The 275,725-nt window shown below is 45.3% G+C and overlaps 1 protein-coding gene, 2 long non-coding RNA genes and 1 pseudogene across 26 annotated transcripts; 1 reads left to right on the top strand and 3 right to left on the bottom strand.

Moving 5' to 3' along the window:
• Positions 1-24,730: 24,730 nt before the first annotated feature.
• Positions 24,731-30,999, top strand: LOC149124449 (uncharacterized). The gene is made up of 3 exons (XR_016215061.1): positions 24,731-25,068; positions 29,732-30,738; positions 30,870-30,999. It is a non-coding gene; the product is annotated as an uncharacterized LOC149124449 (long non-coding RNA).
• A 1,111-nt stretch (positions 31,000-32,110) lies between these two features.
• Positions 32,111-33,300, bottom strand: LOC149124448 (uncharacterized). The gene is made up of 3 exons (XR_016215060.1): positions 32,872-33,300; positions 32,427-32,572; positions 32,111-32,233 (listed from the first exon to the last, which is right to left on the bottom strand). It is a non-coding gene; the product is annotated as an uncharacterized LOC149124448 (long non-coding RNA).
• Positions 33,301-38,069: 4,769 nt separating this feature from the next.
• Positions 38,070-261,390, bottom strand: TMCC1 (transmembrane and coiled-coil domain family 1). Of its 23 annotated transcripts, XM_070051063.2 has the most exons (9): positions 261,143-261,239; positions 257,378-257,461; positions 242,870-243,120; positions 230,250-230,396; positions 192,488-192,545; positions 185,411-185,673; positions 57,506-58,437; positions 41,702-41,837; positions 38,070-39,307 (listed from the first exon to the last, which is right to left on the bottom strand). In XM_070051063.2, exons 6-9 carry the CDS (start codon positions 185,630-185,632, stop codon positions 38,993-38,995), a joined length of 1,605 nt encoding a protein of 534 aa, XP_069907164.1. In that variant the 5' UTR covers positions 185,633-185,673; positions 192,488-192,545; positions 230,250-230,396; positions 242,870-243,120; positions 257,378-257,461; positions 261,143-261,239; the 3' UTR covers positions 38,070-38,992. The 23 variants fall into 23 exon arrangements, with proteins under 23 accessions (XP_069907164.1, XP_069907168.1, XP_051707715.1 ...); XM_070051067.2 differs by lacking the exons at positions 230,250-230,396; positions 257,378-257,461 and adding an exon at positions 242,386-242,626 and having other exon boundaries at positions 261,143-261,295; XM_051851755.3 differs by lacking the exon at positions 257,378-257,461 and having other exon boundaries at positions 261,143-261,295.
• Positions 89,425-185,543, bottom strand: LOC149124447 (U6 snRNA-associated Sm-like protein LSm3 pseudogene; annotated as a pseudogene). Its single transcript, XR_016215059.1, has 3 exons — positions 185,411-185,543; positions 100,804-122,151; positions 89,425-93,055 (listed from the first exon to the last, which is right to left on the bottom strand). The product of XR_016215059.1 is annotated as a U6 snRNA-associated Sm-like protein LSm3 pseudogene (transcript).
• Positions 261,391-275,725: the final 14,335 nt, after the last annotated feature.

Genomic DNA, 275,725 nt, shown 5'->3' with positions numbered 1-275,725 from the left:
CCTCTGCCAAGCAGGGGACCTCAAGAGCGGGCCTGAGGGGCCAACCGTGCCCCACCCCCTCCCCATTACTGGGCAGAGGGTGCACTCAGAGCAGGTGAAAGAATGAATGAGAGAGAAGATGAATGACGCTCACCCATCAGCTCCCCGCCTGAGCCCACTCCCACACACACACACGCCCAGGGCAGGCTCTACTTGCTCCCAGCATGCCCCCAGCTGCTGCTTGTCCTCTCTCCTGGGAAGCCGCCACCCTCCAGCTGGCCTGGGGAGAGGCAGGTTCCCAGTGAGGGCGTGGCTTGGCCGGGGTGAAATAGACCTGCGGATCCCGCCAGCCTCCCCTCCGTTCCCCCAGCTCAGCTTGAAAGCTCTTGGGGATCCCGATCCCCTGGGCTCATCCACAGCCCCCATGCAGCTGGCTCCACCCCTCTACTGTGACACCTGCGATCCTGCCGTCGCCTGCTGCCACCTGTCTTCCCCTCTGCGCATCCCCTCCCCCCCCCCCCCCAAGCCCAGCACCGGGCTCTTCAGGTTGCCGGTTTGCAAAGTGCTTGTCTGGTTTTCTGCAGACGGCAGAAGCCAGGACGCTCCCCGCCCTGTCCACCAATGAGCCCCGGGATCAGACCCTGCAGGGAGAGCTCCTGAGGCTGGTGTTTGTTAAATAAATTTCTTAACTGCTCACGTGTTTGAGAGGCACAGAGAGAACGACACAGCACCCACCAGCTGGTTCACTCTGCAAGGGCTCAGAATGGCTAAGGCTTAACCCCCGAGCCGAGTGCCTGTTGGGACTGGGACTGGGAGCATCACATGGGGCTGGGGTCTGTGCCCGTGCAGCCGTCCTGGGGCAGCTATTTCCAGCTCCGGGAAACAGGACATGAGTCAGGGCCGGAGCAGGACACTCGCGCCCGAGGTGCGATAGATGTGAGCCCGGACGGAAGGGCCAGGCTGCCACCAGGGAAGCAGGAAGGAGGCTGAGGAAGAGGCTAGGAGGGGAAACCCCCTCCCCGGCAGCCCCCGGGCCCCCTGCGGAAGCCAGTGAGGTCAGCACAGATGCCCAGCACAGCCTATTGTGTGGCCCCGGTCGGGCGGGGCCAGTCCCGGGGACCAGGAGCATTGGGAGCCCGAGCCCCCGACCCAGCTGACACCCAGCTGACGCCCCTCCTGGGCCCCTCCCGGGCGGGCCTTTAGGGATCTCATCCAGCCCCCTGCTGAGAGCGGGCCTCACGGGCTCACTCCCCAGAGGCCAGGGCTTGTCACGCGGTCACTTTATCAGAGGGACTTGGGGTTTGCACCCAGCTCAGCACAACTTCGAGATCTTTCTGGGCTCCAAGCCTCGGCGGGTGCTGAAACCTTGGGGGACAATGAGGAGGGCTGGGGCTGAGGGCCCGGACAGAGCCGACTCTGGGGAGCGGGCATGGCCTGCTGGGCCAGGGCTCTGGTCCCGGCTCAGCCCCCGCCTGGCAACAGTGAAGTCCCCCACCATCCTGGGGCACCCCGGTTCCTGGCCTGACCCAGGCTCTAGCCAGGGCCCTGCAGCTGGGAACCCCCTCCTAGCTGGGGCCCCCAGGGACCCCTTTTGTCTGTTCATCACAGCCCAGGGCTCTGGGGACCCCTAAAAAGGTAGTGGTAGCGGTTGGTGCCACCATAGGGACAGACAGACAGACAGCGCTGGCTGCTGTGGGCAGCCCAGGCAGGGGCGGGAGGGCATGGGGCCACTTTCACTTCCTCAGCTGGACTCAGTCCTCCCCACCCTGCCCCTCCCTGTTCTTACTTCCCCCTCGTGCCACAGGAGGAGGCGCAGGCCCCTGCCGCGGGGCCTCACGGCTACAGAGCTGGCCCCTGGGGTAGGGAGGCCAGGCGGGCGGGAGCCCTGCGTGGGGAGCTTTTCTCTCTTGCTATCTGAATTTTCGCTCACAGAATATTTTATTGTTTGTGTTAAAAATAAACATCGAGGATGCCGTGGGGTGGGGGGGTGGGCTGTGGCTTTTCCAGGGGTCAGGGGTCAGAGGGCGGATCCAGGGGTTGGGGGGATTGGGTGGGGCGCTCTGATGACCACAGCCTCAGCAGGGGGGCTTCGCAAGCCCAGGTCCTGCGTGACTCTGCGCTGGCGTGAATGGGGAGGGCCGAGGGGTTAAGTAAGGAGTTGGGGAAAGGCTGTGAGAGCTTTGGGATTCCCAGCCGGCTTGTGTTCCCTCTGCCCTTGAGCCACTTGTGTCTGGGTGACCCTGGCACCCGGGGGTGGAGCCGGGGGCGGCGGCAGGCAGTGCTTACGCTGGGGTCAGCAGCAGCCAAGTGGAGGCTGAGGACCCTCTCCGCCAAGAGACCACCACTTGGGCACCAACCTGGCTTCTGCCCCTTGCAGGCTGGGGTGCCCCCTCGGCCTTGTGCTGGGAAAGCCACCTTAGTTCTGCCAGCTGCGATTCCATTTTACAGATTAGGAAACTGAGGCTCAGAGAGGTGAACTCACCGGAGGGTCCCACGGCCAGAATTGCCCAAGGGCAGCCCTGGGCACACTGTCTTGCCCACGCTCCCCTGGGGCCTGTACCCTACCCTGACCCTCACCCCAGATGCAGACCCCTGAGCAGACAGGGAGGACCACGGGGCAGGGCTCAGCTGGGGTCCACTGCAGTCCATCTTTTGGCCCAGGGCTGGGGACAGCCTCTTGCCCAGTCCACAGGGACTTTAGGAATGCAGGAAGTTGCTGACACCAAAGGACACCAAAGGCAATCAGAGAGGGTTTCCTGGAAGAGGTGATGCCCACAGGGGTGGGGGTCCAGGTTGGGTGGGGGTCGGGGAGAAGCGGTTCTAGAAAGACCCCACTTGTCTTTCCCCACCGCCCTGCCCAGATGGCCCCTTCCTCCCCCGGCCGCCCCCGCCCACACCCATCCTCTCCAGCAGCTCCTCCTGGGGCAGGCGGACCGGAAGGAAGCTGAGGTGGGAATTCAGCCCCACTGCACTCAGATGAGGAGAAACTGCTTGGGAGGAAAAAAAAATAACATTAATTCCATTGTCTCCGCTCCCAGATCCTGCCTGAAAAACAAACACAAACGCCAACTCAGCTGCACAAGTTCCATCCGGCGGGGGGGGTGGGGTGGGGTGGTGGTGGCAGAGCTGGCCGGACCCCCGCTGGAGGTGGAGAAAGGAGCCGGCCCCCTGCGGAGGGCCAGGCCCCGAGCCCCCAGCGCCCTGTGGCAGGGGCTGCTGGTGGGGCCGCTCTGCCTTGATGGCTTCCCCCAGCCCCTGCAGCTCTCACGGAGCTGGGATTTGAACCCAGGGATTCCTGTCCCCAGGCACTACTGTCCCTTGGACTTGGACATGGCCAGAGTCCCTCCCAGCCTGGGGCAGTGTCACCCCCGGTGCCAGGCCCAGCAGAGGCTTTTCGTCCCCAGGGTCAGGGTCGTGTGGGCAGCCCAGGGCCCCATGCTGCTGCGCCCTGGAGCCGGGCACCTCCATCTTCCCTCTTCTCTGCCGGTCCTGACCTCCACGGCCCCCGGCTGGGCTTTTCCCAGAGCCAAGGCCGGAAGCGCAGGTCCTGAGTGTTTGTTCAGGCCGGGCTGGGGCTCCGGGCAGGCGAGGCGGAAATAGCCACAAGATGTTTGTCCAAGTGGGGGTCAGGCTCTGCCGCCCGCCCGGAGGAGTGGGGGGGGAGATCAAGTCAGTGTGCACCCAGCCTCACCCTCCACACCCTCGCAGCCAGGACTCCCCGCAGTAGGTGCTGTGTCGGGGGCGGGAGGACGTGGGCAGGAGAGGCCCACACCTCCTTGTCCAGGGTCTCGGGCCCCAGCCCTGGCCCCCCAGGGCTCCTCTTCCTTCTCTGGGGCCTGCTCGCCCCAGGGCACCTGCTGGCGCCGCCTCTCAGGCTGAGCAGAAGTTCCCCAGCTCCCCCAGCAGGGGCCCACACGGTGTGGGGGGCTCTCCCCACTGAGAACCCTGCCCCACACTGCACACACCTCCCTGGGGGCTGAGCCATGGCCCTGAGCACCGGCCCTCCCACCGTGCCTGAACCTGCAGCTGGGGCCCTTAGGGAGGCAGGTGTCCGACCCCCATGATAGCTGCAGCCTGGGCTCGCCGGGCGCTCCCCTTGGCTCTGCCCCAGGGACACTGGCCGCGCTCGGAGCAGGGCCTATGCCCCCGGCGCCTCCTCCCCAGGCCTCCCCAGCGCCACCAGCCTCTTACTGCTCAGGTCTCTGCTCAGACTGCCCTCCCGGAACACAGTGCCCCGTGCTGTCATGCGTCTCTCGGCCTGGACAGTGACCTTCACCAGGGCGGCGGCGGCGTCCCTGTGCCACAACGGGACCTGCCAGAGGCTGGTGTTGTGGCACAGCGGGTTAAGCAGACACTTGCAACACCAGTACCACATATTGGAGCACTGGTTCGAGTCCCGGCTGCTCCACTTCTGATCCAGCTCCCTCCAGCGTGCCAGGGAAGGCAGCAGATGATGGCCTAGGGGCGTGGCCCCTGCCTCCCGTCTGCTGGCCCAGAACTGGCTGTCAGGGCATTTGGGGAGTGAATCAGCAGATGGATGATTTCCCCCCCGCCTGTCAAATAAATAAATAAATAGAACAAATCTGTAAAATTTAGGGGTGGGATCAGCACTGTGGCACAGTGGGTTAAAGCCCCAGCCTGCAGTGCCGGCATCCCATGTGGGCACCGGTTTGAGTCCCGGCTGCTCCAGTTCCGATCGAGCTCTCTGCTGTGGCCTGGAAAGCAGTGGAAGATGGCCCAAGTCCTTGGGCCCCTGCACCGGCGTGGGAGACCCGGAGGAAGCTCCTGGCTTCAATCGGCTCAGCTCTGGCTGATTATGGTCATTTGCGGAGTGAACCAGCCGATGGAAGACTTCTCTCTCTCTCTAGCTCTACCTCACTCTGTAACTCTTTCAAATAAATAAAAAATCTTAAAAATCTCAGGGCACAGGGAGCTCAGAGGCCGAGCAGGCCACAGGTGCCTTGCGGATTTAGGGGTCTGGGCGTGAGGCACATCTGCCTGCCAGGTGCGCAGCTGCAGCCGCTCACACCCTCTGCTCGCAAACACAGCCCCTGGGCTCACTCCCGCCTTCCGTATCTGGGCGTCTGGGGCTCTGTGTCTGGGAGGAAGGCTGGGAGGTTCAGTGGTTAGGTCCTGGGTTGCTATAGTGCTGACTGTAGTTTGGGTACCCCCCCCCAAAGGCCCGGGGGTCAAAGGCACGTCTCCGCAGCCCAGGGTTAATGGGTAACGGAGACTTGATTATGTATTTAGGAGGTGGGCCCAGGCCGAGGCCCTTGGGCCGCTGGGACGTGCCTGGAAAGGTGGGGCTTGCCAACGAGTAGCTTATAAAAGCCGAGTTGGGACCACCTGTGCCTCCAGTGACCCTTCCTCGGCCTGCGTTTGCCCCGCCGGGCCCACCTGACGTCCCACCGTGAACCTCCCAAACCGTGAGCTGAGTTACACCCTCGCTCGTCCCGCAGAGCTTGTTGCGTGTTCAGCCTTGTCAGGAAGCCACTCGGGAGGCGGGCGCGGAGGAGCGGGCCAGCGCTGTTAACCGCGGCTGGGCTGGCGGGGCTGGGGGCGGGCTGGGGGAACCCCAAGCGGAGCAGGCAGCCGCGGGACGCGGGTGGGAGTGCGGCTGCAGGTCCCCGCCGGGGTCTCAGGTGGAAATGAGGGTTGTGTTGGGAGTTGGATCAGAGGTGGCCTTGCGCGTGGTGGCCGAGGGCCCGACCGCCCGCCGTGCGCCTGCCCAGCGACGGCGGGCGGCGGGGCTCGAAGACGGTGCACCTGCTGCTTCGGCGGAGGTGACCCGCAGGCGGCGAGGCCGGCGGCCGCATCAGGGGTGTTCCCCGCTGCTGTTCCTAGGCTTTCCGGGGAGCGGGGAGATCTCACTCACAGCCCAGCTGGGGAAGCTAAACAGAAAGCGGTTTGGCGGGGGCACGCGGGAGGAGCACGTGCTCTCCACTGGACCTTGGGAGACGCCGGAGGGGGGCGCCTGGGAGGCCTGGTGTTCCGGGAAGCCAGGGCCCCCAGCACCGCCGCCCTGTGGCCGGCTCTCAGAGCACTCGGGCTGCAGCGTGGTTCAAGGGGCTCCAGGTGTGGCTGCTGCTGGCTTTTGCCAGAGCTAAAGGGTCAGAGTGGCTTCCACCAAGTTTCCAAGGAGAGGCTGGGCGACCAGGCAGAGCCGTGCTGTCAGCTGAGGCCGGCGGAGACCCCCGAGATTGTCTGCTGGCAAGGTTTGCGTGGCTGGGGTGCGCCCCTGGCTGCATCCAGTAAGGAAGCAGGATGCAAAAGTCGGGACACCCCTGGGCTCCCTGCTGTGTGTGTGGTGGGGGCGGGGTTCCCCTACCCCCTCAAGACAGCCAGGTGCCACAGGTGGAGGTGGGAGGGGCCGTGGAGCAGCAGGAACTCTGGAGCCCACTGCTGGGTGCCGGGGAGCTGTGGCTCTGGGTCCACGCCACGTTCCAGGCCAGTGTTCGGTCATTTCTTTATTTCAAATACATTAAAAAAAAATTTTTTTTGAGTCACAGGCACGGATCTTCCATCTGCTGGTTCTCTACCCAAATGGTTGCAACCCCTGAGCTGGGCCAGGCTGAAGCCAGGAGCTGCAGACTCCATCCGGGTCTCTCACGCAGGCAGCAGGGAGCATCTTCCGCTGTTGCCCAGGAGCCCAGCAGGGAGCTGGATCGGCGCTCCTGTGGAATGCCGGCATCCCAGGTGGGGCTTAACCCACTGTGCCGTGACCTTGCCCCGTCATGTCTTAAAAAAGTCAAATATAGAAATCAGCAACTAAGCAACCCATTGCCCGCAAGCCGAGAGGAGTAAGAGCATGGGTCAGCGCCTGCCCGTGTGGGGACGGAGGTCAGTGCCCCGTGCACAGTGGCCCCTGTCCTGCAGCAAGGCCTGGTCCCTGGGCTGGGATGGAACGCGGGAGGGGCAGCACAGAACCGGCACCCTCCTGGGCCAGGGCTGGGTGGGGGGCAAGGCAGGCGCTGGGCCTGGGCCAGCCTTGCGGGGTGGGGGGGTCACACAGGACTACAACGGACTTCACGCCTGACAGCCCGGCCTTCCCCTCCGAGGGGGTCACACCTCCGTGAAAACCACGGATCAAGGCCCCAAGCCGGCGCCCCCCCCCCCGGAAAGTGGGGCTCAGAGCCTGGGGTCCCCGCGTGGTTCCTGGCGGCCTGGATGGGGGCGGCGGGAATCCCTTGGGGTCCAGAGCGCTTCACTCAGCCGGGAGCCAAGCTGGAGACTAAGGGGCCCGGCGCAAAGTCTGCTTCCCTCGCGTAGCACCTGCTGCGGCAGCACAGGGGGCGCCGGGAGACCAGATGGCCGGGGCGTCTGCAGCGGGGCGGGCGTGGATCTGCGAGGATGACTTGGCGCCCACCTGCGCGGGAGGAGAGGCCGCGTCCGAGGGGCAGCGAGGGGCTGTCCGGCTGTTTGCCGAGGGAAGGCCGGGAAGGCTTTGGTCAAGGCCCTATGGCAACCTCGGTTTCCCGCTGGAGAAAGCATGGGGCTTGGATCTTCGTCGGCTCCCGTCAAACCGAGAGCGATGAGAGTTCTCCTCGGTTCCGCGAGAGACGGGCCTGCGGCGGCTCAGGGCTGCAAACCGATCTTGCGTGCAGGGAAATGGAAGTGGCTGGGACCGGGACGCCCTGGGCTGGACGGAGCCCTCCGCAGCCCCCATCCCTTCGTCGCCGGATCTCGGACACAAGGGTGCGTTCCCTACCAGGGGCCACCAGAGGGCGACAGAGACCAGCGCCTGAACATTCATTTCGGAGAAGTAGAGAAACCTGGAACTTCGTAACGCTAGCGTCCCACTCCCTGCTCCCCGCAGTTGGGGCGTGGCTTGCAGAGACGATGCTTACGATGCCCTTCCATGTGTGTTTCCCAAGAACCAGGTGTTTTGTGGCACACAGCAGGGCTATGAGCCCCAGGTGATTGAATAGTGACCGGATTCCATGGATCGAGCCACAGGATTTTTTTTTTTACAGGCAGCATTAGATAGAAGCCAGGAGCTTCTCCTGGTCTTCCATGCGGGTGCAGGGCCCAAACACTTGGGCCATCCTCCACTGCCTACCCGGGCCACAGCAGAGAGCTGGCCTGGAAGAGGGGCAGCTGGGACAGAATCCGGTGCCCCAACTGGGACTAGAACCTGGGGTGCCGGCGCTGCAGGCGGAGGATTAGTCTAGTGAGCCGCGGCACTGGCCTGAGCCACAGGATCTTAATTTGTAAGGTTTTAAAAATGTATTTGAAAGGCAGAGTGGCACACAGAGGTGGTTCATCTGGTTCACTCTCCATATGGCTACAGCAGCTCAGGCTGGGCCAGGCCAAAGCCAGGAGTCTGGAGCTGTGTCTGTGTTCCCACGGGTGCAGGGGCCCAAGCACTTGGGCTGTCCTCTGCTGCTTTCCCTGACGCATGAGCAGGGGCCGGCTGGGAAGCAGAGCAGCCGCAGTGGATTAACCTGGTGCTCCGTAACACCAGCCCCTTTGTGCGTGGAGACCAAGACAGATCGTCCATGCACTGCAACTGTGGGACTGGGCCAGGCCAAAGCTGGGAGCTCAGAACTCAGTCCAGATGTCTCACATGGGGGCAGGACCCAAACTACCCAAGACACCCTCTGCTGCCTCCCAGGGTGCACAGGCTTGCCTCGGCGCTGGGATTGAACCCAGGCGCTCTGATGAGGGATACGGGTGCCCCAGGCAGCAGCTCAGCACTGTGCTGAGTCACAGCCCCCGCCAGCCCACGGCCCACTCTAGGCTGTGACTGAGGCTTCGCCTGGCCTTCCCACCCACCTGACCTGGGGCAGTGCCAGGAGGCAGGCTGGAGGGGACAGGGATGCCCTTGCGTTGGGAGGCGGGGCCCTTCCTCGCCCTTTCTGGTCCAGCCCACTCCCCAGCCCTTGGCTAAGGGCTCCACTGGGGCCCCTCTTGCCAGTCTTCCATCGGGGCACCAGAGACTCCCCACAGGGCACCGACTGCTTGAGAAGAGGCTTTGGGAACACAAAGCAAACAGGAGCGCGTCCCGAGGCAGAAATGGCCCCTGCAGGAGGGCTCCAAGGGCTCCAAGACTGGGCAATGAATCCTCGGAGGGCCAGGGGGTGTCTGTGGCCTGCTGGTGGGGGGTTAGAAAGGGCCCACTTTATTTATTTATTTATTTGAAAGCGTTACACAGAGAGGAGAGGCAGAGAGAGAGAGAGAGGGAGAGAGGTCTTCTATCTGTTGGTTCACTCCCTAATTGGCTGCAGTGGCCAGAGCTGTGCCAATCTGAAGCCAGAAGCCAGGAGCTTCTTCTGGGTCTCCCATGCCACGGGTGCAGGGGCCCAAGCACTTGGGCCATCATCTGCTATCCCAGGCCATAGCAAAGAGCTGGATCGGAAGTGGAGCAGCTGGGACTTGAACCGGCGCCCATATGGGATGCTGGCGCTTCAGGCCAGGGTGTTAACCCGCTGTGCTACAGTGCTGGCCTCGATAGGGGCCCAGTTGACTTTGCAACTAGGAAAGAGCAGGTGGGATCTGCACAGCGGCTGAGATGCTGCTCGGGTGCCTACACCCTGCTTCGGATGCCTGAGTTCGAGTCCTGGCTCGGTTTTCCATGCCAGCTTCCTGCTACTGTGCACCCTGGGAGGCAGCAGGGACACCTGAAGTGCTTGGGTCGCTGCCGCCCACGTGGGAGACTCCAGTGGGGTTGACAGTGCCTGGCTGCAGCTCGGCCCACCCAGGCTGTTGCGGGCATTTGGGGAGTGAACCGGTAGATGGAAGATTCTCTCTCTCTCTCTCTCTCTCTCTCTCTCTGCGGGGCAAACTCTTTATAGAAAGGGGGGCTTCACCCTCCAGTACACAGGGTGAGAAGCGTGGTGTTAATCAACCTTCACTTGGTTTAGTCCGCTTTCTTCAGCAGGTGTAATTTTATTGCTTCGATGCGTTGTACACTAACGCTTTTTGTAATAACTTCAGAAAACTCAAGTGTTTTCATTGACTTTCCTGAGAGGCAGGGACATAGAGCCGTCATCTGGTTTACCCCTCGTATGTTCACACGGGTCCAGGCTGGGTCAGGCTGAAGCCAGGAGCCAGGAACACAGTCCAGGTCTCCCACATGGGTGGCAGGGACTCCGTTACTTGAGTCCATCTAGGGCAGGGGACAGACGCACGTTGTCACTGCTTTGCCGAGGCCCGGATCAGCCCCGGTGGCTGCAGCCGCTGTGTGCCAAGGGCTGGGCGTGTGCGGAGGTGGGCCGGGCAACCTGCACTGATGACAGAGCTCCCTTGTACACACGGGAGCGGAGGGTGAACGGCTTCCAAGGCTCTGTTAATTGCGCACTTGCTGCGTGCCCGGTGCTGCTCCGTGGCCTCAGTCCACGTCCCCACGGCGGCCACTGTCCGACCCCCACGGCCCACCAGGGTGGGGTGGCAGCAGGAGATGAAGCAGGTTAGCAGAGAGGTTAGAGGGCCCTGGCTCCGTCCCCTGGGGGCGTGCTGTGCATACCCACTGCCCTGCGGCCCTGTCGCCTTCTCACCCCGTCACCAGGGCTGTGCGGGCCACACTGGACCCCGGGGTGCTCGGCTGCCAGTCTGTGGGGCTGTAGCTCCAGCTGTGCTCTGAGCAGGGCCACGTGGGCAGTGCCCAGGCCCTGTACTCCAGGCTTCCTCCTGCCCCTCCCTGCTCCGCCCCTGTTCCGTCTAGAGACCGAGGACTCGCCTTCCCCACCGCTCAAACCCCTATTTTTTAAAATTAATTTATTTTCATTTGGCTTGAAAGGCAGAGCGCCAAAAGGAGCTGCCATCTGCTGGTTCGCTTCCCCAAAGCCCACAACAACTGGAGCTCAATGCAGGTGTCCCACACGGTGGCAGGGGACCGAATGCTGGAGCTATCTTCTGCCGCCTCCCGGGACTGCGGTGGCCGGAAGCCGGAACCCAGGTGCTCTGCTAAAGGATGTGGCTGCCCCTCGTGGCAACCTAACCGCTCTCCCAAAAGCCCAGCTCTCAAACCACTGCTCACCTTTGACCCCTTTTCGGTGCCTGTCTGGTTTCATCGGCAGGAAGTTGCTGCTTCGGGCCTCACCAAACTGCTGGGGTTGCTGATGGACGAGCTGTGAACCCTGGGCAGTCCCCCAGCTCACCCCCGCGGGCTCTCGCAGCGGTGTGGGGCGGGTTAGCACACGCCACGTCCTGGCTCGCCGTGGAGAAGACACGTCCCAGAGCTCAAAAAATGTGTGCTATGGAGAAACTGCGTGGATTTCAGAGTTTTTTTTTTTTTTTTTTTTAAGATTTATTTATTTGAAAGAATTAGAGAGGTAGACATGGAAAGAGGTCTTGAATCCACTGGTTCACTCCTCAAACGGCTGTGATGGCCAGAGCTGAGATGATTTGAAGCCAGGAGCCTGGAGCTTCTTCCGGGTCTCCCATGTAGGTGCAGGGTCCCAAGCACTTGGGCCATCCTCCACTGCTTTCTCAGGCATTTTAGCAGGGAGCTGGCTAAGAAGTGGAGCAGCTGGGACTCGAACAGGCACCCATATGATGCTGCCACCGCAAACCAGGACTTTAACCTGGTGCACCACAGTGCTGGTCCCTCAGAGGTTTTGTTCCCCCCCACCCCCATCAAAATATATTTTCCTTGGGGCTGGGCTTGAGCCAGCATCCCATGTGGGCACTGGTTTGAGTCCTGGCTGCTCCACTTCCAGTCCAGCTCCCTGCTAATGCGCCCGGGAAAGCAGTGGAGGATGGCTCAAGTGCTCGGGCCTCTGCACGCCCATGGGAGACCAGAGGAAGCTGCTGGCTCCTGGCTTCAGCCTGGCCCAGCCCCAGTCACTGCAGCCATTTGGGGACTGAACCAGCAAATGGAAGATGTCTGTCTCTGTAACTCTGCCTTTCAAATACATCTTAGTTTTAAATGTTGCTTCTAATTGGGTTTTCTGCAAGGATTTGGAGACCCTCGCCGACTTGTGGCCCGGCGCTGACAGAGCTGGGTAGTGGTGGGGAGCAGAGGTTTGTTGCGGGGAGCCATGAGCTGAGGCCGCCGTGGTGGATGGTGGTCGCGGAGGAGTGAGACGGCTGCGCCAGGCAGCAGGGCTGAGCCATGGCAGCGCGCAGTGGCACGGAGGCGCGGATCTGAAGCGGGTTGTCGCTGGCCGGCGGTTTTTCCATCGCCAGCGACTTCCTTAGCGCTGCTGAGTTGCTCCAGGAGCAGGTGTCTGGCGCGTCCTCCCCTGAGACACCGACGATGGCCCCGGGGCGGGGGGGAAGGTCTCAACGGAAGCCGAGTTCTCCCCAGGGGTCGAGAACCAGGCCTGGGGCCTCCCCTTGGCCTCGTCCCACACCGCCTCAGCCTGCACCGGCCGGCGAGGACGTTCCCCAGTCCCTCGTTTCTCCTCCTGTCTTTGCGTTCCAGGGCCAAGGACGGTCGGAACACTCACGTCCCTGCCTTTCCTTACCCCACCTTCTCCTTCCGGAACCTTCTTCCCCGAGACTCCCTTCTTGAGCTCCTAGCTTCCTTTGTTTTTCTCTCCTGTCTACTGGTTCCTTTAATTTTTTAAAGATTTGTTTAGTTCTTTATTTGAAATGCGAGTTACAGAGAGCCAGAGGCAGAGAGGGAGACAAAGGCTTTCATGTGCTGGTTCTCTCCCCAGATGGCTGCAACGGCCGGCGCTGGGCTGATCCAAAGTCAGAAGCGTCTTCCGGGTCTCCCATGCAGGTGCAGGGGCCCAAGCACTTGGGCCATCTTCCACTGCTTTCCCAGGCCATAGCAGAGAGCTGGATCGGAAGTGGAGCAGCCGGGCCTTGAACTGGCGCCCATGTGGGATGCCAGCAATGCAGGTGGTGGCTTTACCTGCTACGCCACAGCGCCGACCCCTGGTTTTTTTAATTCTAAGTCATCTTTGCACCTCTCGAAGAGAATAACTTTTCAGTAAGGGGACACAGAGAACAGCCACTACTTTAGCTCTATCAGCGTTATTGGTCTTCCTGGCCCAGGCGCAGGTGGATGCTAACAATTCTGAAAATTTCTGCACCCTTTTTCTAGGAAGAAAGACCTAAAGCAGCTGTCTTAAAGTCATGTGACACCAGGCATTTTGGGTAGCAGAACTCCTGAGCCGTTGTTCTAGGTGTGGTGTATTTGCTCTGTGTTGAGTCACTTTGGGGTCACAGCACGGATGGAGCTTACCAGAGACCCACTCAGTGGCCGCTCCTGATTCAGTCTCGTGGTGTCCTGAGGCCAAGCAGCGTGAAGGTCAAGGCCGGCCCTTGGTTGGGCTACTGCTGGCTGGGCTTCCATCTGTGTGGGGTGTACGTGCAGGTGGTCGCTGCTCCTGCCCTGGCCTGGCATTCCCCTGAAGGGCGACCCTGTGAGCGAGGTAACCATCGGGGTTACGCATTGGAGACAGCAGATGGCTGGTGGGACTGCCCCCCAACCCCGGACGGAGCGAAAGGCCCGGCACCAGCGCTGAGCCCAGGCTGGCGTCTTCATCTTCTTTCCGGGTTCTCGTCCCCACACAGTAAGGATTTGAAGCGGAGGCTTCATCCAGTGCACGCTTGAGAGCTGGAGTCTTTTAAAGATTTGTTTACTTATTTGAAAGGCAGAGCTACAGAGAGGAAGAGGCAGAGAGAGAGGTCTTGCATCCACTGGTTCACTCCCCAGATGGCCCCAATGGCCAGGGCTGGGCATATCCGAAGCCAGGAGCCAGGAGCTCTTCCGGGTCTCCCATGTGGGTGCAGGGGCCCAAGCACTTGGGCCATCTTCTGCTTCTCTCCCAGGCCATAGCAGAGAGCTGGATCGGAAGAGGAGCAGCCGGGACTTGAACTGGTACCCATATGGAATGCCGGCACTGCAGGCAGAGGATTAGCCCACTGCGCCACAGTGCCAGCCCAGGATTACACTTCTTTACAGCTGAATAGTATTTCATTGTACATACACTCTGCATTTTCTTTATCCATTCCTCTGGTGATGGACACCACGGTTGCTCCCACACTTGGCTACTGTGAACAGTGCTGCTATAAACATGGTGGAACAAATCTGTCCGTTTTTTTAAAGATGGATTTGAGAGGCTGAATTAAAGAGGGGGAGAGAGATGTTCCATCTGCTGATTTCCCCCAAATGACTCTGATGGCTGCGTCAAAACTAGGAGCCTGGAACTCCATCCAGGTCTCCTGCGTGGGTGGCAGGGCCCAAGCACTTGCCCAACTTTTGCTGCTTTCCCAGGTGCATTAGCAGGGACCTGGATTGGAAGTGGAGCAGCTGGGACTTGAACCAGTGCTCATATGGGCTGCCAGTGTCCCAGGCAGTAGCTTAACCCACTGTGCGTTTTTTTTTTTTTTTTGGTTTTTGTTTTGTTTTGACAGGCAGAGTGGACAGTGAGAGAGACAGAGAGAGAAAGGTCTTCCTTTGCCGTTGGTTCACCCTCCAATGGCCGCCGTGGCCGGCGTGCTACGGCTGGCGTACTGCGCTGATCCGAAGGCAGGAGCCAGGTGCTTCTCCTGGTCTCCCATGGGGTGCAGGGCCCAAGCACTTGGGCCATCCTCCACTGCACTCCCTGGCCACAGCAGAGAGCTGTCCTGGAAGAGGGGCAACCGGGACAGAATCCGGCGCCCTGACCGGGACTAGAACCCGGTGTGCCGGTGCCGCAAGGCGGAGGATTAGCCTAGTGAGCTGCGGTGCCAGCCTGTAGTATGCTTTGAAATCGGGTATTGTGATGCCTCCAGCTTGATTTTTTTTTTTTTTTTTTTTTTGGCTCGGGATCCCTTTGGCTATTTCTTGGTCTTAGTGATTTCGATCTCAATTTTAGGATTGCTTGCTCTAATTGTGCAAAGAATGTCACTGGTGTTTTTAAGAAAGACTGACTTATTTTTGGGCCGGCGCCGTGGCTCACTAGGGTAATCCTCCTCCTTGTGGCGCCGGCACACCGGGTTCTAGTCCCAGTCGGGGCGCCGGATTCTGTCCCGGTTGCCCCTCTTCCAGGACAGCTCTCTGCTGTGGCCAGGGAGTGCAGTGGAGGATGGCCCGAGTACTTGGGCCCTGCACCCCATGGGAGACCAGGATAAGTACCTGGCTCCTGCCATGGGATCAACGTGGTGCGCCGGCTGCAGTGCGCTGGCCGCGGCGGCCATTGGAGGGTGAACCAATGGCAAAGGAAGACCTTTCTCTCTGTCTCTCACTGTCCACTCTGCCTGTCAAAAAAAAAAAAAAAAGAAAGAAAGAAAGACTGACTTATTTTCAAAGAGAGAGAGGTCTTCCATCTGCTGGTTCACTCCCCTAGATGGCTGCAATAGCCAGCACAGGTCAGGTTGAATCCAGGAGCTAGGAGTTTGATTGGGTCTCCGATGTGGGTAGCAAGGGCCCAAACATTTGGGCCATCTGCTGTGGCTTTCCCCAGCCCATTAGCAAGGAGCTGGATTGGACGTGGAGTAGTCAGGACACAAACCAGTGCCTGTGTGGGATGCCAGTGTTACAGGCAGCTACGTAACCCACTATGGCACAATGCTGGTGCTATCACTGTTATTTTTTTTTTTTTTAAGATTTATGTGTTTATTTACTTGAGAAGCAGAGTCACGGAGAGGGAGAGAGAGGGAGAGAGAGGGAGAGAGAGGGAGAGAGAGGGAGAGAGAGGGAGAGAGGGAGAGGGGGAGAGGCCGAGATCTTGATCTGCTGGTTCACTCCTCAAATGGCTGCAATGGCTGGGGCTGGGCCAGCTGAAGTCAGGAGCCTGGAACTCTATCTGGGTCTCCCACATGTGTACAGGGACCCAAGCCCTCAGGCCATATTCATCTGGTTTCACAGGCTCATTAGCAGGGAGCTGGATTGGAAGTGGAGCAGCTGGAACTTGATTAACCTACTGCATCACATTGGTATTTGAATAGGGATTGTATTGAATCCATAGATCACTTTAGGTAGTATAGACAGTTCAATGATATTAATTATTTCAATCCATGAGCAAGGAATACCCATTTCCTGTGTCCTGGAATTCTCATTGTAGGGATCTTTGATCTTTTTGGTTCAGTCTTTTCCTAAATATTTGGGGTGTGGGTGTGAGTGGTATTAGTGTGTATGGGATTTCTTTCTTGATTTTTCTTGTAGCAAGTTCCTTATTGGCGTGTTAAAAAGCTGCTGGTGGTTTATGTTGTTTTTGTAGCCTGCAGCTTTGCTGCACTGGTTTATCAGTTGAAACAGCGTTTGGGTGGGTGTTCAGGTTTTCCAACGTACAACACCGTGTCATCCACAAGCACGGATATTGTAAGTTCCTGCTTTCCAGCTCTCGTGCCCTGTAATTCTTTCCCCTCCCTAATTAATCTTACTAAAACTTGCAGTACTGAATTGAACAGGAGTAGCGGAAGTGGACATCCTTGTCTGTCCAGATCTGAGGGGAAATGCTTCCAGTTTGCCACAGTCAGTCCGATACTGGCTGCTGGGTTGTCATACGTAGCCTTGATAATTGTCGGCTATGTCCCTGCTGTACTGAATTAGTGGATGGTTTTTCATGAAGGAATGTTAGATGACAGCGAACACTTTGTCCAGGAGCAGCACTGTGGTGTAGTGGGTTAAGCTGCCGCCTACAGCACCGGCGTCCCACGGGGGCGTGGGTTTGAGTCCCGGCTGCTCCACTTTCGTTCCAGCTCCCTGCTAATGCGCCTGGGAAATCTGTAGAGCGTGACTCAAGTGTTTGGGCTCCTGCACCCACATGGGAGACCAGAGAGGTTCCTGGCTTCAGCCTGGTCCAGCCCTGGCTGTTAGTCATTTGGGGAGTGAATCAGCAGATGAAAGATTCTCTGTGTGTGTATGCGTGTGTGTGCACACACGTGTGTAAAACTAACTTCTCAAATGTGTAAAATAAACCCTGGAGAAAAACACTTTTTCTACATCCACTGAGACGAGCCTGTGGTTTTTGTTCTTCATTCCCTTGATGTGACTTAGAATGTTTATTGATTGTGAGTGTTGAACCATCCTCGCACCTCTGGGAAAATCCCACTTGATCGTGATGTATGATCGTTTTGATACAGTGTTGGCTTTGGTTTGCCAGTATTTAGTTGAATTTCGGGCTCTGTGGTCACCACAGGATGTCAGTCTGCGGTTCTCTCTCTGTGTTCTGTCTGTGTTTGGTTTTGGTGTCAGAGTGAGTTCCACCCTGTTAGATGTTTTGGAATAGTTTGACAGGTATTGGAGTTAGTTCCTCTTCACTGCTGAATTCTACAAAACCTTTAAAGCCGTCAGGTCCCGGGACTTTGCCTTGCTGGAGTACTTGGAATTACTCCTTCAGCCTTGGGGTTTGTTATGGTGCTGTTTAGATGCCTGTATCTTCTGGATTTAATCTTGGTTATATGTATCAAGAAAGCTTTCCATTTCTTCTAAGTTTTCCGATTTGTTAGAATAGAGTTGTTCATAGTAGTTTCTTGGTACTTCAGTGGTATTATTGTAGCAGCTCCTTCTGTATCTCAATTTCATTTGAGCTTTCTCTTTTTTTTCTTGGTTAGTTTGGCAAAAGGTTTGTCAGTGTGGTTTATCCTCTGAAAAAAGGTTTTTATTTTTTTAGTTTTCATTTATTTCTCCTCTGATCATGACTATTTCTTGCCTCCTGCAAATTTTGTGTTGGGCATGTTCTTGTTTTTCTAGTTTGTTGAACTGTATCATTGGATCATTTATCTTAGATCTTCCTTTTTTTAAAGAAAAATTTATTTATTTGAAAAGCAGAGTTACAGAGAGGCAGAGAGAAAGAGAGAGAGGTATCTTTTATCCACTGGTTCAATCCTCAGATGGCCGCAATGGCTGGAGCTGAGCCAATCCGAAGCCAGCAGCTTCTTCCAGGTTCCCACATGGGTGCAGGTGCCCAAGGACTTGGGCCATCTTCTACTGCTTTTCCAGGCCATAGCAGAGAACTGGAATGGAAGTGGGGCAGCTGGGACTCGAACCAGTGCCTATGTGGGATGCCGGCACTGCAGGTGGTGGCTTTAGCTGCTAGGCACAGAGCTGGCCCGTGCCATAAACTTCTCACTTAATACCTTTGTTGTATCCCTTAGATTTTGGTTTGCTGTATTTTCATTTTCATTTGTTTCGTAAAAGTTTGTGATTGATTTGCTGACCCACTGGTAATTGGGTGGCATGTTTAATTTCTGTGTGTTTGTAAATATTGTGTAGTACTTGCTATTTTCTAGTTTTATTCCTCTGTGGCCAGAGAGGATACAGGGTATGATTTCAATCTTTAAATTTACTGAGGCTTGGTGTGTGACCTAATAAATGATCTCTCCTAGACATCGTTCCAGGTCCTGAAGGGAAGAACGTGTGCACGGCAGCTGCCGGGTGACACGCTGTGGTTCTGTAAATACCTTCTAGGTCTGTTAGCCCCAGTGTGGGTTCACGCTGATGTCTGGGTGATCCGTCCACTGACGACAGTGGCTGCTGCAGGCCCCAGTGCTGTTAGATTGACGTCTGTCTCTCCCTTTAGGTCTGACATATTTGCTGTGTTCTCTGGATGGTCTTGTGATGGGTGCATATGTATTTGATATCATCTACTGAACCAATCGCTTTATCAATATATTATGTCGTTCTATGTCTCCTTTTACAGTTTTTTGATTTGACGTCTGTTTGATAGAACAGCATAGCATAGCTGCTCCTGCTCATTTCTGGTTTTCATTCGCCTGATCCGTCTTTCTCCAGCCCTCAACTCTCAGTCTAGGTGCATCTTGACTTGTGAACTGAGTTTTGTAGGCAGCAGAGCGAAGGCTCTCGTGCGTGCATGTTCTCTCTCTGCCTCTCTCTCTGCCTCTCTCTCTGTCTCTCTGCCTCTCTCTGTCTCTCTCTTTCTCTGCCCCTCTCTCTGCCTCTCTCTCTGTCTCTCTCTGTCTCTCTGGCGCACCGCGCTGATCCGATGGCAGGAGCCAGGTGCTTCTCCTGGTCTCCCATGGGGTGCAGGGCCCAAGCACCTGGGCCATCCTCCACTGCACTCCCTGGCCACAGCAGAGAGCTGGCCTGGAAGAGGGGCAACCGGGACAGAATCTGGCGCCCCGACCGGGACTAGAACCCAGTGTGCTGGCGCCGAAAGGTGGAGGATTAGCCTAGTGAGCCACGGCGCTGGCCTCTCTCTCTGTTTCTCTCTGTCTCTCTCTGCCTCGCTCTCTCACTCTCTCTCTTTCTCTTTCTGTCTCTCTGTCTCTCTCTGTTTCTCTCTGCCCCTCTCTCTGTCTCTCTCTCTCTGTCTCTCTCTCTCTGCCTCTCTCTGTCTCTCTCTGACTCTCTCTCTGCCCCTCTCTTTGTCTCTCTCTCTCTGCCCATCTCTCTGTCTCTCTCTGCCTCTCTCTCTCTGTCTCTCTGCCCCTCTCTCTCTGTCTCTCTCTGCCCCTCTCTCTGTCTCTGTCTCTGTCTCTGTTTCTCTGTCTCTCTCTCTGTCTCTCTCTGCCCCTCTCTCTCTCTCTCCTTTCCCGTTCAGCCAACCTGTATCTTTTGATGGGGGGGGGGATTCAATCCATTTACATTCAAGGTTAGTATTGATAATGACAGCTGTCATTCTGTTGATCGTTATTGATCATATTGCACTGTTGGTGAATCTGACGGTGTCACGTGTCTTCATGATGGCTCCTTCTGATGTAGGACTCCCCGCAGAAGTTCTTGTAAGTCTCACCTGGTGGTGATGAGTTGTCCGTTTTTGCTTGGCTGGGAGATGTATTATTTCTCCTTGACCTTTTTTTTTTTTTTTTTTTTTGACAGGCAGAGTTAGAGAGAAAGATCTTTCTGTTGGTTCACCCCTCAAATGGCCGCTATGGTTGGCGCGCTGCACCGATGTGAAGCCAGGTACTTCCTCCTGGTCTCCCATGGGGTGCAGGGCCCAAGCACTCGGGCCATCCTCCACTGCCCTCCTGGGCCACAGCAGAGAGCTGGATTGGAAGAGGAGCAACCGGGGCTAGAACTGGCGCCCATATGGGATGCCGGTGCCGCAGGCAGAGGATTAACTTATGGTGCCATAGTGCCGGCCCCTCTCCTTCACTTCTAACAGGTATTTTTGCTGGATATCATGTATTTTTTAAAGGTTTATTTGTTTATTTTCCGAGGTAAAGTTAGAGAGGGAGAGACGGGGAAAAAGGTTTTCGATCCGCTAGTTCGCTCCACAAATGGCCACAGTGGCCTGAGCTGGGTGGATCCAAAGCCAGGAGCCTCTTCTGGGTCTCCCACACGGGTGCAGGGGCCCGAGGACTTGGGCCATCTTCTGCTGCTTTCCCAGGGCATAGCAGAGAGCTGGATCAGAAGTGGAGCAGCCGGGACTTACACCGGCGCCCGTATGGGATGCCGGCACTGCCGGTGGTGGCGCTACCTGCTACGCCACAGCGCCGCCGGCCCCTAGCATGTTCTTTGAGAGGCATTATGCCTCCTTGCTTCTTCACGTGTCCCTGTGTCGGCGCCTGCACATCTGGGGTAATAGTCCCTTCCTTATGGAGTAGGCTGTGTCAGGAAAGAGGTGTTTTGCTTAGATGGGATGCAGGGTAGCGCTCGGCTTGTAGCTTTGGCTTTGATTCTACGCGAGTCCAGAACCGTAACTCTGGAGTGATTTATTTTGCTTTAATCAGCGTTAGCATCTGCGACACCGTGGTCTGCAGCAGTGTGTGCAGGTGGAAAGACGACTTCAAAGGGGATGTGGGCTTCTTAGTGTTGATCTTCAGTCCCCAGAGCCGGTTGCCTGTCACGCTAGGATTTGTGACAGCTGGGGTCTTAGTGCTGATGAACGTGGAGGGGACTGTCCCCTGGTCCCGCTGGGCGAGCCTGAGGGCTGCTGGCACCTGTGGCAGCGATAGCTGTGGCTCTGGGCTGTGTGAGGTGTATGGGCCTTGCCCAGCTCCTGCTCTGAGAGTGTGACTGGTGTGGGGGCTGACAGCACCAAAGCCCTAGTCCCAGAGCTGGCGAGTGTGAAAGGGACCCTGGTCCATTTCTACAGTGTGAGTGTGATACGCTGGAGATTTTACACTGGTGGGGATGTGTCCAGACAGGTGACATGCAGGCGGGGCCGCCCGAGTCTTGCTGCGTAGACACCAGTGTTTCCGAGGCAACAAGGGCTAATTCTCAGTCCCGATGCCACAGGGTGCGGTAGGGTCTTCCCGGGGAGAGGCGGCTGGGCTGTGAATCGTGGGAGTTACCTGCCGGAGGAGAACTGTGCACACGGAGCTCTCCAGATGCCACGAGTGCTGGTTACTACAGAGCCAGCAACGCCAGCAGCAGCAGTCCCAGCTCTGCTCCCAGTTCGCACGTGGTGTGCAAGGGGGTGGGTGCTGGGGCTTGGGCCCTGGGCCCCCAGCACTGTGACCTAGCGGGTGGAGAGAGAACTTCCTTGGGTCTGATCCTCTACGGTTGCCATGGGCTGCCTCTGGTGCTGGTTCCCGGGTGGTGGTGGGGAGCCCCGCTGGATCAGCCAGATGAGGGAGTGGGGGCTCCGGGGCTCATCCCCAGCGACTCCCGGAGTTGCAGGGCACAGGGGTTTGCTCCCCAGCGTGGAAAGCGCCCCATCCCTGGCGGCTTCGGGTAGCAGCGGGAATACCTGCTGTTCCTTAAGTCAGAGCGGTCTTCGGCGGCGGCTCTACAACAGCAAATTGAGTGTGGCACTTAGGCACGGAGGGAGGCCACGTGACATCGCTCTATAGGGCGAGATAGTTGCTCAGGGCCCAGTGCGCTGCCTCAGCTGCACTCGAGTCAGTGCTGGGGACTTGGCAGCTGCCCTGAAGCCAGGGCCGTCAGCTGCGGGAGCCGCGTCACCCTCTCTGGCCTTTTCCTGCCAGATGGCGATCCCAGGCCGGAGGCGGTGGAGCAGGTGCTGTGGTGCTGTGGCGACTGTGGCGGCCGGCGGCGGCTGTGAGCCGGTCCCCTCTCTGCACTGCCTCGGGGAGTCTGTGCCAGTCGGTTACTTCCTCACTGGGAATTCTCTCGGGCGGTTCCCTAGGAAATGACCCTTCCTCTGTGTTCCTGGTATTTCTCTGGGGCTCAGGTGAGCACAGCCATCCTGGGTTTTCCCGAGATCTTTGAGCGCACAGCTGATCTGTCACCCTGAAGCCACGTTTTGCGTGGCCCTCGTGCGCCGTGCCAGCGCCAGCAGGTGTGGTCCCCTGCAGTCTGCAGTTAGGCTGAGCTTGGCCTGTTCCACAGGCAGGAGGCACCATCACGCCAGCATTCTCGTGCTGAAGGCCGCCTGGCCACGTCAGCTCGGGGGTAAAAAGCCAGAGATGGATGCTGGTGAGCTGCAGTGCTGCTCCGACGATGGTCCCGGGCCTGCTAAGAAGTGGCAGCTTCCTGTGCTCCCTGCGAGGCGGGCAAGGCTCGGTGCCAGGCAGTCGGCGCACGATCTCAGCTGTGCCAGTGTTGCCGGCTCTGCCCTGGCGCGAGAACAGAATCTGCGGAACGCGAGCACGTAGTCACGTGTCCATGAGAAAACAAAACGCCTTGCGAAAGCTCTTGACTTCTAGAGGAATGCAGTGCGGTAAACACTTCTCCTCTTCACCCAGCACTGAACAACAGACGTCCTGGGGAGACATTTTCCCGAGCCTAGCGATGGAACATGGAAATGCAGAACCAAAAACATTGTAAATGAGACGCAAAAATACACACGTTATACCAATTCATTGATTCGCAAGTAATTTTATCTTGTTTGACATTAGTTGTTCATAGATTTTCTGTTTTCTTCTCACAGAAAGTCTTGTCCATTTTTTAAATTTAGATTTACTTATTTATTTGAAAGGCAGAGTTGCAGAGAGAAGGAGAGACAGAGACCTTCCACCTGCTGCTACACTCGCCAAGTGGCTGCAATGATCGGGCTGGGCCAGGCTGAAGCCAGGAGCTTCCTCCGGGTCTCCCATGCGGGTGCAGCGGCCCAAGCACTTGAGCCATCCTCCTCTGCTGTCCCAGGCCATAGCAGAGAGCTGGATCAGAAGTGGAGCAGCTGGGACTTCAACTGGCACCCATATCGTTTGCTGGCACTGCAGGCAGTGGCTTTAACTTGCTGTGCTGGCCCCTGTTTGTTTGTTTGTTTTAAGTATTTATGTGCACCCATGTGGGAGACCCACAAGAAGCTCCTGGCTTTGGACCAGCCCAGCAAATGACAGATAAATAGATCCATTTGCTCAATAGTCTGTTTCAGCTCTGATGTCCTCCCTGGTTTTATGTCTAGATGATCTGTCCATTGATGACAGTGGGATGTTGGAGTCACCCACTAGAGTTGCCTTGGAGTCTGTCGCCCCCTTTTGGTCTAACAGTATTGGCCGTATATATTTGGTCTTGTGTTGGGTGTGCTTGTCTGATGCGTCTTCTTGCTGACTTGAACCTGTTATTAAAATACTATGTCCTTTATCTTACTGTACAGTTTGGGAATTAAGCTCTGTTTTGTCTGGCACCAGGAGAGCTACACCTGCTCACTTTTGATTTCATTTGCCTGTTACATCTTTAGCCCTTCACTTTGAGTCTGTGTGTATCTCGCTTTCTCTCTCGCTTTTTTTTTTTTTTTTTAAGATTTACTCATTTAATTGAAAGGCAGAGTTAAAGAGAGGTACAGGCAGACAGAGAGAGGTCTTCCATCCACTGTTTGACTCCCCAGATGAGCACAATGACTGGAGCTGCATTGATCCATAGCCAGGAGCCTGGAGCGTCCGCTGGGTCTCCCACACAGGTGCAGGGGCCAAAGGACCTGGGCCATCTTCTATTGTTTCTCAGGCCATAGCAGAGAGCTGGATCAGAAGTGGAGTAGGCAGGAGGGACTTGAACCAGTGCCCTATGTAGTGCCGGCCCCCCTGTGTGTATGTATACCTTTGGAAAGTGAGTTTCTTATAGGCAGCGTACAGTGGGGTCACGATTTTTTTTTTTTAAATTTATTTGACAGGTAGAGTTATAGACAGGGAGACAGAGAGGAAGGTCTTCTTTCCGTTGGTTCACTCCCCAGATGGCCGCTATGGCCAGCGCTGCACCAATCTGAAGCCAGGAGCCAGGTGCTGCCTCCTGGTCTCCCATGCGGGTACAGGGCCCAAGCACTTGGGCCATCCTCCACTGCCTTCCCGGGCCACAGCAGAGAGCTGGACTGGAAGAGGAGCAACCGGGACTAGAACCCAGTGGCCATATGGGATGCTGGCACTGCAGGCGGAGGATTAACCAAGTGAGCCACGGCGCCGGCCCCCTCATGATTTTTTTATCCATTCAACCAACCTCAGTGTTTGGGCTGGAGACAAACCCATTTACATTCAAGGTGAGAATCGATAAGAGCAAAGACCCTCCCTTTTGTTGGGTGATGATCCCACCTGCTGGGTTCATGCATTCGGTGGTGCCGTGTGTTTTCATGATAATCACTTCTAATGTAGGCCATGTGTCAAAATTTCTCGGGAGGCTGGTCTGCTGGTGGGGCATTCTCTGTTTTTGGAGATCTGGAAAATTTCTTCTTCATATTCAAAGGACAGAGTCGCTGGATAGAGCTCTGATGCTAAGCAGTTTTTCTTCAAAGACCTTGACTATCTTCTCTCACAGTCTCACGGCCTGCAGGGCTTCCAGTGAGAAGTCTGAAGTTAACCTAACTGGTTTCCTTTGTCTGTGACTTGGTGCCTTTCTCTCTCCGTCTTTAGGATTCTCTCTGTCTTTAACGTTTGCAAGCTGACTACAAGATTTCTTGGAGAAGATCTTTTCGGGTTGTCTGCTTTGGGTTCTTTGAGCTTCTTGTATCTGGATGTCCCTGTCTGTTTCAAGACCTGGGAAAGTTCCAGCCGTTATTTCACATTATTCCATTGAGCAGGTTTGATCTCTCTCTCTCTCTCTCTCTTTTTTTTTTTTTTACAGGCAGAGTTAGAGAGAAAGGTCTTCCTTTTGCCATTGGTTCACCCCCTATATGGCCGCTGTGGCTGGCACACTGCGCTGATCCGAAGCCAGGAGCCAGGTGCTTCTCCTGGTCTCCCATGGGGTGCAGGACCCAAGGACTTGGGCCATCCTCCACTGCCTTCCTGGGCCACAGCAGAGAGCTGGATTGGAAGAGGAGCAACTGGGACAGAATCCGGCGCCCGACCGGGACTAGAACCCAGAGTGCCAGCGCCACAGGCGGAGGATTAGCCTAGTGAGCCGCGGCGCCGGCCAAGAGCAGGCTCTCAACACCTTTTCCATCTCTTCTCCTTCAGGAATGCCGTAACGTGAGTATTTGATGGCTTAATGGTGTCCCGTATTCCACGTAGACTGCCTTCGTTGTTTTACTTCTGTGGTTTATTCCAAAAAGTCTTGTCGAGGTGAGGGATTCCTGACTCCTCTCGGTCAGACTCTGAATCGTGGTTTTTATTTCACTGATTAAAGGTCTCCTCTCAGACTGGTTTCTCTCAGTGACTTCTGTCCCCCACTAGTGCTCTCACTCATGGCGCATGCATGGGCTCGTTTCTGTGACCCGTGTCCTCTCGCGTCTCGTTGCGTCTCTCAGTGCAGTTGCTGGAGCCCAGTCACTTCGCAGAGGCTGCGGCTCGCCAGCTGACCCGGGCAGCACTGTGTTCCTGCAGAGCTCCGCGCCGCCTCGCTTCTTCGTGTCTCCTGCGCCGCTGTGTTGACGTCTGCACGTGTGGGGCAGTCATCCCCTCTTGATAAAGGAGGTTTCGTTGGCAGAGTTGGATTTGGCTGGAACGCAGGCTGTCACCAGGCCTGGTGCTTTGGTGAGCGCAGGAGAGCAGCCGCTGAGGGACTGCTTGGTCTGAGGCAGCGTCCGTCCCGTCTGTAAGCAACGCAGTGGTCGCGTGTGCTGCGGTTCTGTGGACAGAAGTGTGGCTTTGCGGCGAACGCGGGTTTCCCAGAGTGTGTGTTCACAGAGTCACCCTCGTGTTTGCGATAGCCTTGTTCTCGGTGCTCAGGGAGGCCAAGGTAGCCGTCCCCCGTCCTGCTGGCCAGCCTGAGTGATGCCAGGGTTGGTGGCACCGACTGCCGTGGCTCTAGGACTGTGAGGCACGTGGACCCTTCTGCAGGTCCTGCTGGGAGAGGCCTGGATGGGGCTCCAGGCTCCTGGCTTTGGCTGGGCCCAGCTGCAGCTCCTGCAGCCATTTGGGGAGTGAACCAGTGGATAGAAGACCTCTCCCTCTCCCTCTCCCTCTCCCTCTCTCCCTCTCCCTCCCTCCCTCCCTCTCCCTCCCTCTCCCTCCCTCTCTCTCCCTCTCCCTCTCTCTCCCTCCCTCTCCGTCTCTCTCCCTCTCTCTCCCTCTCTATCCCTCTCCCTCTCTCTCTCTCTCTCCCTCTCCCTCTCCCTCTCCCCTCCCCCCCGTAACTGTGTCTTTCAAATAAATAAATATTAAAAGAAGTTTGTGGAAAATGTGTTATATGAAACAGCCATGCGTGGATTTCAGATATTTTTACCAACATGAAGCTTCTTCCCGTGTTTCCAGGAACTTGCACTTGACCACATGTTGGTAACTGTTGGCCCGGGTTCATTTTTCTGCCATTCTCTTGCTGCGGATGTTTGCAAATTTCCATAACAGTTAAATGAATGAGCAGAGGTCAGGTTCAAGAAATCATTGTGAGGGCTGGCGCCGTGGCTCACTAGGCTAATCCTCCGCCTGTAGCGCCGGCACCCCGGGGTTCTAGTCCCGGTCGGGGCGCCAGATTCTGTCCCGGTTGCTCCTCTTCCAGTCAAGCTCTCTGCTGTGGCCTGAGAGTGCAGTGGAGGATGGCCCAAGTGCTTGGGCCCTGCACCCCATGGGAGACCAGGAGAAGCTCCTGGCTTCTGGCTTTGGATCAGCGTGATGCGCCGGCCACAGCGGCCATTAGGGAGTGAACCAACGGAAAAGAAGACCTTTCTGTCTGTTTTTCTCTCTCACTGTCCACTCTGCCTGTCAAAAAAAAAGGTCATTGCGGGGGCCAGCGCCGTGGCGCAGTAGGTTAATCCTCTGCCTGCGGCACCGGCATCACATATGGGTGCCGGTTCTAGTCCCAGCTGCTCCTCTTCCAATCCAGCTCTCTGCTATGGCCTGGGAAAGCATTGAGGATGGCCCAAGTCCTTGGGCCCCTGCACCCATGGGAGACTGGGAAGAAGCTCCTGGCTCCTGGCTTTGGATCAGCACAGCTCCAGCTGTTGCGGCCATCTGGGGAGTGAACCAGTGGATGGAAGACCTCTCTCTCTCTCTCTCTCTCTCTCTCTCTCTCACTGTCTGTAACTCTGCCTGTAAAATAAATAAATAAATGAAATCTTAAAAAAAAAAAGTCATTGTCAAAACCCATGTCAGAGAGCTGCGCCCTTTGCTTTATTCTAGGAGTTTGATGGTTTGGGGGTTTAAGTCTTTTTCTTTTTTAAACAAATATTTATTTATTTATTAGAAAGGCAGTTACATAGACGCAGAGGCAGAGAGAGAGGTCTTCCATCCGCTGGTTCACTCCCCAATTGGCTGCAACAGCCAGAGCTGCGCTGATCCAAAGCCAGGAGCCAGGAGTTTCTTCTGGGTCTCCCACGTGGATGCAGGGGCCCAAGGACTTGGGCCATCTTCTACTGCTTTCCCAGGGCATAGCAGAGAGCTGGATCAGAAGTGGAGCAGCCGGGACTCTAACCAGCACCCGTATGGGTGCAGACAGTGACTTCACTGCTACGCCCCAGCGCAGGCCCCTTTAACGTATTTTGGGTTAATATTTGTGTGTGGTGTGAGGTAAGGGTCTAGATTGTTCTGCACGTGGATGTGCAGTTTTCACAGCGCCGTGTGCTGAAGAGACTTCTGTCCCCGTTGTGTGTTCCAGGCTCGTGTCAGAGGTGAGTGAAGCAGACGTGCGCGGGTTTATCAGTGGACGCTCAGTTCTGCTCGGTCTCTTTGCACGCCGGTAGCACACTGTTGTGATTACTACAGCCTTGTGATAACATCTGCATCGGGAAGTGTGGTGCCTCCAGCTTGGCTGCTCTGTCCACACAGACCTCAGGATCGTCTCCTGTTTCTGTGAACAGCGCTCCCTGAATTTCGATGGAGATGGTGTGGAATTCGTAGGCCACACTTTGGGTAGTAAGGACATTTTGACAACATGGATTCTTTAGATCTCAACACAGGGCTTCCTTGGATTTGTTTCTGTCCTCTTCAGTTTCTTGGCTCAGTTTTCTGTGTGGGTTTTTCACTTTCTTGGTTAAAAATACTCCGCAGTGTGTTACTCTTTTTGATGCTGTGGTCAACGGGACAGTGGACTTAATTTTGCTGTTTCTGTTGGTGGGTGGAAAGGCCGCCTACCTGGGATGCTGCTGTCCTGAATTTGTTTCCATTTTCTGGTGGCCCCGTTAGAATTTTCTAGGTAAGATCGCATCAGGAAACAGCAAATTTAACTTCTTGTCTCTGATTTGGATGCTTTTCATTTCTCTTCTTGCTCAAGGGGTGCAGCTGGGACTCGGGAGGAAGCGCGCGAGTGGGCATGGTCGTCTGGTTCCTGCTCTGGGAGCCGCAGGACGCTCCCCGTGGAGCAGTGGGACCGGCCGTGGGCTCGCAGTCCCTCCACAGCCTCACGATGTGCAGGTGCCGTCCCGCCATGGCCGCTGTGTTGAGTCAGCACAGAGGGATGTGGAGCTGTGGCAGGTGCGCTCGTCCGTCTGCTGTGAGGTCACTCAGTGATCATTGTTCTCATGCGGTTAGGAGCTGCACCTGCTGAACCATCCTTGCCTGCCGGTGGTAGATCCCGCTGGTTCTCGGTGCAGGAACCTGTGAGCACGCTGCCGAGTCGGCTTTCTAGTATTGCATTGGAGACGTTTGCACCTGTGTGCACCGGGGCTGTGACAGTGTGGTTGTCTTGTGGCATCCAGATACCCGGCCCCCGTTCCAGGATAACTCGGGCCTCATCCAGTGGGTCAGGAAGTGTTCTCTGCTCTCCACATCCCTGGAAGGGTCATGAACGACTGGCGTGATTCACCCACAAAGCCATCAGGTCCTGTGCTTGTCTGTTGGGCAGGCTGCCCAGGAGATTGTAGGCCACACCGCGCTGGCCCAGAGAAGGTTCTTGTTCCCAGTTAGCTGTGTGCATGTCACTGTGACACCGTGATGAAGTTGAAAAGTCTTGGTATTCCATCTGGGTCTCCCATTAGGGTGCGGGGGGCCCAAGCGCTCAGGCCATCACCTGCTTTCCGATGCACACTCACAGGGAGCCGGGTGGGAATGGAGGAGCTGGGACTCGAACCGGCGATCACAGGGGATGCCGATGTCGCAGGCGGCAGCTTTACCCTCTGCGGCACAACACAGGCCTCCGTGTGGAAAAATCTCGAGTTGAATCATCAAGCCAGCCGGCTGCTGACGCACACGGTGCGTGGTTCTCGGCGGGAGCAGGGACGGCGAGCCTTTCGAGCACAGGGCCCGGCACTGGGCTGCTTCTGTGCAAAGTGTTCGGAGCAGGCAGCGCTCGAGAGACAGGACGTCCGGGGATGCGGGAGCGGGAGGGGGAAACTGGGGGGCAGAGAGAATGTTCTGGAATCCGAGCCTGGTGGTGGATGCACAGCTCTGTGAATCGTGTGGGTGAATTGTATGGTATGCAGTGCCTCCCAGAATTGATATGGGCAGGGAGCAGGCACTGACGCCCGGGCTCTCTGACTGGGGGGCAGGTGTCCCCGGAGGGCTGCCTGTGGGAGGAGACAGAGGTGTGCTCAGTGAGGGTGCCCCGGTGCTGGCCGGGCCGGTGCTGATTCAGTGGACTCAGTAGGAGGGTGCCGCGTGTTCTGGAAGAGGGGGTCCCAGGGCTCAGAGCAGCCGGCTTGAGGGTCTCTGAGAGGATGGCTGCCCGGAACCTGCTGGCCGTCCGCGGTCCTGACGTGGGTGAAATTAAGGTTTGTTTGCTATGGAGTTTTTTTTTTTTTTTTTTGCATATTTATTTCAGAAGCAGAGAGCGAGATGAAGAGAGCCCCCATTCACCAGTTGGCTGTCCAAAAGCCCACAGTGCCGAAGCCAGGAGCCGGGAACCCGGTCTGGGTCCCCCGTGTGGGCGGCAGGAACGCATCTGCTTGCGCGTCCCCGCGGCCTCCCAGGGCCTGCGTTACAGGAAGCTGGAGTCGGGCTGGGGCTGGCGGCACAGCCACGTTCACCCTCCCTCGAAGTCCAGCTTGCACTGTGGCAAAGGGCATTATCGAAGAAAAAGGTCATTAATAAATTAGAAGTTTATGCATCAATATTTTGAGAATCCTATAAAGGGACTGTTAAATGAGGAAAATTAAAACCCATGTGATAGGTCATTTAAAATAGGCAAAAACTTTGTGGCTTGTGTTGGAGGTGGTTCCCTTGTGCTTGCAAACTCGGCCGCTGAAGGCAGCCCTTGGTTTTGTTTATGGAAGTTATAGACAGACAGACAGGAGGTTGGGGGGCTTCTGCTTTGGGACAATCAGTGCAGGTTAGAGCCTTTGTCATTAGAGTTAACAAAAGACCCAGTGGGGTAGAACTGATACTGTTTTTCAAATAAAAAAAAAAAAAAGGCAGTATTCTAGAGAGAGCAGAGATAGACCGAGAGAGATTGGTTGTATCTCCTGGGTCAGTCCCCAGTGGCGGCAGCAGCTGGAGTTAGCCAGGAGGCGGGAACTCCATCCAGGTCTTCCAGGTGGGTGCAGGGGCCCGAGTGCTTGGGTCCTCTGCTGCTGCTCTCACAGGCCCGTTAGCAGGGAGCTGGATCAGAAGCAGAGCAGCGGGACTTGAACCAGCACTCCCCTGGGATGTTGGTACGGCAGGCAGTGGCTGAACTCGCTGTGCCACAGCGCCGCCCCGTGTCGTCGTTTTAAACATTGCTTCTGGAAGTGCCAGGGACACGGTGATGCACCCTGAGCAGGAGAGTGCAGCTCCCAGATCTCACAGTGAACACTGAGCACTTCCAAAGGCTCGGGAGGAAGAGAATGAAAGGTAAGTGTATTTTGTTGCAAACAATTTTTTAAAATCGATGCATGTTTTTTTCATATTATAAATTTTTCATGAACTGAAAACTGTCCAATTCCCATCAGTCTGTGTCTGGTTTTTGTGCTTGCTGTTTTAAGATCATCGATTTGGCAGTTGTAGCTGGCCTCGTTCGCGGCGTTCTTGGGTTGCGTTCTAGCGAACACGGTTGCTGTGATGAAGTTTCTGCCGGCGCCGGTGTCCTGGAACCACACTCGCACTGACTTCCTGCCTCACTGCCGTGGCACTGGGCCGTGACAACAGGAAGCTGGCGTTGCAGGTGGCGCCGGGGCCGTGGGCTCAGGTGGCCTCTCACTGCACCTGCCGCTCTCTGCCCCACCACCGCACTGCTGTCTGCAGTGACGCTCGCTGGTCCCGACTCCCCACGCGTGGCGGTGGCAGCAGCACTCAGCTTGTTCCATGCTGGATTTATTTCCCTCAACGACCTCCAGCCGCACCGGGTCAATGGAAACATCGGAGCAGCACCGCAGCGTGTGGCTGGGAGGGGTCCCTGGGTGTCCCTGAGCCGTGCTGTCTCCATCCTGTCACCGCTGGCGGGCAGGTAGCTGTGTGCAGGACAGCATGGCTGCTGCATTCCCTCTGCAGAGCGCGGGGCGGCGGCACCGCCGGTCCTGGGGCGTCCTGAGCAGCCCCACGAGGCCCGCCCCCCAGCAGCCCCACTCCTCTCCCGGCGTCCTCCCTTGTGAGAATGCCGAGCCCTGGGGCTGTCACTCGCATCCCCTGATGATCAGTGAGGTTCAGCATCTGGTTCCCACGTTGTGGGCCGTCTCCTCTGGGCGGAGGAGATCCCGTGTGTCCGCCCTTGCTTTTCAATGCGTTTTGAGTCGATCTGGCACGGGACACATCCTCTGCACGTGCCAGTCCAGTCCGAGGGGCAGCCGGGGTGGGGGTGGGGGAGGTTCCTTGTTGAGAAAAGACCAGGAAGGCTTTAGTCGGAGTCAGGCTGGGCCACCCCCGTCTCCAGACCTCGGTTTCCCAGCTGGAGAAAGCATCAGGCTTGGAGCTGGAGCTCTGGCTCCTGTCAAACCCAAGACGAGGAAACCTCTCCCCGGTTATGGGGGCGGTGGGCCTGCAGCGGCTCACAAGGGGCCGACGGGAGACGGAAAGCGCGTTCCCCGCAGCAGCCACGAGGGGGCGACAGAGACCAGGGTTGCTTTTTCTTGACAGGCTGTACAGTAATCTTTTTAAAAAATTTTTTCCCCAGAAACCTTTTATTTAAGGTATACAAACTTAATAAATTTCTTCTTTAAATTTTTAAAGATTTATTTATTTGAAAGACAGCTACAGAGAGAGGTAGAGACAGAGAAAGAGGTCTTCCATCCGCTAATTTACTCCCCAAATGGCTAAGCCAGGAGCCAGGAGCTTCTTCCGGGTCTCCAACGTGGGTGCAGGGTCCCAAGCACTTAGGCCATCTTCCATTGCTTTCCCAGGCCGTAGCAGAGAGCTGGATAAGAAGAGGAACAGCTGGGACTTGAACTGGTGCGCATATGAGAATGGAACTTAAGGTTTCCCACTCTTAGTTCCCAGCTATCAAAAGAGGCTGGACGCTCCCCCCGCCCCCGCCCCCGCCCCCGCCCCAGCAGGATCCATAGGCGCAAGGCCAAGATTGATTGATCGGTTGGGTTGCCTCTCTCTACCTGTGGGCGGTGGTTCTGGCACTCTGCGAGCGCCAAGCTCTGGGGCTGCTCACGTCCCTTATGGAAGATGGAACGTTTGGTACTGAATCCTCTTGAGGACTTACTCCATCTCAGATGGTGCAAACGCGGTGTGGAAGGCTGTCGCTCTGTTCAGGGAACAGTGACAAACAGGAAAGTGTTGGGCATAGACGGAGTTCTGTGCTGGGTGGGACGTGTGCCTACGCCATTGCCACTGGGCCTGAGGAGTCCTTCTCATGCCCTGAGGTTGTGAGCCCTGGAGAACAGGTTCCTGCTCCCTAACAAAAGGGCGGTGGTCACCTTGCATCACCTGCGGGCTCACTCCCCACCCCTGCACCTCTGAAGGTCCCCTTGTGGTCCCGGCTGAGCTTTTAGCTGGCGTCCCTCGCAGCTTGGTGCCTGTGCGTGGCTCGTGAGCGACTCAGACCTTTGTCCAGGCGCACTGCTTTCCTCGTGGCTCCCGGCCATTGCCTGGGCCCGCTTCCCTCCTGGGGCTGGGCCTTGCTGCGCGCCCAGCTCCTCCGGCCCAGGTGCGGCTCTCTCCCATCTGCCCTGCCACACCTGCTTTCTCCTCTTCACCCCCACGTGGCTCCGGCCTCAACTGCAACCCAGGTTTCATTCTCCCAAGTTCCTTCTTGCCTGGCTTGGTGAACCCACGCAGCCCTGTATCAGCCACAGCGTAGCTGCCCGCCCCAGAGGGATGGAGGGCTGGGCCACGAAGCCCTGTGCGTCTCTGCCTCCTCGTGGTCAGCTGTTTGAGCACCATGCATGGCAGTGCAGGGCTGGAGGAGACCCCACGGCGTGGCAAGGCCAGACCCAGGCCCCTTCTCTGATGATCCTGGGGTACAAGAGGGCCCCACAGAACCCCGCAGTAGGAACCCTATCACCTCTTACCTTTGTGCAGTAGACCTATTTTCATATATATATATATATATATATATATATATATATATTTAGTTGAGAGGCAGAGAGATGGAGCGACTCCCATGTGCCAATAGATTCCCCCGATGCCCGCAGTGGCGGGGGCCAGGCAGGGCCTCGCCCATGCCTGACAGGAATCCAGTTAAGCTGGAGTGACCATTGCTGCACCCCAGGGCTGCTGGGGCAGGAAGTTGCCGTTAGGAGCTGCAGCCGGGAGTGGACCCAGGCACTGGGACGTCGGATGCGGTCTTAGCTGCCAGGCTAAATGCCTCTTCTCCGTGATATATTGAATTTTGAAGATTTAAACAATTTTTAGTTTGATACATTTAATTACGCGAATGCCTTCTCTCGGGAGACACCTGGAGTTTAGGGAGTCAAGCATAGCTGTGCTTGGCCACTGCTCCTCCTCCTCCTCCCTTTTCCAGATGGCGGCCCCTTTAAAGCGACGTTTGTCTACATCTGCAGCAGGCGTGCACACGTTGGCATTGTAAATGGGGGGCGTGTACTCCCCCCCCCCCCCCCCCCCCGTTCATGCGGGTTGTGCAGAAGGCCTGGTGTTGTTCTGTGAAGTGTTCATAACCCGTCTTTCTGCTGAGGGGACTGCTAATGACTTGTACGCTCACGTGCACGTACCGTGGACACGCAGTGTCTCTGGTTATGCGTGTCGCACAGGCCTGTTTCCCAGGTTGAGCCCAAGCTAGGTAACGGGTGAGGGCTCGAGGTGCGGCTGTCTGGGGGAATTAGCCGGTTGATTGCATGGATCTGGTACTCAGTAAACCGTGCTCTGCGCTCTGCAGGCTGGAGGCTGATTCTGTGGGCTCTCAGTGGGCTCTGTAGCTTCAAGGCACACACTGGCACCCTTCCAGGGAGGGAGGCCCTTGGGGTCGGCCGCTCCCTCCCTCCGTTGCCTCCTCAGCCTGTTATCTACTCTGGATCTTCTCACGCTATGTGACGGGCCTGTTTTTGAGGTTGTTGTTTTAAGTTTGTTTATTTGAAACGCAGAGAAAGGGGGAGACAGATGCAAATTCCATCCACTGGTTCACTCACAGCTAGGCCAGGAGCCGGGACACCATCCATGTCTTGCACATGGATGGCAGGGAGCGAAGGGCCTTGAGCAGGACGCTGGATGGGAGGTGGGGGCGGGGCTTGATCCTGGGCACTTGTGCATGGGATGCGGGTGTGCCACCATGCCTACCCCAATAGACAAAAATAAAACAGCCCTTGAAATTAGACGTTGCCCAGAGGCCCGTGTTAAGGCACGGTGGTTAAAGTTGCTGCCTGTGATGCCAGCATCCCGTATGGGAGCCAGTTCTAGTCCTGGTAGCTTCCGGCTTATGTGCCTGGGAAAGCATGAGAGGATGGCGCCAATGCTGGGGCCCAGTTGCAGTTCCAGGCTCCTGGCTTTGGCTTGCTCCAGCCCCGGCTGCGGCCACTTGGGGAGTGAGCCAGCGGATGGAAGACGTTTCTGTGTAGCTCTGATTTTCAAGTACATGCACACATATACAAATGTATCTTCAGAAACAGAAACGATACCCTGCCTCTTATCAGAACTGCTCCGGGCACTCGGGATGCCACACAGAACCCACTCCCAGGGCAGCCTACTGAGGGAGCCCCTGGAGGTAGCAGGGTGCAGCCTGGCCTGCATGCACATCGAGAAACTTAAGGGCTCTCTTGCAGTGACCTCTAAAGCTTCCTCAGGTGTCCCTTGCTCTCAAAACACAAACTGGCAGGATCAAGGCGGGTGGAGCAAGACTGCTATTTGCACAGATGGGTAAGTGGCACAGAGCTAGGAAGGCAGAGGGGGCCTGTTCGTTGGCGCCCTGGCTGGCATCCCCTCAAAGGCAAGGTCAGAGCTTCCTGCAAGAAACCATGCCTTCCTTAACAGGAGCACAGATGGGATTGTGCTGGGAACCACCGTGGCCGTCACGTGGGACTGGAAGTGTTCGGTGCTTTACGGAATGTTGATATTCATTTCGTTTAGTAGCCAAGCCCTGCGAGGCTGGGCAGGGATGATCAGGCCTGAATCAGTCAGGCTGGGTTGGGGAGTTGGGCCCTGCACATTTCCCAGAAAACTGGAAGGCGGCGTGGCAGTGTCTGGGATGACTGAGATGATGTGGGGAAAACGCAGGGAGTGGCTGGGAAAGCTACTCAGCTGTCAGTTAGTGGTGCATGATACCAAATCTGTCTTTCACACACACAATTTCTAACTCATAAACAGGTAGGAAGTCTTCAGATTCACACACTTGGTCACTGGAAACCGAATAGGCAAAAACCAAGAGCAAAACCAAGCCGAGCCGACCACCGGGTTAAGAGCTGAGGTCTTTATTTCAGTTCATATGTACAGTAAAAGCGCTGAGAACCAGCGGCGACCACACAGACATGAGTTTAATTCTCTCTCAACAATTAGCAGCTTAAGATCTATCAACTACAGTGCTAACGTCCACACGTTCACAAGTGTCATTTCTTTACTTTGCAATTCGTGCAAGTGAGTTTTTATTCTTACACACTTTGATAAAACACACAGTCTAGAAGTCAGTCCTACTCAGGGTTACCACCTAGCATACACAACACACAGACGGAAATGTTAACTCTTAGAGCCGTGTTCGGAATCCCAGGTTCCATCTGGGGGCGGAGGTGCAGGGACTCTAACAGTGCCTGATCGGTTTGCCGACGGGAACGCTAGGTTTGGGTTTGGATGTGCATTTTCCAAAGCCGAAAGGCCTCTGCTCATTGGAACTCACTCGGGATTCTGTGTTTTATCCCAACTGTACCTCATGGAACATGAAATGAGAAACAAAACCAAGTGAAAACCTGCTCCGTATGACACAGCTATCAAGGAAGGCTTGAGCTCAATGTTTGTCTTGGCGTTCAGGTTTGTGCCCTGGTTGGAATGGGGAGAGAGAAGGGCCCAACCAGGGAGGGATACAATTAAACTTCACTTTGCCACTTGTGCCGTAGAAAGCCTTCCTGGCTAGGATGTGCTGGGCAGACGGAAGGGCCCTGAGATGACAGTGCAAAGGGACGGTCACTCTCTCACCTGCAGTCACCTGCAGGCCCCAGCACAGACAAGGGACCCAGGAGTGCTTCCTTGCAAAGGGAGCTCACGTGACTGCTTTCTGAAGTTTGCACCCAGAATGGTTGTTACACTGCTAGAGAGAGGAGGTGGGAGAGCGTGGAACAGACAAGAGACCAAGAACAGCTGCAAGGCAAAGAAACTCCAAGGCCACAGGGCAGCAGGATGGATGGGAAGGCTGGAAACAAGTGTGCAGTTGTGAAGGGTGCTAAATGCAGACAACTGTGGTGCCTGGGGCCCCACAGAGCGGGTGAGACAGCAAGAAAGCCGCCGCTGGGCCTGGCGTGGCCTGGCCTGGCCCAAGAGTCCTTCCTGGGGCAGGGTGACAAAGGAAGACGGCAGTCACCAGGGGCCTGGCCTGCTGGCTGCAGCTCGGGGAGGGGGGGCTCAGCAGAGGTGGCAACCTGCTTTGATAGGAAGCGTCCCACGGCAGATGGGAGTGAGGTCAACCCCTGTACCGTGGCGACTTCCTGTGCCCACTGAACTGCAGCTCTGCCCTTTAAAGGTTCCCCTGGGGCTGCAGCTACAGCCTGTGAGCAACAGCTCCACGGGCACTCTCCTCTGCTCTAAAATACGGAGCTCTTACACAAAGAAGTTAGGGCAAACTGCGCTAGCTGGACAAGGTCATAGTGCCCCCTGGTACTCCTGCCTAAGGTCAGTGCAACACTTTTAGGGAAAGTTAACATTCTGAGTTTACAGAAGTTTGGGAGCAATTTGTTTTTGGCATGAATGTGAACTCGTTTATTTTTACAAATGGAAGTATTTTCAGGTGACTGGTCACGGATGGGTAGGGTGACGCTGGGCTACCTGAGCGGGTATGGCAACACTGTGCCAACTCTGAGAATGCCAGCTTGCCAAACGAAAGGGAGGCTGGAGCTGTAGGAGAAACCATTCTTTCCGACAGAGCAATGCTAACTGGTTCCGGAATTGGATACCACTGGGGGGAGGGGATGGGCAGAGCCTGCTCTGCCTCCCTCCTCAGGCGAGTGACCGGCGGGCAGCCTGCTCATCACTTGGGTGCACGGAATGGTGAATCAAGCGCTCTGGACAGGCGCCACCAGGAGGATGGAACAGGATGAAGGGTGTGGAAGAAGGCTCCGTCTGTGTGTCTAAACCATCTGTAGAAGTCCACTGAGCACAGCTAGTTGAATACGTCAGTCTAGATGAGTAGGAGGCTGGCAACGCTCTACACCCAAACCGTGGGTCCTTTCTAACCTGACGCGCTCTCCGCTCTACCGGGGAATCGGTGCCCTGTGATCCTCTGAGGCAGACAGATCTAAAGACTCCACGTCACTTTGGTTTCAGTTCATCAGGGAGTGTTAAGAAATAAATTAAGGAAACATAAGGAATATTTAGGACTCTGATAATACAGTCTCCATAAATACAAACCCAGCCCAAAGTCACGGGGTCGACATTTTCTTGGGACCAAAAAAAATAAATTCCTGCCCTAGCGCACTGGCTTGTGGGCACGGCCTCACTGCCGCTGCACTCCCACGCCTGTGAGGAGGCCCTGGAGGCGGCGGAGGGAGGCTGCGTGTGTCTGGAGAGGAGGGAGGGCAGGGTCACAGCGAGTCTTCCTTACTCAGACTGTCTCAAGACAAGAGGGAGCAGCACACTTAAATATCCACACATTTCTTCATTTAAAAACATCACTTCTTTATTTCAAAGGAAAAATAAAACACCCTCCCAACCCTTTCCAAAAAAACCCAATAATAATAACAATAATAAAAAATCCTATTAGAAACCATAAGGAAGCACTGAGAGTTTGAGTATTACATTCTTCAAGTATGCTGTTCGGATTTTTTATTTTTAAGGTGGTAACTATACACATATAAAAAAACTTAAAAGTGCGGCCAAGGGATTTTGCTTAAAATCAGGGATTCAGAGGGCTACTTCAAAGGACTCCAGTGGGCCTGCGCAGTGATCCTGGGGGCGCGTGCTCTCAGTTTCGTATCCTAGCAAAGGTTAAGGGGACAGGTTCAAAAGGGATCATACTTCCAGGATGAACGTGAGTCAGCTTGGGTGAGAAGCCAGGGAGATCCATGTGTTCTTCCACGGACAAGGAACATCCACCCTGAATCCAGACATTCAGCCACGGAATGTGGTAGGATTTCACAGTACAGTTAGTGTGGGAGGGGAGGAGGCGGTGAGCCCAGGGAAGGGGGTGTTACGGTGAACTGCTTTGCCCTAGTCAGGTTCTCACATCTTGGTAGTGGGTTTTAGTGCAGTCCTTCAAGCCACAATTGAGAATGCCCTTCAGTGTGCTCCCGACTGTGGGTTCATGTGAAAGGACTGTTGAAGATTTGCATCCCAAGGAAAATCATGCTACATAAAAATGATCCAAGATTTTTGCCCAAAAAACTTCTTGGATAAAATCTAAAAAATACTATTGCAATTGCGTCTCTTGAAGAAAAAAAAACATTATTCTAAATGTAAACAGATTCACTCAACTCTTGTTGTAGAAAACTTCCGAGTAGGTACGCTGCTGTGTGACTCCACTGCATGCACTCGCCGGGGGAGGGAGAATGGCCTTGTGTGCCAGCGCGCGCCAGTGTCATCTGGGGGACGAGAAGAAGCGCTCCACGTAGCTCGAGAGGGCGTCCCAGTGCTTCCAGAGAAAGGCCATGAACACCACCAGGAGTAAAGTGCTGAACGTCCTGTTGCGAGTCTTCATGAGCGGGACCACGCAGTTGGCCACGGTGGACACGAAGACCAGCAGGACAGCCATGACGGCCAGCAGGATGTTGATGAGCTTGCCCAGCAGGTTCCGGGCAGTGGCGTTCTCCAGCCCTTCCAGCTGCACCACCTGCTGCTGCTGCTGCTGCAGCTCCATCTTGGAGATGCGGGTCTGGCACGCCTCCAGGGCCTCCTGTGGGCCGGCAGAGAGAGCAGTTAGGCGTTCTGCACACAAGGCCTGTGAGTGCTGGAGCACCGGCAAAGCGAACAGAACTGAACAACGCAAATGGTTTTAAACATTTTAGTGACTGTCATTCCCTTAGGTTTTTTTTTTTTTTTTTTTTTTTTGACAGGTGGAGTGGACAGTGAGAGAGACAGAAAGGTATTGGTTCACCCCCCAGTGGCCGTTGTGGCCGGCACACTGCGCTGATCCGAAGCCAGGAGCCAGGTGCTTCTCCTGGTCTCCCATGGGGTGCAGGGCCCAAGCACTTGGGCATCCTCCACTGCACTCCCTGGCCACAGCAGAGAGCTGGCCTGGAAGAGGAGCCACCGGGACAGAATCTGGCGCCCCAAACAGAACTAGAAGCCGGGGTGCTGGCGGCGCTGCAGGCGGAGGATTAGCCTAGTGAGCTGTGGTACCGGCCGCATTCCCTTAGTTGTATTGCTGTTGCAGGGCTCACAAGCTGTGGTGGTCACATTTAAATGTATCTTATTCAGAACATTTTTAATGGTAAAACCTCAAATACATCTTTTTATCACTTTTTTTATTTGAAAAAGTTATACAGAGAGAGAGATCTTCCATCCACTGTTTCACTCCCCAGTTGGCCGCAATGGCCGGAGCTGTGCTGATCAGGAACCAGGAGCTTCTTCTGGGTCTCCCACACTGATGCAAAGGCCCAAGGACTTGGGCCATCTTCCACTGCTTTCCCAGGCCATAGCAGAGAGCTGGATCGGAAGTGGAGCAGCCAGGACTTGAACCGGCGCCCATATGAGAAGCTGGCACTGCAGGCAGCATCTTTACCTGCTATGCCACAGTGCTGGCCCCCTTTTTACCATGTAAAACATTCTTAACGCAGGGTCGGATCTGTGGCATAAGGGATTAAGCTGCCACCTGCAATGCAGCATCCTATATGGCAGTGGCTCACGTCCCAGCTGCTCCATGTCCAATCCAGCTGCCTGCTAATGTGCCCAGGGAGAGCCGCAGAGGATCAGGTGCTTGGGCCCCGCACATAGGCGGGAGACCCAGAAGCTCTTGGCTTCAGACTGGCCCAGCTCTGGCCATTGCAGGCATGTGGAGAGTGAACCAGTGGATGGAAGACCCCTCTCTCTGTATGTCTGTCTCTAACTCTGCCTTTCAAATAAATAAAATAAATCTTTGAAAAACATTCTTAATCTAAGTCACACGGGACACGCTTGTTGAGTGAGTGTAAAAAATGTCTGAGGACACAGAACCTGCCCCTTACGTGACACTGTCAGTGTCGGGAGTGTTCAGCCTTTTCCAGCTGCATTCTGGTACACAGGCTGATGTGCCTAGGGAAACCGATGCAGTCAGTACTTGGACTAATATGAAGTGTCGGATCACAGAAACTGATCAACGAGCTGTTCTGTTCAACCAGCAGTGGGGCTGGTGATTTGGTAGTATGGGTGTGTCCCCGCTGAATGAATGCCCTTATGGGGATTTATAGCTGGAAATAGCACAGGCTTCCTGCACACACCCCCTGCTGTTTGAGCCCACTCTTATTTGGAAGGAGACCAATCATTAAAAGTGATCTCCCTTCAAGGCCATGACTTTGACCACTGAGATTATATGGTAATTTCACCATGACCTTCAGGGGTCAGAATTTATCTTCCGAAGTTCAGCAGTGGCCTGAGCCCTGGGTTTCTCTGGTCTTGGTATCCTGGGACCTGACGAAGTTTAGGCAACTCAAGACTGAAGCCAGCCATAGAACAGACAGATAATGGATACTGCACCGTTCAGAACACTCCTGGGGAGAAAGTAAACATGATAAGACTTCCAGGGCCTGGAGAAGGTGGCAGCCAGGCCAATGACCGAGACGTTCCCTGGGCCCTGGGGGCTGCAGGGACACCAGCTTCCCAGACATTTTCCTTCTCTGTATCAGCTGCTTTCAAGCGCTCTGACAGGCAACCACAGGAACGGTTCCCTTAGAAATACCTCCCCAAAGAACACACTATCTTCCCACAGAATGAAACAGATGGGCTGCTAGCCTCAAACATGCCTGCCTCGTGGATTATTCTCCCAAACTGCCTAGCAACACACCTCCCCGCTTCCTTTTCATCTTTCAAACTCTGCAGTATTGTCTTTTTATTATCATCATTTTTAATTTGAAAGGCAGAGTGACATAGACAGATCTTTTCTGTGCTAGTACACCAGCCAAGGCTGGGCCAGGCTGAAGGAGTCAGAAACCCCATCTGGGTCTCCTACGTGGGTGGCAGGAACCCAAGTACTTGAGCTATCACCCGCTGTACTGGAATCTGGGAAGTGGGTGTCACAAGCAAAGGTTAACCTGCCGTATGTCTAAACCCACCCCAATAGTATCTTGCTTGTCAACTTCTCCTTCATGCTAACCTGAATGTCCCGGGCCCGTTCATAGGACTGATATGCGATTTTCTCTTCCATGCTGGCCAATTCTTGTTTCAGGTTCAAAATTTCGTTCTGGTGGAGCTCCGTTAGGTCATTTAATTGTTCTTCTAATCGTTCACATCTAAGAAGGGGAGAAAGCAGAATTTCATGCATTCAGTAAGCATTTTTGCTGGTATTACTTACACCCCATCTTATTCTGCAAAGGAAGAAAATGAGAGCACAGAGAAACTGAGCAGCCAAGGGTACAGCTCTTTCTGGAAAGAACAGCTTGTCAGGAGGCCACGGCACACAGCAACATGACTTTGAGAACCACAGTCTGCAGCAGTGCCAGCAGCTGCAGTGGGCTCTGAGCACACACATAATACCGAGGCAGTTCTTACTCTGCTCTGAGGCAGAAGTCAGAGTTCGGCTAAATGGCCCTCATCAGAAAGCAAACCCCGCACAGACAGAAACTGACCTTCCAGTGGTCACCAGCAGCTTACTCTGATACTGGATGGCTCCCTCACCTGGGTTCTCAGGTTTGCCAGAGCCCGAGGGGCCCATCATCCCCAAGCCAAGTGCATTGTTCCGGAATATTTCAGCCAACACAACTGCCCGCTGGGTGCCAGGTGTGTTCAAAGTGCTGGGTTTATACACTTCAGGTGTTTGAAAAATAAAGGAGAAGCAAGCAAAAGCACCAAGACCATTTCAGGTATGAGTAAGTACAACGGGAGATGCGTGGCGGGAGACGGTATAGGGTAGAGTGCCTGGCGGCAGGGGACGCTGGAATCGGCAGCCAAACGCTCTCAGCAATGAGGGCTGAACCTGGTGGAATGGAGTCTCCTGCAGCTGTGAGAAAGAGTCTTCAGCATGACACTCCAAGTCTGAAATCCTCAAGACGGGAACAGCCTCAGCCCGCCTGAGGGATGGAAGAGGGGAGGGGAGGGACCGGGGCAGAGTAGAAAACGGAGCAAGGAAGGAGGCGAGGCTCCTTGAGCACGGACCATTTCACTCGTCTCCTATCTGTGGTTCACTCGTCTCCTATCTGTGGTACTTAGAACGGCACTAGGGAAGGTGTACTAAAGGTGGAACCCGGGCAGCACAGCTGAGGACTGGCGGGATTGAGACAGGTTTACAGAATGAGATCAGAGATTCCAGGTGGAGAAAGAACATGGGAAATGGCTAGAGGCAGAAATGTACAGAATAAGAAGAGTGGGTCTGCTGGGGAGAAGAGAAGAAATTTGGCCTTAAAAGGCAGGCAGAGGAGTGGAGTTCTGGAATAGACAGAAAATGGCCTAGAGCACACCAGTGTCAGTGGACTCGAAGGAAAACTAGTTATCCGGTGTAAGGAGGAGGGCAGGCGAGGTGTGGGGACCTACAAATCAAACAGTTAGGTAAAAGAAAGGCTGAAAGCTGCACAGTAAAAACCAACAGGAAAAGGAAAAAAAGCTACACGTCTATAGCTTCTGGTGACCAGGAGTGGAGGCCTCTCTGTCACACTGGGGGTGACCACTCGGGCAGCACAAACACGCCAGTGAGCACAAGAACCCCAGAGGCTTCATCCTAAAATATAAAAGGTCCAGAATAACAAGGAGCTCCAGGGGCCGGTGCTGTGGTGCAGCAGGTTAGCTCCTGCTTGCAATGCCAGCATCCTGTAGCGGAGCGCCAGTTCCAGTGCCAACCGCGCTGTTTCTGTGCCTGGGAAAGCAGTGGACAATGGCCTACACACTGGGGCCCTGCCATCATGTGCAGACCTGGACAGAGTTCCTGGCTCAGACCTGGCTGTTGTAGATATCTGGGGATTGCACTAGTAGGTAGAAGCTCTCTTTCTGTTACTCTGCCTTTCAAACAAATGTCATTAAAAAAAAAAAAAAAAAAGACTCCAAAGGTACATGCGTGGTAAACAGGAGAACAATGATTTGAATCCAGAGTTGAGTTTAAAACCTAGTCAGTGGCCGGTGCCGCGGCTCACTAGGCTAATCCTCCGCCTTGTGGCGCCGGCACACCGGCTTCTAGTCCCAGTCGGGGCGCCGGATTCTGTCCCGGTTGCCCCTCTTCCAGGCCAGCTCTCTGCTGTGGCCAGGGAGTGCAGTGGAGGATGGCCCAGGTCCTTGGGCCCTGCACCCCATGGGAGACCAGGAGAAGCACCTGGCTCCTGCCATTGGATCAGCGCAGTGCACTGGCTGCAGCGCGCCAGCCATTGTAGGGTGAACCAACGGCAAAGGAAGACCTTTCTCTCTCTGTCTCTCTCTCTCACTGTCCACTCTGCCTGTCAAAAAAAAAAAAAAAAAAGCTAGTCAGTGTAAACAACTGTACAGTGTGATGTCACACGGAAACAATTACTTCCCTGTATAAGAAAATCCAAGTCAGCCTCGATATGATCACTACACACTGTATCACACATGCATGGAACTGCCATGCTTCCCATAAAGTATGTCCAATGAGCACGTGCCAACTATAAATAAATCTGAGTCAAACCCATAGTGACCCAAATCACACAGCCAGGACGGGGGCTGGACAGTCCTAAACCGACAGGATGATGTAGGCCTTGATGTCAAGGTGGAGCCGATGGGAGCAGAACAAAGATGATGAACCATTTAGCAAAAAGATAATGAGCGTTGGTGAGGATGTGGGGAAATCTGGACACGCAACATACTGTTGGTGGGAATGTAAAATGGTGCCACTGCTTTGGAAATCAATCGGGTTCTTTCTCAATAGGCTACAAGACCCAGTGATTCCAGTCTAGGGACTCAAGAGAAACGAGAACTATGCACACAGCAATCAGCAGCACTTGAACAGCCGAGAAGTGGACACGACCCAAGGGTTAGGTGTGCTCACTGTCTAAGCACCTTGGCCGTTCCAAGAGAAATACATGTATTTTGTGCTCTACTCACCTTATCACTACGCCTTCACGAGTTTCTGTTCTTTATTTTTCCCCTTTGATTGATGAACGCTTGGTCACAGAAATATTATGATATAAAACAATGTAAATGCCAGTTCTAGTTTGCTTTTCCAACTTGATCTATTACTCCTAAGCCTTTGGCAAAACTGCCAACCAGGATGACTTACACCTTCCTTCCTACTGCAGAGCTGGTCTCCCAGAGCCAGGACAGCTCCCAGGATCCTCAGTGCTACCCTCGCGAGGACAGTTTGAGGATTGAGGCCTGGATTATTCTCCAACAGCGGCCTGCAAGCTCTGACTTGGCTTTGCTGTCACCTGCCTTGCCTGTGTGTCTATATCCAAGAACACTTACTTTCCCCAATAGCTTGAGGTGTAAGAGCTGAAACCATGGTCAACAGGCCAAGTTAAAAAAAAAAAAAACCACAACACGAATGCAGTTGAGACTTCGACCAGGGATCATTTCCACAGAAAGCGGTAGAGAGCTACTTCCGGCCGGTGCCTCGGCTCACTAGGCTGATCCTCTGCCTGCGGTGCTGGCACCCCGGGTTCTAGTCCCGGTCGGGGCACCAGATTCTGTCCCGGTTGCTCCTTTTCCAGTCCAGCTCTCTGCTGTGGCCCAAGTGCTTGGTCTCTCATGCGGGTGCAGGGCCCAGGACAAGAACCTGGCTCCTGGCTTCGGATCAGCATGGTGTGCAGGCCGCAGCGGCCATTGAGGGGTGAACCAATGGAAAAAAGGAAGACCTTTCTCTCTGTCTCTCTCACTGTCCACTCTGCCTGTCCAAAAACAACAACACGAGAGCGCTACTTACTACTGCTGAGTTCAGGATTCACAGCTCACACGCAGAGGCAGGAGGAGCTCATTCTTTGTGGCTCCTGATGCAGCATGGACCAAAGGCCTTAGATCCATGTTGAGCCCTCACCTACGTACCAGCCAGCAGGCCCCCATTTCTCTGGACTGCTGGACATACCCCTACCTGCAGAGTCCCGCCATCCACCTGGGCTTGCCCCATCCCTCCCAAGCTCTCTTGCCCCCGCTCAACAGCTCAGCTCCTGGGTCCAGCCTCAGCCTTGGCCCGAACCTCTCCCGGCTCACACTGTGATTTCACAGGACCTTGAGCATAAGCCCAAGCTCGCTCTCTCGGCAGCCCAGCTTTAGCTAGACCCCCAAGCCCCTCCCCGCCACTCTGTACTAGATGAGCCGCTGGTCTGTAAGGGCAGTGTGCCCTGGCAACTGCATGCATTCACTTGGGCTGAGTCCCTCCCAGGCTTCCTTCTTCTGAAGAAACCTGGTCTGGCTGTGGCTTCATACTCTGTCTCTTCTTTCCTGACAGCTTCTAGAACTAAGGAGTCAGAGTTAAAAATAGCGAGGTTTCAGTTCTCCTTTAAAAAGGGTGCTCTGGGGCTGGCACTGGGGCACAGCAGACAAAGCCACCACCTGCAACACTGGCATCCCATATGGGCTCCACTTCCAATCCTGGTCCCTTTGAATGTCCTGGGAGAACAGCGGAAGATGGCGCAGATGAAGCGCCTAGTTCCTGGCTTAGGCCTGGCCCAGTTGTGGCCACTGCAGCCATTCCACAGACCAAAGATCTCTGTCTCTCCCTCCCTCTCTCTGTATAATGCTTTCAAATAAATCTAAAACAAAAAACCCTCACTAACAGCGAGAAAACTAACTTGTCAGGGATGGTGAAGAAATAATTCTTCTACTGGAAGATTTAATTAGACCTCCAAGGTTTTGTCTACTAGAATTTGAGATTATCTAGTCACAGAATCCAGTGTCTGTGGTATTTTTTTTTTTTTTTAATTTTTTGACAGGCAGAGTGGACAGTGAGAGAGAGAGACAGAGAAAGGTCTTCCTTTGCCGGTGGTTCACCCTCCAATGGCCGCCGTGGCCAGCGCACTGCGGCCGGCGCACCGCGCTGATCCGATGGCAGGAGCTAGGTGCTTATCCTGGTCTCCCGTGGGGTGCAGGGCCCAAGCACTTGGGCCATCCTCCACTGCACTCCCTGGCCACAGCAGAGAGCTGGCCTGGAAGAGGGGCAACCGGGACAGAATCCGGTGCCCCAACTGGAACTAGAACCTGGTGTGCCGGTGCCTCAAGGCGGAGGATTAGCCTAGTGAGCCACGGCGCCGGCCGGTATATTTCTTATCACAACATACCTATTTAACAACCCCAGAAGGAGCAGGGAGGTACATGAGAGAGTGGTAATGTGAAGTATGTAAGATAGACTGTGAAATACTGGCATTTACTTAGTCACTTACACAATGGAGTAGCTGGTGAAGGATAAAGGTGAACTGGGAGTACTTGCAGAAGTTCTCAGCACTTGTTCCCAACACTCTTGACCCTTGCCACGAGCCAGTGGTTATAAAATAAAGGTCTCTCGCAAGTGACTGGAAGTCATTTTCAAACCGGAATTGGCTGAGCCACTGTATTCCTTCCACCTACTCGGCATTTAGAGATGCAGTGTGTGTAGTCGGTAAGGCTGCTCAGGACAGGTTCCAGATTCAAATCTCCAGTCTCCAACTCACTAGCAGGGGTAATCCTGTTCTTTGGGAAGAGGAGACTGCCTCCTCTCGGGGGCAACTCCAGAGGTGAACCGAGGAGGAAAGTGTCAAGTGCCTGGCAAAGGGGCTCAGTGAGAGGGCGCACCGCAAGTACACATTCGGGTGCGTTTTCCTCTTCTGTCATCTTCCTAGTTCTCCCTCAAACCCCCTAGTGCGGCCGTTCAGAGATCTGCTTGTGGGCTCCCCTCTCCACTTTTTACTTAGGCCTCTCTTTCAGATTTATTTATCTGAAAGGCAAAGCCACAGAAAGAGAGGGAGAGACAGATTTCCCAGGTGGCCCCAACGGCCAGGACTGGGCCGAGCTGGAGCCAGGAGCTTCCTCCAGGGCTCGCAGGTGACTCTCGGCTCATTGCCTGGATCATCAGCAGCCGTAAGGGATGCCAGCATTGCACGCGGCATCTTTACACGCTACAGCACAATGCCAGCCCAAGGCCTTCTTTGCTTGATCTATCCCCCCATTCTCAATTTTTACGTATTTTGGAACTTTCACTGTTTCCAGGATTAAGGGTGTTTTTCTTACTGATGTAGGCAGGGGGGAGCTGGGGTCATCAGCACCTCACTGCATCCCGTCTCCACCACCCAAACCCTGCCTTATTGCACTGTTTTGCTGCTCAGAACTGACACTGGCTAAAAATAACCAATGTGGTTGCTGGCTGTGTCTCACGATGACCTTTTGCTAATTACAATATCATTATAAAATTACCATGGCTGACACACTAACTCCCATCATGTACCTGATACGATAGCACTTCCAAGATTTCCTAAAAAAGGCAAGGAAATGGGCAGTACTTGACCCATTAAGTTCACGTTTTCTCCGTATTATTTCTGTAGGTGTCCTATATATAGAACAGCAGGACACGATGGGTCAAGTCTTGCCCCGATACCACCCTCTATGCCCCCAGTTCATATAAAGGTGCGGGCAGCCTTCTCTGGAGCAGTTCCGTGTCCCTTCCTCAGTGTACACTTCTCCTGACAAACCTTGGTTTTCTGTTGGATTTCACCTACCTCTAGGCCTTGAATTCCCTTTTGTGTCACAAACGAGAGCCTGGACTGAGGCACCTCACAACACTATGATACCACACAAATGGGTTTTCTGGGCACACACAACCCCAGGCCGGCCCAAGGACACAGGCAGCTTCCTGGCACATCCCTGCTCCAGCTTGTCAGGTTATTCACCAGCTTCCTGTTGATGAAAAGTGTCCTACCTACCATCCTTTCATGGCCTGTTCTGTATGCATGTGTCCAAGCCCACTGTATCTGATCTTTTAAACGTTCCAGAAACTGCCAGTCCTCACAAAGACTCCTCTAGAAAATAAAGTTCTTTGGAGAATACTTAGTTACATGGGAAATTAACAGCACCATCTCCTCAAGCCTAGTCTTTCCCAATGTTCTGACAGATAGTACTTTATTAGCAAGTACTATAGCAACTTAAATTGCGAAACAGCCTTTGGTGAGAATGAGCCCTGTTTCCCCACAGATGAAACAAACAGGTTAAGAGACTAATCAAGGTGAATACAAAGCTGCAGAACTCAAGGGTGAAGCAAGACCCAAGAAGGATCCAGCTCAAACAGCCCCACTAACTCATCAGCTAGTAGCTCTCAGCATTTGTCTTCCTTTTTGAGTGCTAAGAATTACCTGGAGAATGTTGATTTTCTGAAAGAACAGAAAAGTTGCAGCTATTATTGCGTAGCTGAAATCCTATTCCACTTACACAAACAGTTGGCTTTAGGTTACCATAGTGAGCACCTCCAATCTGCAGGAAACACCAGGGAGGAAACTGAGAACGCCATAAGCCTTGACGCTCTGCAGAGTCTGATGAACGGAGGCTGGCAAGATGCCCTGGCCATCTTGGAATGCAGGTCTTCTGGGCTTGCCCTCAGTACCTTGACGAAACGTCACTGGCCTGTCATTACTGAAATGTTTCCCCCTCATTTATTCTCCCAAGCCCTGTGAGTTTGCTTCTCAGCTCTTTTTATAACCTCACAACCTTTAATTTGAAAACACAAACCTGGTCATACTTGGCACTAAAGTGTTTTTTAGTGCCACTGTCCCAGCGTGGCTTATGTAGCCCCTACATGGGATAGTCTGGTCTGAAAACATACTAACAGATTCCAGTAAAAGTGATGTGTTTTTTGGGTGGAGGATGGCATGTGGGGAGGAATTCAGGGTTCACCCCAATCTACTTAATCATCCTAAGGATCAAAACACTAGCCCTGACAATGACAGTGACGATGGTAACTGCCTTTCTCCCACACCTTTTTATGTGTATCGTCTGCCTCCAAGGAACTTGATTTATGAGGCCGTTTCTCTGTTAATCCTCATCTCCTTCCTCCCTGGGAGGTGTGAGTGCTACAATCTTTAGCTTACTTTATTGGCCTGTATTTACTTCCTGTCTAAATTCTAAAATGGACAGACCAAGTACCCTAGGGAATTCATAGAAAGAATACCCACTCTTCTCATTACATACTGATACCAAGTAGGGGGGAAAACGAAAGGTAAACTGTGCACAGCCTTTCACATGTGATTTTTAAAATGAAGACTTCCCCACAAAGGGATTTTTAAGTCCTTCACAGGATGAAAGGGCGAGCCTGGTTCCGGATCCTACAACTGGAATACAAAGTGGCATGAGGTCAGTCACTCATTTGGAGGATTTTTACTCAAAGGTCCGTCTCAAAGAGCTTCCAGGCATCTATCTATGGCTTCAGCTTAACTGTGAACAAAGAAAAAGCCTGAAAGTTGTAGAACCTTTTTTAAAAAAAAAAAAAAACAAAAAACATTTCAGCAAGTGAAATTCACTCTCTATGGAGGCAAAACACAATCTATGAAGTATTAAACAAATTCAGACTTTGTTGTAAGCGAACAATTCGCTATACTGATCTCAGGAAAGTGTCTCAGTCACTGGACTGGTCAACACAGTGCCATCTCCCTAGATCAAAGATAAGCCAGGGCCCCTTTTGGGTCAAATTCCTGATGGATGAGAAACTGGGTGAGTAAAGAATTACTTTTTGGGTGTGTCTCAACGTGTGAAGCCATCTCTGAGAGCCACTGCTGCTCCCCTGGCTGGGCAACAGGTCACTGGGGCAGAGGGCTGAGGAAACTTGTAGAGCAGGTATTCAGCGAAACGGGAAGAACTAGGTCCCAGGGTGGACACACACAGTCTGTATGGGAGCAGATTACTGCACTGTTTCCCAGATGCATACCAGAGACCTGAGGTGGCTCCTGCCAGCGTCGGACCAGAGCCAAGACACAGCTGAAGGAAGGAATATGGCACACAGTGGGGCCTGGACTAGATGCCTGGATGAGCTCAGGAAAGGGGATTTTTTTTTTCCCTCTTTTCCTTTTGTTTCCTCATTTGTGTTGCAGTCTGAAAAGTGACCAGGAAACACTGAACCAGGCTTCAGTTGAAGAGAAAAAGCACAACATCAGTGTCCCAGAACTGCAGGGACGCAGGAAATTAAGAGAAGCTAGAAGGAGTTTCTGGGCAGGTCAGGGACCTGGTACCGTCAGCTTTCCAACATCCTGGCACACCCTACAGAGGTTCAGGAGGGGCCTTTACAGAACCCATTCTCTAAAGCAAGCACCATATTAGCTGCTTCCACACACATTTCTCATTTAATAACCTCCAGAACCCTGATCTATAAATACCATTACCTGGTTTCTACAGAGGGAGAAACAGGCTCAGATGAGTTAAGTGATTCACTCAAGGCCACATAGCTTCAGCAGTATCACAAGGACAAGCCTAATGAATTACTGTGGACTAGGGAATTAATCTCTTTCCCCTCACCGCCTCCCTCCTGTAACACCTTCAGTGGCTCACCTGGGAAGAGCTCACCTACAAATCTCTAATTTTACAGAAGGTCTTATCCTTCATCAGAACATCTCCTAACCAGAACTTGTTTCTCCTTAAAACATGAAGGACTAGGGGCAGGTGTTGTGGCACAGCAGGTTAAGCGTCTGCTTGGGTTGCCTGCAGCTCATATTGGAGTGCCAGTTCCAGTCCTGGCTCCTCCGCTTCCGATCTAGCATCCTAATGCATACTGGGAGTCAGCAGGAGATGGCTCAAGTGCTTGGACCTCCACCTATGTGAGAGACTAAGTTCTGGGCTCCTAGTTTTGGGTTGGCTCAGCCCTAGCTCTATCGGGCATTTTGGGAATGAACCAGTGGATAGAGGGTCTCTTTTTCTCTAATGTGCTCTATTGTCTGCCATTCAAGTAGATAAAAAGAAACATTTTTTTAAAAGTTCATGGAGACAATGTCTTAAAAAAAACTAGACTGATTCAACTTTATCTGCTTCTGTTTCAAACTTACTGTACAAACCTAAGCCTACATGCTCTCTGGAGAGTCTTAGCTCAATTTTCATTTGAAAAATCTAACACCCAGGAAAAAGGTGCTAAAACAGCTATGTCTGAGCATCTACCTTACATCTGGTGATATTAAAAGTCATATTTAAACACTCATTTGCCTGAATTCCAACAGCATGTGCCTAATGAAGCCAGCTTGCTTGCTAACTGTCCTACAGCTCACGGTGATGCCCTGGTTCTGTATTTCTGCTCTTATGACTCAATCATGGATATTTAAAATATCCATGGGCCCCTTAGAAACATTCTCAGCAACTGATTCCAAAGAGCAGTAATCCCCCTAAAATAGATTTCAAAGTGGCACTGATGCTCACCAACAGTGGGGGATGTCTGCTAGTCCTCCGTGATGCTGCTCTATACAGGCAGTAACCGGAGGTCCTCAAAACGCTTGCCTAGCTCTCACATTTTCAACACATCTTGCACAGCACAACTTTTTCCTTTCATAACCTGAGCCATTAATACATCACAGCCAGTACTGGACCAGGGATGGCCCTTAGTTCAGTTCTGTTTTGTTGAGATTTAGTTTTATTTGAAAGGCAGAGTCAGATATTTCCCATCTGCTTGGTCAACCCTCAGTGCCCCCAAATGGCTGCAATGGCTGGAGCTGGGCCAGGCCACAGCCAGGGGCCTGGAATTCCACTTGGGTCTCCCCTGTAGGGTGGCAGGGATCCAAGCACTTGGACCATCTTCTGCTTCCTCAGGTGCATTAGCGGGGAGCTCGATGGGAAGCACTCAAACCAGTGCTCCTGTGGGATGCAGTGCCGCAGGCAGCCTGCCCAGCCTGTTGCACCGTGATGCCAACTCCTAGTCCTTAGTTTTCAGCAGCAAATTAAATATAGGTGAAATTATTTTACTGTGTGACCTGGCAAAAGTCAGTTCATCTTTCTGGCCTTCCACAGGTGCATCTGTGAGTGAGATTAAGTTAGATGTTTTATCTACCAAGGAAGTACTACCGACCCTCCTGCCACTAACAGAACTGCAGTCACACTTACACGGGATGAAGAGACTCAGTGGACAAGAAGAATGTGAAGATGGTGAAGATCCCATCATGAACCTTCACTCCAAACCTTATCTCCCACCTCCCCTGAATATGGGACCTCACTGACATCTGTGAGTCCAAAGCAGGGCTCAGAGATGAACCAGTTCCTAGCCCAGAGATGAGGTGCAGTTCAGACCCATGCTTTGTTGCAGGGGGTTCCTGGGCTGGACATACATGGTGCTGATTCCACACTGTTAGTTTGGGCACAATTCTGTAAGTGAAGAGAGACTGTACTCCACGGGCTCCGGAATGCTTCTGCTTATTCCAGAATTCAGCAAATGGTCTTGGGCAATTGTGTTTCCTGGCTCTACTCACTAGGGTCGAGAGCGATGGAAGCACTTCCAGCGAGTGACATTATTGAGAGGGGACTCTTCGAGGGGGGAATAATGACTGGGCATGGGTTCCTGACATAGGTCCCATCTATTACACTATTATACTAGCTTGGGAATTCAAGTATAAAATAGATAAATTTACAGTATTTTATAAAGTATGAAAAAAAAAAAAAAAACCCAACTTCAACTTTTAGTGAAGACCAACTCTGACTTGGACAAGGCTCAGCACCCACTGCCTGCCACTGCAGCTCTTAGAGCTGGACCAGACTCTCAATCATATAGATTTCAGGATTCAGCTGGAAAAAACCTGTCCTGGTATTAAGATGGAGTTTGAACCCTCATTGAACCACTTAGTGAGTGACCGTTGGCAAACTTTTAAAACCCCAGTGTGCCTCAATTTCCTTATGTGTAAAGCCAGGATAATATAGTTGCAGGGCTATTGCGAGGTTAGCAAATCCATGTGAAGTATAAAGAGTTACAGAATGCTGTCAGAGACAGTGTCCTTCACATGATCAAATAACAAGCAGTAATAGCGTCCCTCTCGCATCGCAGATACTAATAAAAGAAGGGCCAGTTTTGTGCTGCAGTGTGGGCATCCCATACTGGAGTACCGGTTCCAGCTGACTCTGCTTCCCATCTAGCTTCTCGCTAATGCACCTGGCAAAGAAGCAGAAGATGGCCCAAGTACTTGGGTCCTGGCCATCCAGGTGGGAGACCCAAATGGAGAGTTTCAGGCTCCTGGGTTCAGCTTGGCCCAAACCTGGCTGTGACTGCCATTTGAGGAGTAAATCAGCAGATGGAAAAATCTCTGCCTTCCTCCCTCCCTGTTGCTCTGCCTTTCAAATAAATAAAACTCCTTTTTAAAAATAAGTTAAAAAAAAGGCATTAGCTATAAAACATAGAAAAAATAAAGAAAAAAAATGTTTCTAGGGCAGCCATGTATGCATTAATTGGGTCACCAAAGAATCCTGCAAATTTATCCTTAGCCTACTCCCCCAGAGTAGAAGCAGAATTAGTAAAGAGGCTGCTGCAGGCAGCTCACTAACAGCGTAGAGGGGACATGAAGAGGTGAAAAGAAATTATAAAACAAACAAACAAACAAAAAAAAAACAAAACAAACAAACAAAAAAAACAAAAACAAAAAACAAGCCTAGGGCCTTCTAGCCTCATAAATCTGCTTATTGCCCTAGGCTAGAATACTACCATTCTAAACTATTTCCAATCAGTGAGGTTCATTGTGTTTTGTTAAAAGAAGGCTAGAAAAATTCTCCAGAAGTGCTTAAAATCGCCCTCAGTTTGTGGAAAAAAATTTCCTTTCCGTGAAGCTATTCAATGACCAAAGCCAGATAAACATATGCATCTGCAATAAATACATGTACCATACAAAACACATGAACGCAGGGGAATCTCTAAATGTTCTTTATAGATAATTTTCAGTGCAACAAAAGGGTTGCAAAGGGTAAAATGTCTTTCTTTGTTCAAGCTTGTGGTTTAAGGAAACACCAAAGCTGAAGTGGGATGACAAAACAAGTCGCCCCCACAACCAAGGCTTTAACTTCTTGTGCAAATTAACTCATGTTCTTTCTTTGGTCCAGAAAACTAGACATTTAACCAACTACAGAAAACTCAAAGTGCAATGGAAGATCATTACCTCCTAAAGTGGCTTGGACTTCATTCTTTTAATGAGGTGATGATGAAGAGCTAAAACTCTGTCTTGTCTCTAACTTACACAAAGGCAGGGCTTGTGAGACCTGTTTTTCCTCTCTGATTTTCTCACACTGACCTACATCTGACTTGAAGACATAACAAGCTCTGGAGGAATTTAAAAACTGGGATGTGGGGCCGGCGCTGTGGTGTAGCAGGTAAAGCCACTGCCTGCAGTTCTGGCATCCCATATGGGAGCCAGTTCGAATCCCAGCTGCTCCACTTCCCATCCAGCTCTCTGCTGTGGCCTGGAAAAGCAGCAGCAGATGGCCCAAGTCCATGGGCCCCTGCACCTGTGTGGGAGACATGGAAGAAGCTCCTGCATCCTGGCTTCAGATTGGTGCAGTTCCGGCCGGTGCAGCCAACCGGGGAGTGAACCAACGGATGGAAGACCTTGCTCTCTTTCTGCCTCTCCTTCTCTCTGTGTGTAATTCTGACTTTCAAATAAATAAATAAATAATTAAAAAAAAACTGGAATATTGAGCTCTCCATTCAAAATAAAGACGTCAAAACAGCTAGTTTTCTGCATTTCCTTTTGCTTTTTTAATGACTGACTGTGGAATACCTAGGTCCCTACATTCACACAACACTGTGTGTGTGTGTGTGTGTGTGTGTGTTGGAGGCAGAGACACTGATGGAACGGGTTAACAGCAGCTGTGGCCAGGCACTGAGCTATTTGCTTTACACAAATTCTTTCATTTAAATGTCAAAATCTTGTGAAGCAAAGACTACCATTCTTTTTTTCAGAGATGAGGCAATATCGACTTAGAGAAGTTAAGAAATGCCTGAATGCCTGGTTTTCAAAGTTTCTAAGTAGTACACTTGGAACCTGAACTTGAGACTTAGTTGTAAAATGATACAAAGAACTCGGTGTTTTATTTTTAGAATCCATTTGAACATTTAGATCACTTATTGCATTCCGGACAGCATCTTCTCAGTATTAAAGAATATATAATACAGAGAAATAAAAACAGTACTGGGGACACACATTTGGCCTAATGGTTAAGATGCCTCTTGGGATGCTCACATCCCATACTGGAGTGCCTGAGTCCTGGCTCTGCTCCTGTTTGGCATTCCTGCTAATAAACACTCTAGGAGAGGCAGGTGCTGTGGCGCAGTGGGTTAACGCCCTGGCCTGAAGCGCTAGCATCCCATATAGGTGCCAGTTCTAGTCCTGGCTGCTCCTCTTCCGATCCAGCTCCCTGCTATGGCCTGGGAAAGCCGTAGAAGATGGCCCAAGTCCTTGGGTCACTGCACCCACGTGGGAGACCTGGAAGAAGCTCCTGGCTCCTGGCTTTGGATTGGTGCAGCTCCAGCTGTTGCAGCCAGCTGGAGAGTGAACCACTGGATGGAAGACCTCTCTCTCTCTCTTGCCTTTCCTCTCTCTATGTGTAACTCAGACTTTCAAATAAATAAATAAATATTTAAAAAAACAAACACTCAAGGAAGCAACACACAATGGCTCAGGTAGTTGTGTGCTTGCCATCCATCTGGGAGACCTGGATTGTGTTCCCGGCACCTGGCTTTTGCCTGGCTCATCCCTGCCTATTGTGGACATTTGGGGAGTGAACCAGAAGACAGATCTCAGTCTGTCCTTCTCTCCCTGCCTTTCAGTAAATAAAAAAAACACAAATGAAAAAAAGTAAAGTATCTGCTTTTGGGCTTCTTTCTTTTCCCTTCAAGTCTTAAGTTAGAATTGAAAAAAGAGGGGCTGGCACTGCGGTATAGCAGGTAAAGCCGCCATCTGCAGTGCCAGCATCCTACGTGGACGCTGGTTCAAGTCCCGGCTGCTCCACTTCCGATCCAGCTCTCTGCTGTGGCCTGGGAAAGCAGTGGAGGAAGGCCCAAGTCCTTGGACCCCTGCACCCGCGTGGGAAACCTGGAGGAAGCTCCTTGCTCCTGGCTGAGGATCAGCGTAGCTCTGGCCATTGCGGCCATCTGCGGAGTGAACCAGCGGATAGAAGACCTCTCTCTCTGTCTCTACCTCTCTAACTCTGTCTTTCAAATAAATAAAATACATTTAAAAAAAAAACAAAACAAAAAACACATTTTCATTTTTAAGAGGAGCAATGGCCCTTAACAGAGTTCAACCGCTGATGTTACACAGTCCTGGGGAGCCCCTCTATGTAGTCATGGGACAGGGCCTCAATCTGTCTCATGAGGTGGCCTCTGTCCGACAAAGCTTGGATGTGAACTGAGTACCCCACTGGGGATATTATTTTTCTCTGTATGTAAAGGAAACGAGGGGAAAGGACACACTTGGAGAAAGCGAAGAGTGTCCTCCTGTTGCGTCAGTGTAACATGAAACACAGAAGAGACCAGATGTGGCCTTTCACACAGATCATGACTCAAAGCATTTAGCCCTTGGAAAATTTTCTGACCACCAGAGCACCATTTCATAGTCCCCATTCAAACACGTGCCAATTCATTATAAAGGTAACACACATACTTCTCTGGATTGGATTTGTTTCCAATCTAATCTTTCTGTACCATTTGCCCAGATAAGCATGTTTAAGGACAGATATCTACAAGGTTCATTGAATTTTAGCTGGGCTGTATCTCTGATTTCTACAGAATTCCAGGAATTATAAATCTTCTGAATGGGCTGCAATGACTGTGTGGTCCTGTGATTATCAACGCCTAAAGCCTGGGCTTTACTTTAAACGCCTGGATCAGAATGAACACGGGAGAGTATGCTCCACCCCCTGACTAACGGGCTTCCTCAGAGTGGGATGCATTTAACCGCTATGCCTCTGCTCTGTTGTCAAACAGGAACGTACATGGATGTCATAGGACATATCTAACGTGCTCTGGACACTCTAGAGAAAGATAAAGACGTAAAGTCACTTCACTGCATCCAAGCAGAAGGAATCCCAAACAATAACAGGATTTTAAATCCATACAACTTACCTATATCGCTCCTCCTGCAAGGTCTGCATTATTAAGGAATAGTCCCTCTGATAATGTTCTTTGAGGGTCTCAAAGGATTCCTCTAGTCTGGCCTGGGTCTCCCGGATCTCCTGGATCTCATGTAGCAGCGCATCAAATCCTGAGCTCTGCATGTCCAGGGTGTTAGTTTTGGAGCTTGATGCTCCTACGCCGATGCCCCCAGTGGTGCTGTTGGCTCCCACTGAGCCCGAAGTGGCACTAGAACAATCTTCTTCACTACCATATTTTGGGCTCGACTGAAAGTTTGAAATCACCCCCAAAGCCTTTCCATCATCCACTTGCCCTTCCTCCAAAGAGTCCTTCAGGTTAGGAATATTGTCTGCACTGCCAAATTTGTTCCGAATCAGCGAGGCAATCTCTCTGGGCTTTGAGACCACAGCCCCTGCTGCTGAATGGGTGGCCTGGGAGAAGCTGGAAAAGCCGCCTTTGACACTGTCTACCACACCTTCACTGAAGCCAGTCACCTTGGCTCCCACATCCTTTAGGCCCTGGTGCATGTCCCTGAAGACATCCTTTGGCTGCCGGGGGATCCCATTCTGCTCTACCTCTCGGAGCTTCCTGTGATAGTGCTCAAGCTTCTTCTGCAGCTGCAGGATGGTTTGGGCAGATTTCTGGTTCTTCTTCTCAAAGACCTGCTTGATGCGGGCAGCCTGCTGCTTGTCTGCACTGTTGGCAAGCTTCAGGTACTCGGCGACGTTGTCGTCTCGGGCCGTCTGGGCAATCTTGATCTGTTCCGTGAGCTTCAGGATCTTCTGCTGCAGGTGAGCAATGGCAGCCTTTGTGCGCTGAGGGTCTGGGATTCCATCCACAGAGTCTGTATGGATGCTGCCATCGGTGCTGGAGGCTACCGCACTGGAAGTCTGGGCAAGGCTGCTTACTTCCAACCGCTCAATCTAGCATAAAAAAAGAGGCAGACGTTAGAAGGACCCCAAGATTCACTGGAATCAGTAGGCCAAAATGTACGGAAAAGTTATTCCCAAATCTCAGCACAGGTCATGACCTAGAATTCCTCCTGTCCCTGTTTCCCTCTTGAATACTATTGTCACACCAGTCTACTGTGCTCCAAGTAAAACAGATATAGTATATGAAAAAATATTTCCATCAGATATGAGGGTATTCTTTTGCTAGAGGATTTATTACAGTGTTTCTTTGAATAACAGTGTCCCCTTAGTGGATTTAAAAATGAATTAGTTCATATCCTTTAGCATTATTTGGCTGACAACTATATCTATGTAGAACAAGGTTATCTGCATTTCAAGTTAAGCATGTAAGAACATTTTGGTATTCAAACATCACTGTGATTCTGTTCTAGGCTTACAGACTATGGTCATATGAAAATGCTGGCAAGATGACGTATGTCAATGGCTAGATAGAAAAACCAAATTTTTATCATGGTTATCTTTTTAATCCAATCATGCCAAAGGTAATGGATCATTCTATTCTAGTAAGGACACTTAACTGGTAGTAGCTGGAGACGAGAAGAGGTAAGAATGGGAAGATATTGCTGAAAGAGGCAAAGGTGAATGTTGTTATACCACAAGGAACGGCGGTAAACCTGGGCGAGCTAACTCAGATAGGGACAGGAAGAGGTAAGTAATTAAACAAGCCAAGGTTCAATTCGGGTCTTTAACTGGATAAAACTCACAAAATGTAGTCTCCAAAAGGTTTTGTTAATCAAGGGACTGACTAGCCTTTCATATGGGTTAGAACCATTCAAAGGCAGTGCAGAAAAAGAAAAGCTGCTCAGATTTAAATGTTTAAACCTTCACACTTCAAAGCAGAGCTGGGAGAGGTCATGTTTCCCAAACTCAGGAGGGGAAAAAAAAAGGGTGCTGTTGGGTGTGGCTTGTGCTCCTGAAGCAGAGTAGGGCTCACAGAAAGACTTCAGACACTGCTCCCAGCTGAGCAGTAACAGAAACCATAATAAAACAACTTAGAGCACTATAAATTCCCAGTTCAAGTGTTAGATGACAAGTTTACCATCTTAAAACATCGTATTCCCTTTCTGTGTATAAGTAGTCTACAAAAACCTATCTAGAGGTTACCCCCTCCCCTACCCCATATTTCATAATACACCAAGTCTGAAACGTGCATCGGTTGCAGTAACTTTCTTTTTCCGTGAGGATATATTGCCTCGTGGCCATCTGATCAGGAATTATGCTGACCTCTGAGCTTTAAACACATTTAGTTCCTTACTGAATTCAGTATACTACTACTGATGTGAATAAAAACAGTATTTTCTCTCTAGATGAACAAGTTAGCAATATAAAGTCAAAAGATAATTTAAGACTGAAATTCATGACAAAATGACATCATGCTCGACTACTTAATAAAAAACAGAGTATCTGGAATAAAGACTGTTTGCTGTCACTTCCTCCTTCCGCCTGATGCTCCTGGGGGCAAGTGACAGAGCCAGAGGCAGGGAGGAGAAGCCAGAGTTCCAGACAGTCCAGTTACCAAGACTTGCAACAACAGCTCTTCAAAATCCATTTTCTAGCCGGCGCCGCGGCTCACTAGGCTAATCCTCCACCTTGCGGCGCCGGCACACCGGGTTCTAGTCCCGGTCGGGGCGCCGGATTCTGTCCCGGTTGCCCCTCTTCCAGGCCAGCTCTCTGCTGTGGCCAGGGAGTGCAGTGGAGGATGGCCCAAGTACTTGGGCCCTGCACCCCATGGGAGACCAGGAGAAGCACCTGGTTCCTGCCATCGGATCAGCGCGGTGCGCCGGCCGTGGCAGCCATTGGAGGGTGAACCAACGGCAAAGGAAGACCTTTCTCTCTGTCTCTCTCTCTGTCCACTCTGCCTGTCCAAAAAAAAAAAAAAAAAAAATCCATTTTCTTCAGTGCTCGAAGTTTTCTAGACTGTAGAAAATTCTCATTGTTCCATTTCTTTTTTTTTTTTTTTTTTTTAATTTTTGATAGGCAGAGTGGACAGTGAGAGAGAGAGACAGAGAGAGAAAGGTCTTCCTTTTGCCGTTGGTTCACCCTCCAATGGCCGCCGCTGCAGCCGGCGCACCGCGCTGATCCGATGGCAGGAGCCAGGATCCAGGTGCTTTTCCTGGTCTCCCATGGGGTGCAGGGCCCAAGCACCTGGGCCATCCTCCACTGCACTCCCTGGCCATAGCAGAGAGCTGGCCTGGAAGAGGGGCAACCGGGACAGAATCCGGTGCCCCGACCGGGACTAGAACCCAGTGTGCCGGCGCCGCAAGGTGGAGGATTAGCCTATTGAGCCACGGCGCCGGCTCATTGTTCCATTTCTTTCGGAATGCAATTTCAGATCCCAGAACTGCAGTATACAATAGGACCCTAATGGAGTCCTTAGTTTTAAAATCAGCTCAAAGAGCACCATGATACAAAGAACAACAAACCTAATGAACACTATCTAATACTGCTCCAAGCTTATGCATGCTCGGCTTTCTTTGTTAGGTTCTGATATTTACATAGCATTAGTTTACATGCACTCTGTAGACTTTCTTTAGATCAAGTTTAACTTAATCTGGAGGATCAACATTGATCACAGTGTTTAGGGACTTGTATCAAGGTTTGATTACGTCTCTAAAATTGAAAAAACACCACACTATATTTTCAGTACAGTTAATTATTTACAAAGAATTGCATTTTAGATGTGATTTTGTTTCCCTCCATAGTAACTGAAGAAATAAAACAACTGTCTTTCGCCTGATTTCTGTTCTACCTAGGCATGCAGAGCCGCAGTATACAGTCCCACAAACGACTCCTACTCAGAACTATCTACAGGCCTGTGAGAGGACAGCTGACAGACGCAAGGTCTTCAGCCTCCAAAGAAAAATACATCCACGCAGTTTCGGAAGGAACTAGGAATCACTGCATGACTTGGGAACGTCTCCCAATTCCCCCACGCAGTATTCTTAAAAAGGTGGGAGATGCTGAGATACAATGGAGAGAATGAAGAAAAAGGGAGAGTGGATGGCAGACGAGGAAGGGGAAAGGTGTACCAAGCCACACAGTCACAGAACAAGAGAGCAGAATACCTCTTCTTGAGCTGTGAACAAAGTGGATGTCTACGCTTCATGCAGGAATACTCGGCACTGAAAAGGATGACTTAGCTGTGAATTGTGAATGCACCAATTGAAAAGTTCTTCACTTTTTCAATAACTCTCATTAGCAATTAGGTTGTTCTATGTAACAGCAACGTCAGATTGCAGGGGCGGGTGACTGGTATAGCTGTTAAAATGCTCGTGTCCCAGGTACAAGTTTCTGGGTTCAACACTGGATAATCAGTTCCGACTCCCAATTCCAGTTTCCTCCCAATGCAGACCCTGGGAGGCAGCGGTGATGGCCTGGGTGGCTGGGTCCCTATCACGCATGTGGAAGACATGGCTCGGGTTCTGGGCTCCTGGACTCAAGCTGACCCTACTAATTGGGGGAATTAGAGGAGTGAACCAACAATGGGAGCTCACTTTCTCTCTGCCTCTTGAATAAATAAATTAAAAATAAAATTAGATTCCTAATTCATTCTACACAACTAAATTCCAGATGTAACAAGCAAAATTTGAAAATCTTTCAAGGGCAGTATCAGAAAATAGGAAAGAATTTACACAATACACAGAAGGCACAAAACAACATTATTGAAATCTGGCTCCCCTTAGTGCGGCACCAAAGCATACGATCTGATGTAAACTGTTTGGCTTCAAATACGACTTTGTTTCTCACCACGTGATCCCTGGTACTCCACCTCTGTTTCCACTTTGTCCAAAGTAAAGTGGGTATAACATTAATGCTCACTTTAGATGACTTGTGAGGGTGCAATCAGTCAGAAAGTGTAACAGTGCTTAGAACAGCCAGCACCTGGGGGCACACGGCAAGCTGTTAGCATTGGCTAACATTCCTGTACCATGAGTGATTTTTTTTTTTTGACAAGCAGAGTGGACAGTGAGAGAGAGAGACAGAGAGAAAGGTCTTCCTTTGCCGTTGGTTCATCCTCCAATGGCCGCCGCGGCCAGCGCACCGTGCTGATCCGAAGGCAGGAGCCAGGTACTTATGTGTCTCCCATGGGATACAGGGCCCAAGTACTTGGGCCATCCTCCACTGCACTCCCTGGCCACAGTAGAGAGCTGGCCTGAAAGAGGGGCAACCGGGACAGAATCTGGCGCCCCAACCGGGACTAGAACCTGGTGTGCCGGTGCCACAAGGTGGAGGATTAGCCTAGTGAGCTGCGGCACCGGCCAGTGAGTGACTCTTAAAAATTTAAGAATTAAAAGATTTCAGAATATACTCTAAAATCTTTCACATTTTAGGCATAAACAAGGGGCATGCAGTCTGAAGTAAAGGCATAAAGTAACTCAACAATAAGCCTATTAAAAAGATAGTATTATCCCTAATTTAAAATAAACGGACTGCAAAATGCTTCCTGGTTATCACAAGGCAGGATGAAGACAACAGCAGCACTCAATAGGGTGTCTTTTCTGTCCATATCCTGAAGAGCATCCATTTCTGAACACACCCTCCTGGGAAATGGCTACACCCGGGAGCAAGGCCTGCCCCGTCACAGCTGTGGTTAGCATACATTCTGATTACTCACTGTAAGCATGGCAGTGTGCTAAAAAGCCAGGTGACTGTCAGAAGCCATGATTCTGATCTAACTGTGGCAGTAGCAAGCTTATTATAATGCTTCGTCTGCACTCTGACCTTTATTATCTGCCAGACTTAAGTGATCTATTAACAGATATGGATTAACTGATTAGAAAACAACCCAAGAGAAAATTTAAACAGTGACACCTTTAAAACACTGATTCATCCACGAGTCATTCAGGGAAGAATATTCGGATAGTAGGGTTAGAGGAAAAGGGGTACAGAGTAGGAAAATTTTTGCAATTTATTGAAAACAAATAGATATTGAATATTTTGGCTTTTCCCCCCTCCTAAAAGTGGTTTTCTCCATAGTGAATTTTTAAAAAAGATTTATTTACTTGAAAGGCAGAGAGAGAGAGAGAGAGAGAAACAATCTTGTACCCGCTGGTTCACTTCCCCAAATGGCCCCAACAGCTAGGATGGCTGGGCTGGTCTGAAGCCAGGAGCCAAGAGCTTCTTCTGGGTCTCCCATATGGGTGCAGGGGCCCAAGGACTTGGGCCATCCTGCACTGCTTTCCCAGTCACATTAACCAGGGAGCTGGTTCAGAAGTGGAGCAGCCAGGACTCAAACTGGCACCCATATGGGATATCAGGACAGTAGGCAGCTGCTTTACCAGCTTTACCAGCTATGCCAGTCACCATAGTGAATTTTTTAAAAAAACTTAGAGAATTTATCTCCCACTTAATGGGGCCACTCTCCAAATGCCTGCAACACCTGGGGCTGAGCCAGGCTGATGTTAATGGAAGTCAATCTGGGTCTCCTATATGGGTGGTAGAGATCCAAGTATTGAGGCAAGCACCTGCTGCCTTGGTAACTCCAGGTATGGGATGTGGGCATTCCAAGTGGCCTCTTAACTGCTGCACCAAACGTTTACTCCAGATTATGTAGAGGCAGGAACAGATCCTGCCTTTGGAGTCAGCTCTGATTTGAACTTTGCGCCATCATCTCTTTGAGGCTTGTCTTGCCAACAACTCCCCCATATCTCATCTGGATTGTGAATATTTTTCATCCAGCTCCATTGTTGTGCTACAGAGATGCCACACCTGTGCCTAACCACCTTAAGTACATTGCAGCAATCACATTTTCTCATCTTTACACAGAACTTGGATTACATGTAACAGTCTTAGTTGCACGGAGAGGTGTCTGACTTACCACAGAGGGTTCTTCAAATCCTGCTCGCCTCTGTATATTTCCTTAATTTTATAAAGTTTGAAAAAGCACTGATACATGTTTTGCTTAAGACAATAATCATGGTCATTTCTGAAGTTAACATTGTATCTCAAAATTCCTTTTTGTATTGAGTTACTTAAGGCTCCATTCTCTTTCCTACCACTAGCCCTTTTCAGGTCCCTGTTTCACAAAGAATGACGTTTAACATCATTTCATGGGTGATAATACTTATGTAATAGAGAGCAAAGGACATGCTCCTTAAGATATGAATTCCGGTTGAATTTGCCCACCAGCTCTGTAGTTAAAAGATCCCACTATGTGCCTTGGCAAAATGACTAAACAACTATATCATGGATCACTTGGGAATATTGGGAACCTCAGATTTAAAGTCCATACATGCTAAGGACACGGCATGCTGTTCACACACTTCCTGGCCCCTTCTGGCTGCTCCGAGTATGCTCTGAAGACTCAGTTCAGGTGTAACCTCTACCAGGACATCTTCTGCGACAACCTACCTCTCCCAGCCGATTCAACGGCCCTTCCTTTATATTCCCAAATATCTTGGAATGTATTTCCATCATTGTTCTTAGCACACTACCCTGAAATGATTGACTGATTTGTCTCTAAATTGACTCAAGCTCCTGAGGACAGGGATCATGTTACATTTATCTTTTGTACCCCAAGAAGCTACCACGATCCTGGTACAAAGAAGACAGCAGTGAATATCTGTTACAAATGCTCAGCACAATCTCTGTAGCATGATACTTGCACATCTCACAGGTCATGCAATGCTTGAACCTCTGTAACTACAAATGGAACAAACTCCAGGGCTTGTATAGAAAAAGAGCTCCCAACAGATGATACTCTTCCCTCCCAAGGCCAGTGGGGAAAAATCACTGATTAGGCTGAATATCAATTTAGATGATTAACTTCTTATCTGGCCCACATGCTCCAACTCAACTGCAAAATATCCATTGTAAGATCTAGGGCCGATGCTCTGAAATGGCTTTGTCATGGAAGGACCAATTTCTTGGCTTATGAGGGACAGACACTGCTGAGAGTCAGCACTGCCAGGCGTACTTCAGGGCCTGATGTTTGGACTTAACGGATCCATAGAAGTCTACTCAGGTGACTTATGCGCTTTTCAACAAAGCTTGACAAGAATGCGCCCTGTGTACAGGGCCGGTGCTAAGCACTGGAGATGCAGGAAAGAGTTTAGCTCCTAAGGGGCCTGCAATCCTAGCCGTGATAAGTGAACAACATCCTGCTCTGTTATGAGCAGACTGAGTGAGAAAGGAACCTAGGAGCTCACCCGGTTAAGAAATTTTATTGAGTAGCAGATTTTAAGAGAAAGATCTTTCCCTGAGACTTAAAAACAATAAATAAGTGAGATACTACAGCCAAAGAGGAATGTACTGTTAACTTCACCACAGTTATAAATATCAGTTCACATGAACCATGGGAACTATCCATGCGGAGACATCATGCCAGAGATGTCAGGAATGCCAGAGGAGGCAGTGGACGTAGTGGCACAGAAGGTGAAGCCACTGCTTGGGATGCTGTACCCCACTGTCCCTTAGAGTCAAGGCTACTCTTGAGCTTTCAATCTAACTTCCTTATAAGGTGTCTGGGAGGCAGAGTATGATAGTCCAGCTACTTAGCTTCTTGCCACCCATGTGGCAGACCCAGGAATTCGTGGCTGAGCCTTGGCTGTTGTGGGCATTTTGGGAGTAAACCAGCAGATGAAAGATCTCTCTTTCTCTGTCACTCTGCCTTTCAAACACACAAACAAAAATAGAATGCCAGACAAGGACATACTGATGAACAACTAGAACAGATGATTCAAGTTTCCTTCTAATTCCCAGATCACAACTATTGTTAAAAAAGAACAGTGCCTCGGGGCCGGTGCTGTGGCGCACTAGGTTAATCCTCCACCTGTGGCACCGGCATCCCATATGGGCACTGGGTTCTAGTCCCAGTTGCTCCTCTTCCAGTCCAGCCCTCTGCTGTGGCCTGGGAAAGCAGAGAAGATGGCCCAAGTGCTTGGGCCCTGGCACCCGCGTGAGAGACCAGGAAGAAGCACCTGGCTTTGGATTGGCATAGCTCTGACCGTTGCGGCCATTTGTGGAGTGAACCAATGGAAGGACAATCTTTCTCTCTGTCTTCTCTCACTGTCTGTAATTCTACCTGTCAAATAAATAAATAAATAAATAAAAATCTTAAAAAAAAATAGAATAGTGGCTCAGGCTATGATATTAACAAGTCATTCTCTCAAGATTTACAATAAAGCATTTGACTAGTCTGAAACATACAAATCTGTTAACATGAGGTAATGTTAAAACACTCTTTTCGGGGCTGTTACTGTGGCATAGCTGGTAAAGCCACCGCCTGCAGTGCTGACATCCCATATGGGCACTGGTTCGAGGCCCGGCTGCTCCACTTCTGATCCAGCTCTTATGCTATGGCCTGGGAAAGCAGTGGAGGATGGCCCAAGTCCTTGGGGCCCTGTACCCACGTGGGAGACCCAGAAGCTGCTCCTGGCCCCTGGCTTCAGATTGGCACAGTTCCGGCCATTGCAGCCATCTAGGGAGTGAAGTAGCAGATGGAAGACCTCTCTTTCTCTCTGCCTCTCTGTAATTCTGTCTTAAAAAACACTCTTCTGCCTAGGGAGATTACTGACACCATAAATAAGAGTGTCAAATTGTTAAGTCAACAACAGGAGTCACTGTGCACTTATTCCTCATGTAGGATCTCTGTCCTTAATGTGTTGTTCAATGTGAATTAACGGTATAACTAGTACTCAAACAGTACTTTACATTTTGCGTGTCTGTGTGGGTGCAAACTGATGAAATCTTACTTAATATAAACTAAATTGATGTTCTGTATATAAAGAGAATTGAAAATGAATCTTGATGTGAATGGAATGGGAGAGGGAGCGGGAGATGGGAGGGTTGCGAGCAGGAAGGAAGTTATGTGGGGAAAAAGCCATTGTAATCCATAAACTGTACTTTGGAAATTTATATTTACTAAATAAAAGTTTAAAAACCTACTCTTCTATTCGCTGATCACGTGCTAGCCAGGAAGAGGAAAGAGTGACTGAGAACCATGCATTCACTGCTGAGATTTTAAATGTGTATAAAATGCATGGGCAGGTAAGTTAGTCTGACTATAGAACTCCACCAGTGAGCTCCCCTTCACAATTCCTGCTACAAATATGGTACATTTATGACATAAGCTTCACTAAAACAAAAGATTTTATTTTTAGCAATTTTGATAAGCAAAATTCTAAAGTAATGAAAAAACTCCACAAAGCTCATTGGGGTCTGTGATAGTCTGGCTCTCCCTGAGCTGGTTATGATTTGTTAGGTAGCTTGTGAAGATCAAAGGCTCCAAGGATGGGCTGTACAAACTGTAACTCCAACCCCATTAAGGGCCTAATTACTCCTCTTGCTCTTAGTAATAATTTATTTGCTGATGACTACTAAACATGCAGCTCCATCCCACACAACCCTTAATTCTAGACTCACAAAACAACTACCTACCGTATCATTTCAAATTTATTATGTTCCCAATATCCTCCAAACCTGTTCCTTTTAGTTGCTCTCATCTCAGCTAATGGCTACTACATTGTCCCACTTGCTGTGATCCAAACCCCTAGAGTCACTTTGGTCCCTTTTTCTTTCACTCTATCAGTTAACATTAATAATCACAGTTGCTAATACAGACAGTACTTACTGTGTGCTAAGTACTACTCTGAATCCTTTTATGTTTACCAACTGGTTTAATTCTTACAACAACATTACAAATGCTATTTATCCTCCTCCTATTTATTCATTTGAAAGGCAGAGTAACAGAGAGAAAAATAGAGAGCTCTTCCATCTGCTGCTTAACTCCCCAAATGGCTGCAATGTCCGGGGCTGGTCTGGGCACAAGCCCGGACCTCCATCCTGGTCTTTCTCATGGGTGGCAGAGACTCAAGCACTTGAGGCATCATCTGTTGCTTTCCCAGGTTTATTAGCAGGAAGCTAACCAGCATTCTGATGTGGGATGCCAGCATTGCTGGTGGTAGCTTAACCCACTTTGCCACAATGCTAGTCCTTTTATCCTCTTTTTACAGCTAGGAAAATCAAAGCATAGGGGCTGGTGCTGTGGCGCAGTGGGTTAAAGCCCTGGTCTGCAGTGCCGGCATTTCCAGTTCAAGTCCCGGCTGCTCCACTTCCGATCCAGCTCTCTGCTATGGCCTGGGAAGATGGCCCAAGTCCTTAGGCCCCTACACCCACGTAGGAGACCTGGAGGAATCTCCTGGCTTCGGATTGGTGCAGCTTCCACTTTTGCAGCCATCTGACCTTTCTTTCTCTCTTTGCCTCTCTGTAACTGTGCCTTTCAAATAAACAAAAGAAGAAAAGAGGGGAGGGGAGGGGAGGGGAGAGAGGAGAAAAGACCCCAGGAGCAAAGGCAGTCAAAGCCAAAATTAACAATTGGGATTGCATCAAACTGAGAAGTTTCTGTACGGCAAAAGAAACAGTCAGGAAAGTGAAGAAGCAACCAACAGAATAGGAAAAAACATTTGCAAACTATGCAACAGATAAAGGATTAATAACCAGAATCTACAAAGAGATCAAGAAACTCAACAACAAAACAAGTAACCCACTTAAGAGATGGGTCAAGGACCTCAATAGACATTTTTCAAAAGAGGAAATCCAAATGGCCAACAGACACATGGAAAAATGTTCAGGATCACTAGCAATCAGAGAAAGGCAAATCAAAACCACAATGAGGTTTCACCTCACCTCGGTTAAAATGGCTCACATTCAGAAATCTACCAACAACAGATACTGGCGAGGATGTGGGGAAAAAGGGACACTAACCCACTGTTGGTAATGCAAACTGGTTAAGCCACTATGGAAGTCAGTCTAGAGATCCCTCAGAAATCTGAATATAACCCTACCATACAATCCAGCCATCCCACTCCTTGGAATTTACACAAAGGAAATTAAATTGGCAAACAAAAAAGCTGTCTGCACCTTAATGTTTATTGCAGCTCAATTCACAATAGCTAAGACCTGGAATCAACCCAAATGCCCATCAACAGTAGACTGGATAAAGAAATTATGGGACATGTACTCTACAGAATACTATATAGCAGTAAAAAACAATGAAATCTGTTAATTTACAACAAAATGAAGGAATCTGGAACACATCATGCTGAGTGAAATAAGCCAGTCCCAAAGGGACAAATATCATATGTCTTCCCTGATCGGTAACAACTAACAGACACCAAAAAGGAAACCTGTTGAAGTGAAATGGACACTATGAGAAACAGTGACTTGATCAGCCGTTGTCCTGGCTGTTGATGAACAACTTAATATTTTATCCCTTTTAGTATTTTTTTTGTCCTACTTAATACTATTGGTTGAACTCTGTAATTAACACACAATTATTCTTAGGTGTTGAAATTTAACTGAAAAGTGATCTCTGTTAAATTTAAGAGTGGGAATTTGAGAGGGAGGAGATGTACAATTTGGGACATGCTCAAGCTGACTTGCCCCAAATGGTAGAGTTAGAAACATGCCAGGGGATTCCAATTCAATCCCATCAAGGTGGCATGTACCAATGCCATCTCACTAGTCCAAGCGATCAATTTCAGTTCACAATTGATCATAATGATAGGTCTAAGAGTCAAAGGGATCACATAAACAAGACTAGTGTCTGCTAATACTAACTGACAGAATCAAGAAGGAGAGAACGATCCAACATGGGAAGCAGTTCACACAGCAGACTCATAGAATGACAAATGCCCTAAACAGCACTCTGGCCTCAGAATTAGCCCTTAAGGCATTCGGATATGGCTGAAGAGCCCATGAGAGTATTTCAGGCATGGAAAGCCAAGACACTCTGGCAAACAAAACAAAACAAAACAAAAAACCACCTAAATGAAAGATCTCTGTGAGTGAGATCCCAGTGGAAAGAATGGGCCATCAGAGAAGGAGGTACCTTTCTCTGAAGGGAGAAGAGAACTTCCACTTTGACTATGACCTTGTCTAAATAAGATTGGAGTTGACAAACTCAAAATGCTTACATAGCCTTGGCAACTCATGACAAGAGCCTAGGGTGATTACTTACACCATAAACAAGAGTGTCAATTTGCTAAGTCAACAACAGGAGTCACTGTGCACTTACTCCTCATGTAGGATCTCTGTCCTTAATGTGTTGTACAATGTGAAGTAATGCTGTAACTAGTACTCAAACAGTATTTTACACTTTGTGTTTTGGTGTGGGTGCAAACTGATGAAATCTTTACTTAATATACACTAAACTGATCTTCTGTATATAAAGAGAATTGAAAATGAATCTTGATGTGAATGGAATGGGAGAGGGAGTGGGAGATGGGAGGGTTGCGAGTGGGAGGGAAGTTATGGGGGGGGAAGCCATTGTAATCCATAAACTGTACTTCGGAAATTTATATTTATTAAATAAAAGTTATAAAAAAGAAAAAAAAAGTACAGAGAATTTAAGTTGTCCAAGATCATAAAGTTAAAGAGATCCTTGGCAGAGGCTGGCGCTGTGGTGCAGCACATTAAGACTCCGCCTATGACACTGGCATCCCATGTGGGTGCCGGTTCAAGATCCTGCTATTCCATTCCCATCCAGTTCTCTGCTAACGTGCCTGGGAAAGCAACAGAAGATGTTCTAAGTGCTTGGGCCCCTGCCCCATCCCTGGCTGTTGCAGTCATTTGGGGATTGAACTAGCAGATGGAAACTCTGTCTCACTCTGTCCTCTCTCTGTAACTCTGGATTCCAAATAAAAAAGAACCAAAACCAAAACAAATACCAAAACAAAAACAGGAAGTACTTGGCAGAGCCAGTGTCTGACAGTGGCAGACAAGTCTGGCTGCAGAGTCTACGTTGCTACCTGCTGTGGACACTGCATTGCCTCAACAAATGTCTGGGGATCTACTTGATAAAGAGATGCAGAATCCGACCACTTCTCACTGAAGCTCCACTGCTGCAGAGAGCTGGATCAGAAGTGGAGCAGCTGGGTCTCAAACCAGCGCCCATAAAGGGTGCTGGCACCACTGGTGGCGGCTTTACCTGCTATGCCATAGCGCTGGCTCCAACAATATCTTTCTGATCAATTCATGGCACACGGGCAGACTGGCACTTTTAAAACAAATCAGACTGCAACACTTCTATACCTAAAATTTTCCAATGGGTTTCTATCTCAGGCAGAGTTAAAAATCATAGCTTTTTATTTTTATTTTTATTTTTATTTTTTGACAGGCAGAGTGGACAGTGAGAGAGAGAGACAGAGAGAAAGGTCTTCCTTTGCCGTTGCTTCACCCTCCAATGGCCACCGCGGCCGGCGCGCTGCGGCCGGCGCACCACGCTGATCCAGTGGCAGGAGCCAGGAGCCAGGTGCTTTTCCTGGTCTCCCATGGGGTGCAGGGCCCAAGCACTTGGGCCATCCTCCACTGCACTCCCTGGCCACAGCAGAGAGCTGGCCTGGAAGAGGGGCAACCGGGACAGAATCCAGCGCCCCAACCGGGACTAGAACTCGGTGTGCCGGCGCCGCTAGGCGGAGGATTAGCCTAGTGAGCCGCGGCGCCGGTAAAAAATCATAGCTCTTAACAATGGCCTAAAATGACCAACAAGCCCTTCATACATGACGACAGCTGCACCACAGCGTTCCCATCCTGATTTACCTCACCCCTTACGCTGCTCCTGCTGCACCGGTACAGTGTGGACTCAGGTGCATTTCAGCATTCCTCTGCCTGAACGCGCTTCCCTCAGGCACCACGCACGACTCGCTTCATCAACTCCTTCCAGTCTTTGCTTCAAAGTCACCTTATAATAAGGGCTTCTCTGACTGCCTATTTAAAACCACAACCTATACTGTCACTATGAATATCTTCTTCCTTTCTAGAAAGAACTGTTGACTTTCTGATATATGGCATTTATTTATCATCAACTAGAATGTAAGGTCCATGCAGGGAGAAATTTCTATGTTTTGTAACAACTGAAGCAGTACACAGCACTTAGTAGCTGCTCAGATATTTGTCGAATGAATGAAAATATTTCCTGTTTATTCAGAACACGTTTGGGTGTGCCTATTTCCCATTCTTTCATTATAATCTGAAATATTTCTGTTTATTATCTTACCAAGATTACTTGTAACTTCCTTCATCTGTGTTACGGCAGGATCTTACTCAAACACTGACTTCTTGAAGCTTCCTGAAGTAACTTATTGTAATACCTCAGAATTATTTGCTGGAGTGGGTATTTGGTGGTTGAGACATGCTCAGGATGCCTGTATTTCATACAGAGTGCCTGCTTAGAATCCTGGTTCCTCTGCTTCTATCCAGCTTCCTGCTAATGCACACTCTGCGAGGCAGCAGGTAATGGTTCAAGTATTTGGGTCCCTGCCACCCACTTAGGAGCCCTGGATTGAATTCTGGGCTTCTGGCCTCAGAATGGTCCTGCCCCAGCTATTGCAGGAATCTGAAGGAATGAAGGAGTAGGTGGAAGATCTCTCTGCAGCTCTGCTGCTAACCCAATTCCAACTTTTGGCTAATGCTAACCCTGAGAGGCAGCAGGCAGATGGCTCTAGTAGTTGGGTACCTGCCATCCAAGTTGGAGATCTGGACTGAGTTCTAAGCTCCTGGCCTCGGTCTATCCCGGCTGTGGCTGGTGTGGACATCTGGTGAGTAAATCAGTGGATAGAAGATCTGTTTCTCGGGGCTGGTGAGTGGCATAGTGGGTTAAGCTGCCACTTGCAATACTGGCATCCCACAGAGTGCTGGTTCAAGTCCTGACTGTTCCACTTCTAACGCAGCTTCTTGCTAATGTGCCTGGGAAAGCAGCAGAGAATAGCCCAAGAATTTCAGTCCCTGCACCCATGTGGGAGAACTGAAAGAAGCTCCTGGCTCCGGTCTGACCCGGTTCCAGCTGTTGTGGCCATCTGGAGTGAATCAGTGGATGGAAGAGCTCTCTCTCTCTCTAACTCTGCCTTTCAAATGAAAACATAAACCTTAAAAAAAAAAAAAACAAAACAAAACTGTGTTTCTCTTTCTAAAAATAAAATATTTTTAAAAAAGCATTCACCGGGGCCGGCGTGGTGGTGCAGACGGTTAAGCTGTTATCTATGATGCCAGCATCCCTCATCGGAGCACTGGTTCAAGTCCTGGCTCTGCTGCTGATCCAGCTCACTGATAAAGTGCCTAGGAAAGCAGCAGAAAATGACCAAAGTACTTGTGTCCCTACCACCCACATGGGAGATCAGAATGGAATTCCAGGCCCTTGGCTTCAACCTGGTCCAGCCCTGGCTGTCGCAGTCATCTGAGGAGCAAACCAGAGAATGGAAGACCTTGATATCTCTGTGTGTGTCTCTGTGTGTCCCTCTCTCTCCCTCCTGCCCGCCCTTCTTCCCTCCCTCCCTCCCTCTGTTACTGTGCCTTTTTTTTTTTTAAGAGATTTTATTTATTTGAAGATAGAGTTACAGAGAGAGGTTAGACAGAGAGAGGTCTTGCATCCGCAGGTTCACTACCCAGATGGCCACAACGGCCAGAGCTGGGCCGATCCGAAGCCAGGAGCCAGGAGCTACCTCCGGGTATCCCACGTGGGTGCAGGCACCCAGGACTTGGGCCATCTTCTACTGCTCTCCCAGACCACAGCAGAGAGCTGGATCGAAAGAGGAGCAGTTGGGACTATAACTGGTGCCCATATGGGATGCCGGCGCTTCAGGCCAGAGCTTTAACCTGCTGCACCACAGTGCCAACCCCATTCTGCCTTTCAAATAAAAAAAAATAAATATTTAAAGAATAAAAAAGATTTTGCCTCAAGGCAGGCATTTGGCACAACAATTAAAATGAGATGCCTGTATCTCATCCCATACCTGAGTGCCTGGGCTAAGTCCCAGCTCCCCTCTCCATTCCAGCTTCCTGCTAATGTACACACTGTGAAGTAGCAAGTAATGGATCAAGTACTTGCGTCGCTGTCATCGATGTAGGAAGCTCGAAATGATTTCCAGGCTCTTGGCTTTGGCTGGCTCCAGCCCTGGCTGTTTCAGGAATCCAAGGAGTAAACCAGCAGATGGTATACCTGTCTGACTTTCAAAAAAAAAAAAAATGTATTTGCCTGAAAAATCAGGTATTTCAGGTTGCCACAACAATTTAAGCTGCAGCTTGCAATGCTGGCATCTCGTATCAGAGTGCCGGTTTGAATCCAAACTGCTCTGCTTCCAATCCAGCTCTCTGCTAACATGCCTGGGAAGGCAGCTGACAACAGCCCAAGTATTTGGGCCCTTGCCACCCACATGGGAGACCCAGTTGGAGTTCATGGCTCCTAGCTTTTGGCCTGGTCTAGCTCTAGCTATTGTGGCCATTTGGGGAATGAAACAGTGGATAGATCAATCTCTCTCTGAGCCTTTTATTTTTTATTTTTTTGACAGGCAGAGTGGACAGTGAGAGAGAGAGACAGAGAGAAAGGTCTTCCTTTGCCGTTGGTTCACCCTCCAATGGCCGCAGCGGCCGGCGCACTGCGGCTGGCGCACTGCGCTGATCCGATGGCAGGAGCCAGGTACTTATCCTGGTCTCCCATGGGGTGCAGGGCCCAAGCACTTGGGCCATCCTCCACTGCATTCCCGGGCCACAGCAGAGAGCTGGCCTGGAAGAGGGGCAACCGGGACAGAATCCGGCGCCCCGACCAGGACTAGAACCCGGTGTGCCGGCGCCGCAAGGCGGAGGATTAGCCTAGTGAGCCACGGCGCCGGCTCTCTGAGCCTTTCAAACAAAGAAATATTTAAAAATATGATTAAAAAAATCAAGTATTCCATAATTTTAAAAAAAAGCTTATAGTCAGTTCATACTTTTGCATGAATTACACTCATATATATTAGTATCCCACTCCTTTTTTAAATCTTCATTTATTCATTTTAAAAAATATTTATTTATTTTGAAAAGCAGCGTTACAGAGGAGAGGAAGAGGGAGAGAGAGAGACATAGAGAGGTATCTTCTGTCCACTGGTTCACTCCCCAAATGGCCACAATGGCCAGTACTCAGCCAGACCTAAGCCAGGAGCTTCATCTGAGTTGCCCAGGTGGGTGCAGGGGCCCAAGCACTTGGGCTATCTTCTGCTGCTTTCCCAAGTGCATTAGCAGGGAGCTGGATGGGAAGTGGAGCAGCTGAGACTCGAACTGGTACCCATATGGGATGCTGGTGTTACAGGCAGTGGCTTTACCCACTATGCCACAGCACCGGTCCCCCTTTACTCATCTGATTCACACCCCAAATGCCCACAACAGCTCAAGTTGGACTAGGCTGAAGCCAGGAGTCAGGAAATCCATTCAGGTCTCCCAAATATGTGGCAGGAACTCAAGTACTTGAGCCATCATTTGGTGCCTACCAGACAGAAAGATGAATGGGAAGCAGATTCCACCCCAGGCACTCCAATATGGGATGAGGCTATCCCAGGTGGGTTGTATCACAACACTCGCCGCAGTACCCAACTCTTAGATTTAGAACATGACTTAAATGCCCAACACTGGGGTGGGTCACTGGTGCAGCAGTGTACATGCTGCTAGCACACTAACGGCCCACAGTGGAGAATCTGGGTTGGAATCCCAGGTCCATTCCCAACCCCAGCTTCCTGGTAACGCAGACCTCGGGAGGCAGCAGGTGATGATGCTAGCCGTTGGGTCCTTACCATCTGCATGGGAGACTCATGGTGAGTTCTGAGCTCTGGGATCCAGCACTGGCTGTTGCAGACAGCTGGGGAGTGAGCCCCTGGAAGGGAGATCTCTGTCTCTGTGTCTGTCTCCACCTTTCAAACAAACTAATAATGCTCAGTGTTATTCTCTTTCCACATGAACTCTATGAACATTTCAAGGATCGTCTCACCAGGTTTATTCCTTAGTAGATGTCTTAGAAGGCTATGAAGCCTAGGCTGGCGCCGTGCCTCAATAGGCTAATCCTCCGCCTAGTGGCGCCAGCACACTGGGTTCTAGTCCCGGTTGGGGCGCCGGATTCTGTCCCGGTTGCCCCTCTTCCAGGCCAGCTCTCTGCTGTGGCCAGGGAGTGCAGTGGAGGATGGCCCAAGTGCTTGGGCCCTGCACCCCATGGGAGACCAGGATAAGTACCTGGCTCCTGCCATTGGATCAGCGTGGTGCGCCAGCCGCAGCATGCCGGCCGCTGTGGCCATTGGAGGGTGAACCAACGGCAAAGGAAGACCTTTCTCTCTGTCTCTCTCTCTCACTGTCCACTCTGCCTGTCAAAAAAAAAAAAAAAAAAAAAAAAAAAAAAAAAAGGCTATGAAGACTCAACATTCAAACTGGCTTAGATGTAAATATGATGATAATGTTTCAAAATTAGTAGTAACTGTTTACTGTATTATCTGGTACACTTCTAAATGCTTTGCTTATATCAACTTAATTATTCCTCAAAAACCCCAGGAAATACACACTATTGTAATCCTCATTTTATAGCTGAGGAAACAGAATCAAAAGTTACATGACGTGCCCAGGGCCACTCAGCCAGGAGGAAACAGAGTCAGATCTGAACACAGAGCTGAGCTTCAGAGTCCTTGCTCTTCATGACAATGCTTCCTCTAGCAGACACGACCCTCAACACTTGGAGCAACAGAAATAGGAGGCACTTACAATTTCCTCAAAGTCAGACTCTGGATGAGAATTCTATTCATGTTCTTCCTGAAATTTATTAACTATATACATGCAAAGTATGAAGCAAGACACTACAGGGAGTGCGGCAGTGGTAGAGAGATGTCACTACCCAAAGGTACTTTACATAATGGGAAGTGGAAAGGGAAGGTCAAAGGATTTCTTTCAGTATATAAAGAACGAATATCAAATACCTGCAGTAGTGATTTCTGCAGGACAGCTGGACAGCAGAAGGGAAAGAATGTGGTGTCAGCTGGAATGTGAATCTTGGTTGAAAACTTACCTGGGCTATTTGAGTCCACTTTCTCATTTTTAAAAAGAAAAGATAACAGCATCTCTCTTACAGGATTAAAAAATCAAATGTACATATATTTTTTTAATATAGGCTTGAAATCTAAAAGGTCCCAAAAGTAGCTAACACTAAATTAAAGCCCTGTATTTAGGTTTTTCTATAAATATTTCTTGCAAGAACTCTATTTTGTATTATGCCAAGGTTTATAGAGATAAGGCTGAAACAGAGTTGCTTTGAATACTCTGAAACCTATTCTGAAACTTAGCTGAGATAAATAAAATGAAACCTACAAACATATGAGAGGTTTCTATGTACCAGAAAAATAACTAATGACTAGAACACTGTAACTAGCAACTCCAATATAGGAAAATGATATTTTCACCATAAAAATGCTTGTTATTTGTTGATGAAACAAGCACACATTAATTTTTATTATTATTATTTTTTTATTTTTTGACAGGCAGAGTGGACAGTGAGAGAGAGAGACAGAGAGAAAGGTCTTTCTTTGCCGTTGGTTCACCCTCCAATGGCCGCAGGGGCCGGTGCGCTGCGGCCGGCGCACCGCGCTGATCCGATGGCAGGAGCCAGGAGCCAGGTGCTTTTCCTGGTCTCCCATGGGGTGCAGGGCCCAAGCACCTGGGCCATCCTCCACTGCACTCCCTGGCCACAGCAGAGAGCTGGCCTGGAAGAGGGGCAACCGGGACAGAATCCGGCGCCCCGACCAGGACTAGAACCCGGTGTGCCGGCGCCGCAAGGTGGAGGATTAGCCTAGTGAGCCAAGGCGCCGGCCTAATTTAAAAAAAAAAAAAAAAAAAAAAGCATAGCCACCTTTCAAATCTATTAGGTCAAATTTACAAAAATTCAGTAACTTGGCTGAATTTAAGATTTTTCGAAACAGTTAACATGTCCTTTTTGGAAAACAAAATAAACATATTAGACTGTTATTTAAACGATCTGATCCATTTGAGAATCACTGAGAATAAATGTGGTAACCTTATTAGAATTGCTCTTTTTCAATAAGAACAGAAGCAAAAACAAAAACCCGAAACCCAACACCCTATGACACTTTGCCTCCTAACCTTGCAAAAAAGGATTTGTTATTCTTCCTCTCAGTATAAGCCACATTATTCATGTGTTCCTTAAACTAGAATGTATGCTGTACCTATCCTTTCTTCCTCCTTGAGAAATCAGTTGTTTGCTCTACCTGAGAATGCCAACCTGAGCAGTGGCCCCATGATCTGTGAGTTACCATGGCAGAAGAGGGAGGAGATAAACTATCAAGCACAGTGCATTTGCTACCACATGTCTGCAACCTAACTATATTATCTCAGTATCCCAGCGAGGCAGGTACTGCCGTCCTCATTTTCCACGTGAAAGATGCGGCATAGCAGATCTTGAGCTGTCTGCTCTTTAACACACACATGACTACTCTTATTTAAGAGACTGTAGTTGCAGCATTAGGTATCTACAACTAAACGAAAACATTTTAAACACAGAGGGGCATAGCATTCTTAATATTCTTGAAAAAATTTCTCAATAGATCATGTTTCTGTCCATCAAAAAATACAAAATTTGGCACAGAAAACCCCAGGCTATTATCTTTCATAGGACCTGTACTTAATTTTGAGATATATTAAATACAAAAAATTACAGGTGGCTTTGGACTAAGCCACTACACAGAGCAGGCTAAGTAAAAACTGTACCACTCATGCTAAAGTTTCACTCCTCTAAGCTGAAACTAAGCTATTTATCTGACCTTCCCAGAAATAAGGATTAGAGAGATAACAGCCAAATTTCCCAAATAGACTAGTTTCAACTGGCATGATAATGAGGCTCTTATGCTTCAATCTTTATAGAAGAAAGATTATCAAGTGAAGTTAGTCCATCAGTTATTTTGCTATTATTCTGTCTCCCTCTCCTGTCCCTGCATCAACAACAAGGGCTGGGCCAGCCTGAAGCCAGGGGCCTGGAACTCCATCCGGGTCTCCTACATGGGTAGCGAGGGCCCAGGAACTCAGGTCATCTTCCAGTGCTTTCCCAGGAGCATGCACATGGAAGCAGAGCAGCCAGGACTTGAACCGGCAATCCAATATGGGAGACACTGGCATTGCAAGAGGCAGTTTAATTCACTTGGTGGCTAATTCCTTCACATGAGATAAGCAATGGTAAGATATCAAATTTTCTGATGAACTACAAATAAACTAAAAGAAGCAAAGTCTATTAGGAAAGGACAAAATCGAGGATTTTGCATATGAAATGAAAAACATTTTTCTAATATATATGGAGCTATCTGCAGGGTAAAAATTGTAGGATAGCCTACAGAAAACTGGGAACAGACAGATGATGGAGGCAATGGTGCTATAGTATTACACATGCCGACTGTAAAAAGGACTGAGGCTTCTACTATCTAGTTTATTTTGCAATTTATCCATTGCTTTTGCTATGCAAAGCACTGAATAAAGGTAAAGGTAAAGTTCCCATATTAAGCATGGTCTTTTTTTTTTTTTTAAGGTTTTATTATTTATTTGAAAGAGTTTCAGAGAGGTAGAGACAGAGAGAGAGGTCTTCCATCCATTGATTTACTCCCCAGATGGCCGCAATGGCTGCAGCTGTGCCGATCCGAAGCCAGGAGCCTCCTCTGGGTCTCCCACATGGGTGCAGGGGCCCAAGGACTTGGGCCATCTTCTACTGCTTTCCCAGGCCACAGCAGAGAGCTGGATTGGAAAAGGAGCAGCCAGGACTAGAACTGGTGCCCAAATGGGATGCCAGAGCTTCAGGCCAGGGCTTTAATCTGCTGCGCTACAGCACTAGCCCCTAAGCATGGTCTTAACCAGCATGATCTAGTTGGTGAAACATGGAAATATTCAACTGAAGCAGACGTTCAATTAAATAAATGACAATGGATCAGAGACAAAAGATTCCTTGAAAACGGGATAGAGCAATGGATTCAAAAACAAAGGGAAGGGGCCAGCACTGTGGTGCAGCAGGTTAAAGTAACAGCTTGAAGTGCCGGCATCCCATATGGGTGCTGGTTCTAGTCCTGGCTGCTCCTCTTCTGAACCAGCTCTCTGCTATAGCCTGGGAAAGCAGCGGAAGATGGCCCAAGTCCTTGGGCCCCTGCAACCCACATGGGAGAAGCTCCTGGCTCCTGACTTCGGATCAGCTCAGTTCCGGCTCTTGTGGCCATTTGGGGAGTAAGCATGGGCATAGAAGACTTCTCTCGCTAACTCTGTATTCAAATAAATAAAAATAAATTAAGAAGTGTTTTATATAGGTGGGGCAAGGAAAGGCATTTCAGGTTGACAGCCTAGGATGATCAGCGGTCCGAAAGAAGGAAATGTAATAGAACCTTCAAGAGATCTGGATGGATCATGAGGCTCTAAAACCACGGCACAGGAAGGGGTTACAGTGGGAGACTATCATTGTGGACTTCATTCCAAGGATATCACTGAAGGTTTCCCAATAATACTATAATCTTGGTAAGAATCTAGACTTACACATCTGGGAGGCTACTTGGTTTTATCAAAATCTGGATGTCCAAAACCAATCACCACAATCTGCCTCAAAACTTGGTCTTCTTACACTGTTCTGTATCTCAAAAAAGCACTGCTAACCATCAAATTACACAAGCAAAAAGCAAACCAAAACAAAGCCCGGAAGCCATTCTTGATGTCTTCTGCCTGGTATCTGTATCTAATCCAACACTAAATTTTATTAATTTTACTTTCCAAATTTCCGTCCTAATACATAATAGTCTCCATCTATTTCCACCACTTTAGGACAAACTCTGATCATTTCTCTCTTGGACCACTTGTCGGGACTATATTCATTCAGGTTCTCATTTAAGCTGAATTAAAAAAAAAAACAGTCCTAAATGACTAAATGCTTAAATTCTTTTAGTTTCCTATAACTTTGAAAATAAAGAATAAAATTCAGACACAGGGGTAGGTGTTTGGCTTAGTATGGTAGTTAAGACACCTGTATCCTACATTGGAGTACATGGGTTCAACATCCAGCTCTGGCTGGTTCCCATCAACCATGTGGTAAACAGGAATTAAGTTCCTGGTTCCCAGCCATGGCCTGGGCCCAGCACTGGCCACTGTGGGCATTTGGGGAATGAACCAGCAAGTGGAAGCTCTCTGCTTCTCAAATGAGTGAAAATGAAAAAGAACTTCAACACAGTCTACGAAGTCCTGCATGGCTTGGCCCTGGCTCTGCCTCTCGAGAGCTTCACTTCAGAGTATGCTTTCTCTTACTTCTCTCTCTCTACTCTGGCCTTTCCAGACTACAGTGCTCATCCTACTTCTGCTTATCCTTTTTTTTTTTTTTTTTAAAGATTTATTTATTTATTTGAAAGGCAGATTTACAAAGAGAGAGGAGAGGCAGAGAGAGAGGCCTTCTATCCGCCACTTCACTCCCCATTTGGCTGCAACGGTCAGAGCTTCACCCATCCGAAGCCAGGAGCCAGGAGTTTCTTTAGTGTCTCCCACATGGGTGTATGGGCCCAAGCACTTGGGCCATCTTCTACTGTTTTCCCAGGCCATAGCAGAGAGCTGGATCGGAAGAGAAGCAGTTGGCACTCGAACTGGTGCCCATATGGGATGCCGGCACTACAGGCAGCGGCTTTACTCACTATGCCACAGCGCCAGCCCCTGCTTACTTATTCATTGTCCATCTCTCAGCCAGCCATTTAGCTAGGTGCTGGGTACATAATGATGAACAAAACAAAGAATCTTGCCTTCATAAAGGTTATAGCTGAGTGGGGGAAAGTAGTAGAGACAAAACAAATGAGTAATCAAATATAAATTACAAAAAGTGCTATTCAAAAAAAGAAGAGAGTGCTGGGACAAAGGGAATAATACAAAGGATGGAAACCTGTTTTAGACTAGGAGATCACAAAAAGTTTCTTTTGAGAGGGGCATTTGAGTCTATGGCCATACCACCCTGAACACGCCGGATCTCTTCTGATCTCGGAAGCTAAGCAGGGTCAGGCCTGGTTAGTACTTGGATGGGAAAGAGGTGCTTTTGAAGTGAGCCCTCAAAGGAGAAAATAAAGTCATTAGTGTAACCAGGCCATACATGAAGAAAAGCATGATTCCTGTAGGTTTCACAGCAAGAGAATACAGAATTTGGACTATTATAATGATGACAAATATAGAGTTAAGGAATTCAGCAATTCAAAAAGAGAAAAAGTTTTTTTTTTTACAAGTATTTACAAGATTTTTTTTACAAGTATTCACTACTTCTTGGAATTTATTTGATGAAGTTAAGACTGTGTTACCAAAAAGGCATAGGAAAAGGTGGTCAGAAAGCAGGCAGGGGCGCCTGGCAGGTATCCTACATGAGTATTCTGATGAGTGTATTTACAAGGCTTACATAACCAGTGAGTCAGCAGAAAGTCAGGTGTCAATGGATCTCTTGTGCCCACTCTAAGCAGCCAGGAAACCCTCGCTGCTGGTGAGAAGAGAGGCCGAAGAACAAGATCTGAGGTTGGCTAATAAAACACAGTCACACACCTTCCAGTAACATTTGCCCAAAGATGTACGATAGGAAAAAGTAAAGCTTTGAGATCAGAAAAACCTAAGAAACAGGATCCAACTTAAAGACAGAGCCTGGTTCATAGGTATAATACAAACCATTTTTTTTTAATTGTAATAAAATGCTTAGGTAGATTCCAAAATCAAGACTTGAAAATCTGCTAAACCCAAAATTTTAAAAAGAAAAATCCTCATCTTTATTGCGGTCTTAAATATTTCAGGGCTACCTTCTGCAACTATCTGTTCTTTATTACAGGCGCATAGGCATACGCAAATAGTTTCATAATCACAGAATTGGGTCTGGCAAAGAAAGTGTACAAAAGAGAACCTAAGAGGGACTCAGCATAGTAGAAGCAGAGCAGCACCGCACAACCACTTGCTAAGGAACAGCAATGCTAATGAACCAAGACAAACAGCCGCCAACGCACAGCCATGAAAATAGTAGCCGCCTCCATCTCCACACTTCTGTTCCTAGCCTATTACTGCTCCAGTGGTAACAGCTCAGAAAGTGGAGGAAGCTTGTATTTTTCTCTTTCCATAGGCAGAGTTACAGATAAAGAGTAATTCTGACTATTCAAAAGGAAAAAGGGATCTAATTGTTAGTCAGCATTCTTTACTCTGGAAATTCCTGGCTTTTGTCTGTTCATAGACATCAGGAAAAACGGGTCACAACATAAATGACCAGAAATCATGTTTTCTATTCTAGCTCCTGTAGTTATCCTTTTTCATCAAACATGATCCTGCAATATATTTTCATTATTGCTAAAATGCAAGTCTTTATACAGGAAATTCATAGAGTAAGAAAAAAAAATCACAAGCAACACATTAATCTTACCAAACCCCCCCATCAGGCAGTCTGCCGATTGTGCTTGCCACAAAGCGCAGCCTTCATTTGTGCAGTGCCAGAGCAAGCTCGGATCATGAGAACAAATCACAACCTCTCTTGGCTGTAAGCTCTGTCCATTTGTCCCAGCTTCCCAACTGCGGAGGGGCTGTGGCGTGGTCTCTGACTGCTGCACGTCCTCGGTGTCTGAGAATCACGCTGTGAATGAGGGCGGCCACCACTGGGAATGCGTTCTCCCACTTAACAGCCAGCCACACGAAGCTCCTCGTGGATCCCTGGCTTCTCACCTGCACAATCTCAGAGAAGTGCCCTTCACAGAACACGCAGGTACAGCCGCACCACATCAACATCCCCACATGGCCAAGCCTCCGCAGTGCCCACCTCAGCCTACGTGCAGTTCCGGTTCTGTCTCCTTCCTGCATCAACTCTTTCAGCTTTCTCCATCTGGGAGCCTGGGAGGACTCTGCTGAACAAACAGAAAGCTTCTGCCAAACAAGCATCCGTGTGTGTGTGTGTGTGTGTGTGTGTGCGCGCGCGCGCGGCTGTCTGCTAGAGCTGCTAATGCAAATGAATAGTTTGAGAATGGAGATCACAAACAGTATCTGCCTCTCTTCTCCAGCTGTGAGCATCTTTTATAAAAGACAAAAGCATCTAACTGGTTGGATTTAAAGCTACAGGACAGTAATTCAACATTTACATTTACCTTCTGATTTAAATCAGATTAAGCTGAGAGAACAGCATAAGAAGATAAAAAACATTCTAAACAATATTGTTTGGGTAACTTGATTTAGTATCACAAAGAAAAAACCTACTAAAGGCTTCCATGAAGGACCAGAAGATCACCAGAATAGAATTCCAGAGTGTCCTAATGTTTCTTCTCGTATTTTTCACTTCATTTCACTTCTCTTATTTCTAAGTTCATAAAATCAAGCCTGAGACGCTGGTCCTAGTTCGCTGAGGACAAGGAAGAAGATGCTTCTGAATGAAAAGCCCTGTGACTCTCTGAACTCTGAAGAGAAGACTGAAACTCCACCTTCGTGAGCCCAGGCTCAGCCCATGGATGGTCCCACTCTGCTTACTTACTGATCACAACACTGCATGAGATGACACTGCTCATGCCCTGAAGAAGTCACTTTGGTTTTTGGCAAGCTATCATATCTGAACTTTATCCCTTCATTTGTAAAAGCAGTTGTAGGGAATGCACATAAGAAGAATTCTAATGATTATAAAATACAGTGTAGCAGCTATAAAATACTAAATACTTCTCCAAGGTTAACATGTATGAAGTTATCAGACATGAAGACAATTCAGTATCATACAATACAGTCCTTTCTATGAGCCTGGAGCAGTGATAATTTCTGTACTTCTGGGCAGGCACCGGGGCTGAGATGTTCAGGCCTGCATAATACTGATTAAGTGAAAGCAGGTTTTTCTCATCGTCAGCATTCATCAGCTACAGGTAACATTCTTTAGGGCAGGTGAAGCATCGGGAATGGAATCCACAGCACATTGAATGGATGTGAAGAAAAATGTTGGGTTGAAAACCATGGCTCTAGAAATTTCTCTTCTACATGCAGAAGCACAGAACTTGACTTTCTAGAACAAATTAATAAATTTATGACACTAGAAGTTTCGTCATGGTTTCACTTAAGTATTTGTTTACTCAAATCCTGTACTGCTAGCATCAACACTAGTTTCTGTTTGCTTAATTGTGTTTATTTGCATTTTCAGTATCTTGTTTTTCTCATACAGGGAAACTTTACTCAGTCACAAAGAGGAACGGCACTGACACATGCTACAATGTGAATAAATCTTGAAAACATTATGCTGAATGAAAAAATCCAGACACAAAAGGCCACACATCTATACAAAATGTCCTGAGTAGACATTTACTGAGACAGAAGACACATTGGGGCCTTCCAAGAGTTCAATGTATGGGGTAGGGTTGGAGAGTGAAATCTAAGGAGGGAGGGGTTTATTTGGGAGTAAGAAAATTGTTTTAACATTTACTGTAGTAATAGTTGTACAACTCCATGACTTCTAAGTAAGCAAATCCTATCTCAATAAAGATGCTAACAAATAATAAAGGACAGAATCCAGACGTCTTCTTTAGACAGGGATTCACTGGTGCAACTGTGCTAAAACTCACTTCCAAATGGCGCATACTTTTTTTAAAAGATTTATTTATTTATTTGAAAGAGTTATACAGAGAGAAGGAGAGGCAGAGAGAGAGAAAGGTCTTCCATCCACTGCTTCATTCCCCAATTAGCTGCAACGGCTGGAGCTATGCAGATCCGAAGCCAGGAGACAGGAGCTTCTTGCTGGTCTCCCATGCAGTTGCAGGGGCCCAAGGACTCGGGATATCTTCTACTGCTTTCCCAGGCCATACCAGAGGGCTGGATCAGAAGTGGAGCAGCTGAGACTTGAACCGTGCCCATATGAGATGCCGGCACTGTATGCAGCAGCTTTCCCCATCACACCACAGCACCGGCCCCTGGTGCATAATGTTAAGCCTGTTCCTAGAATCAGAAGTCCTTTGTGTTCTTTCTTGGCCTTGGAATACAGGACTGGGCATGGGTGAGTTTCTGATATACAGTGTGGTTCTGCCGTGCGCTAAAAAAAGAGTCTGGATTTTCCGGTCTCATAAATAATAATCACACTGTTTTTAAAAAGTTCATAGTCTGCCTAGCACAGGATATTTTTATTCAGTTTTTGTCCATTTTACAATAGGAAACGTACTTCATACCTCACTGTCTCCATCTCCACATATAAATCTTTCCAAAGTGTAAGCTGAGTTTTCACGCTCACTTTGGTCTTCTTAGTAGCATTCTTTGCAGTTCTCTCAAGAAAGCAAGCCTGTCCGGCTTTGTGGTTGTTCAAGAGAGTAAAGATACACTACACAGTAGTGTTTGAAGACTCCAATATGCACATTGCCTGTAATTACATGTGGGCCCACTTATAAACTGTGATCAGTATCTTCTTTTAAAACAATTATGTTGTAAAACTTTGAAGGGCAAGTGGGCATAAAAGAAAGTAAAAGCAAAAATTATGTGTCACCTCACTACTCCTAGACCAAACAAATCACTGTTGTAAACCTATCTTTTTTATTATTATTATTATTTTTTAAAGATATGTATGGGGCTGGCACTGTGGTGTAGTGGGTACAGCTGCCACCTGCAGTGCTAGCATCCCATATGGGTGCTGGTTCGAGTCCCTGCTGCTCCACTTCCAATCCAGCTCTCTGCTACGGCCGGGGAAAGCAGTGGAAGATGGCCCAAGTGCTTGGACCTCTGCCACCCGCATTGAAGACCTGGATGAAGCTCCTGGCTCCTGGTTTTGGCCTTGCACAGCCTCAACCATTATGGCCATTTGGGGAGTGAATCAGCAGATGGAAGATCTGTCTCTTCCTCTAACTCTGCCTTTCAAATAAATAAAAAGTCTTTATTAAAAAAAGTTTCACTAAGATACTAATGAATACATCTGATAGAACCAATTTGCCTTAAAAGTGAGTCTAACTGGCCAGCGCCGCAGCTCACTAGGCTAATCCTCTGCCTGCGGTGCCGGCATTATGGGTTCTAGTCCCGGTTGGGGTGCCGGTTCTGTCCTGGTTGCTCCTCTTCCAGTCCTCTCTGCTGTGGCCTGGGAGGGCAGTGGAGGATGGCCCAAGTGCTTGGGCCCTGCACCTGCATGCGAGACCAGGAAGAAACCCCTGGCTCCTGGCTTCGGATTGGTGCAGCGCGCCAGCCGTAGCGGCCATTTGGGGGGTGAACCAGCAGAAGGAAGACCTTTCTCTCTGTTTCTCTCTCTCACTGTCTAACTCTGCCTGTAAAAAAAAAAAAAAAAAGTGAGTCTAACTAGCTACATTAGCCCGTTATATCTCCTCTCAGTTCCCAAAGTAAATCCCATCAGAACTGTAATTCTGAGGATTTCCTGGTCCTCTCAAATATTTTTTTTTTTTGCTTTACAGAGCTAAATAAGCAAAGAAAGTAATACTTTAAATATGCTAGAAAAAGGAAACAAAAAGAAATTCTCAAAGGAATTACAGGTTTAGAAACATTCTAAAAATTCAAACTCACACTCTTAAGGCAAATCAAGACCAGTGTTGTCAGAGTTAAAAATAATGCTGTGTACATTTTGAGTTTGTGTGAACAGTTAATCTGAACCTCCTAAATTTATAGTTCACTGGAAAAATAAGCTAATATTACTCTTCATATATAAAGCTTAATAACTTAAAAAATAAAACTCTTAGTTCACCTAAATTGATCAGAATGCTGATAACTTTTTATATCAATGGCATATGATCTCACTGTAATTTAGAATAAGATACTAATTTTTAAAAAAAGATTTATTTATTTATTTGAAAGGCAGAGTTAGAGAAGGAGAGAGAGAGATCGCTCTTCTACCTGCTGGTTCACTCCCCAAATGTTCACAATGGCCAGCCAGAAGCTTCTTCTGGGTCTCCCACATGGGTGGCTGGGGCCCAAAGAGTTGGGTCATCTTCCGCTGCTTTCCCAAATACATTAGCAGGGAGATGGATTGGAAGTGGAGCAGCCAGGACTTAAATGGGCACCCATTTGGGATGCCAGAACTGCAGGTGGAAGCTTAACCTGCTATGCCACAGCGCTGGCCCCTATAATCACACACTAATGTTAAACGGTGCAAGTTAATAAGTAATTCTTGGATGCTTGTATATGCTATCAGAGTGCTTACATATCTGGGTCATGTTAATAAATGGGTTGGTTTTTGCCACAGTAAAAAGGTATAAAACAGGGCAGGCATTAAGGTGCAATGGGTTAAGCCACCTCTTGGGATACCTTCAACCTGTATCAGAGTGCTGGTTCTAGTCCTGGCTCCTCTGCTTTCAATCCAGCTCCTGCTAATGTCCCTAAAAAAGGCAATGGATAATACCTAGATTCCTGCCACCCCCGTGGGAAACCGGGATGGAGTTGTAGGCACCTGACTTTGGCCTTGCTTCGCCCTGGATGTTGCAGCCATCTGTACTGAGTCAGTAGATGGAAGGTCATTTTCTCTCTGTGATACTTTCCTTTCAAATAAACAAAAGAGATATAAAAGTGTGTGGCTGTAGAAAGTATCATGTGTATTCATGAGCTTTACTAGTCTACTAACATGCACGTGCATGACAGATAATTCTTATTACCTGCTTCTTCCATGCAGTTCTCTATGAAACCTAAGTTCTGACTGACAGAGTTTGTTGGAACTATACTGGAGCAACAGTGGCAGAGAAATACAAGCTGTAAGTTCTCCCATTTTTCATGGAAATAAAAAATAAAAGCTTTTGGGGCCGGCACTGTGGTGTAGTGGGTTAACACCCTGGCTTGCAGTGCCGACATCCCATATGGGCACCAGTTCGAGTCCCGGCTGCTCCTCTTCCGATACAGCTCTCTGCTATGGCCTGAGAAAGCAGTAGAAGATGGCCCAAGTCCTTGGGCCCCTGCACCTTCCTGGCTTCGGATTGGCGCAGCCCCGGCCGTTGAGACCAATTGGGGAGTGAACCACTGGATGGAAGACCTCTCTCTCTCTCTCTCTCTCTGCCTCTTCTCTCTCTGTGTAACTCTTGACTTCCAAAAAAAAAAAAAAAATCTTTAAACAAAAACTTTTTTGTCCCATAGTGAAAGTTTCTTCCAGAATTTGAAAGAAAGACAAATCTTAGAAAGAGAAATTTGATTTAACTTAGGAAATACGATTATCTTTTCCATAATTTTTGGAGATAGAGTGATTTTCTGTTTAGAAAGAACAAGTTTTTTTTTTTTTTAAAGAAAGATTTTATTCATTTGAAAGGCAGAGTTACAGAGAGAGGGGGGGCTCTTTCATTCACTAGTTCATTTCCCAAATGGTCACAATGGCCAGGGCAGGGCCAGGCTGAAGCCAGAAGCCAGGAGCTTCATCTGGGTCTCCCACATGGGTGCAGGGGCACAGACTCTTGGGCCATATTCTGCTGCTTTCCCAGGTGCATTACCAGGGAGCTGGACTGGAAGTGGGACAAGCAGGAGAGACACTGGTGACCACATGGGATGCTGGTGTCACAGGTGGCAGAGTAACCACTTTGCCACAACGCAGGCCCCCAAGCTGGCTTCTTAATTACAGCACCAAATGCTTACCCTTCTTAAACTACTTCTAATTCCAGTTTTAACAGATCCTGCACCTGTCATCTGTATCAAATATTTAGTAACTGATTTCCACTGAATTCTCAGCATTCAGAAGTTTACCACTTGCACAGGATATCAAACACATCTTTTCAAATCAAGGTATTTTATAATCATATATATATGGAATATATACAAGAATGATACATGTGTGAAAGACTCTTGTTTCATCAGGTATGACTAACCAGTTTACAAAAAAATAGTAAGCTTTACACACAGAACTGACATGTACAAAAAAAAGATCTTTCCAGGAAAGCTGGCCTGATGCTTTGGTTAAGGGGCCCACCTCCTTATCTGAAACATGAAGGTACTTCACAAACTTCTTGGAAAAAAAAATAAAAACTTATCCATGAATTTCAAAATTCTTTTGCACCAAAATAAATATATCTTTTAATTACATTTTTCTTTGAATTTTTCAAAGTACCTGCATACTCTCCAGAGATATATCAAGAATATTTTATTTGATGACACAAAAGCTTTCCTTAAAAATAATTGAAAAGTCTGTGTTACTTTATTAAAAAAAAAACCTGTTCATTACTATTTTTCACTGAGTTTTTTGCAGATTGCTTATCACTGACAAGCTACTGAGTATACTCTCAGAAATAAAAGTGACCCCAAGTTCCATTAGAATCTAATAAATTTACACACTGTTGAATAAATATAATCTGGGTAGTAACACATAAAACATAAAGAAGTTCAGAATCTCGTTTTTTGAGAAAGCACTTTTTCTCAATAACACAATCTACTAATAGTCATCTTTACTGTGTTCAACAATGTTGAGTGTTGGGGGCTGCCAAAAATTTCATAGGGGAATAGATGTTATCCTTTCAACATTACCAGGAAAAAGACACCTTTTAAAAATTATTTTATTATGCAACATTTCAAAATATATTAAGTGCATGGCCAACACAATCCTCCTGTCCCACATGAGTTGGAAGGAAGTTCCAGACAAAACATGTTTCTTTTAAAAGCCAAGGATACTCCCAGAGGCTTTCCTATATATTCTTATGAAAACCTATCAGCTGTCAGATGTCATCAATACCATTTCATTCTTCAGACAAAAGGCCTCTGTCCTCCTCCTTTCTCTTCACCCTTTACTGTATTTTATTTATGAAGCAGCCAATGGGAAAACTGCTAAAGGGCCCCAAGAATACTCTGTTTGATAAGACCTATATTTTCTTGATGTTGATGTCTGATTACTACTGGGATAAGTTTTTTTCCAAAATGGCAAAAGAAAGGAAGAGAAAAATTGAGTCAAAGGAAGAAATAACATGATAAATCAGTATCTGCAGTCACTCACTTGAGAAGATTTTTGAGGGTGGGTTAAGGATAAAGCGGGAGATCAGTTGGCTGTGTGTTCCTCAAGGAGTCTCGTGTCCAGCTCTCCCCTATCTGGCAACCAGTTCAAACAGAAAGTTCCTAACTGCACTGACCTCTCACTGGGATTCAATAATGATAGGTTTTATGTGACTCCAGCCACTCTATTTAAGTAAAAGGGAACACCCCTAAACACTCAGTAGGTGGGGAAGCAAAAAATGTCAAAGCAAAGGAACTGGAATAGAGTTTAAAATCTTTTGAGATTACGATGGTCATATGAACATCCAAATAAAGCAAGTAGTTTCTTTTACTGCTTAGAACCAATGAGTTTACAAAGCAGGGCAACAAAGACTTCTGCTTAGTGCCAGAATAATCGGGTTTCAAGAAAGAATAAAGGCATTGACACAAGCTATTACCTGTTTTGCCATCCAAGATACTTAACTGAAGAAATTCGATCAGTAACTAAGATTGCTTATTTACTTCAAAGGGATCAAGTGCCACAGTGTCATATACTTCTGCCCTAGTCTGTAATTTATAAAGAATACAGGTTTATTTAGCTCACAGTTCTGGAGCGTGGGAAGTCTGAGAACATGATGCTGGCATCTGCACATTATCTGATGAGGGCGTTCATGCTCAATCATAACATGATGCAGACATCACAAGGCAAGATTCAGCAAGAGTGCTAGCTGATCTCTCTTCTTTCTATAAAGCCATTAATGCCATCATGGGGACCCCATTCATACGACCTCATATAATCCTAATCAGCTCTCTAAGGCTCTTCCTCCAATACCATTAGAACTTGGGGGCACACTCAAATCAGAGCAACCACCTAAGGGACTCAACGATGCTACAGGAAGCTGTTTCACAATTGCAGGTGCCAGGAAACCCCGATGGTAACACCATTTCTCATTCAAGGATGGGCCAGCTAATTTCCAAATACTACTTGTAGGGCAACTGCAGAGGCATACAAAAGTTTACTTTATAAAATGAAATGCTATAACTAAATGCTATTTGTGATGTCATGAGACATAGTACAGAATAGTAGTTTCCAACTTGGGGCTCATAAAGGGTCAGTCGTTTCCAGAATTTCCAAAGGCTCAATAAGTACGTACTCTATGATAGAGTTGAAGAGGCAGAACAAAAGAATAAATCTTGGATGATTTTGTTTAGAATTATAATTACCTGATGTAGTACAACTGGACCATTGCTGTTCTACAATACTGACTGGTGGTTGGTCCTTAATCTGGGGGCGGGGGGACAGTATGTGTTGCAGGTAAAGAAACATTTTTGAAATAGCAGGCTCATGAGGAAAGTAAAAATAATACCCTTGGTAGGGATCAGCTTGATTTAAGTTTCATGTTCCAAATTAGGATACACCTTCAATGTTAAATAAAGAAAACTTAGAAATTTTAAACATACAAAAAGCTCAAGCAGCGTAATTCAGTGTTTACACTGTTGGAAAATTATTAGTAAAAGTAATATACAGATAACCTACATTGTTTTATTTACTTTTTATTTATTCATTTTTAAGGTTTATTTATTTATTTGAAAGGCAGAGTTAGAGAGAGAGAGAGAGGGAGGGAGGGAGGGAAGGAGGGAGGGAGGGAGAGAGGGAAGGAGGGAGAGGGAGGTCTTCCATCCACTGGTTGACTCCCCAAATGGCCACAACAGCTGGAGCTGGGCTGATCCGAAGCCAGGAGCTAGGAGCTTCTTTTCGGTCTTTCACAAAGGTGCAGAAGGCCAAGCACCTGGGCCATCTTCCACTGCTTTCCTAGGCCACAGCACAGAGCTAGATCGGAAGTGAAGCAGCTGGGATTCAAACCGGCGCCCATGTGGGATGCTGGCACTGCAGGCGATGGCTTTACTGCTAACGCCACAGTGCTGGTTCCAGTTCTGTTGTTTTTTAGAACTGCAATTCACCACAGTAAAGACCTGTTTTCATGCTATATACTATAAATGTCAGAGGTATACAAACCATCTCTTGAAAATTCTTAATTGATAGCTATTTTTATCATTTCCAAATCCCAGGTGAACAATATGCAAGGTATTGACAAAGATTAGCCAAACTTTAGTCAAGTCTATGAATCTTCTCCTAGGCCTATTTATACACTTGTAAAATTCAGCTTTAGCAGAAGAACTCTAAGTCAATTTAGCCATTCAAAAAAATTCTTTATGTATTTATTTGTTTGAAAGACAGTGATGGGGGTTGAGGAGAAGAAAGGGATCCATCTTCTATCTGCTAGTTCACTCCCTGAACACCCACAATAGCCAGGGCTACATCAGGACAGCCAGGAGCCAGGAGCTCTGTCCAGATCTCCCACCAGGGTAGCAAGGACCCAAGTACTTGGGCCATCATCTGCTGCTTCCCAGGGAAATGCATTAGCAGGAATCTGGAATGGAAGTAGAGGTGGGACTCAAACTGGCAATCTGACATGGAATGCAGGCATCCCAAGCAGCAGCTGAATTACTACAACACAAGGCCTACTCTATTTACTAATTTCAATCTTCTAAGCATTCAATTAGTTTGAGATTCTACAATGACATAAAGAGCAGACATATAAAAACAAACAAAATCAGAATTTCAAATTAGAGCATAGGGGAACTTAAAAGATACCCTTCCCCCAGGATTAAGTAAGAGTTCTTAGAAATGTCTGAGAAAAAAATTTTAAATTAGGAGGGTAATTCTCATATAAGATTAAAAAGCAATAAATCTGAAAGACCTCCGTTTTTTAGTCATCTAGAAAACCAATATGAAATGTCTCTAGTTTGTGCCTGATTTCATCACTCAGGAAATACACACCTCTGTACTCTGACAAAATCACTTTTACCCTCTTTACGATTTGGTTAAAAATGAATTTCTAAAACACTGTAAAGTTAAAGTTGAGATGACTAAGGCTTTATAGAGTATTAAAAGAACTTACAGACCACTCATTCAGAGAGTTGGAAAGGAAAAAAGTTCTAATTAAAAGTCACTAGTAGGGGCCAGCATTGTGGTATGGCCGATTAAGTCACCGCCTGCAACACTAGCATCTCATATGGGCGCTAGTTCAAGACTTGCCTCTTCCACTTCCAATCTGGCTCCTTGCTGATGAAACTCTGATTTTCAAATAAACAAAAAATAAATAAACAGACCTCAAAGTAATAGTACTAGTAATATGTTTTGCAGATTAGGGGGCCAACTTTCAGTTTTTTTGACACTTTCAGCACCTCTTTATAAACAAAATTCACATGGCAAAATTGTTAAGAATTTCATTTGTTCTTTTAACCTTTGTTCCCTCTCATAGTATTCTATGTTGTGATTACATTAACAGTATTTTTCACTTGAAGATTTTTTTTAAAGGATTTATTTATTTGAAAGGCAGAGTTACAGACAGAGAGACAGATCTCTCATTTGTTGGTTCACTCAGATTTTATTGTGAGCCTATAAGCCAGGAGGCTTCTTCCCAGCCTCCCATATGGGTACAAGGGCCCAAGCATTTGGGCCATCTTCGACTGCTTTCCCAGGCTATAGCAGAGAGCTGGATGAGAAGAGGAACAGTCGGGACTTGAACTGGCGCCCATATGGAATGCCAGCTTAGTTCACTACGCCACAGCACTGGCCACCATACTTCCTTTTCTGACAACCATCCTTATGCCCCCATAAGGATCTCTTCCTTGAAGTTGCAATCAGGGCAGAATTAAATGGTGCTAACATTTTTCAAACACACGATTTGCATGAGGTACTGACGTGGGTTAAAAAAAAAAAAGGCCAACCTTAATTAGGCTTTTACATTCCCAGAAATAATCCCCTACAAGGTTTTCCTCACAATTTTTCTCTGAATATAAAATAGTTTCCTCCATCCAAGTTTCAACCTACTAACAGTTTGCATTTTCTATTTATTCTCAGATTTCACCAAGCACCATCTTTTTCATTAAAAGAAAACGAGAACTAAAGAACATACTCTAATCATATTTCCTTGGCTTATATATCTCAATTTTACCTACTTCTGTTTATCTAATAAATAATACCAGATGGCTCGTAAGTACACAGGATGAGTGGACCTCACACAGCCACACCACCCAACCTCCCCCCCACCCCCTTACATATATGACTATAGCATTACGGGATTCTAAGTTTATAAGTTCTTAAAGCTTTGGACTATAAGCATTAAGATGAGAATATGGCATTAGACAAAATATCTCTGAGGCTTTTCTGAAAACAAAATGTTCTTATCTCCATCCCTCGCTAAAATTCATTCAACAAATGACTCTACCTTTATACTAACATTCCTTATTTCCCTGCTTAACCATTTATTTTTTTATTGTATATATCATCTTTTTGTTTCTGGTTATTTCTGTAAATTTTTATATTTTCTTCTTTTTTTTTTTTTAATTTTTGACAGGCAGAGTGGACAGTGAGAGAGAGAGACAGAGAGAAAGGTCTTCCTTTGCCGTTGGTTCACCCTCCAATGGCCGCCGCTGCAGCCGGCGCACCGCGCTGATCCGATGGCAGGAGCCAGGAGCCAGGTGCTTTTCCTGGTCTCCCATGGGGTGCAGGGCCCAAGCACCTGGGCCATCCTCCACTGCACTCCCTGGCCACAGCAGAGAGCTGGCCTGGAAGAGGGGCAACCGGGACAGAATCTGGCGCCCCAACCGGGTCTAGAACCCGGTGTGCGGGCGCCGCAAGGTGGAGGATTAGCCTATTGAGCCACGGCGCCGGCTAAATTTTTATATTTTCTACTTGAGATCATGAATCCTTACATCAGAGACCACATAATATACATTCTTAAACCCTTTGCAGCACCCACCACAGCACTTTACACTAAGTGGCCAGTGTTTCATTCTTATATTAAATGAGCTCATACTTGTCAATTCTCCCATCTTAAATAGGCTTCTTGTCCCATTTCCTCCCCCAGTTTACTGTGCCACTTGTCTGCTTCCTACTGCAGTGAAACGTAAAAGCTGTCTACAACTCACAATTTTCAAATTCTTTCAAACTGGCTTCAAACTCATTTAACTGGCTTTTTAAATGTCATCCGGTGAAAAATCATCTCCACATTATTAAGTGAAGAGGGTGTGTTCTCAGCTCTCCTCTTACCTTGCCTGTCAGTAGCACCTCACAGAGCAGCCGTTCCCCTCCTCTTGTGAAGAGTTTCCATACTTAGCTTCCTGTACAGCACTCTCTGTGCGATGTTCCTCATCCCTTACAGGCCACCCCTTCCTCTCAAATTGGAGTGAGGAGGGCTCAGTCCTTTTTCCTCCTTTCCTTCTACTCTAATTCTCTCAATGACTTCACAAGTCTCATGATTTCAAATGCCATCTAACTGTGTTTTCGGCTCAGACCTCTCTCCTTAGTACTTCCTAAGAGTCTCTAGACTCATACAGCCAACTATCTACTGAGCATTTCCACTTAGAACTCTGAAATATATCTAGCCTAAATTGCTCTTTTCCACAAAATCTGACCTGCCAACAAGCATTGTATCTCAATTAATGCCAAATCTAGCCTTCCACATCCTCAGGTTGAAATCCTTGTAATAGCCATCAATCTCTTTTACATCTTACATCCAATTCAGTAGAATTTTTTTAAAGAATTTATTTATTTGAAAGGCAGAAGGTGACAGACACACACACACACAAACACACACACACACACAGATGGATCTTTCATCTGCTGGTTCACTCCTCAAATGTCTCTGACAGCCAGGGCTAGGCCAGGTGGCAGAAACTCCATCCAGGTCTCCCACATGGGTGGCAGGGACCCAAATACTTGAGCCATCACTGCTGTCTCCCATGGTGCACATTAGGAGGAAGCTGGATCAGAAGCTCAGATAGGACTGGATCAGAAACTCAGATAGGTCTTGACCCCAGGCAATCCAACAGGGGATGTGGGTATCCCAACCAGTAACTTAGCCCACTGCACTAAGATGCGCTAACTTCATGATCATCTGTCTGGATCACCACATTGGTCTCCTCACTGGTCCACTGTAACAGTACAGCCAGAATGATCCCGAGTCAAATCATGTCACTCCTCAGCTTAAATTCTTCACTGAATTCCCTTTACACTCAAAGACACAGCCAGCCCTTAAAAATGGCCTTCACATACTTTGGCCCTCTGTGTCGTAGACAGACAGCCATGTACAAACAATCCAGCACACCCTTCTCTTTCCTATTTGACTTTCATAGTCCTCCCATCCAGAGATGGAATCTATTTCTCCAACTCGTAAAACTGGATTTGACAAGGGACTTTCTCTGATCAAGTGAAACATTAGTAACTGAGTTCAAGAATTTAGGGTTTGCCTTTCTTGCTATACTAAGACTTCCAGCATATTTTACATCTGTTAATGTCAATTGCATTCTTAGAGCTATCCATGCTAAAATTCTTATACCACATGGAGGGAGAGGGCCAGACAGCCTCTATTACCAAGAGCTAGGCAGGTGAGGAAGCAAAACAATTGTAGACTATCTGGTTGTACGTGAGCCACACAACAACCACAATGACACAAGACAAGATCAGCGCAAGAACCACTCAGCTGAGCCCAGCCCAAAGGGCTGACTCAGAATTGAGCAAATAAAATTTGTTTTGAGGTGCTAAATTTTGGTGTATGCTCTACTACATCTTTGACACACGAATCCCTACCATGTTCCTCTATTCTTTCAAAAGTTCACCATTTAATATAGTAGCAGCCAATGTAGTTAACACTGTTAAAAAGGTTATAGCACCTGTACATGACCAAGTGATTACACATTTATGTTCTAAATTGCTACTATCAATTCTGGGCATGCATACAGAAAGCTAGACAATGCTGACATTGTCAAGGAATTGTCTGGAATGGTTGGGAGGTATTGCAGGGCTACTGAAAAAATAAATTGCAAATTATTGATCTTTAGAACTGGTAAACATATGCAATACTATAATTTTACATACAAAAATATGGATTTCAACAAACAGTAGGTTCTATAGCATCTCATATTTCTAACACTCTTCATTTATTTCCTAGAGGCACTTATATTTTCCTCTCTCAAGCTTTCCTTTAAAATATTCAATCCTGTCATCTTCACAAACCATGTTGCAATCTCAAGCAAGTAAGTCATACATCAACCCCACACTACAGCAGTTTGATGTATTTAGACTGTTGGAATTCAGAATTTCAGATACTGGAGTTAAGGAGCTTATTTCTAGGCACTTTAATGATTGTCTCAATGAGAATATGAGTATTGTAACAGATTCAATGAACAGTAAGAGACATGAGTGGTTTAATCTGTAACCATTCACTAAAGAACTAAATATATATATATATATATATATATATATACACACACACACACTTAAGATTTATTTATTTATTTGAAAGACAGAAAGACAGAGTTACAGAGAGAGGTAGAGAAGAAGAGAGGTCTTCCATCCGCTCGTTCACTTCCCAGATGGCGGCAATGGCCAGAACTGAGCCATTCCGAAACCAGGAGCCAGGAACTTCTTCCGGGTCTCCCATGTGGGTGTAGGGGGCCCCATCTTCTACTGCTTTCTCAGGCCATAGCAGAGAGCTGGATTGGAAGAGGAGCAGCCGGGAATAGAACCGGCACCTATATGGGATGTTGGCACTTTAGGCCAGGGCTTTAACCCGTTGCGCCACAGCGCTGGCCCCAGAACGAACGAACGAATGAATGAACTATATGTGTGTGTGTGTATATGTATGTATTTTTTTAAGATTTTATTTATTTTATTTGAAAGTCAGAGTTACACAGAAAGAGGAGAGGCAGAGAGAGAGAGAACGCTTCCATCCGATGGTTCACTCCCCAGATGGTCACAACGGCCGGAGTTGTGTCAATCCGAAGCCAGGAGCCAGGAGCCAGGAGCTCCTTTCCAGTCTCCCACGCGGGTGCAGGTGCCCAAGGACTTGGGCCATCTTCCATTGCTTTCCCGGGCTATAGCAGAGAGCTGGACAGGAAGTGGAGCAGCCGGGTCTTGAACCGGTGCCCATATGAGAAGCTGGTGCATCAGGCCAGGGCATTAACCCACTGTGCCACTGCACCGGCCCCAGAACTAACTATTTTTAAGCAAACTTTCCTCCCCTTACAAATTAATGTGATTGCTGGATAAAATAAAATCAACCAAAACATTTCAATTATGTTTACATTCTCCTTCTTCCACCTACTGTCATTAACTGGGAAAAAGAGGCGAGTATTTGCTGGTTAAGATTCTGCTCCACTTCAGAGTGCTGAGTTTGACACCCGGCTCCAGCTTCCTGCCAATGCAGACCCAGGGAGGCATTGGTGACGGCTCAAGTGATTGGGTTCCTGCCACCATGGGGGAAGACCTGGATTGAGTTCCTGGCTTCTAGCTTCAGCTTCAGCCCAGACCACTGCAAGCATCTGAGAAGTGAACCAGCAGATGGGAACTCTTTTTCTCTCTCAAATTAAAAAAATTTTTTTTAAGATTTAAAAATGGATAAAAGAGTTAACTTGTGGTTTATTATAGTCTCCACCCTCTACCTTTAGCGCTTTAGTGCTGTCCTATGAATTTTTTCCTTTTGATCACCTCATTCACTCAGGGCCAGCATTCTTGATAAACATAGGTAAGTAAACTGACCTTTCATAACCTCAGAACAAAAAGAAATGTGTCAGAGTGTTTGAATCCAAGATAACAGAACAAGCAACCGCAAAGGAGAGCACAGACTAAAGGAACAAATCTGTTAACAGAACTGGCATTTCCATCACCAACCAAAAACCATAAGAGAGTAATTCAATATCAAAACTTGAGAGTGAAAAGTCTGTTTGGATCTTAACTTTAATATTATTTGTTGTTGAGCACTTAATGTGTATTCACTTAAGAATTAGGCAAAATAAAGAATTTACATTGTTTTATCATTTATCTTAGAAAATTTATACATTTTTATAATTTATAAAACAACCCAAAAAAAATCATGATAAAAGCAAGCTTAGTTTAAGCTTTCTATTCAAGACAGAGGATTAAATGTAAAATTGGAAGTTGTGTTGCATAAAGCTGAATTCCCATCCAGTTTTACCTCAAGGACCTGTTCTGCTAATCCGGAAACACAAATTTAGCACTGAGTATAATGTTTTACAATTCATAAAATCAGCAAGTCCTTGGGAAAAATACTTTGAAAACAGGTAGCTCAGTGATAAGAACCCCTTTTTAATGTGAGAAATATTTCAAATGGCTTTAACCCAAATTCCTATTTGTTACGCATGCCTGGCATCTTCAAATTTAACCCAAGCTTTTCCCAAGCTGCCAACGACAAAGGAAACTCTTCTGCTCGTTGAAGGAGAGGCTAACTTGCTAGTGACTGCTGAGTCTGGGCAAGTGGGGATGACATTCACTCTGCACTGAAGCAGTTCCTCACCAGGAGTCGGCACACTCCAGAGGATCTGAGCATGCAGCCAGCCACAGCAGCCTCTGCATTCTGCCCAGATACCTCTGAGTAAGCAGGGTAACCAGGACACACACATGCTCTCCTGTCATTGTAACCACACATGGATTCGTCCTCAGTTGCTCCTTGCTGAGATCTACTGCAGGAAAAGCTAAGTTCCAGCAGCTCAGGCCATTTCCTTTCTCTGTCTATTCAACCAACCCCCACTTAAAGCTGTGAAACTACAGGAATGAGAAGAGAAAATTAAAAAAAAAAAAAAAAGACAGATACACACACATATACAACATACGGTTTCCGAGGAGAGTGAGGGTTCCATGCTTGTAAGGGAGGAGGAAGAGGAATATGCTGAATAACCCTCAGGTTTCGCCCAGATTTGAACATAGTGTACTGTGGCATGAGGTCAGCAGAGACTGACTCCAGCCCTGTGAGGCCGAATTCTACCCTGACAAAGCAGTATCACTGTAATATGAAGCAAGAGGATCCAGGGCATGTTGGCAGCTGTACAGAATGGCTGTTCTAGAAAGTAATGTCAATTCCAAAACAAGAGATCTATGCTGTCACATGGGATAATCTTCAGCCCAGTTAAGCAATGAGAACCAAAAATACTTTGAATCCCAAACATAGGACGTTTAAACTTTTCCCCTTGAATCTATTTAGTGTCTGGGGGAATATGTACAGGAAGTGAAAAATTTAAAGAAGCCCTTGGTTCCTTTGATTTATATCATAAATAATATACTGATTCAGATCTGAGAGGAGGCATAGTCTTCTGTTAGGACACTGTGACCTGGCTGAAGAACCCAGAATCCGCTTTGACTTTACTGTGAAGTAGAGAGGGTATTCTAAAGTATATTTTTTGGAATGGATATATGCCAGAACGGCAGGAATGGTAATCAACCTTATTTTTCTTATGTACATCATTTCTTTTTAGTTCACCAAGATTGTACATGTGTGACTAAGTGTGGCCTTGGAAATTCTCCCAAATAAAAGGAACACTAAAAAAGTTTTAGTATGACAGGGTTCCAAAAGATGGAATTTGTATCAAGAGAAGACAGAGCCATGTAGATATTCCTTTACATTTTATGCTCTCACATTATTAAATTTCTATTCTAGATCAAAGGTGATCAGATAGGTTTAGGCACGCACACACAGGCACACATATGTATTTAAGAAAAAGACAGTGCTCCCAGCTGCTGATTCACTCCAAAAATCCTTCCAAAGTCTGACGCTAAAGCTGGGAACTGAGAGCTGGGAACTCAATCGATGGCTCCAAAACCAATCACCTGAGCCATAATTGCTGGTTCCCACCATCTATGTTGGCAAGAAGCTTGAGTCAGGAGCTGCAGCCAGGTATCAAATATAGCATACAGACATCTTATCCAGCATTTAAACCAACAGGATAAACACCTACTCCTTCATATCTGTAAAAATTTGGTCAAGTAACAGCAGTAAACACAGGACAACTGAGATGAAACAAAAATTGCATAATAATACTAACAGAGAGGTAAATCTATTAGAAGTTGGGCAGTTCAGTATAAGCACAGATTGAATGAATAAAGTGTTTTAAACAGATGAAGATTTATTCTGTCACGCTATGGCTTTAAAAAGTCTTTGAAAGTTCTCATTACTCCAACAAAAAATTGCACTCAGATATATTACACAAACATCTCTCCCCCCTCTCTTTTTAAAGATTTATTTGAAAGGAAAAGTTAGAGAGAGGGGGTGGGAGAGGAGGGAAAGAGAGAGAAGAGAGCGGTATCTTCCATCCACTGGTTCACTTCCCAACTGGCCGCTACGGCTAGGGCTGGACAAGAGTGAAACCAAGAGCTTAATCTGAGTCTCCGACATGGGCACAGGGGCCCAAGCATCTGGGCCACCTTCTGTTGCTTTCCCAAGTGCATTAGCAGCAGGGAGATGGATCAGAAGTAGAGCAGCAGGTAACTCAACCTGCAACCATAGGGGATGCTGGTGTTGAAGGTGGCAGATTAACCCACTGTACCACAGTGCCAGCCTCTATACAAGCATCTTGATGATCAGGCCGCTCTCTGCTTTTTCCATTCAAACTCCATATAAACACTTTGTTCCAGTTACTGATCTACCCATTATTGCCATTTTACAGTCAGAGAAACAGAATAACAGAGGTTACTAAACTGCCCAGTTTTCTGGGTAAGTGGCACAACTGGGAATTAAAGCCACAAAGTAATGTTATGACTCCGTACTCTTGTCTACTACATGGTTAGGTTTATAAAAATCTCTGTCATTTGGGAACCTGTGGAGACAGAACATGACCACCTACAACACAGATTAGAAAAAGAAAGCAGAATATATCACTATAGGTTGGGGGAAAAAACTTCAGAGAAATAGGTGGAACTTGAGCTGACGTACTCATTTACACATCTGAGGCACTGAGCTGCAGTGGAGAACACATAACATGCCTATATTCCAGCTGGGAAATGAAGCCAATAAATAAAACAGAATCAAGGGACAGAGAATGAGGACCCCTCTCATAAATTAGTATCTGACCAGAGACCTGAATGTAGGGAAGAAGCAAGTCACATGGTATCTGGGGGAAGGCTGTTTCAAGGAGAAATACTAAGCACAAGGGCTCTGAGACAGAGAGGGGTTTGGTATACACAAAAAACATCTGAAGGTTGAGTGACCAAAGGAGGAAATGATAGAAAATGCAGCCATGGCAGAGGAAAGAAGGTCAGACTATGCAAGGCTCACAGGCTACTATGAGGAAGTCACTGGAAGTTCTGCGCAGAGCAGGCATGGGATCTGATCCAGGCTTTACCAGGATCTCTGGTTAGTCAGAGATAGGGCAGATGTATGAAGAGCGGGTAGGAGGCTGTAACAGTAGCTCTTGAGAGACAGCTGACAACAAGTGTCTAGTATACATTGTCTGACATACATGGAACAGCCAAAAAACAGGTTTCTTAACACATAATGGAAGTGATACAGAAGAAGGGAATAAAGGAAATTTGTAAAAAAGAGATACACAAGGCAGATATTAAGCACAGCACTGACATGACACCTTGGACACTCACAGACCATAACAGAGTGCTTGGATGTGAGTCCCGACTCTGCTTCCAATTCAACTTTCCTGCTAATACACACCTTGGGAAACAGTAGGTGATGGACCAAGCAGTTGAGTCCCTGTCACCTACATGGGAGACATGAATTGACCTTCAGGCTCCTGGCTTAGCCTGTCAAGTTCTGTCTTTCAAACAAATATGAAGATAAAATTACTAAGAAGGAGATACATAATTTACTTATTTGCAGATTCCTAAATCTCTGAGTTTTTAAATCTATATTTGTATTCAAACACCCAATGGGTAATTTAAAATTTCTTACACAGTTTCCCAATTTTTAAAGAATCTTAGTTCAATAAGCATCTAATCTTACTTCAATAAACATCTAATATGTATTAGATTTGTATTTATTGTGGCCAATGCTGTGGCGTAGCAGGTAAAGCCGCAGCTGTAGCGCCTGCATCCCATAAGGACGCTGGTTCAAGACCTGGCTGCTCTTCTTCTGATTCAGCTCTGCTATGGCCTGGGAAAGCAGTGGAGGACGGCCCAAAGCCCTCAGGCCCCTGCTACTATGTAGGAGACCCAGAAGAAGCTCCTGGCTTCGGATTGGCTCAGTTCCAGCCATTGTAGCCATTTTGAAGGTGAACCAGCAGATGGAAGACCGCGCTCTCATTTTTTTTAAAAAAAATGTTGGCGCTGTTAACGCCCTGGCCTGAAGCACTGGCATCCCATATGGGCACTGGTTGGAGACCTAGCTGCTCCACTTCCGATCCAGCTCCCTGCGATGGCCTGATAAAGCAGTAGAAGATGGCCCAAGTCCTTAGGCTCCTGCACCCACATGGGAGACCGGGAAGAAGCTCCTGGCTCCTGGCTTTGGAATAGCGCAGGTCCGGCCATTGTGGCCAATTTGGGAGTGAACCATCAGATGGAAGACCTCTTTCTCTCTCTCTCTCTGCCTCTCCACTCTGTGTATAACTCTTTCAAACAAATAAATCTTAAAAAAATTTATTTATTAGAGGTTGGTGCTGTGGCATAGTGTGTTAAGCTGCCACCTGCAATGCTGGCATCCGGTTCTAGCTGGGTGCTGGGTCTAGCCCTGGCTGCTCCACTTCAAATCCAGCCCCCTGCTAATATACCTGGGAAAGCAGTGGAAGATGGCCAAGTGCTTGGGCCCCTTCACCCATATGGGAGACTTGGATGGAGCTCCTGGCTCCTGGTTTCAGCCTGGCCCAGCCTCAGCCATTGAGGTCATTTTGGGGAATGAACCAGAGGATCAAAGATACCTCTCTCTCTCTCTCTCTCCGTAACTTTCAAAGAAATAAAACTTTAAAAAAATAAGAAAAAATTTATTTATTTGAAAATCAAAGTGACACGGGGCGGTGGGGAGAAACAGAAGATAAAATCTTCTATCTACTGTTTACCCCCCAAAATGGTCGCAACAGCTAGGGCTGGGGCAGGCTGAAGCCAGGAGCCAGAAACTGTATCTAGTCTTCCACATTGGTGGCAGGGGCCACCTGAGCCAGTACCTGCTATCTCTGAGGGTATACAGTAGCAGGAAGCTGGAACTGGAAGCAGAGGCAGGGCTCAAATCCAGGCATTCCAATATGGGATGCAGACTTTGTAAGTGGCATCTTAAGTGCGGTGTCAAATGCTCACTCCAGTGTATGAGTTTTAATCCACCGCCAAAGATAGGAGAAATGAAGTAACGTTTTGATTTTCTTCTATGAATCAGGATAGGAACAGAAAGGGACATCTGATAAATTATGTAAATTTATACAAATAGATATGGTACTGTTTGGGAGCATTTAGATTAAAATGCTCCCCCCCAAAAAACGAGTAAAATTAACAGATTCTTCCTCTTTAATTAAGAACTTCAAGATCATCTGTGTTCTTCAAATTACTATTTCTCAACATTTAAAACACCCCCTCACATCTTCTGCAATACTATTTCACTCTATAGTCTATGTGCTTCCACTAGCCTAACACACTTTATTGCATTTTGCTTTCTGCAATTTGTAGTTTGAAAACATGAACTTTATTGATAATACTTTTTTCATATTACAGATCTCCACCAGAAATTCTGATATCCAGGGTCTCCCAGGAATGTTGACAACTATTGTTGAAACCAAACACTTCATTTTGTAGTATGAAATCCAAGACACTGAAAGGAAAAATATACAGCTATAGCCCTATGAGATTCAGAATCCTTGCATACTAATTCTTTATTTGTTTTCTTTTGCTATACCGTGCTGTACCCTCTCATAATCTTGTTCCTACTTGATGCATTTACCCATGCCATACCAATCTGGCTACTTATGTCACCACTGCTTAAAACAAAAGAACAAAGAAACAAATCAACCCCAAAACTCCTTAATTTCTGCAATGTATTCACTTTTTAGAGATGTTTTGGGCTTGGTGTTCCTGCCTTACATCTTTACTATCTAAATCATCTATGGAGACTCTCTTTGGACAACTTATTTCCTAGGGTGCTGTTTGCATGATCAGTAAGGTTTTTTTCTAGTCCTAGAATTAATTCTGAGATGGTCTACACTGCTAGCATACTCTTTGGAATTCCTCTCCTGTATTGAAGATCAATAAACAGTAGAAAAATTTTTGGGAGAAACTGATAAGGTCCACAATGAATGAATTTAATTTTTTTTGGTAAATATGCATTTTAAATCTTTATAAAGAGGTAATCATCCAAGCTTATAAAAAATAATATATGTTAACGTTTAAAATAGTCACAATTTATGACTTTGAAAACAATGAAGTTGTCTTCAATTACTCCCTCATAGATACTAGAGATTTTTTTAAGATTTATTTACACAGAGAGGAGGAGAGGCAGATAGATAGATAGAGGGAGAGGGAGGGAGGAAGGGAGAGAGGTGTCTTCCATCCACTGGTTCACTCTTCAATTGGCAGTGCCGATCCAAAGCCAGGAGCCTTCCTCTGGGTTTCCCATGTGGGTGCAGGGGCCCAAGGACTTGGGCCATCTTCCACTGCTTTCCCAGGCCATAGCAGAGAGCTGGATCAGAAGTGGAGCAGCTAGGTCTCAAATCAGTGCCCATATGGGATGCGGCACCATAGGTGGCAGCTTTACCAGCTATGTCATAGTGCCGGCCCCTCTTTATGTTTTTAATGAAGGAATACAGATAGTCCTGAAGGATCTGAAGGAGTGTTATATTATGAAAACAAATTTTAAAAAAAGCACTAATCATCTGGAATAGAGCCACATTCTTGGTATTGATGCCCTGTGTAGTCCTTCTTCACTTGGTGACCTTGTACTTGTTCATGTGACTAGCTACAGCAGATGGAGTATTATCAAAAATGATGCTAGCAGAGACTTAGTAAGCACTTGAAAAGAGAGGATCATTCTGAATACTCCCTTTGGAATTCAGTTGCCATGCTACAGAAACACCCAACTAACCACAAAAGTAATAAGAACAGAAAAATGAAGACCTCTAGCCAAAAGCCACAGGTGAACTTTTGAGTCAACAGCTAATATAAGTTATCTGACCCTCCTGATCATCCCAACATCCTAGTCAACACAATGTACACCAAGAACCTAGTCCATCCACAATTTTTAAGACAACTAAAAAACTGCCACTTTAAGCCCTAAGGTTTTTTTTTTAAATCTTAATACTGCAAAACTAAAATTTTGGGTATGTGCACAATTCTAAGAATTTTAAAACATGCAGACTTATGAAAGCAGCAGAATACAGACAAGTACCAAAAGACCCCTTTATGTGGCCACATCTAATTCCATCAATAATCCCTATTTTTTTATTGTATTTCATCTATTATCATTATTATTATTATTTACTCTAGAAGGTAGACATTTCTCATCTAACAGTTCATTCTCCAAATGCCCGCAACAATTAGGGGCAGAAGAAGCCAAGAGCCAGGAACTCCATTTGGGTCTCCCTCATGAGTGTTAGGGAACAAGTACTTGAGCCACCATCTGCTGCCTCCCAGGACACATATTAGCCGAAAGCTGGAATCAGGAACAGAGCTGGGACTTGAAGCCAGGTTCTTTGATATGGGAATGAGGAATCCCAAGCAGTATATTAACCACTATGCCAAATGCCTCCCCCTATTTTTCTGAAAATGTAATAAACAGAATTGTACAGTATACAACCTTCTCAGACTGATTTCTTTGACCAGCACAATGCCTTTTAAATGGATCCGGGATGTTGCAATGAATCAACAGTTCACTCCTTCTTATTGCTAAGGAGCAGTACATTGTATAAATGCACCACAGATTATCCACTTACCCACCTGAAGGACATTAGGGTGGTTCCTACTTTTTGACAATTAGGAATAGAGCTGATACAATCATTACTGTAAATGATGATGTCACAGGAGTGTTAAGCTTCCATTTCTCTAGGTTAAACTCCTAGTAATGGATTTGCTGGGTCACATGGTCAGTGTACCTTAAGCTTAGAAATACTCTCCAAACTGTTTTCCAGACTGGCTGCACTATTTCCCTTGCCTACACATTGTTCTCTGCATCCTTGCAAAGATTTAGAATTGTCCGTATTTTTTATTTTAGCCACTCTAATAGTGGTATTTTATTATGGTTTTAATTGTATTTTCCTAACGGTTAACCATGCTGATCATATATATATTTATATAAATATATTTATATCATATATATATATATATTTGAAAGGTGGGGGTCGGAGGAGGGAAAAAGATTAAGAGAAAAAGAGTGAGACATGTTTCACCCGCTGGCTCACTCCTGACATGCTTACAATATTCAGGGCTGGGCCAAGCTAAAGCTAGGAGCCAGAAACTCCATCAGGTCTTCCACACACTTTGAGCCACCACCTGCTATCTCCCAGGATGTGCATCATTAGCAAGATGTTGAACAGCAAGTAGGGTACAACCTGATCCCAGGTAGGCACTCTGAAATGGGATGTGGGTATGCCAAGCAGTGGTTTATCCTGTTGTACCTCAACACTCACCCCTTCTTATATATTTTTATTTGCAATTGTATATTCTGCTTGGAATAAGGGTCTGTTTAAGACATCTGATCATATTTTAAAACTTTTAAACTTTGACTGTTTTTTTCTATCATCTAAGTCTTTTGCTGGATACGTGATTTGTGAATTTTTCTCTCAAGTCGTAGCATGGCTTTTCATTCTCATAAAAGTTATCTTTTATTAAGACTTTCTAGAAGTTTCAGAATTTCACATTTTACATACCTAATTTTTACTTTGTGTTAATTTTCGCATAAGTTACGAAAGGTTCACATTTTTGCACATGAATTTCCAACACTTTCCTTTGTTTTTGAAAACACTATCCTTTCTCCATTGAACTGCTTTTTTAATTGTCAAATATGAATTGGGAATATTTATTTGAGTCTGTTTCTGAATGTTTTATTCTGTCGCATTAATCTATGTGTGTACTCTTTTGCCAATATGATGAAATATTGAAGTCCTATGGGGAGGCTGACGATTTGGTAGAATAATTAACTTTATTCTTTAATATCAAATTTAATTTAAAGAAAAAAAATCATGCATTGTCTACATGAATACAATGGAGCAAATCGATTCCAGAAACAGTTCTGCATCTCTGTGACCACACTGGCAGGCAATACTGGGGAAAAATGAAACCACCATTTAGCTTAAGTGGTTCTAAGTTACTTGCAAATCAACTCATTTCAGGAGTGGAAAAATCTGTGGGGCATTTCTCAAATCAAACTGTATGCTAATTTCTCCTGTGAATGCCCTGTCCCTTTAAACGGAGGGGCAAATAGCACAACACAGTCTCCCCAATCAAAGAGCATCAGGAGGTTCCGTTTTGTTGATTTATGTATCTCTTCATGTTTCTTCTTCAATTCCTACAGTAGTCACTGTTTCTTCCACATCTCTCAGTATCATATTCAAATGCTGATCAAAAGCATGTAATCTACCTCAAGGCTCTCGGTCATGTCTCATTTTCACATGAATTTATTCATCCAGGCTGAGCCTGATGAGACCCAGCAGCTCCTCTACAGTATTGGTAGTTTGCTGCAGGCCCACGTCATCTGCCATGTTTCAAACACTATTTTTTTTTCAAAGATTTATTTATTTCTTTGAAAGGCAGTTAGTTACAGGGAGGTGGAGGCAGAGGCGCAGGTGGGGGGGAGGAAGGGAGGGAGGGAGGGAGGTCTTCTAGAGAAAGAGAGAGAGAGAGAGAGAGGTCTTTTATCCACTGGTTCACTCCCCAAATAGCCAAAAGGGCTGGAGCTGTGCAGATCCAAAGCTAGAAGCTTCTTCAGGGTCTCCCACTTGGGTGCAGAGGTCCAAGCATCTGCGCCATCTCTACTTCTTTCACAGGCCAAAGCAAAGACCTGGATCAGAAATGGAGCAGTTGGGACTCAAACTGGAGCCCAGATGGGATGCTGGCACTGCAGGGGGTGGCTTTACCTGCCGTGCCACAACGCTGGCCCCTATTCTTCTTTTCTAATATTGGTTCCTTTGCTTTTCTATATACACTGGAGAGTACACTTGCCTATATCCATAAAAGTTCCTGCTGAGATTTCAGATTGGAATTGTGGTAAACTAAGGATCAACAAGGAAGAAATGACATTTTCACATTGTCACTTTTTGCTGAGTGTTCCAGTCCCTGAAGATAGTGTCTCTCTCCACTTAGATCTTCTTTCATGTCTTTCATAGTATTTCACAGTTCTGGCACAAAGATTCTGCACATGGCTTTTAGGTTTTAGTTTTTCCCTTGTTGCTTTTATAAATGGTACTTCTTGTTGAATAGATGGGGGAGAAAATTTTCAATTATTCATTACAAGTATACAGGAACAACTGGTTTGTATAGAACGGCAATCTATCATAGCTAAATTTACTTATTAGTTCTAGAAGGTTTTTTAAGTGTTTGTGTGTGTGTGTGCGTTCCCTCCTCTTGTTTTCTGGAACAACTGTATAAAATTAGCATGTTTCTAGTGTGTGTGTGGTAGGATTTGCAAATGTAGCCAGAGAATTTTTCTCCAGAATATTTTTACTACTTATTTAACTTCCGCAATGGTTATAGAACTACTCAAGTTATCCATTTCATTTTAGGTGAGTCTGGTTGCTTAAGAATTTGATCCACTTCATCTAAGCATTGATTCCCATGTAGAGTTGTTCCTAGCAGATCCATATTACCCTTCTGACATCTGTGGGCTCTGTGGATAAAATCCCCTTTCATTCTGGATAGTGGTGAATTGTGTCTTCTCTTTTTTTGTGTGTTATCATTTCGCTCAAGAGTTATTCATCTGGGGCTCGCGTTGTGGTTTGTAGTTTAAGCTACAACTTGCAACACCAGCATCCAAATGGGTGCCAGTTTGAGTCTGGGCTGTTCCACGTCTGATCCAGGTCCCTATAAATACACCTGGGAAAGCAGTGCAGGAGGCCCAAGCGCTTGGGCCCTTGCACCCATACGGGAGACCCGGCTGAAGCTCCTGGCTTCACCTTGGTCCACCTCGGCTGTTGTGGCCATTTGGGGAGTGAACCAGTGGATGGAAGACCTCTCTGTTTCTCCCTCTCTCTGTACCTCTGCCTTCTCAAATAAAATAATCTTAAAAAAGTTATTAATCTTTCCTGATATTGCCTATTTCATTTTCCCTGTTTGAAATTTCATCAGCTTCTGCTCTCTATTTTCTCCCTTCTATTTGCTTTGGGTTTATTTTATCCTTCTTTTTGTCTGCTTTGTTACAGCTGGTGCTTATATTACTTTTTTTAAATTTTATTTATTTGAGAGGTAGAGTTACAGTGAGAGAGAGAAACAGAGAGAAAGGTTTTCCGTCGGTTCACTCCTCAAATGGCTGCAACGGTCGGCGCACCGCGCTGATCCGAAGCCAGGAGCCAGGTGCTTCCTCCTGGTCTCCCAAGTGGGTGCAGGGGCCTAAGGACTTGGGCCATCCTGCACTGCTCTCCCAGGCCACAGCAGAGAGCTGGACTGGAAGAGGAGCAGCCAGGACTAGAACCGGCGCCCATATGGGATGCTGGCGCTGCAGGTGGAGGATTAACCAAGTGAGCCACAGCGCCGGCCCCAATGCTTATATTACTGATCTGAAATCTTTTTTAATATAAGCATTTCATGTTATCAGTTTCTCTCCAAGTACTATGTTAGCTGTATCCAGCTACAAATTTTGATATGATACATTTTCATTTTCTTAAAATATTTTCTAACTCTTCTTGAGAGTTTTTCTAATTTAATGCAAGGATTATGTAGATGTGTGTGTATACGTTTATAGATTAACTCTGTGATTTTATTTTATTTTTTAAAGATTCATTTATTTTAGAGGAAGAGTTAGAGAGAGAGAGGGAGGGAGAGGTCATCAATCTGCTGGTTCACTCCCCAAATGGCTGCAAAGGTTGGAGTTGAGCAATCCAAAGCCAGGAGCTTCTCAAGGGTTTCCCACTTGGGTACAGGGGCCCATGCATTTGGGCCATCTTTCAGCTACTTCCTAGGCACATTAGCAGGGTGCTGGATCAGAAGTGGAGCAATGAGGACTCAAACTGGTGTCCATATGGAATGCTGGTGCTGCAGGCAACGGCTTAACCTACTACGCCACAGCACCAGCCCTGAGGTTTTTTTTTGGGGGGGTGGAGGGTGGGGTGGGATTTATTTATTTATTTAAAAGGCAGAGATAGATAAAGAATCTTCCATCAGTTGATTTACTCTCCAAATGGCTGCTATGGGCAGGACTGGGCCGGTGGGAACCAGAAGCCAGGAAATCCATCTGGGTCTCCTCCGCTGCTTTTTCAGGCACATTAGCAGGGAGCAGTATGGGAAGAGGAGCAAGCAGCTGGGTCTCAGACTGGCGCCCATAAGGGATGCCAGTACTGCAGGCAGAGGCTTTACCCACTATACCACAGTGCCAGCCCCCTGTGATGTGCTTTAAAATTTTAAATTGTTTGGGTATTTTCCTGTTACCTTTATGTCATGTTCTCAGAGGACATACTTTATATCCTTTTTTGATTCTTTTATAATAATTTCAGGGCAGCTTTATGCTATATGATATAATTGATTTCGATGAATTCTTCATGGACATTTCACATATTTTTCCATTGTTTGAAATGTTCCATAATCCAGTTAGTAGAAGGTTTATTTAGTTCTTTATCCTTGCTTATTTCCTGGCTAATGAGTTCTATGAATCACTGAACAAGAAGTCTTAAGATCTGTATTATTGGGACTGCTTTTGCTTTCTGGTTCTGTCACTTTTTCTTCATGTATTCTGAAGCTTTGTTCCCAATTAGAGTATTTAATGTTATATACAAACAAAGGTTTAGTATGGTTGTCTTCTTGGTGAATTAGCCCTTTTATCCTTTTTGTCACTGTCCCAGAAGTCTAGTTTTCTCTTGCTGTTTTAAATTTTTTTTCCTGATTAGGTAACTGCCAGTTTGTCTTCATATTTACTACTTACTGTGTCATCTCCATTATTGATCACATACAGTGACTACTTTTTATTCTAGGTTTTAGTCCTAAAATGCCCATTTGGCTCTTCATATCTTTAATTTCTTTTCTGAGATGCTGTGTCTTTCTATTCATTTCTAGAGTTTTTATCCTTTACCTGTTAAAACATTTTTTAAAAATTATCTTTAAAAAAGTTTATTTAAAAGGAAGAGTGTCAGGAAGAGAAGGAGACAGATTATCTTCCATTCTGATTCACTCTCCAAATGGCTGGGCTGAAGCCAGGAGCCAGGAACTCCATCCAGGTCTCCCATATAGGTGGCAGGACCCATCACTGGCTGACTTCCCTCGCACATCTGCAGGGAGCTTGAGAGGAAGCAGAGTAGCCAGGCCTTGAATCAGCACTCTGATATAGGAACCCAGTGTTGTAAACAGCAGTTTGACTAGCTGTGCTACAACACCAACCCCTGAAACAAGTTATAACAGCTGTGCTGGTGTGTTTATCTGATACTGCTAATATATGTGCTATTTTGGCATTGGCATCTCTTGACCGACTTTTTCCAGGTGAACTGATTTTTTTTTGTTTGTTTTCATATGCCAAATATTTTTTTATTGAAACCAAGACATTCTGAATATTGTTATGAGATCCTAGATCATCTTTTTTTTATTTTTTATTTTTATTTTATTTTTATTTTTTTGACAGGCAGAGTGGACAGTGAGAGAGAGAGACAGAGAGAAAGGTCTTCCTTTGCCGTTGGTTCACCCTCCAATGGCCGCCGCGGCCGGCGCGCTGCAGCCGGCGCACCGCGCTGATCCGATGGCAGGAGCCAGGAGCCAGGAGCCAGGTGCTTTTCCTGGTCTCCCATGGGGTGCAGGGCCCAAGCACCTGGGCCATCCTCCACTGCACTCCCTGGCCACAGCAGAGAGCTGGCCTGGAAGAGGGGCAACCGGGACAGAATCCGGCGCCCCGACCGGGACTAGAACCTGGTGTGCCGGCGCCACTAGGTGGAGGATTAGCCTAGTGAGCCGCGGCGCCGGCCAGATCCTAGATCATCTTAACGCGTACAAAAAATATTGATAGTTTTCATTCAGTATGCCAACAACCCAGATGCCCAAAGGCTATACTTTCCACCAGCCTTCTCTAGGCTGTGGCTCCAGTGTTTTCAGTCTTTTCTGGCTCTCTGAATCTGTCTCACGTGTGCACCACCCTGCTGCCAGCCTGTGGCCTGGCAGTGGCTAAAGCCATGCTTCATCTCTAGCTATGCTGTCTAGGGTCCTATTTCTGCATGCACAGTGCACGGGTAAGCCAGATGAGCATGATTAAATTTAAAGTTTATTTCCCCAGTCTCCCTCTTCCAGTCTAGGTCAGTGGGGTTCTCCTTTCTCACTATCTAGTTGAAAAGCTGAGCATTTATTTAGTATGTTTTCTCATTCAAGTTCCATGACACATCTGTGCCTGCAGGCAAGCAGATTAAGAGAAAGAAAAACAAAAATCAACTGGGGTATATTCTACCGCCTTGGACTAATACTACCAGTCAGAGAGAACTGTTCCCTGCTCTCAGTTTTAGGTTCCTGCTAAATGCCAATCTTCTGTCACTTAGGCACTGCTTGAGCTCACAGTATAAGAAAACAAATATGAGAAAAATACACTAATGCCTACTTCTGAGCTTTAGGCTATGTTGAGCTGAAGCCAGGGGACATGGCGGGTGGGGCGGGGAAGGGCAATGACCAACTCAATCCTGATTTAGTAGTTTATAAAAACCGCCCTTTATTCCCAATTCACCTGGTACAATACACCTTTCAGGAGTTCTCAAATAGCTTTTGTTTGCCAGGTGGTAGAGCTGAATTCACTGGAAGAGACAGTGTGAAGGGTTTTTGCTCCATCTTACCAATAATACAATTTTAAGACACTAACTTTTGAAGTGGTTCATTAGATAGCCAAGAGTTAATTGGAATACGATCTAAGTCAAGATGCAATCATTTAACTGTCATGCACATGTGACAACACATTCTTTGTATCTTTTATCTAGAAAACTCCCCAGAAAATTGTAAGGTAGCTGTGACTAGTTCAGCGGTCGAGTATTCTCTGCATTTTTACCTTGGCTCCTAAGAAACAGATTCAGTTTCATCTGTGTAGCAACCAAAATAGCAAGGAAAACCGTGGAAACCTCTTACTTGGTGGATGTGAGTTTATTCTGCTGTCAGCTATAATTTGTTAAGAAAAGTTCTGACATCTCATTCTTTCATGCCCTGAATAATGTATCACAAGAGATAATATAATCATGGGAGGAAATTGGAATGACAAGGATAAATTTGGAAAGTGAAAATGTCCTACAGGGGAAAAAAAATTTCTCCCAGTTATTCTAGTACAGATTTGCTTGAAAACAGTATTTCATCAGTAAGCAGCATTTCATTCAGATTAGGCTAACCAAGCTACTTTTTAAAAAAGATTCATTTACTTACCTACTTATTTGAAACGGGGTGCGAGGTGGGGGCGACAGAAAGAGACATCTTCCATCAGCTGATTCACTTCCCAAATGGCTCTAACAGTAAGGACTGGACCAGGCTTAAATCAGAAGCCCAGAACTCCATCTGGATCTCCCATGTGGGTGGCAGGGGCTCAAGCAGTTAGGTCATCTTCCTTTGCTTTCCTAGGCACTTAGGGGATGTCAGTGTCACAACTGGTGGCTTATAACCTGCTGCATGATAATGCTGGCCTCTGACTATATAATTAAGCAATGGTTTCCTTGAAGGAAAAAAAATCTAGAATATTAATGAACTCCAATAGCTTCCATAAGCTTTGCTCAACAAAAGCAAATCCCTATGAAGAAGCTAACTGTGTAGACACCATTTCACACCCACAGGCAGACAAAATTTGGAAAGTCTGTAAACACATAGGTAAAAAAAAAGACCTTTCCAGACACTAAGGATGGGAGTTAAAGTTCCTACGATCATTACAGACAGTAATTTGTCCATATTTAGTTACAACTGAAGATGAATATACCTTATAACTCAGTGATTGCATACAGCAACTCTCATATATTCCCATAAGACATGTGCAAGAGTACTCACTACTGCACTGTTTATGAAAAAATGAGATACTGCAAGCAATTCATCTCTTAACAGGAAAATCAAGCTATAAATTGTAGTTTATTCACAGAATTTTGCATAACAGTTAAAATAAGTAGATTAGAACTATGTATATCAACATGAATAAATTTCAAAAGCATGATGTTCCATGAAAACAAGTTATACCAATTTTATAGAAATTTGCCTAAAATGTAAAATAATAATTTACATAACATTTAAAACTCCGTAAAATAATACTCTATTGCTTACATCATATACGACTACAGTCATGAATTATGGCATTTTGGTCAGCAATGGCTCAAACATATTTCTGGACCCACAAGATTATAATGGAGGTAAAAATTCCTATTGCCTAGTGATGTCATAGCCATAATTTTGTCGCAATAGGTACTATTCACATGTTTGTGAAGATACAAGTATAAACAAGCCTATACACTGCCAATCATATAAAAGTATAGCATATACAATTATGTATGGTGCCGAACTATTGATAATGGTAATAAATGAGAATATTACTGGTTTATGTATTTTACTATGCTATATTATTTCAGGGTATACTGCTCCTACTTATTAAAAAGAGTTAACTCAGGTCCTTTATGAGGTACCCACAAGAATGCATTATTAATCATGAGATGGCAGCAGCACACGTGTTATTTTCCCTGAAGACATTCCAGTAGGACAAAATGAGGTGACAGAATAGAGTGATAGTCATGATGCTGACCCTGTGTAGGCCTAGGTTACAGCATGTGATTATGTCTTAGTTTTTAAAAAGAACTTTTTAAAAAAAAAAAGAAAAAAGGGGCCGGCGCTGTGGCGCAGTGGGTTAAGGCTGTGGCCTGCAGCGCCGGCATCCCATATGGGTGCTGGTTTGAGTCCCAGTTGCTCCACTTCCGATCCAGCTCTATGCTATGGCCTGGGAAAGCAGTAGAAGATGGCCCAAGTCTTTGGGCACCTGTACCCATGTGGGAGACCCGGAAAAAGCTCCTGGCTCCTGGCTTTGGATTGGCGCAGCTCCGGCCATTGCGGTCATTTGGGGAGTGAACCAGCGAAGGGAAGACCTGTTTCTCTCTCTGGCTCTACCTTGCTCTGTAACTCTGTCTTTCAAATAAATAAAATAAATATTTTAAAGAAAAAAAAAAAACAGAAAAAGGCTTATAGAATAAGACTATCAAGAAATAAAAATATTTTTGTATAGCTGCACAATTGTTTTTTAAGCTAAATGTTACCACAAGAGTCAAAAAGGTAAAAAAAAAAAAAAAAAAAAAAGAAAGTTTTTATAAATCACACAAGTTACAATGAGCTAATGTTAATTACTGAATAAAAGATTTTTAGGAAATTTGTGTAGTCTAAGTGGGTAGTGTTTATATAGACTACAGTAGTGGACATTATCTTAGACCTTCAAATTCACTCACCACTCACTGACTCATCCCGAGTAATCCTCTGCCGGAAGCTACAATCACAGTACTAAGTATCCTATATGGGTCTACTTTTTCTTTTTTACACTCTATTATTATTGTACCTTTTCTAGGTTTAGACACACAGATTCTTACTGTGCAATAATTGCCTGTAGTATGCAGTACAATATGCTGTACATTCCTGTGGAGCTTTGCCACGTAGTCTATGTGTGTAGAGGGTTTGTGCAAGTACATCTACATTTGTGTAAGGACACTCGCTATGTCTGCACAATGATGAATCTTGTATCTGAGAAATATCCCCGTTGCCCAGGCTCTTTGTTTTACTCCTCCCCAGCTTACTAAACACAGACACACCTGCACCCAGCACCCAGCTCTCCAGGGTTTCTCAGCTGCTCCTTCTCCTCAGTCCCAGCCCTGCTGTTTCTAAGAAGCAGAGGAGCGCCAATGAAGACAGCTTAGAGCTTCAACTGCTTCAGAATGTCTTTCCTATTCATACTTCCCTCTGAGATGAGTTTTCCTACTAAGTCTCAATGCATTTCAAAACAGAAATCAAAAGTTTGTTAATCAGAATTAGAGTTCAAAGTTCTTTGCTTCCCCTGTGCCAACTGACGACAGCTCCAACAGCTGAAACTCCATCACAGAGAAGCAGTCCACTGCTTGGTAACTCAGAAGCAACAGTAGCAGGGTAACAAATAAAGCTTGAACTTTACACATGTCAAAAAGGCAAAGGGCACAGAGTAAGTCAGGGAATAAAAACTATCTTGTTTGGGGCCGGTGCTATGGCACAGTGGGTAACGCCACCGCCTGCACTGCTGGCATCCCATATAGGCACTGGTTCAAGTCCCCATTGCTGTACTTCTGATCCAGCTCTCTGCTATGGCCTGGGAAAGCAATGGAAGGTGGCCCAAGTGCTTGGGCTCCTGCACCTGCGTGGGAGACCTGGAAGAAGCTCCTGGCTCCTGGCTTTGAATCAGCCCAGCTCTGGCCGAATCAGTGGATGGAAGACCACCCCCCCCACCTCTCTCTGCCTCTGCCTTTCAAATAAATAAATAAATCTTAAAAAAAAAAAAAAAAACCCTGTCTTGTTCTTTTCTAGTATTTATTCTTTTTCTAGCATGACAACTAGGCTTTTATTCCCAAATAATGTTTCCCAACTCAGGGGAGTTCTCAACTAATCACAGCAGGGATGAGAAGCCTGCAAAAATTACTAAACAATTTGTACATGTATTGAGTTGTCACATGGCACCCCATAAATACAAACAATTATCATGTGGCAATAAAAAATAAAGCATGTCAATAAAAATTACTCCAAGGCAGAATCAACCAAGAAAAATAATAGGGGCTGGTGTTATGGCATAGTGGGTGAAAAAGCCACTGCCTGTGAGACTAGCATCCCATATGGGTGCCGGTTCAGACCTGCCTGCTCCACTTCCAATCCAGCTCCCTGCTCACAAGCTTGAGAGAACAGCAGAGCAGGGCCCAAGAGCTTGGGCCTCTGCACACACATGGGAGATGTGGAAGAAGTTCCCGACTCCTGGCTTCAGTCTGGCCCAGTCCCAGCCATTGTGGCCATGTGGGGAGTGAACCAGGGGAAAGATGCTCTCTCTCTGTGCACGTGTGTGTTGTGTGTGTATGTCTTCCTCTTTCTAACTCTTTCAAATAAATAATCTTTAAAAAAAAAATAAAGACACTTTCAAGGAATCACAATCAATCATTATGAAGCACACAAAAGACACTTAGCTCCACTATCATCTAGAAGCTAACAAGCTTTTTATCACCGGAGTGAGAAGAGTCTTCAGAGAGCTGGAATATGAGAATCAAACGATCTCCTCACAGTTCAAAGCAAAGTGTATCCATGTCCACCAACTGCAGTGTTTTTCGGCTTCCTGTACTTACCTCAGCTCCCCACTGTAAGTTCATTACCTCACTGGTCATCTGTCCTCCAACTCTTCAACAAAAATCTCAGATACCCACACACACAGCGGCAAACTAGGATATGACTGTGCTTCACAGCACCTAGCTGTCTGGAACTCAGTTAATAAAATGGGATATACCTTTGACCTTGTTAACATAGGGCACTATTCCACCTCACCTCTGAGATCACCATTCTTGGACTCGGCAACCTTTTGCAATTCTATTTTAAACTTTCATCCTTCAAGCCAAAGCCATGGTAGCATAAAGAAATCATGAAGAAATGGATTACAATTACTCTTTCATTACTACTGACTGTACACCTTTCATAACCAGTGAATATCAGTTTCTCTGTCATCAAAACAAAGATTCAGAATCCTGTGCAGAAGTGTTGAGTAGAGACAAATATATTACGAGCACCTTTTACAACTTATGGAAAGTGGAAATAAAAGTTAAGTTTGGTTTAGGGCCAAAAATTTTTTAAACTTATGCATAATTTCTTCCTAATACGCATTCTGTGTGAACTTTGTGACGGTCCCTCATGTTACCTGCCTTTATCACCACCACACTGAATACAGTCCTCCCTTGGAGCTGCTGCAGGTTAGGTTCTAGTGCCTCCTGTGAACACTGAATGCTGTAGATGCTCAAGTCTCTTCCATAAGATGGTCTAATATTGCATAGAACCTACACACATTCATGTGCATATACTTTGTTTGGCCTAGTGATTAAGATGCTGCTTAGGGCACCTGCATGCCACACTGGACTGCCTGGGGTTTGAGTTCTGACACTACCTTTGGTTCCAGCTTCCTGCCAACGCCTACCCTGGGAGGCAGCAGTGACACATCAGATACTTGGGACCATGCTACCACATCAGAGAGACTTGGATTGAGTTCCTGGCTCCCAGCTTCAGCCTGGGCACTTGAGAAGTAAACCAGCAGATGGTTGATATGCCTCTCTGCCTTTCAGAATAAAAAAGAAATCATCTCCAGATGACTTAAAGTAACGAACATAAATACTACGTATATGCTTGTTACAAGGCTAGCATCTTGGTGCAGGCAGTTAAACAGCCACTCGCAACATCAACATCTCATCTCAGAGGGCTCGAGTTTGAATCTCACTCGGCTCCTCTCATTCCAATCCATCATGTACCTGGGAAGACAGTGGAAGGTGGCCCAAGTACTTAGGCACCTGCTACTCACATGGGAAACCAGGAGAGAGATGACAGAGTTCCTGGCTCCTAGATTCAGCCTGGCCCACACACCTGGCTGGTGTGGCCATTTGGGGAGTGAACCAGTCAGTGGAAGGTTCTCTCTCTCGCTCTCTCTCCCCTTCTCTTTCTACCTCCCTCGCTCTCCCTCTCCCTTTCAAATAAATAAAGTAATTAAAGAATAGTTGTTATATTCTCTTGGTTAGGGGATGACAAGGGAAAAATTGTACATGTTCAGTACAGATCAATTTGTTTTTAAGTAGTTTCAATTCACAGTTGGTTGCATCTGCATATACAGAACCGAAGGATACAGAGGCTCTTTATAAAATCCAAGGATACCTATGTGGTTTTTAATAAAAGTTTTCAAAATAATTAATTTGAGACCAACTCCGTTTTACCAAAGGGGAAGTGGAGGCTTGTACTGCAAATGGGAGGGCCTGAAATAAATGTCAGCCACTATTCTCAAAGTTAAGGGACTTACCCACGGCCACTCCTTAATGAAGTTTAGGTTGCAACTAAGGACTTCCTGACTCTGCACCAACAGTTGCTACTTCTCTGACATTCAGTTAATTGTCTCTAACTTTGTGCTTCTGTGTTTATTTGGAGGAAATAAAATTATAAATTACATTCTTTACATTCTCTCTTTAACTTTTTTTCTTTATTGACTTTATTTTATAAATTTATTGTTATTTTACTTAAAAAAAAAAAAAAAGGACTGATTGATTTATTTGAATGGTAGAGTTACAGAGGGAGAGGCAGAGGCAAAGAAATCTTTCACCTGCTGGTTCACTCCCCAGATAGCCACAATGGCTGGTGGGGATGTGATGCAGCCTCCTTAACAAATGTCCCAGCATTTCCTTCAATGATTAAACAGAGTTACTATATGATCCAGCACTTCTACCCCTACATGTTTATCTATGAGAAATAAAAGCATATGTCCACACAAAAAACTTGTATACAGATATTCAAACAGCAGTATTCATCATTTTCAAAAACTAGAAATAACTTAAATGTCCATCAATCAATAATGGATGAAATGTGATATATTCATATAATACATTATCTGGCAATAAAAGGAAAAAAAATACACTTCCAACAATGGATGGACCGTGACAACAGTGTGCTCAATTAAAGAAGTCAGTCACAAAGGACTGCATTTTGTATTTTTCCAGAAAGGACTATCCATTGTATTGGCACGATTTAAATAAAATGCTAAAATAGGCAGGTCTATAATATAGAAAAAGTAGTTTATCAAATGCCCAGGGCTAGAATAGGCAGATTAGGCAGTGATAGTTAAGGGGTGTCCAGCTTTTTTCTGTGGTAATAAAAAGGTTCTAAAGTTGTAGTGATAACTGCACAATTCTATAAAAACACTAAAAATCATGCATTGACTATTTTCAATGGAAGCATTATATGGTATATGATTCTCCTAAACAACAAGTTGTTAAGGAAAAAGTCACTCCATGAAAGATTCTCAAACAGGACTTGTTTTCTCCTTAGAAGATTCAACTCTGAAGACCATTCAATACAGTTTTAAAGCACAGATGTACTTCAGGTCAGGTGGAATGACAAATATCTTAAAGAGTCCTAACCTAGGAGAGAAGGAAACGAAACTGAAAACCAGTTTTTGTGCCAGTTACTAGCATAGACAAGTCTCACTTAGATTTAGTTTTCTTCAAAGCTTCTTATGAAAAAATTCTTGGCTGAACCCTGTTTCTTAGAAAGATCACTTTGTAATTTTTATAAATTTCAGTTAATGATCATTTGAGAATTCTAGGGGAATTGGGATAAGGGATAAGGGAGTAATTAAACATTCCTACAAAACCCATCTATAGAAATGTGTTATCTGTACACTACAGTCAGTCTGTGGAATAAAGCAGCTACTCCTCTAACTAGGAGGTGGGTATACTACTGCTATTCTCAACTCAAAAAATAAAGCTGAGTTGCTAGTACTGCGGCGTACCAGGCAGAGCCACTGCCTGCAATGTCAGCATCCCATATCAGTGCCAGTCAGAGTGCTGGCTGCTCCACTTCCAATCCAGCTCCCTGCTAATTCATCTGGGAGAGTAGTGAAAGATGGTCCAAGTGCTTGGGCCCCTGAACACAAATGGAAGACCCAGATACAACTCCTGACTCCTGGCTTTGGCCTGGCCCAGTGCTGTCCATTGAGGCCATTGTAGGGGAGTGAACCAGCAGATGAAAGATCTCTCTCTCTCTCTCTGTCTCTACTTCTCTTGCTTTAACTCTTTCATATAAATAAATACTTTTTTTTTTTTGAAAGGCAGAGTTGAGAGAGGCAGAGTTGGGGGGGGGGGGGAGTAGGTCTTCCATCCTCTGGTTCACTCCCCAGATGGCTGCAACAGCCAGAGCTGAACCAATCTGAAGTTTGGAGCCAGGAGCTTCCTCCAGGTCTCCCACGTGGGTGCAGGGGCCCAAGGATTTGGGCCATACTCCCGTGCTTTTCCAGGCCATAGCAGAAAGCTGGACAGGAAGTAGAGCAGACAGGACTTGAACCAGCACCTGTATGGGATGCTGGCACTGCAGGTGGTGGCTTTACCCTCTATGCCACAGCACCAGCCCCTAAATAAATAATTTTTTATGAAAAAAAAAAAATAAGCTGAGAATAAACTTGCTCAAGTTAACAACTGATAGGTAATAAAGAGGGGACACAAATCTAGGTTTCGCCACACATCAAAGTTTGTACTTTTTTTTTTATTTGACAAACAGAGTTAGACAGTCAGAGAGAAAGGTCTTCCTTTCGTTGGTAAACCCTCCAAATGGCCACTACGGCCGGAACTACGCCGATCCAAAGCCAGGAGCCAGGTGCCTCCTCCTGGTCTCCCATGCGGGTGCAGGGGCCCAAGCACTTGGGCCATCCTCCACTGCCTTCCCGGGCCACAGCAGAGGGCTGGACTGGAAGAGGAGCAACCGGGACTAGAACCTGGCGCCCACATGGGATGTCTGCGCTGCAGGCGGAGGATTGACCTAGTGAGCCACGGCGCCGGCCCCAAAAGTTTTTACTTTTAACTTAATTTTGTTAATCATTTATGGTAATATTAAGAATATTCACTACGGAGTGGGTGTCCCTGGGTAGTGGGTTATATTGCCGATCTGAGTCCCGGGCTAGTCGGCTTCTGATCCAGCTTCCTGCTAATGTGCCAGGAAAGACACAGCTTCAGCCTGGCCCAGCCCTCACTGTTGCAGCCATACAGGGAATGAAAGAGCAGATGGAAGATATGTCTCTCTCTTTCAAATAAATAAATAAATAAATTTGGGGAAAAAAATCTTCCCACTATTACTTCACAAAAGGAAAAATTCACAGTTCACAAAGTTAACATCAATAGCATCCAACGACATAAAATTTCTTTGAAAACATGCACTGCCCTGCCCTGTGCTAAACAAAATTAAAGTAGATTTCAAGGTCCCACCCACCACTGTTGGAGGTGCTGCAAACTAACTGGAAGATTCTTTCATTCAGGAGTATGAAAAAGAAAAAAATATTTCCTTACAGTTTTAAACACACATTCACGTTTTTCAAAACTCACTCTTTTCTTTGGCTTATATGATGAGATTCTAAAACACTGTGTTGCCATATCCTGCACCAGCTCTAAATTTTCTCAGAATAACCCCAACAGCTTCTTAGCCACAATGCTGAAGCTGGGCCCCTGCAGTAAACGTTATGTCGAGAGCAGCTTCACATTCTTCTAAATCTGCTTGTTTCCACAAGAATCCTCCCTTTCAGAGCAAAAGCCCCATGGGAAATGCTGCCTGTCTACAGAAGTCACGTGTAGCCTCCAGGGCAATGTTGCCAGACACTGTGGACCCTGAGGATTTCACCGCCTCTCTCTCCATGCCACAGCACAAAGCGCCGCCTTGCTACCAAAGGAGAGAGGTAGAGCTCAACTTTCTATGTTTTTAAACTCCTGAAAGGAAAAGAAATTAAGTACACAGAGGAGAATTTTTTAAAAAAGATTTACCTATTTATTTGAAAGGCACAGTTACACACAGAGAGAAGGACAGAGAGAGACGCAGGGACAGAGAGCAAACTCTTCCATCTGCTGGTTCACTTCCCAAATGGTCACAACAGCTAGCACTGGGCCAGGCCAAAGCCAGGAGTCAAGAGCTTCTTCCGGGTTTCCCACATGGGTGGCAGGGGCCAAGAATTTAGGCCATCTTCTGTTGCTTTCCCAGGCACACTAGCAGAGACCTGGATTGGAAGTGGAGCAGCTGGGACTAAGTTGTAGGTGGCAGCTTAACCTGCTATGCCTCGCCAGTTCCCCACAGAGGAGATTTAATAACTATACATGTAACTTTAAAAACTAATCTAATTTTTGGCCGGCGCCGCGGCTCACTAGGCTAATCCTCCGCCTAGCGGCGCCGGCACACCGGGTTCTAGTCCCGGTCGGGGCTCCGGATTCTGTCCCGGTTGCCCCTCTTCCAGGCCAGCCCTCTGCTGTGGCCAGGGAGTGCAGTGGAGGATGGCCCAGGTGCTTGGGCCCTGCACCCCATGGGAGACCAGGAAAAGCACCTGGCTCCTGGCTCCTGCCATCGGATCAGCGCGGTGCGCCGGCCGCAGCGCGCCGGCCGCGGCGGCCATTGGAGGGTGAACCAACGGCAAAGGAAGACCTTTCTCTCTGTCTCTCTCTCTCACTGTCCACTCTGCCTGTCAAAAAAAAAAAAAAATAAATAAAAAAAAAAAATTAAAAAAAAAAAAAAAAAAAAACTAATCTAATTTTTAAAAAATGTCAACTGATGACTACTGTATAATTTCAAGCCTTACAAACCCTGGTTCTAAACTTGATCCTGCTAGTAGACTTAACAGTGAGTCTCATTTATGCATTTACATAATTGGTGTTTTCCCATAAGGATACTGGGAGATTTAAAGGAATCCAATAATGTAATGCTAACATTCGTAAAAGAGAAAATGGGTCAGTACAGGGAATACAGTGGTAATTACATTATCACTAATTTTAAAATACACTAAGTCATACTAGTTTAACACTCCACACTCAATCTCTTCATTTTCTTTTGAAGAATGTGGGTAAGGTTCTGTTGTACCCAATATTTTGTCACCAACACCCCATGCAATGCCCAAAGATAGACGCAGGCGCTTGGAGGTAACAGTATGAAAGACAGAACACCTGCTGCCTTAGGTAGCCTCTTGCAAGCTTTTGTAACCTTGGGCAAGTTTCTAAATCTGCGTTCTGGATTCCTGAGCAAAACAACAGGAATAATGTTTACTTTGTATCACTGTTGTGAGAATTAAATAAATCAATGTATGAGAGCACTTTTCTTCTAGGTAAATGAAAGGCATTCAATAAAATGTTAAGGGAAGAATAACCTAAAACTCATTTAATTCTGCAACACATCCTCCATTAATGGAGGCATCAGCAGGACTCCTAAAAATTAACTTTTAAAAAAAAGTCCCTTCCGTTAACTACCAACCCCCTTTTTTAGTCTATTTATTTATTTCAAAATCAGAAATGGGGGGTGGGAGCAGACGGGGGAGTTGAGCGTGCAGATATCAAGATGCTGGTTCACTTCACTAATGTCTGCAACAGGAGGGGCTAGTCCAGGCTGAAGGCAGAAGCCAGGAACTGAATCTCAGTCTCCCATGTGGATGGCAGGGACCCAAGTACCTGAGTCATCATTGCTGCCTCCCAGGGTGCCCTTGAGCAGGAAGCTGGCTCCGAAGCTGAGGAGCCAGGACCTGAACTATAAACTGATACAGCAGGCAGGAATCCCAAGCAGAAACCCAACTGCTATGCCAAACGCCTGCCTGAGAAAGTCCACCTTCTAGATAGTATCCAAAGGAAAAGATCTGAATAAATATTTTATGTACACATTAAGAAACAATCCAAAACATTATAATACATTTTACATGCCCAAGATTCATGGTGAATTCTCTGTAGGATTTCAAGTTGCCTAACTTCTATTTTACCCCTTAGCATACTGAAGCCTTAGTATCCATTATTTCTGGAACCTAACTGCCTTTATATTTAACAGAGTGAGTTAGGAAATATTTATTTAAGTTACCTATAATATAAAAGTCTGCACAAATTTAGATAAAAACAAATGTCTATGCTATAAAAAGGCCATATGAATCCTGACCTCCCAACACAGCAATCTTCTATTACCAAGCTGTCAGCAGCAAACCTATGCCAGTTCTATAGATACTGTTCTGGAAGGAGCAATCACTCCATCAGCAGAGTATTTTCCTTCATTCTCTGAGTGAGCCAGGTGAATCTACCTTTTCCCCTTATACCTGAATCTGAATTTATCACCTGTGATATTAATATCACCATATTCACTGGCATAGAATTGTTAGTGATTCATTACATATATCCCAACAGAACATTTTAAAAAATGAATTATTTGACAGTGAGAGTGCGAGAGAGAGAGAGAGAGAGACAGAGAGAGATAAACAGAGAGACAGAAATCACTTAGAACCTCTAGTTCACTACCCAAAATGCCCACAGTGGCCTAGGGTAGGCTGAAGGCTGAAGCCAGAGGCCAGCAACTCAATTCAGGTCTCCCACATCACTGCCATCACTGTTGCCTCCCAAGAAATACATGAGCAGAAAGCTGGAGTCAGGAGCTGCAGCTGGAGCCAAGTATGGAACTTAGGCACTATGATATGGTATGTGGGCATCCTAACCACTAGGCCAAAAACTGGCTGCCCTGTAAAGAAATTCTGTCTGTCTGTCTGTCTGTCTGTCTCTCTCTCTCTCTCTCACACACACACAAACACACATACAGCTGGGTGAGCATTTGGCAGCCCTGTAAAGAAATTCTGTCTGTCTGTTTGTCTGTCTGTCTGTCTGTCTCTCTCTCTCTCTCACACACACACACACACACACAGCTGAGGTGAGCATTTGGCATAGCCGTTAAGATTCTACTTGGGATGCCTATCTCCCAAACTGGAGTGCCTGGGTTCCAATCATGGCTCCACTCCAAATTCCAGCTTCCTGTGGATGTGCACTCTGGGAAATAGAAGGTGATGGTTTGAGTACTGGGGTCTCTGCCAATCACATGGGAGATGCAGGTTGAGTTCAGGCTCCTGACTTTAGCCTGGCCCAGCCCCAACTACTGTTGGCAATCAGGGAAATAAACAAGTACATGGGAGCTTTCTGCCTTTCAAACAGACAAAACAAACAAACAAAACTAAAAACCCAACCAAAATGCCACTGATCACCAGATTCATATCAGAGCTACATTGTTTTGGAAAGGTATTCTTTAAAGCTTCCTTTCTGGATTAAACATACCCCAATTCCTCAGTTTCTTGGAAATTATTAGTGAATGATCAAAAAGTGTTTTTAAAAAGCTAGTTTAATCCATGAAAACAGTAAGCCTCAGCAGTCTAAATAAGAAAATCAATTTACAATAAGACACTTAAAATAAACACAAAAATAAGCAGCCAAACACTACTTCTTTAAATGATTATTTATAAATATACAATTTTTCTAATGACTCAGGTTTCAATATAAAAGTCCTAACCACATATAGCTCATCTTCCACATTATGAAATATGGAAAAACAGTAACTTTTAGGAAGGCAATAAAAAGAAATCAAGGTTTCCAAGGGAGGTTATTTTTCATAACCCACATCAAAATGAGATATTGTGCATGTCAATTTTTAGTTCATCAGATAAACTCAAAATGTTTTTAGCAAATCAAGTCTAACAATATATAATAAGGATCACTAATACATAACTAGCACATCTGAAAATCTTTCATTTGCCACATCAAAAAAGGCTAAGAAAATCAAGTAAGGATTTCTTTTCTCACAACTCTATTTAACAATGTATCTAGGTAACAAAGAAGTCTTAACTAGTACAAAAAAGGTTTTTAAAATTACAGAAAAGTTTATTTGATTCTAATTTATTTTAAAAATGATGTGTAATAGGCTGTTTGGCAAAACTAGATTAACTATAAGCAACAAAAGAAACCCTAATTGCTTGTAATTCAGTAAAGACCGTCACAGAGGCATTGTTTTTCACCTGATCCAGAATCCAAAGCGAAAATATATGGTCTCACTGTTAGAGCAATCTCTACCACAAGCCAAGTGATCTTGAGAGTTTCAGGGGTTCTAAGTTGTACAGCAGAATTCTTCATGAATTTGGTCAGCATCCAACTAATTATCCTAACCGAATTGTCTAAAAATAAAAAGAAGGGTTGGCATTGTGGGTTAAGCTGCCACTTGGGATGTCTGGATTCCGTATCAGAGTGTTGGTTTGAGTCCCGGCTACTCTGCTTCCTGCTGATGTGCCCAGAGAAGGCAGTGGGTGTGACCACCCAAGTATTTGGGCTTCTGCCACCATGTGGGAGGCAAGGATGGAACTCCTGATTTCTGGCTGTTGTGGCCGTTTGGGAAGTGAACCAGCAGTTGGAAGCGTGTGCAAGCACAAGTATATCTCTATTCCCCCCTCCCACACACACTGCTCTTTCAAGTAAAAAATTAATTAAATAATAAACAAAGAGAAGTGAGCATTTGGTATAGTGACTTAAGCTGCCATTTGGGATACATGCATCCCATATCAGATCACGTCTCAGCTCTTCTGCTTCTGATCTAGCTTCTGCTAGTGCACACCCTAGGAGGCAGCATGTAATGGCTCAAGTACTTAAATCCCTGCCATCCAAGGTTCCAGGCTCCCTGCTTCAGAATGGCCCAGTCCTGGTTGCTGTGGGTATTTGGGGAATAAATCAGCAGACGGAAGACATATTCTCTTTCTCTCTTTCTCTCTTTCTCTCCCCCCCCCCCCTTTTAAATAAAAGTAAATTTAAAATTAAAAAAGAAATAAGAAAGTGGGCCTTCACTGTAGGAGTTTTTGGATCTCTTACTTCTTCTCTGAAAGAAAACCACAGATGAGGACATGGAGCAGGAGAGGTAGGTGGAGAGAAATTAAGAGAACAAGCTAACTAGCCAACCTATGTAGAAGATTTTGAGACAAATTTCCAGAGGCTAAGATTCAGCTATCCTGGAAGCCACATTTGTCTGAGTGAGCATTCTCTCTAGAAGATCTGAACAGAGAGTCAACCATCATCGAGAGTAAATGTAAAGGGTGAAAGCTGAAGACTGGTTCTGCCGACTACTTGAAATTAGGGAAAAAAAAAAAAAAAGGCATCTCCTAATTCCCTTCTCTTCCTTACTTTTGTGGAAATGCAAAACCGGTTCAGAATTCTCCCACAAACCTCGTATATGAGCCAGAACTGGCTAGTAAGTCAGAGAGTAATTTATACAGAGACAGACATCCTGATGTGCTGGGATGTCATGCCAGGAGTCTCTTTCACAGCACACATTCATTCATTCAAATGCTTTCAATTTATTGCATGTTAAGGTTTTATGCTAGCTTGAACAGATAATAAAAAGATTATTATGCTGCCAAAAAGTTATATGTAAACTAAATCCTAATGCAAGATATAATTCAAGCTTTAAAATATTTAGCACAACACATGGCATATACACAATTAACATTAGCCAGTACTGTTCTAAATCAAATGGCTGTTTACTATTTAAACAAATATGATAAATGCTTTACTGAGATATAATTCATAAACATATAATTCACCATCAAAGAACATAAATCAGTGGTTTTCAGCCTATTTACTGGTGTGCACAATCATCACGAATTTGGAACAATTTCATCCCCTGAAAAAGAAACTTTGAAACTTAGCCATGACTTTATTTCCTCATGTCTAGTGGCTGGAACCACTCACTCACATGCCTTCTATCGATTTGTCTACTCTGAATGCTTCATGTAAACAAAATCATGCAGTAGGTGACTTCTTTCACTTAACATGTTTCTAAGGTTCATCCTTCACGATAGTATGTATCATTACAGTCTCTGAATGACTTATTAAAGTGAAGCATTTTGTTTATAAAGCAAATAATCACTCCCTAAACTTAAAAAATAAGCATGTTTATTTATCTGAGGTATGTAATATTTAAAATAGGCATATGCTAGGAATAGGTGTCTCTCAAAATGCAGTATGAAATGTTTCATTAAAAAACAAAATGTACCAAGTTCCCAAATACAAACAATTTATGAAACTCATTCTTGAAAATCTCCACACAAGGAGCCAAATGTAGCCAGGAGGTTAAGATGCGAGTGGCCCACACTGCTGAGTGCCTGGGTTTGATTCCAGGCTCTGGCTTCTGACTCCGGCTTCCTGACAAATCAGACCCTAAGGAGGCAGCACTGATGTCTCATGTAACTGGGTTTCTGCTACCATGTGGGAGACCTGGATTGAGTTTCTGGTTCTGGGCTTTAGTCTGGCATCAACCATTGCAGATATATGGGCAGTAAATCAGTGAATGGGGGCATACTTGCTCCCCTTGTACCCCTACCCGCTCTCTTTCAATATACAAAAGAAAACTGACCAACAAAGGGAGAGGATCAAACACCCACACATTTAGACATGGGATCTTAGTGTGTGCCCGTGAGTGAGTTTATTATTGTAAAACAAAAACAAGTTCAGTGAGAAGTACTCAGTAAACAATGATTTCAGCAACTAGATCTAGGTGTTTTGTTTTCCCTTGTTATAAATCCTCACTGATAAGATCTGTTTGTTTCCCTCTCCTATTGTCCTCTGCCCTGAGAAACTTAAAGCACCCAATGTTTTTCTAATTCAAGTATACAATTTGAGCATTAAATTGCGAGGAAAAACATGGTTTTCTGGTTTAAGGCTGTACACCATAGTCCCAAGTGAAATTAACATGACTCACAAGAGAAAAATGAGGACAAAATATGACACTGCTATTTATTTACCACAAAGTATTTCTATTCACACATTTATAAGAGCCATGTAGGACAGGTGTATCTATCCCTAAAATAAAGGGCTGGATTATGTAATCTTTAAGGTCTTTCTCGTATCTATAAAACTATAATTTTTCTCTTTGGTCCTTTTGAAAACAGGCATAAAAAGTCTGAAGTTAAACGGAAGCTTGTCAGCACAGTTAGTGTTAGACCCCTGATTCATCCCTGCCTGCACTGGGGATAGATACACAGGCAAGTCAGTCTCTGCTCTCATCTCAGAGCTCACAACTTAGCAGGGAAGAAATCAAGTGAGAGGTAAAGCGTAAGAGTGTTTTAGATACAGAGCCCACAGGAGGTGGAGGAGTAAGAGTCAGGACTTTGGTACTTAGCTCTTTAGAACCCTTCACATCTCTTTGCCAAATTTCATCATCTAAATAAAGTGATCCAGGTTAGACCTCACCTGTTTCTGGTCTTACACTGACATCTGGAAATGACATAAAACTTGAATATTTTACATTTTTATTCTTAGGGATAAATGAACATGAATAAATTCCCCTTCTCATGTCTCATAAGCTATACTGATGTCAAAAGGGAAAAAGGGCAAAAAACATTTTTAAAATGGTCTTCAATATTAATCATAAATCCCACTTCAATCAAAAGCAATGGAGAATATTTCGTATACATTTTCCTTTGGCAATTATAGAAATGGTAATCATGAAAGGATGTTTCAGCCAACATACTTTTCACTTTTTCATTACATCATGTAAGTTCAAATGGCCTCCAATACACTGCATTTTTTTATTGCAAAATGGAACTTCTATTTCCTTTATATTATTAAAGGGGGGCATACCATACTTGTCAAACAATCTTGTCAGAGTTTGGTAACTATTTAGGGCTCCATGGGATTCTGTAACTATCTCAGGCCCAATAAAATCAAAGAACAAAAAAAATTCAAACTATAAATGTATTTATTGAGGCATTAAGAAAATAGGCTTGGGGCTGGTGCTGTGGTGTGGCAAGTAAAGCCACCGCCTGCAGTACCGGCATCCCATATGGGCACCTGTTCAAGTCCCGGCTGCTCCAGTTCTGATCCAGCTCTCTGCTATGGCCTGGGAAAGCAGAAGATGGCCCCATGTCCTTGGGCTCCCCACATGGGAGACCTGGAAGAAGCTCCTGGGCCCTGGCTTTCCGATCAGTAAAGCTCTGGCAGGTGAAGCCATCTGGGGAGTTAACCAGTGAATGGAAGGCCTGCCTCTCTGTCTCTCTGTCTCTCTGTCTCTCTCTCTCTCTCTGCTTCTGCCTCTCTGTAACTCTGCCTTTCAAATAAATAAACCTTTTCTTAAAGGAAACATAGTTGATCTAATACTTCAAACACTATCAAAACACTTCAGAGCTACAAATTTTAGTTTAAAAACTAAATTTAGAGATTCTGGACAGTGAAAATTTCCTCACATCCATAGGAGGCAGAGTCTGAACCTGAATTCAGATACACTCCACATCCTTGAACATGCAAATGCAATTCATTCACTTGAAGAAAAAGAATGAATATTGTTAAAAATCAATTTTTGGTACCCTAACAGTCAGTAAATATCGCTTTAACAAAAATTGAGGAGATATGGACAAAAGAAACAGCACTGGCACTGCCCTGGGAAAATCGGTCATATCAACTGAGAAAACATGCATGTACTATTCAAATTTTCCATCAATGTCATGCTCCAAAATACAATTAAGGATCAAAATCTACAGACGCCTAATGGCTACCTCTAGAATGCTTCCTCACTGCAACTAGGATACTTCTGGACTCTAATGAGAATCGTGGAAATAAAAGAGAGTAGCATCCGTCTTAAAGAATGGCTAACATTTGGATGACGAGATTGAGGATAGGATGGGAGGGGGAAAGGAGGATAAAGTGATTCAAGCAGAAAGAAAACACAGTGTGCAAAATAAAATAAACAAGCCTGGTTCAACAGGAAACAATGAGTAAGTGGATTTCACTGAACATCAGGCTGATGGATGAGAAATAAGGTTTGAAAATTCAGCTAACTGGTGCTAATTACGAACAATAAGCTAAAGACATGAATTTTATTCTCAGTAAGGACAGAACCACAGAAAGCAGTAAGACAAGACAACGACTATCAGAGATATAATTTAGAAAGATTTATGTGGTGAATCGGCCAAACAGAAAGGCAAATTGTAGTTAGAGTAAACTTAAAAAGCTACTGTAAATGACATGGGGAGTTTTCAAGATGGTGGAATAGGGAGGGAGCTTACTGCTCTAGCCTAGTGGAGGCCAGCACTGTGGCTCACTAGGCTAATTTTCCGCCTGCGGCGCCGGCACCCCAGGTTCTAGTCCTGGTCGGGGCGCCGGATTCTGTCCCGGTTGCTCCTCTTCCAGTCCAGCTCTCTGCTGTGGCCCAGGAGTGCAGTGGAGGATGGCTCGGGTCCATGGGCCCTGCACCCCCATGGGAGACCAGGAGGCGGCACCTGGCTCCTGGCTTCGGATTGGCGCAGTGCGCCGGCCGCAACATGCTGGCCATAGCGGCCACTTGGGGAATGAACCAACGGTAAAGGAAGGAAGACCTTTCTCTCTGTCTCTCACTAACTCTGCCTGTCAAAAAAAAAAAAAAAAAAAAAAATGGAAAGAGTGCAATCTCAGGGAGGAGTTAGGGAGAAAATGGCAGAGGAAACTCCACCCAAATTAGAGGGACACTGAACCTACATGGAAGGTGTGGATGCACATAACTCAGGACACCAGCAGCTTAGAGTCTCAGCACCAGCTTTGGAGTAAGGTAAGACCAGACAGCAGCCCAAGCCACTGGCAACAAAACTGTGAGAAAAGCCTGGCATGAGTCTGGCTTGAAGCCCTGTGGGGGACAGTGTACCTGCTAACCTAGATGGGAAAAAAAGTGGGGACACATTTCTCTCTTCCCCACTACCTGGCATTGGCATCCTATAACTAGCTGAGAGAGGGCAGGTGCCATTTTGGACATACGTAACAGCCATACCAACTGGTGTCCACGCCCAGCAACAGCTGAGAGGAGACACCTGATTCTGGCTGGGAGAACTGCCAGGGGGCTGGGTGCTTGTGGGAGCCTTGTGTTCCGGGACTGTGAAAACACTGTGGCTGTGTGGGAGGGCGCAGGGTGTGGTTGGGGCTTTGGGCAGTCACTGTGGGCAGCTCCAATGCTCACGGCTCCCTAATTTCCTGTTCAGAGTTATTGGTGTGCAATTTGTGCTCAGACCAAGGACTGCATGGATCCTTTGTGTGGCTCTTGAGACAGCAAAGACAAATAATGTACCTGCTAGGGCTAGTGCCCAGGTATTGGTTTCCTTTGAGGAGAGGAGGTGAGTGTGACAAAACACCAACAGAGCAAACAACCTTCCCCTGATTAAAAAAAAAAAAAAAAAGAGATTTACCACATTCAACTTGGATGTCACCTTGGGACACTCCCCCCTCACTCTGGAGCACTGAACCAGAGCTCCTTGACCACACCCAGCACAGGCCTCTGGGTAATCTTTGAAAGAGCAGACACACCACTAAGCCACAGAGGCTTAGTTCAAAGAAAACTCATTAAAAAGAAAAAACACAAGTTCACCCCAAATGCTTAATAAATGCAACAAGTCAAAAAACAGGAATAGGGAAGAGAACATGACGCTTCCAAAAGAACACAACACTTCAATACTAGGGTGTGAAGATGAATAGACTGAAGAAATGTCAGAAATGGAACTCAAAAAACTGATTGTAGGATTACTCAGAAGTAACCAGAAGCAAATTCATGAACTAAAGAATTACACACATGACACAAATTAAAATTTTTCCTATGTAATTGAGATGTTAAACAGAAATCAAAATAAAATATTGCAAATGAAGAATTCAATAGAACAAATAAATACTGTGGAAAGCCTTAACAGACTCATTGAGGCAGAATAAAGAACATGTGAGTTAGAAGATGAATCTTTGGAAATTCTACAGTCAGACAAAAAAGAAAAAAAAAGAAATTAGAAAACTAAAAACAGTGTTGGAGATTTATGGTATACTATCAAAAGACCCAACATATGGGTCTTAGGAGTTCCTGAAGGTGTGGAAAGAGAGAATGGATTAGAAGGCTTTTTTAGTAAAACAATTATGGAAAACTTCCCTAATTTGGAGAAAGAAAGGGACATCCGAGTACAGGAAGCACATAGAATTCCCCATAGATATGACCAGGAAAGATTGTTAACATGACACACTGTTGTCAAACTATCTACAGTAAAACATAAAGAAAAGACTCTAAAATGTGCACAAGAAAAATGCTAGATTACTTTCAGAGGATCTCCAATCAGCCTCACAGCTGACTTCTCATCAGAAACCCTACAGGCAAGGAGAGAATGGCAAGATATATTCCAAGTCTTCAGAGAAAAAACTGTCAACCCAGAATACTGTACCCTGCGAAGCTCTCATTTATGAATGAAGGTCAAAAAGACCTTCTGTAACAAACAGACACTGAAAAAATTTGTTATCATTTATCCAGCCTTACAAAAGATGCTTAAGGATATGCTACACACAAAAACATGGTCATCGCTATGATAGAAGGTGAAGGCTGCAAATCTCCCAGAAAAAAATACAAAGTAAACAATAGGAATATTTATGGAAAAACAGCAGGGCCAAGTGGTTACATATCAATAGTCACCTTGAATGTAAATGGCCTCAACTCTCCAGTTAAAACATACAGATTGGCTGAATGGATTAAAAATAAAACACATCTATTTGCTGCCTACAAGAAACACATCTCACCAACAAAGATACATGCTGACTGAAAGTGAAAGGATGAAAAAAGATATTCCATGCTAGCAAAAACCAAAAAAGAGTTGGTGTAGCCATTCTAATATCAGACAAAATAGACTTTAACACAAAAACTGTTAAAAGAGACAAGAAAGGGCACTATGTAATGATTAAGGGATCAATTCAACAGGAAGATGTGACTATCACAAATGTATATGCACTTAATTATAGGTCGCCTGGCTACTTAAAAGAAATGTTAGTGGATCTAAAGAGAGACATAGAATCCATACAATAGTACTGGGGGACTTCAATACAGCACTTTCAGCAACTGACAGAACAATCAGGCAGAAAATCAGCAAGGAACCAACAATTAATCGACACTACAGACCAAATGGACCTAATGGATACCTACAGAACTTTTCATCCTACAGTTGCAGAATACACATTCTTCTCAGCAGTGCAGGGAACTTTCTCTAGGGTTGACCACATGCTAGGCCATAAAGCAAGTCTCAGCAAATTAAAAAAAAAAAACTGAAATCATACCATGCATCTTCTCTGACCACAATGGAATGAAGCTGGAAATCAACAACTCAGGAATCTCTAGAGCATATGCAAACACATGGAGACTGAACAACATGCTCCTGAATGAACAGTGGGTCATAGAAGAAATCAAAACAGAAATCCAAAAATTTCTGGAAACCAATAAAGACGACAATGTATCAAAACTTATACAATACAACAAAAGCAGTGTTAAGAGGGGCCGGCACCGCAGGCCAGTAGGTTAAAGCCGTGGCCTGAAGCTCCGGCATCCTATATGGGCGCCGGTTCTAGTCCCGGCTGCTCCTCTTCTGATCCAGCTCTCTGCTATGGCCTGGGAAAGCAGTAGAAGACGGCCCAAGTCTTTGGGTTCCTGCACGCATGTGGGATACCTGGAAAAAGTTCCTGGCTCTTGGCTTCGGATTGGTGCAGCTCCTGCTGTTGCAGTCATCTGGGGAATGAACCAGCAGATGGAAGACCTTTTTCTCTGTCTCTACCTCTCTCTGTAACTCTTTCAAATAAATAAAGTAAGTCTTAAAAAAAAAAAAAAAAAAAAAGCAGTGTTAAGAAGAAAGTTTATGGCCGGTCCTGTGGCTCAATAGGCTAATCCTCCGCCTGCGGCGCCGGCACACCAGGTTCTAGTCCCTGTAGGGATGCCGGATTCTGTCCTGGTAGCCCCTCTTCCAGGCCAGCTCTCTCCTGTGGCCCAGAAGTGCAGTGGAGGATGGCCCAAAGTGCTTGGGCCCTGCACCCCAAGGGAGACCAGGAGAGGCACCTGGCTCCTGCCATCAGATCAGCGCGGCAGCGCGCAGGCCACAGTGGCCATTGGAGGGCGAACCAATGGCAAAGGAAGACCTTTCTCTCTGTCTCTCTCTCTCACTGTCCACTCTGCCTGTCAAAAAATAAAAATAAAAAAGAAGAAAGTTTACATCAACTGGTACCCACCTTGAAAAATTGGAAAGACACCAAATAAATGAGCTCTCAATGCATCTCAAGGACCTAGAAAAACAACAGTAAACCAAACCCAAATCTAGTAGGAGAAAATAAATAATAAATAATAAAAATAATAAATAGAGAATAAACAAAATTGAAACAAAAAATGCAAAAGATCAGCAAAATGAAAAGCTATTTTTTTAAAAAAAATTTGACACACCATTGGCCCAACTAACCAAAAATAAGAGGGAGAAGACCATAATCAATAAGAGATGACAAAGGAAATATAATAACAAACACCACAGAAATAAAAACAATCATCAGATATAACTATAAAGAGCTATATTCCAATAAATTGGGAAACCTAAAAGAAATGGATACATTCCTGGACACATACAACATAACTAAATTGAGCCATGAAGACATAAAACCTAAACAGATCAATAACCAAGATGGAAACTGAGTAAGTAATACAGACCTTCCCAGCAAAGAAAAGCCATTCTTCTCAAGCTTTTCAAAAACAATTGAAAGGGAGGCAATCCTCCCAAACTCCTTTTATGAAGCCAGCACCACCATAATTCCTAAACCTGAAAAAGATACAATAGAGAAAGAGAACTACAGACCAATTTACCTGATGAACATAGATGCAAAAATCCTCAACAAAATACTAGCCAATTGAATCCAACAATACATCAGAAAGATCATTCATCCAGACCAAGTGGGATTTATCCCAAGTATGCAGCAATGGCTCAACATTGGCAAATCAATCAATGTGATACGTCACATTCACAAACTGAAAAGCAAAAACCGTATGATTATCTCAATAGATGTAGAGAAAGCATTTGATAAAATACAACACCCTTTCGTGATGAAAACTATAAGCAATTTGGGTATAGAAGGAATATTCCTGAACACAATCAAGGCAATTTATGACAAACCCATGGCCAGCGTCCTACTGAATGAGAAAAAGTTGGAAGCATTCCCACTGAGATCCAGAACCAGACAAGGACGCCTACTCTCACCACTGCTGTTCAGTACAATCCTGGAAGTTTTAGCCAGAGCCAATAGGCAAGAAAAAGAAATCAAAGGGATACATATTGGGAAGGAAGAAGTCAAACTATCTCTATTTGCAGATGACATGATTCTATATATAGCAGATCCGAAAGACTCCACTAAGAGACTACAGGAACTCATAGAAGAGTTTCATCAAGTGGCAGGATATAAAATCAATATACAAAATTCAACAGCCTTTGTATACACAGACAATACCACAGCTGAGAAAGAACTTCTACAACCAATCCCATTCACAACAGCTACCAAAAAAATCAAATACCTTGGAATAAATTTAACCAAGGATGTCAAAGATCTCTACGAATAGAATTACAAAACATTCAAGAAAGAAACAGAAGACACACACACACACACACACACACACACACAAATGTAAAAATCTTCCATGTTCATGGACTGGAAGAATCAACAACATCAAAATGCCCATACTACCAAAAGCAACTTACAGATTCAATGCAATACCCATCAAAATACCATGGACATTCTTCTCAGATTGAGGAAAAATGATGCTCAAATTCATATGAAAACATAACAGACCCCAAATAGCTAAAGCAATCTTATACAACAACAATAAAAAAAAGCTAGCAGCATCACAATACCAGATTTCAAGACATACTACAGGGCAGTTATAATCAAAACAGCCCAGTAACTGGTGCAAAAACAGAGGAATAGACAAATGGAACAGAACAGAAATACCAGAAATCAACCCACACATCTACAACCAACTTATCTTTGACAAAGAAGCTAAAATCAATCCCTGGAGCAAGAACAGTCTCTTCAATAAACTAGATCTCCACATGCAGAAATATGAAACAAGTCCCCTACTTTCCACCTTACATAAAAATTTTCTCTCAAAATGAATTAAAGACCTAAATCTACGAGCCGATACCATTAAATTATTAGAGAACATTGGGGAAACCCTTCAAGACATTGGCATAGGCAAAGAGTTCTTGGAAAAGACCCCAGAGGCACAGGCAATCAAAGCCAAAATTGACAAATGGGATTACATCAAATTGAGAAGCTTCTATTCTGCAAAGCAAACACTCAGAAAAGTGAAAAGGCAACTGTCAGAATGGGAGAAATTATTTGCAAACTAGGCAACTGATAAAGGATTAATAACCAGAATCTATAAAGAGATCAAGAAACTCAACAACAGCAAAACAAACAACCCAGTTACAAAATAAGCTAATGACTTAAACAGACTTTTTTTTTTTTTTTTGGACAGGCAGAGTGGACAGTGAGAGAGAGACAGAGAGAAAGGTCTTCCTTTGCCGTTGGTTCACCCTCCAATGGCCGCCGCGGCCAGCGCGCTGCGGCCGGCGCACCATGCTGATCCGATGGCAGGAGCCAGGAGCCAGGTGCTTTTCCTGGTCTCCCATGGGGTGCAGGGCCCAAGCACCTGGGCCATCCTCCACTGCACTCCCTGGCCACAGCAGAGAGCTGGCCTGGAAGAGGGGCAACCGGGACAGAATCCGGCGCCCCGACCGGGACTAGAACCCGTTGTGCCGGCGCCGCTAGGCGGAGGATTAGCCTAGTGAGCTGCGGCGCTGGCTACAACTTTCTTTTATTTATATTTTTATTTCATCCTTTTAATTTTCATTTTGGGCTATATGACACAAATACACAGGAACAACTATACATGTATGACTTAGACTGAACATAAAAATACTGTACATATGCTAAATATGTGGATGAGCAAAATACATTTGGAAACCACTAGTCTAGACAGTTAATGCCATTTACTTTTTTAAAAAAAGTCTTACTATTTGTCTTTACTTGAAAGCCAGGAGCCAGGCACCTCTTCTGGTCTCCCATGCGGGTACAGGGCCCAAGCACTTGGGCCATCCTCCACTGCACTCCCGGGCCACAGCAGAGAGCTCGCCTGGAAGAGGGGCAACCGGGACAGAATCCGGTGCCCCGACCAGGACTAGAACCCGGTGTGCCGGCACTGCAGGCGGAGGATTAGCCTGGTGAACTGCGGCGCCGACTAATGCCATCTTACATGTTAAATTCATCATATTAAGTGTGAAACTGATCTTACAGATAGGATTAATTATCAAAGGGATCACATAAATAAGATTGTCTGGTAATAACAATAGATAGAATTAAAAAGGAGAGAATGTTCCAACATGGGAAGCAGTTCACACAGCAGCCTCATAGAAGGACAAATGCCCTGAATGGCACTATGACCTCAGAATCAGCCTCAAGACATTCGGATCTGGCTGGAAAGCCCATGAGAGCATTTCAGGCATGGAAAGCCAAGACACTGGCAAGAAATGATCTACATGAAGGATCTCTGTGAGACCCCAGTGGAAAGAAGGGGCCATCAAAGAAGGAGGTACTTTTCTCTGGAGAAGAGAACTTCCTCTTTGCTTATGGCCTTGTCTAAATAATGATGGAGTTTGTGGACTCAAAAAGCTTCCAAAACCTTGGCAGCTCACGTCAAGAGCCTCGGGTGACCACTGACATAATAAATAAGAGTGTCAATTGTTAAATCAACAACAGGAGTCACTGTGCACTTAATCCCTCCCATTGTAGGACCTGTACTATCAGAACTAACTGTAAAACTTGTCTTCAACAGTACCTTACACTGTGTGTAGATTGTAGAAATCTTTACTTAGTATAGAGTTGGCCTTTTGCATATAAAGTTAATTAAAAATGAATCTTAATGAAGAATGGGTTGGGAGAGGGAATGCGAGTCGGAGGGTGGGTATGGAGGGAAGAACCACTATATTCCTAGAGCTATACCTATGAAATTTGTTTTCATCACATAAAAGCTTTCTTTAAAAAAAAGAAAAAATATATATACAAAAGAAAATAGGCCAAAGAATATATCTGATACAACCTTCTCTGACTTGAAGCAAGTCTTAATCTAAACCTTAATTATCACAACTGCCAGGAGGATTAAACATGATCTTGTTCATCGAGTGTTGAGTACAGTACCTGCAACACAACAGGAATTCAATAAAATATAGCTGTCCCAATTAACGTAATCTTCCCCTCACTGAAGAAAAAAGTAGAGAAAAATGCCAATTTACTAGAGCAAATTACAGTAATCTTTTTAAGAGAATAATCTGATTTGCAAATTCATATCTAATCAAAGAATATTGAACAAACAGATAGGAATCTCCTGGGGAAACTACTGATAGGTATTCTCCAGGTCTTTCTTTTTTCCAGTTTGGTTTCAGCAAAGGCACAAAAGCATTTAAGTGACTTCAAAATAGGTCATACTCATTCCAATGAAAGGCAATTTAGATCTCACTCACCAGGTATGACTCAAAGGCCACATACCCACCTTCCCCCCTTAAAACACAAGATCCTTGGGCTTATCTTATTCCAGGGCAAGGTCTCATGACTTTTCTAAAACAAGACAAGTTGGAAGGAAATGTATAGTACCACAGCCCTATTAGTGCACACTCTCTCTGTGTGTTTCTGTTTGGATGACATGCATCCTTTGGTATCTCTAGCACAGTCAATCATTTCTCCTGTTTTTAAATAAACAAAAACAAACTGAAAATGAAAAGGCAGAGATTCCTCAGAAACATTAAACAAGAGAAAAAGCTAGAATATTTCTTAAATTCTAACTGAGAACATGAGGGTGAAATACCATTGACCAACAGGAACCCTTATCTTGCATGCCATGAAATCCAACCCCCAAGCAAAATGCCTCCTTCTACCAGCACACACTGCTTCCTATTGATTTCCCTCGGCTTAGGTTGCTGACTGAACTACAGCGATCAAGGCTCCAGTGATATCTTCCAGCCAAAGGAAAATGACTTTCCTTGCTTTTCTTCTGTTCTTTAACAGACTGCTAGTTCTTCTGCCCAGACCATGTGGGCAGAAGGACTAAGGGCTTTCTGCCAGTCATGCATGCTTACCAAGCAAAAAGTAAACAAGACATTCTTCTAAGCTGACATGTTCTGAAAGCAAACTACAACGTTCAGGATTCTTAGTATTTTCAGGTAAACGGTCTACATATTAAACTACATTAATAGACTAGAGTCTGCCAAAACAAAAACAAAAACAAACAAACAAAAAACCAAAAACCCCAAAACCAAAAAACAAAGAAAACAAAACAAAACAACAAACCACTAATCCATTACCGAGCAAAATCTCCCTTTAACATTAAGGCCTAAAGAATATGAAACTAGAAAGCTCAGAAGGAATTCTAATCATGATTTTATCGCTATACAGCTGTGCTCGTGCTGCTAATAAGGCTAATAAATACTTTGTCTTTTTCTTCCTTTTGTATAGGTTGAATTTCTTAATTTCTGTCATACTGCATACTTGACAGATATATAGAGTTGGGCTGGAGCTGTGGTATAGTGCACTAAGCCTCCACTTGCGGGGCCGGCATTCCACATGGGCGCCAGTTCAAGTCCTGGCTGCTCCACTTATGATCCAGCTCCCTGTTAACACACCTTGGGAAAGCAATACAAGATGGGCCACATCCTTGGACTCCTGTACCCACGTGGGAGACCCAGAAGAGGCTCCTGGCTCCTAGCTTCGGACTGGCCCAGCTCCAGCAACTGTGACCATTTGGGGAGTGAACCAGTGGATAAAGACCTTTGTTTCTGTCTCTCCCTCCCTCTCTATACATGTGCCTCTCAAATAAATAAAATCCTAAAATATATATATATATATATATACACATACACACTATTTTTTCAAGGTAAGTCAATTCACCTTCTTTAAAGAAATTATTAAAACAAAACTCTAAATTTTCTGTGTTTTAGTTTTTTTCTTCTGAGAATCTGGCATCAAAGAACTTGCTTTTTAATTTGGCAATTCATTCAGAATTCAGTGACTTACAGTAAAAGCACAACATTCTCCATCATAATCCTAATACCTACAGACCAGCTATGATCAGCAAATAACCAAGGGTGGCAGTCATGTGCTCTCACAAGTGAGCTCACAGCAGAAATTAAAGAAACAAATTTAATTCTCAGCTTTAAATTCCCTGTTAAGTCCTACTTCTAAAGCATCAGGACATCAATGTAAAATTAAAATCTCTTCTATTTCAATTTTCTAGATTTAAAGCCAAGGAAATCATTCAAGGTATTTTTCTAAAAGCAGCTTCAATGTAACTCAGTGTTCTAGGTCCTCAGTCTTAAATTCCTTCTCTAGGTTGCATTTCACTAAAAATTCTCTTTCATCTAAAAGATACCATATTTTAAAGATACAAACATGTATCATTTGGGGTACATTCAACTTTAGTTGGTCTTTTAGTACTGGTAATTAAAAGAAAGAGCATACCTCTTTGGATTCTTTTTAGATCTTAGCAGATCAACTGGCAAAAATACCAGGAAATATTATGAAGTCCTATCTTTCCAAGCCAAATTCTGATCACACTAACAATTCATATTTTTTTTTTTTTTTTGACAGGCAGAGTGGACAGTGTGGAGAGAGAGAGAAGACAGAGAGAAAGATCTTCCTTTGCCGTTGGTTCACCTTCCAATGGCCGCCGCGGCCGGCGTGCTGTAGCCGGCGCACCGCGCTGATCCGATGGCAGGAGCCAGGTACTTATCCTGGTCTCCCATGGGGTGCAGTGCCCAAGTACTTGGGCCATCCTCCACTGCACTCCCTGGCCACAGCAGAGAGCTGGCCTGGAAGAGGGGCAACCAGGACAGAATCCGGCGCTCCGACCGGGACTAGAACCCGGTGTGCCGGCGCCGCAAGGTGGAGGATTAGCCTAGTGAGCCGCCGCGCCAGCACAATCCATATCTTAATCCAAATCAGAAGGGTATACAATAAAGCCCTCCTCCCGGTGCCGCGGCTCACTAGGCTAATCCTCCGCCTAGCAGCGCCGGCACACTGGGTTCTAGTCCCGGTCAGGGGGCCGGATTCTGTCCCGGTTGCCCCTCTTCCAGGCCAGCTCTCTGCTGTGGCCAGGGAGTGCAGTGGAGGATGGCCCAGGTGCTTGGGCCCTGCACCCCATGGGAGACCAGGAGAAGCACCTGGCTCCTGGCTCCTGCCATCGGATCAGAGCGGTGCGCCGGCCGCAGTGCGCCGGCCGCGGTGGCCATTGGAGGGTGAACCAACGGCAAAGGAAGACCTTTCTCTCTCTCTCTCTCACTGTCCACTCTGCCTGTCAAAAAATAAATAAATAAATAAATAAATAAATAAAGCCCTCCTCTCTCTGCATGTGCATGCATGCGCACGCGCGCAAACACACACACACACACACACACACACACAACCAGAAGGTTTGGTCGGTCACTGAATAGTTTCAGTAGCTCTAAAGATTATTTCACTTCTGACATATCCTACAATCAAACACTTCCATCTACCCAGGCAGCACAGAGGCAGATCACACCCTGTTTTCACTTCTATCCTCTAATGACATGACAGAAAAGTCTGTTCAGTCCTGTGGGCACTGACAACACTGAGATTTTACTGTTTTTCCAATCAGAACTGTTTCAATCTCCCCCATCATCACCAGAGTTCTCAGAGAAGCTGCGCACATTTACTAACTCCATTTCCCCACCCTGTATTTCATTTTCTGCCCACTCTGTCAACCTGGGACCCATCCTACCCTAACTCCAATTATATTTCTCATAAACATTTTCTTGCTTTACCAACATAATGGGAAAGGCAGCCTATCAATGACGTCAGCAGGCAATTTGGGTTCAAGACCTCAATTTCACATGTAAAGGATATGTATATTAAATACATTTCACTTCTTTGGGCATCACTTTTCTTCTTAGTGAAATTAATGGATTACATGACAGTCTCAAGGGCATCTTCTACCAAACCTAGCCTCGTATGACTACATTTCATCAGTCTTCACTTCTAATTCCTCTTGGGCACTAGATCATTACCTTTGGTTCTCTGCTATTTGCTCGAAGCCTATCCACTCATGATTTCAATTATCCATTAGCAAATATTACTATTAACTAACCCTAAATACAGAACTCTGTTTTCAAACACAAAATCCCTCTACTTTGCCTTTCGACCTTTATCGAAAACGTAATACTTGTTTATTCAAATCTGAATTTACAGCCAAAGCAACAGAGCATCCCTCAAGTTTGGCCCAAATTCACTACCCACAGTCTTGGCTTCTTAAAATGCAAAACTTCTCTGAGTCTCCCTTCCTTCCTACATCTTATTTTCATTAAATTCTGTTGATCGCTTTTTCCAAATAACGGGTAACTTCCTTTTTAAAATTTCCTCATTCAGGGATGGGACTGTTCTAAAAGCCTACTATTCATTCTCTCAAACCTAGTCTGCTTACTCTCCAAAACACCGAATATTCTCCTGCATATCCAATACAGCAGTCACTAACTACAGGTGGTCTTTTAAACTAATTAAAAATTCAGTTCCTTGGTCAAAGGAGCTGCATTTCAATAGTCATATGCAGTTGGTGGCTATTACATTGTTTTGCAAAGATACAGAAGAATTCTCATTCTCATAGAAAGTTCTACTGGAAGGCTCCAGACTTTGCTCCATCAAACATCTTCATACATTTCCCTTGCCAACATACTTGATTGGTCAAACTGTTTTCAGTCATCATGTAGGGCACTACGTTTTCATTACCCCATTCAAGTTATTCACTAAATAAACTGTAAGACATTTCTACATTCAAGAGATAATGTGTACGATAAACACACAGTAATGTCTGCATGAAGGAAGCTTCATTTCTTTCTTTCTTCCTATCATTGGCTCTCTGCCTACCTAAATTTCATCCTTTTACAGAGATCTTCCATCTGCTGGATCACTCCCCACCTTGCTATAATGGCCAGAGCTGGGCTGGTCTCTGGTCCAAAGCTGGGAGCTTCCTCTGGGTCTCCCACGTTTAGTGCAGGGACCCAAGGACTTGGAGCGATCTTCCAATGCTTTCCCAGGCACATCAGCAGGGAGCTGAATCAGAAGTGGAGCAGCCAAGACTGGAACTGGTTCACGTATGGGATGCTAGCGTCGCAGGCAGCAGCTCTACCTGCTATACCAGCCCCGCCTACCTGCATTTCAAAGCCCACCTCCTTTAAACTGTCCTAGTTTACCTTCCTCTCTTTGAGCTCACAAAACACTTGTACTCATATAAGTCCATGTTTTGATATACTTAAGTTAGTCTTCTGTCATGTTTTGTCTTCCCAACCAGAATTTAAGCTGCTCAAGGAATTTGTCAAGGAACAGCAAGGGGCCAAGAGGCTGGAGTGGAATGCAAGAGGAGGATATGGAGTGTGATGTCAGAGAGCTGGCCAGAGTTGTGGTGTGATGGATTAAGTTGCTGCTTGGGATGCCAGCATCCCATATGCACTCTTGTTCAAGTCCTGGCTGCTCTGCTTCCCATTCAGCTCCCTGCTGGTATGCCTAAGAAAGCAATTTAAGATTGTCTAAGTATTCGGGTCCTGTCACCCATGTGAAAGATCCAGACAGAGTTTACACTCCTAGCTTCAGCGTGGCCCAGGCCCAGCCACTGGAGCTAGTTGGAGAGTGAAACAGTGTGTGGAAGATCTTTTTCTCTTTTTTAAATGAAAATTACCTTAAAAAAAAAAAAAAAGTGAGGGCCTGCATTGTGGCACAGCAGGTTAAGCCACAGTGAGCAATGTGACATTCCTTATGGGTTCATGTCCTGGTTGTTCCACTTCTGATCCAGCTCCCTTTTAACATACCTGGGAAAGCAGAAGATGGCCTAAATCCCTGGGCCTCTGCACCTACATGGGAGACCTGCAAGAAGCTCCTGGCTCCTATGTGGCCCAGCCCTAGCCATTGAGGCCATGTGGGGAGTGAACCAGTAGATTAAAGCTCTCTCTCTCTCTCTCTCTCTCTCTCTCTCTCTCTCCTCTCCATAACTGTGCCTTTCAAATAAATAATGCCTTTATAAAAAAAAAGTAACATGGACATACTAGAGACCTGGCAGAGTTTATTTGCAGGAGTAACACAGGTGAAATTATCACCACCATCAATGTCAAAGTGATGCTCTACTTTTAGCTGCCACAGCTACAGAGTTAGAATGGTACTGACAAATACGACAGTCCCTCCCTCACTGCTTACTCATTTCTGACTCTTGTTTTTAAAACAGATTTATTTATTTATTTGAAAGGTGGGGTTACAGAAAGAGAAGCGGCAGAAAGAGAGATCTTCCATCCGTTGGTTTATTCCCCAAAAGCCGCAAGAACTCCTGGGCTGGGCCAGACCAAAGCCAGGAGACAGAAGCTTCTTCCAGGTCTCCCACAAGGAATTGAGCATTTCTGCTACTTTCCCAGGCACATTAGCAGGGAACAGGATCAGAAGTGGAGCAGGGGCCAGCACTGTGGCCAGTAGGTTAATCCTCTGCCTGCAGTGCTGGCATCCCATGTGGGCACCAGTTCTAGTCCTGGCTGCTCCTCTTCCAGTCCAGGTCTGGGAAAGTGGTGGAAGATGGCCCAAGTGCTTGGGCTCCTGCACCCAAATGGGAAACCGGGAGGAAGCACCTGGCTCCTGGATTCAGATAAGTGCAGCTCCGGCCATTTCAGCTATTTGGGGAGTGAACCAATGGAGGGAGGACCTTTCTCTTTGATTCTGCCTTTCACTGTCTGTAACTCTACCTGTCAAATAAACAAATAAATAACATCTTAAAAAAAAAAAAGTGGAGCAGCCAGAACTCAAACCAGCGCTTTAACCTGCTGCACCACACCACCAGCACCTCTTTGGACTCGTACGAGTGAGTACACTTACTAAGCTAGAAGATGGTGCAGGAGAGCAGAGGGACATCTGATACAAAGACGCACCATCATCTTTTTCTGACTTTCAGGTAGTGCTGAGTGCGACATATGAACCGTGGTGTTTTATTTCCTTGTTTGTCTTATTTGCAGATACAGGGCACAGCAGTTTAAGCTACTGCTAGCTACTGCTAATGCACCTGCCACCCAAGTGGGATACACACATGCAGTTCCAGGCTCTTGACTCTGGACTTGGGAAGTGGACCAGCAGATGGAAGATTGATTTCTCTCCCTCTTTCTCTTTCTTCCCTCTCTCCCTTCCCCTCTGCCATTCTGCTTTTCAATTAAATAAATCTTCAAAAAGATGCAAGTTATTGGTAGAAAGATTTTTCAATTTATCTGCAAAAGTACTATTCCTGATCATTTTAATGGTGGAAGAAGAAAAGCTGTTTAAACACTCAGCTACTAGAAACAGAATGGCAGCTTTCATATAGACTGCACTCCTGAAGATAAGCTATTTAATGGTAGTCTTTTATCTTAATTTGAAAAACAGGCAAGTGGAGCCGGCGCCGTGGCTCAATAGGCTAATCCTCCACCTTGCGGCGCCGGCACACCGGGTTCTAGTCCCGGTTGGGGCGCCGGATTCTGTCCCGGTCGCCCCTCTTCCAGGCCAGCTCTCTGCTATGGCCAGGGAGTGCAGTGGAGGATGGCCCAGGTGCTTGGGCCCTGCACCCCATGGGAGACCAGGAAAAGCACCTGGCTCCTGGCTCCTGCCAGGATCAGCGCGGTGCGCCGGCTGCAGCGGCGGCCATTGGAGGGTGAACCAACGGCAAAGGAAGACCTTTCTCTCTCTGTCTCTCTCTCTCACTGTCCACTCTGCCTGTCAAAAAAAAAAAAAAGAAAAACAGGCAAGTGGCTTGTTTTTTAAAAATATTCATTTACTCAGTTGCTAGGCAGAGAAATGGAGAGAGCTACCACTCACTGCCTTACTCCCTAAATGCCTGCAGCTCAATCCATGCCTCTCGTGGTGGGCAGGAACCAACTACCCTGTTTCCCTGGTCCATTAGCAGGAAGGTAGGGCCTGGAGCTGCAGTCAGGGATTGAACCCAGGTTCTCTGAGTATCCCAACCCACATCCTCACCACTAGGTCAAAATCCCAATAGAGCAAGGTGGCTTTTGAAGGTGCTAAATATAAATTAAAAACTTTATTAACACAAATCATTTTTATTATTAATATAACAGCAGAACTAGTGCTATCAAACCTAGTGACAACTCAAGTATTATGTCACTAAACTCCATAAGAGTAGCATATGATTGCTTTTTCCCAGATTAGCTAGCCTCTGTATTATCCAAACATCTAAATATAACAGAGAAAGGAAAATTCATTAGCACACTTCCAAGTACTGATGTTTATACAGGAGTCCAAATGACAAAAACCTAAAGAAGTGCAATTTATTAAATCTCAAGGTCTAGGATAAAAGCAGTTAGAACATAGAAAACTTTCCAACAGTCAGTACAATCTAGCATTTACTGCCATCATTTTTTTCATATGATATACCCCTTATTAAACATGGTAGATTGAATAAAATTTTGTGTAATGGGATGACAATCAAGGGAGCATCAAAACAGAAAAAAAAACAAAGTTGCTTCAGTGGACTGTCTAACAAAATACTTGAAAGTTGTAAAATGTGGTCTAGAATACCACACTGCATGTAAGAATTTAAAATCCCATTCCAAGGATACTCACCTCCACTATGTATCTTTTGGTTTAAGAGGTAGTGAGGATAAACACCACACATTCTAAGACTGAGGAAGTGAAGCACAGAGAAGTGACTTATCTGAACCCAGAACAGGACTTTGGGCTTCTACTTCAGGGTCTTTTCATCACACGGAAATGATGAGTTTAGGAACTTGAGTATCTATTATTCAAGAACTAGGTCAATAGTTTATTGCTATTTCTGACACACAGATTTGTCGGACATCTAGGAAAGAAGAAAATATTAACAGACTATTATATTTAAATTTCAGAAAGACCCAACAAATATTTGAAGCCTACTACGTGTCAACTCTCATCAGATATTTTATCACTCTGCAACAGAATGAAGCCTGGACTAGAAACAGCTTGGTTGAAAATGGGGGCAGTCATATGGAAAGACAGGAAGAAAAAGACAAGGAAACTAGTCACTTCCTGATTTTACTTTTCAATCAAACTCACTCATGGAGCAATTTTCTTTTTAAAGCATTCACTACATACAATGTTTTACGTTCCTGGATATACAAAAGAATAAAAAAGATAAACATCTTTGTCATAAAGCTTACATGGGGGGAGGTGGGGAGGCAGACAGAAAAGAAAAATATACAGTATGTTAGAGCTAATATATTGGAGGAGGAAAAAGAAAACAAACTAGGATGAGAGCTAAGAAGAGCCAGGGAAACACTATGTAAAGGGAATGGTTTTACTAATTTTAAAAAGTCTCCTGAAAAGATGATGTCTGAAAGAGTGCATCAAGGAAGCAGGAGAATAACCTACACGACATTTAGAAAAAAAAGCCTTTCATATACAGGGAAGAGCATATGCAAAAGACCTGAGGGAGAAAAGAGGTGTTTCTGAAAAACAGCAAAGAATTGTTTATTGCTGTAAGGAATAGTAGTAATAAACAAAGTAAACACTCGTCTCTGTACATAACTTACTATCCCAAAATACCATGCTCCAAGTTTTCCCCAAGTGAGAAAACATATAGAATTAATATTATATATTTCAAAATTTCTTGAAGTTCCAATACAGTGATCAATTACATTGTTTCATAAAACTCAAATAAACATTCACCACTGGATACTAAATAGACTGGGACAGATTTCTAATTATATCCAAAAAGAATGTGCTGGGGCTGGCGTCAGAGTACCACAGGGGAAGCTGATGCCGGCGATGACAGCATGCCTTATGAGCCTGGCTGCTTCACTTCCAATCTGGCTCCCTGCTAATGCACCTGAAAAAGAAGCAGAACATGGCCCAACTGCTTGGGCCCCTGGCACCCATGTGAAGACTTGGAGGAAGCTCCTGGCTTCTACTTTCTGCTTGGCCCAGTCCCAGCAGTTGCAGCCATTTGGGGTGTGAACCAGTCATGGCAGATCTCTTTGTCTCTCCAGCTCTGAGACTCTGTCTTTGAAATAAATAAATTTTTGAAGAGAATTTATTAATTGAGATCAATCTATCTCATTTCTAGTGGGTAAACTTTAAAACGTGAAGCAAATACACACATAACCAAAATGAGACTGAGCAGTGATACATGGTGTTTGTACCACTCCAATGTATAATCTTCAAATAAGATAGTGAAACGACATTAGTCAAGATAGTAACATTTTCTACTTAAAGTTCCATACAGTAAGCAGCAGGCTTAAGCAACTTAAGACATACAGCCATGCACCACGTAAGGACATTTTGGTCAAAGACAGAATGATACATGATGTGATCTTGTAAGATTATACTGTCTGCCCAGTGACATCACTGCCTTTTTAGGTTGTGTAAGTTCACTTTATTATGTTCACACAGTGATGAAATCGCCCAACAATGCATTTCTGAGGACACATCTCTGTCATTAAGTGATGTATGACTGTATTAACTGCAAGAGTTTCCTAGATTTATCAGTGTTTCCCCCACAGAAATTAAGACTTTTAGGTAGGGGCCAGCACTGTGGCACAGAGGGTTAAACAGCTGCCTCCACTGCTGGCATCTCATACAAGTGCTGGTTCCAGTTCCTGTTGCTCCACTTCAATCCAGCTCGCTGTTAATGTGCCTGGGAAAGCAGTGGAAGATGACCCAAGCGCCTGGGTCCCTGCACCCTCATGGGAAACCTGGATGAGGCTCAAGGCTCCTGGCTCCTGGCTCCAGCTGCTGTGGCCATTTTGGGGGCGTGAACCAGCAGATGGAAGACCTCTTTCTTACTCTGTCTTTTCCTCCCTAAAACTTAGCCTTTCAAATAAATAAAATAAATTTTAAAAAAAAACTACATTTAGGTAGACAACTTTAATACCTTATACTATTGTAAGATTAGACTTTGAGAGGATGTTCACGTTAGAGCTCATTAAAAAGAAGATACTGAATGACATATCCCTCCTTCTCAACAAAATCCTATGTGATTTTGGGCCTCTCCCAAAATATTTATTTCCTTGCTGTCCTTCATCTATACACACACACACACACACACACACACACACACACACACATCAATGATTAGCAAAGGAACAGATTCTTCCAAGAGTATGCTACAGACTAGTTAGTGGAGGGCTTTATTTTTTTAAGGCTTATTTACTTGAAAGGCAGAGTTACAGAAAGGCAGAGCGATGGAGAGAAAAGGAGAGAGAGAGAGAGAGAGAGAGAGAGATATGCTTGACATTCACTGTCCACTCCCCAAATGGCTCCAACAGCCAAAATGGGGCCAAGCTGAACCCAGGAGCTTCCTCCGGTTCACCCATGTGGGTGTGGCAGGGGCCCAAGCTCTTAGGCCACTTTCTTCTGGTTTCCCATGCTCATTAGCAGGGGGCTGGCGCTGTGGCACAGCAGGTTAATGCCCCGGCCCAAAGCGCCAGCATCCCATATACGTGCTGGTTTGAGTCTTGGCTACTCCACTTCTGATCCAGCTCTCTGCTGTGGCCTGGGAAAGCAGTGGAAGATGGCCCAAGTCCTTGAGCCCCTGCACCCACCCCCGTGGGAGACCTGGAAAAAGCTCCTGGCTCCTGGTACTGGATCAGCGCAGCTCCAGCCGTTGCGGCCAATTGGGGAGTGAACCAGCAGATGGAAGACATCTCTCTCTCTCTCTGACTCTCCTCTCTGTGTAACTCTGATTTTCAAATAAATAAATAAATCTTTATATAAAAAAAAGAAAGAAAAAGAAAAAACTGGTGCATATCTGCCTATCCAGGATGCCGGCATCAAAAGTGGTAGTTTAATCCGCTGTGCCACAATGCTGGCCCCTAGAAAACTTTCCAAAACATTTCTAAAATGGCCATTATCTTGAGCCTAAATGACAATCCTGAGCTATAAATGACAGGGAAAGACAAAGCAGAGAGAACACTGACCCAAATTCTGGAGGTCTGGCTAAAATTCCACCTTTCTCTAGAAGAATGTTCAAGGCCATCTCAGCTTCAAGGGGAGAGCCCATTTCCTTCTCCAAATGTACATTATGTATTATTAATTTCACAAAAATAAAACGCCAGGGACAGCATTGTGGCACTGAAGATTAAGTCATCATTTGTGATGCCGGCATCCCATATCACAGTGCCAGTTCAAGTCCCAGCTGCTCTGCTTCCAATCCAGCTTCCTGCTAATGCACCTGGAAAGATAGTGGATAATGGCCCAATTGCTAGGGCCCCTGGCACCTACATAGGAGACCCAGACAAATTTCCTGGCTCCTGGCTTTGGTCTGGCCCAGACCTTGCATTGCAGCCATCTGGGGAGTGAAACAGCAGACAGAAACTCTGTCTCTCCCTTTCCATTGTTCTTCCTTTCAAATAAATAAACTGTTAAAATTAAAAATAAAAAAGCTAATAACTTTTTATCTGTCTTATCTCCCCTCTTAGGATGAACTTTTCCATTTGAGTCACAGCAACATATCTTTGTCTATAAAAAGGTACTTGAGTTCCAACATACCATCAAATGAAAAATAACCCATTTTATACAAGGTAAGTTTCCATTATAAGAAACACCTATTTTCAAAAAATTTCAAATTTTCTCCTGAAAGTAGAAGAAACATACCTTATCAAAGCCTGGACTCTAGGTATGTGACTAACTCTCTGAGTTCTGCTTATTATTTATTCTCAAGGCTGAATGATCCAGAGCTGGTTACAAACTAAATACTAAGTGTGTCCAATTAAGTCATGACTTTATTCATGAAAAACTCTGTAAAATTAGGTTCCTCCTGGAACTCAAAATTAGATGCTTTCCTTAATGTCTGCAATTCAAATTCCTTTTTCTTGGGAATATAATGTGGCTGGCAGACAACAGATCTTCATACAATTTTACACAATTAAAGGATCCTAGACAATGCTTTTCAGATGAGGAAAAACCTTCAGAGAGGTCAAATGACTGGTCCAAACTCCCACAGCCAGCCATGGAGTGCTTACTTTCAGTGACAAAATATAAAGAATATCTACCTACCTACCTACCTACCTATTTATTTTAACAGGCAGAGTTAGACAGTCAGAGAGATACAGACAGAAAGGTCTTCCTTCCATTGGTTCACCCCCCAAATGGCCGCTAGATCAGAAACCAGGAGCTATGTGCTTCCTCCTGGTCTCCCATGTGGGTGCAGGGGCCCAAGCACTTAGGCCATCTTCCACTGCCTTCCCAGGCCACAGCAGAGAGCTGGACTGGAAGAGGAGCAACTGGGACAGAATCCAGCGCCCCAACCGGGACTAGAACCTGGGGTGCTCGTACCGCAGGCAGAGGATTAGCCAAGTGAGCCACGCCACCAGCCAGAAAATCTCTTTATTATACATTCTTCCTTTGGATTTCAGCCATTGTTGGCTTTAAGGTAAATTGTTTGCAAATACTAATTTTCCAGTAAAGAAAGGCAAAGTGATCTGTTTTTCTATGAAAAAAAATGATTAAACAGACTGACATCTAATGGAGATCCATTTGCATTGTTTCTTTTTATTTAGCAAGTTTGGCCGTAGGATTCTGTTGTAATTTTTTGATTATAGTAGAGGTTAAACCTCAACCAACCCCAGGGTGTTCAAGACATCAAATTCTTCTTTTCATTTTCTCATTAAGCCAAACTAATTAAGAAAATAATTAAGAAAAAAGAATATTTACTATTACTGTTACCTGAAACTTTTATATAATGAATAAAACGTGTTACTGCCTTATGACCCACAATTCACAAAATGTGTTTTCAAAATAGTAGGGCAGTTAATTTACCCAAATGAGACTCATTTAAGCCATTTTAAAAAGCCTTACTGATTTTACACTATAAATATGTGTGTCACACAGAAAGGTTACCTTCAACCTGTGATTCACATGGATGGTTGGGAGGATGTTCTAAGCCCAGAAGAATATCATCTTTCAACCATTAACCTTTAAGTGAACTACTGGTGAAGGTTTTCACTGGAAAATGATGAGTCTGAAATTTATTTCTACTTTGCACCCCAGATCCAAATCTCTCAGGTCCTCTCCTCATAGGCAATCACTACCACCTACTCCAAAACAGGTTACATATGTGTGTACTTTCTAACTTACTTTTAAAGGACAGGCTCATCTTTCTATAATAACTGAAGAATGACAGACTAATGAAAATATCTTTGATTTAAATTCTTAATACAGTCCTTCATAGTTTCCAAGGCAATTTTATGAAGGACTGTATTAAGAATTTAAATATATATTTATATATACATAAAAATATATATTTACATATTTAAATATATGTATCAGTTTCTGCTTCTCTAAAACTAACAAGCCTTGATCCACATTCCAACTTTGAAGAATCATCTAATAGAGTCATCTGATATATTCATCCTTTCCAGGAAAATAATGCTGAAGTCAACCAATTATTAGCCATGTATTAAAAAAACAAAAAACTAGTATACTTCCAAGGAGACTTAACTATCTTTCCTGGGTAACATACTCTGTTCTCTGAGATTGACGCAGTTAATAATTTGTTATAATAACATTGTAGTTAAAATTTAAAATGGTATCACTATCAGGAAAGCATGCCAGAGTTATAATACTCATGTACTTCTAAATTAATTTCTCTAAGTCTAAAATTTTCTAATGTATTTGAGTAGGAAGAGAATTTTCTATTCCCACCCCATCTATTGTATATAAAACTGATCATATCAGGGGTCTCATTTCATGTAACGGAAGAATACCATCAGTCTTCCTATTTTGGTTTTATCATACATCAGAATGACCCTAGAATGCTGATGATACCAGGCGTTCAAGTTCCACAAGACAGATTGACACGTACATGATAAACAATTAGTACACTACCTCATTTAAGATTCTTAAAAGTGGGTCAGGGAACTGTAATATTTAGTTGTTAGTAAAATGTAAATGCAAAACATGACGTTTCCAAGTATAAAGTGCATCAATGTCCAGGGAAACTCAGGAAAAATTAATTACACACACACACACACACACACACAGATGTTGCCTATCTTTCCATTATTTTAAAGGCATGTACCCATTCCTGACTCCCTAGGTATTTGGGGTTATTACATTTAATACTACATTAATTCACTGTTGTCCATATAGTGCACAACAATTTAGAAGGTTCATTACACACTGTAAAAAAAAACGTGGTAAACTATACGTGGGGGCCTCAAAAAACTCATGGAAAAAGAATGTGCATTTTCTGTGAACTCGGTGACCCCCCTATACATAACATAAAATTTAGCATCTAGCCATTTAAAGACTTTAAAAATGACCTGAGGGGCCAGCTCTCTGCTGTGGCCAGGGAGTGCAGTGGAGGATGGCCCAGGTGCTTGGGCCCTGCACCCCATGGGAGACCAGGAAAAGCACCTGGCTCCTGGCTCCTGGCTCCTGTCATTGGATCAGCGCGGTGCGCCGGCCGCGGCGGCCATTGGAGGGTGAACCAACGGCAAAGGAAGACCTTTCTCTCTGTCTCTCTCTCTCACTGTCCACTCTGCCTGTCAAAAAATAAAAAATAATAATAAAAAAAAATGACCTGAGGTATCTTATTCAAGATAGAAATGAGATCCCTATTTCATTTTCAATGACCAGAATACATTCATACAAACATTAAATCATTTATATTTTCACAAGCCACAAACCAAAAATCAAGTGTAAAATCAAAGGAAACTATGTGAAAAAATATTTTATTAAAAATTTAAATATCATCAACATTTCTCTAATTCTTAAAAGTTTCTTTTGCTGATACTGAAGTGACACCAAGTAATAGGACACTATGAAATGTGGAAAGAGTAAAGATAACATTCTTAGATTACAGTATTTTCAACTGTTTTACCAGTCTGGAGTAAATGATTTCAGCAAATCAAGAGCATTAACTGGGTAAAGAATCCACGACTTTCATTTCTTAGCCATTAATCTATTTACAGGCCAACCTGGTACATACTAGTAAAATTTTTATCTTCTATGCATTTCCACCATATGAAAAGTTTCAATACAGCAAAAGAAAGCTCTCAAAAACAATGAGAAAAAAAATGCAATGACTTAAAAAAGGAATGTCATTGATTTACTGTTATTTTACTGATCTTTAATACAGAAAGTGGGTTCTGTGAGGCTATCTCTATCCTAAAGAAATTCTCTTACATGAAAATGTGAAAATAAATGTGAGCCCAAAGATGAGCTAATTATTCAAATGCATATCTGAAAATTTAAAACTCAACCTGTTATCTTAGAACAAAGTGCAAAGCATTTATTTTTCATGTTACAAAGTTCAGAAAAAGTGATGGTGACATTTGCTTACAAACACTGGAGGAATAAACAAACTATTTATCAATGGTGGCAGGGGTATGGACTGCATGAAAAGATGGCTGGAATTAAGATTTCAGTTGAGCGACTTTTAGTTCCTGAACTATGGAAATCATTACCATCCAAAAGTAAAATAAAAGAACATAGTATTTACTGAAAATATGAGTGTTAAGCTGTTTTCTCAGACTCCTCCAGTTTCATCATGCCTTCTAAAAGAACTAAAGTTTCTAGGAAAAAAAAAAAAAGGAAAAAGCTTATTTTGTATTACTCATGAAGGATTTTGGGAATTTTTTTTTCTATCAGAAAGGCAATATCAGAATTAAAAAAGAGATTTATGAATACCTACACAATGTATTTTATTCCTTAAACATTATTACAGAAACTCGGATTTTGTTCCATAATATTTCATTTTAAAAGGCAGCACAGTTTAAAAAGCTTCATAAGTGTACTGGGTTCAGCTTCAACTTATATTTAATTACTTCACATTTAATAATTTATTGAGCCAACTCTCCTACTCAAACTGATAGTTCTCTGACCAAAGAAAACAATTTTAATTATGGGAAACACTTGATCCAGTGTAACAGGTAAGTTCAAACCCTCCTTTGTACTTGTTTGAGTTCTTTGGGAAAGGATGGCTCTAAGGAAGTTACCTGAGGTATTTACCATACTGTTTTCCATAAGCTTGCATAAACATAAGGAGCAACATCAGAGACCACGGTAAGTGAGAATGATTAACACACCAGAAATTTAGGGAGGCAGGTGGCGTGGGAAAACAGAAAGGGTTTTAGATATAGACCCTAGTTTGAACCTGACTCTGCCTGCTGTTGTTATGAGGCAAAGTATCTTACCGCTGAAGCTCAGCTTCCTTAATGACAAAATGAAGCAGATACCACCTAACTAAAAGATCAATAGGGGAATTAAATGAAATGTCCACATTGCCAGGGTCCAAACTATTTTGCAGGGCTCATGCAGTAGACAAAGGTCAGGAAGGAACAATTTCCTTGGTGAATGCTTCTGAAGCCCAGTGGGAGAAATCCATACAGCAAGACAGTAACCTAAAATGGTAAAGAGAACTGACAAGTTTTCTGTGACTTGGATAAAAGGATTTAGTCACAGAGAATACATATCTTTGTAAAAAACAGAGATCTTTAGTTCTCCTATATCTTAATTTACCTCCTCCTGTTTTGTTAGCCTAGATATGAACAACCAGTAGCCTAAAGCAAGCATTTGAATATTCTCGTGAAAATATCCAATGACTAACGAATTTAAGAGAAAAAGCATCTAAACTGGATACTAGGTTACAATCACTGCAAACATTTATAAATATTTTCTTGCAGAATTGGAGAAAACTTTTTATTAAAATAGGAAATTGATTTTAAAACTTCGAGATCTTAAGATGATCTTCTGTTTTTTGCAATTATTAGTAAAAATACTTGTTAATAAAACTGGAACCATCTGAAACTGCTATTCAACTGTCTCTGATCTACAAAAAACAACTGAGTGTTCAGTGTGTATCAGTAATCCCATACACTAGGGTATAATAGGTTTCTGCTCTCAGGTAACCCACGATTTAGCTGGAGAGATAAAAAAAGCACATTGCATTAGCTGGGACTTTAAAAAAAATTCTTTGTCATAATTACTCAGCTTTACCTTCACATTTAAGTGCCTTACAGACTACAGCAATTAAAAATATTTTTCAGTATATTACTGAACATTTACTATGTCAGACACTTCTTAGAAAATAAACTTCCTTAGAATTTGTTCCTATACACTCTAGGACTCCCTAAGTTAAAACCAAGCAGGGGGTGCTAGAAAAAGTAATTACAAGAGGTTACTACTTTGACTGATTTTATATAATGTAGCTTTTATTTCTTCCTATTATAGAAAGGGTGTGCTTGCTCCTCCTCCCCTGAAAGTATCATTTTTCTAAAGTGTAGTCAGACAGCACAGAGTAAAGAGAGGAGGTAAGCAAGAAAAACGACTGGGAGACAAGTACTGCTAACAAAATCTCCATAATGCAATCACTTTCTAATGATGAAATTGTCACCTGGTTTTCAATACCAGACACTCTTGTGAAGAACATCACTGCCTAGAGAATCCCCACTACTTCATAAATGTACTACCATCTGCAAATGCATACACTAGAGCAAGTTCAGAGTCACAAAGGTTTCTTAGCAGTGTTCAGGAAAATCTGAGGGGCTTCCTAGCCTTGCTCCCTCACCAGCACACTCACACACACCTCTGGGGGAGAGGGAAGGAAGCAAGGGAAATTTATTACTAATACTCCTAATAGTCCCTGGTAGGCTTGGGGCCCACAAAAGATAATTTGCCCTGGGATGTAGGCTTCTGGGCACAATTCTACAATGGGGCCACCAGTGAGGAGCTAAGGATTTCTCTGAAGAACCCCGCACTGTTTCGAGAGGTAACAATTCCTACCAACAGCCTAGGAAGTCAAGACTGCTGGCAGATTGACTATTTGTTTAAGCTTCTGCCTGCAGGCAATGCACTGTGACACAATTTAGCCACTGCTACATTTGAACATGCAGGGTCTAAAGAATACGATGGGTTCTGAAATACAGCCCAGGTCTTTACACACTAGTCTCTGCCCCAGAGAAGAGCACAGCTGAACGCCGGTCAGGGGGGACAATCAGGATAGAGACTGACCCGAGGCAGATATTCACCACCCGCTCGGAAACGGGAGCTCTGCCTTGTTGTAATTTTGATTTTCTCAAGATTAAACAAACTTTCCCCCTACAAGATGCTCACAGGAAACCTGCTTTTCAATCAGAATTCTGTAAAAATGGCTTTGTCAGCCTCCTGGTCACTTGCTTTTCATGCATTTCTTTCTTAGGTATGCAAGTTTCTCAACAAACCACGCATTTCCAGATTTTCATGCGAGTCTTGCTCACTGAACTGCTTAGTGGCAGTTTCTTGGTTTACTGGTGAAATCTGTGTGAAAGCACTGATTCCACAGCCCAAGGCGGCTTTCTGCTCTCAGTCCACAAGCTGCCAGACTAGCTGGCAATTAAACACGCACTGCCGACCCACAATTATCTTTCACACACCCTTCTGGAAATCCTATCTGAGGAGCAAACCACGACTTTGTCCCAAAGCACAGGTGACAGCTGCGGCGGCGGGGGACACAATCCGGGCTGGCGGCGCAGTCGCCTTCAAGCTTTGTGTCTGTCAGAGGGAAGAACAAAGGCAGCGCGTCCTCCCCAGCCCCTCCTAGCGCCGAGGACTGCAGGCTTGACAGCAGAGTCCCAGGGACTGGGAAGCCAAGCCACGCCGGCGAGCGCGCCCCTGCATACACACCCCGCCCCGACCCACCTTGGAGAGCTGCCTCCTGAGGCTAAAGCGCTGGACCATGGTCACCCTGAGGTTCTTCCGACAAGCAATCCACAAAGGGACGGTTTATTTCTTTTTCCTCTTTTTCTTTCTTTTTTTTTTTTTTTAACAAGCAGCTTCTGGCCAAAATCGGTGGCAGAACATTTTGAAGACGGTCACAGAAGTGCAAAGAATTTCCCCGCGAGTCTTAGCAAACTTGGAAGCACTTCATTGTTCCACCCAGAGACGCGCAAAGCCCACGCGGGGGCGGGCGGCCAGCGAGGAATCCCGGAGCGGCGGCGCGCAGTGCCAAGCTCTCCGAGCACTTCCTGTGAGTCAGCTGCTAGGGGTCCAGTGCAAGGACCACCCCTTCCCTTCCCACCAGACCGTCAGGCGAGGATGCCGCTGCACCGCCACCTGCGACTCCAGGGGGGCGGACCTGCTGTTCTGGTCAGCCGGGGAGGAGGAGCGGCGCCGCCGTCAGACAGCATCCGCCTCGAGCAGGAGCCGGGCTCTACCCGGTTTCTCCCGCCCGGACCCGCCGGCGGGGCCAGCAGCTGTACAAAGCAACACCCCCTTCTCAACCTCCACCTCAGGTAGTCGGCTAGGCGCAGCAGTGTGGGAAAAGCAAGCTCCGGACTGCACCGGCTCCCTGCTCAAGAAGGAAGCCCCTCCCAGCTGGGCTCGGCAGCTGTGCGCTTTGTCTGGCCTCACTGGCCGAGCCTTTCCTCTTATTCACAGGGAGGGGTCCTGGCTGGGGAAGGAACGTCAGGTGCAGAGCATACTCCGACAGTGACTTCAGCCTCATGCCCAACTGGAATACACCAAGGAGGCCCCCGGTGGGGACTGCCTTCTCTGGGCGGAACAAAGGGATTTTAAAATTGGCACGCAAATCAGTGGCGGTAAAAAGGTATGAAAAATGACAGGAGGGCAGTTCCGAAGTTAAAAACTGCTGCCATCGTTTGCCACTCTTCCTGCTAATTTGAGTGCTTCCAGACAACCGCTGTCGGCTGAAAGTTTCATTAAAACTGTCCACTGCACACGCTGCTCCTGAATTTGCCTAGTATGTCTGAATGCATTCAGTATCTGACTGGAGTAGCGCTTCCTGACTGAGGTTTTGCCTCTCCATTTCCTGTGAGGAGAATTAAATCTTATGCTACACTTTACAGTCTTTGTTGGAATGCCCTACTGTGCAGTCACTGCATTAGGAATGTCCCATCGGGCATCCACTGATTCTTCAACACAATCTTTAGATACTTGTATTAACCAATTCTTCAAATCATTTTAAAACCTCAGTATTTTCCTAAGGAAACCATATAATGTAACTGATTTTTTTCTTCAGGCAAGAAAAATCAATCTAAAAACAAAAGACAGATCTTGTGCAATTACTCTCCGCAATTCCCAAATCACACACTGCTGGTTTCTAATTCTCACCAAATAGAAGTATTATTTTTTAAAAATTCACCTAAAAAATCTCTCTCTCACACACACACACACTGTAACAGAAAAAGCAAAGATGCTCTGAATTCAAACAGGATGCCAAGAAAATTACTATAGCTAAAATGTACATATAACATCTTTACTCTTAAAATCTGCAATACCAAAAGGTTGAACATATTTAACTGTAGCTTTTGTAAACTTCCAAAATTCAAAGCTTTTAGATCAACAACTGTGACTGAAAGTAAGAACTCCTTCATGTCTAAGGTTTATGCAGTGTAACCTAATATTTAAACTAACTGATTGAAATTTAATTCCAACTAGAAAGTAGGCTGACAGAGAATCTGAGTTGTGTATTTTTTGTTTTTAAATGGGAAGAGTATCAGTACCTCCATTTTTCTCCTAAAGAGAATAAACACAGTAGTCAGAAATCTCCTGGGAATGCAAAAAGAATTAATGAGATGCTAGTGTGGAAATAATGAAATTCCTTACAAAAACATATATACTGCTTCAACACAGGTGTGTCTGTTACAAGTGACTATAATTCCAGATTACTGTTAAGAGATTCTTTGTATTCCTCCACCCCCAAAAAGGGGGAAAAATGAATTAGGGAAACAAAAAGTTCCAAAGACTACAAACCCAGGTACACATCAGAAATCAATCACGAACTGAAAAGGGTATAAATCCTTAGAGTTCCAGATACAAAGAAAGGACTTAGGGATGTGTCTACGGTGGGAACTTAGTCATTTTTGCCTACTATAATACTGTGATTGTTTAGATACAGCAAATCCTGTTAAAATAAATCCAGTGCTTGATAAGGAACTAAAACCAGAGAAGATTCTCAATAAACTGAGCTGTTAAGGAAAAGATTCTTTTATCTCCATCTTAAGGAGTCTGGTGGCTTTTCGGATGTAAATAGTAAGTGAAGGTCAAAGGTCACAAAGTAACAACAGAGTAGGCACACCAGTTTGGAATCCAGCATCATATAGGAAAGTGTGGGTTCAATCCTAGTTGAGCCCTTGTCGCCCATGTGGGAGACCTGGATTGAGTTCCTGGCTTCTGATTTTGGCCCATCAGCCTTTTGCAGGCATCTGGGGAAAGAACCATGAAGTAAGAGCTCTCATTCTCTCTGCATCTCAGATAAAGTAAGAAATATTTAAAAAACAGTATCAGGATAATACACAATCATGAGGTCACAGGCACATAGTAACACAAAATGACAGGAGGACAAAAAAAGTCACTAGTACAAATCTTTAAGGAAAGATAGGTACAGTATTTAGAGAAAGATAGGTTTAAAACATACAAATTATACAAGATAGAACAACTGTGATATTTCCCAAGTTTTTTTTTTTTCTGCCAGTTTTAATAGTAGCTAATTTTCTAACATCCTTTTTAGGTGAAATCCACTGAAATATTAAAAATTAACTCTACTCATAAATCTTAATATAACAAATCTTAATATAACAAAATCTTAATATTAAATAAATAAAATCTTAATAAAAATCTTAATATAACAAAACGAGTTACACATCTGAATGAGGAAATTGGCTTTTAGATTTTATTTATGAAAACACTGGAGTGACAAATTCTCACAATGATGAAAACAAAATGTGAAAGTCAAACTTGTCTTAGATCTTTATACCAATCCACAAATCCCTGTACTCAACAAAAGAAGTACTAACAGACAAGCGGACATGTGTCACAACTAGTATTAGATCCATGGTAGGTAGTTTATGCCGTAGCCTATGAGAGCCGTGAGCTATCAATGGATAATAAAGCCATTATTCTTATTCTCAAAAAACCAAACTTCTTACAGTGGAAAATAACCTGCATTCTATAATGTATGCAGAGAGACTTAAGTTCATCCAATACCTTAAGTCTTTCTGGGTAAACTTCTCTAAAACATATAAATCTCCTAAGTATTTATCTGCTTAAATTAATTTTGATTCTGGATGGAGTAACTCAAACAAATCATGTTAAGACAATATATGACACCCAAGGAATTAGGAAAATGGAAGGTAGATTATTTAAAAATGTTTTATCATAAATAATCTTATTTACAGGAGCAAAACTGGGTAATTTTTTTCCGTTCAGTTTTTTTGCATCTTTATAGAAGGCAACAGTTCTAAGGAGTAGAAAACCTAGACACTGTTCTTTGGCCTAGAAGAATGTCCAGCTGTATCTTGAACAATCTACGACTGTTGAAAACCAATTTAATGTTGTTGGAGAGCCTGCAGTGAGCTTCAGGCAGAAACAATGCTTAAGGTATTCCAGTCCTACACTGCAGTAAGATGGTTATTTAAGCACGTGTAGCTGCTAAACATGAGAGTCTTATTAATAAGAATACTTCCTGAGAGAGGATATGTTCTAATAAGCTTTCATGTCACTGAAGTTCTGAAAACATTGCCCTCTGAGAATCCAGATGTGAGATTATACTGTTCTTTAATACACTGCTCCACTGCTAAGTTTCTAATAAAGAAATACTCAGAAATAAATCAGAATCAGGACCCTCTTTCACTGTCATAGCCATTGATTTTACATACAATGTATTTTTCAAAGAAAACTGCTGCAGAGATAGAGGGAGGAAGAAAGGTTACCACTATACAAGTCCATCCACAATACTCTATTCTTGCTGGCAGTAGGATTTTTCCTTTAAAGAGTCTCATTTCAAGATATTTCTTCTAAAGAATATATAAGTTTGTTGCTGATTTACCTAAGTTTGCTAAGTTTCAAAAGAAACAAAGAGTGACTAAATCTGTGTTATTTTTCTTTTGAAAATTTTAGTTATTTGAAAGGCAGAGTGACAAAGACAGAGGGAGAGACAGAACTTCAATCTGTTGGTTCACTCCCCAAATGGCTGCAATAACCAGGTCTGGGCCAGGCAGAAGCCAATAGCCAGGAACTCCATCCTGGTCTCCCATATGGATGGCAGGAACCCAAACACTTAAGCTATCTTCCATTGCTTTGCTGGTATTTTTTTTTCCTGGACGTTATCTATTCATTTTTATGTATTGGAAAGGCAGAGTCTGTCTCTGTCTGTCTGTCTCTCTCTCTCTCACACACTCACACACACACACACACACACACACACACACACACACATCTTCCATCTGCTGCTTTATTCCCTGGCTGCCTGCTGGGATTGGGCCAGGCAGAGGCCAGCAGGCAAGAACTCCATCTGGGTGTCCCACATGGGTGGCATCATCTGTTGCCTTCCAGGCACATAAGCAGGAAGCTAGATTGGAAGCAGAGGTGAGACTTGATTCTAGCACTCCAAAAAGATATGTGAGCATCCCAAGTGGTGGCTTAACCTGCTGCACCACAGCATCGCCCCAGCTTTTTTTTTTTTATAGTGACACAATTTTAAGCTTAAAAAGATGAAGTTTTTCCTTTTCTACTGAAAAATATTTATTCTTAGTAACATACATGAGTATTTTAGAAAGAATTTTATAAACTGAAAATGTATTTACTGAATCATCTGTGATATTAAATGCTTAAAAATTTTTTCAGTTGGGGCTGGTGCTGTGGCAAAGCAGGTAAAGCCACCGCCTGAAGTGCCCGCATTCCTTATGGACATCTGGGCACTCACATGGGTTTGAGTTCCAGCTGCTCCACTTCTGATCTAGCTCTCTGCAGTGGCCTGGGAAAACAGCAGAAGATGACCCAAGTTCTTAGGCCCCTGCACCCATATGGGAGACCTGGAGGAAGCTCTTGGCTCCAGATAGGCTCAGCCCCAGCCATTGCAGCCATTTGGGGAGTGAATCTTTTTTGTGGATGGAAGACCTGCCTCTCTGTAACTCTGCTTTTCAAATAATAAATAAACCTTTGAAAACTTTTTTTTTTTCATTCATTCTAACTTACTTTTAAGGTAATAACAATGAAGCGGACTAAGTGACAAAGTTCATTTCTGGAATGACTCACTAATTACATACTATTCTTCCATAAAATCAGGCACAGAGATTTGCAAGATGCCTTAAAACTTGCTCCTGTGTGAGAATGGCTTGAAAAACCAGAAACCACCAAATTTCTGAGAAAGACAGCAGGAGTTCTGAGCACAAGGTATAAATCAGGCATGGGGTACGTTCTGTTTTAAAGTCCGTCAAATTGTTTGGTCTGGCCCTGCCAAGGCAAGTTCAGGCAGAACTTAAAATTCAATATATCTGTAACAGGCTAATTTTTAAGCTGATAACATTGTATGGACTGCGAATGATGTTATAAATAACAAATGGCCCCTAGCAGAAAAAAGTTTCCTGATGCCTGGAATTCAAACAGTCTCCCAGTGCACTCTGAGCCAGATCTTCATTCACAACCTCAGTTTCCTGCAGTATTTTAAGTACCAATGCTGTAAATTCTTACCTATAGTCACAGAATCGCAGCAGAAGTCAGAAATTGTTTAATCCACATCTCTACCAGAGCTACAGATCCTTCCTATAGCATATGTGATTTATGGATCTCCAGCCTTTGTCTGATAAACTTTGGGATAGGAAACAACCTACCTCAAAAAGCCAGCCAGTTCTATCATAAAATTTGTTCTGCTATAATGCTAGTATCACATTCTAAGTCAAACATAAATGATTTTCATATTATCCAAAAATGCTGGGGGCCAGTACTGTTGTGCAGGTTAAAGCCCCAGCCTACAGTGCTGGCATCTGATATAGGAACTGGTTCGAGTCCTAGCCGCTCCACTTCGGATCCAGTTCTCTGCTATCACCTGGGGAAGCAGAAGACGGCCCAAGTCCTTGGGCCCCTGCACCTACTAGGGAGACCTGGAAAAAGCTCCTGGCTTCAGATCAGCTCAGCTCTGGCCATTGCAGTCATTAGGCGAGTGAACCAGTGGATGGAAGACCTCTCTCTCTCTCTCTGGCTCTACCTCTCTCTGTAACTCTTTCAAATAAATAAAAATTAAAATCTTAAAAAAATTCTTTAGGGGCCGGCACTGTGGCGCAGTGGGTTAATGCCCTGGCCTGAAGTGCCAGCATCCCATATGGGCGCTGGTTCGAGACCCGGCTGCTCCACTTCCGATCCAGCTCTCTGCTATGGCCTGGGAAAGCAGTAGGAAGACTGCCAAAGTCCTTGAGCCCCTGCACCCATGTGGGAGACCCAGAAGAAGCTCCTGGTTCCTGGCTTCAGATTGGCGCAGCTCTGACTGTTGCGGCCAATTGGGGAGTGAGCCATCAGATGGAAGACCTCTCTCTTTTTCTGCCTCTCCTCTCTCTGTGTAACTCTTTCAAATAAATAAATAAATCTTAAAAAAAAATTCTTTAAAGAAAATTATTCTTTTCACTCTTCATCTGAATACAGAGTATTTCAATACCTCAGAGTATATGCAATATGATCCAATGGGTTGTGGGAAAGAAACATCACAACTTTTTTTTTTTTTTTTTTTTTTGTCAGGCAGAGTGGACAGTGAGAGAGAGAGAGACAGAGAGAAAGGTCTTCCTTTGCCATTGGTTCACCCTCCAATGGCCGCCGCACGCTGCGGCCGGCGCACCGCGCTGATCCGATGGCAGGAGCCAGGAGCCAGGTGCTTTTCCTGGTCTCCCATGGGGTGCAGGGCCTAAGCACCTGGGCCATCCTCCACTGCACTCCCTGGCCACAGCAGAGAGCTGGCCTGGAAGAGGGGCAACTGGGACAGAATCCGGCGCCCCAACCGGGACTAGAACCCGGTGTGCCGGCGCCGCTAGGCGGAGGATTAGCCTAGTGAGCCGCGGCGCTGGCTACAACTTTCTTTTATTTATATTTTTATTTCATCCTTTTAATTTTCATTTTGGGCTATATGACACAAATACACAGGAACAACTATACATGTATGACTTAGACTGAACATAAAAATACTGTACATATGCTAAATATGTGGATGAGCAAAATACATTTGGAAACCACTAGTCTAGACAGTTAATGCCATTTACTTTTTTAAAAAAAGTCTTACTATTTGTCTTTACTTGAAAAGTGAAAGAGAGAGAGAGAAAGGAAGAAAGAAAAACAAACAAACAAGCTAAAGCTCCCAAATGGCCACAACAGGCAGGACTGAACAGGCTGAAGCCAGGAGCCGGGAGCCTCCTTCAGGTCTCCTAAGTGGATACAGGAGCCCAAGTACTTGGCCCATCCTCCACTGCTTTCCCAGGCATATCAGCAGAGAGTCGGATTGGAAGTGGAGCAGCCAGGACTCAAACTGGCAACCATATGGGATGCTGGCACTGTACTCTAGGACTTTAACCCATTGAACCACATGATAGCCCCCACCTTTCCATTTTTTAAAGAAAAATACCAGGTCACAGAGGCCTACCTATATGATTATGGGTTCTCAACAAATATTAAATAATCACTGTACCATCAACCATGTTTAAATGTTTAAAAAAAGAACTTAATGATATTGAAATAATCTTCCAAGATATAAAATAATGAAGTTATTTTCTTGGTAAAAGTTCAGAGTTAGTGACAGAAATGAATTATCCTGTTCCCTCTTTAGCTTATGCTCTACATGAAGTTTTTAGTAATCTACAACTACGTGTGTACTGCTGAACCCAGATAAATTAGCCTAAACCAGACTCTGCACTCAAACGATAGACAGAGTGGTCCAAAGGGGCCTCCAAGTGAAGTGAACCCAATCCAGCTTCAAGTGAAAGCAGGCTGTAACCTAACCTCACAATATGGTCTTGGACCTAACTGAGCCTCAGTCAATCCCAGCCTTCAGCTACCAAATTATGCCCAAATAAAGAAAAGCCAGATTGTACTGTGCTCTGTATACCCTATACCATCAGGTGATTTCAACATGTAAGTTCCTGTCATTCTGGTTATAAAAGTATGCTCCTCACACTGTGTGTGAGGGTAGGGGGAAGGGTGGGGAGGGAAGCTGCAGTGGGGGCAGGGTGGAGCTAAAGAACAAATTCAAAATGCCAAATTCTTCCATGTTTTTCTTGTTCAAGTAATCTTTGCTGAATTGAATTGGTGTCAGTTTTAAGTCGCGCATGCGTGCATGCGCACGTACACACACGTACACAAAGGAGCATAAAAACTTATGAAACCAGGAAACAAATCGAAACTTATGAAAGTCTTTTATTATCTCTCCAACTTAAATCTAAAAATTGAACCTAGTTTGATTCAATTTCAAACAGATCTACATTTAAAAGCCTACAATGGATTCTTCAAAATACTACACATAGGAAGTAATCTCAAGATGACAGGATCCATTTTTATTAATATTTAAAATATCCTGAGGCTGGGGCTGGTGTTGTGGCATAGCAAGTAAAGCCGCTGCCTGCAATGCCGGCATCCCATATGGTGCCAGTTCAAGTCCTGGCTGTTTCACTTCCCATCCAGCTCTCTGCTATGGCCTGGGAAACCAGCAGAAGATGGCCCAAGTGTTTGGGCCCCTGCACTCATGTGGGAGACCCGGAAGAAGTTCCTGGCTCCTGGCTTTGGATTGGCCCAGCTCTGGCCATTGCGGCCATTTGGGGAATAAACCAACAGATAGACGATCTCCTTCCTCTCTCTGCCTCTGCTTCTCTGTAATTAAAAAATAAATAAATAAATAAATAAAGTATTTTGGGGGCCGACGCTGTGGCGCAGTGGGTTAACGCCCTGGCATCCCATATGGGCATCAGTTTGAGACCCGGCTGCTCCACTTCCCATCCAGCTCTCTGCTATGGCCTGGGAAAGCAGTAGAAGATGGCCCAAGTCCTTGGGCCCTTGCACCCACATGGGAGACCAGGAACAACCTCTTGGCTCCTGGTTCCTGGCTTCAGATCAGCATTGCAGCCAACTGGGGAGTGAACCATCGGATGGAAGACCTCTCTCTCTCTCTCTGCCTCTACTCTGTCTGTGTAACTCTGTCTAATAAATAAATAAATCTTACAAAAAATTAAATATTCTGGGGCTGATGTCACGCTATAGTAGGTAAAGCTGTCACCAGTCATCCCATATGGGTGTTGGTTAAAGTCCTGGTTGTTCCAATTCCAATCCAGCTTCCTGCTAAATGCCTGGGAAAAGCAGTTGGAGGATGGCCCAAGTGTTTATGCTCCTGCTACGTAAACTCCTGGCTCTGGGTTTCAGCTTAGCTCAGCCCTGGCTGTTGTAGCCATTTGGGGAGTGAACCAGTGGATGGAAGACCTCTCTCTCTCTCTCTTCGCCTTTGCCTCTGCCTCTCTGTAACTGCCTTTCAAATAAATAAAATCTTTATTATATATATATATATAAAATATATATTTTACCTGAAATTTGCTTACCCAGCATATTAATATTTAGAATATATTAAAACTTCTACCAAAATAACATCACCAGGCCGAAGAATTGCTTGTAGGTTATTTAAGACAATGTTCATGTTATTCGAAATAATATTCTAAAATCAAGGTAAGAGAACAGAGTGAAGTTTTGGAGTGCTACTGCATCTAGGATCTTTACAAATGTTAAGAACATTCAAACCAAGTTTCTAAGGCACACTGTCAACTTCCTATTACTTAAAACCAAAACAATCTACTTGATCAAAGTAAAAATCCTTGAAGTTATTTACTAACCATTAACAGTCTCTGCAAAGTTACCAATACTGACCAAGAACTGTTTCTACACTACGGTTGGTAATTAAAACAGAACTTCGGGACTGTATTAGGATTAACCAAGAAAACTGCCTTTAAAATACACTTGAGGAAACCAGCAATTTCATCAAAGAACACTCAGCAATACCGGAAGATATCAACAGATGGCCTCCTAGGAGCCACGGTTACCAAAGTCTTCTAGTAAGTCTTTCTCAAGTAAGCCAAAGAATGAATTAATTCTCTGGCATATTAAACTATCTACAGTTGATTAAGGCTCTAGGTCAAAATTCAAATATTGGAATTTCTCTATAACTAAAAAAACTCATTCTCAAGACAGAAAACCAATACTCAAATGTCAAGTCATGGTTCTGAAGTCACAACTTCGTACCTACTATTGGATCAAATTTTTCTAACAGCTTCAAAGAAAGTGCCAGACCTTCAGAACTATTTTGTAAAAAAAATCTGTGAACTTTAAGAAGACCATGGAGGGGTTGGTGCTGTGGCAAAGCAGGTAAAGCTGCCACCTACAGTGCTGACATCCCATATGGGCGCCAGTACTCCACTTCCGATCCAGCTCTCTGCTAAGGCTTGGGTAAGCAACAGGAAATGGCCCAAGTGTTTGGGCCCCTGCACTTATGTGGGAGACTCAGAGGAAGCTCCTGGCTCTGAGCTTAAGCTGCTGCAGCCATTTAGGGAGTGAACCAGCAGATGGAAGATGTCTCTGTCTCTCTCTCTCCCTCTCTCTTTCTGCCTCTGCCTCTCTGCAACTCTTTCAAATAAAAAAGTAAATCTTTAAAAAAAAAAAAAAAAAGATGATGATGACGACGACCATAGAGTCTGGTGTTGTGGCACAGTTGGTTAAGCTGGAATCCCATATGAGTGCTTGTTTGAGACCCAACTGCTCTGCTTCTGATCCAGCTCCTTGCTAATATGCCTGGGAAAGCAGCAGAGGATGGCCCGTGTCACCCATGTGGAAGACACAGATGGAGTTCCAGGCTCCTGGCTTTGGCATGGCCCAGTTGCAGCCTCTTCAGTTATTTGGGGAATGAACCAGAAGATCAAGATTTCTCTCTCACCTTCTGTTTCTCCTCGTCATTTCTCCTTTCAAATAAATTTTTAAAGGAAAAAGAGCATGAAATTACTAACTGATAAACTTGATAGAGAAGCAACATTTACCATCTTCCGATCCTAAAAGAGATAAACTGCTAACCACAATTTCTTTCTCTTAGTCCCCTAGAGACTACCTTTTATCATCTATTCCAACTTCTGAGAGGTTGAAGTTTCCATTATTTTGAGCTGGGAATTACTAAAATAAAAAATTAAAAACAAAACTTCTTCTTTGACTTCAGAGATCCCCAGACATTTAAAGAAAGTTTTTGGAAGGTAGGGGAAGGAGAGAAAGGAAAGGAATTAGAGTGTAGGGAATGACGGACTGAGAGAGCACTGATTAAGCAAAGCACCTGAAGAGGTGAGCATGATAAATGATTGAACTTAAAAGCACACAGTACCTTAGAATTAGGAAAGAGACAATCACAGCTGTAACCAGATTTGGAGATCACAACTTAAGAGGGACAGTGGTGAACTGAACAACCAGACGTGATGGATAAATATAATTAAGTATTCAAAATTATGATGTAAAAGCACACCCCAGTGCTCACTTCAGCAGCACGTACGTTAACACTGGCATACAGAGATTGACATGCCCAGGTGCAAGGACAACAGGAAAGTTTGTGAGGCTTTCTGTATTTTTCATGAACTTCTGGGGTCCTTATTGAATAGTTGAAACCAGAAATTTAAATCTGTGACAGCCTGGAATCCATCTGATGTGAACTTTCCCAGCGGGACCAGAGAAATTCCAAATTCACTTAGCATCCCAGGGGACTCAGTCTCAAACCAGAAGGTATTTCAGCCACTCTTTAGGTCGACTGCCTTCTTGGGCGATCTGCTCTAAGCCTCACAGGTAGCTACTACATTGATTCTTGGCAAGACCCATAGCAGCACAGACTGGTGGCCACAAGCATGACTTGTGGAGCTAAAAAGATGTGGTTCTAACATCTACTATAAACTTCTTATCAATTGTATGAATGTGAAAAATCATTTGAACCTTATTTTCCATGTCTTCACTTACAAAACAGTGATAGTAATATTTCATAGGACTTGTTTGTGGTGAAGATTCACTACCGCATCTCAAGAGTATGTAGCCTGCATAAATATTTGTTGAAGAGGGAGGGAGAGAGGGATGGAGGGAGGCAGGGAAGGAAAATCCATCCATCCATTCATCCCAGGGACCAGAGGTTATTAGTCTGGACAAAGTAGCATTCAAGAGACCTGTTGTAAAAGCAGAAACATTACACATTATGATTGGCTTTGGGAGATTCAAAGAGGCTAGATAGCCACTGCTTGGGGGAAAGGTGACAGAGCACAATAAGGAGGCTACAGAAATCCTTGCAACCTAACAGTTTGTGCTAATGAAAGGCTCAAAAGGAGAAGCTGAACTTTCTTAGGACAATGCTCCAGGATGCTCTGTCTTACCCTTCCAGGGTTTATAGACCAATCATCATCATCAGCACCATCTCTGCTAACTGCCAGATTACCTGCCCATTGTATGTGGAAGCAGGTTACCTCTGACTTTACACTTTGAAGCACTATTTGAAGGTTCATTAAGATAGTGGTGCAGTGGAGAATGGCCCAAGTACTTGGGCCCTGCACCCCATGGGAGACCAGGATAAGTACCTGGCTCCTGCCATCAGATCAAGCGCGATGCGCCGGCCGCAGCGCACTGGCCACGGAGGCCTTTGGAGGGTGAACCAATGGCAAAGGAAGACCTTTCTCTCTGTCTCTCTCTCTCACTGTCCACTCTGCCTGTCAAAAAAAAAAAAAAAAAAAGATAGTGGTTATGTCTAGTAACTTGCTTGTGGCCTTCTGATAGTAGACAGAGAAAGCAATGAGAAATCTCTTTCGTTGTATCTAAATTTCTACTTTAAGAGCTAACTATCAGGCCAGTGTCACGGCTCACTTGGCTAATCCTCCACCTGTGGCGCCGGCACCCCAGGTTCTAGTCCCGGTTGCTCCTCTCCCAGGCCAGCTCTCTGCTGTGGCCTGGGAAGGCAGTGGAGGATGGCCCAAGTGCTTGGGCCCTGCACCCACATGGGAGACCAGGAAGAAGCACCTGGCTCCTGGCTTTGGATCAGCATGGTGCGCCGGCCGCAGCGCGCTGGCCGCAGTGGCCATTTGGGAGGTGAACCAAGGGAAAAAGGAAGACCTTTCTCTCTGTCTCTCTCTCACTAACTCTGCCTGTTAAAAAAAAAAAAAAAAAAAAAAAGAGTTAATTATCAGGCCTCAAATTTTGCTTCAGTTAGGTAAGAGCAATACTTTAGTTTTTTTTTTCCTTAGGTGTTTCAGACAGGCAACCAACTTTTTGCCAGTCTAGTTCCTTCAAGGCTCTTCTCTATGGTCTGCCTTCATATTATACTCCCCACAGTGAGTACATGAAGGAAAAAAAAAAAAAACTACCAATATTAATTCATCTGTGCAGGAGCAGAACAAGCCCAGGACTTAGACTCAGTCATGGATTAGCTCTCTGGCCCTAAGCAGCTTAAAACTTTCCCTAAGCCCTAACTGCCTCATCTATAAAAAGGGATCAGTCCTACCTCAAAAAGTTGGTATCTATTTAAAAAGGTCTCATGCACATTAGATACTCAACAAACATGTAATGCATGATCTCATGTAATGGTATCAAAATAAATTCACTTAACAAAACAGACTTGCAAAGAATACCACCAATTACATGGAAAAGATTCCCACTGAATAGCTCTTTAAAATCCTGTATTCCTGGGGCAGATTTCTTGCTGTCTTAAGGCAGAATGGTAACAGAGGGATGGTTCTCACCTTCATCAATCTTTCTTTACTAGAACTGTGCAACACTATGTTGGGTTTAATGTGAGACTTTAATTATGGGCTCTCATTTTAACTCCTCCTTAACCATATAATGCAAAAATAGCTTCACAGAGACTATTTAACTGACCATCTCACTAAATATAAGATATCTTCATTTTTAGGCACTGTAGGTAATTAACTCTTTTTCATTAGTATTTTTTTGTTTAGACATCTGAGAATGTAGAATGTCAATGCTCATACTTTAATGATGAGCATTATTTAAATAACTCTAGGGAATCATTACAGTATCTTATTTCTATTGCTCCTCATCTGAAAAATTTGACAGTTGTTTAAAAGTATTACAGGGGTAGGTGTTGTAGTGCAGTGGCTTCAGTCAACACAGGGGACACCTGTATCCCATATGGCAGTGCCTCCTCTTCTGATCCAGCTTCCTGCTAATTTGCACCCTGGGAAGCAGATGATGGATCAAATACTTGGGTCCCTACCACCTGCATGGGAGACCCAGATGGAATTCCTGGTTTCTGGCTTTTGCCTGGCCCAGCCTTGGCTGTTGTGGGCATTTAGGGAATAAACTTGCAAATGGAAGACCTCTGTCTCTCTGCCTTTCCAATTAGTAACAACATAAGGGGCTGGTGCTGTGGCGCAGCGGGTTAAGGCCCTGGCCTGAAGCGCTGGCATCCCTTATGGGCCCTGGTTCTAGTCCCGGCTGTTATTCTTCCAATCCAGCTCTCTGCTATGGCTTGGGAAAGCAGAAGATGGCCCAAGTCCTTGGGCCTCTGCACCCACGTGGGAGACCCGAAACAAGCTCCTGGCTCCTGTCTTTGGATCAGCACAGCTCCAGCCGTTTCGGCTATCTAGGGGGTGAATCAGTGGATGCAAGATCTCCCTCTGTCTCTACCTGTCTCTCTATGCCTCAAACAAAAGCCAATCTGTTCTAGCAATCACCTTATATGATACATGATCTTGGTCTGTCCCTCTCCACTGATCATGAGTCTCTGGAACACGACCATGCATAAACAACAATAGTTGTTGAATTTTCCTTCCCTACTAAGATCCAAGCATATTGATACAGTATCCAAATCCCCTGTAAGAGGAGAGAGCAGAAATTAGGTCACATGCTACATTCCTTCAGGGGTATGATCACCCCAAAGCCTGTGACTATTTTAAAATATAAAGAAAAGGAGGCTAAATTTAACTTAAAGAGTGAACTATACTTTGTATTATGTTGCAGCAAGCTTCACACAAAAGTTGCTGCTTCAGAGGAAAGCAATGTATCACAGATGAAAAAAAATACCCTTTAAGAAGCATCCCTATGATGTTACACTTTGCATAACAAACGTACCAAGGTCAAGAACATCTTACTTGTACCTTGACTTTCATTCACAGAACCATCATATTTAATAATGACATAAGATCATTAAGGATAATCAAACTATGTGTGGGGCCAATACGGATGTAATCATACATTCTGTTTCTCAGAGTGACTCAACAGACTTAAAAGTTACTTATTTTGGCAATCAAGTTTTGTTCTACAAAGTATTTTTATTAAAGATTTATTTATTTATTTGAAATTCAGTTACACAGAGACAGAAGGAGAGGCAGAGAGAGAGAGGTCTTTCATCCATTGGTACACTCCCCAGATGGCTACAATGGTCGAAGCTGCGCCAATACGAAGCCAGGAGTCAGGAGCTTCTTCCGGGTCCCCAACGCAGGTGCAGGGGCCCAAGGACTTGGGCCATCTTCCACTGCTTTCCCAGGCCATGGCAGAGGGCTGGATCGGAAGTGGAGCAGCCGGGACTCAAACTGGCGTCCATATGGGATGCCGGCACCGCAGGCAGCAGCTTTACCCGCTACACCATAGTGCTGGCCCCTCTAAAGTACTATTAAGAGAACTAAACAAACAAACAAACAAACAAGTATCTTCCTCTCTAATTTATGTTCACTTTTCCAGTTCCATATATCAACTGCCTGTAAGTCTTCCCCTTAACAGTGCCAGCAACCAAACTGACAGTGAATACACAGAAAACAGATTCCTACTGGTTTCCATAGACGTTTTCAACAGTTTATTGGGGAAAAGGACACTAATCATAACCACCGTGCTCCATCCAGCTCATATCCTAACGGCCTCCTGCAGTAGTTACTTCTCAAATATCATCCCCAAGTAACAACTCGTCCCCAGATGTTCTGCCAGCAGGACAGCATTCCACCTACTGATCGTGACCTAGGGCACCACCTGGTGGTCAGCAATAAAAATTATCCTTATCACCACCTCTCCCTCACCCTGCCATGTAGAGCACAAAAAACTTGCATTTATCTTCTGGTTTTCCTTTTTTCATTGATCACTTTTGTTTTATAAAATAAGGGGTATTTAAATAGCAATGATTCTTATTATTCACCATGCAGTTATTTCTGTAATACTGGTACAGCATATGGTATTTTAGCCAGATTTTAAAGGAAAGGGCCTTTTGGGTTAGACTGGGAATCTACAAATAATTTTTTTGAATTAATTTATTTATTTGAAAGGCAGAGATACAGAGAGAAGAAAGAGAGATCTTCCATCTGCTGCTTCACTCCCCAAATGGCCACAATGGCCAGGGTGGGGCCAGGCCGGGCCAAAGCCAGGAGCTTTTTCTGGGTATCTCACATTGGGGCAGAGGCCCAAGGACTTGGGCCATCTTCCACCGCTTTCTCAGGAAAGCATCAGCAGGGTGCCTGATTGGTAGTGGAGCAGCTGGAACTCAAACCAGTGCCTATATGGGATGCTGGCACTGCAGGCAGAGGTTCACAGCACCAGCCCGATTCATTTCTACACTGAAACTCAAAACTCATTCCTTCCATAGCAATACACAACTAGGGGCCAGTGCTGTGGCCAGAGTGGGTAAAGCTATCACGTGACACACCAGCATCCCAAATGGGTGGCTGCTCGAGTCCCTGCTGCTCCATTTCTGATCCAGCTCTCTGCTACAGCCTGGGAAAGCAGTGGAAGATGGTCCAACTACTTGGGCCCCTGCACCCACATGGGAGACCTGGAGAAAGCGCCTGGCTCCTGGCTCCTGATCGGCCCAGCTCTGGCCATCGTGGCCATTTTAAGAATGAATCAGCGGATGGACGACCTCTCTCTCTCTGCCTAATAAATAAATAAATTTCTTAAAATATTTATTTATTTGAAAGGCAGAGTTAGAGAGGCGAATAGGTCTTCCATCCACTGGTTCACTCCCCAACTGGCCACAACAGCCGGAGATATGCAGATCTGAAGCCAGGAGCAAGGAGCTTCCTCCGGGTCTCCCATATGGGTGGCAGGGGCCCAAGCAGTTGAGCCATCTTCCACTGCTTTCCCAGGCTATAGCAGAGATCTTCATTAGAAGTGGAGTAGAGCAGCCTGGACTCAAACTGGCACCCATAGGGAATGCCAGCACTGCAGATGACAGCTTTATGTGCTACCCTACAGCACCGGCCCCAATAAATGTTTAAAAAATACACAATTAAGTGCTATTGTCCCAAATTAATTAATCAATTTTGACAGGCAGAGAGACAGAAAGATTTCCCATCTAATGATTCATTTCCCAAATGCCTGCAACAGTTGGGGTTGGGTCAAGCCAAAACCAGGAGTCTGGAACTCAATCCAAAGCTCCCACATCTATGGCAGGGACCCAAGCAGTTGAGCCATAGTCTGCTGTCTCCCAGAGTGCACATTAGCAGAAAGTTGGAACCATGAGTAAGGGTAGGATGTGAACCCAAGCACTCTGATATGGAATGCTGGAATCCCAAGCACTGTCTATACTGCTACACAAAACACCTGCCCTGAACATTGTTTGGGTCAGTTAATAGATGCCTACGGTCCATAACAATAATTTCTTAGCTAAGCTCGATCTTGGTTGGGATTTTTTTCACTATTTTATCTTTTTTTTTTAAGATTTATTTATTTGGAAGAGAGAGTTACAAGTTACAGAGAGAGGCAGAGATAGAGAGAGGTCTTCCATCCGCGGATTCACTCCCCAGGTGGCCCCAGGTGGCCGCCATGTTGCACCGATCCGAAGCCAAGAGCCAGGAGCTTCTTCTGGGTCTCTCACGTGGATGCAGGGGCCCAAGGACTTGGGCCATCTTCTACTGCTATCCTAGGCCATAGCAGAGAGCTGGATCAGAAGAGGAGCAGCCAGGACTAGAACCAGCGCCTATACGGGATGCCGGCACTTTCAGCCAGGGCTTTTTAACCCACTGCACCATTGCACTGGTCCCTTATCTCAACTTGACCATAACTATTTAAAATAAAACTGATTCTTTCAACATGCAATCCCCCATTTCAAAAATCTACAATGAGTATTCCCCATTTCTAATTACATAATCAAATTATTTAGTTTCACATTCATATTACTAAATCAAAAAACTCTCTCCTAAACTGAAATTTTCAAAACCAGCTATATACAATCGCATTTTCTCATTTCTCTCCCTCTCATTACTTCCCCTGAGGTCTTACCAGCCGTCACACTGGTGAAGACCCAAGGGTTCGGAGTGGGATGTAACAAGAACACACATGGTTCCAGCTCTCTAGAGTTTCAAATTGCCTTTTTTTTTTTTTTTTCATGGACAGAGTGGGCAGTGAGAGAGAGACAGAGAGAAAGGTCTTCCTTTTGCCGTTGGTTCACCCCCCCCCCCCCGCAGTTGCTGCTGCGGCCAGCGCGCTGCAGCCGGCGCACCATGCTGATCCGAAGCCAGAAGCCAGGTGCTTCTCCTGGTCTTCCATGCGGGTGCAGGGCCCAAGGACCTGGGCCATCCTCCACTGCACTCCCGGGCCACAGCAGAGAGCTGGCCTGGAAGAGGGGCAACCGGGACAGAATCTGGCGCCCCGACCGGGCCTAGAACCTGGGGTGCCGGCGCTCACAACTGCTTTTTGTTATTTGATGTTTTTACTTTTTGTTTAATATCTCAGCTATCTTGAAACATTTGCATGTATCAGGATTTTCTAACAGTGGAAAAGATTTATACTGACTGGGCCTCAGACACCCTGCAAGGAGCATAATCTCTATAAAGCCCCTTTAACTTGGCTCCATATACAGCTCTCCCTTCTGCGAACCGCTTTCACTAACATTTACTTACACACTGTTCTCTATCAAAGCTTTTTAATTGCCAAGTATGGGTCACATCCAGGCAGGATCCATGGTGACTGGATCTAGTGCCACACTGTGAATGACCATCATTTTATGGTGCTGTACAGATATTTTAATTTATGGCATTATCAAATAAGTAACATCAAATATGATTTAGTACAATTACTTCATCCTGAAAATGAAGGCAGTGAAACCTAGAAAGCTGAATTGTTTAAGGTCACACTTGCATGTTTAGTAAGAGAACCCAACTGCAATCTCAAACCCCAGGCTCCTGACTTCTGGGCTTGACTGTATTTCACTACATTGCTTCTTGAATTACCATTTATGCAAATCCTGCCACTCCAAGGTCCCTAAGGTCCTTAAGGCTGTGAAAAGACATCTGTATACCTCTTAACTCTAAATACAAATTTCCAACTTAGGGGGACTTTATCTCTCTAAGATAGTTATTTGTGAAGTAAAAAGTCTTTGCAGAGACTGGTACCGTGGCACACTAGGTTAATCCTTCGCCTGCAGCGCCAGCATCCCAAATGGGGGCTGGTTCTAGTCCTGGTTGCTCCTCTTCCAGTCCAGCTCTCTGCTGTGGCCTGGGAAAGCAGGGGAGGATGGCCCAGTGCTTGGGCCCCTGCACCCACATGGGAGACAGGGAGGAAGCACCTGGCTCCTGGCTTCAGATCGGCGCAGTTCCGGCCACTGCGGCCACCTGGGGAGTGAACCAGCAGACAGAAGACCTTTCTCTCTGTCTCTCTCTCTGTCTATAACTCTGCCTGTCAAAAAAAAAAATAAAATAAAATAAAGTCTTTGCTATACAGAAATGTCTCATTTAATGAAAAAGACGATTCAGACTTACATATTTAGAACAGTAAATATTTCTGTGTATTCATATATGCACCTCCACAGAATGTGACAGAATATATTCTGAGAGGACAGGTGACCAGAAACCTTATCTCTAAAGAAATAATGAATTCTTTTAAAAGCTGCAAATACCCATATGCAATATATAGTATTAACAACACTAAATACACCAAGCCTAAGTTTAAACAACGCCCACAGATCAAATTCTTGATATAGGACTGCCCTCTCAGGCTATGCTGGCCTGACTGATTCCAATACCTTCCAATGAAAACATTTCTCTATGTGTAAAATTCTAACTTATGGCTCTGATGTGGATTATCACCCTCTTACCGTAATGCAAAGATAAACTAATTTCAGTAAAATTGCTTCATAGACAGGCCTCTGGGGCATTTCCATTTGCTCTTTTTTCTGCACACACCTCAGTTTTTTGATATGTTGTTCCCTCTGGCATCAGAACACATCTAATGAACAAGTGAATAACTTAGGTTTATTATTACTTCAGCTCTGTAACATTCTAGCTGTGTAACAGGCTGGTTGTGAAACCATGAAGAGCCTTAATTTCTCTAGGCCTTTCCTGTCTTATTAGCAAAAAGGAGCAAAATACATCCCATGGGAGCAAAACACAGAATTATTTTTAGAATTAAAGAGAAAATTATATGTGTTCAAACACACTGCCTGCTGTATAATAAAAAACAACAAATGGCAGCTACCCTTATCATCACTACCATTAGATACACTAGGTACTCCTCCTTTTAATATTTCAAGCACTGGGGCCGGCGCCGTGCTATAGTGGGTAAAGCCACCGCCTGCAGAGCTGGCATCCCAAATGGGCACTAGTTCGAGTCCTAGCTACTCCACTATGATCCAGCTCTCAACTATGGCCTGGAAAAGCAGTAGAAGATGGCCCAAACCCTTGGGCACCTGCACCCACGTGGGAGACCCGAAGAAGCTCCTGGCTCCTGGCTTCAGATCAGCACAGCTCTGGCCATTGCAGCCATCTGGGGAGTGAACCAGTGGATAGAAGACTGACATCTCTCTCCCCCCCACCCACCTCTCCTCTCTCTGTGTAACTCTGACTTTCAAATAAATAAATACATCTTTAAAAAAATATTTCAAGCACTGTTTTAAGTAAAGAACACTGCACTGGAAGTTTAAGTATTTTCATCTCCAACTCAGTATATAAAACTAAGGTTACTACAACAAAATATGTTGTTCATTACTCAATCAGTAAAAAATCTGTAGTAACGTGAGTATTTATGGATATGGTAAAATGTTCATGACAGAATTTTAAGGGAAAGAATACAAAGCTGTATTTAATAAGATTCTAGTATTATTTAAAATGTTAATTTTAATGAAATTAAATAAAAATAAATTTAAATGTTTTATTCATTTTAATATATATGCATGTTGAGAAAACACATCAAAATATTTGTAGCTTTACCTTCTGTTATTTTTGTGCATTTTGAAAGCTTCCTACACTGAGAATTTTTTTTTGTTTTTTTGTTTTTTTTTTTGACAGGCAGAGTGGACAGTGAGAGAGAGAGACAGAGAGAAAGGTCTTCCTTTTGCCGTTGGTTCACCCTCCAATGGCCGCCGCTGCCAGCAGGACAGAGAGATAGAGATCTTCCATCCACTAGTTCTATCCCCAGACGGCCGCAACAGCCTGGGCTAGGCGAGGCACTTTTTGTCCATGTCTCCCACTTGATTCATAGTTGACTGCTTCCCCAGGCACATCAGCAGGGAGCTAGACTGGAAGTGGAGCAGCCAGGTCTCGAACTTGTACCCAGAGTGATAAGGCTTTATTGGGGATAGAGCATCAGAACGGAAGGGACAGAGAGCGCCCAGTTGCTCTGGATGAGAGGAGAGAATACACTGGGCAGAAAAGGCGGGCGGCTCAGCTGAGAGGCAGAGGGCTGAGCATGCAGTCTGTTTGGACTACCTAGGTTTTTAAGGGAGTCTGTTTACCCACCTCCTCCTCTCCTCCAGGACAAAGGCTGGGAAGCCCTAGGGGAAGGGTTTGTTGGGTGAAAATGAGCAAATTCCTCCCCAGATTTGCTGGCCCTGGTCAGGCAGAGCAGTATCTGTGAAGGTCACTGTGCTTTTTAAATAAGTAAACACGTAATGAAGCAAATACATATGTAAGAAGTAAGTATGTAAATAAAAAAAAAAAAAAAACACCTGAAGATTCTGGCTTCAGCCCAGCCCAGCCCAGCCCAGCCCATCATGGCTATCTAGGGAATAAAACAGTGAATGGAAGATCTCTTTATCACTCTCTCCCTGTAGCTCTTTAAAAATAAGTAACTCCTAAAAAAAAAAAAAAAATCCTGCCCCAGATTGGTTCACAAGTTAAAATATTCAAAATATATATACATATAACATTTTGATAATACACTTTAACTAATTTTAATTAACTGAGAAACTATTTAGTCTCATTTATGCTGGCTAACAAGGTAAAAACAGGGGCCGGCCTTGTGTGGCTTAGTCGGTTACGCTGCTGCCTGCAGGCCAGCATCCTATATGAGTGCTGGTTATGTCCCAGCTGCTTCACTTCTAATCCAGCTCCAGGCTAATGCCCTGGGAAAAGCAGCAAAGGATGGCCCCCTTAATCTTTCTCTCACCCAAGTTGGGAGATGTGGAGGATGCTCCAGGCTTTGGTCTGGCCCAGCCCTGGCCATTGCAGCCATTTGAAGAGTGAACCTATGTATGGAAGCGCTCTCTCTCTCTGTCTCAAATAAATAAATATTAAAAAAAAAAGTAAATAGAGTACTCAGGTTCTATTAATGTGTGGTTCACAAAAAGAATATAATCTAGACTTCTAAGAAGAAAAATGATAACTTAGTGTGCCTTTTACACCTACATGTCAAAGTCTGTAACTGATGTAAACAGTTTTTACACATTATTCTGGTATTAAACATGAACAGCGTGTGAATATTCTCCCAGACTGACAGTTATAAATGAAATATTTATTAAATTATAAGAAGTCAGTTCTCTAAGAAGCAGATGTATCCAAAGTCCTTTTTATTTCAAAGACAACTATTATGTACTTAAATATATGCTACTTTAAAAAATTTAAGTTTTAATTCATATCATTATTACTCAGAGTGATTTACTGTCCATAACTTGTTTTCAATATCACATTTAGATAGAGTTTAAAGGAACTTGATTCAACATTTAGATTTGGAGCCAGTGCTGTGACACAGAAGGTTAAGCCTCTGCCTGAAGTGCTGGCATCCCATATGAGCACTGACTCAAGTCCTGGCTGCTCGACTTCTGATCTAGCTCCCTGCTGATGCGCCTGGAAAGCAGTGGAAGACGGCCCAAATACTTGGGCCACTGTACCCATGTGGGAGACCTGTAAATGCCGGGCTTCTGCCTTTGTGGCCAGTTGGGAAGTAAAACAGCGGACTGAAATGCACCCATTCTCTCTCTTTCTCTCTCACTCACTCTCTCTCTCTGGCTCTCCTCCTCTGTAACTCTAACTTTCAAATAAATAAATAAATCTTTTAAAAAATTTAGATTTCCAGGTAGTTTATTAATACCCAATAAAATACATTTAACTATCATAGGAGCAATAAAGATTGCAAGCAACCAACTATCATAAAAACCTTCGAGAATACTCATACATAAAAGCAAAGGTGAAAACAATAGTTAGATGATAACTCATGGAGCACACCTGGCCCACAAATGTGTTCTGCTGGCCTTTCATAATGTGTTAGAAACCATCAGCTTTCCAGATTTCCAGTTTATCTTGAAAAACCACAAGTTCTGACACAACTGGATCCACATTCACAAACTAGAACTATCTGACGAAGCTCAGAAGACACCATCCCTTTACACAGGGCAAGAACAACAGTTTGTCCAGGCTCCCAAACAGTTAACTTCAATCCCTGCATGACTACCTGTACCTGAGTTTTCAAACTGTAGCAGGACTATTTCTTCTATTTGCCTCAGCTAAGGAAAATGTAGAGTTACAGGGAAGTTGCCCTCTAAAATTGATACAACTTGTACATCCATCCACATAGGCCTTCCAAACACCAGTTTTTTTTATAGTAAATACATTCTACTGTAGAAAGCAAAATGTTTAACGATGCCCATGGCGTAGTACAGCATGTATGACAATTTTAAGCACTTGTGTATTTCCAGATTATTCATAAACAAATCCAGATTCTAGAACTTTATTCACTACCTTCATTAAGGTATAAAAGTCATTTCCACATACAAAACCAAAAAATAAATAAATAAACTAAGTTTCTTTGTTCCTCTACCATCAAACTGACCCTTCTAATACACAAGAACAAAGGAAATAAGCATAACATTGTAGCAGAAAGGTAAACTAAACAAAATACAGCAGTATTTAAGAAGCAAAATGCAACTGTAACATTCCTCCATTGCTAGAGTTATTGTTTACCCCACTAATAAAAAGGGGAACTACACCCCAACTTTAAGGTATGTGCTAAGAACTCTCTTTTAAGTTACCAAAGCAAAGTCCGCAGGGTCCTCAGGACAAAGAGCAGTAAGTGAGCAGAAAAGGAAACAGAAGAGACTTAGACTTACCCGCTCTGTAGCTGCCTCCTCTCCTGGCAGACACGCAGCAGCAGCACAAGCTATTTCCATCATAGCAGAACTGGTAGGAGCATCAGTTGTGGATGAAGACCTGGGTCGGCCTGTCTGCATAACGGCTGCAATCTCCTGGCCAGATTTCCTGTTGATTTGGGGACTTCCCTTTGGGGCCTCTGGCTTGCCCCGCCTACTATGCAAGCTTGTCCCTCTCTTCATCTTGGGTGGCACTCGGATCTGCTGCAGAACACGATTCAGAGCTGTGGGGTGGGTGGGGACACCATCAATCTCAGCACATGCGTTCTGGCTTTCCAGATCCATTTCAGGTTCTGGATCTGCCTGAATTTGTTGCACATCGTGTGGAGACACTGATGACCTCCTGCGCTGGTGCTGGAAGAGATGCTTCAAGCCTTGGCCAATCACATTAATGTTCTCCAAAGCATTGTGGGTCATTTTAGATAACTTTTGTTCTGATTCTGTCTGCTTTCTGGCCTCTGCATCTTGGGATCTGCCTCCAGGATCAGGGTCCTCATACAACTGTTCACTGCCTGAAGGCTCCATTGGTAGATTTAATATGCTTATTTTCAAACTCAAAAATGTCTAAACACACCAAGACTGTCAAATTAGGTAGGCATTTGCTTCAAGAGTGACTATACATGCAGCTGTGAGACGAGGCTTCATGCCTATCTAATGTTAAAAAAAAAAAAAAAAGAATCTTGTATCATAAATCCATGCAGAAATTACAGTGTTAAGAAAAAAAAAAAGAAAACATGCTTCTAGGCAAACAAATAGACACTATCATTAAGCAATCTTTAATCAGAAGATTTAAAGATAGTTTTCCAGATAGTGAATAATGATTATTTTCTAGAATAGGAGAAAAAGCCCAGAACAAGTACACAGGAAATAAAAAGTAATGTCTTTTATAAATCCTTACAAGTTTCAATACACAAAAAAATTGGATTCTAAAGGAGCCATCTTGGAATGGACACCCTAAAAGTAGTTGACAGGAACAGTCACTGGTTGGGGTATCATGAGAACAGACCACCCAGTGTGTTCAGTCTAACGAATGCAACTCAATTTCTCTCATTCATAATCACAGTTAATTATCAACATGCTGAAACTCAGTAAATTCAAAGAACAGTGAGAAATGGAGATCCCAATTTAACTGTACAAGAGATCTTCAAGTAACTCATGGAAAATCCAAACTGAAAAAACTAAGCATGGATTTCAAGGTTTTTTGCACCAAAATAAACTTATCTTTTAATTCCATTTTCCATGACCTTTTTGAAGTACCCTGTTCTCCCACATGGATTTTAATGGAAAACCGCCATTTCTTCACACCATTCATATTCTCATACCAACCTCCTTGGCAATGAGAAATGACAGGTTTGCTCTTTTGAGAAGACAAAGGAAATGAAAATCTTTTAAGTTAGATTCTCTGTTTAAGTACAAATGACCCTTCTGGCACGACATGAGTGAATAGTCCAGAGAGTGTCAGTCTTCAAAGAGACTAGAGCTTTGCTAAGTACCAACTATCAAGAAAGGAGATTAAAAGAAAACCTTCCCTCAATAGTGTCATCCCATGACAGACTTCCCGTATAACCATACAAACTCAGAAGCGAAGAACACAGTAACTGAATATGCAACAGTAAAAGGAAAGGTCAAACAGCAACCATACACCAGTATTCAACGCAGGAAATTAAAAAGAAGCTAAAACCAAGAGATATGAAATCAGCACAACTGCCATGGTTACTAAGATCACATGCAAAAAGGAGGGGAGACATTTTTTCTAACACAAAGTGTTTGGTTTCCTACTGACTGTGTGTGAATACGTACAGCAAAGTTGTATAAATGCACAAAAGCTGCTGGAGGGTACAATGCATGATACAGATTCCTCATGTCCATGTTTTCCATAATTTCCCATATTTTTGGTTTAAAAAACTTTAAACTTGATATATTACTAAGAACTTAAGTGTACCTATGATTTAATTATCCTTACCTGTCCTCATGAGTTTTGTCAAACTAAAGATTACTGAACTGCTTCTAATTTGCAAAGCATTGAGCTTCTAAGAGAAAAAGGGCTATAAAACCAAGATAATCCAGCACTGTAGGACATGAATTAATCTCTTTTCACACTGGGCTAGACTCTGATACGAGGATTTCAAAGCAGCAGCTAACAGTAAGCAAGCATTTAATGTCTTCCTTTTTGTTATTAGGTTAACTAAATAATACAACTGATTTTTTGTTGAAGTAAAATATATAGGAGCTTATCATATGAAATTAAAAGATACCATGCGGAAAGAACGGTGTTAAGGCGAGACCAAATGCCCTACTTTTTCGTATATACAGGTATTAGGAATTTACTGTTCAGTAAATGCATTTCATTGGGCAGTGTAATCAAGTGGCCATCTGTTTGCTACCTGTTTAAAAAATGGAGAACATGGTACATTTCAAATGTTACCAACTTCATTTGAGATTTCACTAGCATCTGTATATCATTTATTTTCAAATAGCTAAAAATAATGGTTGATTACAAGGAAACAATAGCATTCCCTAAGAAAACCTGAAACACGGGTCAGTTCCCAAGCCAGGACTTATAAAGCTTACAAGCCAAGGCCATCTTCACAGCTGCAAAAATTAAGTAAAGAATGTGATGAATTCCAGGATTTCTAAAGGCAAGACAACATGGAGCCATAAAGAAACCTAAATTGAGCTTAAGCATCAAGTTATAAGAATTTTAAGAAACAAACAACTCATCACATTGATTACAAAATATAATCTGGTACTTATAGACTTGTATGTATTATTTGCATTACTTGGTTACATCAGCAGCAGCAAGAAACAGACTGAAGTCTGCTAAAATTTTCTTTAAGACCACTTTTCAGTGAGAGTCCATGCCAAGTATTAAGGAAGGTCAACTGCTGTGGCAAAAATACCAAAGAATTTTATAGAATTAATTTTAAAACATTATAATCTTAACAGTAAGAATGCAAGCACTAAACAAACTCCATACACAATTCTCCCCGATTTTCTTCTGTAGGACAGCAAAGCTCAAACGAGTAATTACTGCTGCTTAGACAGTAAAATTCCCCAATCAAGTATGACAACCTTCAAAAGTGCACAGAAAATGTTAATTATGAAAAACCAATGCACAGACTTCAAGAATTTTTTGCACCAAAATAAATTCATATTAACTTGTTATTTTATGTCTGAACAGGACCTAGTTCAAGGCACCAGTTTGAAAGGAACCTCTGTGACAGCAAGAGATACTGAAACAAGAAAAACATCAAATGTGGGGCCAACACTGTGGCACAGTGGGTTAACCTGCCTCCTGTAACACTGTCATCCCAATTTGAGTTCTGGCTGCTCTACTTCTGATCCAGCTCCCTGCTAATGTGCCCAGGAAAGCAGTGGAGTATGGCTCAAGTGTTTGGACTCCTACCACCCATGCGGGAGACTCAGAATTTCAGGCTTCTGATTTTGGCCTGGTCCAGCCTCCAGCCTCAACCATTACAGACATTCGGGGAATGAACCAGCAGATGGAAGACCAATTTCTCCCTTTCTTCCTCCCTCTCCTCTTTTTCTCTCTTACAAATAAATCTTACACACACACACACACACACACCCCAAATGTGTGGTAAAGTTTGGGAAGAAACCGCTGATGCTTTCTGGAAGTTTGTGGGGCTAACACCATAAAGAAACAGCAAGTTCAAAATGGGTAACTCATTCTTTTTTTTAAAGATTTATTTATTTGAAAGCCTGCATGTGGTGGTGGTGGGGAGACAGACAGACAGACAGACAAAGACAGAGAGCTCTTCACATTCACGGGTTCACTCACCAACTAACTACAAGAGCCAATTCTGGGCCAGACAGAAATCAGGAGCCCAGAACTCATGTATGTTTCCCACGTGAATGACAGGGCCTCAAACTGGGGTCATCTTCTGCTGCCTTCCCAGGCACATTAGCAGGAAGCTGGATCACAAATGAAGCAGCGAAGACTTAGACTGGCACTCCGCTATGGGATGGCAGCCTTGTAAGCAGTGGCTTAACCTACTGTGTCAATAATGCCAGCCTGCACATAAGGGAGCTTTTAAGAGGGGCTAAGACAAGGTTAAAGATAAAAGTCCACAGCACTGTATCACCCAGATGAGTCTGTGAGGAAAAAATTAAAACTTGTTGGAGCTGCCATTGTGGTGCAGCAGGTTAAACTGCCACTTGCAGTGCCAGTATCCCACATGGACGCTGGTTTGAGATTTGGCTGTCCCACTTCCAATCCAGTTCCCTGCTAATGAACCTGTGAAAGCAACAGAAAATGGTCCAAGTACTTGGGTGCCTGTCACCCATGTAGGAGACCCAGATGGAGTTAGGCTCTTGGCTTTGTCCTGGCCAAACTCAGGCCATTGCAGTAACTTGTGGAATGAACCAGCGTATGGAAGATGGATCTCTCAATCTCTTTCTTTCTCTCTCTCCAACTCTGGCTTCCAATAAATAAATCTTTTTTAAAAAATTAAACTTGTTCAAGTCCTAACTGAAGAGGACAATTAACAGCAGAAACAATAACCCCATAGACATTTCAATTCACACAATTCTGACTGAAAAATTAAAGTGCAGCAAGCTTTCTGCTTACGGATGCAGGTAAGAACAGAGCTTTCAATGCAAATTATAAAGAAATGAGATCAAGATCTTAAAGCATTTTTTTCAAAGAATTGGAACAGGAGGTAAAACTTGAGAATTACCAGTATGATCCTAAAGATGAAGCACAATCAGAGCAAAGGCAACAGACAGATGGAAGTGGTTCAGCCAAAGCAGAAGCAATCTGGTTAAGAGCAAAGGTCATGGCAACAGTATCTGTGGTGATGCTCAAGGCATTCTGCTTGTTGATCTGCAGTACGGCAAAGGCACAGCTAACTAGGAGAGTGGTCTCAGGAAGTTAACCAAAGCTTTAGCAGAAACAGAAATCCAAGCAAGCTGCCCTCACAGAGTCCTTCTCTACCACCACACTGCTGCTGCTCACTCCTCGTCTCCTCAAGGGCGATTGTACAAGAGCATCAGTGGGAAATCATTAGGCATCCACCTCACTGCCCTGATTTGGTTCCCTGGGTCCTATTTCCTAACCCTAACAATTCCTCAGGGGCAAGTATTTGCTGCAGCAGCTAACAGCTTACTTGAGACTCCCTCATTCCCTATCAGTCTTGGGTTTCAGCTGTGATCCCGCCTGCCATTCCAGCTTGCTTCTGATACACACCCTGCGATATAGCAGATGATGGCTCAAGTACTTGAGTCCCTAAATGAATTCCTGGTTCCTGGCTCTTGACTTCAGCCTGGTCCAGCTCTGGCAGTTGCAGGCATTTGGAGAGTGATCCAGCAGACTGCTGTATCTCAGGAGCTCTCCCTTTCAAAAGATAAACTAATTAAAAAAACAAAAACCCCTTAAAGGGCACTCACTTTTCCCAGGAATCTCTGTTCTCAAAAATTGACTAACCTGGTCATATTACTGCTTATAAAAAATAAATATGTATAATAAATAAATTATGTATTTTTACTTTTTATCTTTTAATCCTATTTTTCATGAACTTTTTGAAGCCTCCTCAAATATTTAGATCCCTCATTTAACTCAAACAAGTTCAAATGCAAAAGCCTATTGTAATGTAAGAAGTGAATGCTGCCTTCTTTTTTATTCATTCAGCTTCTGCAAAAAGCAAAAGCTCATAAGAGTAAATCAGAGGAAGTGAGCAAAGTAAAAAGGAAGGAAAAGGAGGGAGAAGGGGGCAGGCATCTGGCTCAGTGCTTGGGATGCTGCATTCCATTTCTGAGTGCCTAGATTCAAGTCCCTGCTCCACTCCCTATACCAGCTTCTTAGTGTTGCACACCAGGGGATGTATGGCTCTAACACCCACCTATGAGACCAGGACTGAGTTTCTGCTTTCAGGCTTTGGCCTGGCTCACGTCAGGCGGTTGTGGGCATTTGGAGAATAAACCAGTGCATGAGAGATTGGTCTCTGACATATTCTCTCTCTGCATCTCGAATAAATAAAATAAATAAATTACCAAAAAAATTAAAAGAACACGAGGAAAAGGAGAGGACAAGGAGTTAAAGGAGCAGAGACAGCCACCTACAGACCAGGCATTTCAAATAAATTTTGTTAAATTCTCAGAATTCTCAATAATTAATTTTCTACCACAGTTTTGCCAGAGACAGAATACACTATTAGTTACACTCAGGAAAAAGCAGTTCTGAATTAGTATCAAAAACAAGCGAAAAAATTACATCAAATGTTTACAAGAGCACTCTAGAAAACCATTCCAAATTCCTTTGTCCTTTTTTCCTCCTCTAAGCTTTTCTTTCCAATTTTTTGGCCTTTAGAAAAAGATTTATTTACAAATTTGAAAGGCACAGTGACAGAGAGAGGGGGACTGACAGAAAGATCTTCTACCTGCTGGTTCACTAGCCAAAAGGCTTCAACACCAGGAGCTGGGCCAGGCCAAAGCCCAGAGCCTGGAACTCCATCTTGGTCTCACACAGTGGCAGGAGCCCATTGTCCACTGCCTTCCCAGCGCCATTAGCAGAGATCTGAATCAGAGCAGGCAGCAGAGACTTGCATCTGTAATCCAACATGGGATGCCTCATCTCAAGTTGCAGTTTAACCTGCTGTCACCACAGCACAGGGCCAATTTTTTAGCTTTTTGATAGATGTAGTAATCCAATCTTTTTGGTTTGGCCATGAACCACAACTTTTTTTTTTTTTTTTTAAGATTAATTTATTTTAAAGGCAGAGTCACAAACAGGCAGAGAGGGAGGGAGGGAGGGAGGGAGGGGAGGGAGGGGGAGGGAGGGAGGGAGGGAGGGAGAGACTGAGAGAGTGTGAGTGAGTCTTCCATCTGATGGTTCACTCCCTAAATGGCCACAATGGCCAGAGCTGAGCAGATCCAAAGCCCGGAGCCAGGAGCTTCTTCCAGGTCTCCCATGCAGGTGCAGGGGCCCAAGGACTTGGGCCATCTTCCACTGCTTTCCCAGGCCATAGGAGAGAGCTGAACCAAGACAATTCTACTGACTATGAAGAGTTGGATACTTGCCTTCATTGTTCTTCCTCAAGTACTTCGAAGTTATACAGGAATCCTTTTAAGAAAAAAGCTGAAAAGCAAATATGAAGAATTACAAAGTAAGACACTAAAGGGGGAAGTTTCTCTCTCACAGATACACAGAAATATAACTGCAGATGTATACAATAAAATGTTAACAGCCCTCATTTCCTAATGGTAGAAGTAGGATAATTTTTTTCCAGTACTTTTCAATGTTTTCTAATTTTTCAAACATGTAATCAAGAAAAACTAAAATCAATAAAGATATTTGGAAAAATAATATTAACTTGTCAATGCTTAAAAATAAAGTGGGGACTGGTGCTGTGGCATAGTGGGTAGAGCCATGCTGCATTGCTGGTATCCCTTATGGCTGCTGATTCCAGTCCTGGCTGCTCCACTTCCCATCCAGCCCCTGCTAGTGTACCTGGGAAGGCAGGGGAAGATGGCCTGGGTACTTGAGCCCCTGTGCTCATGTGACAACCCCAATGAAACTCCTGACTCCGGCTGTTGTGGCCATCTAGGGAATGAACCAGCAGATCAAAGATCTCTCTGACTGCCCCCTCTCCTTTCTCTGTTGGCTTTGACTTTCAAATAAGAAAATAAATCTTCAAAACAAACAAACAAACAAAAAATTGTAGGGGGCCAGCACTGTGGTGCAGCAGGTTACATCTCCACTTGCAGTGCCAGCATCCCAAATGGGTGCTGGTTCAAGTCCCAGCCTCTCCAGTTCAGATCCAGCTTTCTGCTAGTGGTCTAGGATAGCAGAAGATGACCGAAGTACTTGGGCCCTTGCACCCTACATGGGAGACCCAGAGGAAGTTCCTGGCTCCTGGCTTTGGATCCACCTAGCTGGGGCTGATGCGGCCACTTGGGTAGTGACCCAGCAGATGGAACACATCTCTCTCTCTCTATCTGGAACTCTGCTTCTAAAATAAATAAATGAATCTTAAAAAAAAAAAAACTCAAAGAAATAAAGTGGCACAAGTTACAGGTTGCAATGAATATTTTAACAAAAAACTGAATAAGGAATAAACATGCTTTTGATTCTAATCTTATAGTATGAAAAACAAGTATATAAAAAACACAATTTTATATTTTTCAAGTAGTTCAAATGATAATCTGCAATTTTTTTATTCAAAGGTAATTCTAAAAACTATCTACCATGTACAATTGAGAATCAAAATGTACCAAAAAAGAAATTCCCCCTTGAAAGTGTCTTTTAATGGCCATTATCAGAGAAGTAATTTCATTAGATAAGTATTTCTGAGATATCTGTTACGTAGCCAACATTATACACACCAAATATGATCTTGCCCTCAGAGAAACCAATCTAGCAGAGCAGCTTTACACACTTGAAACATAAAAACAGTACAAAACAGTATCATCAAGTGCTGAAGTTGGTGAGCAAGACTGCAATGACCATCCAAAGTCAGGAAGTCAGGGCTGTTTGTTGGGAAGCTTGATAACCTTCATGAGGTCTCAAGAAGAAAACTGAATAAACAGAAAGATATAGGCCAAGGGACCGGCGCTGTGGAATGGCAGGTACAGATGCCACCAGCTATGACAGCATCCCATATGGGCACTGGTTCGCGTGTAGGCTGCTCCACTTAAAAAAAAAAAAAAAATTATTTATTTGAAAGTCTGAGTTGCACAGAGAAAGAAGGAGAGGCAAACAGAGGGAGAGGTCTTCCATCCGCTGGTTCACTCCCCGATTGGCCCCAATAGCTGGGACTGTTCCACTTCTGATCCAGCTCTTTTCTAATGTGCCTAGGAAAGCAAGACCTTGGGCCCCTGATACCCATGTAGGAGACTGGAAAGAAATTTGTGGCTCCTGCCTTTTGGACCAGCCCAGCTCCAGCCATTGCAAGTCATCTCTCTGTCTCTCCCTAACTCTGCCTTTCAAAGAAATCAATCTACATATAGACATATAAACAAACACACACACAAACACATAGACCAAGCCTTCCACTCAGAATAGCAATAAACACACCATCTCTGATGGGAACCAGTATAGAGTCCATGTACCCTACCAGTGGTACACATTTCTTTTTAAGATTTACTTATTTGAAAGGAGAGCAACAGAGAAGTAGGGAGACACTGAGATAAAGATCTTCCATCTGCTAGTTTATCCCCTAAATGACTACAACGATCAAGTCTGGGCCAGCTTCCACTGCCTTCCCAGGCACATTAGCAAGGAGCTGGATCAGAAGCAGAGCACCTAGAACTCAAACCAGTGCTTGGATATGGGACTGCAGCATAGCAAGAGAGGATTAACCTGCTGTGCCACAACACTGGCCCTAGTGGTACACATGAGTAAGGAAAATAAGACTGAATGGGTAAGGTTGGAAAGTTAAAGAGGCCTCTGAATGCTAAGATAATTATTTATTGAGTGTTTGTATATGTCAAGCATTAAAATTGCACCGAGGTGACTTCCATATATTATCTCTAATCTTCACAACCACCTTGCAACACCAATTATCCTCAATTTACAGCTGAAAAAGTTAAAATCAAAAGAAGTCTATAGAAGACAATGAGCCACTAAAAGTTTCTCAGTGCATAGGGATTTTTTTTTTTAAAGATTTTATTTATTTGAGAGGCAGAGTAACAGACAGTAAGAGGGAGAGACAAAGAGAAAGGTCTTCGGTCCGCTGGTTCATTCCCCAAATGGCTGCAACGGCTTCCTCCAGGTCTCCCACGGGGGTGCAGGGGCCCAAGGGCTTGGGCCATCCTCCACTGCTTTCCAGGCCATAGCAGAGCTGGACTGGAAGAGGAGCAGCTGAGACCAGAACTGGCACCCATAAGGGATGCCGGTGCTGCAGGCAGACGATTAACCTACTGTGCCATAGCGCCGGCCCCCATAGGGCATTTCAAGAAGAACAAACCAATGTCCTGAGAGATGCACTGGAGGAGGGAAAGATCATAAACAGAAACGGTAAGGAATTTACAATAATTTATAAAAAAGGGGAAAAAAGTGATAAAGAAGAGTCCAGAGGTATGACTGGGAACAGGTCATTAAAAAGTAAATGGAAAGCAATGAACACACAAAAAATACTGAAGAGCCAAAAGAAATTCTTCATACCATCCTGATACATTCTGAAAAAAGGCATCTGACAAAACTGACCTTGGTGCAGGCATTTATGTTTATAGCTATCACTAGAAAATTTACTTAAAAAACTCAATCACTTCATTCCCCTGCCTCTTATTTCAACAATGAAATGGCATGCGTGCTTCATCTAGCTCAACAACACCTTTGCTGCCCTTGGCCAACCTCACAGGCTCCCCTGAGACCTTTTGAGAACTTCTTCCTTACATCCAGCCTTGAGAAGAAGTCCCTTACTTCTTCCATCTTATACAACTTAGTTGTTTCACTATTGTTATTTTTTCTTTTCTTTTCTTTTTTTTTTTTTTTTTTTTTTTTTGACAGGCAGAGTTAGACAGTGAGAGAGAAAGAGAGAGACAGAGAGAAAGGTCTTCCTTTTCCGTTGGTTCACCTCCCAAATGGCCAATATGGCTGGCACGCAGCGCCGATCCGAAGCCAGGAGCCAGGTGCTTATCCTGGTCTCCCATGTGGGTGCAGGGCCCAAGCACTTGGGCCATCCTCCACTGCCCTCCCAGGCCACAGCAGAGAGCTGGACTGGAAGAGGGGCAACTGGGACAGAACTGACACCCCAACCGGGACTAGAACCTGGGGTATCGGCGCCGCAGGCGGAGGATTAGCCTAGTGAGCCGCGGCACCGGCCTACTGTTGTTTTCATAAATATTTCCCTGTCATTTACCAATCTTGGTCCAAGATTTTACAACAATGAAATTTCATTTTTCCTTTCTCTCACATTTCACTTAAACCACTGGAAAAATTTACTCAAAAAAGTCTAACTTTCCTCTGAATCTTCTGAAATCCCTTTTCCTACCGTTCTTAGTAAACATCCTAGTATGAATGCTCCCTATTCACAACTGTCAAACGTTTTCCAGAAATACTGAAAAAATAAAAACAAAAACAAAACAACAGGCATAGTTTCTCTCTGTCCTTCCCTTCTTGACAACAGAGGCTTTTCTCATCTGCTGGCATTTGCTTGATTTTCCCTAAACAATTATCTAGTTGACCTACCCCCAATTCATAACCTACCACACCAGGGAAATAGTGTGGATGCCCACATCCCATAACAGGGAAACCAGATTCCACATGGACTCCAACCAGACTCCAGCTTTCTGTTTTAACAAAGACCCTGAAATAATGGCTCAAGTAACTGGACCCCTCCCACCCCTGAGAGACCTGGATTGACTTTCCAGTTCTGGGCTTTGGCTTCAACCCAGCCAAATTACAAGTACTTATTTGGGGCAGTGAACAAGTGGATAGGAGCCCTTTCTATTCTGTTTCTCTTTCTTTCCTTTTTTTTTTTCTTTCTTTTTTTTTTTTTTTTTTGGACAGGCAGAGTGGACAGTGAGAGAGAGAGACAGAGAGAAAGGTCTTCCTTTGCCGTTGGTTCACCCTCCAATGGCCACCGCGGCCGGCACGCCGCGCTGATCCGATGGCAGGAGCCAGGTGCTTCTCCTGGTCTCCCATAGGGTGCAGGGCCCAAGCACCTGGGCCATCCTCCACTGCACTCCCTGGCCACAGCAGAGAGCTGGCCTGGAGGAGGGGCAACTGGGACAGAATCTGGCGCTCCGATCGGGACTAGAAAGAACCTGGTGTGCTGGCGCCACAAGGCGGAGGATTAGCCTAGTGAGCCACGGCACCGGCTCTGTCTCTTTCTCTCTAGAAATCTCTCTGCCTATCAGATAGGTAGATAATAATCTTTAAATATTTTAAAGACATATACATGAGACTGAATTATTAAAGCACTAATAACTTGTCATGGGGTTTTAAATGCTTAGGAAATGGAAATATATAGTAAGAGCATATTGGAGTTGCAGAATTCCAAGGTTGTTGTACTACTCAAAAAAAAGGGGGCCGGCACCGTGGCTCACTTGGTGAATACTCTGCCTGCTGCGCTGCCATCCCATCTGGGCACCAGGTTCTAGTCCCGGTTACTCCTCTTCCAGTCTAGCTCTCTGCTGTGGCCTGGGAGGGCAGTGGAGGATGGATGGCCCAAGTGCTTGGGCCCCTGCACCCGCATGGGAGACCAGGAAGAAGCACCTGGCTCTTGGCTTCGAATCGGTGCAGCCTGGCCGTTGCGACCATTTTTGGAGTGAACCAACAGAAGGAAGACCTTTCTCTCTGTCTCTCTCTCACTGTCTGTAACTCTCTCTGTCTCTCTCTCTGTCTAACTCTGCCTGGCAAAAAAAAAAAAAAAGATGGAAAAGCACCAAGTAATCTGAAACGGCAAATTAAAAAAAACTATACTGACTTCCATAAAAATGCAAAGTACAGACATATATATATATATATGTATATATATATATAATGCTAGTATTTAAAAATGAGAGAGTGGCCAGTGTTGTGGGGGTAGCAGGTAAAGCTGCTGCCTGCAGTCCCAGCATCCCATATCGGGGCTGGTTCCAGTCCCAGCTGCTCTGCTTCTGATTTAGCTCTCTGCTATGGCCTGGGAAGGCAGTAGTAAATAGCCCAAGTCCTTGGGCCCCTGCACCCTCGTGGGAGATCCAGAAGAAGCTCCTGGCTCCTGGCTTCGGATCGGCACAGCTCCGGCCAATTGGGGTGTGAACCAGCAGATGGAAGACCTCTCTCTCTCTGCATTTCCTTCTCTGTGTAACTCTTTCAAGATAAACAAATCTTTAAAAATAAATAAATAAACAAAAATAAAAAATAAAAATGAGAGAGAGGACAGATAATATCATTCTGGAATGATGGATAGGTAACTGGCAATTATGTTCTCCGTGGGGAGAATCACATTAACAGAAAGAAAAGGCAGAATTAAAATACTCAAATAAATCCAAAAAAGGAAATCCAAAAAAGGAGAAAACAAGATCACAGACCAAGTAAAATACATAAAAAGCAAAACGTAAGGTGTTAAATGTAAACCCAAATATATCAGTAATTACATTAAATGTAAATTAGCCTAGAGACAAAGATAATACAAAATAAAAATCAAAACCTAATCTTTGTAGTGTTTACAAGAATCATATTTAAAAGATAACAATATGAAGTAGTTAAGAGTAAAAAGCAGCAGAAAAAAAGCACAAACTAAAAGAAAACATGCTATATTAATAGTATTCCAAGCAGATTTTAATGCTAAAAAGCATTTACAAAAATATACTTCATAAAACTACAGTTGCAATTTATCAGAAGATACAATTTTAAATTTGCATGTATGTAATAATAGCCTCCAAATAATATAAAGCAGAAAAGAACCTTACCAGAATGACAAGAGAAATGACCAAAAAATCCATAATCACAATGGGAAAATTTCAAATATGTCTCTCAATAGCTAATAGAGCAAATGACTGAGAAAGGGGCAGAAATATAATTCAAATACTATGATTAACAAACTAAACCTAAGTAGACACTAACATGACACAGAACCCACTAACTGCAGAATGCTCCTGCAAGCACAGGTATCACTGACAACCATTGCCTGGGCCAGTGCTGAGGCAGCGGGGTAACCCACTGTCTGCAGTGCCAGCATCCCCACTGCTCCACTTCTGATCCAATTCCCTGCTATGTGCCTGGGAAAGCAGCAGCAGATGGCCCCAGTGTTTGGGTCCCTGAACCCAAGTGGGAGACCCTGAAGAATCTCCTGGCTTCTGCCTCTGGCTTGGCCCAGCCCCGGCAGATGTGGTCATTTGCGGAGTGAACCAGCGAACGGAAGCTCTTGCTCTCTCTCTTCCTCTCTGTAACTCTCCCTTCAAACTGCATCCTAAGACAAGTTTCACTAATTTTTCAAAAGGTTGAAATGATACAGAGTACACTGTCTCCACGTGCTGTGGATTCCTAAGGTTCACACAGTCAGGGAATCACACTTCCTGCACTCTCTCCTGCAGAGACTCTGGCAATCCAGCAGGTCTAGAGCAACAGCTAAGGCTGGAGAGATACCTGCAGCACCACCTCTGATATGCAGGAGAAGGTAATGGGGCTTAAGAAACCTAAGCCTGAGGACAGGGCTGAATCCTCACCAGGGGTGGGGGGGGTATTGCCTTGGGAAGGCCTTACACGGGACACAGGTTCTAACTGAGACTTTATCAAAACACTGTAGCACTATCCCCACCCCCTACCACCACCTAACAAAGTTTTGAAATATAACAATGCAACAGAGCTGAGAGAGCTACAAAGACAGCAGAGTCAAGCAGACATAAGCAAGGTATTACTAGGTTAAGATGAAGCTTCTGGTTCCCATAGAAACACAATCAACTCCAGTAACTATAGCAACAGTAAACATCAAACAGCCCATTCTGAACATTAACATAAATCCGCACCTTAAAAGACTGGCAGAAGGAGACCTGTAATTTTCTCCAAGCACATTAAATATTTACCTCAGTATCTCCTATAGTATACACTACTTTCATATTTCAACAACAACAAAACTCCTGATTTTTTTGTTGAACAAAGGTAGAAGTAGAGGTTGCTCTATTTCTATGATGCTTACCAAAGACAGTAATAAAAAAAAAAAAAAAAAAAAAAAAAAAAAGCCTGAAGAGACAAAGCAATCATTAGAGCCAGTTACACATATTCCAGAAATTTTAAATTTCCCAACAGGGAATCTAAAACCTGATGAACACGGTAAAGGCAGATGACATGTGTGATCAGACAGGTAATTTCATACCAAAATGGAAATTATAAGACTCAAGTGAAAATACTGAACAGTAAACATAGTAACAAAAAACAAATGCCTTTCACAGGTGATTATATACATACTGAAAAAGTAGACTTGGTACAGCTGAAAAAAAACAATCAGTGAACTTGACAACAGGCTATCAAGAATTACCCAAACTACAACAGAAAGAGGAAAATGAATCTTCCTTGGAGAACATCCAAGTACTGTGGGAAAATTTCAAGCACTGCAACATACATGTACTTAAAGCCCAGAAAAATAAACAGAGCAGAAAAATACCTGAATGGTTTAGAACTTATCAAAATTAATGAGAAGAACTCCAAAAACTCCAAAAACACTTAACAGGATAAAACAAGCCAAGGCTTATTATATACAAATGATTGAAAGGCAAAAGTGAAGAGAAAATTCTTGAAGACAGGCAGAGAGAAAAAAACACTTTACATATAGAGGAGTAAGAATAAGGGTTACAAAAAACTCCCTATATAAACTTTACAAGTAAGATGGCAAATGACAATTTTAAAGTAATTGAACAAAAAAACCTGCCTACCCAGTATTCTACAGTCTGTAAAAACATCCTTCATAAGTAAACAAGAAATAAAGATTTTCCCAGACAAGCAAAAACAGGTAATTCACTGCCAGCAGAACTATTCTGTAAGAGATACCAAAGGCAGGGCAGCACCGTGGCATGGTGGGTTAAGCTCTAGCCTGTAACACTGGCTTCCCATTTGAGTACTGGATGGAGTTCTGCCTGCTTCACTTCCGAACCAGCTCCCTGCTAACACACCTAGGAAAGCAGTGGACGATGGCTCAAGTGCTTGAGCTCCTGCCACCCACATGGGAGACCTGGATGGATTTTCAGGCTACTGGTTTTGGCCTGGCCCAGACCATCACAGCCACGTGAGGAGTATAACAGTGGATAGAAAATCTCTCCCTCTCCTTCTCCCTTACTCTAACTCTGCCTTTCAAATACATTTTTTTTTTTTTTTGACAGGCAGAGTGGACAGTGAAAGAGAGACAGACAGAGAGAAAGGTCTTCCTTTTGCCGTTGGTTCACCCTCCAATGGCCGCCACGGCTGGCGCGCTGCAGCCGGCGCACCGCGCTGATCCGATGGCAGGAGCCAGGTACTTATCCTGGTCTCCCATGGGGTGCAAGGCCCAAGCACTTGGGCCATCCTCCACTGCACTCCCGGGCCACAGCAGAGAGCTGGCCTGGAAGAGGGGCAACCGGGACAAAATCTGGCGCTCCGACTGGGACTAGAACCCGGTGTGCCGGCGCCGCAAGGCGGAGGATTAGCCTAGTGAGCTGCTGCGCCGGCCTTCAAGTACATAAATTTTACAATAAATATTAAAGGGAGAATTTTGGTCTAAAATGAATGACAAAAAATACTTTTGTATATTTACCTTCTCTAAAAGGATAACTGTTTCAAGTAATAATAATGATGTGTTGTGTATGTATCACAAATGTAACATAAAACAATGACGACACAGGAAAAAAACTGAAAACCTATGATATGCTACAAGTGAAGTGGTAAATTAACAGTACTTCAAAAAGTTCAAAAAACTGAATTAAAAAATATATTCATTTTATTTCAAAACCTATACATAATTTTTCATAATATACATTTTCCTGAAGAATTTGAAGATCCCTCATATTATGAATTTATAAACTTTTGTGCATCAAAACAACCTACCTTTTAATTCCAATTTTCCACAAATATCTTGAAGTAAAAATTCATAGTATCTGAAGAAATTAAATAGGGCCTGGGGCTGTGGCACAGCAGGTTAAGCTGCCACCTGCAGTGCCAACATTCCATAGGGATGCCAGCTTGAGCCCCGGTGGCTCCAATTTCGATCCAGCTCTCTGCTATGGCCTGGGAAAGCAGAAGATGGCCCTAGTCCTTGAGCCCCTGCACCCACATGGAAGACCCGGAAGAAGCTCCTGGCTTCCAATCATCATAGCTCCAGCCATTGCGGCCATTTGGAGAGTGAACCAGAGGATGAAAGACATTTTCTTTCTTTTTTCTTTCTCTCTCTCTCTGCCTCTCTGTAACTTTGCCTTTCAAATAAATAAAGTAAGTCTTTAAAAAAAATAAATTAAGCAGATAAAATAGAAAATTTGTTTTAAAAAGGTCAATTTGCACCAGAGAAAGTTATAAAAGAAAAAGCAAAAAAAGCCCAACAAATAGAAAACAGCTAGCAGGGCCAGCACTGTAGCTTAGTGGGTAAATCCACCCTGCAATAGCAGTATCCCATATTGGTGCCGGTTCAAGACCCTGCTGCTCCACTTCCAATCCAGCTCTCTGCTATGTGGGAAAGCAGTAGAAGATGGTACAAGTCCTTGGGCCCCTGCACCCATGTGGGAGACCCGCAAGAAGCTTCTGGCTCCTGGCTTCGGATTGGCACAGCTCCGGCCGTTGTGGTCATCTGGGGAGGGAACCAGTGGAAGACCTCTCTCTCTGTGTAACTCTGACTTTTAAATAAATAAATAAATCTTAAAAAAAAAAAAGCTAGCAAGATAGTAAACTTTATATATTAATAATTACTTTAAATGTGAACAGTTTCAATGCACCAGTTAAAAAATAGATTGAGTGTATAAAGAAGCAAGGTCAAGAAATACAGATACTATCTACAAGAAGCACACTAAATAGAAAGATGTGGAAAGGAGATCAAGAAAACAATGGGGAAAATTTACAACATCAATTGAAGATGAAGAAAAGCAGAAGAGGAGGATGAAGAGGAAGAGAAGGGAAGAGGGGGAGTGGGAGAAGGAGGAGGAGGAGGAGGAGGAAGAGGAAAAAGAAGAAAAGAAAGAAACGTAATATGGAATGGGTGTTTAGCCAAGCAGCCAAGAGGCAGTTAAGATATCCACAACCCATTTTAGGTGCTTGGATATGAAACACACCTCTGGCTCCTGACACCAGGTTCCTGCAAACCCAGACCTTGGGAATAGCAGTGATGGCTTAAATGACTGAGCTCCTGCCACTGACATAGGAGACCTCAAGTGAATTCTCAGCTCCCAGCTTTGGCCCCAGCCCAGTACAGTCAGTGCCTGCTGGCAACTATGAAGTGAACAAGCAGAGGGAGGAGCACTCAACATGCCCACTTGCTCACTCTACTTCTCAAAGAAATATATATATATTTTTTTTACTTATCTGACAGAGTCATAGACAGAAAGGTCTCCCCTCCGTTGATTCACTCTCCAAGTGGCCGCTACGGCCAGCGCTGTGCCGATCCGAAGCTAGGAGCCAGGTGCTTCCTCCTGGTCTCCCAAGCGGGTGTGGGGGCCCAACCACTTGGGCCATCCTCCACTGCCCTCCCAGGCCACAGCAGAGAGCTGGAATGGAAGAGGAGCAACCAGGACTAGAACCCGGCACCCATATGGGATGCCAGCACCGCAGGCAGAGGATTAACCAAGTGAGCCATGGCGCCAGCCCCAGAAATAAAATTGTTTAAAAAACAAAAACAAAATAAGGTGGGGCCAGTGCTGGGGTGTAGTAGGCTAAGTCTCCCCTGCAGTGTTGCTGCCATCCCATGTAGGTACCAGTTCATATCCTGGCTGCTCCTCTTCCAATACAGCTCTCTGCTACGGCCGGGAAAGCAGAAGACAGCGCTAGTCCTTAGGCCCCTAAACCCACGTGCGAGACCTGGAAGAAGTTCCTAGCTCCTGGTTTTGGATTGGCCTAGCTACAGACATTGAGGCCTACTGGGGAGTGAGCTAGTGGATGGATGATGTTTCTCTCTCTCCCTCTAACTCTACCTCTCAAATAAATTAATAAAAAAATAGTAGAGCCAAATTAATTGCAAAGTAGACTTCAAAACAATAAATAATGCCAAGGATAAGAAGGGCTCTATATATGGTAAATGGGTCAAATCTCCAAGAAGAAACTGGAATTCTAAATATGTTTACATGTAAATTCAAAGCTTCAAAATACATGATGGAACAACTGACAAATCAGCATTTTGACAGAGGAAATAGATAAATCCACAATTATAATTATAGACTTTGAACATTCAGCTCTCAATAACTGGTAGAACAAGTAGGCAGACAATTAGGAAGGCAACAGGTGACCTCAATAGTTGAGCAACATCACTATCTTAAGCTTGGTGACAGCTGTATGATACACCATCCTACAACAATTGAATACACATTCTTTTCAAGTACACATGGAACATTTAAAAAGACATGCCATGGGCCAGTGCTGCGTTGCAGCAGGTTAAGCTGCTGTCTACGGCACCAGCATACCACCCGAACACTGGTTCGCATCCCAGCTGCTCCACTTCCAATTCAGCTTCCTGCTAATAAGCCAGAGACAGTAGCGTAGCATGGCTAAAGTGCTTGGGCCTCTGCATCCATGTGGGAAACTTGGATGAGGCTCCTGACTCCTGACTTCAGCCTGGGCCAGCCCTGGGCATTGTGCCCACTTCAGGAGTGAATCCGCAAATAGAAAATCTCTTCCCGCTCTCTTTCTCTCCCTCTCCCACTGTCACTATTACTCCTTCAAATAAATAGTTTTGGTGTTTTTTTTTTTTTTTTTTTTTTTGACAGAGTTAGACAATGAGAGAGAGAAAGAGAGAGACAGAAAGGTCTTCCTTTTTCCATTGGTTCATCCCCCAAGTGGCCGCTACGGCTGGCACGCTGCAGCTGGCGTACCGCGCCAGGAGCCAGGTGCTTCTTCCTGGTCTCCCATGTGGGTGCAGGGCCCAAGGACCTGGGCCATCCTCACTGCACTCCCGGACCACGGCAGAGAGCTGGACTGGAAGAGGAGCAACCGGGACAGAACTGACACCCTAACCGGGACTAGAACCCGGGATGCCGGCACCGCAGGCGGAGGATTAGCCTAGTGAACTGCGGTGCCGGCCCTAAATCAATTAGTTTAAAAAACAAAAAGCCAGATCCTGCCCACAAAACCAACCTTAAAAATTAAAAACATAACCAATCGCAACAAAGTAAAACTAAAATCAATAGCAAAAGATATCAAGATAATCCCAATTAATTGTATAAAGGAAAATTCTTTAATATTTCCAATAAGTGAAAATACAGCTTATCAACATTCATAAGATACAGCTAAAACACTGGTTAGAGAAAAATTTATAATTTTAAATACTATGTTAGAAAATAACACCTAAAATCAATGAACTAAAGCTTCTACCTTATGAAACTAGAAAAAAACAGCAAATTAAACCTAAATCACGGCTGGTGCCGCGGCTCAATAGGCTAATCCTCCACCTGTGGCACCGGCATACCAGGTTCTAGTCCCGGTCAGGGCGCTGGATTCTGTCTCGGTTGCCCCTCTTCCAGGCCAGCTCTCTGCTGTGGCCTGGGAGTGCAGTGGAGGATGGCCCAAGTGCTTGGGCCCTGCACCCACATGGGAGACCAGGAGAAGCACCTGGCTCCTGGCTTCGGATCAGCACGGTGCGCCGGCCACAGCGCGCCGGCCGTGGCGGCCATTGGAGGGTGAACCAATGGCAAAGGAAGACCTCTCTCTCTCTCTCTCTCACTGTCCACTCTGCCTGTCCAAAAAAAAAAAAAAAGACAAACAAACAAAAAAAACACCTAAATCACATGGAAGGAAGTAATAAAAATTAGAGCAGGAATCAATAAAATTAACAATAGAAACACAGTGAAGAAAAACCAAATAAAGGAAAAGCTGGTTTTATAAAAAGAATAATAAAATTCAAAACTTCTAGCCAGGCTAACCAAGAAATAAAGAAGTCATAAATTACCAATATCAAAAATGGGGGGAGGGCCGGCGCCGCGGCTCACTAGGCTAATCCTCCGCCTAGCGGCGCCGGCACACCGGGTTCTAGTCCCGGTTGGGGCGCCGGATTCTGTCCCAGTTGCCCCTCTTCCAGGCCAGCTCTCTGCTGTGGCCAGGGAGTGCAGTGGAGGATGGCCCAGGTGCTTGGGCCCTGCACCCCATGGGAGACCAGGAAAAGCACCTGGCTCCTGGCTCCTGCCATCGGATCAGCGCGGTGCGCCGGCCATTGGAGGGTGAACCAACGGCAAAGGAAGACCTTTCTCTCTGTCTGTCTCTCTCTCACTGTCCACTCTGCCTGTCAAAAAATAAAAATAAAAAAAAAAAAATGGGGGGAGGGGTAGTGCTGTGGTGCAGCGGGTTAAAGCCCTGGCCTAAAGCACTGGCATCCCATATGGGTGCTGGTTCTAGTCCTGGCTGCTCCTCTTCCGATCCAGCTCTCCGCTATAGCCTGAGAAAGCAGAAGAACATGGCCCAAGTCCTTGGGCCCCTGCACCCACGTGGGAGACCCGGAAGAAATTCCTGGCTCCTGGCTTCAGATCAGCGCAGCTCCAGCCATTGTGGGCATCTGGGGAATGAACCAGCAGATGTAAGACCTCTCCCTCCCTCTCTCTATACCTCTTTCTCTACCTCTCTCTGTAACTCTTTCAAATAAATAAATCTTTTTAAAAAAAGATTAAGAGGGATCATTGGTAGTGACATAACAGATATTATTAAAAGAATAAATGACTATGAATACCTCTATGACTATAAATTTTATTTTTTAAGAAAGATTTTTTTATTTACTTATTCAAAAGTCAGAGCTACAAAGACAGAGGGAGAAAGGGACAGAGGGGATCATTCATTTGCTGGTTCACTCTCCAGATGGCCGCAATGGCCAGGCCACAGCCAGGAGCCAGCAGTGTCCTCTAGGTCCCCCATGTGGATGGCAGGGGTCCAAACACTTGGGCCATCTTCCAGTGCTTTCCCCAGGTCATTAGCAGAGAGCTGGATCAGAACAGATGGGACACAAACCAAGCGCCCATACGGGATGCCAGCATCGCAGATAGCAATTTTTTCTATTAAGCCACAATGTTGGCCCTATGATCTTAGACCCCCACATGAGTAACAAGCACCCAAGTACGTGTACATCCTCTGCTGCTTTCCTAGGCGTATTAGCAGGGAGCTGGATGGAACGCAGAGCAGCCAGGACTTGAACAAGCACCCAGATATAGGATGACAGGGTCATAAGCAGAGGCTTAACTTGCTGCACCACAACATTAGCTCCTATGACCCTGAATTTGATAGTTTAGAGGAAACAAACCAATTCTTTGAAAGAGATCTCAACTCCTCAAGACATTATTCTCTTACTCCCATTAGTAGTAACTACCTCAAGATTAAGGAGAGGAAAGGTAAGACATCAGCTTTTCTGAGAGTTTAAAATCTTGAAATACATTTTGAAATAAAAATGTATAAACATTATCTCTAAAGTATAAACCCAATATCTACAATCAAAACATAGTTAATAACGAGTAAAGAGGAGTTAGCCTTCACTATGAAAGCTGAAAGAGGCATAATGTGATACCTCAATTAACTCTGTTACAGCTTAGAAGTCACTCTGGCAAGGTATGTCGCCACAGAGTCTGGATCTCCACGAGGAGAAGCATCCCGAAATACGATGAGAAACACCTTGAAATTCTGTCTCAGGGCCCATGGTGTGATGCGTTAAGCCACCACCTGTTAAAATGGCATCCCATATGCTCCATCTCTGACCCAGTTCCCTGCTAACCTTCCTGGGAAAGCAGCATTAGATGGCCCAAGTACTTGGTTCCCTGCCACCTGTGTGGGACACTTGGATGGAGCTCCTGGCTTCAGCATGCCCCAGCTGAGTAAAGGGGAGTAAAGGTTTTTTTTTTGTTTTGTTTTTTTTTGTTTTGTTTTTTGACAAGCGGAGTTAGACAGTGAGAGACAGAGAGGCAGAGAGACAGGTCTTCCTTCCGTTGGTTCACCTCCCAAATGGCCACTATGGCCAGCACACTGTGCCAATCCAAAGCCAGGAGCCAGGTGCTTCCTCCTGGTCTCCCATGTGGGTGCAGGGCCCAAGCACTTGGGCCATCCTCGACTGCCCTCCTGGGCCACATCAGAGAGCTGGCCTGGAAGAGGAGCAATCAGGACAAATCCAGCACCCCAACCGGGACTAGAACCTGGGGTGCCGGTGCCGCAGGCAGAGGATTAGCCTAGCAAGCAGCTGCGCCAGCCAAAAGATTCTCTCTCTCTTGCTCTCACTCACTCTCTCTCCTCCCTTTTGTCATTCAAAATTAAAAAAAAAAATTGCCTAATTTCACATCAATAAAAACTCATGTGACAAATATGACACAGGAAGGCACAAAAAAGTCAGTATCTCCCAAACACTTTTGTGTAGGGACAGCCAAAAGGATGGAGGGCACTCTCTTCTGTACTTTCATTTCAAACTATGAATAAAATTCCTTAAGAGCTCCCTTGTGGCAAGACTTGCACTCCCAAATATATGCACAAGTTGTTTTTAATCTTTTTGTCACATACAGCAACCAGTATTTTGAAGAATCCAGTATAGGAAGGACTACCAAAATGAAATTCCTGGTAACCTGAACAGCAGAAGAATTAAGGAACAAAACTGAGCCAACTGAAGACAATTTCTATTAAAATCAATCAAAATTGTCAACGTCATCAGAATCAAAATGGAGTAGTTTGTGTCAACTCTGACACACACACACACACACACACACATACCCAAGGTCATAAAAGAAGCGTTCTTGGGCCTGATTGCCTGACAATCAGGCAAAGACTTCCAGAACCACAAGTTCACACAACCACCACAGCAACTTAATACAAAAAACACTTTAAAAAAATTCTTCTGTAAGACAATCTGGCCAGCAGCTATTTGTTCACCTTCAGACTAACACCTCCTCCTTATTAATCACTGTGGCCAAAGACTACTCTTTCAAAACATCTTGTGTAATCTTCCTCATCTTTGCCTTTAAAAACTTTGCCTTGCCTCAACCTCACTGAATATGCCCACAATACTACGGAACACGTACTCCCACTGCAATGCTACTCCTAAATAAAGTATGATTTTTCTTTGGTTTTTAACCTCTGTGCTTCTCTCAGTTGACAAAACCCAAAAACATTTTCAATACATTCTAATATTTTCCAGTAGATATGTATTTATATTTTAAACCCTGAAAGCATTTGTTTTAACAATCCTAAGTTACCACTCGGGATGGCCAAAGCCTTCCAAACCCTGGATACCCCACATTGGATTTAGCTTCCTGCTAAGGCACATCTTTGGAAGCAGCAAACAGCTCAAATGCTCAAGTCCCTGCCACACACAGGGGAAACCTGGATGGGATCCTGGGCTCCTAGCTTTGGCTTGGACCAGTCCTAGCTGGTGAGCAGATTAAAGATTCTCTCTCTCACTCTGCCTCTCAAATAAAATGAAAATAAATTTCAAAAAACTGTTAAAGTGCATTCCCTATAGGAATGTCTAGGTCAAGTCTCAGCTTCACCCTCCATTCTTGCCTCCCACAAACATGTACCCTGACAGGCACCGGATGATGGCTCAAGTAGTTGGTTCTCTACCACCCACATTGGAGACCCAAGCTGAATTCCCAGTCCCTGGCTTCTGCCTGGCTGAACCCTAATGTTACAGAACTGAGCTAGCAGATGGGAGATCTCTTTATACCTTAACCCTTTGTTGGTACCTGTATCTCTCTTTCAAATCATTGTGTTTTTTTGTTTTTTGTTTGTTTGTTTGTTTTTTTGACAGGCAGAGTGGACAGAGAGAGAGAGAGACAGAGAGAAAGGTCTTCCTTTGCCGTTGGTTCACCCTCCAATGGCTGCCGCGCGCTGCGGCCGGCGCACTGTGCTGATCCGATGGCAGGAGCCAGGAGCCAGGAGCCAGGTGCTTTTCCTGGTCTCCCATGGGGTGCAGGGCCCAAGCACTTGGGCCATCCTCCACTGCACTCCCTGGCCACAGCAGAGAGCTGGCCTGGAAGAGGGGCAACCGGGACAGAATCCGGCGCCCCGACCGGGACTAGAACCTGGTGTGCCAGCGCCGCTAGGCGGAGGATTAGCCTAATGAGCCGCGGCGCCGGCTCAAATCATTGTTTTTAAAGATTTATTTTATATATTTGAAAGACAGTTAGAGAGAGAAGTAGAGCCACAAAGAGTCAGACAGAGAGGTCTTCCATCCACTGGTTCACTCCCCAGATGACTGCAACTCCCCAGCTGAGCTGATCCAAAGCCAGGAGCTTCTTCCAGGTCTCCCATGTGGATGCAGGAGCCCAAGGCCATAGCAGAGATCAGAGATCTGGATCGGAAGAGGAGCAGCCAGGACTAGAACCAGCACCCATATGGGATGCCGGTGCTGCAGGCTGGGGCTTTAACCTGCTGTGCCACAGCACCGGCCCCTCTTTCAAATAATTTAAAAAAAATTTTCATCCTAATTTCAAATTTCTTGTATCATCAGGCATTCACCATTTGTCATTTGAAAGAAACAGGAAAAAATACTCGTATTGTGTAATGTGCATACTGCATATTACACTGCATTATGCCTTCAGTATGTCAAATTTTGGATAGAGCCAACCTTAAATGTTTTTAGATTTTAAAAAAATGGAATTAAAATAAAAGGCCTATTTCCCACAAACATTGAAGACCAAACCTATTTCTTGAGTAAATAATATGAACATGAAGTTGGGGCCAGCACCGTGGCTCACTTGGTTAATCCTCCGCCCGCGGCACTGGCATCCCATATGGGTACCGGTTCTAGTCCTGGCTGCTCTTCTTTCAGTTCAGCTCTCTGCTGTGGCCTGGGAAAGCAGGAGAAGAAAGCCCAAGTCCTTGGGCTCCTGCACCCACATGGGAGACTTGGAAGAACCTCCTGGCTTCAGATTGGCCCAGCTCCAGCCGTTGCGGCCAACTGGGGAGTGAACCAGCAGATGGAAGACCTCTCTCTCTCTCTGCCTCTCTTCTCTCTATGTAACTCTTTCAAGTAAATAAATAAATCTTTATAAAAAAAAATGTTTTGTGAACAAAGGAACAAGTAAACATGAGAACATAAAATCCAAAGACAATATTGGATTAACGGAAGAAGTAAAGCCAGATGATGGCTCAGGGAGTAGCTTGACAGAGATTCAGAAATTCTGCTTCCACAGGCTGTAAAATTTATTTATGCCTTCTATCTATTTCCAGATTTTAAAAAATTAAATCGCATGCTCACTGAAGTGCTTAGAAATCTATTGTGCTGTCTAGTACTCTCAATTCTAAGAAACTGGCACTCCTTCAAAAGGAACACAAAAATGACAGCAGCTCCCCAGAAGAGATCATGGGTGTTCATACACATTTACCTCATAGAAGTCATTCTCCAGTAATAATGGATAGCCACAGAAACTGTTTTTAAGACATCCTGGAGATGGCTGACTTATAAACAAAGGCAATTCTGCACAGTAGTTCAGAGCTCAGGTTTCTGACTAAGTCAATTATTAAAGCCAGTTATTAGCAAGGTCTCAGATGCCTCATCACCGTTTCCTCACTAGTAAAGTAGCAACAAGACTTGTTTCCTAAAGCTCAGAGAATTAAATAATAAACAGGACACATTTTACACAATTCCTGGAACTAATCAAAGCTCCCTAAATGGTATGGAGCAGAGGTAATAGAAAAACATGAAACGTGGAGTTTCCTCCTTTTCTTAAAATAATTACTCCTACCCCTACCCTCTCCTATATTTCTACTTGCCCTCAAAACAACCACATAAAATTACACAACTATATTAGAAATACCTAGATATGATAACCAAGAGATTACAAATTTTGAGCCACCACATACCAATTATATTTCACAGATGATTAAGCCAGTGAACCTAAGACCTATTCAATGATGAGGCTTTTCTGGTCATTTTACTTGCTCTCTCTGCACCCTATATAACAGTTTTTGCAAACAGTCCCAAGAAGTGGATTCCCTGCTGTGCCACAACAGCCAACTCAATGTGTAAATAACACCGACTGTAAGATCTACAAGCTCTTTTTTCTCTAGCTCTCAGTGAATAGGGCTCAATTTGGTTCTGTCTGTCACCATTCCCCCTTCTAACCACAGGGAGCATCTGCACCTTCTCTATCTCTTAGACAGTCACCTCTCCTCTCTTTTGCCCCCTCAAATATAGTATAAGTATCTCTTGAAGATGCCTAATCTGGCCAAATCTCACTAACAGGAGTATTATTCAATAGCCACTCTTTTACCCCCAAGAATTCTGGAAAGGTCAATTCTTTTATCACTGTCACAGTTCCAACTTAACATTTAACATTTCTGTCCCCTCCACCAAGCCCAAATGGCCACCGGGGAAGGTGTCACATCAATTTTTTTTTTTTTTTTTGACAGGCAGAGTGGACAGAGAGAGAGAGACAGAGGGAAAGGTCTTCCCTTTGTCGTTGGTTCACCCTCCAATGACCGCCGCGGCCGGTGCACTGCGGCCGGCGCACCGCGCTGATCCAAAGGCAGGAGCCAGGTGCTTCTCCTGGTCTCCCATGCGGGTGCAGGGCTCATCCTCCACCGCACTCCCTGGCCACAGCAGAGAGCTGGCCTGGAAGAGGGGCAACCGGGACAGAATCCGGCGCACCGACTGGGACTAGAACCCGGTGTGCCGGCGCCGCAAGTCACATCAATTTTTGTTTCATACTATATCACCAATGACCATGTATGCTGCACAAATAGAGGCGTGAGCCATGTTCAAGCATAGTCAAATACCGTCCAAATTGCCTAACTCCAATTTAGCCGCCAGCAATCATAAAATATTCAGCTCCCATCATCTTCATCCTTACTATGTTTAATCTCCTTTAGCAAGGTCCCTTTAGCACTAATAATCAAATTTTATTTTCAATAGGTCTTCTTTTGATAGTTTAAATAGAAAATATCGAAAATTCAAATCCATTGAGTAATCAAAAATAATGCCATTTAAATGTTTTATTCCATTTTCTTAACAAAATCACTAGCATTTTTTTTTTTTACTCTTTTTTTTTTTTTTTTTTTTTGGACAGGCAGAGTGGACAGTGAGAGAGAGAGACAGAGAGAAAGGTCTTCCTTTTGCCGTTGGTTCACTCTCCAATGGCCGCTGCGGCCGGCGCACCGCGCTGATCCGATGGCAGGAGCCAGGAGCCAGGTGCTTTTCCTGGTCTCCCATGGGGTGCAGGGCCCAAGCACCTGGGCCATCCTCCACTGCACTCCCAGGCCACAGCAGAGAGCTGGCCTGGAAGAGGGGCAACCGGGACAGAATCCGGCACCCTGACCGGGACTAGAACCTGGTGTGCTGGCGCCGCTAGGCGGAGGATTAGCCCAGTGAGCCGCGGCGCCGGCCCCACTAGCATTTTTAATACCTTATTGGCAACTCCCAAAGCAAAGACAAACCCCCACTTTGTCTTAAAATCTGACCTCATGGGGCTGGCACTGCGGCGTAGCAGGTAAAATCTAACCTCACATTCAAGTTATCCCAAGACAAAACACTGGAAATAGGTTTATCAAAAAATAACATCTGAAGAAGTTAAAAATCTCTAGACACTAAATAAATAAATAAATAAATGGAAAAAGGCTCAGTGGGAAAAGGAAAAGAAAACAGGGCCATGTTTGGAATGAAAACCGTCTTCCATCACACAAAACAAAAAAGACAACCCAATGAATTCTGGCAAGGTCAATTCTCAGCCTTATTCACAAAATTTTTGGATAGCTTCCTTGGCCTAAAAAACCCCCATGCTATTTCAGAGTGACTATGCTAAAGCATCAGTATGGATATGGTTACTTAGAGAAATTGCCTACTGTGATGGTTAAGCTAACAGTTCTCAATAGTGTTTCAACAATTCTAAGACATAAAAACAGTGGCTATTATAATTCATGACAAGATAAAAAGGCAAATGAATGGAAAATTTAAAATTCTATTACAAACAGAAGCTGCAATATCAGAAATGACAACAATTTAGGAAAAGATGAACATTTCTAGAAAAATGGTTTAAAGGGAATAAAACATTGGTTCTTCACATTCCAAAATGGCAAAATGCCTTAGCTTGAAAGTTTAATTACAAAGCTACTTCATATTTAAAGTTATCTGTCTCTTTAAATAACATCAATGGGGGGGGGGGGAGGGAGGCGATGCTGTGGTGTAGCAGGTATAGCTGTGGCCTGTAGTGCTGACAACCCATTATGTGCGAAGCTTCTAGTCTCTGCTGCTCCACTTCCCATCCAGCTCTCTGCCATGGCCTGGGAAAGCAGTAGAAGGTGGCCCAAGGCCTTGGGCCCCTGCACCCGTGTAGAAAGACCTGAAGGAAGCTCCTGGCTCCTGGCTTCAGATCGGCACAGCTCCAGCTGTTGTGGCCAACTGGGGAGTGAACCAGCAGATGGAAGACAGACAGACAGACAGACCTCCCTCCCTCCCTCCCTCCCTCCCTCTCTCTCCCTGCCTCTCCTTCTCTGTGTAACTCTTTCAAATAAATAAATAAATAAATCTTTAAAAAATAAATATTAAAAAAAATAAGATCAACAAGGGGCAGCACTGCAGCATAGCAGGTAAAGCCACCACTCGCAGTCTGGCATCCCACATGGACACTGCTCCAAGTCTCGGCTGTTCCATTTCCCATCCATCTTCTGCCTGGGAAAGCAGAAGATGGCCCAAATCCTTGGTCCCCTGCAGCCACATGCGAACACCAGAAGCAGCTCTGGAAATTGCAGCCATTTAAGACTCCCTCCGTCCCTCCGTCCTTCTCTCTCTCTCTGCCTTTCAAATAAATAAATGAATCTTAAAAAAAAAAGTCAACAAGACTTCCAAAATAAACAACCTATTACTAATTTTATTCTCTGAGAGTGATTGTATATTTTACATAAACATATTCTAGATAAACACGTCAATGCACAGAACTTGGATTTTATGCTTTTTCTTAATAGATTTTTCTTAAATTGTTGGCATCTACCACAGCTTATAAGATAGAAAGATAATTATACAAAACAATGACAAAATAGTATTGGTCTTATACACTGCTAGTATAAGTGTTAAATGGTACAATCACTCTGGGAAAAGTTTGGTAGTTTCTTATGAAATTAAATATGTAGCTCTCACACATGCCAGCAACTGCACTCTTGGACAATTGTCCCAGAGAAATAAAAACACACAGTCACATAAAAACTTGTACATGAATGTTCACAGTGGCATTATCAATAATAATCAAAACTGGAAAGAACGAAAACATCCCTCAACAGCTCCGTGTTTGAACAAACTCAGAAACATACCTTGAAGCACAACTCAGCAATAACAAGGAACTACTGACACTGGTATGTGTAACAACATGGATGAATCTCGGGGGCCAAATGCTCAGTCCATCCTCAAATAAAAGTACAGAGTTAAGAAAAGATCACTGGGGGCTGGTGCAGCGGCACAGGAGGTAAACTCTCCGCCTGCAGTACTGGCATCCCATATGGGCGCCAGTTCATGTCCCGGCTGCTCCTCTTCCCATCCAGCTCTCCCCAGTGGCATAGGAAAGCAGTGGAAGACGGTCCAAGGGCTTGGGCCCCTGCACCTGCATGGTAGACCCAGAAGAATCTCCTGGCTCTTGGCTTTGGACAGGTTCAGCTCTAGCAGTTGTGGACATTTGGAGGTAAATCAGCGGATGAAAGACCTTTCAGTCTCTCCCTCTCACTGTCTGTAACTCTACATCTCAAATAAAAATAAATAAAATCTTAAAGAAAAAAGAATAGATCACTGGTTGCCAGGGAAGAGGTATAAGGACAGAGGTGCAGGTGCATACAATTACAAAGGGGTAGTAAAAAGAGGTTTCCTGATGTCAAAAGAACTGTTCTGTATCTTGGTATCAATGCTGGTTGCACAAACTGTACATAAAATGAAAGTGAATAAAACTACAAACATATACACAGAGGTGGTGATAGTAGCTATGCAAATCCTTACATGAAACCAAGTTGCATAGAACTACAAGAACTCACAAAAGTGCGTGCATGTAAAAATGAGTGGAAACTGCATAACACTACACTAATATCAGTTCCCTGGTTTTGATAGTATACTACAATAACAGAAGAGGAAAACTGAACAAGGGCTTAAGAGACTATGTACTATTTTTCAACTCCCTGTAATCATTTCAAAATAAAGTTTTAAAAAATATTAATGGCAAATACTTGGATAATAAAACTTTAATTATAAGAATAGTACTTCCTTGAGCTCTCTGAGTCATTCCATAGAATTAATGAACTCATGTAGGATGTGTGAATTCCTCAATTTGCAGTCAACTAGTTACAGTGTAGGAGGCCCCCAACTTATGGTTGGTGTCTTAAGATGAGGCAAGTATTCCCAGAGACTCTTCCGTTAACCTTTTAAGTCCACATCAACTCCCAATAGGCTGTCAGATTTGCCTTGCAGTAAATTTCAGGTATACTACTATTTAAATAAATATTTAGAAAAATAGACATGGCTCCAGGAACCACAATTCAAATTTTCTGGGCCCTAAATTCAAAAGCATAAATTGGGGCACGTGCTATGGTGTTGAAGGTTAAGCCTCTGCCTGTAGTGCCAGCACCCCATATGGATTCTGGTTCAAAGCCTGGCTGCTGTACTTCTGATCCAGCTCTCTGCTAATGTACCTGGAAAGCAGTGGAAGATGGCCCAAGTATTTGGGCCCTTGCACCCACGTGGGAGACCTGGGAAAAGCTGTTGGCTCCTGGCTTTGGCCTTGTCCAGCCCCAGCCACTGTGGCCATTTGGAGAGTGAATAGGTGGATGGAAGCTTGCTTATACTCTCTCTCTCTCGCTCGCTCTCTCTTATCTCTGTATTTCTGCCTTTCAAATAAATAAATCTTAAACTATAAATCACCAAATAATACATTTTTTTAAAAATTTCTTGACAGGCAGAGTGGACAGTGAGAGAGAGAGACAGAGAGAAAGGTCTTCCTTTGCCGCTGGTTCACCCTCCAATGGCCGCCGCGGCCAGCGCACTGCGACCAGCGCACCACGCTGATCTGAAGCCAGGAGCCAGGTGCTTCTCCTGGTCTCCCATGTGGGTGCAGGGCCCAAGCACCTAGGCCATCCTCCACTGCACTCCCTGGCCACAGCAGAGAGCTGGCCTGGAAGAGGGGCAACCGGGACAGAATCCGGCGCCCCAACCGGGCCTAGAACTCGGTGTGCCGGCACCGCAAGGCGGAGGATTAGCCTAGTGAGCCATGGCGCCGGCCAAATAATACATTAAATTTCAAATAGAATTTCAAGCCGGCGCCGCGGCTTAACCAACTGTTTCAAATTTTTCTTAGAGCTAGACCAAAGCACATTACCAGAACTTTATCTCCAATCTATTATCTTCTAGAGATGATCAAAGATGAAACTTAGAATAACTTTTTGCTGAGAGCACAAAGAGATCAATCTTTAAAAAAAAAAAAAAAGATTTATTTCATTTTACTTTAAAGTCACAGTTACACAGAGAAGGAGAGCAGAGAAAGAGATCTTCCACCAACTGGTTCACTCCCCAGATGGCCACAATGGTGAGCTATGCCGATCCGAAGCCAGGAGCTTCTTCCAGGTCTCCCAAGTGGGTACAGGGGCCTAAGGGCTTGGGCCATCTTCTACTCCTTTCCCAGATCATAGCAGAGAGCTGGATTGGAGAAGCCGGGTCTCAAACCGGCACCCATATGGGATGCCGGTGCTGCAGGCAGCGGCTTTACCCGCAACACTATAGCGCCGGCCCCAGAGATGAATCTTTTTGCAAAGATGAAAGAATACAATTTGTGAGGCAGAACCCTAAAAGCTTGAGCTCTTTCCTAAAGAAAAAGATTCTAAGTATTTTAACACCAAGCACCACAAGTAAACTGCACATTTTCAATCACCCCGTTATACCTACCCCCATAAAGTCATTGTGAGGATTTTAAAGGCAAGGCCCTTAAAACAGGGTTTCATGTGCAATAAGCACAACATAAGCATTGCCTTTCCTTCTTTTTTTTTTAAGTGCAGGAACAAATAATCCAATTTTAAAATGAGCGAAAGATGGAATAGGTATTTTTCAAAGGCAGACCTACAAATGGTTAACAGGTACATGAAAAATGATCAATATCACTAATCATCAAGCAAATCCAAGTAAAACTACAATGAAATACCACCCAATACAGTTAGGATGGCTGTTATCAAAAAGACAAAACATGAGGTCAGTGTTGTGATACAGAAGGTGAAGCCATTGCCTGTGATGCCAGCATTCCATATGGGCACCCATTTAAGATGCAGTAGCTCCACTTCTGCTACAGCTCCCTGCTAATGAACCTGGGAAAACAGAAGAAAATGGCCCAAGTGCTTAGGCCCCTGCACCCATGTGCAAGACCCGGAAGAAGTTCCTGACTTCAGTCCAGCACAGTCCTGGCCGTTGTAGCCATTCAGAGAGTGAACCATTGGATGCAAGATCTATCTCTCCCTCCTTCTCTCTCTGACCTTTGCTTTTCAATAAATTAAAAAAAAAAAAAAAAAAAAAACTGTAAAAAAAAAAAAAAGCAAAAGATAATAAGAACTGGAGTGGATATGGAGAAAAAAGAACCCTTACACGATTTTGGGAATGTAAACTGGAACAGCCATTGAGGAAAACAGTATGGAGCACATTTTAAAAAGGATAAATAGCGGGAGTCAAAGCCGGCACTGTGGCGTAGTGGGTTAAAATCCCAGCCTGAAGCACCGGCATCCCATATGGGCACCAGTTCTAGTCCTGGCTGCTCCTCTTCCACACCAGCTCTCTGCTATGGCCTGGGAAAGCAGTGAAAGATGGCCCAAGTCATTTGGCACCTGCACCCATGTGGGAGACCTGGAAGAAGCTCCTGGCTTCGGATCAGCTCTGGCCATTGCAGTCATCTGGGGAGTAAATCAGCAGATGGAAGACCTCTCTCTTGTTCTACCTCTCTCGGTAACTCTTTCAAATAAATAAAGTAAATCTTAAAAAAAAAAAAAATAGAATTAAAAATAGCTGGAGTCGGGGCCAGCACTGTGGCATAGTGGGCAAAGCTGTTGCCCGCAGTGCCAGCATCCCATATGCATGACAGTTCAAGTCCTAGCTGCTTCACTTCCAATCCAGCTCTCTGCTATGGCCTGGAAATGCAGTAGAGAAGATGGCCTAGGTCCTTGGGCCCCTGCACCCAAGTGGGAGACCCAGAAGAAGCTCCTGGCTCCTGGCTTTGAATTAGTGAAGCTCTGGCCGTTGCAGCCATCTGGGGAGTAAACCAGCGGATGGAAGACATTTTCTCTCTCTCTGCCTCTACCTCTTTCTGCCTCTCAAGTATATAAATAAATCTTAAAAAAAAAAAAAAAAGTGGGAGTGAAGCTTAGCAATTAAGATGCTTAAACTCCTGGCTCCTGGCTTCGGATCAGCTCATCTCTGGCCACTGAGGTCATTTGGGGAGTGAACCAGTGAATGGAAGACCTCTCTCTCTGGATCTACCTCTCTCTGTAACTCTTTCAAATAAATAAAATGACTCTTTAAAAAATAAATAAATAAAAACAGAACTACCATGTGATCCAGCAATCCCACTGCTACCTATTTACACAAAGGAAATTAAAGTCAATCTATCAAAGAGACATCTACCCTTCCATGTTTATTCTACTAGTATTCACACTACCAAGAAAGGGGCAACCTAGATATACACAGCTATAAAGAAAATCTCTGTTTCTCCTCTCTCTCTCTCTCCCCCTCTCCCCCTCTCTCCTTCTCTCCCACCCACACACACACACACACACACACACACACACAGGAAAGCTCTTCAGGCACAAAATAAGGGATAAAATTCCACCACTTGCAACAACGGTTGTTAACTAGGCAGAGAAACCAAGTATTGCATAGTCGCACTCATGTGTAATCTATCAATCTATCTGTATTTATCTATACATAATTTTTAAGCTGGAAGAGATTATTAATGTTTTCACCAAAGAGGAGTAAGGAATATTTGAGACAGTTATGCTTACCCTCAACACTGCCTAATACATACAAGTATCAAAATATCCCATGGTATCCCATCAATTTGTACAATTTTTATATAGCAGTTAAAAATAAAAAATGAAGGACAGGCATTTGGTGCAGCTGTTAAGACACCACTTGGGACACCCCATATCCCATACTGGGTTCAAATCCTGGCTTAGCTCCCAAGTCTAGCTTCCTGCTAATGTGTATCCTCAGAGACAGCAGTAATGGCTAAAAGTAGCTGAGTCTCTGTCACCCAAGTGGGAGACTTGGACTGAGTTACTGGGTCCAGCCCAAGCTGTGTGGCCATAGGGGAAGTGAACCACTGAAGAAGGCAAGTATCTCCCTATGAGTGTTTATCTCCTTCAAACTAAGTATGTTTTAAAATATATAAAATTTTAAAATAATGAAAAAATTAAAAATCATGAAAAAATACCAATTGCATAAGATTTTTTAAAATATTTATGTATTATTTGAAAGGAAGAGTGACAGAGAGGGAGAGGAAGAGCGATCCTCCATCCACTGGTCTACTCCCCAAATGCCCACAGCAGCCAGAACTAAGCCAGACCAAAGCCAGAAGCTAGGAACTCCATCCGGGTCTCCCACGTGCGTGGGAGGATTCCAACTACTTGTGCTGGTATTTGTTGTCTCCCAGGTACATTAGCAGGAAGCTAGACAGGAAGTACAAAGTAGCTGGCACTGGAACAGGTCATTCCAGTATGGGATGTGGATGTCCCAAGCTGTGGCTTAACGTGCTGTGGCACAACACTTGCCCCTCAAGCATTTTTAACAACAAGAATGTTATTTTAAACTGTAAGTCTATAAAATGTGTTAAATAAATAGAAGAGGATAACAGATTATAATGATGTAAGAATACTAAACTCAAGGAAGCCAAAGATAAAACTCATGAAGAGAGACACAACAAAGAGAAACAGGTACTAACCAGATGATTAACAGAACAGTAAAACACAACAAAAAACAGACAAACAAGAACTATTTCAGAGAAATGCCTGGCACCTATAAGACAACTCTTGATTGATGCCCACTTCAACACTGCAGTAAGTGTTCTCATTACCATAGAAGGTAAGGGAGAAGTTCTTGCCACTCAGTTTTCTGCTCAAGGTGGTAACTGAAAAGGAAATCATCAACTGAGTCTAATTACAAATAATATGAATACCTGAATAGAAAAGTTTGTAATATGAAACTACTGTTCCTCAAAGATCTAGACTCTTTTTACAGCACCACCTCCCATCTGTACCGTGCTTTGTCGTTTCCATGTGCCTGTTAACACATCATCTCATTTGATCCTCACAACAATCCTGTGAGGTAGCTGCTTATTTCACATTTACTGAGGGAAATGAGACCTGTGACATGCTGAAGGTCACACTGCCAGCAGGCCGAACAGCTGTGAACTCAAACCCCTGCACTCCTGTCACATGCGCCTTTAAATGAGGACAAATTTTATAATGTTAACACCAAAACTTTCTCAACACCACCCTCCATGATATCTCAGCACACCATTAAACAATTTTAAGACACTGAAAAAGTAACAGAATTATAAGATTGCAGATCATTCTAGTGTAATCTCTCATTACAATTATTTTCTCTCATAAAAACAAAATGTTTCCAGTAATCAGGATCCAAAAAGAATTATTTTTTCAACATCTTAACACCTGCAAGTATGTACAGAGATTAAAAAACTGAGAAAAATAACCAAAGGGTTAAAACATATAAACCCTGAATTACCACACATTTTGTCTGTCTCTTGGTTCCCAGAATATGCTTGACGGAAAACACAGACTTCCTTATTTATAGGCGTAGGTCTTTTTAAGGCTTTACTAATTCTCTTATAAAGAATCTTACACCAAAAGATATATGTTCCCACAAAAATTTTTTTCATTCTTTCTTCTCAAACCATCAAAGTAGTAGTAAGATGTAAACACACAGGAAACTAAAGGAAGAAGTCTGACGAAAATAAACACAGCAATAATCTGAAGTAACAAAGACAAACTTCTGGACTATAGTTAAAATTGTCTAATGATTCTGTTTTGACCATAGGAAATTTCCTTCATGTTGTCACAACACTGCAAAATTTTCAGAGGCAAACTACTGTAACAATCTTACTTAACCTTAAGAATAAAAAGGTGATGGCTCAGGAACCAGCGCTGTGGCTCAGTAGGTTAAAGCCACGGTCAGCAACGCCAGCATCCCATATGGGCACTGGTTTGAGACCCGGCTGCTCCACTTCCCATCTAGCTCTCTGCTATGGCCTGGGAAAGCAGAAGATGGCCTGCACCCACATGAGAGACTCAGAAGAAGCTCCTGGCTCCTGGCCAGTGTGGCCAATTGGGGAGTGAACCAGCAGATGGAAGACCTCTGCCTCTCCTCTCTCTGTGTTAACTCTTTCAGATAAATAAATATTAAAACAAGCGATGGCTTAAAGTTACATTTCTTAAAATATATAATTTTATTGCTTAAACTTATTTAAGCACATAAGACATTATTAAGCAGAGAAATGCAAAAATGTAAATACAAACTATTACAATAAATTAATATTCTAGGAACATGTCAACTTTTTTTTGCTCTGACATATTTGCTATTTTATTCATCCCTTCTCCCCTTCCAGAAAAAGAAAAATCTCCAGAACTTTCATGTTTTCCCCCTTCACAATGCCTGACACTATGAGTTGGTATTCAACAAACACACATTAAAAGCCTAAAAAACTTAAAACTTTCCACTAATCATTCCAATAACCATAATCCAGCCCCATAATCATGAAGATTATTTCCCTATAACTACAACTGTGTAATTTTTAGTTTATCAATCACCAATGAAAATCATTTTGGGCACCAAAACAAAAATTTCATGATATAAAGCAAAGTGATAAAGTGATTTAATAGGTGATTTAATCTAACAAAACATCTAATAATTTAAAAATTAAATATGAGGAGCTTCTGTACAAAAACGGGAATTAAGTTTAAGTGGTTGCAAAATAAATTCAAACCCATGCCTAGTTTTTCATAATCTGCATTTTCCGGCCGGCGCCGCGGCTCACTAGGCTAATCCTCCGCCTAGCGGCGCTGGCACACTGGGTTCTAGTCCTGGTTGGGGCGCCGGATTCTGTCTCGGTTGCCCCTCTTCCAGGCCAGCTCTCTGCTGTGGCCCGGGAGTGCAGTGGAGGATGGCCCAGGTGCTTGGGCCCTGCACCCACATGGGAGACCAGGAAAAGCACCTGGCTCCTGGCTCCTGGCATCGGATCAGCGCGGTGCGCCGGCCGCGGCGGCCATTGGAGAGTGAACCAACGGCAAAGGAAGACCTTTCTCTCTGTCTCTCTCTCTGTCCACTCTGCCTGTCAAAAATAATAATAATAATAATAATCTGCATTTTCCATGAACTTTCTGAAAAATCTTCATATGGTAAACATTTTCCAGTCCTTTACTTTCAGGAATCAATTACTCTTTGCTAAGAACCAACCATGGTGGAGCAGCACAGCGGGTAAAGCTGCCACCTGCAGTGCCGGCATCCCATGTGGGCGCCGGTTCGAGACACAGCTGCTCCACTTCTGATTCAGCTCTCTGCTGTGGCCTGGGAAAACGGCACAAGATGGCCCAAGTCCTTGGGCCCCTGCACTCACATGGGAAAACCCGGAGGAAGCTCTTGGCTCCTGGCTTCAGATTGGCACAGCTCCAGCCATTGCGGCCAATTGGAGACTGAACCAGCAGGTGGAAGACCTCTCTCTCTGCCTCTCCTTTCTGTGTGTAACTCTTACTTTCATATAATGGAAACAATAACTTTCTGATTTGTATTTATCCATCATTCCTACATTTTCTATGTTACTTTTATAACCAAAAGACAATAAATCACTTAAAAACATTACTCCACTAACCCAGAAAGTCTCAGACTAAAGCTGAACAAGCATGCTTTTCCAATCATCTTGGTTTTTATGTGTAGTCATACAAAGGAGAAAAATAAATGTTGTTTATTACAAAACTAAGATTTAAGTGACTTTCCTTTAGTATTTTGAGAAGTAGGTAATGAAGGTTAAAAAAATGAGAGCAATAATTTTTAAAGAATTATTATTTAAGACAGGAACTTTGCAAGTAATTTAAAATCTTTCATTGTAAAAAAGAATTAAGATATAATTAGGGAGGCAATGTTTGGCTCAGTGGTTAAGTTACCACTTAGGATGCCCACATCTCATGTCAAGAGTACCTGGTTCAACTTCTATTTTTCCAGATTTTCATTTTACTTATTTGACAGACAGAGACAGAGAGAAATCTTCCATCTACTGGTTTATACTCCAAATAACCACAATGCCAAGCACTGGGCCAGGAGCCAGAAATTCCATCTGAGTCTCCCACGTAGGTGGCAGGGGCAGTTGGGCATCTTCTGCTGCCTTTCCAGGCGCACCAGCAGAAAGCTGGATCAAAAGTGGAGCAGCTAGGATTCAGACGGGTCCAAATGGGATGCCAGCACTGCAGTTGGTGGCTTAACCTGCTGTACCACAACACCAGCCCCATAGCTCAAGTTCTGAGTTCCAGGAACTTTGCTTCTAATCCAGCTTATTGCTAACGTGCACCCTGGGAGGCAGTAGATGATGGGTTGAGTATGTGGGTTCCTGTCGCCCATGGCGGAGACCTGAATTGAGTTCTAGGGTCTTGGCTTCCACCTGGCCCACCTCAGGCTACTGTAGGCATTTGGAAAAGGAACCAGCAAGTAGAAGATAGCTGTCAGTCTTTCTCCACTCACTCTGTCCCCACCATGCCTTTGAAAGAAAATGAAAATAAAATTTTTTTAAAGATACAATTAGGACAACCCAATCTGCAAATAGGGAACAGAGTTCAATAAGCATTTTCTAAAGAAGATATCCAAACAGCCAATAAGTCCATGAAAAGATGCTCATCTTATTAGTCATTATGTAAATGCAAATCAAAACCATGATGTGATACCATTTCACACCCTCTATGATGGCTAAAGTCAAAGTTTAACAAATATCTGTGGGTGTATGTATACATATTTAAGTGTTGAAAAGAATGTGAATAAACTGCAAGCTTCATACATTGCCAGTTGGAATATAAAATAGCCACGACACTTTGAAAAACAGTCCAGAAGTTCCTCAAAAGTGACACCTAACACCTATCATGATTTAGCAATTCTATTTCTAGGCATACACACAAAAACTTCAAACAAAGGCTCATAAGAGCACTATTCCTTTTTTTAAAAAAAATATTTTATTTATTTATTTGAAGGAGAGTTAGAGAGAGGGAGAGGCAGAGAGAGAAAGGTCTTCCACCTACTGGTTCACTCCCCAGATGACCGCAAAGGCCAGAGCTACGCTGATCTGAAGCCAGAAGCTTCCTCTGGGTCTCCCACTCGGGTGTAGGGGCCCAAGGACCTGGGCCATCTTCTACTGCTTCCCCAGGCCACAGTAGAGAGCTGGATTGGAAGAGGAGCAGCCGGGACTCGAACAGGCACCCACATGGGATGCTGACACTGCAGGGCAGCAGCTTACCCGCTATGCTACAGTGCTGGCCCCAACAACATTATTCTTAACAAAAGTGGAATCAACATAAACATCTACCAACTGATGAATGGATACACAAAATGTTTAACATATCCATACAATGGCCTATTTGGCAATAAAAAAAGAATAAAGTATCCATATACTAACAAATGGATAAACCTTGAAAACATGCCAAGTGAAAGAAGCCAAGCACAAAAGACCATGTACTGTATGATTCTACTTACACGAAGTGTCCAGAACAGGCAAATCCACAGAAACAGAATATAAAATAGGTACAAGGTTTCTTTGGGGGTTATGAAAATATTCTGGAATTAAATTGTGACAATGGTTGCATCACTATGAACATACTAAAGAAACCCACTGAAATGAACCTTAAGGTATGTGAAAAATATATCAAAAAAATTTGTGTAAGATGACCTAACAATAGGGAAAATGAGGGTATTGTATAGAGGAACTCTCTATACTAACTTCACAACTTTTCTATAAATTTAGAGCTTCTAAAATAAAAAGATGTATATATGCACATATTAGGAAGCAAGGCAAATAAACACAGATGGGCTAACATAGCACCACACAAGTCTAGAAAAATTCACACAGTGCCTCTGACAAAAAGCTATTGTTTAAATATTAGACGGAAACAAGTGAGATTAGAGTTCATCACATGGTCATACAAAGGCCCATGTAAGAACTGAATTTAAACATCTCAAAAAATCTCATTGCCTTCTTTTTCCTGTTTATATACAAGTTTCCAAGTAAGTTCACTTTTACACAATGCAAAAGCTTCCAGGAAAAATCTGCACAGAAACTATGTATGTGCTGGTAAACAATAATCCCACTTTATGAATTTAAAACCACTAACTGCACCCTGGAAAAGGATTTTATTACAAAAGCTTTGTAACCAGGTTATACAATACCGGTTTCTAAAAGGCTAAAAAGCCCTACTATCTATAGAGCAGACTTTACAGAGTTGAATGCTCAATTCTGATGAAACAGAAAGAAGTCAAGATTTTTTTTTTCATTACTTTTTTTTTTTTTTTTTTTTTTTTTTGACCGGCAGAGTGGACAGTGAGAGAGACAGACAGAGAGAAAGGTCTTCCTTTGCCATTGGTTCACCCTCCAATGGCTGCTGCGCTGATCCGATGGCAGGAGCCAGGTACTTCTCCTGGTCTCCCATGGGGTGCAGGGCCTGAGCACTTGGGCCATCCTCCACTGCACTCCCTGGCCACAGCAGAGAGCTGGCCTGGAAGAGGGGCAACTGGGAAAGAATCCGGCGCCCCGACCGGGACCAGAACCCGGTGTGCCGGCGCCGTGCCGCAGGGCGGAGAATTAGCCTAGTGAGCCACGGCGCCGGCCACATTAGCTTCTTAAATAATAAAGTATTCAAAGTGTTCAACAAGTAGGTGCTGACTGTCAGAGTGAGACAGGAGATTTTCTGGGTGGATGAAAATGTTCTATTTCTTCATCTCATTCATGGTTATAATGTGTACGTATACTTATATTTACATGTGAAAATCCACTGAGCAAAATATAGATCTTAGATTTGTATATTACTAGAAATCATATTTTGATTTTTAAGGTTTTTATTTTTCATTTTTATTTGAAAGGCAGAGAAAGAGATCATTCTCCCAGTTCACTCCCCAAATTCCTGCCACAGCCAGGGCTGGGGCAGACTAAAGCCAGGAACATGGAACTCAATCTGGCTCTCTTACAATGGTGGTAGAGATTCAAGCTGCATCCCAAATGCACATGAGCAGGAAGCTGGATCAGAAGCAAAATAGTAAGACCTGGGGCTGGCACTGCGGCATAGTGAGTAAAGCCACTGCCCATGACACCACCATCCAATATGGGGGCCGGCATATGTCCCAGCTGTTCACTTCCAATCCAGCTCCCTGCTAATGACCTGAAAAAAGCAGCAGAGGATGGCCCAAGCACTTAGGCCCCTGCCAACCACGTGGGAGATCTGGAAGAAGTTCCTGGCTCCTGGCTTTGCCTGGCCCACTGAAAAGTGAACAAGCAGATGGCAAATCTCTCTCAATCTCTTTCAATCTCAATCTCTCTCTATCTCTCTTCCTCTATTTCTCCTTCTAACTCTTCCAAATAAATATATCTTTTTAAAAATTTAAAAAATAAACAAGACTTGAACCCAGCACTTTGATGCGGGCATCTCAAGCAGTGACTTAGTCACTGCCCCAAAAGCCCACCCAAACACATTGATTTTAAACAACAAAATGTTAAAAAAAAAAAAAAAAAAAAAAAAACTGTTTCCATAAATTACTTCATTATCCCAAGGTCTGTGAAGTAAGAGTCAGATTTTGTCTGCCTTTAGGGGGTTAAAAAAAAGTAAAGCTATTTGCTTTGGTATCTCAAAATCAGAAAGACAAAAAACAACCACCCAGGGCCAGTGATGTGGCATAGTAGGTAAAGACATAATGCACACACCCCATGGACGCTGGTTCTGTATCCCAGCTGCTCCAGTTCAATCCAGCCTCCTGCTAGCAGCTTGGGAAAAGCAGTGGAAGATGGCCCAACTGTCTAAGTCCCTGTCCATGAGGGAGATCTGGAAGAATCTCCTGGCACCAGGCTCCTGCAGCCAAATGCAGATTGAATGAGCGGATGGAACATCTCTCTGTCTCTCCCTCTCTTTCTGTAACTCATTAAGAAAAAAAATAAAAGACCTCCCCACTCCATTCTACAGTCAAACCTTTATGCATAGACAGAATCTTGAGTTTCTGCTACCGGGAACAATAAAAGAAAAAGGGTATGAAAACAGAATAAAAGAGTAAGGGAGAAAGGATCAGAACCAATCCTCATTAAGTCACCTAGAATAAGGTAACAGTCATAGGAAACACATCAATATTCTCTTCATCCTCAACACACTGCTAAGTGCCAAATTCTTTTGTTTGTTCAAAGATTTATTTAAAGGCAGAGTGACAGATCACCACCCACTGGTTCACTCCCCAAATGCCCACAATGCCTGGGGCAGGGGCAGGCCAAAGTCAGGAGGCCAGGAACTCTATCTGGTCTCCCATCGGTGTGGCAGGGACCAAAGTTCTTGGACCATCACTGCTGCTTCCCAGGATGCATTACCAGAAACCTGGATCCAAAGTGAAGGAGCTGCAAGTGGTGATAGCTTAACACTTTGCACCACAAGATCTATCCCCCAAATGCCAAGTCCTTGTCTACAAAAGAGAAAATTCTTTTTATCTAGAATTAGTAAAATATTGCAAAGATGTCAAAAAAAAAGTAGTTCTCAGGTTCACATTCCCTCTAAAATCTATCACAGAGCTACCTCTTGCATCCTTCAGTTTTCCTTTAAGAGTTCTGAGGTTCTATACCCTCAATGTACTTTTACCCTTTACTTCTCACCATTGACATGTTTACAGAGAGGTGAGTAGTGTACATAACCCTAATAGAGTAATATAAAACTTGGCTCTTACTTCACAGTCACATAATTTCAGCATTTGCCTAGATCTGAGCAATATTCACTTACAAAGAAACTAAGTAATAGTGCTCATTTACAAATACATACCTATACAGTGGACATACACAAGGGGCTTTCATAAAGTTCATGGAAAATGCCTGTTGTGAAAAAACTGAAACTTGTCTTTGAATTCATTTTTCCACAATCTTTCTGAAGTACCTGTGTATGTTCGCATACACTCAGAAACCTAATACTACCTTATAAAAGTGAAATAGTATGGGAAGAAATAGTTCTTGTTACCTAAATTCTCAACCCCACTGTCTCACAACACTAATATTTTAATGAACTTATAGTCAGAATTATAATGATCAACCTGGTTAAAATTAGCACCTTCCATTTTCTTTCTTTCTTTTTTTTTTTTTTTTTTGGACAGGCAGAGTGGACAGTGAGAGAGAGAGACAGAGAGAAAGGTCTTCCTTTTGCCATTGGTTCACCCTCCAATGGCCGCCGCAGCCGGCGGGCTGTGGCCAGCGCACTGCAGCTGGTGTATCGCGCTGATCGAAGCCAGGAGTTAGGTGCTTCCTCCTGGTCTCCCATGCGGGTGCAGGGCCCAAGGACCTGGGCCATCCTCCACTGTACTCCCGGGCCATAGCAGAGAGCTGGACTGGAAGAGGGGCAACCGGGACAGAATCCGGCGTCCCAACCGGGACTAGAACTCGGGGTGCCGGCGCTGCAGGCAGAGGATTAGCCTATTGAGCCATGGCACCGGCCAGCACCTTCCATTTTCAGCAGAAAAGTCTCTATGCAAACTAAATTAATACCAATGAGTTATTTCTTAAAGATATCAGGGTAAGAGAACTGAAAGAACATTTGCAACAAGTTTCCTGATAATGCAGATCTTCGGAGGCAGCAAATGATGGCTCAAGTACTCAGGTCCCTGTCACCCCTGTGGGAGAGTCAGTTTGAGTTGTAAGCTCCTGGCTTCATACTAGCCCAGCCCTGGCTATTGCAAACAACTGGGAAATAAGCCAGCAAACAGAAGATATTTCTATTTCTCTTTGTCTCTCTCTCTCTCTCATTCTGCTTTTCAAATAAATACAAATATATTTTGAAAAATTTAAACAGAAGATACACAGAACGTCCCTCATGGCAAAATATCTTTACCAACAACAGTGACAACCATTTATCCATTTTGTAAACACCATACTTACTCCATGTCAGGCAATGTATTAGGCTCAGGAACTACAAAGAAATGTAGATGTAAGTGATACATTTGTCTAATTGGGGTAGAGAGAAAAATAAGCTAACACAAGGTTAGGGGTGTGGGGTGTGGGGGAAGCACAGAGGAGGAGCACCTACCCTAACTGGGAGGGTCAGGGAATCAGTCCAACCTCACACTTTCCCAAACAGTATGAGCTGCAGAAAACTCAGGCTTCTCATCATCATGGAAACATGCTGTTCTCAACACTGGTCTCTGACTGAGATAAACATTTCCCAAAGTTATGCCTGAGGCAAAAACAAACAAGCAAAGAAAAACAAAAGGCATTTAATGTGTTCCTATTTACGTAAAATTATAACACATGTATTATCAAAAAAACATATATAGAATGATGTGTACAAAACAATTTCAGGTTGTCTCAACTTCTTTGTACCTATCTGCATTAATTTTTATGAATACTCCAGGGGCCAGCGCTGTAGTGTAATGGGTAAGGGTGCCAGTTCGAGTCCTGGCTGCTCCATTTCTGATCTAGCTCTTTGCTGTGGCCTAGCAAAGCAGTAGAAGATGGCCCAAGTCCTTGTGTCCTTGCACATGCGTGGGAGACCCGGAAGAAGTTCCTGGCTTCTGGCTTCGGATCAGCACAGCTCCGGCCATTGCAGCCAATTGGGGATAAACCAGCGCATGAAAGACCTCTCTGCCTCTCCTTCTCTCTAACTTTCAAATAAAATAAACAAACCTTAGGAAAAAAAAAAAAAAAAAAAGAATACTCCAGAGTTCGGCATTGTGGCGGCAGGGGCAGGGGGGGTCGGTAAACAGCCACTTGGGATCCTCGCCTCCCATATCAAAGTGCCTAGGATCAAGTCCCACCACTGCTGCTGCTGCCTTTTTTTTTTTTTTTTTTTTTTTTAAGATTTATTTATTTGAAAGGCAGAGTTACACAGAGGGAGAGGATGAGAAATAGAGAGAAGCCTTCCATTTGCTGGTTCATGCCCCAAATGGCCACAATGGCTGGAGCTGGGCAGATCTGAGGCCAGGAGCTTCTTCCAGGTCCCCCGTGTCGGTACAGGGGCCCAAACACTTGGGCCATCTGCCACTGCTTTCCGAGGCCAGAGTAAAGAGGTGGATCGAAAGAGGAGCAGCCGGGACATACGCCAGCGCCAATATGGAATGTGAGCACTGCAGGTGGCAGCTTTAACCACTATGCCACAGTGCCAGGCCTACCCCACCCCACTGCTTCAGATACAGCTTCTCACCTGGACTCCTGTCACCCAGATGCGAGACCCAGATGAGAGTTCCCAGCTTCTGGCTTCACCCTGGTCCAAGTCTGGCTATTTGGGGAGTGAGCCAGCAAATGGCAGTTCGTTCTCGTGTTCTCTCTCTCTCTCTCTCTCTCTCTCTCTCTCTCGGCTTCTCCCTCTGTCACTTTGTCTTTCAAATAAACAAATCCTAACAAACAAAACTCAGGCAAACTTTTTATCCCATTCTAACCAAGGTGAAACAGGGCATGCAGTACACAGAAGGTGAATACATTATTACTTTATTGCTGTACCTGTATATCAATCTGATTTCCCAGATCAGAGGATTATTCATCACATAGGGGAAACCAATGCAGCATTTAGTACTAGAGGTCTTTGTTTTAACCTTGTAAGAAGGAGCAATTCTGGGAATTTTCTAGAGAAGAAAAACAGCAACCAAATCCTAATAGGCTGTTATTTCCAGACCTGTAACTCATTTTTTAGGCGATGGAAAAACACAGAATGGCTTCTGAGCTAAGGATTAACAACTAGTTTGGTTTTCTAACAAGGTATCTATGGTGGTTTTGTAATGCACAGACAGGGAGAGGTAAAAGCAAAGAGATGTGCTAGAAGGTTTTGATTGTATTCAGGAAAAAACATCTAAAGAAATACATCAAAATGTTATTAGCAGGAGTGCTGGGAAATGACAACATAGGCAGTCTTCTACTTTGCATATTACATACGTCTATTATCTTTGCACTGTTTAAAATAAGCACGTGTTAAATTTATCACCACAATAACCCAAAGTGGGGGAGGCGGTAGCAGCTTAAGGCCGAGACTACAAACTCCACATAGGCAGAAAAATCATGTGTCTTATTACTACATGCCTAGTATCTTGTACAGTGCCTGACACATAAACTGAGGGTACTACAAAAAGCTCATGGAAAAACGGAATTAAAAAATAGATTGAGGAGCAGAAATTTGGCCCAGCAGTTGAGACATATCAGAGTGCGTGGGTTTGAATCTAATCTCTGCTTCCAATTCCAGCTTCCTGCTCTTGCACACCTTGGGAGGTGGGAGATGACGGCTTAGGTACTTGGGTCCCTTCACTTACATCCAACTGGGAGACCCAGACTGAGCTCCTGGCTCCCAGCTTCACCCTGGCCCAGCCCTGGCTGCTGTAGCCATTGGGGAAGCTAACCAGCAGATGGTAAATGGTCTGTATCCGCCTTTCAGTTAAGTAAAAAATGAGTTATAATTTTTTAAAACGGTAAATTAATATTGGTACAAGAGGTCTTTTTTTTTTTTTTTTTTTTTGACAGGCAGAGTGGACAGTGAGAGAGAGAGAAAATGAGAGAAAGGTCTTCCTTTTTCCGCTGGTTCACCCCCTAATGGCTGCTGTGGCCCGCGCACCTCACTGATCCGAAGCCAGGAGCCAGGTGCCCCCTCCAGGTCTCCCATGTGAGTGCAGGGCCCAAGCACTTGGGCCATCCTCCACTGCACTCCCTGGCCACAGCAGAGAGCTGGACAGGAAGAGGAGCGACCGGGACAGAATCCGGCGCCCCGACCGGGACTAGAACCCAGGGTGCCAGCGCCGCAGGCAGAGGATTAGCCTGTTGAGCCGCGGCACCAGCCACAAGAGGTCTTTTGAAAGACATTTGGAAAATGCATATTATGAAAAACTTTGCGTGGATTTCAAAAATTTCTGCATTAAAATAAAAAATCTATTAGTTCCATTTTTCCACAAATTGTTCAAGCACCCTCATAGGTGTTTAATGCATAGGTCAGAATAAATGAGTAAGAGAATGAGTGCATATGATGAAACATCCATGGGGTGGGGCTTGCACTGTGGCACAGCAGGAAAAGCAGCCACCTGTGATGCTGGCATCCCATATGGGTGCCAGTTTGAGTCCTGGCTGCTCCATTTGTGATCCAGATCTCGGCTAACAGCCTGGGAAAGCAGTAGAAAAGATGGCCCAAGCGTTTCAGCCCCAACTATCCACATAGGAGATCCAGATGAAGCTCCTGACTCCTAGCTTCAGCCTGACTCAGCCCTGGGTGTTGTGACCATCTGGGGAGAGAACTAACTATATGGAAGATCAATCTCTGTCTCTCCCTCTCTCTCTGTAACTCTATTACAAAATAAGGCAATAAATCTTTTTTAAAAACATCAACATGGAAAAAACATTTCAAAAGAAATAAAGAGGGGCTAGCACTGTGGCGCAGTGGGTTAAAGCCATGGCCCGCAGCGCCGGCATCCCATATGGATGCTGATTCAAGTCCCGGATGCTCTGCTTCTGATCCAGCTTTCTGCTATGGCCTGGGAAGGCAGTAGAAGGTGGCCCAAGTCCTTGGGCCCTTGCACCTGCATGGGAGACCGGGAAGAAGCTCCTGGCTCCGGATCAGCTTAGCTCTGGCCATTGTAGTCATTTGGGGAGTGAACCAGCAGATGGAAGACCTGTCTTTCTCTGGCTCTGCCTTTCTCTGTAACTCTGACTTTCAAATAAATAGAGGAGAGGAGAGGAGAGGAGAGGGGAGGAGAGGGGAGGGGAGGGGAGGGGAGGGGAGGGGAGGGGAGGGCAGGGGAGGGCAGGGGAGGGCAGGAGAGGGGAGGGGAGGGGAGGGGAGGGGAGGGGAGGAAGACAGACAGAAAGAAAGAAAGAAATTAAAAATCTCTAGTTTTGAATGGCCAGCTAAATAAATGATGAGCTATTAATCAACATAAGTCAAACTAGAAAATTTAGGTATAAAGGAATGCAAAGAGATCACACAAAATGCCAATAAATCTGGTAGAAGACACGTTAAGTTTCAGGAAGCAGCATCAGATGGAGCTGTCTCCCAGTCAGTAGGGAAAGCCATCCATATAAAGTTTAACCACCACATACCATGGTTTATGGACTCTTACTCAACAGTACACTTTGTACATATCAAAATAGAATTCACCCACTATTCTGGATGCACTAAGATCCTAAACTGACCTTTACCACCACTGATTTCTGAATTTAAGGTTATAAAGTAAGTGGCCAGCATTGTGGCATAGCAGGTGAAGTCACTGCCTGCAATACTAGCATTCCATATGGGCTGGGGTCCCTGGTCCCAGCTGCTCCACTTCCAAATCAGCTCCCTGCTAATGGCCTGGGAAGGCAGCAGAAGACAGCCCAAGTGTTTGGGCCCCTGCCAAACATTTGTAAGACCAGGATGAAGCTCCTGGCTCTGGCCCGGGCTAGACATGGTGGTTGGAGCCATCTGGGAAGTGAAACTGCAAATGGAGTATCTCCTTCTCTCCCTCTGACTTTTTCTGTAACTCTAACTTTCAAATAACTAAATAAATCTTTAAATAAATAAATAAGTACTCGTTAACTCAACAGGAGGTCTAAATCTTTATCCTAAATTAAGTTTCTTAATCCTCCTTTGCCTCCTCACTGCTCTTGGGGCTCAAAAACAATATGCTTCTTTGGATTCCAAACCAGGAACACTTGAGGAGCAGCAAATACAGGCAAGGGCTTTCCCTGAAGCTTCTTTATCTCCCAAAGACGAACACATCTGCCTCTAAAAAGTTCTTACTGCAATTTCACTCAATTAAATTCATATCACAGAGGAACACATTAAAATCAAATACCACATGTAGAGCCCAGAAGAACTTTGTCCCAAGTCATTGTGTGTTCTCTAGATCCATCATCTTAAAAGTTATTCACTTAGGCTACAGTTGTGGTGCAGTGGGCTAAGCCACCCCTGCAACACTGGCATTCCATATAAGCGTCAGTTCTATTCCTAGCTGCTACACTTCTGATCCAGATCCCTACATTGTGCCCAGGAAAGCACTGTTTGGGTTCTTGATGGCACATGTGAGGGGTTCTAGAATCCTGGCTTCCAGCCGGCCCAGCCCTGGCCATTGTGACCATTTGGGGGAATAAATCAGCATATGGAAGATCTTTCTTTCTCTTTCTCTCTCCTCTAATACTGCCTTTCAAACAAGCAAATAAAACTTTTTTAAAAATTACGTACTAACCCTGTAAAAGAGCCTACTAGCTCATTCATTCCCTCACTGCTATGAGCCCTGACCACTAGGTATATGAGTTTCATATTTTGTATGGCTCTTACACATGTATCCATATTAATAAATTTGTGTTTTTTCCTCATTAAGCCACCAACTGTCAGTTTGTTTCAAGAGACTCAAACCTTCAAAGGCAAAGTATGATCTTTCCTCTATTGCCATAATAACAGAAAACATACACAGAATCGTTTTTTCATTTTAGTTGTAGATATGAAATCTAGAAGAACACCAATGTTTGGGACAGCAACAAGTGACATTAGTTTTAAATGTAAATGTCTTTTCATTTTTATAGCCAGTTCTGCCACCTTATTTAAGGCTACAACAAAGCCTAACTAACAAAACACTGGAAAAGAAAAAAAATTTTTTTTTTTTTTTTAAGTTTTGTTTGAGATGCAGAAAGGAAGGATGGGAGAAAGGGACGGAGAGGAAGGGGGAGAGGGAGACAGAGACAGGGAGTGTGAGCTCACTCCTATCCACAGGTTCTCTTCCCAAATACCTGCAAGGGTCAGAACCGAACCAGGTGGATGCTAGAAGCTGAAGTCAATCCAGGCCTCCCACACGAGTGACATGACCCAATTCCTTGAGCCATCATTGCTGCCTCCCAGGGTCTGTATTAGCAGGAAGTTTGGATTAGGAGCCAGAGGCAGGTATTGAACCCAGGTACTCCCACACGGCAGTGAGTTTCTTCATCACTAGGCCAAATGCTGTCTCAAACAGTTATTTTTGCAAAGTGAAAAAGAAAAACCAATTGTTCTGATTATTTCAAAGAACAACACAAATGCTCCAACTACAGAAATTAACCTTGAGTAAAATTAGAAATTTGACAATCATCAGCCGGTGCCGTGGCTCAATAGGCTAATCCTCCGCCTTGCGGTGCCGGCACACCGGGTTCTAGTCCCGGTCGGGGCGCCGGATTCTGTCCCGGTTGCCCCTCTTCCAGGCCAGCTCTCTGCTGTGGCCAGGGAGTGCAGTGGAGGATGGCCCAAGTGCTTGGGCCCTGCACCTTCATGGGAGACCAGGAGAAGCACCTGGCTCCTGGCTTCAGATCAATGCGGTGAGCCGGCCGCAGCGCGCCGGCCGCAGCAGCCATTGGAGGGTGAACCAACGGCAAAGGAAGACCTTTCTCTCTCTCACTGTCCACTCTGCCTGTCAAAAAAATAAAAAGAAAAAAAGAAAAAAGAAAAAAAAAATTGACAATCATCAACATCTATACCTCACTATATTTAAAATTCACTATCAAAACATGACATAACAAGGAAAATACATAAAAATTTTGAAAAAGTTTGGTCAACTGGCCAAATTTTTCTACACTTAACAAAAAATAAATAGTGCCTTATGTTACAGCACAATGAGCTAAGCTACTGATTGCGACACCAGTATCCCATATCTGAGTGCCAGCTCGAATCCCAGCTGCTCCACTTCCAGTCCAGTTCCCTGCTAATGTGCCCAGAAAAGCAGTGGATGATGGCCTGAAGAACTTGAGTCTCCGCTACCCATGTGGAAGACCCGGATGAAGTTCCTGGCTCCTGGCTTTGGCCTACCCCAGACCTGGATGTCGTGGCCATTTGGGGAGTAAACCAGAAGATCAAAGGCATCTCTCTCTCTCCCTCTCTCTCTGCCTTTCAAATAAACAAATCCTTTAAAATAAATAAGTCAATAACTTAGGCTTTCCCTGGACCTGAACGGTACTGCACATAATACCATTTAGGGATATAAATGACCAGGAAAAAGATCATGCTATGAAGCCCACACTCCACCCTATTTGGGCAGGTTTTTGTTTTTAAAGATTTATGTATTTTTTTTTTAAAGTAGAGTTATATAGAAAGAGGAAGGGACAGAGAGATCATCCATCCACTGTTTTACTTCCCAAATGGCTGCAAAGGCTGAGGTTGAGCCAGACCGAAGTCAGAAGCCTGGAACTCCATCCAGGTCTCCCACATGTGGGATGTCAGCGCTACAGACAATGCCTTAACCCACTGAGCCACAGAGCCAGCCCTACAGACAGATTCCTTAAAACATGTCTAGGATCCAGCGTTGTGATTTATCAGGCCTGTGATGCCAGCGTCTCTCGTGAGTACCAGTTTGAGTCTGGTTGCTCCACTTGTGACCCAGCTACCTGCTAATATGCTTAGGAAAGCTGTGGAGGATGGCCTGATGTGGGAATTAGAAGACTCTGTTCTAGCCCTTGAATGCTGTCAACTAACTGTGTGACCCAAATTGAGTTTCATTTCTTCGTTGTTTTTTGGTCTAAAGATGTATTTATTTATTTGAAAGGTGGAATAACAGAGCTAGAGAAAGAGATGTCTACTCTTTGCTGGTTCAGTTCACAGAAACCTGCAATAATCAGGACTAGGCCAGGATGAAGTCAGGAACCTGCAACACCACTGGGGTCTCCCACAGGAGTGACAGGAACTCAGGTGCTGCCTCCCGGGTACGATAGCAGGAAAGTGAATCAGAGGTGTGGAATAGCCAGGACTTGAACTGGACACTTAGATGAGGGTTTCATCTGCTGTGCCACAACACCTGTCTCTAGAATCTCATTTTGTATCTTTAAAATCAATACAGTCCCTTCTAGTTCTTATTCAGTGACACAGAACATTCCGAAGTTTAGTTCCACTATGACCTTGAGGTTGGTTTCCTAATAACAAATGAAGTAAGAGTCACAAGATACACTCAATTGGGAAGTGCAAAGTAACCCACTCTCTGTGACTTCATTTCTTAGTTTGGCTGCGTGTTCACTGACTGCCTAACATGTACCCAGAATTCTGCTAGGCATTATGTCAGATGAAGCACCACTCTTGTTCACTTTCTGTGGATGTTCACAAACATTTACATAGTAATTTAGGGCTTACAGTCACAGGAAATGTATCAGGGCATGGCAATGCCCACATCTCTAACCAGCACATTAAAGCAGGCATGTGTAGGGAGGGGGCAGGAATTCTGCTCAAGCAGGAGAGAATCTGGAATTCCAAACAATTTACCCTTCCTGTTCTCGCTATAAAAATTCACATGCCTTTGTTTTCCATTAACGAGATTAAGACTCTCAAAAGGCATTTCTACACAAATGTCATGATGTAACAGTTTAAGAAAAATGAGTCAGATTCTGTCAAAAAATATTTTGTCACATCACACTGTAAAGAGTTACATGTCACAGAATTGAAGTACAGCCATCTAAGGACCAAAGTCTAAGCCAAGAAAGAAACAGCACCAGAATTTGACAGACTCCATCTGCTGGTTCACTCCCTAAGTGGCTACAACAGCCAGGGCTGAGCCAGGCCACAACCAGATGCTTCATCTGGGTCTCCCACACAGATGGCAGGGACCAAAGCATCTGGGCCATCTTCCACTGCTTCTCTCAGGCCATTAGCAAGGAGCTAGACTAGAAATGAAGCAGCCACGACCCAAAGTGCACCCATACAGCCGCAGCATTGTAGGTTGTGGCTTCACCTGCTATGCCACAACACCAGCGCCAGAACTGCCCTTTTTAGCACTATATTCTATTGCTGGTTGGCAAACATCTCATTTCCCCCCCCCATCCCCTGTTATTAAGGAACTAAAGTCAGCAAGATTTTTCATTATTTTCTTATTATGAAAATTAGCACTGAGGAGAAAGGCAACTAAACATGAGAAAATGGTAAGAGTTCACATAGTCAAAACTCTTTTTTTTTTTTTTTTAAGATTTCTTTCTTTACTCAGAAAGGCAGAGTTACAGAGAGAAAAGGACAGACAGATCTCCCATCCACTGGTTCACTCCCAAGATGGCCACATAGGCTAACACTGGGCCAGGCTGAAGCCAGGAGCCAGGAGATACATCTGAGTCTCCAACGTGGGTGCCAGGGGCCCGAACACTTGGGCCATTTTCTGCTGCTTTTCTCAAGCCATTAGAATAGAGTTGGATTTCAAGTGGAGCAGCCAGAACACAAACCCACATGGGATGCTGGCATTGCAGGCGGCAGCTTTACCTGGTATGCCACAACGCCAGCCCCAGTCCAAACTCTTGCAGGAATACAATGCATAATAAATATCACCAGAAGACAATGATACAGCCAATACCGGAGTATCTCTAGTGACAAAGATCCTCACAATTTAGTCTATTTCGTTGTTGGACAGACCTTACTGTAAGGTGGGTCTTCCCCATAGTGAGGTGCATATAACTACTGTCTGTTTCCTGGAGCAATACAGAGGAGGAACGGACCCCCGCCATTTATTTCAGTAGACCTGGGAGCTAAAGCTTTCACTGTTCTAGACTGAATTATTGGATAGTGTAGAACATTAGTACCCCATGTGAGTCTAAAACTCTCAAGTGGATATAATATTGCAGATACAAACCCACAGTTCAAGAGCACAGGAACTATTACCTCTTGTAATCGAGTATAGTACATCTACAAATGTTCATCAATGCCAGCCTTTTTTTTTTTTAAAGATTTATTTATTTACTTGAAAAGTCACAACTACAGAGAGAAAGGAGACAGAAAGATCTTCCATCTGCTGGTTCACTACCCAAATGGCCACACCAGCAAAAGCCAGGCTGGGCCAAAGTCAGGAGCCAGGAGCTTCTTCCATGTCTCTCACATGGGCACAGGGGCCCAAGCACCTGGGCCATACTCTGCTGCTTTCCTAGGTGCATTAGCAGGGAACTGAATCAGAAGTGGAGCAGCTGGGACTCAAACCGGCACCCATATGGAATGACTGCACTGCAAGGAGAGGCTAAACCTACTGCGCCACAGCGCCAGTCTAGTGCCAGCCTTTTTGCTCAGCTGCATCATACAATTTACCTCAGATTATGGTAGCTTTCAAAGAAAATGCCACTTTAAGTCAGATAATTTCTGTTAAACAGTAGGACCTTACATTTTTGGTTACATCTACCTGCAACACTTATATATTTCATATCTGTTTAGATTGTCTTAATTTTTCTTTGATGCAATATATTATATAACTCACTTAGTTTTAATACCATTGATGAATTTTTTGGTAAAAAAAATCTGGTAATTTTTTGCTTATCCCACCATTATTCAAGATATAGATTCATACAGCCTGACAATAGTAAAATTTACAATTCATGTCATCACAACTTCACTTCATGTCCAAATATATAAGCAGGGACCAGCGCTGTGGTGTAGCGGGTAAAGCGGCCACCTGCAGTACCGGCACCCCATACAGACGGCAGTTCGAGTCCCAGCTGCTACACTTTCAATCCAGCTCTCTGCTATGGCCTGGGAAGGCAGTGGAGGATGGCCCAAGTCCTTGGGCCCCTGCACCCATATGAGAGACCCAAGAGGAGGATCCTGGCTTCTGGCTTTGGATAGGCACAGCTCTGGCCGTTGTGACCATCTGGAGAGTGAACCAGTGGATGGGGGACCTCTCTCTCTCTCTCTGCCTCACTGTAACTATGCCTTTCAAATAAAAAAATTAATCTTTAAAAAAATAATATATATATATATATATAAGCAAACTAAGTTGAATGACAAACTGGGTAAAAGATACATACAACACATACAGGAACAGACCAATTCCATTTTACAAATGGTTCCTATAAATTCATATAAAATAAATCAATTAATAAATGAAAAAAAGAATCAGAGTCTAACAGTTCACAAAAAAGAAAAGACAGTTTTATACAGATAGACATTCGGCCTCATTCACAGAAGCAATACAAATAAAACCTACAATGCAATTTTTTTAATAATCCATCTGAAGAGAAAGATCAAGATGTCTCAAAACACATCCAATTTGTAAGGATAATGAAAAAATAAGCACTTTCATAGATGGCTGGCTGCATCCTGATTCTAATTCCTTTAGAGAACAACTCAGAAATACCTAGAAAAACTTTCACTATACTTACCTTTTCTTACAAATATTCATTGATGTTATTATTTTTAATAGAGAAAGTACAAGACGTTCTTAGTTGTCAGTTCAACAGCCATTTCTCCCTTCTTTCTCTATCACAACTTATATTTTCTTTACGGTGGTAAAGACCCAATTTCCAGCAGCTATGGCTAGTATATTCTTTCCCAAACAAAACTGAGGTCAAGAGCAGCAAAATGACACCCAAAATATAAGGAGACATCACATAGGACATGGCTTACTGACCGACAGCACCAGCATTACATGGGAGTTTAACGGAAGAATTTCAAAATTTCTGGGAGTATCTTCTAGGAATTTGTATTCTAATAACCTCCCTAGCTGACTTTTATGCGTACTAAAGTCCACAAGGCACTGTTAAAAAGAATTTCAGAAATTATTTTTTTCCCATTTAAAGTGAGAGAGGGGGGCGGGTTTTGTGGCACAACAGGTTAATTCACCATCTGCACTCTAGACACAGTTGGAGTCTTGGCTATTCCACTTCCAATCCAGCTTCCTGCCCTGTGCCTGGCAAGACAGCTGATGAGCACTGAAACACTTGGGTCCATGCAAACCATGCAGGAGATGTGCCTACAATTCTCTATACTGCATTATCATTTACACTGTTAGCTTCCCATACAAATTTTCTCATCCGATTCTCCACAACTCCATAAGCTATATAAATCAAGTAGTAATATACCCATTTTAGATATGAGAAAAGAAATACATAGTAATAATATCCAAACGGGGACTGAGGAGAAGGAATTGTGGTGCAGTGAGTTAAGCTTCCTTCTGCCTGGGACGAACACATCCCATTAGAGTGCCTGCCTCCTCTGCTTCCGATCCAGCTTCTTGCTAATATATCTGTGAAGTAATAGATGATGGTCCAAATACTTGGATTCCTGCTACTAACATAGGAGACCCAGATGAAGATGCTGGATCCTGGCTTTGGCCTGGCTCAGTCATAGCTGTTAAAGGCATTTGCAGAGCTAACCAGCAAAAAGACCTTCCTCTCCATGTCACTTTGCCTTTAAAAAAGGAAAAAATTGGACTGAAGCTTCTCAATTTTTAGGTCAAAATCTATGCTATCACACCTTCTAGATCAGACTGTAAAATTACATAACCATATATAATAAAGATACTAACCTTTCCTAGACTCTCCAGTGTTTACGCAGAACTGAGAACAAACTCAGTTAATCAAAGTCATAACCTCAACTTGGGAAATTAAAACTCAAACTGCTTCTCGACCATCCAGTAACACCGAAGCAGAATGCCAGAAAGTCAGCGTTGGGGGTAAGCCACTGCCTGAGATGTCAGCATCTTTTTGGGGAATGAACAGACGATGGAAGGTCGGTCTCTCTCTGTCTCTCCCTCTCTCTCTGTAACTCTTTCAAATAAATTAAAAAAAAAAAAAAAAAAAAAAAAAGACGTGAGTTGTTACATTGCATACATTAAGGAAGTTCTTGCTGAGCTAATTACAACTGCTAGCAAAGTGAGAGAACAGGAGAAAGGAAGATGCAGTCAGTGAACGAATGAGAACCGAGCTCTAGAGAAGGAAGTGCCACGGTTACATCATTATGTTATGCTGCTGCGTACCTAAGTAAGAAAACTTTGAAGAAAAAAGACATACCTCTACAAAATCCAAGCAACAGCTTTCCTTCCTTTGCATAGATGAGGATGAACAGTTCTAATCCAAAATGTTTTCCAAAAGTTCTTTCTTTAAAAAAAACATAGAGACAGAAGATTCATACAAAAAGAGATCCAATCCAGAAGGACAGACGCTGTCTTCTAAATCTTGGGACCGAGAGCAGCTGTTCACCAGTGTCAGCATCTGCGAAAAGGGCCAGCTGTGGCTGTGTCTCCTCCAGAGTTAGGAATTACCTGCTGGGAAGGAGGAACAAGAGGAGAAAGAAATGGCACTGAATGGAATGACTAGTCGAAAAACAACCGACAGTCCTCACACTGCACAATTTTCCAAGTTCACCTTACAGAGCATGAAAGGATCCCATGAGGTAACACAAAGAGCCAGATCCAGCTGGCAACGGGGTCATCAATGACAGCAACAACCAAAGGTACACCTCAGCAGATAATCCACCTCTCTGCTCACTAACGAGCAGCATCATAAAGAAACTGTTAAAAATCACACAACCAGCCGGCGCCGCGCCAGCACACCAGGTTCTATTCCCAGTCGGGGCACCGGATTCTGTCCCGGCTGCCCCTCTTCCAGGCCAGCTCTCTGCTGTGGCCTGAGAAGGCAGTGGAGGATGGCCCAAGCGCTTGGGCCCTGCACCCCATGGGAGACCAGAAGCACCTGGATCCTGGCTTCGGGTCAGTGCGGTGCAACGGCAGCAGCACGCCAGCCATGGCGGCCATTGGAGGGTGAACCAATGGCAAAAGGAAGACCTTTCTCTCTCTCTATCCACTCTGCCTGTCAAAAAAAAAAAAAAAAATCACACAACCAAACACAGATAAGTAATAGTAGTCTGCACTCTGCCAAACAGACCGAACATTCTGGTACTTTGTAAAACAAATATACTGTAGAACTACTAATGCAGATAACTACGTCTGGTTATCTGATGCTGGTTCAAGACCCAGACAACTACAGGAAATTAAAGCAACAAATGCATATGTAGGTCTGACAGAGAAACTAAAACTTAATGTGGAAACAGAGGAATGTAAGAGTTAATCTGGGCCGGAGCTGCGGCTCAATAGGCTAATCCTCCGCTTTGCAGCACCGGCACATCGGGTTCTAGTCCCGATCCGGGCGCCAGATTCTGTCCCGGTTGCCCCTCTTGCAGGCCAGCTCTCTGCTGTGGCCAGGGAGTGCAGTGGAGGATGGCCCAAGTGTTTGGGCCCTGCACCCCATGGGAGACCAGGAGAAGCACCTGGCTCCTGCCGTCAGATCAGCGCAGTGCACCAGTCGCAGCGCGCGAGCCGCAGCAGCCATTGGAGGTGAACCAACGGCAAAGGAAGACCTTTCTCTCTGTCTCTCTCTCACTGTCCACTCTGCCTGTCAAAAAAAAAAAAAAAAAAAAAAAAGTTAATCTGATATTGTGTACCCTTCTTAGAAATCTTAGAGAAATTGAAACGTGTTGTATTTTGGCAGCAAATTGAGGCACTATTTCTTGATACTTGATCACTTTATTTATAACAAACCACAAATTATAAAATACATATAAATCGCGGGCCAGTGCTGTGGCCCAGTGGGTAAGGCCACCACCTGCAGTGCTGGCATTCCACATGGGCAATGGTTTGAGTCCTGAATGCTCCACTTCTGATCGACCTCTCTGCTGTGGCCTGGGAAAGCAGTAGAAGATGGCCCAAGTCCTTGGTCCCCCACACCTGGTGGGAAGACCTGGAAGAAGCTCCTGGCTCCTGACTTCAGATTAGCACAGCTCCGGCCGCTGTGGCCCATTGGGGAATAAACTAGCAGATCCAAGACTTTTCTCTCTCTCTGCTTCTCCTTCTCTCTCTGTGTAACTCTTTCAAATAAATAAAATCTTTAAAATAATAAAATACAACAGTCTGAAATTAAATACATTATATGAGATTAACAGCAAGAAAAACACAGCAGAAGGAAAGATGAGTGAATGAAAATATGCATTAATAAACCATCCAAAATGAAACTTTGAATACAAGACCGGGAAAAGAGGCGGCGCTGTGACACCATGGGTTAAAGCCCCAGCCTGCAGTGTCAGCATCCCATATGGGTGCCGGGTTTGAGTCTCAGCTGCTCTACTTCCAATCCAGCTCCCTCTTGATGAGCCTAGGAAAGCAGCAGAGGACGGCCCTAGTCCTTAGGCCCCTGCACATGTTACGTGGGAAACCCAAAAGAAGCTCCTAACTTCAGACAGGCTCAGCTCCAGCCAGCTGTGGCCATTTGAGAAGTAACCAGCAGATAGAAGACTCACTCACTCACTCACACTCTCTTTCTTTCTTTTTTTGTTTTCTCTCTCTTTCTCTGTGTCTACCGCTCTCTATAACTCTTTCAAATAAATAAAATAAATCTTAAAAAAAAAAAAAAAAAAAACAGACTGGGGGCCAGCACTGTGTCAAAGCAGGTAAAGCCACCACCTGCAGTGCTGGCATCCCATGTGGGTGCTGGTTCAAGACCCAGCTGCTCCACTTCTGATCCAACTCTCTGTTATGGCCTGGGAAAGCAGTAAGAAGATGGCCGGAGTCCTTGGGCCCCTGCACCCATGTGGGAAACCCAGAAGAGGCTCCTGGCTTCAAATCAGCTCAGCTCTGGCCGTTGTAGCCATTTGGGGAGTGAATCAGTGGATGGAAGGCCTCTCCCTCTCTCTCTGTAACTCTCTCAAATACATAAATAAATCTTAAAAAAAAAATTTCCCAATTTAATGAAAAGTACAAAGCTCAGAATCAGATTGTTGAAAGCTCAATAAACAAGGACAAAACCCATGAAGAAAGCTAAAACTCCACCAAGACACACAACAAAATCAAACTGCTTAAAACCACAGATAAGGGGCTGACATTGTAAAGCAGTGGTTAAGCATTATATGCGATGCTGGCATCCCATATAAGCACTAGTTGGACACCCAGCTTCTCTATTTCCAGTCTAGCTCCCTGCTAATGCACCTGGGAAAGGAGTGGAAAACAGCCTAAGTGTTCGGACTCTGCCAGTCCCATGGAAGACCCAGATGGAGATCCAAGTTCCTGGCATCAGCCTGGTCCTGCCCCAGCTGTTGTGGCCATTTGGAGAGTGAATCAGCACATCAAAGATGTCTTTCTGTCACTCTCTGAAACTATGTCTTTCAAATTAAGACACAAATCTTAAAATAATACAGAGAGGGGCCAGCGCTGTGGCGCAGTGGGTTAACACCCTGGCCTGAAGCGCCGGCATCCCATATGGGTGCCAGTTCAAGTCCTGGCTGCTCCTCTTCCGATCCAGCTCTCTGCTATGGCCTGCGAAAGCAGTGAAGGATGGCCCAAGTCCTTGGGCCCCTGCACCCACGTGGGAGACTCGGAAGAAACTCCTAGCTCCTGGCTTCGGATCGGTGCAGCTCCAGCTGTTGCGGCCATCTGGGGAGTGAACCAGCAGATGGAAGACCTCTCTGTCTGTCTCTACCTCTCTCTGTAACTGTCTTTCAAATAAATAAAATAAATCTTTAAAATAATAATACAGAGAAAAGATCTTAAAAGGAGTTAGAGGAAAACAAAATGGGAGCAAACATTTGCACATTACATGCATATATCTGATAAGGGGTTAATATTGAGAATATAAAGAGAATTTCTAAAATCCACAACAACCACAAAAGCAAACAACCTGATTCAAAGATGCACTAACGACTTGAAGACAAAATTTTCCAAAGAAGTTACAGGGTGCCAGCACTGTGGTACAGCTGATAAAGCCGTTGCTGTAGTGCCGGCATCCCATGCAGGTACTGGTTCAAGTCCTGGCTGCTCCACTTCCAATCTGGCTCCTACTGATGGGCCTGTGAAAGCAGCAGAAGACGGTCCAAGTCCTTGGGTCCCTGCCCACATGGAAGACCCAGAAGAGGCTCCTGGTTTCAGATCAGCCCAGCTCCAGCCATTGCAGCCATTTGAGGAGTGAACCAGAAGATGGAAGATCTCTCTCTCTGCCTCTCTCTAGCCCTGCTTTTCAAATAAATAATCTTAAAAAAAAAAAAAAAAGATAAAGGAATGGCCATTAAGCACATGAAAATATGCTCAACATCACTAGTCAAGAGGAAAATAGCAAAATCAAAACCATTATGAGGAACTGGCACTTGGAGAAGCCATCTGGGATGCCCACATCCTGTGTTACAGTAAAGGGCCTAGGTTCGGATTCACATTCCAATTTCACCTCCAGGTCTTGTTTATGCACACCCCAGGAGGCAGCAGGTGATGGCTCAAGTACTTGGGTCTCTGCCACTCATGTGGGAGACCTGGAATGAGTTCCTGGTTCCTGGCTTGGGCCTGTCCCAGCTCCAGATGCTGTAGGCATTTGGGGAGCGGGGGGGGGGGGGGACCAACAGATAGATTTCTTGTCTCTCTGCCTTTCAAATAAACATTGAAGGGGTGAGGATGGGGTGGGGCAGGGAACAAGCTTGCAACCAGATAATCACCTCTGCTACTTAGACTAGACTGGTCTCCTGAACTCATGTAGTGAATGTTTACCACCACAAGTCTTAATTTGATGGTGCTGAGAAGGTAGAAACTTGACCTAATTATAGTGTCTAGGAGATGGGCCTAGTGGGAGGTTCTTAGGTCACTGAGCATATCCCCTTGAAGGCACTTCTCATTGGAGAGCTGGTTTTAAAAATCTGAGTTGGGCCTAGAAACTCTGCTTCCTGGCTCACTGTGTGATCCTTCTTCCACACACACACTCCACTGCCGCCATCCTCCAGCATCACCAGATGGCCAAACCAATGGAGCCTGCTCAATACTGGACTCCAGATGGCCCAAGTGCTTGGGCACTGTACCCGCATGGAAGACCAGGAGGAAGCACCTGGCTCCTGGCTTCGGATCGGCGCAGCATGCCAGCCGTAGCAGCCATTTTGGGGGTGAACCAACGGAAGGAAGACCTCTCTCTGTCTCTCCCACTGTCTAACTCTGCCTGTCAAAAAAAAAAAAAAAAAAAAAGACTCCAAACCACAAGCCAAAATAAACTTTCCCCTTCTTGAATAGCTTCTCACACGTATCTGTTCCAAGGTCAAAAAGCTGGCTAATACAACCTCACACCAGTTAGGGTGCCCACTGCCAAAGAAAGGGAAGGAGACAGAGACCAACACCCAAAAATAACAAATACTGGCAAAGTTCTAGAAAAACCGGAACTCTTATGAACTGTTGTAGGAATGAATGTATTGATAGCATAGGCACTGTGGAAAACAGAAGGAGAGTTCCTAAAAAAATTAAATATGGAATTAGTGTATGATCCTGAAATCCTTCTGGGTAAAATTCTACTTCTTGGTAGAAAGCAAGGTCTCAGGCCGGCGCCGTGGCTCAATAGGCTAATCCTCCACCTTGCGGCGCCGGCACACTGGGTTCTAGTCCCGGTTGGGGCGCCGGATTCTGTCCCGGTTGCCCCTCTTCCAGGCCAGCTCTCTGCTATGGCCAGGGAGTGCAGTGGAGGATGGCCCAGGTGCTTGGGCCCTGCACCCCATGGGAGACCAGGAAAAGCACCTGGATCCTGGCTCCTGCCATCGGATCAGCACAGTGCGCTGGCTGCAGCGGCGGCCATTGGAGGGTGAACCAACGGCAAAAGGAAGACCTTTCTCTCTCTGTCTCTCTCTCTCACTGTCCACTCTGCCTGTCAAAAATAAATAAATAAATAAATAAATAAAAAAAAAGGCAAGGTCTCTAAGAGACATCTGTGCACTCACATTCGTAACAGCATTACTCACAGAGCTAAAAAATGGAAGCAACCCAAGTATCCATCAACATATGAATGGGTAAGCAAAATGTGGTACACACATATAACTGAATATTATCCAGTCTTAAAAATAAAGTTCTTTTTTAAAAAGACATATTTATTGGGAGCCGGCACTGTGGCATAGCAGGTAAAGCCACAGCCTGCAATGCAAATATGAGCACCAGATGGGTCCCAGTCGCTCCACTTCTGATCCGGTTCCCTGCTAATGTACCTGGGAAGGCAGTCGAAGATGACCCAAGGGCTTGGGCTCCTGCACCCATGTGCGAGACCCAGAGGGGGCTTCCTGGCACCTGGTTTCACCCTTGCCCAGCCCTGGTCATTGCAGCCACTTGGGGAGTGAACCGGTGGATCGAAGATCTCTCTGTAGCTCTGCCTTTCAGATAATTAAGTCTTAAAAAAAAAAAAAAAGACATTTATTTATGCCTCTGAAAAGCAGAGTGATGACGACGGAGGTCAACCTTCCATTTGCTAGTTCAATCCCCAAATGCTGGCAACAGCCAGGGCTGGGCCAAACCAAAGCCAGGAATCAGGAAATCCAGCTGGGTCTCCCACAGAGATGGCAGGAGCTCAAGTACTTGAGAATTTGGATTGGAAGCAGAGGAGCCAGGACTTGAACCAGGCAATCCAATATGGGATGCAGGTCTTGTAAGCAGCAGCTTAACCCAGTGTGCCACAGTGTCTGCTGACATATGCTACATTAAGGAACGTCATGGACATTCTGCTAAGTCAACCAAACCAGTCACAAAAAAGCAAATACTGTACTGGGCCAGCGCTGTGGTGGTGTAGGTTAAGCCTCTGCCTGCAGAGACAGCATCCTATCTATAGGCACCAGTTTGTGTCTCAGCTGTTCTTCCGATCCAGCTCTCTGCTAATGGCATGGGAAGGCAGTGGACGATGGCCCAAGCACTTGGGCCCCTGCACCCATGTAGGAAGAAGCTCCTGGCTCCTGAGTGGCCCAGCTCCAGCCATTGTGACCATCTGGGGAGTAAACCAGATGAGAGACCTCTCCCTCCCTTCCTCCCTCTCTAACTCTGCCTCCCTCTCTCTTTCTCTCTCTCTGTAACTCTGCCTCTCAAATAAATGTATCTTTAAAAAAAAAAAAGAGAGAGCGAGAGCGAGCGAGTGAGAGAGAGAGAGAGGCCAGCGCTGTGGCACAGTGGGTTAACGCCCTGGCCTAAAGCACCAGCATCCCATATGAGCGCCGGTTTGAAACCCGGCTGCTCCACTTCCTGTCCAGCTCTCTGCTATGGCCTGGGAAAGCAGTAGAAGATGGCCCAACTCCTTGGGCCCCTGCACCCACATGGGAGACCTGGAAGAAGCTCCTGGCTTCGGATTGGTGCAGCTCCGGCCGTTGCGGCCATCTGGGGAGTGAACTATCAGATGGAAGACCTCTCTCTCTCTGCCTCTCCTCTCTGTAACTCTTTTAAATAAATAAATAAATAAATAAATAGGAAGGAAGGAAGGAAGGAAGGAAGGAAGGAAGGAAGGAAGGAAGGAAGGAAAAATCAAATACTGTTTGATTCTACTTATATGGAGTATCCACAGTAGTCAAATTCATAGAAAGCAGAATGGAGACTGCCAGAGGTCAGAAAGAAGGGAAGTTAGAGTGTTATGGGTAAAGTTTCAGTTTTGCCAGGTAAAAACATTCTGGAAATGGATGGTAGTGATGCTTGCATTTAATGTCTAAGTCAATATACACCTAAAATGACTAAGATCATAACTTTTATGTATTTTACAATAAAAAAATTTTTGAAAAAAATAACAGCCAAAGGAAAACAATCACACATTATGTAGAAAGGAATAAAGATAAACTCCAAGACAGGAGACTTTTCACTGGAAAAAACTAAGGCCAGAAGACAGTAACACAACATCTTGAAAGTACTGAAAAAAGCAAACTGTCAACCTAGAACACTACACTCAGTGAAAACAGGTTCTAAAAATGAAGGTAGTGGTGGGTGTGTTTGGCACAGTAGTTAAGACACCACTCAGGATGTCTGTATCCCATATCAAGAGTGCCTGAATCTGAATCCCAGCTCCACTTCTGAATCCAGCTTCCTGCCTGGGAGGCAGCAGGTGATGGCTCAAGTACCTGGGCTCCTGCCACCCACATGGGAGTCCCAGAGGCAGTCTTGGCATCTGGCTTCAGCTTGGCCCAGTTCCATCTGTTGCAGGCATTTAGAGAGTGAACCAGCAGACAGACAATCTCTCTCTTATCTCTTTCTCTCTGTTAGTCTTACAAATAAATAAATACATCTCTTTTTAAAAATATCAGTGTCATCTACAGCTCTTTAAAAAAAATTTTTTTTAAAGATTTATTTATTTGAGAAGCGGATTCACAAAGAGGAGAGAAAGAGAGAGATCTTCCATCTGCTAGTTCACTCCTTGAATAGCTGCAATGCCAGAATTCGGCTGATCTGAAGCCAGGAACCTGGAGCTTTTTTCAGGTCTCCCATGCAGGTGCAGGGGCCCAAGAACCTGGGCCTTCTTCCACTGCTTTCCCAGGCCACTAGCAGAGAGCTGGATCAGAAGAGGAGTAGCTGAGACACGAACCAGGGCCCACATGGGATGCTGGCACCACAGGCGGAGGCTTAACCTACTATGTCACAGCACTGGCCCCCTCAAAAAATGTTTTAAATGAAGGCAAATTACAGACTTCTTCAGGCATACAAAAACTAGAATATCATCACAAGCAAACCTGTCCTACAAGAAAATGTTAAAAGAAGTCCTTTGATCAGAAGGAGTACACTATGCAGAAATCAAACTTTGCAAAAGAACAAAGGATACTAGAAATAGATGGGTAAACAAAGCATACCTACTTTACTAAGAGTTCAAGCATTATCAAGAATTTTCATAAAATATATATCCTCCAACAAGCTAAAACTCAAGGTAACATAATAACCTGATTAATTCAATTCCCGTTATATTTCTCTATAAACATTTTTTTTTTAATTAAAAGGTAGAGGGAAGCCAACATTATTGCACAGCAGGTTAAGCCACTGACTGCAAAGTCACCATCCTATATGGGTGCCAGTTCAAGTCCTGGCTGCTCTGTTTTCCATCCATTTTCCTGTTAATGGGCCTGGGAAACCAGTGGAAGATGGCCCAAGTGACTGGAATGGTGCCACCTGCATGGGAGACCAGGACGCAATTTGTGGCCCCTGGCTTCAGTTTGGATTTTTTAAATACTTTAAATACAAACAAACAAAAACTCTAAGGTACAAGTTATTTGATAAAAAAAAGAAAATCTGTGTTTTGGAGAAGTAAAATTAAAATCTTCTTGGTTCTAGCCCAGTGTCTATTACCTTTTTTTTTTTTTTTTTTTTTTGACAGGCAGAGTGGACAGTGAGAGAGAGACAGAGAGAAAGGTCTTCCTTTTGCCGTTGGTTCACCCTCCAATGGCCGCTGCGGCCGGCGCGCTGCGGCCGGCGCACCGCGCTGATCCGATGGCAGGAGCCAGGAGCCAGGTGCTTTTCCTGGTCTCCCATGGGGTGCAGGGCCCAAGCACCTGGGCCATCCTCCACTGGACTCCCTGGCCACAGCAGAGGGCTGGCCTGGAAGAGGGGCAACCGAGACAGAATCCGGCGCCCCGACCGGGACTAGAACCCGGTGTGCCGGCGCCGCTAGGCGGAGGATTAGCCTAGTGAGCCGCGGCGCCGGCCATCTATTACCTTTTAATACCTTAACCTTTTAAACCCCTTTGAAAAGTTTTCCTACAGAGAAACTTCTCAAGATACAGTATGATGGTCATCAATAAATAATTTATCTATTTTGCAGTATCTCTAATGAACCCCAAAATCAGTTGAAAATAGGCTACAAAGACAGCAAAGAATGCTCCTTACTTTCCTAAAGTTTGAAAAACACCACGAGGTTTCAACAAATTGGTTAGGTTGCCCAAACTGCAACAAGAAGAAAACTTTTGCCAAGTCCTCCCTAGGAAAATGAATTTGTCCAAGCCAAGACATTAAAGCAGGAACTACAAAATGAAGCTTGAGGGCCAGATGCTGAAACAGGAAAAGGAAAGCAACAATACTTGACACTACTCTATTACAGTTCAAACCTCAGGGGGAATGTGGTTAGCTACAATAAAATTTCTGTAATATAGTATCACTAATGCCAAATAGATTACACAGTGGGATACCTCTGAATATAATGCAATGCATACACTCAGAATCCTTGAGAGCACTAGCACATCTTACAACCCAACTTCACCATGGAAGACCATTTTCTACTCTCAGATAGTTGAATGGTTCCCAACATAATGCAGCATATTCCTGACAGAATTCTAGAGAACACCTACTTACTGTTAACCCACTTGGACCAAAATTCCTTACTCTGGAAAGACAACAAGAATACTGCGTGATTTCAATACTCACTAATGAATATCATGTCAAGAGAAAATAGCACTCTTTCAGAACGTTACCCTGAGCCAAGGCATTCCATTAGGTAACTTTCTACTTTATATGACCTAAGTTTAGCCAAAAAAAAAAAAAAAAAAAAAAAAAAACCAGTTTATAAACCCAAGAGAATTGAAACTTAGGTAACAGCCAAAAAGCAAAAACAATGCAAACAAACAAATAAAAAATGCAAACATCCATCAGCTGATGAATGCATTTTTTAAAATGTGGTATTATCTATACAATGGACTATCATTCAACCATAAGAAAGGAATGATATACTGAAGCCGTGCTACAACATGAATGAGTGCAACCACTGCTGAGTCAAAGAAGTCAGAAGCCAAAGTCCATATATTATTACTCCATTCATATCAACATCCAAAATAGGCAACCCATAGGAATAAGTAAGAGACTGGTGGTTGCCTACGGAAAGGAGTAGGGACTGTTCAGGAGAATAATGAAAATGTTCTGAAGCTGACAGGGGTGGTAGTTGTACAACATTACAAATGTACTAAAAGTCACTGAACAGAACATTCAAATTTTAGATGAATTTTACATGAATTACACCTCAACAGAAAGGGAAAAAAAAGCCACACTTGTTTCCAAATGTTACAGTACCTACATCTCTCACTACCTGATAAAATGCTCATCAAAAGTCATTCAGGTAACAGCATCATGGTGCAGACTAGCAGCCCTCGCAGCACAGGTTCCCACAAGAGCTATGGTTCTAGTCCCAGACGCTCTGCTTCCAATCCACAGCCTTGCCAATGCACGGGGAAAACAGGAAAATCACCCAACTGTGTGGGCTCTGCCACCCACATGGAGACCTGGGTGCTGTTCCGGGGTTCTGGCTTTGGCTGGCCCAGCACCAACAGCTGCAGCCATTTGGGGAGTGAACCAGCAAGTAGATTTCTTTTTCTTTCAAGTAAATAAATTAAAAAAAAAAAAAATCATTCAGGGGCAGTGCCGCGATGCAGGTTAATGCTCTGCCTGCAGCGCCGGCATCCCATATGGGCGCTGGTTCTAGTCCCGGCTGCTCCTCTTCCAGTCCAGCTCTCTGCTATGGCCTGGGAAAGCAGTAGAAGATGGCCCAAATGCTTGGGCCCCTGCACCCACGTGGGAGACCGGGAAGAAGCACCTGGCTCCTGGCTTCAGGTCAGAGCAGCTCCGGCTGTTGCAGCCATTTGGGGAGTGAACCAATGGAAGGAAGACCTTTCTCTCTGTCTCTCCCTCTCACCATCCATAACTCTACCTCTCAAATAAATAAAATCTTTAAAATACTTTTTAAAATATACTGACATTCTAGAAAAGGCCAAACCTTAGGGACAGTAAACAGTGAGTGGTTGCCAGGGCTGATGCAGGGAAGCAAATATGTAAGGAACAAATCATTTAGAACTGTGGAAAATAAACTGAAAGTCCATCAAAACCTACAGAACATTAAAGCACAATAAGCTTTAATGTATGCAAATCCTTAAAAAATCATTAAGTAAAGGGATCCCAGCATGGAATCCAGATGTGACCAAAGAATCTAAATCACAATTAACCTAAGGAAGGGGGTGGCAGAATAAAGTGGTAAGAAACAAAGGAAATGAGTAGAACCCACAAGACTAAAGCAATTACCATAAGCACTATACTATAGTTTACAAAGTAGTTTCCCACTGGTGTACAGATTAACAACTCTGAAGTTGATGGTGGCAGCCAGGTTTCTTATGCCAAAGCAGGTTACAGATAGACAGGCGAAGTCAGAATGATCAACTTGGTGAAGATTTTGAACTGTCAACTGACATCATGAATTCATGTTTAGCTTAATATAGATAGCTACATACAGAAATATTTATAGTATGTGGATAAACACAGGTTAAGGTGCACACATACATCTCCTTACTCAGAAGACCGAGAACAAACAATACTCAAGCAACAAAAGTATATCCAGCACCCAGATCTTGGCTTCTAACACTGTTCTGCAATAAATGGAATCAGAGCTCCTTGAAAAAGACTTATTATAGGGCTGGCTCAGAAAATAGAAAAGATGAACCTTGAAAAATTTTACAGTGCCAGAAACTAACAAAGTATTCACATATACAATGATGGGGTATGTCAAAAAGAAGGGATATGTGGCAGGCATTTAGCCTAGTGGTTAAAATGCTAGTCAAGGAGCCAACGTTGTGGCATTAAGAGCTAAGCCACTGCCTGCAGCACCAGCATCCCATATGGCGCTGGATTTTTTTTAAAGATTTATTTACTTACTCATTTGAAAGGCAGAGTTACCAAGAGGCAGAGGCAGAGAGAAAGGTCTTCCATCCACTGGTTCACTCCCCAAAGAGCATATGGTCAGAGCTCAGCTGATCCAAAGCTAGGAGCTGGGAACTTCTTCCAGGTCTCCCTTGTGGTTGCAGGGGCCCAAGGACTTGGGCCATCTTCTAGTAATTTCCTAGGCCCTAGCAGAGAGCTGGATCAGTAGTGAAGCAGCCAGGACTCAAATTGGCACCCATATGGGATGCTGGCACTGCAGGAGGCCTCAGCACTGGCCCCACCAAATGGGCACCGGTTCAACTCCCAGCTCCTCATCTTTTGATCCAGCTCTCTGCTAATGCACCTGGGAAAGCAGCGGAGGATGGCCCAAGTTCTTGAGCTCCTGTACCTGCATGGGAGATCCAGAGTAAGTTGACTCCTGGCTTCAGCCTAGCCCAGCCCTATCATTGCAGCCATTTGGGAGTGGAACAGCAAATCGAAGACCTCTATTCTTTTCTCTCTGTAACTCTGCCTTTCAAGTAAATAAATCTTTAAAACAGATAAGAACCTTTGCATTCCACATCAGAGTCTGGATTAAGCTCTTGTTCCAGCTCCCTGGTAATGCAGATACTGGGAGACAGTAGTGATAGCTTAAGGAACTGGATGCCTGTCACACCCACAACAGACAACTTGATTGAGTTCCTAGATCCCTGCTTTTACCAGAAGTAAACCAGGAGACTGGGAACAGCAGCAGAAGATGGCCAAGCACTGAGGCCCCTACTACCCATGTGGGAGACCTCGATGAAGAGCCTGGCTTCAGCATGGCTCAATCCTGGCAACTGCAACCATCTGGGGAGAGAACAAGCAGATGGAAGATCTCTGTCTCTTCCTCTCTCTAACTCTTTCAAATAAATCTTTAAAAAAAAAAAAAAAGTTATAAAGAGAGCACTACATCCGGCGCCGTGGCTCAATAGGCTAATCCTCCGCCTTGCGGTGCCAGCACACCGGGTTCTAGTCCCAGTCAGGGCTCCAGATTCTGTCCTGCTTGCCCCTTTTCCAGGCCAGCTCTCTGCTATGGCCCAGGAGTGCAGTGGAGGATGGCCCAAGTGCTTGGGCCCTGCACCCCATGGGAGACCAGGAGAAGCACCTGGCTCCTGCCATCGGATCAGCGCGATGCGCTGGCCACAGCGGCCATTGGAGGGTGAACCAACGGCAAAAGGAAGACCTTTCTCTCTCTCTCTCACTGTCCACTCTGTCAAAAAAAAAAAAAAAAAAGAGAGAGAGAGAGAGCACTACAGAAACCAACTCAAAGATCTCCCAGTGGCCACACCTAGAATAAATAAAATACTCCATCCTTAAAGAGTAAATTCTTCCGAAGAGTATAGCGTGGAAAGGAAGAAGAAAGAGTAACTTTACATTAGAGAAAATACTGCGCCAGTCTAACAACGAGAAAATCATCAGAAAAATCTCAATTGAAGAACATTCTACAAAACATCTGTCCAGTAATCTCACAACTACTAAAGAAGTCTGAGAAGTTGTCATAGGAAAGGGACACGACCACTAAGTACAATGTGGTATCCAGGATGGGATCCTGGAACAGAAAAAGGACATTAAGGAAAAACTGGAAATCTGAATAAAGTATGAACTTAGTAACCATATCAACAATTTGTTCAAACTGATTACACTAACGTAAAATGTGGATAATGGGAAACTGCATGCAGACAGGAATTCTCTGAACTCTCCTCATAGTATTTCTGTACATCTGTTCTGAAATTAATATTTTGTTTTTATAAATAACTTTTAGTTAAGGAGTATGAAAACAGATCAAAGTTTATTAGAAAAATAGAGAAGTTCTAGAATTATGAAGACTTCATGAATCAGGTGTAACTTGAATTTGTACCTTAAAATGTACTTCAAGGTACTGGGGGGAAAAAAAAGATAAACTGGTGCACTTAACAGAATGACCAGAAGAATAGAGAGAGAAAGCTAAAAGAAATGAAAACATTTAGCCCTGAAAAAGCAGAGAGGTAAATGGGAGGGAAACATAACAACAGTGTTCAAATACTTTAAGGGTCATGTGACAAAACTGAGCGTTACATCATAGACCCATTTAACTTACAGGCTGACGACTGGTAAAATGTGACCAACACTCAAGGACAAAGAAAGTGACAGCTGTTCGGCACAGCCACAACAGGAAATGCCACTATGGAAAGACAGGAAGCAGGTGGTCAAAATTCTTCTCTACAACTTTTTAAAGAACCACATATTATGTGAACCAATGAAGCAAAACTGTACATTCAAATTCTGTAAACATTTACTCAACACCTTATGTGGCAAGTCCTTTCAATACTAATATATCTTGTTTCACATTCATAATACATGCATAAGCATTTATTAATGCAAGAGAGGCATAATATAAAAATGAAAATTAAATAAACCCTGCACAAAAGCAAGAACACCAAAATTCTCCACCACTCCCCATTTTCTGATAGGAAACTGACAGCTATTTCTAAAAGCAAAATAGTTTGAAAGCCCAGGTATATACGTAGCAATTTCTTCCTTCTTGCTCCTACCTTTAGTCTAGCTCCAGGGCTCTGAGACTTTAGTGTGCATACAGATTATCTATGTTTACAGATATAAAAACATGCACACTATAACTTTTGAGCAGTAAGGGACTTTCCAGTACAGTTTTCATCCTAAGTGATTTTTACATGCACTTATCTGAGGACTAATCCTGGGATGAGGGGCAACTCACTGCAGATTTACTCTGAAATAGAAAGGCTAAGACCTCTTACAACATGAAGAACACTCTAACAATTAATGAACTATTTGAAAACTGCAAAGGCTACCTACAAGTAAGGAATTTTCTGTCAATGAGGATGTTTAAATAAAGGCTGAAAAAATTCAGTAATGTATTTTAGAAAAGAGCAATTGGATGAAAAGATTCTACAATACTTTTGAAAGGGTAACAGCAACAAAACAAAACAAGACACAGAGGCAGGAGCGCTGTACCGCATGGAAGAGCTTATATGCACCTGCAGACTTCTGTACTTGGTGTTTCATCTGCTGAGAAAGCTCTTCCACTTTTTTTAGGCCAGAACGCAAGTATCTTCTCCTTGGTGAGGATTTCCCTGACTGATCCTTCACCCCAGTTACTCACTTGTCACTTCAGTTTGTTTTACTTCCTTCATAACAGAGGTCAGCAAACTTTTGGTATAAAAAGCCATACTATAGCCTACCAGCCTAATCTAGCCTACTCCATGTTTTGGTATGGTTTGTAAGCCAAGAATGGTTTTTAACATAGTTCTTTAATACCTAGAGGAAGAGAAATTAAAATTTTAACAAGTGAAAATTTTAGGAAATTCAAATTTCAGAGTCTGAACTCTAACTGGTATATGGACGTATCGGGCCCTGTACTACCTGTGGTTGCTCTGGCACTGAAACAGAATTACTAGTTGGAACAAAGGTAGTACAACCCATAAAGGATAAAATATTTACTTTCTTGTCCTATAAAAAAAAATAAGGTTTACCAACTGCTGGCTTATATCATTATCTAAAATGATCTTATTTGTTTGCTTGTTTGATCAATTTTCTTCATTCCCACAAAGAAAAAAGTTAACGAGGTCAAAGGCTCTGTATGTTTTGTTCCCCCACTGTAGTGCTGGTACTCAAGAAAAAAATCCAAGGGGCTGTAGTCGTGGCTAGAAAGTTAAGCCTCCACATGTGACACCTGCATCCCACAGGAGTGTGGGTTCAAGACCTCAAGAAGTGGAAGATGGCCCAAGGGTTTGGGACCCTGCACACATGTGGAAAACCCAGAAGTTGTTCCAGGCTCCTGGCTTCGGCCTGGCCCAGTCCCAGCCCTTGTGGCCATTTGGGGAGTGAACCAATAGATTTAAGATCTCTTTCTCTCCCTAACTCTGCCTTTCAAAATATTTTTTAAAATAAAGTTAAAAATCCTGGAAAAAAGTAAAGGCCTAACAGATACTTGATGAACAAATTCATGAACGAATCTTAAATGCTACTGTGAGGAATTTAAATTTAAGTCCTCAGCCATTATCGGTTTTATGACAGGCATAAAAACTCTTGGAGATAAAGGGAAACAGAAGCAGACAGAAAGACCAAACAGCTTAAAGTAATGGTGATCACCGACCCGTCCAGGGCACTGGAGCTCTTTATTAAACTGTGTATTACAGGTTTTCCTGCTCATAAGAGTCTCTCAACGACCAAAGTGTCACAACACTGTCAGCTGAGTGTGCTTCTGTTTACCTTAACATGCAAATACTCTGAGAAATCTCACTTCCTATACATAGAACACAGCACCAATAAGGGCTTAATAAACGCTCATCATTCTAACGGATCTAGATCACGTGCTAATGAATTTTTAATGTCTAAATTTTTTCAGTGCTGAGCAGCACTCTGTCAGCAGCTGAAAACTCTAGAAATTAAAAGGTTACCGCCCACAGCCCAGAAGCAGCTTTTAAATCATTCTATACTAGCCAGAGAGTGGGTGTGTGATTTCAAAAAAAAAAAAAAAAAAAAAAAGCCAACTCAGTTGGTGGGGGACGGACGAGGTATTATGGAGTTAAAACCCCACTGCCAAGCCTCGACTGTTACATGACACTGGTAAAACTACCACCTACTAACAATCTGAGTCTCAACCTTCTAATCTACAAATAGAAAAAAAAAAAAAAAAAAAAAAGCCCACCTCCAGGAGGAATTTTATGTCACTAACACTTTAATAAGGATCCTTTCCTCCAGGCTTTGCAAAGCTAGGTACTTCAAAAGGCAAAGGTTTGGTTTAACCAGTCACTTCCAAATTTAAGATACTGAAGGGACGGCACGCATAAATCAAAGCTGTGTTTATTTTAAAGCAGCAACCTGCTTCTTGGGCCCTGAGTTTTCTTTCCAATAAGCTAACAGAGGAATTCAGGTCTTTCACAGAGATGCTTATCCTACAGGTAACTGATGAATATGTCACACTCAGAGCAACCATTTTGGATGGGGGGGGTCATCTTTCTTTTCTCTGTGACAGACAAGTGAGGGTCAACAGCACTAGCTAGGACCCACCAAGACGAAGGGCAAGCAGGGAGAAATCAGCTAACACTTCAGGCGAGCTGCTTGAACCGACTCCGCAGCGGGCTCACCTGGGGGACCCTCACCACCAGCGTAGTCAAGGGATGACTCAAACCAACCACTACAGGCACCTTCGCTTAGGCTGAGCTATGAACGCAGCTCTGGCCCTCCAGGGACAGTTCAACTCCCTGCGCGCGTCTCCCCCGCCTACAAGCACGGAGAAGGGCACCGCGGGGCCGGCCAGCCAGCCGAGACCCACCGCCCGCCCCGCACCACCCGTCCCCCGCCCCGCACAGCGGGCCCTCCTCTCCCTCAAACACCAAGTGCAAGAGCCCACACGAACGGTGCAAGGCTGGCTTCAGGGGCCGATGGCGGAGGGCTGGTGGGCAACTTCCGGGGACGCCAGGGCCAGTGCGGGCTCGGAAGACCCCGGAGCGGGGAGCCAGCTCCCCAACAGTCTCTCGGGCCTTGGCCCAGCTCCTCGCACGCCCCTCCCTCACCTCGGCCCTGCAGGCGGCGGCCGCGGAGGGGGAGGGGGAGGGGAACCCCAGGGTCACGCTGACAGCGGGATGAGCCCGGCAAGAACGAGGCCCGGCGGGATGCTGGGGGTCGAGTCCTAGGCCCGGGGCTTCAGCTGGGAACGGGGGCGACCGAGGGTCCCAGCAGCGCCAGGCCGCGAGCGAGGCCGGGTCGGCGTCGGCTGCAGCGCCGCCGGGCCCCGCTCCCTCACGACTCACCCCACCCACGGCAGAGGGGCCGTGAGGGGCCGCGGCCGCCGCCGGCGTCCGGGGCGGGGGCGCTCACTCACCGGCGGGGAGGGGAGGAGCAGCCGGCGTCTCCGCCAGCGCCGCGGCTCGAGCTCAAGCGCCGGCTCCTGCCGCTGCGGCCGCCGAGCCGGGTCCATCCCCCCAACCACCCCCCTCCCGACCCTCCCCCCGCGCCGTCGCAGCAGCCGCCGCCGCCGCCGCCGCTGCCTTAACCCCGGGCGCGGGTGCGCGAACCGGCGCGAGGGAACGAGAGCGCGCGCGCCCCCACCGTCGCCGCCGCGGCCGCCCACAACCTCCGCCCCCGGCCGACGGCGCACGCGCAGAGCGCAGGGCGAGCGTGCGCGCGTCACCGGCGACGGGGACGGGCCCCCTGGGAGGCGTGGCCTCGGCCGCAATCGGCCCGCCCACGCGGCGGGGCAGGTGGGCGGGGCCACGCCGCCGGAGCTGTCGCGGGGCCGCTCCAGGTGCGCTGTTCTCGGCGGACAGCTTCGGGAAGCGAGCTCGTCTGGGTTGACCCAGGTCCTGGAGAACGACGTCCCTGAGCGACGCAAGTTTGAGCGGGTGTCTGGTCGCCGCTCCGGGCCTTGGGCGACAGGCCTTGCACGCAGCAGGCTGTGGGTCAGGGGGGCGGCTGTGATCCGTCCGCGTCCGGTGTGTGCAGGCAGGCACCGCAGCCGCCAGCGCGTGCCCTGGTTCTCCCCGCGCTCAGGCTGGATTCTCTCCGTTCCTCGGTTAGGCACTGGGCCTTTCCCGTGTGCTGTGGAGCTGCGTTGGGAGCGGCCGGCCAGGGCGGCGGCGGGGCGCTGCGGGTTAGGCGACGTCCCGGGAGGCCCGCATCCCACTGGGCGCCGTTTCCAGGCCCGGCTGATGTCCTGGGAAGGCAGCAGAAGAGGGCCCGAGTGCTGGAGCCCTTGCACCCTTGTGGGAGGCCGGGAGGGAGTTCCTGGCTCCTGGCTCTGGCCTGGCTCAGCTCGGGCCTTTGCAACTATTTTGTACAGAACCGCGGGATGGAAAGTCTCCCTGCAACTCTGCCTTTCAAGTAAATAAATCTTTAAAAAAGACTTTGGGATTTGCCGGCAGTGAAATTGCTCAGGAGCACACAGGGGGCCAGGGCGGGTGCAGGGGCCAGGGAACGTGGCGGTGCAGCGGGGCACTATTTAAGGGTAAAGTGGGCCGGACCTGATGATGGGTTGGATGAATTGGGTGAAGAGTGGTTAGGTAGGAAGTTAGGAATAACGGAGGGGGGCGGGGGGGGGGGGGTTGTGTGACATAAGGCAAACTAAGGATCTGCAGATGCTCAAGGCATGCCTTGGCAGGCAGCAGCCCAGGGTGTCACACTGCAGACCTCTCTGGTGGGCTCAGCCTCCCCCCAAGGAAGGCTCCCCAGGAGGATCCTCTCCCTCAGCACCAGTCTTTAGCTGCCTGACAGCATGGAGCAATAAAGCCTTTACCTCCCCGCTCCAAGGCAGGCCCCAGGTGGGCTCCCCCGTCCCACAGCGCTGAGTGGTGACCCCTGGGAGGAATTTCACCTAGTGCACACTCAGCAAGCACTGTTCCTGGGGGGGGGGGGGGGGAAATGGCGGGAAGAACTGCACCCCTTTACCTCATAAGCTCTCAGCTCTTTCCTGAGCCGCCCACCTGTCAGGTGTACTCTGCCCCTTACACCATGTGACCTTGCCTTCCCCAGTCTGAGTGACTGGGCACGCTCTCAGATGCTGTCCCATCCGTTCTGCCAGATCCCCTACCCCCAATAAGCCTCGCCACCTTGCTGGCCACGGCTCTCTGTCTCACGCCTGAAGTCTTCCTTTGCAAAGAAAAGAACCTACTCCACCCATCTCTGCTGGCAGAGTGAAGGGCTGACTCAGACTTGAGGGTGAGAGGAGGGCTGCAGATACAGACTTCATTACTTCAGCCCTGAAGGAAGCCCCTGAGGAGAGGAATTCAAAATAGATGATAAACCTAAATATAAAAGCTAAAGCAATAAAAATGCTTAGCACAAAACAGAAGAAGTCTTGTGACTGAGGACAGGAAAATATTTCTTCACAAAAGCGTGAACCATAAATGATACGATTGGCACGTTGAATGTTATCAAAATTACACTGGGGCTGTTTGAAAGACACTGTTAAGAAAGTGAGAGACAAGCCACAGAGAGGGGAATTTGCAATACATCATATCTGAGAAAGTTCTTGTATTTGGAACATACACACCTCTTCAAACTGAAGAACACAAACAACACAGTAAAACAATGGCAGAAGGTTTTAGTAAATACTTCACAAGCTACAAACATGGCCAGTGAGCAACAAAAAAATGCTCAACCTCTTTAGCTAGGGATTTGCAAATTAAAACTGCAGTGAGGGGCTGCATCTCGTGCATGGGAAACCCACGGCCCATATCAGAGTGCCTGGGATAGGGTGCCAGTTCTGCTTCTGAGTAGCTTCCTGCTAATGCACACCATGGGAGGCAGCAGGCGATGGATGGCCCTAGTACTTAGGTCTGCCAGGCATGTGGGAGACCCAGACTGAGTTCCAAAATCCTGGCATTGGCCCGGGCTCAGCTGTTGTAGACATTTGGAGAGTAAACCAGCACATGGAAATCTTTTTCTTTCTCTTTCCCTTTCTCTCTCTCCCTATCCCTGCCCTCTGCCTTTCAAATAAGTTTTTAAAAATCTAAAAATTAAAATTTTAAAAAATGCAATGACATACCACTATAATCTCATTAGAATGCTAGAATTAGACTTTTGATCCAGCAATCAGATGTATGCAGATCTCCTTAATCAAATCTGATCCCCAAATAAACACAATAACAAAGTTACAGTTGCACCTGATACATGGGTGATCTTACAAGAAAAAACATAACACTTTCCCCCAAAGAGGATACAAAGTCTTTGAGTGATATCCTTTCTCCACTTTTAATATTTAGTAATTAACTACAATATCAAGTTAGCTGTTATTAATACATCTCCATGTGCAGCAGCTGCTGAATTTCTCCCTAAGTCATGGGGACCAATCACTTTGATGATACTTCAAAAGTTTGTGGAAAACGAAATGAAAAGACTTTGTTGTAAACAATTTCAAACCCACACATGAGGGGGAGCTGCAAAAAAGTTCATGGAAAATGTATATTATGAGGAAACTATGCATCGCATGGATGTAATGTATTTTTTTTACCTGTTGATAGGTATAAGTTATTTCTAGTTTTTTGATACTGTAAATAAAGTTACTATAAATATTGTTTCACATATATTCACACAGATGGGTATTTTCCTTTATCTTAGGTAAAATACTTATATCAAATTCTTTTATTATTTTTTAAAAACTTATTTATTTTAAAGGCAAAGTTATAGAGAGAGGGAGAGACAGAGAGATGTCAAATTCTTTTTGATAACAACCAGACTACAGACCCCAGTTCTTCAATTAATATACAAATATAAAGGTTGCTGTGAAGGTATTTTTGTAGTTGTGAATAAAGTCCATACTAAGTCATATTTTTTTTAAGATTTATTCATTTATTTGAAAGGCAGAGTAACAAAGAGAGGGAGAGGCAGAGAGCGCTTCCATCCACTTTTTCAATCCCTAAACGGCTACAACAGCCAGGTCTGGGTCAGGCCGAAGCCAGGAGCCTGGAACTCCATCCAGGTCTCCCACATGGGTGGCAGGGGACCAAGTACTTGGGCCACACTCCACTACCTTCCAAGGCACATAAGCAGGAAGCTGGATCCGAAGTGGAGCAGCCAGGACTCAAACTGGCACTTGAATACCAAGTGTTGGCTGTGCCACAATGCCAACCTCCATACTAATTAAGTAAGTAAGATTATCCCAGATAATTGGATTGGGCCAGATCCAGTCAGTGGATAGTCTAAACCCGGAGCTGAAGCTTCCCTGAAGAAGATTCTGCCTGTAGACAGCAGCTTCAGCCTGGCTTAAGAGTTCAGCCCACTCTTCCTGCCTGCCCTGTGGATTTCATATTTGCTTACTCAGCAGTCTGCCAATGCTGCTCTTGCAAAAGTGAATTTCTTAAAATAAATGTCTCACTATGTGTCTCCAGCTGACTCTGCTTCTCAAATTGTGACTGAGACAGACTTTGGTATCAGAAGTGGTGTGCTAGACTCTAGAAAGAATCTAGAGGACCAGAATCTTAAGGACAAGTTTTCTGCATTGTTCTGGGTTTTTTTGAATTGGTTCTCTACTATGATTAAAATGAAAGTCACTATAGGCATTGCGGTGCAGTGGATTAAGCTGCGGCTTGGGACCCCATCATCCCACATCTAAATGCTGGGTCAGGTCCCGGCTACTCTGCTTTCGATCCAGCTTCCTGCTGATATGCCGGAGAGGCCAGCAGAGGATAGCTCAAGGTTTTGTGTCCCTGCCACCCATGTGACAGATCCAGATGGAACTCCTGGCTTTGACCTGCCCAGGCCTCTCTCGAATTCTACCTTTCAAACGAATAAGTAAAATCTAAAATAAATAAATAAATAAAATAAAAAATAAAGGCACTACTGACTTCATATGCAGTGCCAAAGCATGACGAAGCACTACATACTCCTCATCAAATACTTGCAGAAAGCAACCTTCTGAGTGACCACGCATTTGCCACCTTGAAGTGTTTTTGTCAAACTAAGGCCTATCAGCACCCATGGTCAAGCATCTCAAACAGGCAGGGTCCCAACTGCTTGAGCCACCGCATGCTGCCTCCCAAGGTCTGTATCAGCAGGAAGCTGGAGTCTGGAGCCAGAGCCAGGTATTGAACCCCAGGTATTCCAGTATGGGACACAGGTGTCTTAGCCAGCATCTCAACCCTAGGCTAAATGTCTGCTCCAGATGCACTGTGGGGAGACACATTTCCTCTGGCTTGATGCCGTCCCCACCATTTGCTGTTACTGCAGTGTTTCTGTACCACGCAGGGTACCAATCATGGTTCCCTCTGAACCCTGTGGTCTGAAAGAGGGAGTACTGGCCTGCAGAATCCTGGACATCATGGTATATTGCTCCTTGCAAGGACCTGGGAATGTTCCCCTCAGCACTGCTGGACAATGATTCCACTAGGCTACCCTCTGTGAACAAGAGGAACAGAAAATCATCTTTCTAGAAGCAGTGGAGATTTTTAACTGACCCCTCCTTGGGTGACCTCCAAGTCTGCAAAAAAAACTGGTATTTGCCCGCAAATTAAGACTAAAAAATCCATGGCCGGAGCCGCGGCTCACTTGGCTAATCCTCTGCCTGCGGCACCGGCACCCTGGGTTCTAGTCCCAGTTGGGGCGCCGGATTCTATCCCAGTTGCTCCTCTTCCAGTCCAGCTCTCTGCTGTGGCCCAGGAATGCAGTGGAGGATGGCCCAAGTCCTTGGGCCCTGCACCCGCGTGGGAGACCAGGAGAAGCACCTGGCTCCTGGCTTCGGATCGGCGCAGCGCCATCCGTAGTGGCCATTTGGGGGGTGAACCAACGGAAAAGGAAGACCTTTCTCAGTTTCTCTCTCTCTCACTGTCTAACTCTGCCTGTCAAAAAAAAAAAAAAAAAAAAAAAAGACTAAAATATCCTGCAGTAGCAAATATTTTCAGATGGGAACATTTTGGGGGGATTTTTGTCACAACTGGAAAAACGTTATTGATAATTTTTCATTAATATTTACAAAATCAAGCTAAACAAAAATAATCTGAGAAACCAGAAAAACAGGCCAGGGCTGCACAGAGAAGTGGAAAGGACAGCACTGCAATAGGTGATCCCTGCAAAAATGTTCTGTACCACCCTGTAGTTCTTTAATTTTTTTTTTTTTTTTTGATAGGCAGAATTAGACAGTGAGAGAGAGAGAGAGAGAGAAAGGTCTTCCTTCCGTTGGTTCACCCCCCAAATGGCTGCTATGGCTGGTGTGCTGCGCTGATCCAAAGCCAGGAGCCAGGTGCTTCTCCTGGTCTCCTATGGGGTGCAGGGCCCAAGCACTTGGGCCATCCTCCACTGCACTCCCGGCCCACAGCAGAGAGCTGGCCTGGAAGAGGGGCAACCGGGACAGAATCCGGCGCCCCAACCAGGACTAGAACCCGGTGTGCCGGCGCCGCTAGGCAGAGGATTAGCCTAGCGAGCCACGGTGCCGGCCGAAGTCTTCATTTTAACTTGATCCCCAGGAACTTCAAATGCATTTTGCAGTTTGAAAAGACTGGACTCAATGACATCTGTAATTGGAAGAATTACAGTACACATAAGCTGCCACTATTAAAAACCAACAAATCACATGGACTAATGAACATTAGCTGTTATAATATCAATGGTAAAAGAACTCAGAATAGGGCCAGCGCTGCGGCTCACTAGGCTAATCCTCCGCCTTGCGGCGCCGGCACACCGGGTTCTAGTCCCGGTTGGGGCGCCGGATTCTGTCCCGGTTGCCCCTCTTCCAGGCCAGCTCTCTGCTGTGGCCAGGGAGTGCAGTGGAGGATGGCCCAAGTACTTGGGCCCTGCACTCCATGGGAGACCAGGAGAAGCACCTGGCTCCTGCCATCGGATCAGCGCGGTGCGCCGGCCGCAGTGCGCTGGCCGCGGCGGCCATCGGAGGTTGAACCAACGGCAAAGGAAGACCTTTCTCTCTGTCTCTCTCACTGTCCACTCTGCCTGTCAAAAAAAAAAAAAAAAAAAAAAAAAACTCAAAATAACTAAAAACCCTTAGTTGTTTACTAAAATGTGACTTAACTTCTGCTGAAGTGTTGTAAGACCTTTGCAGCAATAATTTGCCACATTTCCAAATACTCTTGTGTTTTTTGGTACATCCATCACTTTGCTAATATGGGTAGCCAGTAAAGCATGTAGCTTCACAAAATTAAAATGTTAAGACCTACAGTGACCAAAAGAGGCTGTCATATTTTGTGATCATGATACATGGTAGCAAGAAAGCACTGAAACTGTCAACGATTTAATTTCTATGACAGCAAGACAAATAACAGTTGCACAGAAAATTATCATATGCCAGAGACTGCATTTCTTATTATTGTGCCAGTTTCTGTTTCTCACCTCGAGGTCTTTGCTTGTGCTGTTTCCTGTGTGCGGTACACCTTCCTCTCTAAAAGTTGGTCTTTCAAGTCCCAGGTGAAGGGTCATTTCCTCGGGAGACCTTCTGTGACCCTACTGACCAGATCAGCTTCTCATGATAAAACTCCCAGAGCGTGCAATTTCCCCTTTCTTAGTTCAACATACTTATAACTTCCCCCTTAAATGTCCACCTTCCTCTGGACTGTGAGCTCCTCAAGTATAGGGACCCTGACTCTGTTTTTTTTTTTAATATATATAGATTTATTTAAAGAGAAGAGCAACTGAAATAGATGGAAAGGGAGAGAGAGAGAGAGAGGAAAGGAGGGAAAGGGGGAGAGAGGGGGAGAGAGGGGGAGAGAGGGAGAGAGAGGGAGAGAGAGGGAGAGAATGTCTTCCATTTACTTGTTCACTCCCCAATGGCTACAACAGCCAGGTTTGGGCCAGGCTGTAGCCAGGAGTCAAGAACTGGCAGGGGCTCAAGTACTTGGCCATCCTCCCCTGCCTTCCCAGGTGCATTGGCAGCAAACTGGAGAAGCTGAGACTTGAACTGGCACTTCGATATGGGATGGTGGCATCACAAGTGGCAGGTTAACTCACTATGCCATAACACTGGCCCTGTCTATTATTCTGAACTTAACTGATCCTGTGTGTATTCTTAAGGCTCAACCAATATTTACTGAATTAACAAATGAACGGTGACATTCCTACTAAGTGAAGTATAATCCTGTTTTTTATTTGTATAACCCTTTGCTCTTCTTAGAACATTTTACTTCTGTTGTCCTATCTGAGGCTCCAAAGACCTGGAGCTACCTAGTTAGCCTGTCTCAGCCCTATGGGTGCATACGCAATATCCCGTGTTTTAGGCTTCAGCATGGCCCACTTTCCTGTGTCTTGCCACCTCACACCTGTGTCTTGGGCAAGTTACTTCATTTCTCTGTGCCCCAATTCCTTCATTTGACCTTATCTGGTAGGCATAGTAACAGGTGGACATGAATATATACTCTTGGAGGACTTGGCATGATGCAAGACACCTAACAAATGTTAGCTATTTTGTTACTGTGAATATCCAGAGTCTCTTTGGCTATGATGCCCTATGCAGGATTCAGTGTCTTTGGGCAGGCCTTTGGCCTTGTGGTTAAGCGGCCAGGCGGGATGCCCACATCCCAAAATCAGGGTCTGACTCCTGGCTCCGTCCCCTATTCCAGCTTCTTGCTGATGTGCACCCTGGGAAGCAGTAGGTGAGGCTCAAGTAACTGGACTCCTGCCACTCATCTGAGACATCTGGACTGCTTCTGGCTCCAGGCCCCTCGATTTCACCTGGCCTAGCCCTGGCCATTGCAGGCACTTGTAGAGTGAACCAGCAGAGGAGAGTTCTCTCTCTCTCTCTTGTTGTCTCTCTCTCTCTCTCTCCTCAAATAAATAAAATAAAATAAATAATAATGAGACTGGATGTCCCCGACATTTTATTGAGGGGAAGAATCCCAACTCAAAAGATCTCATACCATGTTATTCCAGGATATGAGGTTCAAGGACAGATGATGACAGAGGTATCTGAATAGTACGGGATAGCAGTGAGCACGCGGACTGGAAGGGATGTGCAGAGTTCTCAGTGTTCTGCATTCTGATTTGGCTGTGCTTTCACAGGTGAGTTTGTGTGTGCAAGTGTGTCCTTAAGATTTGTGTACTTCATGCGATTTATATCTCATTTTATTTTTTTAAAGATTTACTTATTTGAAAGTCAGAGTTACACAGAGAGAGGAGAGGCAGAGAGAGAAAGAAAGGTCTTCCATCCAATGGTTCACTGTCCAATTGGCCACACTGCGTCAATCTAAAGCCAGGATCCAGGAGCTTCCTGCAGGTCTTATCTCATGGGTGCAGGGGCCCAAGGACTTGGGCCATCAACTACTGCTTTCCCAGGCCACAGCAGAGAGCTGGATCGGAAGTGGAGCAGCCAGGTCTCAAACCAGCACCCATATGGGATGCCTGCACTTCAGGCCAGGGTGTTAACCCACTGCGGCACAGTGCCGGCCCCTGTATCTCATTTTAAAAGAAGATTTATTTATTTGAAAGGGAGGGTTAAAGAGAAGGGGAAGATAGCAAAAAGGAGAGGGAGAGAGAGATATCTTCATCCACTGGTTCACTCCCCAATGGCTGCTGAAGCAAGGAACTCCATCCAGGTCTCCTACGTTGGTAGCAGGGACCCAAGCACTTAGGCTACATTCCTCTGCTTTCCCAGGAGCATTAGCAGGGAGCTGGATCAGAAGTGGAGCAGCCAGAACTCAGAACCACCACTCATATGGTATGCTGGCGTCAGAGGTGGCTTAACCTGCTCTACCACATGCCAACCTTTATATCTCATTTTAAAGGTGACTGCTCCTCTTATTTAATTTTCTAAAATTCTGCTTGTTTGGGATGCAAAGAGACAACAGATAGAGCACCTCTCTACTGGTCAATTCCTCAAAGGCCACTCGAGCCAGAAGCCAGGAATTCAACCCAGGTGTCCCATGTAGACAGCAGGAACCCAAACAGCTTGGATTTAAATCTCGCCTCTACTCCTAGCATCTTCATGCTCTTGGACATTCTTCTTCTTATTTTCTTTTTCTTTTTTATTTTTTGACAGGCAGAGTGGACAGTGAGAGAGAGAGACAGAGAGAAAGGTCTTCCTTTGCTGCTGGTTCACCCTCCAATGGCCGCCGCGGCCGGCGCACTGCGGCTGGCATACCGCGCTGATCCGATGGCAGGAGCCAGGTACTTCTCCTGGTCTCCCATGGGGTGCAGGGCCCAAGCACTTGGGCCATCCTCTACTGCACTCCCTGGCCACAGCAGAGAGCTGGCCTGGAAGAGGGGCAACCGGGACAGAATCCGGCGCCCCAACCGGGACTAGAACCCGGTGTGCCGGTGCCGCAAGGCAGAGGATTAGCCTAGTGAGCCGTGGCGCCAGCTTCATTCTTCTTATTATTATTTTACTTTTTAATTTGGCAAATAATTTTAAATTTATTGAATATTTTCAATAAAAGTCAGGGAACTCCTGGTAAACCCTTAACCCAGACTAAACAGTTTCTAACACAGTACTGGTAGCAGCAATGGGGGAAATAGGTTCTTGTCTTCATGCAAGACAGAATTCAGGAGGCCAGTGCTGTGGCATAGCAGGTAAAGCCACTGTCTGCAGTGCCAGCATCCCATATGGGCACCAGTTCGAGTCCCAACTGCTCCTCTTCCAATCCAGCTTTCTGCTATGGCCTGGGAAAGCAGTAGAAGATGGCCCAAGTGCTTGGGACCCTGCACCCATGTGCAAGCCCAGAGGAAGCTCCTGGCTCCTGGCTTTGGATTGGCCCAGCTCCTACCATTGCGGCCATCTGGGGAGTGAACCAGCAGATGGAAGACCTTTCTCTGTCTCTCCCTCTGTCTGTCTGTAATACCACCTCTCAAATTGAGACAGAGAGCAGGCTAAGCAAGGTTGCAAGGTTTACTGGGCGTAGCTCATCTGTCAGAATGGATGGGATAGGATCTGAGAGCGTGCCCAGTCACTCAGACTGGGGAAGTCAAGGTCACATGGTTTAATGGACAGAATACACCTGACAGGCCAGGCGGGTGGCTCAGGAGGAAGCTGAGAGCTGAGCACAGTCTATTCAGACTGGGGCTTATGAGGTAAAGGGGTGCAGTTCTTCCTGCCATTTCCCCTCCCCCTCCCCCTTCCCCTCCCCCTCCTCCTCCAGGAAAAGTGCTTGCTGAGTGTGCACTAGGTGAAATTCCTCCCAGGGGTCACCACTCAGCGCTGTGGGACGGGGGAGCCCACCTGGGGCCTGCCTTGGAGGGGGGAGGTAAAGGCTTTATGCTCCATGCTGTCAGGCAGCTAAAGATTGGTGCTGAGGGAGAGGATCCTCCTGGGAGCCTTCTTGGGGGGAGGCTGAGAGCACCCGTGAAGTTACTGCGACTTTGTAGTGTAGAATATTGGGCTGCCTCCCAGATGTGCTTCTGAGAGTCTTCAGATGGCTTGTTTTCCTTAGCGCCCACACCCCTCAACACACACAGACTATCTTCTAACTTCCAACCTAACAGCACACACACTATTTAGTTGTTCTTTTTCTTTTTTCCAAGCCATTTTACAGGGTGTTGTATACATCTTGCCCCTACCTGGCCCAGTTCCCTTAGGCAAACGCAGTGCTGTTATCAAATTCAGTAAACTGAGCACTGATAACCGTACTTTCTGACAGTGTGTATTCCAGTCTTCCTACAGGTCTGGGAAGACTTCTAGGGGGAGGTGGTACCTGAACCAGGGCTGAAAGGATGAGCAGAAGTTTGCCAGGTGGCCTGGTGATGGGTGCCCATGCGAGCAGGGATCATGTGCTTGCCTGATACGCGGTACCAGAAAAGGTCTTTTAAGATTCCTGGAACAGAGAGCAGATGAAAGCTGAAGAGCTGTAGGTGAAAACGTGATGGGTCCCCAGGGATTCCCTCACCCCTCACTGAGGCCCAGAGGGGAGTGATCGGCCCCCCCACTCCTCTGTGACCACAGCCAGGACTTGGGACGCCCTGCCCAGTGCCTTCGGGACTCTGCTCTGAGACACGTGTTGTGAACATGGTTGGGAAGAACGGGGCAGAGAAACACAGTCCTGGCTTTCTGGGGCCTCAGTGGTCCCATCTGCACAACGCAGCAGGGTGAGCAGGAGGAGCCCTGATACACTGTCCAGCCTGGAGCCCAAGGCCGTCATCTGGGCCTCAGTTCCCAGACCCAGGCCTCCCACACCCACTCGGGTCTCTGGGCAGGGCGTGGGGGTGCCCAGAGCTGCCAGCAAGTGAGGCCTGAGGGCAGAGTGCAGAGCGGCGGGCGGCGGGACAGGCAGCCAGCCGGCAGGGGCTGATGTGATCCAACCTGGCGGCTCACGGTATTTTTAGGCCTCTGTGCTCACCCCTGCCCCTGGGCTGGAAGCAGATTAGAGAAAAACAAAACAAATGACCTCTGCTTGGCCTGACAAGGCCTCTGAAGGGAAAAAACGACTGAGAAAAACAAAGCAGCCTCTGATTTATTTTTGCTCCTCTTTCGCTCAGCAGTAGGAGCAAGGTCAGGACCCAAGAGGGGGCCCTCCCGATGACCTCACTCCACAGTGGAGGCACCCTGCCTATCTGCTGCTTCTGTCTCTGTGGATTCACCCAGCTGCAGGGGGAAAACAGGGAGGGGAAATCTGCCCTGCCCAAATACAGGCGTTCCTCCTTGTCATTATTCCCTAAACAGGACAGTGTCACAAGCATTTCTAGAGTTTTGACACGGTCTTCGGTATTGTAAGCCACCTGGAGAGGAATTAATGTACACAGGAGGATACCTACAAGTTATATGCACACAGCGGCTTTTTTTATCAGGCACTTGTGCATCCACAGACTGTTATCCATGCAGGCACCTGGAACTAACCCCCGATGGATACGAGGGGCAACTGTACCCCATTCGGGACCCTGAATCGCTTCCTGCCTGCTCCCAGCGAACCACACTGGCCAGTTTCACCCCTCCAGGCACCCTTTATTACATAACAAACACTCCTGTTCCAGGCCCTACCCTCGGCTCTTCCCAAGCCCAGCTCGCTTAAGCCTCAGACAACTGCACTGTTTGCAGACAGACAAGCTGAGGTTCGAGAGAGAAGAAACCTTCCTAGGACCGAAAGCAGCAAGCGCTGGTCCGAAATGCACACGCTCTGGCCTCACAGAACACTCTTGGCCTCCAGGCTGGGCTGCTTCTCTACAGGGGATGACGCCCTTAAGGCGACCGAAGCCCCTCACCCCAGCTCCCCGAGGTGGATAAGGTCACCCCCACACAGAGGGAGCCTGTTGTCCCCAGGTGCTCCTGATTACCTCCTCTCCCTCTCAGAAGAGCCAGGTGTGGGTACATGTTTCTCAGCCATGCTACCATCACTCCTTCTGACCTGCCTGCTCTTTGGGGCTCCTCTGCTGGGGCTCTAGGGCCTTCTCCCCCTGCTCCTGCCTTCAGCATTCCAAGTAACCCCTCACAGCCTGCTGAGTGCCCGAGGGGGGCTCAGCAGACATCTCTGCACCCGCCAGGCCCCTTGTCTCCTGTGTCCTCCGCCTCTCATGCAAGGCCCAGGCACAGTCACCTGAATCCCTCATTCTAGTTCTGGATGCTAGCACCCCTCACGCACTGGGCCCAGGGGAGAAAATCCAACCTCCATAATTCCTTCAAAGATGCCTGCTCCGTGCCCTGGAAGAACACGGCAGCTAACACCACATCACCAGCGCCAACCCGGGACTCGCAGAAGCTCCCGTAAGGCCCTTGGTGGGAGCCAAGAAGGGGGTGGGGAGGCCTCTATGCCAAGACAGAAGCAGTGGACATGGTCTTTTACTTCTGGCCACATTTTAAAGTGAGGTATAAGTCACAGACAGTAGTAACATGCCCAAATCTTAATACGCTTCCCAGGGCTGGCCCTGTGGCACAGCAGGTTAAACTGCCACCTGCGATGCTGGCATCCCTTGTGAAAGCCAGTTCTAGTCCTAGCTGCGCTGCTTCCAGTCCCACTCCCTGCTAACATGCCTGGGAAAGCAAGACGATGGCTCAGCTACATGGGCCTCTGCTCTGAGAGATCTGGAAGGAGGGAGTTACAGGCTCCCGGCTTCAGTTTGCCCCAGCCATGTCTGTTTTAGCCATTTGAGTGAACCAGGAAATGGAAGACTCTCTCTCTCAAATAAGTAAATCTTACACAATAAAGAAAGAATGCACTTCCACATGCAAACATACCTGTGCAATCACAACCAGGACAGGAAGCAGAAACCGTCCAGCACCCAAGAAGAGCCCTGCACCTCCCTTCCCACACAGTAGGGCAGCTTAGTTTTCCATGTCCTTGAACTTCATGTAGTGGAATAATGCACTGTATGCTTCTTTGTGTCTGGTTTCTTGCACTCAACAAAATATTGGAGACACTTAATCTTTATTTTCTTTTTTAAAAAAATATTTATCTATTGGGACTGGTGTTGTGGCACAGTGGGTTAAACCACCACCTCCCAGAGTGCTGGCATCCCATACAGGTGCAGGTTCAAGTCCCAGCTGCTCCACTTTCCATTCTAGCTCCCTGCTAATGCACATGGAAAAGCAGCAGGGCCCCTGTACCCATTTGGGAGACCCGGAAGAAGCTCTTGGTTCCTAGCTTCAGCCTGGTCCACCCCGGCCCCCACCTGCAGTGCCGGCATCTCATATGGGTGCCAGTCCGAGTCCTAGCAGCTCCACTTCCAATCTACCTCTCTACTATGGCCTGGGAAGCAGCAGAGGATGGCCCAAGTCCTTGGGCTCCTGCACCCACATGGGAGATCCGGAAGAAGCTCCTGGCTCCTGGCTTCGGATCAGCACAACTCCGGCTGTTGCAGCCAAACGAGGAGTGAATCAGCAGATGGAAGCTCTCCCTCCCTCCCTCCCTCTCTCCCTCTCTCTCTCTCTCTCTCTTCCTCTCCTCTCTCTGTGTAACTCTTTCAAATAAACAATTCCTTAAAAACTTTTCTATTGAATTCTTTTTTGTATAACAATTTTATCTCTTTGTTGATATACTCTGTTTGATAAAGACATTGTTCTCATACTCTGCTCCACTTCTTTTGGTTTCCTTGATTTCTTTGACTACATTTA

The sequence above is a fragment of the Oryctolagus cuniculus genome, chromosome 10 (genome assembly GCF_051225735.1).
Source record: "Oryctolagus cuniculus isolate XC-2025 breed Fujian yellow rabbit chromosome 10, ASM5122573v1, whole genome shotgun sequence".
Lineage (NCBI taxonomy): Eukaryota > Metazoa > Chordata > Mammalia > Lagomorpha > Leporidae > Oryctolagus > Oryctolagus cuniculus.
This window is presented reverse-complemented; position numbering and strand designations above follow the sequence as displayed.

Excerpts from the sequence above, each read along its gene's own strand:
- TMCC1 (XM_051851752.3), bottom strand. The coding sequence starts at position 185,974 with ATGGAGCCTTCAGGCAGTGAACAGTTGTATGAGGACCCTGATCCTGGA. Across the intron at positions 58,438-185,410 it reads AGGAGGCAGCTACAGAGCGG|ATTGAGCGGTTGGAAGTAAG; the intron begins GTAAGTCTAAGT and ends TTTTTATGCTAG. Across the intron at positions 39,308-41,701 it reads AACGGGCCCGGGACATTCAG|GAGGCCCTGGAGGCGTGCCA; the intron begins GTTAGCATGAAG and ends GCCGGCCCACAG.